Consider the following 281,443-nt stretch of genomic DNA (forward strand, 5'->3'; position numbering starts at 1 on the left):
AGGCGAGAAGTGTGAAGGTCGGGGGTAGGGCTGCGAGATGTAGACCGAAAAGCCCAGGGGCGAGGCTTTAGAGTGTGACCTCAGGGATAAGGGACTGAACAGGGAGGCTGCCAGAGATCGAGCAGCATTGACAGCCGCCATTAGGTGACCAAATCCGACGCATGCACACAGGTTGGAGCCTTTATAAACGAACCAACACTAAACGAACCATCCACCTATAACCATGTCTGGCGTCACACGAGCCGAATATTAAGCTGGGGCAGGATCAAGGTGAAGTGGTGGCCAGGGAGGCCTTCACGCAGTGCCACTGATGACTGAACGGTGGAGCTGCCCGGGTATACAAACGTCACTCCCTCCCATCCCTAACCCCCGACAGGAGAATGGTGGACTGCAACAGGACAGATATGGCCTGTAGTACACTGGTTGACGTTCACAGCAACCACCGCTTGCAACTACTACTACTACTACAAATTCGTATTACTGCTACTACTACTTCTACTACTAGGAATTCCTATTACTACTGCACTACTACTGTAAGTTCCTACTACTACTACTACAATAAAATCCTACTACTACTACTACTACTACCACTACTATAAATTACTACTACTACTACTACTATAACTTCCAACTACTATTAACTACTACTACTATAACTTCCAACTACTATTAACTACTACTACTATAACTTCCAACTACTATTAACTACTACTACCATAAATTCCTCCTCCTACTACTACTAGTAGTATATTTGTATCTATATCTAGTAACTAATACTATTACGGTATATACTAAGACTACAACTACTATATACCACTACTACTACTACTACTGTAATAATAATAATAATAATATAACTACTAGTATTAACCACTACTACTACTACTACCATTACTACTACTGCTGCTACTACAACTACTGCTGCTGCTACTACTACTGCTGCTACTACTACTACTACTACTGCTACTACTACCACCTCCACCATCACTGCTACTACTACTGCTGCTGCTACTACGGCCACCACCATCACCACCACTACAACTACAACCACCACCACTACTACTACTACTCCTACTACTACAACTACCACTACTCTTCTATAATCAAGGAGATGCAGGTAAAACAAAGCACATCTCTACCAGGCCTACGGGAGGAGGGTCAACAGTGTGCAGGGAGGGAGGGAAGGGAGGGAGTGAGAGAGGGAGGGAGGGAGAATGGAAGGGAAGGGGAGGGAGGGAGAATGGAAGGGAAGGAGAGTGGAGGGGAGGGAGGAAGGGAGGGAGGAAGGGAGGGAGGGAGGGAGGAAGGAAGAACGGAAAGGAAGGAAGGAAGAAGGGGGAGGGAAGAAGGAAGGGGAAGGGGAGGGAGGAAGGGAAGGAAGGGAGGGAAGGGAGGGAGGGAGGGAAGGGGGTGGCTGCTGACGTCACAAGAGGCCAAACCTGTTCTGTGGTAGTTGTAGTGCCAGGGAGGAAAACTTATCCTAATGCTTCTATACCTTTTAGAGTTGTTTGTAAGTTTCCCTGCTGGCTAACATTCCCCTCTCTCTCTCTCTCTCTCTCTCTCTCTCTCACACACACACACACACACACACAGAAAGCAAAAAAAGATAGGAAATGGGTCTGTTACACACACACACACAAAGAAAACCAAAAAGATAGGAAATGGGTCTGTCACACACACACACACACACACACACACACACACACACACACACACACACACACACACACACAATAGGAAGTGAATCTGAGAGAGAGAGAGAGAGAGAGAGAGAGAGAGAGAGAGAGAGAGACTGCTTACAACTGATTATATCCTACGCCACTACAACGCCTGAATCTCGTGTTCTTCGCTGTCAAAGAAAACGCTAAGCATGTAAGGGGGGACTGCACTGAAACTTCTTGGCACACGGCCTTAATACAATCCTCTCGCCTCGCCTATGTTCTCATTTTGAACTTCGAAAATCAGTGTCGTGAATCCGTAGCAACTGACACTCATGACTTTAGCCAGAGATCAGTGTCATTAGTGTCAATTTCTGCTGATTTATAACACTGATTGGCACATACATAGAAAGAGGAGGTGACCGGACTGTTGATGGTGACTGTACCTTCAAAATATTATATTCAACGCAGGGGAGACTCTTCTCTTTTAATCAATACGAACCACGGAACAAGTAGGAAGTATTCATGGAGCGCATACCTCCTCCAACGCCTTAAATCTATTATAGCTACTGCTGTAATTCCTTTCATGGTGCGCATAACTCCTCCAGAGCCAATAAAATCAATTATAGCTACTGTTTTAATTCCTCTTTTCTGCCAGGTGAACACTTTGACGGCTTTACACAGTCAATTAATTCTATAGTCTTAATCTGCCCCGTTATGCAAATTCAGAGAGTGCATACCTCCGCCAACACTAATAGGGTTTACAAGATATTCCTGCACTCAGACCCAGGGAAAAATCTAATCAACTCTTCCTTGACCCACTGCCCGCCTACCCACCATATTTCACTGATATCCGATAACAACTTTCTGAGATATCTTGTACACAGACAGGCAAAGGTGAATACATAATCTCCGTTCAACCTCTGTTATACTCTGCTTTTTTCACCTGAGGGAACTGGGCAATTTCCATATTCCAAAATTAAACCGTGGCTGCATGGAATTAGGTAAGCCTTAGTTATGAGTTAGAAATGAGTCTCCTTGGTTACTAGTCGAATCTACCCTCCAATCTGACAACACCCAGCTATCAGTTGAGCTAGGAGGTGTTGGGGATCTGTGTCAGGTTAGCACAGAAGCTATAAGGTAGAACTGAATCTCCTTGGTTATAAGTCAAATCTAACCTCCAATCTGACAACATTTGCCCATTAACAGAGCTAAAAAGGGTTAGGGATCTGTGTCAAGTACGAACGAGTCTCCTTGGTTACTAGCCAAATCTACCCTCCAATCTGAAGACACTTCGGCATCAAGAGAGATCAAACGATTTAGGTGTGTGTCAGGTGGGAATGAGTCTCCTTGGTTACTAGTCAAATCAACCATATAATCTGACTACACTTGGCCATTAGGAGCTAAAAAAGGTTGAAGGATCTTTGCCAAGTTGGAGTAAATGCAGTACACTGTGAATAACTCTTTATACCCAATACCTTTATTTTACCTATCCCCATAGTACTTTTCCTCTGCTTTATATATTTTTTTTAAATTGGTCAATTGTGAGTTTTGGTCTACAAGGAAGTTCAAAATGTGGAGACTGATAATTTTCGTGGTACTGTATCAGCATAAACTGCATTTAAAACATATAAATATGGTGTCAAAACAGATGTGACAATAATCAAGTACTTGTGGAATGATGTTATGCTTCCATTTAGACTTAAATAAGGAGAAAAAGCAATTTCTCAAACTGTGAAAAGATGGATGGTCTTTGATATCGTACTTTCCTTATGTACAGCAAAATGCAAACATAACACTGTTTACCAAGTACTTCATATTATGTCAAAGCTATCTTAACACCATATTTAGCCAATTTAAATGTAATTTATGCTAGTATTAAGAAAATTATCAGTGTCGATATTTTCAACTTCCTTGGAGTCCAAACCATGCAAGTGGCCAATGCAATAAAAATACCAGCACAAACTGCATGACACTGGGGTATACAACTGAACACACAAACACCAGACGCCTGATAAGTACGATGTCACCCTTGACGCAATGACTACAGCACACCAACTAAACCCATCTACTACTACTACTACTACTAATGCTGCTGCTGCTACTGCTATTATCAATGTACCTTATTTACATGATGATGATTATGATGAATTATTATTATTATTACTATCTTTTTTTTTCCTGTCTGCCCTCCTATTTTCCTATATTTCCCATCTTTCCTGCCACTTTTTATTTATCTTCTTTCCTTGTCAGGTGGCTTTACACTGAGTGACAAGCCTAATGGTTTCCTGTGACCCAAGAAACCATTTACAGTGCAGGGCGGTAACCATATAACCAATTCATATGTGTTCCCTACGTGTCAACAAGTGGGTTGGCGGAGGGTTAGTGCCCCTCCCTGCAAAACATCATAACTCAAAGTCAAACGGCCACCCCTTACGGGATTATGGCATCTGGCTATAGACAGATAGATAGACTTACAAGGCCCCAAAGCGAAAGCTTGGCCTGCACACAAACTCCCAACCTTACCCCATAACCTATCCCTATACAAAATACTCCATCCATACACACAAAATCTTATCCCACATTACATGCTGCCCACTACATCAATGCTAAAAAATACCAAATTGCCCCCACACACTCAAGAGATTATCCTGCAAGATTAATCCTTTCCCACCTCTCTCCTTCTGTAGGCTATCCCTGACACATTGCACACACGAAATCAGCATTATTTTCCAGCTTACCTTTTATACCACCACATCTCTTATGCACCCACTTATCACAAATACTGCACAATATGGTGTTACTTCCCACACCCTTGTAGCAAACCACACATGGTCACTCTACCTCTGCTTTGACATTATTGCCATCAGGCCTAGATATCATCACTTTTGTTTTATCCACACTTACTCTCAATAATCCTATTCCATCTCTCCATTTCCTAAATCTTTCGTCTGCCTCACTTTCATTCTCTCCAATACACACCAAGTCATCAGCATACATCTCCCATGGGAGTCCATTTATGTAGTCATGTGAAAGAGCTTCAAGCATCATGACAAACAAGAAGGGGCTCCAGACTGACCCCTGATGCACACCAACATTCAAGGAAAACTCATCACTCAAATATCCACTCAATCTCAGTTGGGTGCATGCACCCACATTCACAGCCATAACCACTCTAACCAGCCACTCCTCGATCCCAAGTTTTCTCATTGCCCACTTCACCACCTTCTGCCAGTAACTTATACAGCAATCATCTACTGCAATATGTGAAGGGAAAGAACCACATTTCTTGGTGCCAGTATTCTTCTATCCATGTGTCATAAAATTTAAACCATACTGTACACTGACAGTTTTTGGAGCCTAAGTACTGTACTTAAACATGCAAAAGGGTAATGCACTACAGTGGGATACTGCAATACCCTTCCTAGATGAGACACAATGCACACACTGTCAACATCATAAGTCAGTAATATGTTCCTAAATATCAAAACTATGTCCTACACCTGGTACTGTAAACTGGGATATGCTGGCAAAACTAATTTACTGTGTAGGTACCAATAATACTTTCATAAGTGGCACTGAAGACTCCATGGCACCAATGCCATACCAATATATTTTATATATTACACCTTGACATTTTCTTAAATGCATTTTATACAAGTTTTAACATAAACAAAGTTTGCAGTGATACCATACAAGAGGACACTCTGGTGTAATGTGCTGAAAAATTACTAATACAGGAGAGGTGTCAGAAAGCCTCCACACCCCATGATAAGATGTTTTGTTTGTTTCATTTATAATGGCTCAAACACACTTGCATGCACGAGCCTTGGTCACCTAACAACGTATCTCCATGCTGCTCAATATCCAGCAGCCTCTCTATTCAGTCCCTTATCTCTGAGGCCACACGTACAACCTCATCCCAAGCGTTTTTCAGCCTGTTTCTCGCAACTCTAGTTCCATCCTCTCCACATGCCTAAACCATCTCCATCTACTGCTTATCACAACATTAATATCGTACATTCAAGTCCCATCCTTCTTATGTCCAAACCATCTCAATATACCCCTTCCCATCACAACAGTAATACATTCAAGTTCCATCCCACCACTATGGCATACTGACAAATACTGGTATACAAGTACTACACTTACAGTCTCCTGGATGCTGTGTCCACAAGCTGAAGTGACACACTGTGCACACACAAACCTTACCTAGAAAAAAAAGATACACAATAAAGTTCAAAACTGTAATTCAATAACTGGTCAACTGGAAAAGGTTAAGCTTACCCTAAACAGTTCAATTTAAATGTACAATAGTTTGGTGTGATATCTATGACACCTTCAGAAGACAATATATTACCACCCTCCATGGCATCATAAATAAAAAAAATTCACAGGAAAAAATGTACTAATACTTAAGCAACGTACAGATCATTAATGAGCAAAGGAAGACACAGAAATACCACAGCTGTACCATCTGCTCCATGGAAATTTCCTTATTATTACCACTGGCATTAAGTCTGAACAAGTACCCTTACTGTGCACAGTAGCTATTTCGTTCATGTCATGGAAAAAACATCTCAATAAATATTAATTTAAAAAAAAAAAAGGGGGGGGGGACTCTAAAGGTCTGGTACCAGAAGTTCCCAAGCAGGGGAGTAACTGTACACCTGGTGTAGAGGGACACCTTCATGTGGTGGCACTGCCTGGTTATGCAAACCATCCCTCAACTCTTCCTATCCCCTGAAATGTGGAGGGTTGGCTGCAAGAGATGGACAGCTTGAGCCTGCAGTCCACTCACTGGGTTCACAGTCTGATGTACCTGAGCCTACAACAACAGCTGCAAGCCTAACTGTACCACACCAATACAAGCACAACTTATGTACTCCATCATACAAGCTTTCGCCATCCAAGAAGTTCTCCGTTAACATACCCCCCTCGTATAAGGGTACCCGTCTGTGCTGTATAACTAAAATCTGGTTGGCTGCTTTTACCTGTAACACTGTAACACATCTCACTGCACTATTTTCACTCTAACTTGACACAGATTTCCAGCCTTTGGTATCTAATTTCACATAGTTCAGTGGCACAAAAAAGACAATAATGCTACAGCCATACCCCTTTTTCATGGCACATCCTCATGATTAGCATCAAATCCTTGTGTTAATCGACTATTACATCTCAGTATTCAATGTGGTGTGACAGCAATTTTAAGGCAATTTATAAGATTACAGTATTGTCATATCACAAGAAACATTATAGAAATTCCCTCTCTCTGCCAGTGCTACCTGGATAAGCTAATACTGCACAGTGCTTACAATATCTCTGGCAGTGTTTTCAATCCAGTTTCTTACACTAATTTCAAACACCCAGCACTGTACGACATTCTTTTCTGCACAAATGAATACTTCTATAAGTATTGATGTACCAGTATTTAACTAATCTCTGTAGTGTATATGGACCTAAAGATATATATAGAAAGGGGCAGGTAGGTAAGGACTGTGTAGATGTAGTAGCTGCAACCCCAGGACTGTCTAGACATGAACCTGGTGGCCTGTAATATGAAGCTGCCCTCCTCCTTCAGTCAACTATCCCCCTTTGAGGGACAGGAGGGAAATGATGTATAACCAAGTAGCTCCACTGCCCAATCATACCAGTGCTGCCATGTGAAGGTGTACCTCTCCTGCACCAGGTACAATCTTCGTTCACAGCAGTTTGAGTTTATGCCAGGCATAGGGACCACTGATGGCAAATTCATTTTTGACAGCTCTAGGAAAAATATATAGGAAAGAAAATGGATCTATAATTTGTTTCTGATGATCTGGTGAAGGCCTTTGAAAGAGTCCTTAGAGAGGTGGTGAAGTGGGCAATGAGAAAGCTTGGGATCGAGAAGTGGTTGGTTACAGTGGTTATGGCCATGCATGTGGGTGCTCGCACCCAGGTAAGAGTGAATGGAGATTTGTGTGATGAGTTTTCTGTGAATGCTGGTGTGCATCAGGGATCAGTCTTGAGCCCCTTATTGTTTGTCATGGTACTTGATGCTCTCTCAGATGACTTCAGAAATGGATTCCCATGGGAGATGTTGCATGCTGATGACTTGGTGTTGACTACAGAGAATGAAAGGGAGGCGGAGGACAGGTTTAGGAAGTGGAGAGACAGAATGGGGCACAAGGGTTTCAGAGTAAATGCAGATAAAACTAAAGTGGTGATATCTAGGGTTGGTGGCAGTGCTGTCAAAGCAGGAGTAATCTGGCCATGTATGGTTTGCCACAAGGGTGTGGGCAGTAACTCCATCTTGTGCTGTACTGTACTTGTGACAAGTGGGTGCATAAGAGATGTAGTGGTATTAGAGATGGACAAAGATGATGCTGATTCTGTGAATGCTGTGTGTTGGGGATAGCATGTACAGACTGTCAGGCATGAAAGAACTGACTGTGCTGAAGAATCTCTGGAGTGCACTAGGTGGAAGATTTTTATTATTCGGGGGATGTTACGTGCTGGAGCTAGGTCTGTGACTAGAGTGAGAAGTGGTTGGAGAAGGTTCAGGGAGCTGTTGCCTCTCCTGATGCTGAGAGGGCTCTCCCTCAATGCTAAAGGTTCTTTGTATGCAGCATATGTTAGCAGTTCAACCCACTCCATGTCATGTCCGTACTGTACATATATGGACAAACCAATAGTGCCATAATGCCGAGACCATATACATACAGACTAACTCATAGTACAGTACTCTAAATTACCGAGTCCGTTTATATACGGACACGGTTTTCCTCACAACTGCGCTAAATTATTTGAGTTTGCCTTTAGTATGTGACAGAAAATGAGTTGACAGACAGCCCACCTCCCCTCCCATGCCTTATACCAATATAATATAAAAATATATATATACTGTATTGCGAAAATACATAGGTATACCGGTAATTAGAACGGAACCCTACCTTCCCATCAACATAGTTTTGACTGTGGCCGCATTGCATATAGCAGGTTGCGTTTCCATGCTACAAGTACTCCATGCATCCACCCACTCCACACCATAATGGACTATATAAGCACAGCAGCTGCTGACGGTATCTGAATGTAGCCATCTGACACAAATCTGGGTCACACTGTGCTGCCAAAGATAATGCGCTTACTCACGACTTACACTCGAAGTTGGAGAACTTCCAAGTGATGAACTAACTGACAGTGATGCGTAAAAAATGTATATAATGAAAGTAATATAAGTAAATGTAAGTAAACAGAAGTACATCATGATATTAATAAAAAAAAAATTTGGTTTTACGCCAGGTATCCCCAAAAGGCTAAGGCGTTGCCCCTGGGTAGAGGACTTTTGGACTGGAGCGTGTAGCATTTTTTGACCGGATGCCCTTCCTGATGTCTACCAATGACCCTTGGGTGGATTCGATCCTCCGACCCTTCGGTCAGAGCGGAGCGCTCTAACCCACTGAGCCACGGCTGCTACAAGTAAGGAAAATAACATAAGAAACATGTGATTTACTATAACTAATGTGACTGTATGCAGCATGAGTGTTTATTATGCCTTATACCAATATATATTTTAAAAAAGAAAATGAACGTGAATATACGTAAAATTAGCACGGAACCCCAATTTCCCATCATCACAGCTTCTACTGCGGCCACATTACATACACGAGGTTGCGCTTTCATACTACCAGTACTACCTGCATCCAACCACTCTGCACCACACTGGACTATCTATCCACATCAGCCGCTGGCTGTATCTGAAAATGGCCATCTGACGCAAATCTGGGTGTGCTGGACCCAAACACCTGATTTGGGGTGGAAAACAACCAACGTGAGCACTTTCACTATCACTAGGCTTATTCTGACCCACTTTTCAGGTCTATTCATGGGGGAAAAAAAAAAAATAAATAAATTTGAAAATGGCCGGCACTGTGGGTCACACAGCCTCCCAAATGCTCGGTACTGGGGGCCAAAAAAACAACAAAGCCTCTGGCACGGAACAGGTTACTGCTGCATGGTAATGAGACATGGATGGTAAAAGAACAGCTAGGATATCTGTAGGCTCCAATGCACAGAAATGACAATGGTTACATGGATGTGTTGTGCGTCCTTGGCAAGGTTTATGACTGAAGAGTCAAGAGGAGGGATGGGACTGGAGTGAGGTGTTGTGATGACAAGGGATAGAATCAGATGGTTTGGACATGTGGAGAGGATAGGGGATGATAACTGGGTACAGAAGATGATATGTGTGAATGTTGGGGGTAGCGTTGCGAGAGGTACGTGGCACGAGATCATAGAGTGTGACCTCAAGGATACAGGACTAAAGAGGGAGGCTGCCAGAGATCGAGCAGTATGGAGAGTCATCATTAGGTGGCCACAACAAGCATGCTGGAGCCTTTATAAATGATACAATACAAGCTGGCATTTTTGTTATTGCTAAACTTCTCTATGAAGCAATATTTTTCAAAATACAATTGTCAATTTTGTTTATGACTGTTAAGATCCCTACATTCAATACACAACTGACTGTTATCCAACTGGCTCTCCAGAAATGTAACTTGACTCTAAGAAGCCAGACCTGTACTCTACACAAGCAGGTTACAGGCCACCCACATCACTTTATAACTGATCAGATGCAACTGGTTTGCTTTAATGACTATGCATAATATGCAGTTTCTACATACCAGTTACTGCCTTATTCAGTTAGGTAATGCTGTTTGATCATTCCCTACCAGTACAAAGATGCAGGAAAGGGATGCCTTCATGTGGTGGCAATGACATAATTTACTGGCTCCACTTCCCAGTTATACAAATGTCACTCAACTCCCTCCCAATCCCACAAAAGGAGGAGGTGGATTGCTGGGGAATGGCACCTTCAGCCTGCAGTCCACTGGGTTCACATCCAGATGAGCTTCAAAACACAACAACAACAACAATTATGTTCTTTTTACTTTAATTTGGTCAAAACTCCATCCTTCTGCAGCTTAATTCATGTAGCTTAGTGTCAGAAAAAGATAACACTTCAGCTCCAGCTATATCCTTTACACAGCACATCTTCCTAATTGGCACTGTGCTTTGTTGTTAATCTTCAGTTACAACTCAGCCTTCATAATGGAATGATGACAATTTTAGGCTAAGTTAAAGTAAAAGGAGTATAGTAGGCTACATAGTCTTTCAAAGGTCATGCTCAATGCTTCCCAGGGTCAGACTTTTTTCACATGATGGCAGTTTTTCCAAGCTGCTCAGTAACCTTTCCAAGCTGCACAGTCTCCTGCAGCATTTCAGAAAGTTCTCCTATCAAGAAGTCTTTGATCAGGACAATTTCACAATTTCTTTTGAGATGAAACGTTTTGTTTTGTTTCATTTTTGAAGCTTCCAACAGGCTTTCATGCATCAGCCTTGGTCACCTAATGGCAGCTCTCCATGCTGCTTTACCTCAGGCAGCTTCCTTAATTATCTCTTATCATTGAGGTTACACTCAATGACCTTGTCCCAAATCTTTTTTTGGTCTACCTCTTGATACCCTACCCCTAACATTAACACTTCTCACTTTCTGCACCCAGTTATCATCCCCCATCCTCTCCACATGCCCAAACCATCTCAATATACCCCTTCTCATCACAACACCAATAGGCCTACACTCCAGTCCCATCCTACCTCTCAACTCTTCCATCGTAAACCTAGCTCCCCAGGCCTCGCACTCAGGGACGCACTGCACATCCACCTAATCACTGTCATTTCTGTACATTTGAGCCTATAAATATCCTATTCCTTTACTGCCCAGGTCTCACTAACACACAGCATTACACTTCTAAACAACTAGTGATAAAGTGACCTACAACCATATCAACCTGAAAGTCCAACATGGCAGGCAGCCTTTTGCTACAATTTGTGTGGAAAACTGATGAGCTTGTCTGAGTAATATCTTCAGAATCACACGTTTCTGTAACTTTTTAATTATCACTACCGGTATGAAATTTAGGTTACCGTACAGTTTACTGAGTGAAAAATACAATTCTGTTACATGCAAGGGTGCTCTCCTTCAATTTCATCAGGTTTTCAACAACTGCATAATTAAATCATGCTTTAGGGGATTTTATTGATGAGTTACCAGTATCTGCTGATTTTTGTTACTCCAGGGTGTGTGTGCCTAGTCCATAACATCCATGAAAAACAGGGTACGGCTGTACTCTGCCCAGTCACTTAGCAACACCACCTTCACACTCTCTACAGCTGTCACAGAGGCCAGGTGTCATGCTACCATCTCACCCACACACTGCTACCCAGGAGATTTCAAAGGAGCTACATTTTCCATTTTCTAAAAGGCTTTGGATCTAAGCATTTAGGTTCTGAGTCTGCAGTGTACCAAGTTAAGCTGACAACACACTCTTGTTCACTATTTTATTACCAGAGTCTGACAGTGTTCCCTGACCACCAGTACAGGTATTGATATTACAAGTTTATGGAAAGAGACGCCTTCATGCAGTGGCACCAATGTACAAATGAACAACTCTAATACCAAGTTATGCAAAAAATCCCTCAACTCCCTCCCTATCCCCAAAATGGAGGATGGTGGACTGCAAGATGGATGCAGCTTCAATCTGCAGTCCACCAGGTTCACAGTTCAGATAAGCCTGGGGTTGCAACTACTACTACTACTACTACTACCGGTACTATTTTTTTTTTTTTTTTTTTTTTCAAAAATCACCTCCATCCACTGGGGAATTATATTGTGAAGATCAAAACCAACCTTCCAAATACAGTTCACCATTTGGAGTTGTAATGTGAAGGTTAACATTAATCCGCATAGTACAATTGGTTGGCCCCAAGCACGCCAACAGCTGTGGTTACCAACCATCTACTATTACTATTATTATTTTATTTTATATTTATTGATATTACGGTATAAAAAAAGACATTAAACTGTTGAAGTCGCTGGTCTATGCGACTACTACTACTACTACCATACTACTACTACAACTAATACTACTACAGTACTACTACTATTACTATTACTACTGTACTACTGCTACTAAAGGTGGGCAAGGGGATTCCTACCAAAACAGTCCATCAATCATACCCCCAACTTTGAAGATGGGGAAAAAATGTGAAGTTAATACACAAAAAGAAGTCATGGCACATATACTGAATGACGGCAACAGTACAATGAGAAAACGTGTGCCAACTCAGAGAAATTTAATACAGTAATTGAACAACTGGGGAAGGGTAGTGGATGTTGGAGTGGCCCTGGTGAGAGAGGATAGTGTTTGGAAACTCCCTGTACTGTTGTTTGCAGATGATACTGTGTTGTTGAGTGAAGACGAAGGGGAGCTGCAAGGCGTGGTGGATGAGTTTGGGCGAGTGTGTAAGAAACGGAATCTAAAGGTGAATGTAGGGAAGAGTAAAGTGATGGTCTTTGAGAGAGGTGAAGTCAGTGAATGTACAGCGAGGTTGGATGGTGAGGAATTGGAAAATGTGAGTACGTTTAAGTACTTGGGTAGTGTGATGAGTAAGGATGGAGGTTTGGAGGGTGAAGTGCTTGAAAGGGTACAGCAGGGAAGAAAGGTTGCTCGTTCTTTGAAAGCAGTGATAAGAAACAGGGAAGTGAGCATGGAAGTGAAAAAGTTACTACATGACAGTATTGTGATACCAACTCTAACGTATGGAAGTGAAGCTTGGACGTTGTTGGAAGAACACAAGTCAAGAGTGAGAGCAGTGGAAATGAGTTATTTAAGAGGAGCCTATGGAGTCACGTGGAGAGACAGGCTGACGAATGAGGATATAAAGGAGTGTTGTGGTGTGGTTGTGGATGTACACTGAGGTGGTTTGGCCATGTGGAGAGGATGGAGGGTGAAAGACTGACGAAGAGAGTGTATGTGAGTGAGGTGGAGGAGGGAAGAGGGAGGGGGAGGCCGAGGATGAGATGGAGGGATGGGGTGGAGAGGTATATGAGAGAGGGGGGTGTGAGTTGGGAGCAGGGCAGTGAAATGGCGGGGGACAGGGCAACTTGGAGGCGATTTGTTTGTGGCCACCCCAAACAGGATTGAGGCATCTGGCAATAGATAGATAGATAGATAGAACAACTGAGATATGGGGGAGAGGCAGCTGTGAGTTATGGGAGGGCAACAAAAAGGAGGAGGACAAAGTGATGTGTAGGTGATTTGTTTGTGGTCATTCCATACAGGATTAATGCACACAGTTTTACCGGTACGGAAGATAAATGTACAGGATTGAAAAAGCGTATGATACAAAAGTTACTCCCATAAAATACAAAGGTGAGATTTGAATACTGCTAAAGTTAATGTGAAGGATGTCCTGGTTATGACCAAAAAATGCTTCAGATACCATAAGTCTGAAGGATGTCAAGGGTATGGCTGAGGGATGTGGCTTTCTTGGATACCTAAGGATGTCAAGATTGGTTTGTGCAATGCCTTGAATAATTTTACAGTACCTCATACCGTATCGAATATTACCGTACCAGGGTTATGCAATGCCTTGAAATGAGAGACTGACTAGAAAAATGTATGTGAGGTGGAGGGGGAGACCAAGATGGAGAGATGGAGTGGAGAGACATATGAAAGAAAGGGATACAAGCTGGAGGAAGGGCAACCAAACAGCAGACATCAGGGTCACATGAAGGCAATTCGTTTTTGACCTCTCCTTACAGGATTAAGGCATCTGGCTACAGAAACATAGACAGATGGATAATAAAGGTAGTTTGTGCAATGCCTTAAAATATTCTCACCCACTATTACCAAGGTTAGGACCACAGGATACAGTACCAGAGTTAGGAATTACAACTGACAAGGTTACATCGGAAGAATGCCGAAGTTACAACAGGATACTGTAATTCCAAGGTTACTGACATCCTAAGAAGCCTAGGCTTATAAATGAAGGATGTCGCTTTCTGGATTAGGTTAGGTTCTATGTTAGTTTGGCTTTTCTAATGTCAATATGCAGCCACCACCCTTCTCTGCTACAGTATCAACACAAAATACAACTCACAAACAATTCACTCAGCCCGCACTATGTTGCATCCCACACATCACATCACATCACATTAACTCATCACACTCACTGCATGTACCACACCACCACAATACAGACATTCCTTCACAATAACCTCAAAAAAAAAAAGACCTCTGGGAGCGTCCAAAGTCGCTGATTTCCTGCAGTCCACTGGGTTTACAAAGAGATGAGCCTGCAATAATAACAGAAATCTCCATATGTGCACAACCCAGCGAAAAACAAAAAAGGGTCACTCCACTTTCAGTTTTACGACTTTCTAGCTCTCACCACACAGAAACTTTGCTTAGGTTGTCCTTTTTTTGTCTTCCTCATACCATATACTGGTATCCATATGTGCACACCATAGATCAAAAATTTTCATTCCATTTTACATTCATAATTTTCAAACTTTACCACTTAGACAACGGCTAGATAGACAGACCACTAACACACTGCTCACGTTTTCCTTTTTCTTCATTTTCCTTTACTGTATCCACAATGTGCACATCCACCTTGAAAAGTTTCATTCCCCTTTTCAGTTTTATAACTTTCTTGCTTCCAAAACACTGAAACTTTGCCCATGATTTCATTTTTCTTCATTTTCATACATCCATCCGTAAGCGCAACACTTGACTCACACTAACAACTTTTCAGGATGCATGTGTATCAAATATCTGAAAACTTTGCTTGGATTTTCACCTAGCCATTACTTCTTCTATTTAATATTTGGTAAAGATGCATCAGATTTTCAACCATTTTAGCTTTCCATCACTTTTAAAGGTCAGTCCTCTCATTCCGACATGATCTGGGTCCATGTACGGTATTTCAACCTACCATCACTTTTATTTTAAATTTTGTCAAGTTGCTTCATATTTTCAACCATTCTAGCTTCCCATCACTTCACACTGCCAGTAATCTCACTGTCACATGCCTGAGCTCCACATTTTTTCCTGATTTTCAAAGCACTTCTCACTGTTCATGATGCCTAGTCTCTGTCATACGAACATATCTTAGTACAGTATTCTAATCTTGCTATCACTAGATTTGATTTAAATTTGGAAATATCTCTAGTAGTACAGAGGTTAGTAATAATACAGTAATAATAATAATAATAATAATAATAATAATAATAATAATAATAATAATAATAATACCAGTAATAATAATAATAATAATAATAATAATATCAGTAATAATAAGAGTAATGAAAACATTCATAAGCTATTATTACTATTATTATTATTTACAGTAGCTACCGTATATACCTGTATACTAAGCAGCTAGCCTATATCTAACTCCTTCAGTTCAACAGGCCTCTCCTAAACTGTATATCTATCGCAAAACCCACTTATGGTACAGAAATAATACGCAAAATGTATCTAGGGAGTAAAGGGGTTAACCTTATATGACTAGCCTATTTCGATATCTGATAAATCTTCTTTATAAACAAGTTTACAAATCTTATCAACAACTAGACAATAGCTACTGTGAAGGTTTGGTGTAAAAGAAGGAAAATTCAGTGCCAAGCTAAACTAGGAAATTACTATGCAACAAAAATTAATATTACCAGCAAAAAAAAAAAAAAAAAAATCACAGAAGACTAATTAATAAATACGATTAGGAAGCGTTATGAGGAACACACTGAGGTGGTTTGGCCATGTGGAGAGGATGGAGGGTGAAAGACTGACGAAGAGAGTGTATGTGAGTGAGGTGGAGGGGGAAAGAGGGAGGGGGAGGCCGAGGATGAGATGGAGGGATGAGGTGGAGAGGTATATGAGAGAGGGGGGTGTGAGCTGGGAGCAGGGGAGTGAAATGGCGGGGGACAGGGCGACTTGGAGGCGATTTGTTTGCGGCCACCCCAAACGGGATTGAGGCGTCTGGCAATAGACAGATAGATAGATTAGGAATAGAAAGATTACTGTAATATAAGAGTAAAATTCAGGATAAGATGGTGTCAATGCTTATACCAGCCAAAAATGGAAGACAAATTCTGTATACTATGGGGAAACTGACCCCTGAAAAGCCTTTTTTTTTTAATACAAGGAAGAAAGAACCAAAGGCCAGAACCCCACAAGATCATTCTCTTCAAGAAAAAATAAAAACAAGATACAATAACAGACAGCCAAACTGAAGATCTGTTTACTTTGAGATGCACTTCAGTAAAACAGAAACGAACATTTTCAAAGGTCAACCCAGCCACCAGACACTGAAATTACTACTGTTTATCACTGAATACTTTCTCATGTATTGGCATCCCTCATGAATGCAGATGCTCCTGTCAGTGTTCTAATGCACCTATGTTCAAATAAACTACTGGCAACCTATATAACTTAAACTAACCTACCCTAACTGAGCCTTGCCTAACCTAACCTAACCCATTCCAGCCCAACCTAGCCAAGCCTAACCTAACCCAAGCCAAACCAACCTAGCCTAGCCATCTAACCTAACCCAGCCCAGCCTATCCTATCCTAATCTAACCCAGTCTAGCCTGGCTATCTAACCTAACCCAACCTAGTCTATGCTAATGTAACCCAATCTAGTCTATCCTAACCTAACACAACCTAGCCAATCCTAACCTAACACAACCTAGCCAATCCTAACCTAACACAACCTAGCCAATCCTAACCTAACACAACATAGCCAATCCTAACCTAACACAACATAGCCAATCCTAACCTAACACAACATAGCCAATTCTAACCTAACACAACCTAGCCAATCCTAACCTAACACAACATAGCCAATCCTAACCTAACCTAACCTTGCCAATCCTAACCTAACTCAACCTAGACAAGACAAACCTAACCCAACCTTGCCTACCCTAACCTAACCTAACTTAACCCAATACAACCCAACCCAACCTAACCTAACCCAACCTAACCTAACCCAACCTAACCTAACCCAACCCCATCCAGCCTAGCCTAGCTGCCTAACCTAACTTACCCTAATCACACCCAACCTAACTGCTACACAGCTGTCAAGACAAAACCACAAGCTGCCTGAGCCACACTTTATTTACTACACAAGTATTATAACTACATTTACGACAAGTGAATACAGAACTTGCATAAAACTACATAAACTAAATGGAGAACATAGTAATTTCAGTTTCCATTAGTTTGGTGTAATTTTGAAATGCTAAAAAAATCATGTAAACTAACAGGAAATGAACTTGGTGAAAAAGCTTTACCTGGCAACGCACTTTGGCAAAACTTTATTAACCCATTAACTGTTCCTGGTGGTTTTTTGGAGGTGTCTGTGGTGCGCAGATATAGGGGTAAAAATGAAATTTCCCAAAGGCCAAATTCTGTCTTAGGAATTGAGAGAACACATGGCAAAGTATATAGTAATGAAATACTAGCTCAATATTTACCTTGGTAAAGCCATGGATGAACATCAAAGTGTCTGATTCCCTATTGGAATGTATGGCTTTTGTTTTCTTTTTCGGTTTCAATTTTGAAGGCTCCAACATGCTTGCATGGGTTGGCCTTGGTCACCATGGCACTATATTCGAAATTCACCTGCCCAGCCAGGGCTGTATTGAGCACTCGCACTTGGAACAGCCCAGGCTGTATAGTACAGTTAACGGGTTAATGTTAGCCTGATATCACTGTTTACTTCATATACACATGTGTCCCAGCTGTCTCCCAAACCCCAAAAGGAGGATGGTGCACTGCTGGAGAGACAACTTCAGCCTGCAGTCCACTGGGTTCACATTCAGTTAAACCTGGGGATACTACACCAACAACAACTACTATTACTACTATTACTTCATATACACAAAACATTATGGTATCAGGCATAAAAATCTTAAAAATGTGCCATTCAAAGACATATATTATCCTACAATCTACAGCAACTCGCGGAAGTAAAATCTCGATCAACCCAACTCGCACTGTATGTACCATATCATGTACTTAATAAATCACTTTTACAGTTACAAAAGTACTTCCCCAATCATCACAATACCTGCCTGACAATAAATACTTCGGGCATGGCATCCAGGCCTGAGAATTAATATAAAAACACAAGCATTGGTTTCAGCCCAATACATGTAACAAGCAGGAGTCGTTTATTAATTACCTTCTTTTTTCCTTGGGGGACGCTTGATGGCCCTTTTGTCGCTTCTTATTTTGGGGCATTTTCCTTATGTTCCTCACAGCACCCAGCAGTCTCAGGTCACTGCTGAGGAAAGGGGTGGGTGAAAGAAACGTTTATTATGACGGTGCGGCCACTCTCACAAATGTTTTGTGTGTGATGTCAGATTCCAATAATGTTTAGAATTACAGAGCGATTTGGGACTAAGAAATACAATTCGCAGTTTAATACAAATTCTCGCAATAAAAATTATTATAACATATACTTAACGCTGGTTACCCATATAAATAAAAATGTGGTTTACTTCCTTTTACAAGACTACAATCTCCGTTTTTGAGTTTTGGAACGCTTCTGGTGACCAAAACAAAACACATTCATGTCATTTATGAGGAGAATATTAGCTAAAGTGATGAAATTAATTTTATATCCATATATTATTTTTGTCCATTGTCCAGTCAGACAATACAACATTTTATCTCAACTGCTGTAATAGTAAGAAATTATACCCATCATCATGATAATTATTGTCATTTAATTTCTTATAGTTTAATAGCTATATCGAACATTATCCACATGTTTTGTGTTATCATCGTAACAACACAGAAGTTATCATAATCGCGTACCCCGACTGTACTGTTCTTAAAGAAAACGATAATCAATGGGTAACTTACCTCTTATCTCGAATGTTCTGCGATAAGTGGTAACTTAACCGTAACCTTGACAGTAGAGATAATAATAGAGAGAAACTACGAAGAAAAAAAATGAAACGGGAATTAATATGGATATAGGAAATGAAATATACCATGTCATAATACACTTGCCAAGGTATTCTAGACTGTACCCGAGGTTGGTCTAGATCCACTCCCAAATTTTGCTGCGTGATGGTACAGAATTTCTTTATTTTCCAGTATGTATGGGGATAAAATCGAGTGTGCGGATCAAACTTTCAAGTGGTATGGTGGTACAATTGGTGGAATGGTGTGATGCATATTGTGGTGTGGCCAATAGTGGTGTGGTGTGGATGATGTGGTGTGGTATAATGTAGTGTGGTGTGGTGTAAAGGTATGGGAAGGCATTTCACTGGGAATGAAGCATAATAACTTTACCTAAAACCACTAGTAGCTGACCTCCAAATAATTACTGCTAAACATGCAAAGTATACAAATATATGAGCATTTTAGCTTTAACCAAATTTCCTTTAAAGGTAACACTCAACCATCGCAAGGATTTGCTCTGAAAAATTATCCCTCCCCCCTCAAAGACTATTCCCAGACGCCCTCGCACCCCCCCCCCTTCATACGCCTGTGTGGTATGGTGTGGTATATTGGAGTGTGGTGTGATGGAGTGGGGTGAGGCGCGGTGAGATGTGGTGAGATGTGGGAGTATGGTATGGTGTAGTGTAGTATGGAATGGTATGGTATGGTGTGGTGTGGTATGGTATGGTGTGGTGTGGTGTGGTATGGTATGGTATGGTGTGGTGTGGTATGGTGTGATATGGTATGGTGTGGTGTGGTATGGTATGGTATGGTGTGGTGTGGTATGGTATGGTGTGGTATGGTATGGTGTGGTATGGTGTCGTATGGTATGGTGTGGTGTGGTATGGTGTCGTATGGTATGGTTTGGTGTGGTATGGTGTGGTGTGGTATGGTATGGTATGGTGTGGTGTGGTATGGTGTGGTATGGTGTGGTGTGGTATGGTATGGTGTGGTGTCGTATGGTATGGTATGGTGTGGTGTGGTTTAGTATGGTATAGTGTGGTGTGGTGTGGTATGGTATGGTGTGGTATGGTATGGTGTGGTGTGGTATGGTGTCGTATGGTATGGTTTGGTGTGGTATGGTGTGGTATGGTATGGTGTGGTGTGGTATGATATGGTGTGGTATGTTGTGGTGAGGTATGGCATAGTATGGTGTGGTGTGGTATGGTATGATGTGGTATGGTGTGGTATGGTATGGTATGGTGTGGTGTGGTGTGGTATGGTGTGATGTGGTGTAATGGATAGTCAAATGAAAAACTGAATGGTAACCAAGGAGATTCGTTCCTACCTCCTCCATGCTAAGTGCTGGAGATGGACGCGTTCCTGTGGTGGCACTACCGTACTACAACTACTACTGCTACTACCACGATTACTACTACTATTACTACCGCTACTATTATCATCACTACTACTACTACTACTACTATTACTACTACTATTACTACTGCTATTGCTACTGTTACTACTACTACTACAATTACTTCTACTGCAGCTCCTATTGCTACTACTATGACTACTACTCCTATATTACTTTTTTTTTTAAGCTCACCTCCATGCATTTGGGGACTATATTGCGAAGATCAGCATCAGCCTTTATAATACAGTTCGCCTTTTGGAGTTGTAATGTGAAGGTCCTCATATTACAATCCTTTGGCCCCAAACACGCCAGCCACTGTGCTCACCACTCATACACTACTACTTTTATTGCTTTATTGTTTTCATTAACATTACAGTGCTACTAAAGGCATTAGTCTATTGGAGTCGCTGGTCTATGCGAGTCGACCACAGTAGCTTCGTAATCCATACCCATCTGAGAGACGGGCTTGAGAGCTGATGATCTTGTGCCCCTGAGCCATAGGAGTGCAGACCTCACAAGGGAGAATGACAGTCGACATCTCATCCAGGCCATAATAGAACTCTGGGGTTGGCACTTCTCAGAAAGAACCTCTGCCAGTCTCGGGTAGAATCTCACCGCCTCTGGACCCATCCCACCATCAGTGATGTCAACACAAGAGCAGTGAATCGACTGTGGTCCACATGCTGGATCCTTTCTTGATATATATATATTTTTTTTTTTTCATTCCAGTTGTGTGAGCCTCGAAAGACAGTTCGCTGCCATAGGATCAAAATTTATATCCTAATGTCGAAGAACGCATACCAGGCCCGTAGCCGGGGGGAGGGGGGTGGAGAGCGTTGACACACCTCCGCCCCACCTGCCGAAAGGTTCACTTTCTCACTTTTTTTTTTTTTTTAATACCAGTGCAAGAAGATACGTTACTCTTCGTTGTTCAGAAATTCTGTGGTGGTTCTCAACGTCGCTGCTGCATACACCCAGAACCTCATGGCAAGCACGCAGCACACCTTTGACCAGCCGGCTGCTATGCAAGTCCAGATTCAGCAGAAAACGACCCTCCCTCTCCCCCCTTTTGAAAAGTCTGGCAAAGGGCCCGCGGCTTCTGCCCACATGACCAAAAACCTCGAGCACTGACATCCACTCTTGCATCATTTGAAGTGTTTGCTGTTCTGTGGATGAAGTGCTCACCGCGTACAGGGAGCAGAGCTGGCTCTATGGTGACCTAATGACACTTTCCTGTAGCATTTTTGCAATGGGACCACATACTTCATCAGGCTGAATGCACACAAAGCCCCCCTTCTTGCAAACTATGTTCATCATGTCGAATACACATAAACCATCTCTTCTTGCAAACCAATCATGGTTCACATAAAAAAAACAACGCCACAGGCACACTGTCGAGGCGGCTCTCTATTGGTGAAGGGGTAAGAGTGGTGTGGTGTAAAGTGGTATGGTGTGTGGTGTAGGGGAGAGGGTGGTGTGTGGTTGTGACGTAGGGGTAAGAGTGATGTGGTATGGTGTGTGGTGTAGGGGTGAGAGTGGTGTGGTGTGTGGTGTAGAGTGGTATCTAGTAGTAGCTGGGGACGCTCACCATCCACTTACTCGATGTAGTGCTGCCCTGGGGTGACTGCCCTTTCCTCTCTTCTTTCCTTCTTTCCTTTCTTCCTCTTGTCTTTTTTACCTTTCCTCTTCCTTCTGTCTATGAGTGACTCTACACTAGTGACAAGCCAAATGGTTTCCTATACACCAGGAAACCATTTACTGCGCTGGGTGGAAACCATATAACCAAATTATGACGCCTGGTGGTTTAGTGGGTAATTACAGCACTCCAGTCAGTGAAGGTTTATATCCAAGGGGTCGTTGGATTGCTCACGTAGTGCCACTCAGGGATGAGTGAGGCTGGTCACTCTCATCTAAAATGTCAGAACCAACTTGCCTAGCCTCGGGCTCCTTAGCTCCTCATGAGGCAGCACAGGACTGGTTGATGTATTATATATATATATATATATATATATATATATATATATATATATATATATATATATATATATATATATAATATATATATAATATATAAAATATATATATATATAATATATATATATATATATATATATATAGATAGATAGATAGATAGATAGATTTTATGTGTGTGTGTGTGTGTGTGTGTGTGTGTGTGTGTGTGTGTGTGTGTGTGCGCGCGCGCGCGCGCGCATATAAAGTGCATTTAATTTAGGCCGATAAAAACCCTTAACCCTTTTTAGCTGTGTTGGTGGCTATGTGTTGGTAGTGTGACGGGGCGATTTGTCTAGTACTGTAATCAAGAACACTTTATACCTGCTTCTTCACCAAGGCTCAGTGAATTACATACAACCAAAACTTAGTATACAAGTTGTGAGATTGTGCCTGTTGTGTCAGGTGAAAACAGACCGACTATAGCCGTTCGTGCTTTGAGGTCTTGGTGGAGCCGGGATGACACACCAAGATCGCAGGCATCGTATCGGTACCACATTATTCTTAACATCTGAGACGAGAATAATGATGTCCAAATATTTGTTGGTGCGGATATGTTGGAAAGCATTTGGAGAAAGACTTTGAGGTGGTTTGGCCACCTGAAGAGAATGGAGAATGAAAGAGTGACCAGGAAAGTGTGAGTGAGGTGGAGGGGGAGGGGAAGGCAGGCTATCCATCTAATAAACCCAGGCGCCATAATCCAGTAAGGGGTGGCCGTTTGTCTTTGAGTTAGCTGTTTTTCGTGAAGGGGCATTAACTCTCCGCCAACCCACTTGCTGACAAGTAGGGAACACGTGTGGGTTGGTTATATGGTTACCACCCATCTTTGTAAATGGTTTCCTGGTTTACAGGAAACCACTAGACTTGTCACTCAATGTAAAGCCACCTGAAAAGAAAAAAAAAAAGGGTAATGAAAAGTGAGGAAAGATGGAAGAAATATGGGAAGATAGGAGGGCAGGCACAGAAAAAGACAATGATGAAGGTGAAGGAAGAAACAGGTAGCACCACACTAAATGAGTGGATGATGGTCGCCACCACCTACCAGCTTGCGTACAACCGCTGATTGCTGTCCCACCAGTTAATGATACCGTGCCTTCTCTAGAGGAAATAAAGAAGGCAGTGGATAGGGTGAAACGTGATGGAGCAGCTGGTGTTTGTGGCATCCCGGCAGAACTGATCTAAGATGAGGGTGAAGCCATGATCAGGGCAGTACATGCAGTCACAGAAGCCATCTTGCAGTGGTATATATCACTCCTCCTGACTGGACAAGGGGTTTGGTTACCCATATGTGGAAAGTGAAAGGAGGCCAGCATGACTGTAGTAACTACCGTGGTATAACAGTGCTCAGTGTGCCAGGCAAGATTCTTGCTGTCTCTTGATGGCTATATAGGACCATTTTCTAAAGTTTCAGAGGCCCGAACAATCCGTATTCACACCCAACAAGTCTACAGTTGACCACATCCCAGCATGTCGAGTTCTCACACTGAGTATCAATAAGGTCTGCCTGCAGCCTATGTGAAGCTCAAGAAGATGTTTGACTCAGTAACTTGGAAATACTGTGGGATCTCATGGGACTCCATGGGATCTCCACAAGGGTAATCTGACTGACTGCTGGCCTGTATTCAAACACTAAGAGTGTTACCAAGTATGGAGGAGGAATACCCGACTTCTTCCCAGTAGGTACTGTGCGGGTAAGGGGATGAGTCTGTTATGATGTGGCAGGGGTAAACCAGCTCTGCTGTCGGGCCCTGCTGCGGATGTCACTGATTGCATTGCACAGTTGACCCTTGTGCGGTGTGGTGCGGTGAGGATCTGTCCGTTCTCCCCTTTGGGGCTAAGATGCGAATGAATGTGTTTGAATGGATGAGTAAATGGGGAGTGTGTCGTCCTGTCTCGGCTACCTCCCTTTCCTTGGGGGAAGCAGCCTAGGTATATAGATAGATAGATAGATATTGATGTAAGACAAGGATGTGCCTTGCACCCTAGCTTTTCAGCAAGTGGTCTTTGGCCCAGCTGTGAGTCAGTCACTATGGAGTGTCAACTGGGAATTTCAGTGTTACTGACCTCGACTTTGCTGATGATGCAATTATCCTAAAGGAGTCGCTGGAGATATTACTGAGTATCCTCGAGGAATTTCATGAGAATCAGAAGCCACTGGGATCAAAGATCTCTTGGACCAAGCCCAAGGTCCAGGCATTTGGTGGCTTGTTGGATGAAGCAGTTCACTCTATCCAAGCATGTGATGAGAACGTGGAAGTCTTGGAAAGATGCACGTACAGGACTTATCTTGGTAGTGTGGTTAATAACAACGGTAGGTTAGACGATAAGATTTCCCTTCGCACTGCTCCGGCCTATGAGGCTACGAATTAAATCAACTCAGGTATTTGGCGTTGTTATTTGTTTAGGACAAAAATTCGCATCGCCAGGTCTCTGGTGCTCCCTGCCTTAAACAGTAACTTGAAGTGGTGAACTGACTCCTTTGGTACTTTGTAGGATGATGCCTTTGCAGGACCAAGGGATATCGATAAAATGTTTATACTGTGGGTGGTGTGCCTGGGCACGTAACGAGTGATTACTCCATGAGACTTGAGTCGAGGCCTATTACCTACATAATACGTCAGACCCAACTCCAGTTTTATAGACACGTGGCCCGCTTTCCTGAGGCTTACCCTGCCCAGGACCCATATACATACATATGGGTCCTGACCCTGCCCACAGGATGATCACAGTTAGCCCGGGGTGAAGGAGACCAAGGGGATGGCCACGGAACTTACGGCAAGAGGAGGTTGATCGTTCCTGTAAAATGATACTTAGAGGGGAAATAAACTCTGCCTGGAAAGCTGCACGAAAGGGCTCTTGTTGGTGGAGTCGGAGAGTGACAGGCTATGCGCTCCTCGGCGTTTAGCCCATGTGAATTAATAAATGAATAAATGAGGAGGGATGGTGCGAAAAGAAGAGAGGACAGCCTCAGGATGGAGGACAGGGTGACATGCTGACGATTCAGTTGTGGCCACCCTTTCTAGGATTAAGACGTCTGGCTACAGAGGAACATACAGATATATCAAGAAACCAATTTTTAAGTTTCACCGTGCGAATGTCTCTGACACATAAGTTATCCATCGAAAAAATGCGCAAGGTTTTCTATGACCGAAAAAATCACAATAATAAAAGTATTAGGAAAGTTCGATCATACAGAATATTCGATTTATATTAAGGAAAATCAATCAATAATTTAAAGATCAATGCAGCGCCAGAGAGAGGCAAATTAACAATATAGCAAGACTGTGTTGGGATGCTGAAGCGCCTCCATGTTTGTTTGCGTTGTGTTCGTTCCTCATGATACTGCCTGTGTCACGAACAGTGTCGTTTTGGGGTGTTAAATGTGATTGCCATAGCTTTTAGTGTTAATCAAATGATTATTCAGTGAACGATGAATATATCTGTGAGTAATCAGGGGACAACGTGACTCATATACTGTAAAATCCACCGTACAGGTAAGTGTTGCAGGTTACTCTCGCAACCCTTATATTATTGAACGGAGTGGCTTTCTGGCCGTACGTCATGGCAGGGTATATGCAGGCGTGTACTGGCCCCTGAGTCCTTAATAACCAGGAAGTACACGTAATGATGTGACTTAAAGCACGTAAATTGCCGGCCCTGTCACGGCATTTACCAAGGTTGTTGACAAGCTGGCAGTAGGTGGCCTGACGGTACGGCTGAATTATTAACTCCTTCAGTCTGGGGAGAGTGAGAGACTGACTTGGAGAGTGTATGCGAGTGAGGTGGAAGGGGAGACCAAGGATGAGATGAAAGGATGGAATGGTGAGGTAAATGAGAGGGGTGTGTGAGGTGGAGGGATGGCAGCCCAGTGGCAGAGGACGGGATGGTTGCTGTACAGTATTTCGTTTCTGCCTGTGGCCACCTCTTATGGCATTAAGGCATCTGGCAAAAAGTAGAATCCAGGGATGTAATTCAATTTTATTACTTGCTCTCTCCTGGTGATTTTAGTGTTAGGGAGAATTTTTTATTTGGAGGCATTACATCTGGCGCTGATAATCCTCTTCACTTCAAAATATCCTTCCCATTTTGAGGAAAACCTAATCACCTGGTGGCACCAAGAAGAAAATAAGAATATCATTGGGTTGTAGAGGTTAATACTGAGTGCAGCAGTGTAGCCTATACTGGTAAGCAAGCCTCCTGCTTTTGAAGGTTCCTTATGGTATACCTGTTTAAATCAGCATAGCAAATTAGCCCGTGTTGTATAAATTATTCCAGGTGGTGGCGACCATCATCCACTCACTTGATGTAGTGCTGCCTACTTCTTCCTTAGCCTTTATCATTCTTTTTCTGTGCCTGTCGTCCTCTCTTCCTATTTCTCCCATCTCTCTTGTCACTTATTCCATTTCTTTCCTTTACAGGTGGCTTTACATTGAGTGACAAGCCAAATGGTTTCCTGTAAGCCAAGAAACCATTTACAACGCTGGGTGGTAACCATATAACCAAATCATATGTGCTCCCTACGTGTCAGCAAGTGGGTTGGTGGAGGGTTAGTGCCCCTCCCCGTAAAACAAATAACCCAAAGTCAAATGGCCACCCTTTACGGGATTATGGCGTCTGGCAATAGATAGATAGATAGATAGATACTGAAGAGGGAGGGCAGCATAAAGGCAGAAGACAGGCTGATGTATCATTAATAAAGGCTCCAACCTGCTTGCATGCATCGGCCTTTGGTTACCAAATGGGATCTTTCCACACTGCTCAGTTTCTGGCAGTCGCCCTGTTTGGTCCCTTGTCCCAGAGGTCACTCCATATGACCTCATCCCAGGTTTTTCTTTTGGTCTGCATCTCGCAACCCTACCCCCAACGTTCACACTTTTCTCTTACACCCAACTGTCATCCTCCTTCCTCTCCACATGCCCAAACCATCTTGTCTGTCACTCCTCATCAAAACACAAATACACTCCAGTCCCATCCTTCTCAGTTCATCAGTCACAATCCTAGCCCCACCAGGCCTAACATTCAAGGACGCACTACACATCCATCTAATCATTGTCATATCTGTACATTTGAGCCTGTGAATATCCTCTCCTGTCCTGCCTAGGTCTCTCTTTCTCTCTCTCTCTCTTTCTTTCTCTTTTGACTGCCCCTAGTGGGAATTAAGGTATTGGTGATAGAAAGCTGTTTTGGGCCTGAATGGTGAGTGAATGAGAGTTTGGTCCTTATAGTTAGACAGACTTTTGCTAGTTCTCCATATACCATACAGTGTTTTTCCTTGCTCTCGGGACATTGCTTCATTCCACTCTTAGGTGAGAAAAGAGGTGTGGTTTGTGATGTATGCCAGTAGCTAGATCTCTGCCAAGCAGGCTTTTTCATGCTCTTTGAATCTAAGCATACCTCACCCCATCCTTGGGTGGGAAAATGGGTCTGGATGATGATGATGATGAGTTATGTCTCTTAGTTGAGAGAACCATGCTTGACTGTTTTTTCTTTTTTTTCCAGATTACCAGTGCTGGATTATGAAGTGCTGGATGAGGAAGATGGAGGTTTCTTGTGTTATAAGAACCTCACTGGAGGTTGTGGTTCTTTGTTGCTTGCTTTGCTGAGATGTACCCGGTTGCCAGTTTTCCATTAGAAATACCAGGTGTTTGAAGTGTTAGTTATGTGAAACAAACTTGGCAGGTAGCCTACACGTGTTTACTTTGTGATTTATGGAACTGACACTGAAAAATTATTTGGTAGCCTATTATTCATGTGTGCATTAATCCCCTACTGTGACAGAATTTGTAAAATGGCCAATATTGTTGAGATCAGTGCGTATTGTATTGTAAACAGAAGGATGCTGAGTAAATAAGTGACTGGTACCTTGTATGGAAGGCATCAGAAGTGCTTCATTTTGTGTATAATCACCATCAGGTTGGTGTAGTGGAAAGTTATGAAAATGAGTGCATAGCATCAGAGAACCTTGTACAATGAGTAAGTCCAAGGAGAACAAGATGGATTCTCGGTCCTTGGAGAAGCGTCTGTCCAGTGTACGTGAGACGTCCGATGACATCCAGCAGCTGTCCAGGTGGTGCCTCCAACACAAGAACCACTACCACTCCATCATACAAGCATGGTCTAGAGCAGTACGCAAATGTAAGTACACTGATTTACTTTTGTCTGTTAACTTACGGTAGTACTGGTGGTGTTGCTGGAGAGCAGGATGCCTTCATTTGGTGCCACTGATATAACTGGGTGGCTGCACTGCCTTCTTATACAAGTGTCCCTCATCTCCCTCTTTATACCTTAAAAGGAGGATAGTGGATTGCTGGAGAAGGGCATCTGCAGCCTCCAGTTTTCCTGGATGACATTCAGATAGACCTAGGGCTGCAACTGATACCGGTAGTAGTAGTAATAATAGCCGCCCCAGGTTCATCTGGAATGTGAACCTGATGGACTGTCTTTTGAAGGTATCCTTCTTTGGCAGACCACCATCCTGCTTTTAGGGAATAGGGAAGAGGTTGAGGGACATGTGTATAACCAGGCAGTGGATGTGTGTGGTCATGTTGGTGCCACCAGGTGAAGGTACAGTACCCGTATTGCTCTTCAACACCCTTGTTCATTCTAATAGCCCAGAGATTTTTTTTTTTTTTCCAGGTACTGGTATCTCTGATGATTGTACCGGTATTAAGTTCAGAACAGACTTAACAGACTGGAGGGGTTAGATACAGTATAATATAAATAAAACCCTTCAGTATGAGGGGCCTTCCCTCACTTGATTATATGGTAATCATATGAAGCAGCAAGATTATATGTACCTTAACAGAAATGTCACTCAGATTCAGAGGGTTGTTTTTGTTGTTTAACAAAAGTCTGTCTCGCCAAGCAGACCCGTCGACCACAGTTAAGCAACTGCTTCTCTGGGGCCATCCTGTAGGTGTGGTACATATTTACATACATGGTAGACAGCACTTCATCAGCGTCAGACCAGGGTCCGTCCCCATGACGAGGTGTAGGGAAATATTAGGAGGTTTGGTTCGTGGGTGGACACCAGAGCTGCTAAGCCCAGGGTGCACAGTTGCCACCATGTGTAGGCTCCTCATTGGTGCCATATTCAAAGGATTAATCTGTATACTATCATGATGTACAAGTACCGTTTTATCCAAGTTATTTTATTGAGTTTTGGGAAGACTTAATAAACTAGGGAAGTTAGATATCGTTTTGTGTGTTTTGTTTATAAAGGCCCCAACGTGCTTGCATGCATCGGCTGTGGTCACCTAGCCTGATGGTGGTTCTCCATGCTGCCCAGTCTCTAGCAGTCTCGTTATGTCCCTTATCCCTGAGATCACACTCTTTGACCTCATCCCAGGTCTTTTTCGATGTGCTTCTCACAACCCTGCCCCCAGCATTCACACTTCTCACTTTCTGCACCCAGTTATTGTTCTCCATCCTCTACATACCCAAACCATCTCAGTCTACCCCTCTGCGTCTCAACACCAATACACTCCAGTCCCATCCTTCCTCTCAACTCTTTCATTTTAAGCCTAGTCCCCCAGGCCTCACATTCAAGGATGCACTGCACATCCACCTAATCATTGTCATTTTTGTATGTTTAAGCCTACAAATATCCTCTTCCTATACTGTGTAGGTCTCACTGCCATACAGCATTAGATAATATTCATAACACATGGAGCATACAAAAGATCCATTAGCATGGAAGGAGAGCCCTCTCAATGTCAGGAGAGGCAACAGCTCCCTGAACTTCTTCCAACCACTCCTCACTCTAGCCACAGGGCTTACTCGAACCCCACCTCCAGCATGTAACATGTCTCCCATGTATCAGAATTCCTCCACACACTTCAATAATGCCTTCACTACTTGAACCTTACCAAAGTTGAGGGGGGTAATATCATCTGGTGGGACTTAGACTGTAAAGGAGTAGGGTAGTTGTGGGCCCACACATGCACAGATGAGAATGACCAGGTGGATGTAGTGAATCTCATGAATGATTGGCTTGGGGGGGATTTCTGACTGCATGTGAAGATTTTGAGAGGAAGGGTGGGACTTTAATGCATTAGTGTTGTGGTGAGAATGGGTAGCTGGATTGAGATGATTTGGGCATGTGGAGAGGATGGAGGATGACAACTGAGTGCAGAGGGTTAGAAGTGTGAATGGTGAGGGTAGATTTGCGAGAGGCAAACCAAAAGAAGACCTGGGTTGAGGTCATATACAGTGTAAAATAAGGGATAAAGTATACCGGTAGCTATATTTGAGAGACTGCAAATATTGAGCAGCGCAGTGAGCCCCGTTAATGACCAAGGCCAACACATGCAAGCATGTTGGCATCATTATAAATGAAATGAAGCAAAATGATTTGGGTTGGGCTTTGTTTATGGATACCTCTGATGGATGGACATCAGGACGAGGGCTTGTAGTACAGTACCTGGTACTGTGTTTTGATCAAGGTGTTGTAATTACTGCTACCACAGGCTACAGACCTTGTTTCAACACTGATATTAATATGGCACTGAGGCTTGAATGGTGCTTCAGGAACACAAGATGAACATGAAGGCAATAGTGCCAGTAGTAGTAATAGTAGCAGTTGCAATGCCAGGCTTACCTGGACATGAACCCAGTGGACTGCAGGATGAAGCTGTCTTTCTCCCACAGTCCAGTATTTTCCTTTTGGGGGTTAGGGAGGGGATTAAAGGATGTTTGTATAACCACGCTGCTACTTTGCCAGTCGTATTGGTGTCTGCATGTTAAGGCATCCCTTTCCTGAATATTTTGCAGTAGGCTAGACACCATCCACTCACTCAGTGTAGTGCTGCATTGGGTGTCTGCCCTTTCCTCTCTTCCATCACACCTTTTCTGTCTTTCTTTCCTTCATTCTTTCCTCTTCCTTCTTCCTGTGGGTGACTGTACACTGAGTGACAAGCTAAATGCTTTCCTGGTGTACAGGAAACCATTTACTATGCTGGGTGGTAACCATATAACCAAATTATGATGCCTGGTGGCTTAGTGGGTAATTAAGGTGCTCCAGTCGGATTGATCCTGTGTTGGTTTATATCCAAGGGATGGTTGGGGTTTATTGCTTACATAATTCCACTCAGGGATGATTGAGGCTGGTCACTCTCATCTTATATGTCAGGACTAACTTGCCAACCCCCGGGTTCGTGCCCTCCTTATGGGACAACATAGGATTGGATGATGGATGGAGAATTACCATATGGTATCTATGTGGTGACTAAAGAAGGCAGTTGGACATGTGAAAGTTTATGAGGTACCTTACCAGTAAATGTGGTGTGAATGCAATTGCAAAACATTAACCCATTAGTGCCCTGTGTTGCTGTGTGGGGAATTTTGCCTGAATAGTATTTAGCATAGCCTACCGGTACCAGTACTACCCTCTGCCTGTCACCTTATAGTTACCGGTACTAAGTTTATAGGTCCAAACCTTGGCATTCCTTTGTGATTAACTTTTGAGCTTGTCTAATTCTGTGTCTTTAGGTGGACACTGGTACAAATTGGGTTAGCTTATGTCTTTTGGAAACTTTGGCCATATAGAGGATGTTATTGACTAAGGAGGAATATGAAGGTAGAGTGATCAGACGTCGTGGCAGGTTGAGAACAAGGTGGAGGGGCAAAGTGAGGAAGGGGAGGGCCATGAGCGATTAGTTTTTGACATAGAAAGAGAGGTCATTGCTTTATTTGGACAGGTAGCCTTTATCAGAGTCAACCTTCACAAGATGCAGCATTGGTTGGTAGATAAATAGATAGGTACTGTGCCAGCTGTTGTTGTTGTTCGTGCTTAACCCCAGTCTGCTGGACTGAGGATACCTCTCAACCACAAGTAAACAACTACGGTACTTCTCTGGGGCTGTCGTACAGGTACAGTACAGTACCTGTATGCACACCATGCAGGGATCCACTGTGATACTTCTCTGGGGCTGTTGTACAGGTACAGTACAGTACCTGTATGTACACCATGCAGGGATCCACTGTGGTACTTCTCTGGGGCTGTTGTACAGGTACAGTACAGTACCTGTATGTACACCATGCAGGGATCCACTGTGGTACTTCTCTGAGGCTGTTGTACAGGTACAGTACGGTACCTGTATGTACACCATGCAGGGATCTGGTGCCGCCTTGTGGCAGACAGCACCTCGCCTGAGTTGGACCAGACTCTTTCTCATGGTAAGGTGCAAGGAAGTATGAGGAGGTTTAGTTCCTGGGTGGACATCATAGCTGCTCCATGCAGAATGCACAGCACCACCATGTGTAGGCATCTCATCAGTGCCTGTTAACTTGTATGTGTATATCGGTACCAGTAACTGTGTTCATTTACAATTAAAGGAAGAGCTTCAGGCCATTATTACTTACATTGTAACTAGGTAAGGAATTCACATTCCATTTTTGTGTACCACCATATGTGCTGTAGGCCCAGGAATCATACCAGTACTTCTGTAATGTACTCATACCATCCCTGTAGGTAGACCATTGCTGTGGATAGGGGAAAAGAATAATACTGTACCGGTGTCACACAGGGTTGAAAAGAGATTGCTTAGATGGTATGGTCATGTGGAGAGAATGGGTGTAAGTAGGGTTATAAAAAGGCATAATGAGAGTTATTTGGAATGTGGGAGGAGACATAGTAGGCCAAGAAGAAGGCAAGATGGATATTGTATAGTGTATAAGTGTGTAAGAAAGCAACGTAGAGTATGGAAGCTGATGAGGCTGTGAAACTGACAGGATTGAGTTGATCGGATGAATTATGTACTGAGGGGGACAACAAATGTTTGGCAACCCTTTTATAGCCTGTTAGTTTATGGATTGACTCTGATCTGGTATTTATTTGCTATGAAGCACACTTAGCTTTAAAGAAAATAGTACCAGTAGGTGGGGGCGCTCGCCATCCACTCACTTGATGTAGTGCTGCTCTCAGGTGTCTGCCCTTTCCTCTCCTCCATCCTTCTTTCCTTCCATCCTCTCCTGTCTTTCATTCCTTCATTCTTTCTTTGTCCTTCTGCGTATGGGTGACTTTACACTCACTTTTCTGTCTTTCCTTCATTCTTTCCCCTTACTTCTGTGTGTTGGTGACTGTACATTGAGTGACAAGCCAAATGGTTTCCTGTACACCAGGAAACCATTTACTATGCTGGGTGGTAACCATATAACCAAATTTTGGCACCTGGTGGTTTAGTGGGTAATTACGGCACTCCAGTCGGATTGAGCCAGTGAAGGTTTATATCCAAGGGGTGGTTGGGGTTTATTGCTCACATAATGGCACTCAGGGATGATTGAGGCTGGTCACTCTCATCTTAAATGTCAGGATCAACTTGCCTAGCCCCGGGCTCCTATGGTCCTCATGGGGCAACGTAGAATTGGAGGATGGATGGAAGGAAGAAATTTTCCAGATGGTTAGGCCTGTGTGGAAGAGTCAGAATTCCAGGGACTTGAATGATGAGTGAATGAGAGTTTGGCTATGTCACTGTTGTGTTTTCTGTTTCCCTGATTTTTGGACCCAGCCTCGCCCTGTCCTTAGAGAGTGAAAAAAATGGTGATGATGATGGTGACCTTAGCGTAAGTTGTTTTTTCTACAGTCTGCCCTCAAATTATCATTATTACACTGATGGAACTTCAGTACATTCTGTCTCATAGCTAATCAGCAAGTATCAAATAGGCTGCAGGGATCTTTGTTTGAAATGGTCTCAGTTGGGCATCTGTACTTGGTTAATACCATAATTGGAATAGCTAGCAATGGTGTGTTGTTGAGTAGCCACCGCAAAATTCAGGTTGTCTTGGGTGGTTTGCATCTGTTGGTGGACTACTGTAATTCATTTTTATTAAAGGTTGTTGTAAAAAGTTTGTACACAGCAAGGAGAAGATTTGTTGGGTGGTAGTTTTGTAGGTCATTAGTGATTTTGTGTGTGTGTGTGTGTGTGTGTGTGTGTGTGTGTGTGTGTCTGAATGTGTAATACCTTAGATGCATTTTCTTAGAGTTGGGTAGCATGTTACAGTACATTGACTTCTAAACATTTCATAAGCAGTTTGGACAGTTCATTCAGTGCAGTCACCCACAGCTGTGATAGAGCAGTTGTGAAAGGTCACTATCACATACCGCACCTTAAGGGTCATTCCATGCAAATGTCAGCATTTAGTGCCAATCTCAGAATTGATCAAAAATATACAAATCGTATGTAATTTTAAAGCTTAGACATTGAATTTTATGAAACTGGACAGAAAAAGTTTCTACGTTGTGTCCTGGGAGTGAGGCATTGAATAACGTTGTACAGTACCATGTTAGTGAACAAAAGTTCCTGCTGAGATTAGTCCTTTTCTTATCATCACTGACCCGAGTATGTATTTGGAATGCTGTCATTGGCTTATACTGAAGCAGCATCTAAGGCTATTTGAGTTGTAATTGTCACTACAATTGTATAATTTGCGGTCAAACTGTGGCCCAACCTTGAAGTGGAAGTACTGTACGTCACGAGTAACATGTGTGATATTTTTTTAATATTTTTCTCATACACAACTTACAAATTGAAGAAAACTAACACAACTTTATATACGGTAACAAATTTATAGCTAGGCATCCTAGTACCTTACTACTGTAGCCGTGTAATATCTTGTAAGAGACTGGTAAGCCATATGCTCCGTTACACACGTTAGGCCTACATGCTTAGCGTGGGGATTGGTACCAGAAAAAGATGTAATGTTTCTCATGCACAGCTTTAAACAAGAAATCACTGCAGTTACACTGAATTCAGGGAGAGATGGGTGGGTATATACAGTGGGAGTGCTGGGTGGGTTGATGTGATGGATGGCATTGTTGGGTGAGCTGGGTGGGTGGCATTCATGGGTGGGGAGGGTGGGTGACCATGGTTGGTGGGCAAGATGGGCTGTCAGAATGTGTGGGTCGCCAGGGTGTGTGGTGACACGGTGGGTCGCCAGGGTGGCTGAGAGGATTGTGTGGCCGGGGTGCTCTGCATGGGTGGGTTCAGGGTGGGTAGATGAGTAGGTAGATGTGTTGGGTGGCATTCGTTGGTGGGCAGGGTGGATGGCTGAGATTGGTGTGCTTGGTGGGTCGCACAGGTGGGTGGGAAAGGTGAGTGTCAGATGGGTTGACTGAGCAGGTGGATATGTGGATGGGTGGATATGTGGCTCCCCACATGACAAGGCAGGAGTGGGGCTTTTAGGGCTAATAATCATATAACTTGTCACTGTTATTTAGATTATAGTATATTGTTTAGAAGATTAGTAAATATTTGGCAAAAAAATCAATACAGTGGGGTCTTTCTGTTGAAATCTGCTTAAATCTCATTATACAGTAATTCTCACTGAACTGTAGGTGAATGTATACGGGTAATAACACACCTAATAGTAGAATAGATTATACTAATATTGCATGCGACAAGATGTGAGAGAGAGCGTAAATTATATCAATGTTGCATACAGCAAGATGTGCATGAGAGCGTAAATTACCGTTTGCTGTATTAATATTGCATGCGGCAAAATGTGTGAGAAAGCATAAATTATACCAATAATGCATGCAGCAAGATGTGAGAGAGAGAGAGCGAAGTTTCAGATCTCCGATCTGTTTGCCTAACAAATAGGTGATTTTGAGGGGGAGTTGGGGAAGTGAACGTGTGCAGTTGACCTGCCCTCTGGTGGCAGACTGCCCTGTTCCCTTTTTAGTGTTCATGATTGTACTGATTCATTATACAGTATAACCAAGAAGTTGTGTGAACTGCAGTCACTGAGTCAGTGCCTGAGGAGGGCATTATCAGAGTTAATTAGGCTACCTTAGAAAGTGGGGCATCACCAGAGTGGATCATACCGGTACTCAGTTTCATTTCCCTGACAACCCAGACTGAGATGAGACAGCAGAGGACATGGTTGTGCAGGCTTTGCCAATTCCTCAGGTATCAAGAATGGTAGGCTACATACATTTAAAGGGCTGATTTTTTCCTCCTTGATCAACTAGTCTATGTTGATGTCATGTTGTTCATGTCACTCTAATGTATTGATGCCACTCAAAACAAGATCAGTTTATTCATTCATTCATCATCCAATCCAGTGTTGCCCCGTGAGAAGCATAGGAGCCCAGGGCTAGGCAAGTTGGTCCTGACATTGAAGATGAGAGTGACCAGCCTCACTCATCCCTGAGTGGCATTACATGAGCAATAAACCCCAACCATCCCTTGGATATAAACCTTCACCGGCTCAATCTGATTGGAGCGCCTTAATTACCCACCAAATCAAGTGTCATAATATGGTTATATGGTTACCACCCAGCATAGTAAATGGTTTTCTGGTGGACCATACAGGAAACCATTTGGCTCGTCACGCAGTGTAGAGTTGCCCATAGGCAGAAAGAAGAGGAAGGATGAAAAGAAGGAAGAGAGGAAAGGGCAGTCACCTGAGGGCAGCACTACATTGAGTGAGTGGATGGTGAGCACCCCCACCAACCACTTTCTGGTTAGAGTAGTTTGTAAATTTCTCATCAGTACACATTTTGTTTATGTTTGTGATACTTACAATTAGGCCTACTGTAACCATAATAAAAGTTCATTGTACACTGTAATCATATTTCTTTAAAAATCACACAAGTAACGTTTCACACTTTTCCAGTAACGTGTCTGACAGTCACATTTTCCTCAACAGCACAACAGTTATTAGGAATAATCAAATTTGCTGAGTGTGGTAATGATCTGTATCTATTGATATACTGTATTATTGATATGAAGCACTCCTTGATTGAATCAGTCAAATCATAGACTTACTGGAATTACCGTACTTATGCAAACTACAAGAGGGAATAGCATTGTGGTATCATTCCTCACACGGCTTTTGAAAATCTGTATAGGTAACATCCAAATTAAAATATCTAAACAATCCACCTGTGATGTGAAGTGTTGGTAATATAGCCTAAAGTAGCTTGCAAAAGCTGTTTGTATTGCATACTTTTGCAGGTATAACTGAGAGTAGTTCAAGAGAGTGTACTGAGCGACTTGGAGGCGTTTTGTCTGCGGCCACCCTTTGCGGGATTGGGGCGTCGGGCTATAGATAGATAGATAGATAGTTCAGTAACTTGTCTCCGAATGTAATGTTCCTTGTGATGGAATGACCCTCAACCCTGTTTCATTCATCTTGAAAGTTTTCTGTTTCTTGTACTCAGCTATGTGTATTTAACAGGGTTTGAGTTACAGTGTACACTCTTACTGTCCGTTCTCGAGCATTACACTTTTGTGTGTGTGTGTGTGTGTGTGTGTGTGTGTGTGTGTGTGTGTGTGTGTGTGTGATGTCCCCATGGTTGTTCAATGTATATATGGATGAGGTGATGAGAGAAGTGAAAACACGAGTAATGGAGAGAGGGATGGCATTGATAATGAATGGTGATGGATGGAATATCTCAAATTTGTTAAGCAACGTTGGGTCTGGTTAGTACTTGGATGGGTGACCGCCTGGGAACACCAGATGCTGTTGGCATCCCTACGTCAAGTGGGGTTGGTGGAGGATTAGTGCCCCTCCCTGTAAAACAATTAACTCTAAGCCCTTGGCCACCCCATTTGGGATACATGGCGTCTGGCAGTGGATGGATGGATGTTGTATGCTGATGATGCAGTACTGCTTGCAAGTACCGGACAAGAACTTGGTAGGCTAGCGCAGAGTTTTGCTGATGTCTGTAAGTGTCGTTCCTTGAGAGTAAATGTAGAAAAGAGTAAAGTGATGGTTATTGAGAGAGAAGGTGACTCCCAGTGTGATGTTACAGTGAATGGAGAGAGACTGGAATGGGTGGTTTGCTGATGTCTGTGAGCATCGTGCCTTGAGAGTAAATGTAAAAAAGAGTAAAGTGATGGTTATTGAGAGAGAAGGTGACTCCCAGTGCAATGTAACAGTGAATGGAGAGAGACTGGAATTGGTGAGAGAGTTCAAATACCTGGGTACAGTGATAGAAAAGAGAGGAAAATGTGCAAAAGAAGTTGAAAGTAGAGTGACACAAGGAAGAAAAGTAGCTGGTGCAATGAAGGCCTTGATAAGAAACAGAGGCTTGAGTGTTGCAGCTGCACGAGGCTTACATGAAGGAGTGTTAGTGCCAACTTTAACATATGGATGTGAGACTATGGTGTGGCATGAAAATGAAAAGTCAAGAGTAAGAGCAGTGGAGATGGGACTGCTGAGGAATGTATGTGGAGTACAGAGGGTGGATAGGATACGAAATAATGTGATTCGTGAAAGATGCAGAGCAAGGAAGTCGGTGGACACCAGAATTGAAGAGAGTGTACTGAGTTGGTATGGTCATGTGGAGAGAATGGATAACAATAGAGTGGTGAAGAAGGTATATCTGAGCGAATTCAAAGGAGGGAGGAGGCGAGGTAGGCCAAGGAGAAGGTGGAGAGATATGGTGGATGAGTGTGTGAGGAGGAGAGGTTTGGAAGTCGGTGAGGCTAGGGAACTGACAGGAGATCGAGCTGGCTGGATGAATTTTGTGAGGAGAAGTGCATGATCAGCGATTTTTGGCACCCCTTTTTAACGTGACAGCGTCTGGATTAACTCTGTCGGATATGATTATGTGAAGCTACAGAACGTGGTGAATGTTTTTGGCGTATCCGATAGAGCCAGGATTCCGGGGGCTTGAATGATGAGTGAATGGAAGCGTGGCCTATTGGATTGGGCAATTTTGGGCTATCTGGACATTGGTACTCCTCACTCTGCCTGTGGGTGGGAAAGGAGGTCTGGATGATGATGATGATTTTTTTTTTTTTTTTTTTTTTTTTTAAGCCATGGGTTGCTGGTTCCTTGAAAGCAGTGATAAGAAACAGGAAGTGAGCATGGAAGTGAAAAAATTACTACTGTACATAACAGCATTGTGATACCAACTCTAACATATGGAAGTGAAGCTTGGACCTTATTGGAGGGACAGAAGTTAAGAGTGAGAGCAGTGGAAATGATTAACCGTATTTGAGAGAAGCCTGTGTAGTCACATGGAGAGACAGACTGACAAATAAGGAAGTGAAGGAGTGTTGTGGTGTGGATGTGGATGTGATAGGAAGCGTTAGGAGAAACACATTGAGGTGGTTTGGCCAAGTGGAGAGGATGGAGAGTGAGGGACTGGCAAGGAGAGTGTATGTGAGTGAGGTGGAGGAGGGGAGAGGGAGGGGGAGGCCAAGGATGAGATGGTGGGATGGAGTGGAGAGGTAGGCTATATGAGAGAGGAGGGTGTGAGCTGGGAGCAGTGAAATGGCGGATGACAGGGTGACATGGAGGTGATTTGTTTGTGGCCACCCTTTACGGGATTAAGATGTCTGGCAATGGATAGATAGATAGATATTGTTGGCACTTACAATGCTTTGATGTACTTGGTATGCTGAGGCTACAGGGGACAGTTTCTTGTATTGGCATTGACGTAACTGGTCGGCTCTGCTGCCCAGCATACAAATGTCCCTCTGCTCCCTCTCTGCCCCTCAAAAGGAGGATTGTGGACTGCAGGAATAGAGAGAGAGAGAGAGAGAGATTTATGATGTTCAGATGACCATGGGGTTGCAACTAGTAGAGTATTGCACCGGTACTACAAATGCCTGGACTCACTGTGTTCATCCCGTCTCTGCCTTAAACTGCCTCTGTATTAGTGATATAAAAAACATAAAGTTTTGCATGATAATTTACTGCTTCAGTTGCCCTTAAACGTACTCTTCACAGCATTCAACAACTTCCCGTTTACTCCATGTACCAGTATTCCTGATACTTTCCACATTCCTTGTCTATCCATCCTGTCATATGTTTTCGTCATATCCATAAAGGCTGCATATAACTTCTTTCTCTTCTCCAGAAACTTTTCCACCAAAGACCTAAGAATAAATACGGTATCTGGTCTACACAACCTCTTCCCTTCTTAAAACCTCCCCATTCTTCTCCAGCTAATTCCTCTGTTATATCCCAAACACTGTCAGTTAGTATCCTACCATATACTTTTCCTATTACACTAAGAAGACAAATGCCCCTATAATTACCACACACTTCTTTTTCCCATTTTCCCTTGTACAGGGGAATAAAAATACCTGACTTCCAATCCCTGGGGACTCTGCCTTCCCCCCAGGCCATTCTGCACATCTGTAATCCATTCTCCTACTGTCTTTCCCCCATGCTTCAGCATTTTGCCACACTCTCAATCAATTCCTGGGGCTTTCCCCATTTTGACTTCCTTCATTGCTTCCACAGCTTGCATCCTACTGATTCCTTCCTCGGTTCTCCTCTCCCTCCTCCTCCCAGCCATTCCCCAGCCACTTATACTCATGTTGCTTTCATTCTCTATGTTCAGCAATTTCTTAAAGTGTTCTCTCCATCTGCTCACTTTTTCTCCCTTCTCCACTAGTAATCTACCATTTTTATTTTTCATTCCCCGACTTACTTCTTTATCACCCTGTCTAACTCTCTTTCCCTCTTTCCAGAACATTTTCTTACATTCCCTCTGCTTTACACTCAAAATCCTTCCAAATTCCTCATCCACTCTGTTCTTGCTCTCTCTTAATAATCTTTTCACCTCTCTCATCCCCTTTACATACCTGTATACCGGTAAGTCTCTTCTGTTTCTCAACTTCCTCCATGCTCCTGTTTCTCATCCACTCAAAGTTGTATGCTTTCTTCTTTTGTGCCACAGTCCATCTCACATCTTTATTCCACCCACCATGCTGTTCCTTGCACTCCCTTTCGTCTTCTCTTCACCCCACACACCACCTCACCTGCTGCACAGATTTCTTCTGTGAATATCTTGCACAACTTCCACGTCCCCCATCTGCTCCAAATCACATTTACCCTACCGCACGTCCACTTCTCTCTTATATTCCGCCTTTTTTCCATCCACTTGCAACCTTTCTACCTTCCTTGTTTGGACTACTGCCTCCTGTCCTTCCCTTCTTCTCCTCCTTCATTTCATTTGAACCTTGACTTTCACCACCACCAAGTGGTGGTCAGAAAGTCCTCTTCCCCAACCTCTATAGGCCCATGCTCTTGCATCCATTACACACCTTTTCATTCAATCTTCCACACACACATAATCAATCACTGCCTTTCGTTCTTTCAGTTCACCACCCTCCCCTCTCATCACTCGCCACGTATAGTTGTGGATCATTTTGTGCCCGAAGATTGTATTGGCTATCACCAACCTCCTCCGTGCATAAATGTCCACTAGAGCACTGCCATTCTCATCCACTTCTGGAGGCACACCCCACTCACCAACTACTCCATCCACCTTCACATTCCGTACTTCTCCATTCATATCTCCAGTCAAAAACACTCTGTCATCCCTTTAAAACTTTTCCATGCATGCTGTCACATTTGTCCAGAACTCTTCTCTCACTCTACTTGCACGATCTTGCGTTGGCACATACACACACAATCGCCCACATTTGTAGTCCAACTTTCAAACTTACCGTACTCACACAATCCTTGAGCCTATAGATCCATATTCTCTTATATTCTCCTTCCATCTCTTGCACACACCAATACAAACTCCTTCTTTTGTCCTCTCATTGTCACCTACTCCCACACATGTACCCATCCATACCATTCTCTCACAGTCTCACCTTCCATTCTGTCTCAGTTATTCCACATACAGTATATCCACTTTTGCACCCTCAAGTACCTGGATAATCTCTCTCTCTTACACCTCATCATTCGCACCCCTTACATTCCATGTTGCAATCTGTACCATGTCCTTTGTTCGATCCTTAGTCGTCACCTGGTGGTCAGTCCTGGTCTGAAGCTTCTTGTCCATATTTTTAGTTACAGTAGTTGTTTTCCGGGGAGGGGCACTAACTCTCTGCCAATCCATTTGCTGTCACGTAGTGAACATGTGTTGGTTGTTTATAAGGTTACAACCCAGCGTTGTAAATGATTTCCTGCTATACAGGAAGTAATTTGGCTTGCAGTCAATGTAGAGCTACCCTAAAATAGAGTACTGCTACACTAAGTGTGTGGATGATTGGAACCCCCACCTACCACCTGTATGAGGGTGCTAAAGCTGCAGTGCATGTGGATAGTGAACTGAGTGAATTTTTCTATCCAAATGTTGGATTGAAACAGGGATGTGTGATGTCCCCATGGTTGTTCAATCTGTATATGGATGGGGTTACAAAAGAGATACGGTACAAGATGGGGCAGTGGATATTGGAGCGACTCTAATAAGAGAGGGCAGTGTTTTGAAACTCCCTGTACTGTTGTTTGCAAATGATACTGTATTGTTAAGTGAAGACGGGGAGCTTCAAGGCTTGGTGGATGAGTTTGGGGGAGTGTGTAAGAAATGTAATCTAAAGGTGATTGTGGGGAAGAGTAAAGTTATTGTCTTGAGAGAAATGAAGTCACTGAATGTATGGTGAGGCTGGATGAGGAGGAAGTGGAAAGTATGAGTGTGTTTAATTTCTTGGGCAGTGTGATGAGTAAGAATGGAAGCTTAGAGGGCAAAGTGCTTGAAAGGGCACAACAGGGAAGAAAGGTTGCCAGTTCTTTGAGAGAAGTGATGAGGAACAGGGAGATGAGCATGGAAGTAAAAAAGTCACTGCATGACAGTATTGTGATAACAACTCTTAACGTATGGAAATGGAGCTTGAACCTTGCTGGAAGGACACAAGTCACAAGTGAGAGCAGTGGAAATGAGTTATTTGAGAGGAGCATATGGAGTTACATGGAGAGACAGACTGACAAATGAGGAAGTGAAGGAGCATTGTGGTGTGGATGTGGATGTGATAGAAAGCGTTAGGAGAAATACATTGAGGTGGTTTGGCTGTGTGGAGAGGATGGAGAGTGAGAGACTAATGAGGAGAGTGTATGCGAGTGAGGTAGAGGGGGGGAGAGGGAGGGGGAAACCGAGGATGAGATGGAGGGATGGAGTGGAGAGGTATATGAGAGAGCGGGATGTGAGCTGGGAGCAAGGCAGTGAAGTGGCATTGGACAGTGCGACATGGAGGCTGTTTGTTTGTGGCCACCCCTTATGAGATAGAGGTGTCTGGCAGTAGGTAGATTGATAGTTTTGGTCACTTCATTTCATTGTTAAGTATACTGTATACTGTAACAAGCTATTTTCATTAGAGTCTTCAGAGGAAATGTTTGGTTCTTTCCTGTAGCAACCTGCAGACAAGTTTCAGTTTACCATAATTGCTTTCAGGTTTCTTCCTCTCCTTTGCTAAAATTTCCTTACTCTTGTAGCTTTTGAATGTCAGTTTTTCTTTTGTGTATTGCTTTTGACTTTGGCTGCTACACTGTGATCTGTCACTGTGTCATTACTATTTTGTTCCATCCTTTCTGTACAGGTTCCATTTTACTGGTACTCTGAATAGGTACTGTTGTTGTTTTGGGGCTTCCTGCCTTCTGCTTCATTGGCTGCTTCATTTACTACTGTTGTGATATTTTCATTTATTACCGTTGCTAATAAGCTTGAATAGAGGTTGTGTATTCACCTATGTCTGTCTCTTTTTGCGTACAAGCCATTTTATAAAGCTGTTATGGTATTAGATTTCCATGAAGTCTGGTGGATAGGTGGGCAATGGGTCAAGGAAGAGTTGATTAGATTTTGAAGTGGATCCAGCTGTCAGTGCAAGAATAAATAATAAATTTTATTGATGTTGGCAAAGGTAGCTATGTGCTGTCTGAGATTATTTAACAGGACAGACTATGACTGAAGACATAGTTGACTTCATGAGATCATTAAGTATACCTTTGGTAGGAAACAGGAATTACAACAACTCTTAAACTGTATTGGCATTGACAGACATGTGTGGTTTCTGAGTGCTTTTTGGATTGTTTTGTGTGGTCATCTGCATATCCCATTACCCATAAGTACCATAGTGTACTACATAGCCCAAGCTATTTGGAATAACAGACAACACTTCACTGCTTTCTGTCGCAACTTCTGTACCTACAAGTTTATTCATGCAACATACAGTTTGTTGTTACTGTAATAGCTAGGTCCAGAATTACCGTACTAACCCCCTAGATAGCTACCATACAGACAGTCATATAGCTAAAGGTACAGACAGCTATGGAAATGCTTTACAGTGGTATTTTCTGACCATTCTTAGGCTGTTGTGGGCTATGGATTGTTGTGGGCTGAGATAAACATCACTGTGATGTTGCACAGACCTCCGTAGCCAATCACTGTATCGGTTTAATCCAAGTCAGATGGGGGTGACCTTGATGAGGCAGTTGACTTGTTTACATATGGGGCAAAGCCATGGCCCATATACCGGTACTAAATGAACATGATGGCTGCCTTGATTCTTGTCAAGTTTGACATTACTGGTACATTCATAATTTATCAACTATAAGCACAGTACCGGTACTTAGTTTGTAAATAAAGCAGAGTACAATACCTATAGTGCACATGAAACTAATAAAGTACCGGTACAGTATGGCTTGGTGAAAGAAGCTGTGACTGGTGTGTTAATCCTTGTCTCATTATGTCTCCCACCAAGCTACTCTTCTCTTCACTTGTCTTATTTACCAGCCATAGTTCATCAAAGAGACTAAATACTTCCTGTCACAGAAATCTGGGTAAAACATAAGTGTAAAAAATTCATTCATTCATTCATCCATTCATTGCCAGACGCCATGTATCCCAAACGGGGTGGCCAAGGGCTTAGAGTTAATTGTTTTACAGGGAGGGGCACTAATCCTCCACCAACCCCACTTGACACATAAAAAATAATGTAGGAATTAAGTGGTTAGACAGTACCGGTATCAGAATGTATGAGCATTTCAAGCATACGGTATATACTGTAACTCTTCTGTTTATGTTTGTGAGTTTCATTGGTATTGGACACAGACCTCATAAATAGTTTTACCAAAATACTTGGCACATCGAAAAGTGTCTTGAAATGCAAATTCACACCACAAAAATCAGTCATCAAGGAATGTGACCTAACCTCTGCATATCATTTCCAGACTTCACAGTGTCCTCCTTACACCTCAGAGGGTATTAGTGGTTAAATATAATAATATTTAATTCAAGTACAACCCTCAAACTTTTCAAACCCACCCTGTACCTCATGTCTTCTAATTTTTGTAATGCTTTGTGCCTGTTTGTTAATACAGTACCATATTCTGCTATAGCTAAGCAGTACACCTCTCTTGGTAGCCTGTGTCTAATAAACTGGTCCCTAATAATAATTTTTCAACTGTTTAAGTGGGTTACTTCCTGTTTTAGGCTATGTAGAGGAACCATCACTGCCTTTCTTTCATTGTACAGCACATTCCCCAGAATCCCTTTACCCATAATTGGCTGTGAGGTACCGTAATACATTTAGGCCAATGTGCACCACAGGCCAGCCATACTGTAGGACCATTTTTTTGAATTTCAAAAACCAGTTTTCTCTCCATACAGATGTGTTAAGAATCATCTGGCAATGTATTTTTTAGTGTCCTAAGCCCATCCTGTGATTCTTCATGATTCACGGAAAAATTCATAAAATGACTTCGCACTTCACAGTAAAATGGAAACCAATGGGCGATAACATGTGAGATGAACTGATTGCCTGAGTGCATGGGATGGTAGAGTAGGTTTGTGTAAACATACCAAAGACCTTCGTTCCCTTTGCGTAATTGTTTTGGCAGTTTTTTGTAGATTGCACTAATACGACGCCTCCGGCACTCGTATTGAAGGATGTCCCTCAACATCAGCGTCCATTTAATGGCATTGAGTGTTGTATTCTGGACATTATGCTGACACTTTTACTGTGATCGTAGGCTTGGCTTCCCTTGTACTGGTTCATCACCAATTTTCCAGCACCAGATGAGCCATCACCTCTTTTAATCCATACAGAATTACAAGAGGACACGTGAAATTCCCTTTCCCGCCAGACTAGTTTATCAGTGACCACAGACAGAGTTGAGTGTAGCACATGCTCACTTGGTTTGCTTACACTGCATATCTTGGTGGTGGTCCTTGTATTTTGTCAGATTCTGCCGCATTTTACTTACTGTACATTTAACCGTAGCTGTGGCTTCTAAGAAAGATTCAAGTGTCAGTGGTGGTGTCAAGTGTAAACATTAGTCTGTTCCAATACAGGCAAAAGCTCCTTGATTGTGGTTAATTGGTCCACCAAACTAATGCAGTGATAAAACCCTTCATTGGCCAAATACCGGTAATGCAATAAATGGGAATAAATGATATATATTGGTTCAGTTCCCACAAGTTTACACTCACTTTTGCCTAGCCTAATGCCTGAATAATAATCCCTAAAAAGACTGGAGTGACTGGATCAACAATGTTTACATCAATTCTGCTACTCTCCTTTGTGAACTGAATGACGCTTTTCTTTCATATTTCGTAATTTCTCCTACCTTGGTGAGCCAACACTGTTATCATTGTAGGCTATTTTGTCTGTGTGTAGCTATTAAATGTATCTGGCTATCTGTCTATTGCCAGATCCCTTAATCCCGTAAGGGGTGGCCACAAACAAATCGCCTCCGTGTAGCATTGTCCCCCTCCATTTCACTACCCTGCTCCCAGCTCACACCCCCCTCTCTCATGTACCTGTCCATCCGATCCCTCCATCTCATCTTCGGCCTCCTCCTCCCTCTCCCCCCCTCCACCTCACTCACATACACTCTCCTCGTCAGTCTCACTCTCCATTCTCTCCACATGGCCAAACCATGTCAGTGTGTTCCACATCCACATCACAATGCTCCTTCACTTCCTCATTTGTCAATCTCTCTCTGCTTAGAACTCCACATGCTTCTCTCAGATAACTCATTTCCACTGCTCTCACTCTTGACTTGTGTCCTTCCAACAAGGTCCAAGCTTCACTTCCATACATTAAGAGTTAATATCACAGTACTGCCATGCAGTAACTTTTTCACTTCCATGTTCACTTCCTTGTTCCTTATCACTTCTCTCAAAGAACCAGCAACCTTTCTTCCCTGTTGTACCCTTTCAGGCACTTCACCCTCTAAACATCCATCCTTACTCATCACAGTACTGTACCCAAGTACTTAAACGCACTCACATTTTCCATTTCTTCCTCATCCAACCTCACTGTACATTCACTGACTTCACTTCTTTCAAAGATCATAACTTTACTCTTCCCTCCATTCACCTTTAGATTCTGTTTCTTACACACACTCCCTAACTCATCCACAAACCCTTGCAGCTCTGCTGGTATCTGCTGAAACACTATAATCATATTAAATGCTCACAATTGATCATTGCTAACCATCAGTTTCTGTTCCTGTGAATATAACACTTCTTATCGAATTTCTCGTCCTTTTTGGTTGTTTACCCTTAAGTAGCCTATATCACCACCTTGGTTGATTCTTCATTACAAGCTACCTGCCGAATCAAAAGTTTATTTCCATCACTGGTATCTACTGAGACATTGTAAGCGAGTGTGGAGCGCATAAAGTGTTATTGCGTTTCAGGGTTGTTTGTGTGTGAAGCCAGTTGCCACGAGGCACACCATTGCCATAGTAGCTAACTGATGTGTAGGTACCCAGTGACCTACCGCACTGCTCACCGTACCTTCACGTATATTTTCTCTCACCTGTCTGGTCACAGTGGTGTATTAATAACTGTCTGGGGGATTCAATGCAGTAAGAAACTTTTATTGTGCTAAAAGCAAAACCATTAAATCAGGATAAGGGAGAACTGTTGATAAAACTGGACTGCAGTGTTCCTGTGTGGAAGCTGCGTGAAACATGCGGTAATGGTTTGTCAACTGTTTGTGATAGAAAGAAGCAGTGAAAAAAAAATACTAAAATTCAATGCAGACTGATTCAGAGAAGCATTGTGAACATCAGGAAAGCTATGAAAGGTGGTAAGAGTACTGAGCATGATTGAGTGTTGATGGAACGGTTTTGAAAGCATTGTAATGGTGGAGTGGACCTGTCAGGTAGCTTGATAATGAGCCAGGCTCAGTTTCAAAAAGAACTTAAAACACGGGTGTGATAACACTGAAGGATAGTGGGACAGAGGTGTGTTGCTGCACTGTTATACATGACCTTTGTTGGACCCTGTCAGTTATTATATGTGACGAATGTGGCCTTGGTTAGTGCAGCAAGACGGTTCATCCAACAAGGCTCTGGAACCAAAGGTGTTGGAAAATTGGTGTTTACCTGTACTTTGGTGGACATCTGTGCTGGTAAGGGGTTGGCAATAACCAACACCTACTTTCGTCATAAGATGATCCACCGGTATACATGGAGAGTAATGAGGAGGATGGATAGTGAACTTGTTGAACGAAAGGCAATGATAGACTACGTGTGTGTGGATGAGCGAATGAGAAGACAAGTGTTGGATGCAAGAGTGTGGAGAGGGTGGGGGAATGGAGTCTCGGACCATCACTTAGTGATGGCCAAGGTAGAGCTGCAAAGAAAGTGGTTGAGGAGACGAAGGGGAAGACAGGAGGAAGCAGCTCCTGTGAGAAGAGTGGAGGAATTGCAAGATAGTGAGAAAATGACTGAGTATAAGAGCATAGTGGAAGAAAGATTGGGAAGGTATGAGCTAGAGCAGATGGAAGGGGTGGAAGATGTATGTAAGATATTCACGGAAGAGATAGGCGCAGCGTGTGAGGCGGTTTGTGGAGTGAGGAGGAGATGCAAGGGTGTGCAAGGGACAGCATGGTGGAATGATGAGGTGAAACGAGCTGTGGAACAAAAGAAGAAGGCATATGGTGAATGGTTGGCGAGTAGAGGTAGGGGAGAAGATGAGAGAGAGAAGAGAGAGGTATATGTGAACAGGAGAAGGGAGGTTAAGAGACTGGTGAAGGAGAGTAAGAAGAAAGTGGATGAAGAGTTTGGGAGGAATCTGAGTGTGAAATGGAGGGAGAGTAAGAAATTGTTTTGGAAGGAGGTAAAGAAAGTATGGCAGTGTGAAAGGGGAAATAGTAGGGGAGTGAAAGATAGGAATAATAGATTGTTGGTGGAGAAGAGAGAGAAATTGAGGAGATGGAAGGAGCACTTTGAGGATTTGTTGAATGTAGAGAGTGAGAGCAGTGTGAGTATAAGTGGTTGGGGAATGGCTGGGAGAAGAAGAGATGAGATGAGGGAGGAAGAGATCAGTAGGTCGGAAGTAGTGGAAGCGATGAAGAAGATTAAGCTGGGAAAGGCCCCAGGAATTGATGGAGTGTGTGGTGAAATGCTTAGGTATGGGGGTGAGATTGTTGTGGAGTGGATATGGAAGTTGTGTAGATTGGCTTGGGAAGAGGGAAGGGTTCCAGAGGACTGGAAATCAGGTATAATTGTTCCTCTGTACAAAGGAAAAGGGGAGAGAGAAGTATGTGGTAACCTTAGGGGTATTTGCCTTCTTAGTGTGACTGGTAAAACATAAGGTAGTATACTCATTGATAGGGTTAGGCATATGACAGAGGAGCTAGTTGGAGAAGAACAAGGGGGATTTAGGAAGGGAAAAGGGTGTGTAGATCAGATATTTGTTCTAAGATGTTTAGTGGAGAAGTATCTAGAGAAGGGAAGGAAAGTGTATGCTGCCTTCATGGACTTGGAGAAAGCTTATGACAGAATAGATAGGCAAGGTATGTGGAAGGTGTTAAGAATATATGGAGTGGAGGGGAAATTGTTGAGTGCTGTGAATAGTATGTACGAGGGAGCTAGGGCTACGGTGCGAGTGGATGGTGAGCTGAGTGAGTTCTTTGATCTCAGTGTGGGACTGAAACAGGGTTGTGTGATGTCTCCATGGCTGTTTAATATATATATATGGATGGGGTTGTAAAGGAGATGCAAGGTAGGGCAGTGGATGTGGGGCTGGCCCTAATGAATGAGGGTGAGATTTGGAAGCTTCCGGTGTTGCTGTTTGCTGATGATACAGTATTGTTGAGTGAAGATGAATGGGAGTTGCAAGGTTTGGTGAATGAATTTGGGACAGTGTGTAGGAGGAGGAAGCTGAAAGTTAATGTAAACAAAAGTAAAGTTATGGTGTTTGAGAGGAATGAAGTCACAGAGTGTGCAGTGAGGTTGGATGGTGAGGATATGGAGAATGTGAGTGCATTCAAGTACTTGGGTAGTGTGATGAGTAAGGATGGAACTTTGGGGGATGAAGTACGTGAAAGGGTACAGCAGGGAAGGAAGGTTGTTGGTACACTGAAAGCAGTGATGAGAAATAGGGAGGTGAGTATGGAAGTTAAGAAGTCACTGCATGATGGTATTGTGATCCCTACCCTGACGTATGGAAGCGAGGCGTGGACCTTGCAAGAGGGGATCAAGTCAAGAGTGAGAGCAGTGGAAATGAGTTACTTGAGAGGAGCATGTGGAGTGACATGGAGGGACAGGTTGACGAATGAAGAAGTGAAGGAACGTTGTGGGGTGGATGTGGATGTGGTTGAAAAGATTAGGAGAAATACACTGAGGTGGTTTGGACATGTGGAGAGAATGGAGAATGAAAGACTGACTAAGAGGGTGTATGTAGGTGAGGTGGAGGGAGGGAGAGGGAGGGGAAGACCGAGGATGAGGTGGAGGGATGAAGTTGAGAGGTATATGAGGGAGGGGGGGGTGAGTTGGGGGGAGGGTAGTCAAATAGTGGGTGACAGAGTGACTTGGAGGCGTTTTGTCTGCGGCCACCCTTTGCGGGATTAGGGCGTCGGGCTATAGATAGATAGATAGACCTGTACGTACTTGTGTCACACCATCACAAGTGACTGCTTTGGTGCTAATACCCACTGCCCATACTGAGTTAAGTATATAGTATGCCTGTGCAGGACTGGTGTGAGGGTATTAACAAGGGTGTTTTTATGACATGTTGATGAGTTGTGTGCCTCCCTGCCCAACATATCTCAACACCGAACTTCTCTGTGGATTTCATACACAATGGTCAGTCTTCATCCTCAGCCTGTTGACATGCCCAGTACAATGACATCTCTTTCATCTTACTCTTGTTGTCTCCAGATGACATTATTCAGCTCAGGAAACTGGAAAGGTTATGATACTGTAGATGTAACCACCATTAATGTCTTCACAACCATGAGAGTATATATCAGTGAGGTGGAGGGAAGACCAAGGATAAGGTGGAGGGATGGGTTGGAGAGTTGTAAGAAGTTTGAGTGAAGGGGGTGTGAACTGTTGATAGGACAACCTGATGACACACGACAGGGTAACATGGAGGGACAACCTGATGACACACGACAGGGTAACATGGAGGCCATTTATTTGTTGCCATAGTCATCTGGCTGCTGAAAGATTGAAGATAGAAGAGGACATAAGTACAGGAATGAGAGTGAGAATATCCAGTTTATGTAGGGGTGCATCAGAAATCTACTGTGAACTTTCTGCTGCTTATCACGGTGCTTGAGGCACTTAAATACTAGCCCACATTGGATATTGTTGGATGCTGATGGGTTAAATAGCTGGTGGTGGTGGAAAATGAGAGGGAGGCCATAGAATAGTTTAGGAGCTGGAAAGATGGAATGGAGCACAAAGGACTGGTATTTGTATGTTTGAAGGTAATACTGTATAAGGTTTTTCCCAAAGGACTGGTAGCCGTATGTTTAAAGGTAATGTAAGGTTTTTCCCAAGGTCCCTATATCAGAACAGTGCTGTGTGCTAAAAGTTTAAGTAGGGAAAGATTTTTCTTGGTTTGTAGGGGTTGTTCCAAAAGGTTTTAAGGGGAAGCATGCTGTGACTTTTGCAAACTTTATATTTAACTATTCATAACAAAGTAACCCTGTGCTGGTACCTGCAGAAAACAGAAGATAATATAAATTGTGAAAAAAATATATTCACATGCCAAAAATACAATGCAAGTGAATTATTTGTTATTACAAACATCACGCTGCACATAATAGGTCATGGGCAAGCACGGGTCCTACTCTGTGCTAGTGCTGACGTCTGGTGACAGACATTGCCTTTTTTTTTTTTTTTTTTTTTTTTTTTTTTTTTCAATCTTACGTTGCCCCATGAGGAGCGTAGGAGCCCGGGGCTAGGCAGTTGGTCCTGACATTTAAGATGAGAGTGAATTGTAAGAGTACCGTAGTTAACAGTATGCAGTATCCTCAGACTCGCATGTTTAAACCACATTTATACATTATCCATGTGATTTAACCAAATATCTAACGTTCAGCCAGTGTTTTAATTCATATGTAATGAGAAAGTTACTGCTCTTAGCACATGGGCCAAACTATGAAATGTCGTGACAGCATCAGATTTTCTTAGCATTTCAATTTCAGGCACTGCAAACTACAGTAATCTCTCAATTATCCAGCATAATGCAGCTGACTCCCCTTGCTGGATATTGTGTTGGTACCCCTCAGTCAGCCATCCATTCATTGTTGAGCCAGGTAGCCTAGTGTCACCACCCTAAGCTGTCTGTTTCTTGACGCCATATCCTAAAAACTTTCCAGTGGTATTACTTATGGGCACCCACCATCCACTCACTCTCTGTAGTGCTGCTATTGGGTGTCTGCCCTTTCCTCTCTTCCTTCTCTCCCTCTCCCTCTTCTGGCATTTCCTTCATTGTTTCCTCTTCCTTTTGCCTACAGGTGACTTGACACTTCCTCTTCTGTCTTTCTTTCCTTCATTCTATCCTCTTCCTTCTGCCAATGGGTGACTCTGTGTTGAGTGACAAGCTAAATGATATCCTGTACACCAGGAAACCATGTACTGTACTGCGCTGGGTGGTAAGCATAAAATAAAATTATGGCGCCTGGTGGGTTAGTGGGTAATTAAAGTGCAGCAATCTGATTGAGCCTGTGCAGGTTTATATCCAAGGGATGATTGGGGTTTATTGCTCATGTAATGCCACTCAGGGATGAGTGAGGCTGGTCACTCTCATCTTAAATGTCAGGACCAACTTGCTTAGTCCCGGGCTCCTATGCTCCTCATGCGGCAACATAGGATTAGATGATGGATGGATGGAATGTAAAAGATTAAAATCAGACATAAAATATGAGATGGTGTTGATATAGTACAATAGTAGTAGTAGTAGTTGTTCCCTAGGTAGTCTGGCCGAACAGCCCTGAGTCCCTTAGGAAGGCCATGGCTGAGACCGGGCTTTCCCACAGAGCTCTCAAAGAGTGTATGTTGTGTTGTTGGCGTAGGTGATTGTGTGCAATGCAGTCTTCCATAATGTGCTTAATAGTATGGGGTGCTGTGTTGCATCCTGGACAGGCATCAGCGACGGAGTCATCCAGCCTCTTCTGGTAGCTTAAGAGGGCTGGATGGTGCCCACATCTCAGCCTGGCCAGGTGGACCCTGTCCTCACGGGGAAGATAGGATTCAGAAGGGTGGATGTCAGGAGGCCGTGCATGGAGCTGTGTGTTGTCTTTAACCCTTTAACCGCGGGCATTGTTTTGCCCCGACTGGCCTCTCCCGCGGGGGTTTCAGCCAAAATGTAAACAAACTTTAAACCTTTATAACTCTGCACAGAATAAATCTAGAGCAAAAAATAAGGTACCATTAGAAAGTACTAACCTTCGGCTTTGCAATGATCTAGGTTTCATGATTTCGTTGACTATCACTGGATGGGCAGTGCCGCTAGAAGTGAGCGATCTAAAATCGCTATTTTTCGCTCACACACCATTACCTTCGCTCACACCCCATTACCAAATGCCAACCTCATTCTGATAATAATACTATAAACATATATGAACACTGCACATATGATAAACACCCACTCTGTGTTCACTGAGGCAGGTAAAAGGCACTGTAATTGCCTGCACTTCACTGCCACATCAGCAGTGTTGTAATCACTATTTTTCGTTCACACACCATTACCAAATGCCAACCTCATTCTGATAATAATACTATAAACATATATGAACACTGCACATACGATAAACACCCACCCTGTGTTCACTGAGGCAGGTAAAAGGCACTGTAATTGCCCGCACTTCACTGCCACATCAGCGGTGTTGTAATCACTATTTTTCGCTCACACACCATTACCAAATGCCAACCTCATTCTGATAATAATACTATAAACATATATGAACACTGCACATACGATAAACACCCACTCTGTGTTCACTGAGGCAGGTAAAAGGCACTGTAATTGCCCGCACTTCACTGCCACATCAGTGGTGTTGTCACTCACTCAGCTGGACAGATACTGATGCGTGTTGGTCAGGGGTGGGGTGGGGTGGGTGGGAGGAGGGAGGTGGGGGTCGGCTGGAGTGAAAGAACTTAATAGCTACTCTCCCTTGAAACAATTGACGCACGGAAAAAATGCGGGGTATTCAAAATATTCACAAACATTCGAGAATGACACCCGTGGTTTGGTCCAGTTTTTGCAATGTCATTCTGAGATGACACCCGCGGTTAAAGGGTTAAGTGACTGAATGGAGCGGCGGGTGATCTGACTGTGGATGTGCTTCTGGAAGCTGGTCTGAGGTGGGCGAGGGGGGAGAGATGACAGTACAGTATTTGAGTATGATATCGTGTGCTGGGTGTTGATGTTCTTTGGTGTGGGTGGATGTGCTGCCATGTAGTGTAGTGGATGTTGTGGGTTTGTGGAGGCTGCAGCAAGAAACTGGGTGCCTCCCATGTCTAGGTGATCCTTGACTTTGAGGACTTTGGTTTCTTGATGTAGGTGGTCTGTGGGTGTAGTAGCTGTGCAGCCTGTGATTATTTTTAGGGCCTTGTTCTGTATGGTCTGTAGAGTGTTGTAGTGTGTTTTGGTGAGGTTAGAAGCCCAGGCAGGGCTTGCATAATTCATCACTGAACGTATGTATTGTTTGTATACTGTGGTGGTGGTTTCTTTGTTGTGTCCGAATGTTGTATGGGCAAGTGACCTCAAAGTATTGAGTCTTGGTGTTATTTTATTTTTAATGTTTGTGATGTGTTGTTTAAATGACATTGATGTATTGTATGTTACACCAAGGATTTTGTGTGTGTGTGTGTGTGTGTGTGTGTGTGTGTGTGTGTGTGTGTGGTAAGGGAGTGTTGTTTATGGTGAGGTGTGGGATGTGACTGTGTTCTGCTGTCCAGTTTGTGAGAAGGGTCACTGTAGATTTGGCTGGGGCTATTTTGAGCCTGTTTGTGGTGACCATTTGTGTAGTGTGTTAAGGTAAGGTTGAATGATGTGTGCAGCTGTGTTTGCATTTTGGTGTGTACATGTAAGTGTTATATCATCTGCATAGGAGGCTATGTGTATCTGTGGTGTGTGGGGTGTGGGTACGTCGTGCATGTATAGGTTAAAGAGTGTAGGAGACAAAACAGATCTTTGGGGGACACCGTTTGTGAAGTTTCTGATGTTAGAAGACTGACCGGCAAATGTTATGTGTGCACATCTGCCTGCTAAGTAGTTTGCCAGCCATCTTTTAGTGTTATTGTACATGTTTGTGTTGAGTATTTTGTTCGTGAGGTTGTGGCGGGGGATGGCATCAAAAGCTTTGCTAATGTCTAGTGTGACTAGGAGTGTTCTGTGTGATGGCCTAGCTGAATTTATGCCATCGAAAACTCTCTGTGTAAGGTCTGTAAGGAGGGTGTTTGTGGAGTGTAGTGGCCTAAAGCCATGTTGTGACTGGGCTAGGGGAATGTGAGGTGTGACTAGTTGTAGTACCAGTCGTTTGGTGACTTTAGAGGGGGTGCAGAGGAGTGTGATGGGACGATGTGCGGAGGGTAATGTGGGGTCTTTGTTGGGTTTAGGGATAGTGATGATATTGCCATGCTTCCAGATGTTGGGTATTATGTTGTGTGAGTAGCTGTAGTTTGATATGTTGGTGAGTGCTTGTATGCCTTGTGGTCCTAGGTGTTTAAGGTGAATGTTGCTTATGTTGTCTGGTCCACAGGCAGATGAGTGCTTGAGGTTGTTAATGATGTGCTTCGTCTGGTTGTAAGTGAAAGGTGCGTAGTCTGGGTCTGTGGGAAACTGTCTCTTACGTTGGATGATACGTCGTTCTTTGGGATGGGGGTTTAGATGGCTGACCTGTGAAAAGTGATTGATGAGAGTGTTTGCTTGTTGTTTGTTTGGGGTATGGTGTCTGTTGTTGTGATGGCAGCTTGTGATTGTGTGGTGCTGCTGTTGGAAAGTGTGATGCTGTTTAGTGTTTTGTAGAGTTTGCTGATGTTTGTTTTGTGGTCAAGTGTTTGGAGGTAATTTTTCCAGTTTAGTGTTTGCTGTTCTGATATTTTATTGTTTATTTGAGTGTTGAGTTCTTGTATTTGTTGTACGATGTCCTGTGTATGGGGTGTTGGGGAGTGTCGCGGTGTGTCCCGTTGTCTGATGAGGCCTTGAATTTCTGGTGTGAAGTTGGGGTTGTCTCTCTCTCTGTTGCCCCTAGGGATGTGTCTTTTGTCTGCGTTTTGTATAATTGTATTGAAAGTGTGCACAGTGGTGTTGATGTTTGTGATGGGTGTACTGTTTAGTGTTTTGAAATGTTGTTCTGTTTCAGTTACAAAGGCCTCCCAGTTGGCTCTCTTATAATTAGTGTATGTGTCTGTGGCCAGCTGGGGTGATTCTGGTTTTGGTTGTGATGATGATTGGGAGGTGATCAGAACCTAGGGTTTTGATCACTCTCTGTGATGTAGTGGGGGCGAGGTTTGGGGAGCAGAAAGTGATGTCTGGAGATGATGGGAGGAAGAGGGCTTGGTGTGGGATATGGGTATGTTGGTCTAGATTGTTTAGTATGAAAAGATGGTCTGTCTGGGATTGTAGTACCAGCCCTCTGTCTGTGTCAGGGTTGTTGACATGCCAGGCCGACGACTTGGTGTTGAAATCACCACCCAGGATGATGTTGGGTATGTTAGTGATGTGCTGTATCTGTGGAGAGTAATTGTGTGGTACTGTGGGCGATGATTGGGGGGGAATGCATGTGTTAGCGATTGTTATGTGTGATTTGTTACCAGCACGTATTTTGATTGATTGTATTTCTGTTGTGGTGTCATGTGGGGGGAGAAGTGACTTTGTGTGTGCACTGGTGTCTGCAAAGTTGATGGATTTGTGTACCAGGGTGATGAGTCCACCGCCACCGCCGTTGGCCCGGTCTTGTCGAATGGTGGTGAAGTTATGAAATGTTGGTGTTTTCTGTGCTCTGTGTAGTTTTGTTTCTTATAAGATGGCAATGTGTATGTTCTGTTGTTTGATGAATTGTGTAAGTTCTTGTTTTTTGGTGTTTATGCCATCTATGTTTAACTGAAGGATGTTTATGTTGTGTGTGTGATGTGTGTTGGCTGCTGCAGCACAGGGGGGAGGTGGTGTGGGTGGAGAGGAAGGGGTAGGAGGAGGTTGTGATGGAGGTATGGGTTGAGGTGGATTAGGATGGGTTGGAATGGGAGGAGTTGGGGGACTGGATGGTGTGGGAAGGATCGGTGGGTTTGGCTGTGGAGGTGTGAAGGAAGTAGGAGTAGGATTGGAAGGGGGGTTGGTGGGTGGGGGGAAGGAGCATAAGGAGCAGGACCAGGTGTTTGTGTAATGTTTTTTGGATGCAAGTGTTGTGCAGGTATAAAGGGTCCAGTTCTTGCAGGAGTTGCACTGAACTGAACCCTTTGTCTGTCGGCTCGACATGATGGGTTTTGAGCACGTTGGACATATGTATTTGTTGGTGGGTCCTGGATTGCTCTCAATGTCCCCGGCTAGAAGAAGTTGTCGAGAAATGATAGTCGGGGAGTCATTTCTTGGTGTAGGAAAACGGTGTTGTTGTGTGTGTTGTGTTTGGAGATGTGGTATTTGCCTGGGCGACCGAAGCCACTCCCAGGTACTCGAGCCCCGTGAGGGGCTGGCATTGATGGAGGATAGAGTAGTACACTATGCAGTACAGTGCACTTAATCCCATTTGGTCTTGTGGTGAATGGCTCTTACAAAGGTTACAGTACTCCGGCGTGGGGAGCCACAGGCTAAGTCGCAGCACAAGGGGGTAGCCACCTCATGGGTCACAAATGCACGTCACACAGATACATCCTCACTTACGGCATCCACGGTAGAGAATGAGAGAGTGACGGTAGGCTTGGTGCATAGCTTAGGCTGCACCCACAACGCATTGTGATTGGCTGGCGTTTTGCAGGGTCTTCCTGCGTGCCAATTGAGTCCCGCGTCTGAGCCGGATGATACACATCACCTCCAAAAAATGCACAGTATTGTTGATTGCCTCCTGTTTCTGAGCTGGACAATGCCTAATTTCACCAGATACAGTATTGTTATAATAGAGCCGAACAAAAAGTACAGGTATACCTCAATATATGATACCTCTAGTTGCGATACCCGGCTTAACGATGGGGGTAGAAGTACCACCGTACCCTACCTAACAATGGCCAAACCCTGGTTTAATGATGGGTTTTCATTTTTTTTTTTTTTTTTTACCAATTTTGATATTTTAGACTAAAATTGTGTGTTTAGGTTGATTTATAAATGGTTTCTAGACTTCGATTAATGTGTTTTAGCCATAGGTGGGGTGAATGTTGTCATTTTGAGTACAGTTTACTAAGCTTGATTTTTTCCACACATATTTGACGATTTTCAGATTTTATTTGTTGGTTTTAGTGAGTTATTTTCAAGTGTTTGGCTTAGGTTAACTTCTTTTACGGCTGTTAAGCAATCTAAATTGCCTAACAGCCGCTTTTGGACTCATTTGGGTGGGTTTAGGATTTTTTAGGGAGGACAACTGAAGGCTCAGAAACACATCCCTATGCTTTACATGTTAAATCTTCCCCAAGATAGGATACTGTACTCTACTTAACGATGAGTTTTTACTTAGCCTATTGCATTGTTAAACCAGGGTATAGCCTGCCTGTATTGGATATTGTGATGACAGATAATTGAGATTACTGTATGTTTCTTTTTTCTAATGCAGATTTGAAATATTTACCCATATCATCCTATTCATAATTCTTGGTAGTCCGTAAGGAGATATGGGACCACCTTATTTTGCATTTTTCTTTGTTTATTTCCTTCCCTTAGCTCTTCATGGAATTCTTCAAGTATTTTCCAATTATGTTTTCTAGTTTAAGTGGTTTTTATTTCAATTAAAAGTGGTTAAGAGTATTTTTGGTGGTAGGTGGTGGTGACCATCATCCACTCACTTGATGTAGTGCTGCCTACTTCTTCCTTAGCCTTTATAATTCTTTTTCTGTGCCTGCCCTCCTCTCTTCCTATTTCTCCCATCTTTCCTGTCACTTCGTATTGCTTTTTTTCCTTTACAGGTGGCTTACATTGAGTGACAAGCCAAATGGTTTCCTGTAAGCCAAGAAACCATTTACAACACTGGGTGGTAACCATATAACCAACCCATACATGCTCCCAACGTGTCAACACGTGGGTTGGTGAAGGGTTAGTGCCCCTCCCCATAAAACAAATAACTCAAAGTCAAATGGCCACTCCTTACAGGATTATGGTGTCTGGCAATGGATAGATAGATAATTTTAAAAAGAAGTGTTTGTTTACAGATGGACACTATTTTCCAGTGTGCAAAGACAGACAGATGCCATCTTAGAATGCCATTTTTGAGTGAAGTTACCTTCATCAGTGCCTGTTCATCCAAACCTGACCTAAAGTTTCATAATAGCCCAACCTTCTTTATCCTGACTTTACGTAGCCTATTATATGCTAACCTAACCAAACTTACCCAAACCTTTGTGCAAATATAGATGGGTGCCATCTCAGAATGCCATTTTTGAGTCAGATTACCCATATCAGTGCCCATTTAGGCTACTCAGACCTAACCCAAATTTTTGTAACTTAACCCAGCCTGATTTATACTAATCTGTCCTACGGTAACCTGTTTTATGCTAACCTAACCAAACTTACCCTAACCTTACCTATCCCTTGTGATCATATTTTCCATGTTTATTGCTGGTCCCTCTTCATACTCGACAATGCACTTCTGTACACCTGTATATAGTCACTGATTTTTATTTATTTATTTAAATAGATCTCCTTAAGGATTACCCAATTCTTATAATTCCAGTGCTAGTTGTCATATTTATAAGTACTGATTGAAAAGTTTATTGTTGTAAAAGTGTATAGTGTATCCATACAAACAAGTGCTAATAGCCTACAGTAATCTCTCAGTTATCCGTTGTCACAATATCCTGCCCAATCTGATAGACAGTGTTTTTTGCTCGGCCCTGTTTTCACTAGCTCCGGGGAAATTAGGCAATATCCGGCTCAGAAACGGAAGACAGTTGGCGGTACCGTACTGTACTTTGCATTTTTTGGCGGTGACGTGTTTCATCCGGCTCAGACACAAGACCCAGTCAGCACGAGGGCAGACCCTGCAACGCACCAGCCAGTTGCAATGTGTTGCAGGAGTGACCCACCTGAGGCACCAAGCCATCCGTCGCTTTCTCATTCTGTCCCGTGGATGCCACATAGTGAGGACTTAGGTGGTGGTGACCATCATCCACTCGCTTGATGTAGTGCTGCCCACTTCATCCCTCACCTTTATCATCCTTCTCTGTGTCTGTCCTCCTCTCTTCCTATTTCTCCCATCTTTCCTGTAGCTTTTTATTACAATACTATTCTTTCCTTTCCAGGCGGCATTCCATTGAGTGATAAGCCTAATGGTTTCCTGTAAGTCAGGAAACCATTTATAACACTGGGTGGTAACCATATAAAACCAACCCATACGTGTTCTTGCATATCAACAAGTGCGTTGGTGAAGGGTTAGTGCCCTTCCTGGTATTTAACCCAAAGACAAACAGCCACCCCTTACGGGATCATGGTGTCTGGCTGTGGATGGATAGTATCTGTGTGTCTTATATTTGTGACCTATGTGGTGGCTGCCCCCTAGTGCTGTACTTCCCCTGTGGCCCTTCAGTGCTCTGTGCATTTGTGGCCACATGAGATTAAGTGCACTGTACTGCAGGGTGCACTACTCTGTCTTCCATCAGTGCCAACACTAGGTGATTACAGTATGGTTATGATTATATTATGCGCTGTAGTGCTGTACTGTACCGGGTATGTATATACTGTATCGGTATTGTATTTTATGCTTGATTTTGAGCTTTTACTCATGGGAAATACTGTTAGAAAATTTTTAGGATAGAAGGTGGAGATGGGTAACTTAGGATGGTGACACATTTTCAGGCTCAGTGCCAAGTGGATAGCTGATTGTGGGTACTGATGCAATATCTAGTGTTTCAAATCCATTATAAAGGCTCCAATATCCAAGGATGTTGGAGCCTTTTTAAAGGATACGATATATGATACGAATCACATGATACAGAGAGCCACCATCAGGTGCACAAGGCCGACACATACGAGCATTTACAAAGCCTTTCAGAATTAACTATGCTATGTACTGTATGCAAGGGTGGTAGCAGCGGCAGCAGTACCATAGTAGTAGTGGTAGTACACTAGCAATAATACCAGTGTCAGATAGTGTTCTGACCCTCACGGTAGATTGACCCCAGTGTCAGTATACAGTACTATGCGGTAGTGATATTCTGACTTTGACCCTCGCGGTAGATTGACCCAGCGAGTCAGCATAATATAGTGAGTATTCTGACCCCACCTTATGGTAAAATGACACCTCTCATAAATTGTATAGTTTATTGTATTTTAATTCTGTATATGTTGTCTTAATTTAGTATAGTCATATTATTTCTAATATTTTCTTGAATATACAGTACAGTAATTGAAAATAATTGCAATAAGTTTATGTGGAACATGATGAGTAATGTTGAAAGAATAAGTTTGTGACCAATGAGATTATGCATAGGCCTATGTGTGATTCTGCAGATAGCTAGGTGTAAAGTAATTAATTAAAAACAGAATTACAATTGCTTGTCACCAAAGTCAAGTAATATTCTGTACTTCTTATTACATTTTATTAACAAATTACTGTAGTTACAAAGGGGGAGTCCAAACACCATAGAGGGGATCAGAATACCATAATGGCAAATTGGCCACAGGGGCAAAATATCATACAACGACCCAGAGGTTACTTTGCCATCAAGTCATAGTACTGTACCACACCAGTAGTAGTAGTAGCATTATTATTATTATTGTTATTATTATTATTATCATCATTAATTTAGTCGCAACCATAGGCTCATCTGGACGTGAGCTTGGTAGACTGCAGGCCAAAGTTCCTTATCTACAATCCATCCTCTGTAATGGGGTGTATAAAAGCCTGTGTTGCCCAGCGGCAAAGTGGGGATCCTCTCTCTGGCTCAGTGGTAACGACAGCGTGTGGGGGACCGAGATCAAATCCTGACCAGACCAGTGATTAATTTGTGAGGTTTCATTTCAGTTATTATACTTCCTTTAGGAGGATAGGGATGAAACTGAGGGACATTTATATAGCCAAGCAGCAGAGCCATCCATTTATGTCAGTACCAACCTGTGGCGGTGCTCCTCATCACCACCACACTGTATGGTAGAGAAAGAGAAATCAGGATGGACCGCAAAGTACAAGTGTGAGACACTGTGGTTGAAAGTTTGAAGGATTTCAAATATTTATAAACTGTGTGGTGTAAACAGGACAAAATGGAGGTAAAATAGCAAAAATTGGTTGGAAACCTTAGTGCACAAGTGAAGAGGACCCTGCATGAATGTGTGTTAGGTTAGCTACTTCCAGCACACGTGTATGGGTGTGGTGCTGGTGAGGGATGCTTTCATGTGGTGGCCTCGTCTTGACTGGGAGATGGAGCTGCCCAGTTATACAAACATCCCTCAGTTCTCTCCTTATCCTCTGAAAGGAGGATGGTGAGTTGCAAGTCTGCAGTCTACTAAATTTGTGTTCAGATGAAAATGATGTTGCAACTACTGCTGTACTACAGCTATTTGTAGGCTGTGGATGTAATGGAAGATAGTATTGACTGCAATGATTCAGTCTTACTGCACTTTAACAAACTAACATTCTCATATAGCTACTGAAATACATAGCCAAAATTTATGTACAAACAGTACAGTACGGTACCCTGTTACCAGTACCGTACTGTACTATTATTGCCAGTCTTCCAAGTAAAGCTCATTAGTCTGTATATAAAGCTCACATATGTACAGCGAATCCATAAATCCCACCCATATGGTACAGTTATGCAGGGTCATTTGATTAAACTTCTGAGTTGATTACATAAGGTACCGTATCCTTTTAAAAAAAATTTCGTGTGTAGAATCAGTAGTATCCAGCGAAAAGTATCTGTCTGTCTGTTGCCAGATACCTTATCTCAGAATGGGTGGCCACAAACATATTGCCTCTGTGTTAACTTGTCCTTTGTTATTTGGCTGCCCTCCCTCCAGCTCCCACCTCTCATACCGTACATCTCTGCTCTCTGTGTCTCCATCTCACCCTTGGTCTTCCCCTCCTTCTCACTCCCTCCACCTCACATGCATTCTTCTAGTCAGTCTTCTCCATCTTCTTCACATGTCCAAACATCTCAAAGTTTTTCTCTTATGGTAACAATTACAGTCACACCCACATTGACATTAATAGTAGCCATGGTTGGAAAAAAAAGTGTCATAAATAGTTTATGGCAAGATAATGTTTTGAATCATGTCATAAATGTCATAAAAATTATAATTTTCATAAATTTGTAAAGCTACAAATGTACAAAAATACAAATCAAGTACCTTACACTTGAGAAAAACTTGAAAACTCACCAGTACATGTAGTGCTGTTTCAAGTTATTTTATTTCCCAGAGTTTTGTAGTGTGTAAACATCAGATAAGGATAAATATATATAAAATATTTTGAATTTGCATCAGTAGCCTTCCAGTAATACAAAATATTAACTGCAGTTTGACAGGAAGAACTTAAATATTTACTACTTCTGAAAGCTGCTGCTGCAAAAATAAAAAATTCATTCATCATTCATTGCCAGACGCCATGTATCCCAAATGGGGTGGCCAAGGGCTTAGAGTTAACTGTTTTACAGGGAGGGGCACTAATCCTCCACCAACCCCACTTGTCACGTAGGGATGCCAACAGCATCTGGTGTTCCCAGGCGGTCACCCATCCAAGTACTAACCAGACTCAACGTTGCTTAACTTCACTGATCGGACGGGAAGCGGTGTACTCAACGTGGTATGGCCGTTAAATAAGATATTATTTGTAGTATGATGGGCAACATTCATGTAAATTTATATAAGTATTTATTTTATGCAAGGAAGAAGGAACTAAAGGCTAGAAGCCCTTAAAAATGGCTTCTCCTAGAAGGAAAAAAAAAGCCAGATTCTTGATCCATTCATTCTGAGATGCCAGGACACATTGCATTTAAAAGACTGCAGGTCATAAGCATAGAGAAATACAGACAAAGGAAGACAGTTCCAGAGTTAACCTGTTTCATACATGAATGACTGGGAGTATTGGTTACTTCTGCATGTGCAGTATATAGGCTAATAGTGCCAGGCTTGTTTTCATGCAGGAAAACTTCCAATTCACTTTTTTTTTTATAATATGGTACCGGTAATTATTTTTCACTACATACCCGGTAGTATTATAATGAAGTGCTTGAAAGGGTACAACAAGGAAGAAAGGTTGCTGGTTCTTTGAAAGCAGTGACAAAAAAACATGGAAGTGAGCATGGAAATAAAAAGGTTGCTGCATGTTAGTACTCTACTTTGATACCAACTCTACGGTATGGAAGTGAGGCTTGGACCTCGTTGGAAGGACACAAGTCAAGAGTGAGAGCAGTGGAAATGAGTTATATGAGAGGAGCCTGTGGAGTTACATGGAGAGAGAGGCTGACAAATGAGAAAGTGAAGGAGCCTTGTGGTGTGGGTGTGAATGTGATAGGAAGCGTCAGGAGAAATACACTGAGGGGTTTGGCCATGTGAAGAGGATGGAGAACTGGAGATTAATGAGGAGAGTGTATGTGAGTGAGGTGGAGGGAGGGAAGAGGGAGGGGGGAGCTGAGGATGAAATGGAGGGATAGAGTGGAGAGGTATATAAGAGAGGGGGGAGGTATGTGTAGTGTAGTGAAATGGCGGGGAACAGGGCGACATGTAGGCGATTTGTTTGTGGCCACCCCTTGTGGGATTGAGGTGTCTGGCAGTTGATAGCTAGATAAACATATCATAATAATTATGAAACAGTAATTATTACTGTATATGATCAAAGAAAGCCTCTTTCATCCAGTGTCTGTAAAATCATAATTGGTAATTATGTTTATGTTCTGCAGTAAACTCTCATTAAGCATAATTTTTTCTTGTGCATATATATATATATGCATGATAGTATTGTGATCCCTACCCTGACGTATGGAAGCGGGGCATGGACCTTGCAAGAGGGGAACAAGTCAAGAGTGAGAGCAGTGGAAATGAGTTACTTGAGAGGAGCATGTGAAGTGACGTGGAGGGACAGGTTGACGAATGAAGAAGTGAAGGAACGCTGTGGGGTGGATGTGGATGTGGGTGAGAAGATTAAGAGAAATACACTGAGGTGGTTTGGACATGTGAAGAGAATGGAGAATGAAAGACTGACTAAGAGGGTGTATGTAGGTGAGGTGGAGGGAGGGAGAGGGAGAGGGAGAGGTAGACCGAGGATGAGGTGGAGGGATGGAGTTGAGAGGTATATGAGGAAAGGGGGGGTGAGTTGGGGGGAGGGTAGTCAAATGGTGGGCGACAGAGCGACTTGGAGGCGTTTTGTCTGTGGCCACCCTTTGCGGGATTAGGGCGTTGGGCTATAGATAGATAGATAGATAGATAGATATATATATCTATCTATCTATATATATATCTATATCTATACCTCCCTCTATATATATACATATCTATTTGTCTATATCTATATATATATTTTTTCAAAATAAATTACTAAATACTAGTAAATAAAACTACTTGTGAAATTATGATTTTTTTATGTGACATTAATGACATGTTTAATGTGTCAAAAATTGGTGAGTTGAATCTTGTTTTAAATCACTTAATTTCAGTCATGCCAACGCTGATAGTAGTATGTTTATATTTTGACTGTTAACATATACAGTAAACTCTCAATTATCTGTCAATATAAAAGAGGTACAAGGAAGGTCAGTGGATGTTGGAGTGGCCCTAATGAGAGAGGGCAGTGTTTGGAAACACCCTGTACTGTTGTTTGAAGATGATACTGTGTTGTTAAGTGAAGACGAAAGGAAGCTGCAAGGCTTGGTGAATGAGTTTGGGAGAGTATGTAAGAAAGTGAATCTGAAAGTGAATGTAGGGAAGACTAAATTTATGGTCTTCGAGAGAAATGAAACCACTGAATGTACGGTGGGATTGGATGAGGGGGAAATGGAAAATGTAAGTGCGTTTAAGTACTTGGGTAGTGATGAGTAAGGATGGAAGTATAGAGGGTGAAGTGCTTGTGAGGGTACAACAAGGAAGAAAGGTTACTGGTTCTTTGAAAGTAGTGATAAGGAACAAGGAAGTGAGCATGGAAGTGAAAAAATTACTACATGACAGTATTGTGATACCAACACTAACGTATGGAAGTGAAACTTGGACCTTGTTGGAGGGACACAAGTCAAGAGTGAGAGTAGTGGAAATAAATATTTTGAGAGGAGCATGTGGAGTTACATGGAGAGACAGACTGACAAATGAAGAAGTGAAGGAGCATTGTGGTGTGGATGTGGATGTGGATGTGATGGGAAGTGTTAGGAGAATTACATTGAGGTGGTTTGGCCATGTGGAGAGGATGGAGAGCGAGAGACTGATGAGGATAATGTGAGTGAGGTGGATAGAGGGAGTGGGAGGGGGAGGCCAAGGATGAGATGGAGGGATGGAGTGGAAAGTTTATGAGAGAGGGGTGTGTGAGGTGGGAGCAGGGCAGTGAAATGGCAGTGGGCAGGGTGACATGTAGGTGATTTGTTTGTGGCCACCCCTTACAGGATTAACACATCTGGCAATAGATAGATAGGTAGACAGTATCCAGCCCAATGCAGTATCCAGCACTGCTGGCTCAGCTCTGTTGAAGCAATATCCTGTGAGGTTATGCAATATCTGGTGCTGAAACGGGACATAACTGGCAGTTTTAATCAATATCCGGCGTTTAGGCATATCAACCGGCTTGTAATCGGTACTGTAGCTAACTGGTGCTATATGACTGTACTGTATTACTGTAATGTATCATTATTTTATTGTATTTCATGCTTATTTTCAGCTTTTACTCATGGAAAAGATTTTACGCTAAAGGTTCGAGACCGATAGTAACACAATAGGTATCCGCTTAAACGCTGAGTGTTGAGCCAGAGGGGGGGCACTGTTGAATATCCGCATATCACAGTGTTCAGCATAGGGCTTGACTGAATTAAAATGGATAATTTAGAGTTTACTATTGAATGATGTGGGACAAGATGGTGTGTGCTGACTTTTGATGTGGAGGTAATGCTAGAGAAGTGATGTATAAGAGCATGGTGGAAGTGTGGTACTGTATTATGTGAACCCATGTGGCCTGCCATGTGACCCGTGTTACATAGAAAACAATCATAAGACCTAAAATGTTGATTAGGACCATGTTCAGCAGGGAAGAAGAGTTGTTGGTACATTGAGGGCATGGACAGGGAATAGGGAGGTGACCATGGAAGGCAGGGAGTCGTTGCACAGTAGTACTGGTGTTGTTGCACTTCCCATGCTATTGTTTGCATGTGCAGTTTGGATTTTGTAGGAAAGACACCAGTCACAAGTGAGAGGAATGGGACTGAAAGGAGCATATGGAGTTTGGTGGAAAGAGAGACAGACAATATTATGAGGAAGTTCACAAGTGTTGTGGTGTTAATGTGGATTTTTTACCACGTGCAAGAAATGGAGAATGCGGGATTGACTAGAAGAGTGTATGTGACATGGATAGGGCAGGGGGGACCAAGGATTTGGCAGAGGAACAAGGTGGAGAGAGATGTGAATGAGATTGTTTTGAAATGGAGATAGTTTTTTGGTGGCCACATCCCCCACAGTTAAGGTGTCTGGCTATATCAAAGTACTGTAGATAGAAATATTATAGTTTTTATTTATACAGTTACTGTATTTATACAGTTACCAGGTGTGTAGACCTGCAGGACTGATATGTTTGTATTCACAGTATCATTAGGTTTCTGCATTTTTTTTTTTTTTTTTTTTTTTTTTTTTTTTTTTTTAAATACATTACGGAATAGCTGGGCAGTGGCTCAATCGGTAGTGAGGTAACCTTCAGTCCTAATGAACCCAGGTTCAAATCCCGGCTGGGGCAGGGAACAGTTTAAGGATTTGAATTTCATTAAATCAGGCTTTAGTGATCTAGGCTACCAGAAGACCTGCCGACATGTTGTAAAAATACCTCCGCTAATACCAATACACCAGTCCTGTATGAGACAGCCCTAGCATGTATTCAGTATTGACGGTGGGTGTTAGTGCTGAAGTGATGACATGTAGTGGTGTATGGTATGTAGGGGGACTGCTGGGCATTGATAGCAGGCTGTGAAGCCCATGCCCAGAGTTAAGGGAGACCCCGCCATGGGTACTCTTGGTTGGTACAACCGAATTAGTTTACAGACACAGAAAAGTTATAAACCATTTCCATTTCTAATTAACTATTGTTGTATGTAGTATCACTTCCATTCATTCGATAATACCATAGTTAACTAAGAATCATGTGCAAATTTCTAATGCAGTTCAAAATGGTGTATCAGTGAAACGAAATTACCAAAATCTTTTGCTTAAGTCTCCATGAAAAGAGTGGCCTTATATAACACTTCTGTGCATAAACTATTTTGGTATCCCTCCCATGATAAGGACAATGAATTTTTAATGTATAATTTGGGTCTGGTTAGTACTTGGATGGGTGACCGCCTGGGAACACCAGATGCTGTTGGCATCCCTACGTGTCAAGTGGGGTTGGTGGAGGATTAGTGCCCCTCCCTGTAAAACAATTAACTTTAAGCCATTGGCCACCCCGTCTGGGATACATGGCGTCTGGCAATGAATGAATGAGTGAAATAATTTCCATAAAATTGAAAGTTTGGAGGAAAAATATTAAACGAAAAAATGAACTCAAACATTTCTCTTATTTTGGTTCCATAGACTTTGGCCCTTACAGCTATATTTCAAATACAAAGAAAAATGGTGAAAATCGATTGAAAAATGGCCGAGATACACTCAATCAAAACTAAAAAAAACAAACTTTACAGGAGAGCCATTTTTAAATCTCCTGCTCCCGTGGGCGGCCATTTAAAAACTTAAGTCCCCAGTGCTGTACGATGACTTGTCTTCCACCTCTCTCCTCTTCTTCACCTTCTGTCGCAGCCTTTCTCTTCTCCTGTCTCGGTCTTGTAGTAAGGACATTGTTATTTTACTCATAGGAAATTTCAGTTCATCACACAAATGTCCCTCCACGTAACCCACATTATAGTCCAATATTGCCTGCGCTGAAGCAAAGTCCAATACTGTATTTGTTTATTTGCATTCTTATACTTGGAGCAGTATCTCCACACTCTTGAATGCATGTGTTCGTCAGGATTTTGGGTTTTACCCAACAAACACACATTTAGCAATTTATCACTTGTTAGTCTCTTGTATTCCCCAAACACTCGTGATCGCAAACCATCTGGGAGTTGAGATTTCACCTTCATTGTTGTGTGTCTTGGTATTGGTTCATTTCTGGCCACAGCTCTTTCGTAGAAGCACCAACTCTCCACTGATTTAGGGCACAAATGATGACGTGGAGCTGCATCAGTGGAAGTACAGTGAAAGAACGAAGACAATATTTCCTTCCTCATGTCACTGATGGTCCCATTTATGTGTCTCCGCACCGCAATTCCATAGTACTTTGTTAGTTTATTTATCACTGCGTCCGTAAGCTTTCCCTTGCCTCCCATCTGTGACATCCTACGTACACCACCCTTTTTCTGTTTTTTTTCTGTGACAACTTGTGTTCTGAGTTTTCTTAGTGCAGTTCCGAGTCTCTTGGAAACATGATTTATGCACTCTGCTTTTTCAATTTTTATTCCTCCATAAGGTCCTTTTCCTTCATTCAAGCTACATACAGCATCATAGGCAGAGCTGTCACCATCCGAAATGAATACTGTGTACCTTATTTTTTTCTCTAAATTTCTGGCAAATATAGCCACTTCTGCAGCTGCCTCCATTCCACCTGAACTGCCACTGTAATTTTTCTTGCACTCGTCCTTGTGTCCATTGTACCACTCGTTGTATTTTTCCTCCGTGATTTTCTTAGCCTTCTTTGCATTCTCCTTCTTAGTGCATTGTTCACAAAACTTACTGTTTCGTAATCCAAAACTAGACCTGTTTCGGCTTCGACCACTGCACCAAATGCGAGCAAACTGGTATGCCCTCTCTTCTGCCAGCTACCGTCATATGTCACTCGCACGTTCAAGATTCCTTCGTCATCAGGCACTATGTTCAGTTCCTCTTTATAGTAAGCCTTCACTGCACTTGCACTCTTTTCTAAAACCTCCCTAACTTTTGTCTTAGCAGCCTCAGTTACAGCTCTCGAATGCTTAGTATAATTCTGGTTGAGTGGTTTCATGCTCAGATTAGCCAACAATTTGTTCACACCATCTTATCCCAAACCATTCTCCATACAACTGTATACAACCATATTAGTGACAGGATTTTCAGTAATTTCTGATCTTGTTCTGTTCTCACACTCTTCGCAAATTACATCCAACTTACTGTCTGATCTTTTTTGAACAAAACTAATTTTCACACTGCCATAACATTCTCCACACGTTACTTTACTAAAAACATCTTGCAAATGTTTTTTTTCTAATAAAACAAACTCTGTGTCTTCTGTACACAAGTCCACTTCTTGCTCTCCATGAGTTACCAATAACTTTCGTTTCATAGCACTCGACGTGTGAGGAGGCAGCGGGAGGTGTGCGGGTGAGGTGTCTGGGTGTTGCTGGGTGGAGCAGCTTGGTCCATGTGTGCCACATTTCTCATCCTCTCTCTTCTTTTTTAGGGCCTCACACGCCTTCTTCAGTTTTTCCAAGCACATCCTCTTCCTCTTCGATGGTCTAACCATGGTGTAGATTAAATACGAAGTATAAAAACTCAGCAAATGGAAGGAGTACTGGGGATGAGCAGAGGGGACTAGTGACACACCTTCCCTCTCACCTGTATAGCTTGCACTGATGTTCTCTGCCTGGGTCTCTGGGACCCTGACTCTTCCCTCTCTCAGTGGAGTTGCCAGAGATATCCAAGAGACGAAATAGCTTTGCAAACCACAACTTTTTGTAGTAATTTTTGTGTATATAGCATTACAAAAGTATTTTTATGTACCATAGGTTGCCGCGGGTCACAATATTTTTATTTGTTTACCTTTATAACATCGGTTTTAGACGAGATATAAGGATAAAACTTTGTCTGAGTGTTGCCACCACCACAACCACTTTTTAAAAATATTTTGCTGATTTTCGACCATGTGTCAGAAAATTACGTATTTTGAGGACCAGGGGCTCCCTTAAAAAAAAAAAAAAAAAAAAAAAAAAAACAAAAAAAGCTACAAAAGTAATCCCTCCAATATCCGACATAATAGGGCCATAGGCAGGTCCGGATAGTGGTTCTGTCCGGATATTGGGCCCCAGCTTATGGACTTGTACTTAAGGACCCTAACTCAGAGAAACACCTATACAGCTTCCTCTGGACATGCATAGCACCTATTTAAGACCCAAATCACATCAATGAGGGACATAAAAGACTGAAATAAATGCAAAAGAACCATAAAATGAGGTTTTAGAGGTGAGTTTATACAATATTAAACATTCTGGGTACTTACAAGTCTCTGGCTATTGGACTGGTTTGAACCGCCAGTTTGCAGTCCACAGTTAATCCTCTGCACTCTAAATTCTAATTTCTTAACACTGCACAACACTGTAAATTCCTGTGTGTTCTAGTGGCGAGGTATTGCAGTTTATTCACTGTTTATTCACAAAAAACAAGCACCTGTGGCTTGCACTGCTATGAGCATCTGCTCTCGATCGGAGTTAAGCTTTGACTGTTGATGATGGCGGGGTAACAGAGTTGCCAGATCGCAATGGCCACATTACCAGTCTCCTCAACTTTCATTACCAAATTTACCTTTTCATTACGAAATTCATAAAGCTAGCATTTATTTGTCACTAATTATATATACAAGTGGAAATACATGTAATCACTCTCCTTATAATTAACACCATGTTGATTATTTTCACGCTATGTAGGGTAGCAGATTAATCAGAGAGAGCAAACAATCCACCATCTCCATCCTGTGTATCCTCATACATGTGAAAAATCCATTTGGTAATGCATTATTCTGATTCATTACCAAACGAATTTTTCATTACCAAATTGGCCCACACTTGGTAATGAAAAATACCAAATGGCAACCTGGAGGGGGGAGGGGGGAGGAAGGAGGTGAAGGGACCATGGTGTAACAGCTGTTTAGCGCCAGGCAGCAATTTCAAATTATGGGTGGGAAAAAAGTCAGATTTTTTTTTAATTTTTTGCGGTTTTTGGCCCATTTTGGGAATGTTGGATCCCAGGATGATTATGTCCGGTTAGTGGGGATGTTCGGATATTGGGCGTTCGGATATTAGAGGGATTACTGCTATGTTTTTTCAGGTGACTGAACATAATGAGATGACAGTCATGTCCAGTCACTTGACCTGTAAATAATGTACTGTATGGTAATTATTTGAGCTTTTGATTCTTGTAAGGTAGTATGTACAGCATTGCCAGCAGAATGTAGGCATACGGTATGTGATAATCTATTTATGAATCGCAAGTAAATTACACATTCAAGTGGGGTTGGTGGAGGATTAGTGCCCCTCCCTGTAAAACAATTAACTCTCAGCCATTGGCCACCCCGTCTGGGATACATGGCGTCTGGCAATGAATGAATGAATGAATGGTGAAGTACAGAGTGCATTTCATCAAGTTTTTACATCTTAGTCAGTTGGATGTAGTAAGTGTGTTCATCAACTGTGTACTGTGTAGGCAAGCTGTGTCATCAGTGGCATAACTGTCAGTTGGCTCAAGGGACATTCAGGTTTAGGTAGTGTCCAAGCCACCCAAGGTCTGTCCATGCTCTCTACCTGCAGTCCTGTGCTATGAAGGGATGGCGTCACATTGTGGCACCATTGTGCATAACTGGGTGGTACATTGATTACAAAAACACCCCTCACTTCCATTCCTGTTTCTGGAAAGGATGATGGTGGACTGATGGAGAATGGCAGCTTTGATCTGCAGTCCACCAGGTTCCCATGCATATAAGTCTGGGGTAACAACAACAACAACAACAACAACAGCAACTTCCAATCCAGGTCAGGCACATATGTTCAGATCCATTCAGGACTTCAGTCAGTTTGATTGTACATGACAGATTTACTTCCTCGTTTAGCCATTACCTGTTTAAATGGAAGAATACAAAACAGTATTACTACATCCGTATACGGTGCGGTATCATTTTCTTAGTACAGTATTTCTTCATAGCTACCATCATATTTTACTTGCTACCCATCTCCCATAAAGGCTGAGTGTTTGATATGTGGAGGGATCAGTGCAGTATTTTTTCTGATGAGGGTAGAGCAGGTATGTATAGTTGGGTTGTTTTAGGTCCATCAGATGCTGGTTCACCTCCATTGTGGCCCAGTTAGGTGGGGGAGGGAGTGCCTGAGTCATTAGAGTGGTGGGTTACCGTCCCAGTGGATGTGGGTTCGTATACCAGCTGGTGCAAAGAACAGTTTAAAAGATTTAAATTTCATTACAATTGACTTTGCTGATGTAACATAATACCTTCTGACATGTCATAAAAGTACCCCACTGATACTAATACATTAGTCCTGTATGAGACAGCCCTAGCATGTGTTCAGTATGGACAGTAAGTGGGAGTGCCAAAGTGGTGATGTGTGTAGGTGTATGGTATATATGTGGGAGCACTGTTAGGCGTTAGGGAACAAGCCATTAAGGTTATCCCCAGAGCTGGATACGTTAAAAAGGGGGGGGAACATTAATGGTTAGTTAAGCCTAGGGTTTGTATTGCAAGTGGCTTGAGAGACTTTGCAACACTCTTCCTCAGTGGCACATTCTGCAGATGTGCCCTGCTGTTTTTTTTTTTTTTTTTTTTTTTTTTTTTTTTCTCCCCAAGTTGTGTTGCTATGCTTCCATCCATTACGCAGTCTTTTTCTGCCCAGTCAGTAGTTTTAGGGGCCCAGGGTTTGGCCACTCAGTCCTGACATTTAAGGTGTGTGTAACCAGCCTCACTTGCCTGTGAGTGGCATTATGCGACCAGTAAACCCCAACCATCCCTGGGATGTACATTCTTGCAGACCCCATCTGGTTGAGTGCCTTAACTCACTAGACCACCAGGCAGCATTGGATACAGTACATGTGGTTACCACCAAATACAGTACAGTAAACCCCCATTGTGTTGAACTTTGATTCAGGTGTTTAGAATGTGGCTGTACTGAAACTCTTTGAGCCTGCGGTACCAGAGAATCTTCAAATACTCCACACGAAGATCACTTTCTTTGGGTGAAATGGCTACCGGTACCAGACGAAATGACTGTGTGAGCAGCTGTGACATTGGTCGTGTGGGCTGACGTGTGAGCAGCTGGTGACAATGGTCATGTGGTCTGACATGTGAGCAGCTGGCGACAAGGGTCATGTGTGGGCTGACTTATGTGAGCAGCTGGTGACAAGGGTTGTTTGGACTGACTTGTGTGAGCAGCGAGTGGCAATGGTCATGTGGGCTGATGTGTGAACAGCTGGTGACAAAGGTCTTGTGGGCTGACGTGTTAGCAGGCCGTGACAAGGTTCCCTAACCTGTTGATGCCAGTTGACCTGCTGCTGCCTCTGTCACTTGCTGAGTTTCATGACTTACTGTAATGTACCCACTGATGTACAATGGCCTTACTAGCATCACTGTTACAACTCCGTTGTATGCCGAAGACACGGGGCATAATATGCCAAAGACACAGGGCATAACTTGCCCATTAGTGAGAAGTATGGGGTTATTAAGGTGTTTCTAAGTGGTACATACAGCAGAGAGCTTTGGGTGTTTCAGTGTAGGGCTGTGACATCCAGCATGCTTCAGAGTGCTTTGCTGTGCTGTTAGGTCATTTCAGTTTCAAATACAGTGATAGTTGACTGTGGTGATTCAGGAGACACCAAGGCATCATCAACAAGGCCATCAACAGGGGAGCTACTGAATGCTGATGCAGGTTTAGTTGAGCGTGTTGTTGCCAGACTTCTATCTATCTATCTGTCTAATGCCAGACGCCATAATCCCGTACGGGGTGGCCATTTGACTCTGAGTTATTTGTTTTACAGGGAGGGGCACTAACCTTCCACCAACCCACTTGACACGTAGGGAGCACGTATGGTTTGGTTATATGGTTACCACCCAGCGTTGTAAATGGTTTCTTGGCTTACAGGAAACCATTTGGCTTGTCATTCAATGTAAAGCCACCTGTAAAGGAAAGAAAAGCATCAAGTAGCAACAGGAAAGATGGGAGAAATAGGAAGAGAGTTGCCTGACTTGAGCAGTTAATTGAAGAGGAAGACCTGCACTTGTTTCAAATCTGAAGTGCATATGAAACATGACGGCTCTGACGCTAGTTTCAGCAGAGTACACAAGTAGAGTGTGACATGAGGAATACATCAAGCTGCAGGAATATGAAGGGCAGGTTTGTTTAAAAGCTGATGGGTAACACTTTTTTTACCCCTGCACAGTTGTTGACTTTATACACAGGTTTTATTTGCCCCTGTGTAGAGTACAACTCTCAATTGTGGGGAGGCTCCCCACATACAGCTCTTCTCAATAGGGTGGAGTCAAGACTTTTTGTCTCATTAACTCTCTTCCTCTTACTGGCTCCCTTCAACCTCTGTCTCTTCGCCACACTGTTGCATCTTTATCTCTTTTCTATTGCAACTTCATTGGTCACTGCTCCTCTGAACTGTCTGCTTGCATCCCTCCACCAGTACGGTGGGAGTGTAGCACCTGTCTAGCAGCAAACTCTCATCCCTTTTCTGTCCAACTCTTTAATGCAGGAGTTAACTGTTACTTCCAGTCCTTCATTCATGCAACAAGTCAACTCTGGAACTGTCTCCCTCTATATGTATTTCCTACTTCCTATGATCTCCAGTCTTTCAAATGCAGTGTGTCCAGGCATCTTGAAATGAATGGATCTTGAATTTGGCTCTGTTTTGTATTGTTTTTGTTTTTTTCTTGGAAGGAACAGTTTGCAGTCTCCTGGCCATTGGTTCCTTCTTCCTTGCATTAAAAAAATAAAATAAAATAAAATAAACTTCTCAGCCATTTGTGTTAGGAAAAAGCAAGTGTTCCAGGGGTATCAAAGACCCGATGAGCACATTGCCTGTTGAGTACCAGAGTAACCAATTGGCGTGATTTGGGTGAAACATCATCTACAACCAGTTCCACCACAGCTTCGGCCAAGACTTGCATTGCCACCAGGTCCAGTATGGCATTAAGAAGGATGATGTGAAGGCACTGCTGCTGCTAGGTAATGCTTCAGCTCACTGTTGCAACAACAAGCTCATCAGCAAGGATTGGAAGATGTAGGCCGTGTTCCTGTCTCTTAGTACGGTTCCCATAGACCAATGTGTCACTGAAAACACACCAAGAGGCACTGCAGCAGCATGTGCCTGCAACAGTGGCCTGTGATTACTGAAGATGGCATGGTCAGGCCAGGATACATGGATGCAAGGGGAAAGAAGACATCGTAGAACTTCAAATATTACAAGATGCTTGATGTCATCAGCATGTTCAGAGGTGTGGAAGTGAGTGTCCCTAAACACCCCCAAGTTCCTTAACTACGTAAATCTGGTGACATATTTTCCTTGCTACCTCCAGACCAGTTTGTTAAGCTTTGGAGAGATCATTTGTAGTGGCAGGATTAGAAACATCACCATCAGTCCCTTCAATCTTATGTCTCTTCCTGGGTTGAGCGAAGTGGTCTGGAGGTAGCAAAAATAGGAGAGAAAAATATATACGTCCTCAAACTGTTGGGGTTAAGAATGGATGGACAAAGTTGCTGGGCTTACCAAAGGCAGTGAGATTGATTTTGAAGGATTTGAGCCATCAGAAATATCCAGGTTTGCTTTGTTCTGCCAGCCAGGGGGACGTGCAAGAGGAGGAACCTACCGAGTGGCGTCATAAGGACATTAGTGTGCCTGACAGCCTCCACCGGACAGAGGAAGAAATTAATGCCAAGGTACATGCAGACAGCTGGACCTATCACATTACCACTCATAGGTTAATGGAAACTGGCAGCCCCTGTGGAGTTTAGGAATAAAGTCTGCTTTATTCATTCATTCATTCATTGCCAGACGCCATGTATCCCAGACAGGGTGGCCAAGGGCTTAGAGTTAATTGTTTTACAGGGAGGGGCACTAATCCTCCACCAACCCCACTTGAGACGTAGGGATGCCAACAGCATCTGGTGTTCCCAGGCGGTCACCCATCCAAGTACTAACCAGACCCAACGTTGCTTAACTTCGATGATCGGACGGGAAGCGGTGTACTCAACGTGGTATGGCCGTTGGCATATATACAGTACTTTATTTTTATTATTTCACACTGTACCTAGCTACCTTTACACACAAGGCCACTACAGACATCCACAAATCTGCAGCCAAACAGGACCCTTCAAAAACCATCACCAGACACCCACCCTTCATAAACAACCCTACCCAAACACGAGTACACCTACTCTCTCTCACCCTCTCTTTACTCTAACTTTGTCTAAAAATGCCTTGTGCTCTCTCTCATGGATCTATCTATCTATCTACTGCCAGACGCCTCAATCCCGCACAGGATGGCCACAAACGTATCGCCTCTCTCATGGTTGCTGGGTTGTAAGCATAGTATATAAACACTAAAATACGATGCTGGTTATGAAGAAGAGCTATGGAAGGCATGTAATAAAAACTTGCATTACAAAAAGTACTTTTAAAAAATCTATAAGCCAAGAAACTGTTTACAATGCTGGGTGGTAACCATATAATCAAACAATATGTGCTCCCTATGTGTCAACAAGTGGGTTGGTGAAGGGTTAGTGCTCCTCCCCATAAATAAAAGTCAAATGGTCCCCCCTTACGGGACCATGGCAGCTGGCAGTAGGCAGACAGATAGATAGATATTCTCATCCTATACCCAACACTAAAATTCACAAGGATACATATTTTCTTTATGAAGTGGTGTTTTTGGCTGTTTGATATATATTTGTCTTCATTTATGCCCAGATAATGAATACGAGGTGCAGGTACCACCAAGTGAACAGTGGGAGTGTTGTAGGTTAAGTTGTCCACAATTGTACAGGCTCCCAAGAGAGTTCCAGAAGAAGAGGAAGAAAATGATGATTTGCTGGTGCCATCACATTCTGTGGGTGTGGGTGCAACTGCTACAATGCCCAGACTCCCTGACAGGAGAGGAGGAATCTAGCAAAACATTGTGAAGTGATAAGGATAAAGAGACTAGAGTTAATGAAACACACAACAGGAGTAGGAAGTCTAGTGGAGGATATCAGAATTCTTGCATCCAGCCACTACAAATGTGAAAAGGATATGGCCTGTAGCGAGTTTACTCAAACCTGACAGCGATCGTTAATCTCTCTCAGGTCCCATGACAGTCAGTTTGTCTAGTAACCAGGGAGACTCTTTACTACCGTACTCCACAAGTCAGGGTCATCATATTTTATGCAGCTACGTGTTTGCATGTAAGTTGTAGGAATGGCCAAATCAGATGAAAACAAACCATCTTTATCCCATAGACACTGGGGGTAATTATACTGCGGTCGTCCTCTCAGTATGGGCAATTTTTCCCAAAATTGCTTGTTTTCAAACCTTAATATCTCGGGAAGTATAGAAGTTAGGGAAACAAAAACCATATTACTCACCAACTCTTCTTGTGAATCAAAGTATCCCCATACCTGTAGGTAGTTGCACTGATGAGTAAGGACAATTAGAAGATGATTAACTTTTGGTGTGAGAGGCAGGATGTATTTGTGCGTGTGTGCGCAGCCCCGACTTTGGCTTCACTCTCAACGTGATAACTTCTCCATTACTAGATAAACTAGACAATTGGTGTCCAAGGCATGCCCTATGGCACTATGACTGAGCCCTTTTGTATTATCCTTAGAAAGAGGCTTGGCAGGAGTGGATGAGGCAAGGGGTCCGCGTGAGGGGGGAATGGAATCAGACGAGAAGTCTCAGAAAACATCGTTCAGCACCTGACTCAGTCACAGAGAAGACTGAGGTATGCTTGTATGAGGTGGCGAGTTACTGCCTACCCTGAGGTGATGAGATCAAGTGGCGGCCACTTCAAACTATGGTGTGAAACCAAGTGTGGTCCTGACTGACACCCGGTGCCACCACGCCACCAAAATCTTGACAGTTCCGACCAACACTCGATGGTTAGGGGTTAATATGTGAGAGTCCAGTGAGGTGGTAGTAGCTGCAGCATCCTCAGTCAACCTTCACCCTCTCTCCACCTCGGCTAAGTCATGTCCCAGCATCTCCAGCCCTGTTATGACCAAACTACCAAGAGTTCCTGAACTCACCCAGGAACTGCCAGTGGATGGCTGTTATGTTGACTAAATTGGAAAAAAAAAAAAGTGTCAGTAATGTTTATTATAAATGCTTACATAAAGTGTTGCTGAAGAAGGATGCCTTCATGTGATGCCATTGATATAATTAAGCAATACCTCTGCATTATTATGCAAATGTTCCTCAGGTCCATTTCTGTCCCCTGAAAGGCGGTGGTAAGCTGCATGTAAGGATCTTTCAGTTCCCTCCATGTCTCCTGAAAGGAGGATTGTGAACTGCAGGATGAGGGCAGCTACAACTGACAGTCCTTTGGGTTCACATTTCAGATGAGCCTGGTGTTGCAGCTACTACTGTTACTACAACAGTACTACTAGAGTATAAACTCATTAGTATAGTGTTAATACTGTGAAGTAAGAAACTGTGTTGCACTGTACAGTATTATTGTGAAGTGTTGTTGTTGTGGAGAATGGTGAGAATATGGAGAATGTGAGTGCATTCAAGTACTTGGGTAGTGTGATGAGTAAGGATGGAACTTTGGGGGATGAAGTACGTGAAAGGGTACAGCAGGGAAGGAAGGTTGTTGGTACACTGAAAGCAGTGATGAGAAATAGGGAGGTGAGTATGGAAGTTAAGAAGTCACTGCATGATGGTATTGTGATCCCTACCCTGACGTATGGAAGCGAGGCATGGACCTTGCAAGAGGGGAACAAGTCAAGAGTGAGAGCAGTGGAAATGAGTTACTTGAGAGGAGCATGTGGAGTGACGTGGAGGGACAGGTTGACGAATGAAGAAGTGAAGGAACGTTGTGGGGTAGATGTGGATGTGGTTGAGAAGATTAGGAGAAATACACTGTGGTGGTTTGGACATGTGGAGAGAATGGAGAATGAAAGACTGACTAAGAGGGTGTATGTAGGTGAGGTGGAGGGAGGGGTAGACCGAGGATGAGGTGGAGGGATGGAGTTGAGAGGTATATGAGGGAGGGGGGGTGAGTTGGGGGGAGGGGAGTCAAATGGTGGGTGACAGAGTGACTTGGAGGCGTTTTGTCTGCGGCCACCCTTTGCGGGATTAGGGCGTCGGGCTATAGATAGATAGATAGTTATTGTTGTTGTGTAGCATAACCCTGCTGTCTGGCTGAGGAGACCCATCAACCACGGGGAAACAACTGCCCCGGAGGGCCATCCCGTGTAGTTGTGTAGTTAACTCATGTTCTGTTGTGGTAGACAGTGCCTCACAACAATGAGGTGCTGGGAAGAGTGTGGAGGTTTAGTTCCCGGATGATCACCACATTTACTTCTCTCCACCCATTTAACAGGGGCACCATAGTAGGCTCCACACCACCTCATTATTTGGTTATACAGGCGCCCTCCACATTTGCAGGGATTAAGGGACACAGACCCCCGCGAATGTGGATTTTCTGGGAATGTTTGGTGTGCCCTGCAGTAAATGTCTCTACAGTTGCAAATCACCCCCTATGAACAAGTGTGCACATAATAAACCATATCTGGGACCTGAAAGCAGCATAAAATATCACAGATAGCTGATGACTTTCCCACACATGAGCATGGGCAAGTTATCAGCTACGTATTTACCCTAACTTCTTATGACCAGATCCATTAAATTCAGTCTCGGCTTCACAGAAAGGCAGTCTGCTAGACTTGCGAAAGTTGATTCCGCGAATGTGGAGGGCTGCCTGAATGGTTACCACCCAGCAGTAAGTGGTTTCATGGGTTACAAAACCATTACGCTTGTCACTCAGTGTAGAGCCGTGTGAAGTGAAAAAAAAAAATAGTAAAATGTGACAGGAAGGATGAGAGAAGTAAAGATAGGAAGGGAGAGACAGAAAAAGAACGATAAAGGTCTAACAAGTAGTAGGCAGCACTACATGAAGTGAGTGGATGATGGTTGCCACGACCTGCTACTCTGTGATTATCGTTCTGCAGATATGTACCAGCAGGCAGCACGTGGAACAGGAAATCACAAGATAAATGAAAACTATTTTTTTTTTCTTTTGAGTTTACTGTATTATTAACTGAACATATTTAATACTTGACATGTAGGGATGCCAACAGCATCTGGTGTTCCTAGGCAGTCACCCATCCAAGTACTAACCAGACCCAATGTTGCTTAACTTCGCTGATCGGACGGGAAGCGGTGTACTCAACGTGGTATGGACGTGTCAAGTGGAGTTGGTGGAGGATTAGTACCCCTCCCTGTAAAACAATTAACTCTGAGCCCTTGGCCACCTCGTTTGGGATACGTGGCGTCTGGCAATGAATGAATGAATGATATTTAATACTGTAGCTATTTACCCTTGGAATATCAGGGTGCACAGTGTAAACCTATAGAAAATAAATACAGTTATGTGAACACTTGTAACTGTTAGGGATCCATTGAACAACGTTAGTTATATGGTATACCAAACCTGGCCTTCATTGTAGTTCTCACTACTGAACATTAGATACAGTATATCAGTATCAGATATATTGTCAGCCTCTCCCCCCAGCTAGTTATAGTGATGGTTTACTCAGGTGGTTCCCAGTGACAGTAAACTATTTTTTGTGTCACTCAGTGGAGAGTTGCCTGAAGGCAGCACTACATCAAGCAAGGGGATAGTGGACACCCTAGCTACCACATGTTGATATTAAACCAGTAAAAGTAATATACTGTACAAGGGAATGTTCGTGTGTATTATACACAATAAATTATTAAGGAAGAGGTGGCATGAAGCCTGCTATGCCGCCATCAATACACCGCCACATCCATCAGGCTCACCATGTCGGTGCAGCTCTGATCACAACCCTCAGAGCCATTTTGATCCTCGCTACATATATCATTTCATGTTAGCATTTTTTTTTTTTTTTCACAGAAGATTAGTGCCCCTCCCTGTAAAACAATTAACTCTAAGCCTTGGCCACCCTGCTTATGGGATACATGGCGTCTGGCAATGAATGAATGAAAATGAACAAATGAAGAAAAAACAGATTATATACAGAAAAGCACTTCATACACCAGATTACAGGTGCTATACATAGGTAAAAATCTGTAACAGTTGTTGGACTGATGTGGGTTAATGTTTAAGGGGGAAGTAATATGGGGAATTGAATTCCAAAGAGAAACAATTTGGGAAATAAAAGAATTGTTGTTGCTGCTGACGATCAACCCCAGTCTGTCTGGCTGAACAGACCCATCAACCACAGGCAAGTAGCTGCTCCTGCAGTGTCGTCCTGTGCGGTGAACTGACGTTCCCTCGTGGTTGACAGTGTCCTACAACAGTGAGGCATGAGGAAAAGTGTGGAGGTTTGGTTCTTGGATGCTTGTTGCAGTTGCATCTCTCCACCCAGTTAGTAGGAGCATCACATCACTCTGTTATTGGTTATATGGTTACCACCCAGCATTGTAAATGGTTTCCTTGGTTGCAGGAGACCATTAGACTTGTCACTCATTGTAGTCACCTGAAGTGGAGAAAAGAATACTGTAATAAAAAGTATCAGGAACAAAGAGGAGAATGTGGAAGAGAGGAGGGCTGACACAGAAGCAGAATGATAAGAGGTGAAGGAAGAAGTAGACGGTGCTACATCAAGTGAATGGATGATGGCCACCATCATGTGCCATCATAAGAATTGTGGTAGGCAGAAGTTCTGTAGTATGGCAGTTTGACAGTCCTGTCGTGAGTGCTACCAGATGCCTGTGTAGCACAGGGGAAGGCGTGGAGAGGTGTCATAATGGATGCAACTTCGTCTGAGAATTTGCCATAAAACTATCTGTAAAAAAAAATAGGGAGCGCGATAGTTCGGTGGTAGGGTGTCGGGCTCCTAATCGTGAGGTTGCAAGTTTGCGCCCCGCCTGGTGGCTGCCGTGCTGGGAGGGGTAGCACTCTCCTGTAACCCTAGCAGGGCTGTATGATCTGATGAGGTCTAGCTCGGGGATTAATCCCTTATCCCCTATCTGTAAAATAATGCAAGGGCGGCAGCATTCTGTCTTACTTGTAGGGGAGGTAGTTCATTTGCAGTTGCAGAGTTATTAATAATTATTATACTTTTGTTCTGAATTTTGTCCAGTTGTTTTGGTGCAGCCTCTCCACATGCATTCCACAGGGGTGAGCAATAGCGGAGCTAAGATCACGCTATCTGTCTATCTCTGTATCTGTTGCCAGATGCCTTAATCCCGTAAGGGGTGGCCACAAACAAATTGCCTCCATGTCACCCTGTCCCCCACCATTTCACTGTCCTGCTCCCAGCTTACACCCCACCTCTCTCATATAGGTCTTCATTCCATCCTTCCATATCATCCTTGGCCTTCCCCTCCCTCTCCCCCCCCTCCACTTCACTCACATACACACTCCTTGTCAATCTCTCGCTCTCCATCCTCTCCACATGGCCAAATCACCTCAGTGTGCTTCTCCTACAGCTTTCTAACACATCCACATCCACACCACAAGGCTCCTTCTCTTCCTTATTTGTCAGCCTGTCTCTCCATGTGACTCCGCAGGCTCCTCTCAAGTAACTTTATTTCCACTGCTCTCACTCTTGACTTGTGTCCCTCCAACAATGTCCAAGCTTCACATACATATGTCAGAGTTGGTATCACAATACTGTCATGCGGTAACTTTATCACTTCCATGCTCACTTCCTTGTTTCTTATCACTGCTTTCAAAGAACAAGCAACCTTTATTCCTTGCTGTTCCGGTACCATTTCAAGCACTTCACCCTCTAAGCATCCATCCTTACTCATCACACTACCCCAAGTACTTAAATGCACTGACATTTTCCATTTCCTTCTCATCCAACCTCACTGTACATTCAGTGATTTAATTTCTCTCGAAGATCATAACTTTACTCTCCCCTACATTCACCTTCAGATTCTGCTTCCCACACTTTCTCCCAAACTCATCCACCAAGCCTTGCATCTCCCCTTCATCTTCACATAACAACACAGTATCATCTGCGACAACAGTACAGGGAGTTTCCAAACACTGCCCTCTCTCATTAGGGCTGCTTCAACATCCACTGCCCTACCGTGTATCTCTTTTATAACCCCATCCATATACAGATTGAACTACCATGGAGACATGACACATCCCTGTTTCAGTCCAACCTTCAAATAGAAAAATACACTCAGTTCACTATCCACACGCACTGCAGCCTTAGCACCCTCATACATACAGTGCTCGTCAGAAGTATAGAGCGCCCTGCGTCCCTCCTGAGAAACAAACCTTTCAACATTGAAAAAACATATAAATAATGCATTTTATTTACCTTTAGTGCTTCGTAGGGTAGCCTTTACGTTTCTTCACGGACCTGAGACGTCTTGGAAGTGAAAGGGCGAGGCTCCTGAGGTGCTGGAGGGGTATTTTGTCCCAGGAGTCACGAATGGCGGCTTCCAACTTAGGCAGAGAGCTCACGTCTTTCCGTTGGAGACTCTTCTTTACGAGGTACCAGAGGTTTTCAGTGGGGTTGAGGTCTGGGCTATTTCCTGGCCAGTCTGTCATGAATGATACCTCGCAGTCACGAAGCCAATTGGTGACCGATTTGGCCTTGTGAGCAGGTGCACCGTCCTGCTGAAACACTCGTGCACCTGTTAGCTCGAAGGAGTCTGGTAAATGATCACACAGAAGCTCCAGGTAAACATCCTGATTCACTCTGATGTTCTTGGGAAGTACAACAAGCTTCCCCAAACCCTTCCCTGAGAAACAACTCCATACCATGAGTGAATCAGGATGTTTAACTGTGCTTTCTACATACCGTGGGTCAAGTGGGTCACTACCTTTGCGTCGATACACACGTGCTCCTCTGTTACAGGTAACACTAAACGCTGCCTCATCAGACCACAACAATGACAACCATTGCTCCTCACCCCAGGTTAGATATTTATTAGCAAAGGAAAGCCTACGAATTCTCTGGCTCTTGGTGAGAAGAGGCTTTTTCACAGGCCTGTGACTTGTGTAACCAAGCTCATGCACCCTACGAGACACTGTTCTCACTGACACCTCACCAAACACTTCCGGGTTGCTCTCCTTAATTTTCCTTGCACTCACACGAGGATTAAACTCCACTGCACGTTTTAAAACATTAACAGACCTTGGGGAAGTTTTCCTAGGCCTACCAGACCGCGGTTTCTTTGTGGGAACTGCACCACTGTTTTCCTCCCGAAACCGTGCACACCAACGACGCACTGTCGATCGTGCCACACCAACCAATTCACTAATTTCCTTTGTCTGGTGGCCTGCCTCCTTTAGAGCAATGATCTGGGATATGATTTCACTCGATAGTTCACGGGTAGGTGCCATAACAAAGTTGTGAAGGCCAGAACACTGCGGGACACTCGGTAAAAAATGGCGCAATTTGAGAGGGACACTCGGCGGAGTTCCTCTCTCTCAGGCAGCCCGTGGGCGACTGAGGCGGGAACCAACCAGCGCGTCGGAAGGCCCCAGGCTGCCGTGACGTCATGCTCGGAGCTCAAACTTGTGGCTCAATTCTTACCCCCCAGAATGGGTGATTCTTTTTGGGCCATAAGTATTGCGCGCCTGGCGGACAACGCTGAATACTTCTGACGAGCACTGTACTTTTCACGGCATTCAACAACGTCCCATTTACTCCATATACAGTAATACTTCGATATACGATACCCTTAGGTGCAATACCCTGGCTTATCGATGGGGGTAAAAATACCATCATACTACCTCCAGCGATGGCCAAAGCCCAGTTTAACAATAGGTTTTTATTTATTTTTTACTGAGTTTGATTATATTTTAGACCAAAATTGTGTGTTTAGGTTGATTTATAAACTTTGTAGATGTAGCCATAGGTGGGGTGAACATTGTCATTTTGGGGTACAGTTTACTAAGCTTGACTTTTTTTTTTTTTTTTTCCAGACTTACATTTGATGATTTTCAGATATTATTTGTTTGTGTTAGAGAGATATTTACAGATGTCATACTTAGGTTGGCTCCCTTGACAGTTGTTAGGCCATTTAGATTGGCTGTAAACTTGTTTTTGGGCTTATTTGGGTGAGTTTTGGGCTTGGTTTGTGGGGTAAACACTCCACATTACATGTTAAAAGTACCCCGATATATGATACCTTGCCTAACAATGAGGCTTTACCTAACCAAACATCATTAAACCGGGGTATGCCTGTATTCTTATTCTATCTATCTATTTATTGCCAGATGCCATAATCCTGTAAGGAGTGGCCATTTGCCTTTGAGTTATTTGTTTTATGAGGAGAAGCACTAACCCTCCACCAGCCCTCTTGTTGACATGTAGGGAGCACGTATGGTTTGATTATATGGTTGCTACCCAGCATTGTAAATGGTTTCTTGGCTTACAGGAAACCATTTGGCTTGTCATTCAATGTAAAGCCACCTGTAAAGGAAAGAAAAGCAAAAAGAAGTGACAGGAAAGATGGGAGAAATAGGAAAAGAGGAGGGCAGGCACAGGAAAAGAATGATAAAGGCTAAGGAAGAAGTAGGCAGCACTACATCAAGTGAGTGGATGATGGTTGCCACCACTTACCACCAAAAATACTCTTAACCACTTTTAATTGAAATAAAAACTAATACTTTCCACAATCCTTGTCTATCCATCCTGTCATATGCTTTCTCCAAATCCATGAAGGCTGCATACAACTTCTTTTCCTTCTCTAAACATTTTTCCACTAAAGACCTAAGAATGAATATCTGATCTACACAACCTCTTCCCTTCCTAAAGCCTCCCTGTTCTTCGCCAACTAATACCTCTGTTATTTCCTTAATTCTGTTAATAAGTATCCTACCATACACTTTTCCTATTATGCTAAGAAGACAAATGCCTCTGTGATTACCACACACTTCTTTTTCCCTTTTCCCTTTGTGCAGGGGAATAATTATACTGACTTCCAATCCTCCGGGACTCTACCTTCCTCCCAGGCCAATCTGCACATCTTCCACATCCATTCTACTACTATCTCTCTCCCATGCATCAGCATTTCACCACACACTCCATTAATTCCTGGAGCTTTCCCCAATTTGACTTTCTTCACTGCTTCCACAACTTCCATCCTACTGATTTCTTCCTGTCTTCTCACCTCCCTCCTTCTCCCAGCCATTGCCCAACTACTTATACTTGCATTACTTTCATTCTTTATGTTCAACAATTCCTTAGAATGTTGTCTCCATCTGCTCACTTTTTCTTCATTTTCCACTTGTAATCTACCATTTTTACCTTTCATTCCCCAACTAACTCCTTTATCTAGCATTTTTATCTTTCACTCCCTGACTAACTTCTTTTAACACCCTGTCTAACTCTCTTTACCTCTTTCCAGAACATTTTCTTACATTTCCACCACTTTACATTCAAATTCCTTCCAAATTCCTCATCCACTGTCTTCTTACTCTCTGTTACTAATCTTTCCACCTCTCTCTTCATCTATATCAGCGTTTCTCAACCTGGGGGGCGTGCCTCCCCGGGGGGGCATTTGAGATTGCTAGGGGGGGGCGTGGGGTAATCAGAGTTCAACATAGTGCTAGGCCATTCAAATGCATACAGAGTATTCCCGAAGATATGTAGGAATAAGAAACTTTGATAGGAAAATTTCACAATCGTCATTTCAAGCAACCACATGTAGTGTTGCCATCTAGCGTCTTAAGCATCCATATGGAACAGATAAAAGCATCGTTGTTTAGGCGTCAGAGGGGTGGCCCGTGTGGGGGGCATCATGAATGCAGTCCTGATCAAAGGGGGGCGCAGTGCTAAAAAGTTTGGGAACCCCTTCTCTATGTACAGTATATAACTCTCTCTTCTGTCTTTCAACTTCCTCCACACCCGTGTTTCTCATCCACTCACTATATGCTTTCACCTTTTGTTCCACAGCCTGTCTCACCTCTTCATTGTCTTCTTTTCACTCCACACACTTCACACCACATCATACCACAGTCAGTTTGTTTATATATTTTAATTTGGATGTTATATTGATTTTCAAAAGTTGTGTGAGGAACATTACTGCCATGCTACCCCCTCTTGTAGTTTGCATAAGTAATTTTAAAAAGTCTGCGATTTGACTGGTTCAGTCAAGGAGTGCTTCATATCAGTATGCCATTAGGTAAGGATCATAACCACACTTAGCAAATTTGACTATTTCTAATAACTGTTGTGCTGTTAAGGAAAATGTGACCGTCAGACACATTACTGGAAAAGTGAGAAACATTACTTTGCAGTTTTTATTGAAATATGATTATACAATCAGCTCTTATTACAGTTACATTAGACCTCATTGTAAGTATCACAAACATACACAAAACGTGTACCGGTGAAATTTACAAAATACACTAACCAGAAAGTGGTTGGTGGGGGAACTCACCATCCAGTCACTTGATGTAGTGCTGCCCTTTCCTCTCTTCCTTCTTTCCATCCTTCCTCTTAAGTCTTTCTTTCCTTCATTGTTTCCTCTTCCTTCTGTCTACGGGTGACTCGACACTGTGTGACAAGCCAAATGGTTTCTTGTACACCAGGAAACCATTTACTGTGCTGGGTGGTAAACATATAACCAAATTATGGTGCCTTGTGGTTTAGTGGGTATTTAAGGCTTTCCAATTGGATTGAGTCGGTGCAGGTTTATATCCAAGGGGTGGTTGGGGTTCATTGCTCATGTAATGCCACTTAGGAGCAAGTGAGGCTGGTCACTCTCATCTTAAATGTCAAGACCAACTTGCCTAGTGCCAGGGTCCTACCCTGCTCATGTGGCAACACTGGATTAGATGATGAATGAATGAATGAATGAACTAACCAGAAGACAGTTTGTTTAAGCAACATCAGCATATTAAGTGACATCAGCAACATGACATCAACATAGACTGGTTGATCGAGGAGGAAAAAGTCAGCCCTTTGTATGTATGTACCATTCTTGATACGGTACTTGAGGAATTGGCAAAGCCTGCACAACCATGTCCTCTGCTGTCTCATCTCTGTCTGGGTTGTCAGGGAAATGAAACTGAATATGATTCACTCTGGTGATGCCCCTCTTTCTAAGGTAATTAACTTTGATCGTGCAATCTTCAGGCACTGACTGAATGACTGTAGTTTGTAAAGCTTAGACAACTTCTTGGTTGTATAATGACCCAGTACAGTCATGAACACTAGTAAGGGAACAGGGTAGTCTGCCACCAGTGGGCAGGATAATCCCACATGTCCATCCCTCCAACTCCCCCTCTTTACCCCACAAAACCACCGATGTGTCAGGCAAACCCTAATCATGGGGATGATGGGTATTTAAAGCTGGCAGTGACTGTAACAAAAGCGTCCATGAAATTACTGGCATACTCCTGTTTAATTATACAATTGGTTAAGTAAAAACCCATCACTAGGTGGTGTATCATATCTCAGGCTAGATTTAACATGTAGCCTAAATTACAATATAGGGATGCTTTTTTGAGCCTCGGGTTTCCCCACCAGCCAAATCCTAAATCCACCCAAATGAGTCCAAAAAAAAGTTTAAAGCCAATCTAAATGGCCGAACAGCTGTAAAAGAAGCTAACCTATGCCTAAGAGCAGTGCCTGTCTCATTTGTACCCAGGCAAGGTCACTGGGGAATGTGATCTCTGACTTGTATTTAAACTCAGTAGAGAAGAAGCAGCAGCATTGTATACAATCCCACCATCAAACGGTCCCAGAACAATTAAATAAACATCTGTTATGCATAATAATAATGTATGAATGATGCAGAATCATCCAAGGTGCGAATTGTTGTGACAGAGAACTGTTGATGTTCTGACAGGGAATTCTCTTGACGGGAATGTGATTGATGACGCAGTTGGGATGGCCTTTTCCTTGGCCCCTCTTTATGTTATTTTTGTTACTGTCCTGGTTGCTGAGCTCCTTTATTTTCTTCTCTCTTATTTTCCAACATTTATTTAGAAATTCCTTTGTATTTTCAAAGCATTTTCACTTGAACAACTTGAATGTAAACACATGATTTATCGATTGATGTGTGATCTGGATAGCCTTTTCAACGGCCCCTCTTTATGTTGTTTTAGTTACTGTTCTGGTTGCTGAGCTCCTTTATTTTCTTCTCTCATATTTTCCAACATTTAATTTAGAAATTCCTTTGTATTTTCAAAATGTTTTCCCTTGAACAGCCCGAATGTAAACACTGTACGTGATTTATTGATGTCCCAGTTTTCATCAGTGGATGAAATATTTACTCTCTTGGTTTCCACAGTTATTAATATTTACTTAAAATTACTGTAATGTTATGTATTCCATGATAGGTTAGATGACAGTTCAATGGTCAAGCACGAAATACTTTTTGTTGAGTTGCCTATTTGTTCACACAGTTTTGTACCTCATGTGATGGGTGAGAATCCATACCCCAGATTACAGCGTTCACTTCTAACACTGAAATACATTAATCAAGTCTAAAAACGGTTTATATATCAACCTAAACACAAAACTTAAGTCTGAAATATCATCAAAATCGGTAAAAAGAAATTAATGTGCAGTGCGTTCCTGCGTCCAAGGCCTGGAGGGGCTGGGTTTACGATGGAAGAGTTGAGAGGTAGGATGGGACTGGAGTGTATTGGTGTTGTGATGAGGAGAGGTAGATTGAGATGGTTTGGACATGTGAAGAGGATGGGGGGTGATAATTGGGTGAGGAAGATGAGAAGTGTTAATATTGAGGGTGGGGTTATGAGGGGTAGACCGAGAAAGACATGGGACGAGGTCATTAACCCGAGACGTCCCATCGACGTATGGGTACGTTGCAACATTTTGCATTTGCCAGTCCCGTCGACGTACTGGTACGTTTTGCAATTGCAAGGTCCCTAATTTGCACAATTTTCAATTTTCGCGCGTGATTTTTCGTACGTATAAACGGGACACCTTCCTCTATATCTCTACTAGATGCCAAGCAGGGACAATGCCTTACACTGCATAACCTCCCCCCTCCCCCCCCACACCATTGTCTCGGCAATTCACCTGTTACCAGTGACCTGGCCAATAAAGACATTCAGGGCCAGAGTGATTCCCCAATCGTTGACAATGTGGAGGACAAAGTTTACATAGCATTAGAGGAAGAATCAGTTAGAAATGATGATCAGGTAATGTGGCAAAAGAAGGTCAGGAATGGTGATGAGTTAGTGAGTGAAACAATGCTTATAATGCCTATATTACTGTGTGAAAACCAATATACTCTCATACTACATATAAATTCGTACCAAATAAATAAATAAATACCGTTTAGGAGTGGTGTGGAATAGTTATCCTCCCATAGAACTCGTTTTCTTTGCAGCCAGCCTGATAGAAAACCCTGTAAGGTAAGGAGGTACTCCTACCTGTATCGAGTATTTTAAACCTCAGGTGAGCGATTTCTCAATGAATTTTCGATGTTTCTCACCAAAAGCGAAGGTTTTAGCCAAAAAAAATTTTTTCTAAAAATGGTCGGGACTGGGGGATGTCGGAGGTGTGAAAGTGGTCGGGACGTGACGGGTTAAGTGTGACCTCAGGGTTAAGGGACTGAACAGGGAGGCTGCAATGGATCGTGCAGCGTGGAGAGCCGCCATTAGGTGATCAAGGCCGACACATGCAAGCATGTTGGAGCCTTTAAAAACGAAAACGAAAACAACGAAAACATCGCAAAACTGGGGGTAGACGTACGGTAGGCAGGGTAGGGTGGTATTTCTACTCCCATCACTATTCCGGGGTATCTCATCTAGGGGTATCGTAAATTGGAGTTCGCCTGTACTGTATAATTCTTTTGATTTGGAGGTATATATATATGATGATGAACAGTATAATAATTTTCTTTGGTACTTGTGTATCATGTAGGTATTCTTTTATGAATGTAAAGTCTAGATGGGAATGGATAGAAACATGACAAGATTTGTTTTAAGAGAGGCAGTGCCGGCAGGTGGCAGTGTCAGGAAGTACCAAAGCTCATGGTTCAGAGTGTCTCCGGATCCTGTTACCTACCTTGGGTGATTTTCTGTAGGGCTAAAGCAAGGCCCAGAAATAAAGACAAGCAGAGAACACCACTGGTTATCTTTCCTCTTTCTGGTTACACGTGGGAATATGTTATATAATTGTACAGGGTTATTCCCAGATACACAGGAATACACTACTTTGTTTAAGTGTGTGATGCAAATGCAGTAACATAGTACAGGCACACTTTTTAGGAGCTGGGCTGGGCATTTCTCTGTGTCTAGCAGTTTATATAATTATGAAATTGTTTGTAGAAGTATTTTTGTGGTGAGATTTTGGATAAACAGAAATGCTAATTCAGATAAAAGTTTGGTGCAAAAAATGACAATTCAGTTAAGTGAAAATTCAGATACAGTATTATGCACTCAGTTACCAGAGTTTGCCTGTAATGTAGATTAAGGAATTCAGTAATATTTCACTACATGGTGGTGCTGGTGTCAAATTATGCAGTGTAAATATTGATTCTGTGATTTTTTCCTTTACAGCCAAGGTACATCACCGCCTAACCTTGTTTTACGTGTGCAATGATATTGTACAAAACAGCCGCCGCAAGAAAGTGCTGGATCTTGTCCAGCATTTTGCTACAGCTATCAAAGAAGCTACACCTCTAGTCAGGTATATTCTCCTTTTATTTGTTGTTTAATTATACTGTAGTTTAATACATAGGGGGGCAGTGGGGCTCAGTGGTAGAGCACCTGACTTGAGACTAGAGTTTGTGTCCCACCCAGGTAGCTGTACTGCTGGGAGGGATAGCACCCTCCTGTCACCTTGCAATTACTGTTGCAGCTGTGGCTCAGTGGGTTAGAGCACTCCACTCTGGCTGAAGGGTCGGAGGTTCAGGTCCACCCAAGGGTCATTGGTGGACACCAGGAAGGGCATCCTGTCATAAAGTGCTGCATGCTCCAAACAAGTCCTTTACCCAGAGGCAGCGCCTTAGCCATCCATCCATCCATCCATCGTCCAATCCTACGTTGCCCCATGAGGAGCGTGGGAGCCCGGGGCTAGGCAGTTGGTCCTGACATTTAAGATGAGAGTGACCAACCTCACTCATCCCTGAGTGGCATTACATGAGCAGTAAACCCTAACCTCCCCTTGGATATAAACCTTCACTGGTTCAGTCTGATTGGAGTGCCGTAATTACCCACTAAACCACCAGGCGCCAAAATTTGGTTATATGGTTACTACCCAGCGTAGTAAATAGTTTCCTGGTGTACAGGAAACCATTGGGCTTGTAACTCAGTGTAGAGTCTCCCATAGGCAGAAGGAAGAGGAAAGAATGAAGGAAAGACAGAAGAGGGAGTGTAAAGTCACCTGTAGGCAGAAGGACAAGGAAAGAAAGAAGAAAAGAAAGATAGAAGAAGATGGAAGGAAAGAAGGATGGAGGAGAGGACACGGCAGACACCCAAGAGCAGCACTACATTGAGTGAGTGGATGGTGAGCGCCCCCACCTACCACATACAGCGCCTTAGCACTTATCGAAAAAAGGGACACAGGGTTTTATTTAAAAAAAAAAAAAAAATGTAATCTGGTCTGAGTTTAAGTGTTTTGTGTAGGTTTGCAGAGATTGCTGTTGATAAGGATACTGGCAACTGAAATAGGCTATCAACTCAGGGTGACCAAAAAAAAAAAAAAAAAAAAAAAGTTGGTGAATTGATTACATGTCATCTACTATAGAAGCAAAGTGTTTTTGTTGTCAAAAAGCAGTTCTCAATTGCAGTTTTCAAAAAAGAACTTTATTTATCCCGATCATGATTTTGATTATGTTAAAAAAAAATAAAAAAGTGGATTTTCAAATCTGGCAAAAAATTTAGTTGCCTGAAAAACATTGAGTAGGAGAAGCATTGCATAACACACAGAGGACCAAAATGCAAAAATAATTAGAAACATGTCTATGTAGAAGATCAAAAAACAGACTGAAGGGTCAGCATATGTACCACAGTTGAAAATGACTTAAACTGACACATGTTAAAATTTGCATGAATATGGAATGACCTCAGACTATTGCTTTATAGAGAGCAAAAATTACCTACATGTCAACCATTTGCTACAATTTTTTGTTTGCATATTTAATAATGTGTAACATTTTCACTGAACCTTAAAGCACAGATAATACCTTCTGTTTTCTGTAATGCAGCTCTTGAAAATTGATGTAGTTTTTCACACCCCTTCATTATTGATTTGGTATGTGTATCATGTTTGCTCTGGATTTTAGTCAGTTTTACCCCAAGTTCATCAGTGTGTGAAGCAACCCTCAGGCTGTCCAGGTGGGCTTCAGTGCTGACGACCTTGTAGAAAACATGGCTGGCTGAAGTAACCCCAAATGTAGGGTGTCTTCATACACCAGTTAAACTTGTGAATGCTGTCATATTGTAAGAACTTATAATATTTTCCCATTCTTTGGATGCCCCGGGACATCAGAACTTTATATGCACAGCTGTTCTTTGGATACCTCTGGGTGTGGTTGAATCTGTCATTTAAGTTATGCTCACAAAAAAGTCAGTACAGGTCGTCCTTGTTATAGTGATGGGATGTGTATGGGACAACCCATTGTTTAGCCAGGATATTGTTAATTGGGAACGTTATAGAAAGTAAAGGGCTGCGTTGGAGAGCCTTGAGATTGCCCCCCAAACAAGTCCAAAACCCACCCAAATGAGTCCAAAAACAAGCTTCTAGCTCACTTAAACCCTCAAATAGATTAAAACAAGCTAAACTAAGCCTAAAAGCAGTTTATATAACTCACCTAAACCCAAAAATTATATCTGAAAATCATTAAAAATAAGTCTGGAAAAATTCAGACTTACTAATCTGTACCCAAAATGACAGTGTTCACCTCACCTATGACTAAAACACATTAATCTAATCCTAAACCCTACCTATAACTAAAACACATTAATCTAAATCTAAAAACAGTTTATAAACCAACTTAAAGAACAAATTTTAGGTCTAAAATATCATCAAAATCGTTTCAGAAGGAAACCATAGGAAAAAAAACATCAGATAACTGGGGACTGGCCATTGATAGGTAGGGAAGGGTGTTAATTTTTTTATATCGCTATGGCGGGGTATCGAGTAGAGGGGTATACCCGTATATCTGTAACTACAGAAAATACCTTGAATCCAAATAGCTGTTGAGAATCTGCAGAAAGGTGTCTGACAGCTGCAAAAGAACTGGATTGTGTGCTGATTTGGAGGAGGGGTGGAGCAGCAAAGTGTTAACAGCATGACTAGATAAATGAATACTATTGCACCCAAAGGACACTGAGCTTTAGCTCTAGGTTGCCAACAAAACATTTCAGTTTAAGGAAGCTTCAAAGAGTCTTAAGTCAGCCTGGTTGGTGGTGTGTGATAGTGTGCTTCAACGTTGGTATTTTAATTACCTTTAGAACTACTGCACAGTACTGTACTCTGTAGAAATGTAGATTTTTTTTCAGAAGAAAAAGTCAGATAATCTCCCATACAGTATTTATTGTTAAATTTCTTTCCCAGAGATGAGAAGATCCGTGCTAAAATAATTAGAATATTCAACATCTGGGAAGAACGAGGAATCTACGATGCCAAGTTCATATCGGAACTCACTGAGATTGTGGAGAATGTGGGAACAGTTAATGCTTCAGAAAATGAAATTGTTCTCTCCAGTTTTCAGGTATGTAAATAATACTGTATGTATGGGGTTGACTTCATTACTGATTTTCTTTTTAACTTCCTTTTTCCAGATGGTTATACATTACTGTTCTGTATTTTATGGAGATTTACACTATTCTCTGGTATTCAACAAAGCATGTGGAGTGACATGGAGGGGCAGGTTGACGAATGAAGAAGTGAAGGAACGTTGTGGGGTAGATGTGGTTGAGAAGATTAGGAGAAATACACTGAGGTGGTTTGGACATGTGGAGAGAATGGAGAATGAAAGACTGACTAAGAGGGTGTATGTAGGTGAGGTGGAGGGAGGGAGAGGGAGGGGTAGACCGAGGATGAGGTGGAGGGATGGAGTTGAGAGGTATATGAGGGAGGGGGGGGGTGAACTGGGGGGAGGGTAGTCAAATGGTGGGTGACAGAGTGACTTGGAGGCGTTTTGTCTGCGGCCACCCTTTGCGGGATCAGGGCATCGGGCTATAGATAGATAGATAGATAGATTTTATATTTTCAGTACGGAACATAAATTGCCGTAGCTTTGTTTGTATTTAAACCATCTGACACTTGTACAGGTACAGTCAAAAGCAATAGTTGGTTTCCCATCTCTGCAGACAAAGCAATGGGCCAGTAGTGTCTGTCACCTCCCACTGACTTCCTCATCATTGCATTGTGAACTTAGACTCACTTAAAGCCTCTTTTGTATTTTGTTTTGTCATAGAGTGAATAGGCAGTTCACTGTTTCTGGGTATGTATGCTGGAGGGGGATATTGTTTTTGAGTGTACAGCATTGTGTTATTCTGCCATCAAGCTGTGAAACTAAGTGCCAAAGGCTGAATATCTGCATCAAGTGAAGGTGTATGAGGCATGCTAAGGCAGTGTTGTGGTTACAGCCAGTGCAGCTGGTGGAAGGCATCCGTGGGGTGTTGGCATTGGGTAAGACCACCGAGTCCATGTTGGCAGACTTTAAGAACCAGGACTTCACACTCACTGATGAAGAAATTAACCAGTTGCGCCAGACTGTTAAAGGTGAGTGGAATAGGTTAGAGAGAGTTACATGTGTGTTTGGCCTTCGTCATGAGATTTTTTCTTCATGTTTATTTGTTGATTTTTATTTGTGGTGTTATCCCTTAACAGTCATGTTCTTTCAGTAAGCCATATATTACATGCAATTCATGTGTAGCAGATTCCGTTATTAAGTTTGTAGTTGATGGAGTGGCTTTAGCTTTGGTTCAGACCCCGTTAGTCCGGATTTCGGTCAATTCAGAAAAAAATATATACATGTATGAGTTCCAGAAATATGCATAAACTAATTCTAAAACCATTTTCACAAACAGGGTAGAAAGTGACTGTCATTTGTTTAGTCTCAGATCATGGTAGGTCACAACATGGGTACCTTTATTTAAACACACGAGCATTTGTACCATCAACTAGTTCAACGATATATATATATTTTATTTTGGTACAGTATTTCAAAAAACATTTCTCCAAACCATGGCTGTTAATGCAAGTGGATCCTCTGGGAAGACTAAAGGTGTCAAGAGGAAGCATGTAACATTACGAGTACATAATGCTGGCAGTGAAAATTCTTGATAGGTTAGAAGCTGGTGTTTCTGCAGGAAAACTCATAGTAAAAGTGTGGTATTGCCATACAGAGTGTATCAGACATCAGGAAAAACAAAAGGAAATTTAGGTAGCTTGCTGTAAAGTTATTTGAATGTGGTGAAGGTAAAAGAAAAACTCTGAAACTGCCATTGGACAAGACTCGAACCAGAAGATTGTTATAAATGGTACGTACAGCAGTGGTCATGGGAAGCACTATGTGAGTACAGGACTGTTATTTTATAAGTTGTAAAAGGGTTAGTAAAATCTCAGCAGACCTCCCCTACCAAGTGCAGGGCTTGTGTGCTACTCATCACCACACAGTGCACCACTAGCCACCTGTTGCCACCACAGCACAGTTTTGTAATTTCGTGCCAAAAGATTTCGGTGCTGATGATTACTGTACTTGATAAATTTTGGTTTAAACAGATTGTAGCACATTGTGATGGACAAACAGTAATTCTTGGTACAAGCGGAAAAAAAATAATCCTAAATTATGGAAATGTCAGTGACCTTAGCCTGTTAGGTGAGGCACTCACTTGGTTACCATAGCAGCCCCCACCCCTTGCCACATGATGTCGGTGTGGCAGTCCACCATGATCAAGTGGACGTTATAATCGTTAAGCTTTTTATTCTGTTATTAAACACAAAGATGTTTGCTCTATATGACAGCTTAACAGTACTTTGCTAAGGCTACATCATAAAATAACTGTGATGGAGTGGTAAGTTCATCTTTCAATATGTGTACAAAGATACAGTATTTTGCATCATGAAAAGAGCACTATGTATGTGAGTAAGAGTGCAGGTGGGAGAAGATGGGCAGACAAAGAAGAAAGTGAACAGAAATTGTATATGTATGTGTGAAAATGTGCGTTATGAAAAGTAAGGAAATAAAAGAACTGGCAGTGAAGCAAAATAGGTAGATGAAGTATGCAGGACCATATTACAAAAACAAATCCTTGTGACAAAGATTGCTCTTCCTCCAACACTTTTTTTTTCCTCCTTGGTGTTTTACAGAATGATTGTCTCAGATGGAAGTGAAGCACATAAAAAAAGAAAGAAAAAAAGATATAACGATGGTTTTTCTTATGAGGTTGTGTTATGAATCTTTTAGACTCGGATGATATGTTAATGTTTGTCTAATATCACTGGGAATGCTATTTGATTATGCTTTTTCTTTTTTTTCAGATTTTATTTTTTAATGCTGGTGATGAAGTGGGCAATGAGAAAGCTTGGGATCGAGGAGTGGCTGGTTAGAGTGGTTATGGCTATGTATGTGTGTGCTCGCACCCAAATAAGGGTGAATGGAGATTTGAGTGATGAGTTTTCTCTGAATGTTGGTGTGCCTCAGGCATAGGTGTTGAACCCCTTGTTGTTTATCATGGTACTTGAAGCCCTCTCACTTGATTACAGAAATGGACTCCTGTAGGAGATGCTGTATGCCGATGATATGGTGTTGATTACAGAGAACGAAAGGGAGGCAGAGGAAAGATTCAGGAAGTGGAGAGATGGTATGGTGCACAGGGACTTAAGAGTAAATGCAGACAAAACACAGTAGATGATATCTAGGGCTAGCTGTGATACTGTCAGAGAAGAGGGAGAGTGGTCATGTGCGATTTGCCACATGGGCATGGGAAGTAATTCCATCTTGTGCAGTGTTTGTGATAAGTGGGTGCATTGAGATGTAGTTGTATTAGAGGTAGGCTGCAAGATAATGATGATTTCACGTGTGCAGTGTGTCGAGGAGAGCATATGTGGATTGACAGATGTGAGAGGATTGAACTTGCTGGTGAGTCTCTTGAGTGTGTGGAAGGGTTTTGTAGTTTGGGAGACATGGTATGTGCTGGAAATGGGGCTGGAGCTAGCTCTGTGGCTAGAGTGAGGGGTGATTGGAAGAAGTTCAGGGAGCTGTTGCCACTCCTGACGTTGAGAGGGCTCTCCCTCCTTGCTAAGGGATCATTTTGTGCAGCATGTGTTAGGATTGTAATGCTGTATGGTAGTGAGACCTGGGCAGTAAAGGAAGAGGATATTTGTATCCTTAAACCTACAGAAATGACAATGAGTAGGTGGATGTGCAGTGCGTTCTTGAGTGTGAGGCCCGGGGGGGGCTAGGTTTACGATGGAAGAGTTGAGGTAGGATGGGACTGGAGTGTATTGGTGTTGTGATGAGGAGAAGTAGATTGAGATGGTTTGGGCATGTGGAGAGGATGTGGAATGTTAATTGGGTGCAGAAAGTGAGAATTGTTAACGTTAGGGGTAGGGTTGCAAGGGGTAGACCGTAACAGATCTATGACGAAGTAACTGAATGTGACCTCAGGGATAAGGGACTGAATAGGAAAGCTGCTAGAGATTGAATAGCATAGAGGGTTTCCATTAGGTGACCAAGGCTGATGCATGCAAGCATGTTGCAGCCTTTAAAAGTGAAAACAAATGCTGTCCTGTCTATCTTTGGTTTTGGATTCTACCTAATCTCAGCTCTTAACTGGGAATCATTTTTTGGTTGACGACAGTGATGATAACAGTGATGAGGATGATGACAGTGACAGCGACGATGATGATGATGATATCGACAAGTGACAACAACGTTGATGGTGATGATGGCAACGACAGCAACAACGACAGTGCTGTAGTTTATAGAAGTTTCAGCACATGTAATATCTGAATCCACAGAGCGAGGTACGAGCCGTGAAAGAATGGAAGAATTTGAGGAGGCAGTGATTGCGTTGGAATGCTACATGGCATCAGTGCAGAAGGAGGTGGAGGAGCGAACGCAGCTGATCACGCTTCTAGAGCAAGCGGAAATATTTTATGAGACACAGCGAGGAGAAGCCAAGCTGGTGGCCAATGTAAGTGATGTTTAACTGTCAGCATTATGAATTAGAATGTCAAGAAAGCTGTTTAGTATTGTACAGTAGACCCTCAACTTAACAGACCTCGGTAGACTGGATGTTGGATTTAACGGGCACTATGAAGGTCACTGGATTTTCATTGGCTATAACGAACAGTGTCTTTTAACTGGGGTGCATTGTGTGTGTTTTCTACCCTTTTTACTCCAACCTGGCCAGAAATTGTCATCACCCCTTCTTGGTTGCTGAATTGTAATAACAGTCTATTGTAATACTGTATTAGTCATGAAGAAGTGATGTGACAAGGGTACAAAAGGGTGAAATTATAGGCCAAGTTAGTGTAAAATGGGTATAGTTTTCATTTTTAATAAAAGAATATGCTATTATAGTGATTGATTTTCAAACGTGCATGAAATCGCACATCACGTGGGGGACCATTAGATGTAATGGATTACAGTACAGTCTCTGTACAACACACAATAGGTTATGCACACCCTCGTGCTGAATGAAGGTTGTGCTAAAACATGACATATATATACATGTTAAATTGGGGGTGAGGTTCTGGGAGCCCCATATTTTTTTTTAAAAGTACTGTACATACTGTATAAAGATAGGTTATTACAACTATGTTTACGTAAGACACCTGAGCCAGTGTGTTTGCATACAATCTCGCTCACTGGACATATCAGTGCTTCCTAACCAAACCTAATTGAGTAGTTTTGCCCCCAATACACCACATAATTTTAACTACCAAGGATTGCCACTAAGCCTAACCTTGAAAGCCCCGAATACAGCAATACCCCACTATACAATCCACCTTTATGCAGCGCCCTGCCATTGTGATGTAAAAAAATTAACACCCTTCCCGGCCTATCGATGCCAGTCCCCTGTTATCCAATGTTTTTTTTTTTTAATACCAATTTTGATGATATTGTAGATGTAATTTTTGTGTTTAGATTGATTTATAACCTGTTTGTAGATGTACATTAATGTGTTTTAGTCATAATTGGGGTGAACACTGTCAGTTTTGGGTATAGCTTATTAAGTTTGTTTTTTCACTTATTTTTGATGATTTTCATATTTTATTTGTGGGTTTAGGTGAGTTATAAACTGCCTTTAGGCTTAGTTTAGCTTGTTTTAAAGCTATTTGGGGGTTTAGGTGAGCTAGGAACTTGTTTTTTGACTCACTTGGATGGGTTTTGGCATTATTGGGGGGGATCCCAAGGCTCCCAAATGCATCCCTATACTTTCAGTGTCATAATGGCCCAGTAACCAATACCCCAGCTCAACAATGGGTTTTCCCAAATGCATCTCATTTTTATAACGGGGATGCCCAGGACCAACCAGGTAATCACTTGTAAGCTCATAAACCCGTGAAAAATCGCCGCCCAGTGTCTTACATATTTCGCCTAGAATTACTTTTGCTGCTTTAAAAAAAAAAAAAAAAATTGCACAGCATGAAACTGTTTTTGAAAGTATCATTAGTTATCAGCAATAAAGATATAATGAAATTGACAGCATGGAGCAACTGTGTACAGCATCTATGGTAAGCACAAATGCAGTAATCCTGAATAATAAACAAGTCAAGGAAGCAGTAGACGGTAATTTTACGATAGTATAATTCACAGAAACTGAACTCCCATAATTATCTTACCTAATTTCTTATGTTAACTCACACATTCTTCACATACTATAAGAGTCAGATTTTCTTAAAACCCAGAGTCCTTCAGTTCTTAACAAAGATTGGTCACAAAGCCCTTTTCACAATCATTGCACTACATGCGAGAACATGAATTTTACTGTTCTCTCATCATTAACATTTTTAGTTTTGTATCACTCTCCAACAAAGAGATTCGTTTTTGTTTTCGTTTTTGAAGGCTCCAACATGCTTGCATGCGTTGGCCTTGGTCACCTAATGGCGGCTCTCCATGCTGCACGATCTATTGCAGCCTCCCTGTTCAGTCCCATAACCCTAAGGTCACACTTAATGACCTCGTCCCACGTCTTTCTCGGTCTACCCCTAACAACCCCACCCCCAGTATTAACACTTCTTACCTTCTGCACCCAATTATCATCCCCCATCCTCTCCACATGTCCAAACCATCTCAATCTACCTCTCCTCATCACAACACCAATACACTCCGGTCCCATCTTACCTCTCAACTCTTCCATTGTAAACTCAGCCCCCCCAGGCCTTGCACGCAGGGACGCACTGCACATCCACCTAATCATTGTCATTTCTGTATGTCTGAGCCTGTGAATATCCTCCTCCTTTACTGCCTAGGGGCCGTATTTATCATAATGGCCGTCCCCGTTCACAGGAGTCCGTTCCCAGGCTCCAAAACATTTCACTACTGTGAGGCGTTCCAAGGAGTTATTTACCATAGTCTTGTGAACGCCTCCCAAGAGTGAAATCCTCTTGCCTTGCGATTGGTGAAGGAACGCTAAGGTTAGCATGGATACGATCATTTTATTTATAAAATGGACGTGTTGAGATTGTCTTTGACATCATTTTGCACTAGAAAAATAAACTGTTACCAGTAGTTCAATAAATGTTTCGTTATAATAGCAATTTCTTAAAAAAAAATTATTTAAAGATTTCTTCTTTTTTGTGCACGGCTGAAAACAACGATCAAAGCCATAAGGCACGATGAACTAGGGTTGATTGGCAGTCAGAAAAAAAAAAAAAAAGGATAAAATGAGAATTAGAGTATCCAAATTCCTTGTCTACATACAGTCATCAAAGCCTTTCTACTCTCACCTTTTCCATTCATCAGCCTTTTGAAATATTCTTTCCTTCTGCTCCTTACTTCATTTCCACAGTTCTTCCATTTTCACACGTCTTTCCACTCCCACTTCAACATTTTTCCATATTTTTCCAGAGTAAGTTGCTGTTTTCATTTTTCTTCAAAGATCTTCATTTACCTACTGTTTTTCTTTCTTGTATTAGTTTCTTCTTTCACTTGAGGCCCTTTTCTGCATCCTTTCTTGCCACTTCTCTCTCTATTCCTTCACTACTCTTTTAGCCTTTTTATCCCAATACCCTGTATATACCCCATCTCGCTATATCATTCTTTTTATCTGCAGCACCCAGCTCCTCCACGTATTCATCAGACACTTGCTGGATTTTTAATTTCTTGCTTTCAGTTTTTGCCTGACTGCACCCTCCCGTTCTGTCTCTCTTACAGTCATATTCCTCTCAGTTTTACCTTCCATTGGCGGTCACCCATCCAAGTACTAACCAGACCCAAAGTTAAGCAACGTTGGGTCTGGTTAGTACTTGGATGGGTGACCGCCTGGGAACACCAGATGCTGTTGGCATCCCTATGTGTCAAGTGGGGTTGGTGGAGGATTAGTGCCCCTCCCTGTAAAACAGTTAACTCTAAGCCATTGGCCACCCTTCTGGGATACCTGGCGTCTGGCAATGAATGAATGAACCACAGACATATGACAAGACACACCTCCCGATTGTCCTCTCACCACTCTCGTATCTATGCCACTGTCAAGCACCATTCTACCCACAAGAATATAGTCGGCCAGTGCCAAGTGTATTAGTGTGCATCAAAGTGTATTATTGTGCATTTCTGTGCTTAAACTATGAGATACAAATGCACAGTCTCCTTTCCTGGCATACGTTTGAGATTGATAAATAAAAAGTTAACAATTGTCTTAATTTTGCCTGTTTGCCTTGCATATTCTGTCTGCTTTCTTTGAATATTCTGCCTGCTTTCCTTGAGTACTCAGCTTGATTTCTTTGAATATTCTGTCTACCTTCTTTGACTATTCTGCCTGTCATCTCTGAATATTCTGTCTGTTTCCTCGAATATTCTGCCTACTTTCCTTGAATATTCTGCCTGCTTTCTTTATCTCTATTACCCATTTGGAAACGGATGAATATTATTATTTCCGGTGTAACTAGAGCTTCCAGTGTCTGCATGATACCAAAAGTCCATATCAAGTTTCATCTCCGGGGAGCCTACGTTACATTGTCGATTGTAGTTATTTCTCATCAAGTCTGTCACAAATATAATTCACTCCCAGTCTAAATGGTTTAACATCCTAACTCTGAATTATCGCAGTCATTGAGAAGGTCTCTCCGTGGTCGAAAATTCCTTGGCGTATGCGTAAGTCCATTGTTTAAGTTTATCCGTCGCCGACTCGCCTCTTGTGAACGATCCCAAGTCCTTAAAAGTGCCCCGGATGGCTAGCAGACTTCCCTCACTGTTGCGGTCAGTTCACAGCGTTAGGAGCGCATCACAAGCTTGATAAATAACCTTTATGGTTGTTCACAAATTTGTGAACAGCTCACTGGCTTGCGAATTCACAAGGCCCCCCCTCTTTTTTTTCTATGCGAGGAAGAAGGAACCAAAGGCCCTAAGCCCGCAATAACAGTTCCCTCCAAGAGAAAAACAAAATACAATAGAGAGCCAAATTCAAGATCCGATCATTTCGAGATGCCTGGACACACTGCGTTTGAAAGACTGGAGATCATAGACAGCAGGAAATACAGACAGAGAGAGATAGTTCCAGAGTTGACCTGTTGCATAAATGAAAGACTGGGAGTAACGGTTAACTCTTGCATTAGAGAGTTGGACAGAAAAGGGATGAGAGTTTGCTGCTAGACAGGTGCTACGCGCCCGTCGTAGAGTTGAAGGAATGCATGCAGACAGTTCAGAGGAGCAGTGACCATTAAAGTAGCGAAAGAAAAGAGATAAAGATGCAACAGTGCGGCGAAGAGACAGAGGTTGAAGGGAGTCAGTAAGAGAAGGAGAGTTAATGAGACGAAAAGCCTTTGACTCCTCCCTATTGAGAAGAGCTGTATGTGGGGAACCTCCCCACACATGAGAGTTGTACTCCATACAGGGGCGGATAAAACCCCCGTATAGAGTCAACAACTGTGCAGGGGTAAAGAAAGAACGGAGTCGGCTTAGGACACCCAATCTCTTGGAAGCTGATTTTACAAGAGATTTAATATGATCTTTCCAAGATAAGTCCCGAGTAAATGAAACCCCAAGCATGTTCAAGGATGATGTTCACAGCTAATGATAAATACGGGCCCAGGTTTCACTACCATACAGCATTACACTTCTAACACATGCTGCATACTAAGACCCATTAGCATGCAGGGAGAGTCCTTTCAGTGTCAGGAGAGGCAACAGCTCCCTGAACTTCTTCCAACCACTTCTCACCCTAGCAACAGAGCTAGCTCCAGCGCCACCTCCAGTACACAACATGTCTCCCAAATAACAAAACTCTTCCACACACTCAAGAGATTCCACAGCAAGTTCAATCCTTTCACTTCTGACAATCTTCGCCTGCTCTCCCCGACACGCTGTACACATAAATTCAGCATTATCTCGCAGTCTACCTCTGATACCACTACATCTCTTGTGCACCCATTTATCACAAACACTGCACAAGATGGAATTACTTCCCACATCCTTGTGGCATACTGCACGTGGCCACTCTCCCTCCTCTTTGACAGTACTGTCACCAACCCTAGATATCATCACTTTTGTTTTATCTGCATTTACCCTTAAGCCCTTGTGCCCCATACCATCTCTCCACTTCCTAAACCTTTCCTCCGCCTCCCTTTCGTTCTCTGCAATCAACACCAAATCATCAGCATACAACATCTCCCATGGGAGTCTGTTTCTGAAGTCCTGTGAGAGGGCTTCAGGTGCCATGATAAACAACAAGTGGCTCAAAACTGACCCCTGATGCACACCAACATTCACGGAAAACTCATCGCTCAAATCTCCATTCACTCTCAGCCACTCCTCCAAGCCAAACTTTCTCATTGCCCACTTCACCACCTCTCTAGGGACTCTGTCAAAGGCCGTTTCCAAATTAACAAAAACAAAATACAGATCCCTTTTCTTCCCAATATATTTTTCCTGAAGCTGTCGAACAATGAATATGGCATCAGTGGTCCCTCTTCCTGGCATAAACCCAAACTGCATCTCATCAGTATTCACTCTTTCTCTAATCATACCTTCTAGAACTCTCTCCATTACCTTCATTATCTGGTCTAAGAGCTTTATACCTGTATAATTTCCTCTTTCCAGGGCATCGCCTTTCCGTTTATGCACATTTACAATTGTGTGTTGTAAACACACGACTCATTTTATCTAATTGTCTGAACTTTACTCTTCTTCGCATTAAATCCCACACCTCACACCACTTCGTCCAACAATTTTACTTTTTCCACGAGAATAAATGCTTTTCCTGTGTTCCTGATACTTTCAGGTTGATTAGGCTTAACTAGAGCTAGTTTGGAACTGTGTGCGCAGAGTTCTGGTATGAAATGAGGAGCAAGGAAATAAATGAATAAATAAATAAATAAATAAATAAATAAATGCTTGTAGACACAACGACAGTCAACACAACAACTGAGGCAGCCCGGTATGGGACTTGGGTCACGTGGGTTGGCATGGGTCAAGGAACCCTAGCAGTGACTGACAAAAGCACAGCACATGAGTTGTAAACAAACACAAACACAACCATCTGGAAACCCAATATCTAATGCATCCACTTCCCACTCAGTTCCTCCCGCACAGTTGAGTGATATTAAAGTGTTATTAAATAATTAAGGGAGAAACCCCCCTACCCCCCCTGGGGGTAGGGGGGTTTCAAGAATACTCCCCCAGTATCCCTGCTTGTCGTACGAGGCGACTAAAAGGGTTGGTGGTGGGTTAGTGCCCCACCCCGTAAAAAGAACTAACTAAAAAAGCAAATAAAGCGCCTCGGACCCGGACGGACCATACGTTGACGACTAAGGAACGGACAAAGGACATTCTGAGGGTAGGAACGTGGAATGTGAGAGGAGTGAATGATGAAGTGAAAGAGAGAGAGATTGTCCAGGTGCTTGAGGATGCAAAAGTGGATATATGTGGATTGACTGAAACTAAATTGAAAGGTGAAAGGATGAGAGAATGGGAATACGGTGTAGGTATATGTGCGGGAGTCAGTGAGAATGAGAGGGCAAGAGAGGGAGTATGTCTGATGATAAGCAAGAAGTGGAAGGAGAATATAAGAGAGTATGGAACAGTGGGTGCAAGGATTGTATGGGTGAGGATGAAAGTAGGTATACAAGCATGGGTGATTGTATGTGTGTATGCTCCAACAGAGGATCGAGTGGCAAGAGTGAAAGACGAGTTTTGGGCGAGAGTAGAAGCATGTATGGACAAGTTTGAGAGGAGCGAGAGAGTGCTGTTGATTGGAGACATGAATGGCAAAGTTGGGAATGTACGAGTGGATGGAGTGGTTGGTCAGTGGGGTGTGCCAGCTGAAGTAGATGGGAATGGTAGTGCTTTGGTGGACATCTGTGCTGGTAAGGGGTTGGCAATAGCCAACACCTACTTTCGTCATAAGATGATCCACCGGTATACATGGAGAGTAATGAGGAGGATGGATGGTGAACTTGTTGAACGCAAGGCAATGATAGACTACGTGTGTGTGGATGAGCGAATGAGAAGACAAGTGTTGGATGCAAGGGTGTGGAGAGGGTGGGGAATGGAGTCTCGGACCATCACTTAGTGATGGCCAAGGTAGAAACTGCAAAGAAAGTGGTTGAGGAGGCGAAGGGGAAGACAGGAGGAAGCAGCTCCTGTGAGAAGAGTGGAGAAATTGCAAGATAGTGAGAAAAGGACAGAGTATAAGAGCATAGTGGAAGAAAGATTGGGAAGGTAGGAGCTAGAGCAGATGGAAGGGGTGGAAGACGTATGTAAGATATTCACGGAAGAGATAAGCGCAGCGTGTGAGGCGGTTTGTGGAGTGAGGAGGAGATGCAAGGGTGTGCAAGGGACAGCATGGTGGAATGATGAGGTGAAACGAGCTGTGGAACAAAAGAAGAAGGCATATGGTGAATGGTTGGCGAGTAGAGGTAGGGGGAGAAGATGAGAGAGAGAAGAGAGAGGTATATGTGAGCAGGAGAAGGGAGGTTAAGAGACTGGTGAAGGAGAGTAAGAAGAAAGTGGATGAAGAGTTTGGGAGGAATCTGAGTGTGAAATGGAGGGAGAGTAAGAAATTGTTTTGGAAGGAGGTAAAGAAAGTAAGGCAGTGTGAAAGGGGAAATAGTAGGGGAGTGAAAGATAGGAATAATAGATTGTTGGTGGAGAAGAGAGAGAGAAATTGAGGAGATGGAAGGAGCACTTTGAGGATTTGTTGAATGTAGAGAGTGAGAGCAGTGTGAGTATAAGTGGTTGGGGAATGGCTGGGAGAAGAAGAGATGAGATGAGGGAGGAAGAGATCACTAGGGCGGAAGTAGTGGAAGCGATGAAGAAGATTAAGCTGGGAAAGGCCCCAGGAATTGATGGAGTGTGTGGTGAAATGCTTAGGTATGGGGGTGAGATTGTTGTGGAGTGGATATGGAAGTTGTGTAGATTGGCTTGGGAAGAGGGAAGGGTTCCAGAGGACTGGAAATCAGGTATAATTGTTCCTCTGTACAAAGGAAAAGGGGAGAGAGAAGTATGTGGTAACCATAGGGGTATTTGCCTTCTTAGTGTGCCTGGTAAAATATATGGTAGAATACTCATTGATAGGGTTAGGCATATGACAGAGGAGCTAGTTGGAGAAGAACAAGGGGGCTTTAGGAAGGGAAAAGGGTGTGTAGATCAGATATTTGTTCTAAGATGTTTAGTGGAGAAGTATCTAGAGAAGGGAAGGAAAGTGTATGCTGCCTTCATGGACTTGGAGAAAGCTTATGACAGAATAGATAGGCAAGGTATGTGGAAGGTATTAAGAATATATGGAGTGGAGGGGAAATTGTTGAGTGCTGTGAGGAGTATGTACGCGGGAGCTAGGGCTACGGTGCGAGTGGATGGTGAGCTGAGTGAGTTCTTTGATCTCAATGTGGGACTGAAACAGGGGTGTGTAATGTGTCCATGGCTGTTTAATATATATATGGATGGGGTTGTAAAGGAAGTACAAGGTAGGGCAGTGGATGTGGGGGTGGCCCTAATGAATGAGGGTGAGATTTGGAAGCTTCCGGTGTTGCTGTTTGCTGATGATACAGTATTGTTGAGTGAAGATGAATGGGAGTTGCAAGGTTTGGTGAATGAATTTGGGACAGTGTGTAGGAGGAGGAAGCTGAAAGTTAATGTAAACAAAAGTAAAGTTATGGTGTTTGAGAGGAATGAAGTCACAGAGTGTGCAGTGAGGTTGGATGGTGAGGATATGGAGAATGTGAGTGCATTCAAGTACTTGGGTAGTGTGATGAGTAAGGATGGAACTTTGGGGGATGAAGTACGTGAAAGGGTACAGCAGGGAAGAAAGGTTGTCGGTACACTGAAAGCAGTGATGAGAAATAGGGAGGTGAGTATGGAAGTTAAGAAGTCACTGCATGATGGTATTGTGATCCCTACCCTGACGTATGGAAGCGAGGCGTGGACATTGCAAGAGGGGAACAAGTCAAGAGTGAGAGCAGTGGAAATGAGTTACTTGAGAGGAGCATGTGGAGTGACGTGGAGGGACAGGTTGACGAATGAAGAAGTGAAGGAACGTTGTGGGGTAGATGTGGATGTGGTTGAAAAGATTAGGAGAAATACACTGAGGTGGTTTGGACATGTGGAGAGAATGGAGAATGAAAGACTGACTAAGAGGGTGTATGTAGGTGAGGTGGAGGGAGGGAGAGGGAGGGGTAGACCGAGGATGAGGTGGAGGGATGGAGTTGAGAGGTATATGAGGGAGGGGGGGTGAGTTGGGGGGAGGGGAGTCAAATGGTGGGTGACAGAGTGACTTGGAGGCGTTTTGTCTGTGGCCACCCTTTGCGGGATTAGGGCGTTGGGCTATAGATAGATAGATAGATAGTTATTGTAAGATCAATGCCTCCCTTTGTCTTAAGTCATGACTCCACTGTATCAGCTTTATCGTATCAGGATTCCCGCCAGTGATTTTGTTGTAATGAGGGTCTACTGTAATATGGTAAAATATCTGTAGATGTTTATGCCTGTGAGGGGGGGAATGAGGAGTCAGGGAGCTTGAATGGTGTGTAAACTCGGCAAACCCCTGTCACATAACTCACTTCCTGCAGTGTCAAAAATATGTTAAGTAATTTAATGGCATTAATTATTTAATTCATTTTTTGACAAGCTTATAAAAGCTTTGGGAACAGAGTAAATGGACACCACAGTGCTCCCTCACTTCCTTATTTGTCATTTTTTCTCACTCCCCGTAACTCAAGATGCTCCTCTCACATGATTTATACCCTGCAATAATAAAATTATTAAGGAACTTTTTTTTTTTTTTTTAATAAAAACTTTGAGTCCAGTGATAAAATTATTTTATTTTATATATTTTTTGACAACAGGCTTATAAAAACTTTGGGAACCGAGTAAAAACCCTAAAAACCAAGCTGGCTGAGAAAATGGAGACCCTGCCTGAGCCCAGCCCAATTCCTTCCCCCACGGTTGACGCTCCGTCGCCAGAGAACAGCGATGAAGAAGACCTGGCCCTTCCTGACACTGGCACATCAGGTGAGTCTGGCTCTTGGGGTGTGTTGGATTAGAGAGTCACAAGGAACTACAGGTAACTCGCACGGAACACGATCTCACGGAACGCGCTCGCAATTATACACGGTAAGGGCTGGGATACATATAAGACAACGTAAGATTAAAAAACCATTATGAAAACTACAAATTAACGCAGGAGAGGCCTTTGAAAGATCAAATCCTCGAACGTCACCGCAGCGCGCGGTTTGTTTTGATTATGTGACGATCTAGGCGGGAAATTATTCAGTGAGTGAGACATTCCCGAGTACAGTAGCACAGTATTTGTAAGTTAAATATTTACAGTACTGTACTGTTCTGGTAAGTTTATGTGCAACTTAAAGTACTATTAAATAACGTTAAAGCAAGAAATAAAGTCTTATAACCAGTTTACCTGATAGGCGTCAGAATATTGCCTTTTTTATTTGTTCGTTTTTTCCACAGTGCTGTTCAGTATTTGTAAGTTAAATATTTACTGTTCTCGTATGTACTGTACTTGTAAGCACTTAAATAAAGTTAAATCATTAAATAAAGCCTTGTAACCAGTTAACCCGAATTATATGATTACCCATGATCGGCGTCGGAATATTGCCTTTTTTGTTTGTTCGTTAAACTCTTACTGTACTGCTTTTCTACAGTACTGTATTTGTAAGTTAAATATTTACTGTTCTGGTATGTACTTGTAAGCAATTAAAGCATTAAATAAAGCCTTGTAACCAGTTAACCTGATTTATATGATTACCCATGATCGGCGTCGGAATATTGCCTTTTTTTTTGTTTGTTCGTTAAAGACTTATAATAAGAGAAAAATACATTTTTGTCTTGGTATCTTTACCTATTTGCTCAGGTTTGCTGTAATGGTTTGCAACTTGTAGAAAACTGTGAAAACTTTCGGGAAGTGAACGAAAATCTGGGACATGACCTTGGCTTCATCGTCTCATGTATCATCTGTCAGTTCACCACCGGCTATCGTGATGGGTGGATGTATGATTTTTTCGCTCGTGGCCATGCCTAACCACACATAGTTACACCCATTATCTCGACCCAGACAGAAAATACAACCTTTTTCCTCCCTTGCAAAACACAAACAACCACCCTGTTTACAAGACAGCAATATATGTATTGCGAAAATAACAAGGTAAAATGATAAAGATGAACGTAAAATGATAGAGAGAGATGAACATGTTATGACGGAAGGAATACGTTTTCCCTGTCTGTAAACGTATTTATTTCTGCTTTGTATCTGTATTCGTAATAATTAGACTTATTGTTAGTTCTGAAACTGCATTACGATTCTATTTTTAGCCATTCTCGTGGTGTGGGAGCTGGAAGTTGTGACACAACTTCCTTATTGCTAATCGGACTGACCCTCCACTTTATTCTCCCGTGGCAGAGTCTAGCCTTGGAGGACATGCAGTTTTCTCATTTAGGACTGAAAATTCAACTCTTTCGCTCCCTTTTCCAAGCATGGGCACAACGATAACCTAAAAAATAACTCGAAACTACCATAAACATATATCAAAAAAGTGAAAATGTATTCATAACATTATTTTTTTTTTCCAGCCATTCCTAACAGATTATGTACTGAAATCATTCGATATCACAGTTCTGCATTTCTAAGTTAAATATGTACTGTTCTGGTATGTACTTGTAAGTTAAAGCACTGGTACCAGTTAACCTGATTTATATGATTACCTATGATCGGCGTCGTAATGTTTCCTTGTGTTTACGTACAGTATTTTTGTGTTGAAGTTTTGCTCAGGAGTACTGTATTTGTGAGTTATAACATTAAATAAACCTTCTAACCACTTAAAGTGCTTTCTAGTGACAGATAACAGCAAAACAACACATTTGGGGGGTCTAGGGAGCAAAATACGGAGTAGTTTAAATATACGCGATTTCGCACCTAACACGGCACGGTAGGAACGAAACCCACGTGTTCCGTGCGAGTTACCTGTACTGTAAAAGGAAAAGTTAGTGTCTTAAAGACTGCGGTCCATGCCAAGGATACACCGTATTTTGCGGCATATAAGACTCTGCTGTGTGAAAGACGCACCCAAATTCTGGAAGGGCAGCTCAGAGAAAAAAAATGTTTGTCTTAACTAAGACTGGAGAAAGGTTGCTTGACATGAGTAGTGTTCACTCAAATACTGTACACACTCACCTTTTAGATTCTCTCTTAAGTACTGGGCATCAGTATTGGTTTCATTATTTTTATGTAAAAGAACGGTACAAACAAAGAAAACAGACAACCCTTTCCTTACAAAAAGGTAATTCGTTCCATAACGCCATCGTAATTCTATTTATGTTTTGTGTTTATGGACAGTCCATTTTCTTTCATGCAATAGTTTGAGAATTGAGGCTCCTGCTGCTAGAGGGGCTTATTCCAGTAATCATAGTTCTCAGCAAATTGAGATTAAAGTTGACAATAAAGTTCAGTATGAATCATCCTTTCGTCATCCAGTCCTATGTTGCCCCATGAGGAGGGTAAGAGCCCAGGGCTAGGCAAGTTGGTCCTGACATTTCGAATGAGTGACAAACCTCACTCATCCCAGAGTGGCATTACCTGAGCAATAAACCCCAACCATCCTTTGGATATAAACCTTCACTGGCTTAATCCGATTGGAGTAGTTACCTGCTAAACCACCAGGTGCCATAATTTGGTTGTTACCACCCAGTGAAGTAAATGGTTTCCTGGTGTACAGGAAACCATTTGGCTTGTCACTCTGTGTAGAGTCACCCATAGGCAGAAGGAATAGGAAAGAAAGACGGGAGAGGGAGTGTAAAGTCACCTATAGGCAGAATGAAAAGGAAAGAATGAAGGAAAGAAAGATAGGAGGAAGGAAGGAAGAGAGGAAAGGGCAGACATCCAAAGCAGCACTACATCGAGTGAGAGGATGGTGAGTGCCCCCACGTACCACAAATGATTGAAAACATTACGCCAACAGCATCTGGTGTTCCCAGGCGGTCACCCATCCAAGTACTAACCAGACCGAATGCTGCTTAACTTTGCTGATCGGATGAGAAGCGGTGCACTCAGCGTGGTATGGCTGTTGGCTTCAGCATGAATTTCATACATAATTATACATTGTAACATCAATTTCATCATCTAATCAAGATCTGTTCATTGAAAGAAAAAAAAAAAGAAAAAAAAAATCCATCCTACTTATGTAGAGCTCATGAAATTATTCTTAACTACAACACTAATGTGATAAAAAACTTAACTACCCTTAGTACAACAATCCATAACAGTCAGAGTCTGTTATAAACTTTAGTAAATTTTTGATAAATTTTATAATGGTGCTTTTTATGTTTTAATTTTGTTAAGATGGTAAAGATGACTTATAGTAATAATATCAGTAGGGAATGAATTGAATTTATGAAATATGAATACTCACCAGTCTCTAGGACTCAGTAGTGCTTGAGTGGATTGACGGGTGGAGGGTTAATAGTCTAGGAAACCGTCATCTGGGTCAAACTTTCCCACTCTCTCTCTTCTTCTTTGCAGCATTTTTCTTCCATGTTTCAGGCTTGCTAAGTCTTTTCCGTGTTTGCACTGGTCATTCATCTTCTCACAGGTGAATCACTAGAACTCATGATGTTGCATAAATCCAGGTGAAAAGCTGAAATTAAAAGGCCTGCACTAAGAAGCGTACACTCCCTGTGGGTATTTAATGGCTACTGGTTCGCCGTGGCACACAAGGACGTGTATGATTGGTCAAGCGGCAGCATGACAACTCTGGTATGCGAGAAACATGTGCTCTTTGGCCGGAGCCAGCACTGTGTGCCGCCACGAGTATGCCCGTCTAGCTCTCTAAATGCAGACTTGATCACAGGTTTGATGCACACCAAAACATGCAACTTCGGTTCCAATTCTGCCGTATTGGAAGGTTGCTTTTACCGTGGCCAGACTTACCATGTGGTAGAGTAAGGTAATTTCCTGCGAAAATCGAAAAATTACCAGCTTGTGGTTTATGCCTCCCTAGCAGCGGTCACCACAATTGTTCATCTACATTAAAGTATAATTATGTTTCAGTATACAGATAAATACTGTGTGTCTTTAAATTAAAACCACAACTGAACTCAATAAAATCCATTCTTTCATTCATTAAGGAAATATAAATTCCATTAAAATTAGAAATATCCATCAGCTCCAAATCTGTTGCATATTTGTATATTAAAATCAAAGACAACACAAACAGATTTTAAAAAAAATCAAGTACAGTGAACTTTTACAGCATTTTATTTACCTTAAAGTTCCCCGTTGTTGTCAGATTCATATTGCACTCCTCCGATGTTATTTTCCCACATTCAATATTGACTCAGTGCAATATGAGTCTACTGTAACTTGCCCCAGATGTCTAATTACCTACAGACAACACATTCACCACTCAACTGAAAAAATATCCATTACCAAACCAGATGAAATATGAGTCTTTTCTGCCCAGCTGACTGGTAAAATGCAAAAATGCTCTTGAACTCCACTTCATTGCCATCACTAATCATGCAGTCTCACTAACCTCTAAGTACCTCCACAAGAATATAGTAATGTAGCAGTTGTATATACACACTAAACGAAAAGCTAATTACAGTGTTTTACAACTGAAGTTCAATATAGTGAGGCAGTTTGGGAACAGGGTATACAGGTGTCTCTATCCTCTTCCCTTGATATCACTCCTTCACTGTCAGTTATGTTTGCCTCTCAACATCAACAATTAACAAAGCATACTTAACTGTTCAGAATTTACTAAAAACGTTCATTCACCCTAAAACATATCGAGTACAGTAAAATCTCAATATAACGGACTTCAATAGACCGGAATCTGCTTTTATCGAACTCGAGGAGCTACCGGACTAAATTCCTATATATTGGAAAAAGTCCGATGAAGCCAGAAGCAGTCTGGACTGCCTTATCACTTCAGCTATGTTCACCACAATAAGCAAAATAAAAGACATGTTTATCAGTGTACAATACTGTATTATTATATATATTACACCATTTGATTAATGTAGTGAAGTTATAACGCAGTCAACTACCGCAGTGGTAGTCAAAACAGTTTAAAAACCATTCCTGCGATCCGGACTAATGTCTGATATATCAGAAAAAGTCCGGAATAGCACGGGGAAGTCCGGATGTCGCTTTTATCGGAATTTCACATTTTTCAGGATGGCTTGAGCCCCAATTAATCCATTATAGTGAGGTCTTACTATATATAAATACTGTATATATATATATATATATATATATATATATATATATATATATATACAATACATCCTTGAAAAATGCGCATTTGAATTGTGTGATTTGCCAATTATGCGGGCGTCATCTCAAAAAATACGATTAAAATAATTTTTATAGTGTGCATGTGTTTTTAAATTGTGCAGGCATTCTGGGAAGACCGAGCCATTCCAACTACTTTCCGTACTACTTTACGAGGTGGATGGAATGCATAAGGTGACCAGACAGTTCGGTATTTCATTTTGTTTGGATTATTCATAATTTTACTAATTTATCATAATTTCATAAAAGAAGGTCATATTATAACTAATGTAACAATAACTTTCTAAACGTGGGAAATTTAAAATGACATGCACAAAAAGCGGGACATTCTAGTCACAATTAAACACACTCGTGTGTTTTTGCGAACCGAAACAGCTAACAGTGTCATCTGCCTTGGGGCCTCGTGGTCATTTGTAAACAATCCACCACGGAGTACTTACTCCCTTTTCCTCAGTTTCTGCAACCTCCTTACGTACTTTAGCAACTCTAGAGTCATTTCACTAAGACAGTGCTTATTCACATGGAACGCTACCTAGCTCATTACATCAACAGAAAGGAGAAGGAAGGAGTGCCGTTGGATGGGTATAAGATACGGTGAAAATGTGCTGACGGGGGAGGATGTCTACCATATTCTATGTATCGCATTGTTTATCTATCTATTGCCAGATGCCACAATCCCGCGAGGGGTGGCCATTTGACTTTGAGTTATTTGTTTTACAGGGAGGGGCACTAACCCTCCACCAACCCACTTGTTGACACTTAGGGAGCACGTATGGTTTGGTTTTATGGTTACCTCCCAGCGTTGTAAATGGTTTCTTGGTTTACAGGAAACCATTTGGCTTTTCACTAAATGTAAAGCCACCTGTAAAGGAAAGAAAGCAATAAGAAACGACAGGAAAGATGGGAGAAATAGGAAGAGAGGAGGGCAGGCACAGAAAAGGAATGATAATGGCTAAGGAAGAAGTAGGCAGCACTACATCAAGTGAGTGGATGATGGTCGTCACCACCTACCACAGCATTGTTTATAATATTTGAATTATGTGCCTTTTCAAAAATGCGGTGGCATTGTCAACCATATTTGCACATAATTGAAGGTCCGAGTGTATATATGGTACATACTGTATATGTACAGTAATCCCTCCACTTTCCGATGTAATAGAGCCAAAAGCATGTCCGGAAAGTGGTCCCGTCCGGAAAGTGGGCCCCAGCCTCCTTGACTTGTACTTATGGACCCTAACCTACCCTGAGTCAGAAAAACACCTACACAACTCCCTCTGGATATGCATAGCACCTATTTAAGACCCAAATCACACCAATAAGGGATATAAAAGACTGAAATAAATGCAAAAGAACCAGAGAATGAGGTTTTAGAGGTGAGTTTATACAATATTAAACATACTGGGTACTTACAACAAGTCCCTGGCTCCTGGACTGGTAGTTATGGACCCTAACCTAGCCTAACTCAGAAAAACACCTCCCCACGGCACATGCATAGCACCTAAGACTCTATTCACACCAATAAGGGACATAAAAGAGTGAAATGAGGTTTTAGAGGTAAGTATGGAAAATACAGTACAATATGAAACATTCTAGGTATTGTACTTACAACAAGTCCCTGGCCATCTCGATGAATAACCTGCCTCCTTTCAGACTCTGACAGTAAAAAGGAGTACCTGAAGCACCTGCAGTACACTGTAATAATAATAATAATAATCTGGCCTTTTGTTTCTCAAAAGCGCCAGTTCTTCCTTTTGGGAATTCACTAGCTCTTGACACACACACATTATTTTTACAATTACAAGAATTGTGACATTTCTTGTATATAATACAAGCTACATCATATATACATGAAAGTGGCAAAAATTAAACCCTATAATCATCTGTCATAGTACCTCTCTCCAGGTCGTAGCATTTTGAAAAAAGAAAGGCTTTCAGCTGTCTCTTAAAGGATTCACCAGTAGAGAGTTGTCTTATGGACAATGGCAATCTGTTATATAATCTAGGGGCTCTATATGCAAAACAACGATCAGAGAAAGATGACTGGTGGATGGCTCCTGGCTCATCAAGACCAAGGAATCATCTTCACTGCATAACATCATACCCAGGTGTGTCGATGGGAGTTTTAACAATTCAGCAAGATACTTCAGTTCACCAAACTTAAGAACCTTGAATGTAATAAGACACAGTTTAAATTCAATTCTAGCCTTTACTGGTAACCAATGCAACTCAATCAGAAACGGGGTAGTTGAGGTTCTCGAGGGGAGACCAAAGATAAGCCGTGCTGCCCTGTTCAACACAGACTGAACTTTTGTTAGTATATTATTTGGAAGACCAGCCCACAGTGAATTACAATAATCAACACGAGACAAGACCACTGTATGGACCAATGTTAAGAGGCACCGTCTATTCAGGAATTTTCTCACAGAGTACAGATTTCTGATATGCAAGTTACACCCTCTTACAACCTGATTAATATGTTCTTTGTAATTTAACTTAGAATTAAAATAAACACCCAGATTTCGAACAGAACTGACTGGATGCAGCTGTGACACGCCAATGTTCAAAGCCAGGGCATTGTCAGTGTCATCACCCCTTCTGTTTCCTCTGATGATGATGATCTCAGTTTTACCATCATTCAGCTTAAGTTTCCTCTTAGCCATCCAAATCTTAATATTAGACATTAGAGATTCAAACTTTGTCTTAGTATCATTGATATCTGACATCTTAACAAAGAGCTGGGTGTCATCAGCATAAAAATGATAGGACACATCATGAGCATCAAGTAGAGACGATAAACTACTTGTGTAAATAGTAAACAGAATTGGACCCAAAACTGATCCTTGAGGGACTCCAAATAGAAGAGGAGCAGAATCAGAGCTAGCGTAATCAACAACCACTCTCTGAGATCTGTCCGACAGAGACGACTTAAGGAGCAAAAAGGGCACTATCACGAATGCCATAAAAATACAGATCATCCAACAATAATTTATGATCTACTGTATCAAAAGCTGCAGACAGATCCAACAGAACTAGGAGAGAGGACATCCCACTACAAGTGTTTGCCACCAAGTCACTCTGAATCCTTGTTAGTGCAGTTTCAGTTGAATGGTATTTTCTGTATGCTGATTGAACAACAGGAACAACTCTGTTGTGTTCCAGCAGTGGTAAGAGTTGATCGAGTATGGCCCACTCAATAATCTTGGATAAAAAAGACAGGTTAGAGACGGAACGATAATTTGTCATGCTCTCGACATCAAGGCGAGGTTTCTTAATTAGGGGCCTAAGCAAAGCACGTTTCTCAGACTGCACAAAATTACTTTCTAAGAAGCATCTATTTATTATGTTGCAGATAAAGTCTGCAGCGTGCTCATACACATCGGGCAGTTGTGACATGTTACATGGATCGAGTGAGCAAAATGTTTTATTAAGTTCTCTGATGTAACATTTGACTTTGTTTACATCCAGCGGATGAAATGTTGAAAGCAAATGATCCCCAGTGCACCGTGGCTGGAAGTCAAATGAGTACGCTTCACCAGGAGAACTGCTGTCTAAATCACTTCTTATGCGAGATATCTTACTTGTAAAAAATGAAGCAAAATCAGAAGCCAATTGGGCATCAGATACAAAAGTTGGTTTAACAATTACATTCATCCGACCAACCAAATTGTTCACAACTGCAGACTGTTTTTTTTGATCAACACCACATGAATCAACTTTATTTTGATAATACCTAACCTTTTGGGCTTTTACAGTGTGAACGACTGCTCTTCTCGCAGAAACATAACACAAACGAGTTACTTCAGTCCGCTGCAAGCGCCACTCACGTTCTGCCCTTCTACGCTGTCTACGCAAAGAATTAATGGATGGACCATACCACGGAGAATTATCGCATACAGTGATTGTTTTTACTACTTCAGGACAATAATGGTCAAAAATTGACCTGAGCTCGTTGTTGTAAATATCAACCAACTCACCAGAAGAAAGACTTGAAGAATCAATGGAGTTTAAACGTTGATCAATTTCAAAACACATCAACTTAGTTCACCAGTGCTTGTGGATGGTGAACTAAGTGAATTTTTCTCTTTGAAAGTTGGGTTGAAACAGGGATGTGTCATGTCTCCATGGTTGTTCAATCTGTACATGGATGGGGTAATAAAAGAGGTACAAGGTAGGGTAGTGGATGTTGGAGTGGCCCTGGTGAGAGAGGATAGTGTTTGGAAACTCCCTATACTGTTGTTTGCAGATGATACTGTGTTGTTGAGTGAAGATGAAGGGGAGCTGCAAGGCTTGGTGGATGAGTTTGGGAGAGTGTGTAAGAAACGGAATCTAAAGGTGAATGTAGGGAAGAGTAAAGTGATGGTCTTTGAGAGAGGTGAAGTCAGTGAATGTACAGCGAGGTTGGATGGTGAGAAATTGGAAAATGTGAGTACGTTTAAGTACTTGGGTAGTGTGATGAGTAAGGATGGAGGTTTGGAGGGTGAAGTGCTTGAAAGGGTACAGCAGGGAAGAAAGGTTGCTGGTTCCTTGAAAGCAGTGATAAGAAACAGGGAAGTGAGCATGGAAGTGAAAAAGTTACTACATGACAGTACTGTATTGTGATACCAACTCTAACGTTTGGAAGTGAAGCTTGGACGTTGTTGGAAGGACACAAGTCAAGAGTGAGAGCAGTGGAAATGAGTTATTTAAGAGGAGCCTGTGGAGTCACATGGAGAGAGAGAGGCTGACGAATGAGGATATAAAGGAGCGTTGTGGTGTGGATGTGGATGTGATAGGAAGCGTTACGAGGAACACACTGAGGTGGTTTGGCCATGTGGAGAGGATGGAGGGTGAAAGACTGACGAAGAGAGTGTATGTGAGCGAGGTGGAGGGGGGAAGAGGGAGGGGGAGGCCGAGGATGAGATGGAGGGATGGGGTGGAGAGGTATATGAGAGAGGGGGGTGTGAGTTGGGAGCAGGTCAGTGAAATGGCGGGGGACAGGGCAACTTGGAGGCGATTTGTTTGTGGCCACCCCAAACGGGATTGAGGCGTCTGGCAATAGATAGATAGATAGATAGATAGATCAACTGACGGTCAACACTCCTGTAATTTCTGAACCTGATAACCTTTTTATATGAAGGGGATTTTGGGACATCAAAACTAAGAGTGATCAGAGCATGATCAGAGATGAGGGGGTCAAATGAGTCAACCTCCACATCTGATACACGCCTGCAACCAACAGGGGACAAGATCAAGTCAAGGACATGTCCTGAGACATGAGTTGGATTACTCACATGATTGAAAAAATAGTTCTGGGTGATCAACTCAAGGAATTCTAAGGAAAATGGTTTTGATTCTGGACTGTCAACCCAATAATTGAAATCACCATAAACAAGAAGTCCTCCAGGTTTAAGAGAAAACCCTTCAAGAAACTGCCCAAACTCCTCCATAAAACCTCCATCTCCGCCTGGATGACCTGGTCGATAGACAATTGCAATTCTAATGGTATTCTGATGGAAATTTATTAATACTTCCATAAATTCAAATGAAGATGGAGTCAGGTCTGAATCAATGAGAGAAACGTTTGCAAGTGCTGCCGAGTAGATGAGTGCTACGCCTCCTCCTGGATAGTCAGCAGCAGGCCTGGGAATACTAATAATAGAATGTGTCTTAGGCAAAGCATTATGAATAATATCGATATCAGACTCATACAACCAGGTTTCAGTCAAGCACAAAATGTCAAGCTCATGCTGATTTAGTTTCATTAATATAGTTTATCTTATTACGGATAGAACGAATATTTAAAAGACCCATCCTTAACTGGTTCAAGAGGGACGTAGTCAGTTTTTTGAATGTTCAAAATTGGTGTTTTCAATCAATCTATTCCTATGAGAAATCATAATTGGACATTCTCTACTTGATGCAAAATGGGCAACCACCTGTGACTTTGAATTAGCATCTTGATGTCTTAAAGAGGAGCAGTTGATGCATGTGGGAGAATTTCTGTTACTACTGTCCTTAGATTTATGGGCTCCAGCACAAAAGACACATTTAGGTTCATCACTTTTCCTAGAACATCTCTCAAATGTATGACCAAAGCCTTGACAGTGATGACACTGTGTAACCCAGAATCTATCGAAAGCTCAGCATCTTGTAAGATCCACATAGATGTAATTGCCCTGTTCTACAGTGGAGGATCTCACCTCTGGCATCATCTTCAAGACAGCAGTTTTGGTGTCATTCCTTGTCCTTGTGAAGAGAAAGTTGAGGGTACAACCTCGATCAATGAGCATCTTAATTTTATTGTTTTTTCTCAGAATATTTGGGATGATGTCAGAGTCATCCAGGGAAGAGGAAAGGCCTGTCACGGTCATTTTAGGCAACATTTTCTTTGGCTGTGATATGCAAAAAGTTCCCTCAGAGCCAAAATGATCAGTCAGCACCCCAGTTGCTTCACCCTTGGCCTTAGCTGATGGAAGTCTTGCACTGAACTTAGTCATTTGCACTCAGAATTCCATTCTCTTAACACTGCGCACTCTAGTCTTACATACGCTCCATTGCACCTTAATGAAATAAGTGTTGCACTCTGCACCTAAGGCTTTGCACTCATAAATCCATTTTCTTAACATTACACACTCTAGTCTAATTTGCGCTCCATTGAACGTCAATAAAATCATTGTTGCACTCTGCACTTTAGTCTTTGCACCCACAATTCTAATTTCTTAACACTACGCACTGTTTTCTTCACTGTATAACACTGTAAATCCCTGTGTGGTCTAGTGGAGAGTTCTCGCCGTTTAATCACTGTCAGAGTCTGAGAGTAGCTGATGCAGGTGGCCTAGGGGTGCTTCGCTGGGTCGTGGTGATGGACTACCCACTGCAGACGACTCTGAGGATAGGCGCAAACTCACGTCCTGTGGTGACTCCACCGTGCCTGATGTGCTGGGCTGTGGCTCAGAGGATGAGGGCCTGTCTTGGGGAGGCAATGGTGTGGAGCCAGGGCTGGGCACAGCGGGGGTCACGGGTCTGAAAAAGCTGTCAATGGTTGATTGACGCAAGGAGCGACGATCTTGGCGATTAATGATGTGCTGCCTGAAAGCACGCACTTCCTCCACAAGTCCCAAGGGCCCCATCTCCCTGTCGCAGTCTGGGTGTTCCAGGTAGTCGAGAATGAACTCTACGTGTTCCCAGAGTGCGCTCAGCTTGGGGATGGCTGGAGTAGTGTCACGCTGAGAGGAGTCTGCATCATCGTTGCCTTCCTCGTCGGAATCTTCAAGCTGGTTACTGACACCTGCAACTGAAGATACGATCTCAATATCAGACATGGTCTGATACCCAGGATCTCATCCAACCACTCACGCACTTCGTCCACATCAACATCGTCGCCATGCGCACGTCGACGTGCATGGAAGTCATCCACGTCAAAACCTAGGAAATCGTGCTCCACATCCGTTCTGAGAAGCAGACGAGACCAACCATTTTCTAGAGTCTTGACAGGGACTTCCTTCCATGCACTGGCCCAGTTGTAGATTACAGACTTGATGTTGTAGCGGCGAAGGTTTTCCAAAGTCCGCTGGCCCCGTGTTTCCCGTCCCCCCCTGCACTCGTCCTCGTCCTCGAGAACAACCATCACCTCCTCCAGGAACTTCCGTCGGTACAGCCTCTTCATTGCCACGATCATTCCTTGGTCCATTGGTTGGATGAGAGCAGTCGTATTAGGTGGCATAAACATGCACCTAATGCGCCCATTCTCAGCCACCAAGTCTTTGTCGCACGGGTGGGCAGGTGCATTGTCGAGGAGAAGGAGGGCCTTTACCTGGTCGTGGGGGATTCCCAGTGTCTTCTTCTGGTAATGGATGTCCTCCTTGCCAAAATGGCGGTGGAACCAGTCTTTGAAGATGTGAGCAGTGAACCATGCCTTCAAAGAATGGTACCAAACGACAGGAAGGACATCCATCACCCCATGAAGACACCTAGGCTGCTTTGCACGACCAACAATAACGGACTTGAGCCGGTGCATGCCGTTAGCATTAGCACAACACAAAGCAGATATCCTTTGCTTGGAGAGCTTGCGGCCAGGTACACGCTTCTCCGTTTCCTTGGCTAGAGTGTTCGTAGGCAAAGAGCGATAGATTAAGCCAATTTCGTCAGCATTGTAGACTTGACCGAGAGTGAGGCCCTCCCTGTCGATCAAGCGCTTCACCTTGTGCCGAAACTCCTCTGCTCCATCCACGTTGGCGTCCAAAGCTTCGCCATGGGCCTTACGGTTGGTAAGGCCATGTTGTAACTTGAATGCGAAGAGCCGACCCTTGGATGCCTTGAAGTCTGGGGCGTCCTGAAGCCTTGCGAACTTCTCAGCAGCAGCCTTCAGCTCTGTGCCACGCACCAGCACATCAGCAGCACATTGCTGTCAATACCAAATCAACGTGGAGCGGTCGACTTCAGCATACCTGGGAGTAAACATCATCTTCCTCTCCACGTTGCATTTGTTCTTCGACGAGAAGTCAGCCGTGTACCGCATGAGTTTGTCGCGGGATCTCTTGATATCAAACAAAGTAGATCGGGCCAGGTTGAACTCACGGAGGATGCGTGAGGTTGACCATCCCGCATCCACCTTGTCCAATATCTCCCTCATCTTCTCCAGAGTCAAAACCACTCTCTTCCTCTTCTCAGGCAGCGGGGCCATCATCACACACACTAACAAGAGGCACGAGAGCAGCAGCAGAGCCTGCAGCAGGTAAGGCACCACCAGAAAAACAAGCACGTGGGCGGCCATGATGACGAGTGTGCACTCACAACAAGAGATGGGCGGTAAGTGGGGAGGATGCAGGGTCGCTCTAGCGGATGGTGACGGAACTATGCACCAAAACACAGCTGGTCCGTGCTGCACGTGCTGAGTTCAAATTACGGGGGGGGAAAAGTTGGATTTTTTTCGAATGTTTTGCGATTTGGGGGCCATTTTGGGAATACTGAATCCCGGGACCAAAATATCTGGTAAGTGGGGGTGTCTGGAAAGTGGGTGTCCGGATAGTATGGGGATTACTGTATATATCAAAAATATTATACCTTGCTGTACAAAAATACTGTATTTGGAAAAAAAGGAGGAGGAAAGAAGATATATGGATCTGGTTTAAACTGTGCAAAGCTGCAATAAATTACCTTTACAGTGATACATAGATTGTGGTTATTTCAGCATTTTATTGCACGGTAAAGTGAAAGGAAAAAGATGCACAATTTTTTGAGTCAGCCGCATAATCTTTTTCTTTGATTGGTCAGTGTAAATACGCTTTTTATGATACAATGCTGTTTGTGGTGTTATTTTGAAGCTGAGTAGTTGTACTTTATCATAGTATTTTCAAGAAAGGAAATCAAAGAAAATAAAAAGCAAAAATGACGAGTTGAAGTTAGGGGAAAACCAAAAATTTTATACCTTACCATAGGAAATATTCAGCAAGAAAAAAATATACTGTATTTAAATCCGGTTTAAACCTTGCAAAACTACAAAACTACTGCCCTTCATGCACAGAGCTAGCGTTCTGTGACATCATGCCCAAGTCGCGTTGTTATGATGCTTAAATATGATTTATGGTGAATATATTACAGGAGTATCTTAAAAATAATGCATAAACAAGTCATTGGAATCTCTGAGGTTGGATTTGAAATGACACTGAAACGCATCATTGTAATCTCAATGGGTTAACATCATATCTGTATTTTGTTGACATAGTTTCAATATTGCCTGTATAAACAGAGTCCAGAGGGTATTGACAATCATTAAACATAAGAGCTTTGGCAAAAAGGAAATGAGACTTTATCAGTATAAGTAACTTTTATTGAAATAGCAGGATACTGCTTATTCACCCTTTTAAAATAATCCCCCCAGTTGTCAGTACACCTCTTCATTCTATTTCTCCATGCCTCAAAGCACCCTTCAAAGTTCTCCATCCTGATGGCCTTCAGGAAGCCAGTCATATGAACTTTGATGTCCTCCACACCCTAGAAATGCATTCCCTCAAGGATAAATATTATCTTGAGAAGGAGCTAGAAGTCGCATGGTGCTAGATTTGGCAAGCATGGAGGGTGGTCCAGAGTTGCAACCTGTTTGTCGGTCAGGAACTGGTGGCTGCCAAGGGCCAAGTGTGTGTCAGGGCATTGTCATGATGCAGCATCCAGTTCATGTTCTCCCACAAGTTTCCCCTTGTGTGTCGGATTTGTGCATTGAGTCGGGCTGGCACTTCTTTCTAAAAGTGTTGGCTCACAGTTTGCCCTTCCGGCACATACTCATAGTGTACCAATAGTTGGTCGTCAAGAAGGCAGTGAGCATGACCTTGATCTACAACTTGGACATGTAGCCCTTCTCTAGTCCGGGTGACTGCCATTTTCCACTGGAGGCTCAGGTGCTTGGTTGCAGGTCCGTCCCGGAAGACCCAGATCTCATCCACAATGATAACAATGTTTAGGAACTCTGGGTCGTCCTCCAGCTCTGCAAAATGTCCTGGGATGCATCCACACAGTGGATCTTGTGGTCCTCAGAGACTAAGTTGGACACCATCTTTGCACACACTGCACATGGTGAAACTTTCCATCAAGTTGGTCCTCCCAGACTCTATATTCAGTCCAAACTGGGTGTCAGTCTACGGTCTGTCTGCACCTGTTTGTTGGCCCTCTGGATGTTGGCATCAGTTTTTGTTTTTGAGGATTGTCTAGATTATGGGTCATCGCCCATGTCTTCCTGTCCGTTGCTAAACTGCCTGTGCCACTCAGACGTGTGGGACACTGTCTGCTCCCCCATACACTTCTTTCTGCATGGCAGGGGTCTCTACTGGAATTTTTCCCAGTTGAGCCAAGAACATGGTGTCGTTCATTTGCTTGAGACTCAAAGCAGTACAGAGTGCACTTCACAAGAGTTAGAAACATGCCTGTAAAATCAAGTATGTTTGGCTAATTGAACTGAGATTAGGGTTATACAGTGTTCAGATGTTGCACAGCACTGTGATGTAATTTATTTGTGTGTGGCTGCTGAGGTGCATAATCAGCAGGGGGGCCCCCCCCCCCCCCATTTTGCCACACCTTGTACTTCTTTTTCTTCCCCACACCTCGTACATTTGATAGCTGTATTGGAAAGGAGCAATTCAGTATATCCACAGTTCACTTGATTCACAGCAAAGTGTAGGTTTGTTTTAGGAGAGTTTGTAGTAGTATTATAGTAGTAGTAGTAGCAGTTTGGTGGTAGTAGTAGTAGTACAGGTAGTAGTGAGGTGGTAGTAGTGGCGGTGGTGGTAGTAGTAATAGTAGTGTGGTGGTAGTAGTGGTGGTGGTGGTAGTAGTAGTAGTAGTAGCAGCAGTAGTAGTAGCAGCAGCCATAGCTATAGCTGTAATGGTAGTTGTTGCAACCCCAGGCTCATCTGAGTGTGAACCCAGTGGACTGCAGGCTAAGGTTGGCCTTCTGTGGTCCACCATCCTCCATTTCTGGGATAGGGATTGAGTTGAGTGCCATTTATATAACCTGGCACTGGAACCACCCAGTTATATCAGTGCCACCACATGAAGGCATCCTTCTTCAACACAAGGAAAGTTTGTAAACAATTATGATAGAGGAGTATCCACCCATGGAGCTTTGTAAAGAAATCTGTAATTTTCTTATGGGCCTGATGGGGTCCCTGCTGTTGTTCTGAAGAACTGTGCTTCTGTGCTTACACCCTGCCTAGGCAAACTCTTTCGCCTTTGTCTGTCAACTTGTACCTTTCCTTCTTGCTGGAAGTTTGCTCTCATTCAGCCAGTCCCAAAGAAGGGTGACCATTCCCAACCCTCTAACTCTCGTCCAATTGCTTTAACATCCTGTGTCTCAAAAGTTTTCGAGTCAGTTCTTAATAGAAAAATTTTAAAGCATCTTTCCTATAACAACCTTCTTTCTGATCGTCAGTATGGGTTCCGTCAGGGACGCTCCACTGGCGATCTTCTCACCTACCTTTCAGACTCCTGGTCATCCTCCTTTCGGGACTTTGGCGAAAGCTTTGCCATTGCACTTGACATCTCAAAGGCTTTCGATCGAGTCTGGCATAAATCTTTAATTTCCAAACTGCCCTCTTACGGTTTCTATCCTTCTATCTGTGCCTTCATCTCTAGCTTCCTTTCTGGTCGTTCTATAGCAGCTGTTGTAGATGGCCATCGTTCTTCTCCTAGATCTATTAACAGTGGTGTTCCTCAGGGCTCTGTCCTATCACCAACTCTCTTCCTTTTATTCATCAATGACCTTCTAAGCTGTACATCTAACCCTATCCACTCATACGCTGATGACTCCACCCTTCACCTTTTCATTCGGTTCCCGCAACGTCCATCTCAGCAGTTACTTCAACAAACAAGGGATGAGGCTGTGACACACCTAATGTCTGACTTGGCTCGTATCTCTGACTGGGATAAAAATAATCTGGTTGTTTTTAATGCATCTAAGACTCAGTTCTTACACCTATCAACCCATCAAAATCTTCAACAGGTATACCCACTAATGTTTAATAATATTCAGCTTAATCCTGCATCATCCTTGAACATGCTTGGGGTTTCATTTACTCGGGACTTATCTTGGAAAGATCATATTACATCTCTTATAAAATCTGCTTCCAAGAGATTAGGTGTGCTAAGCCGACTGCGTTCCTTCTTTACCCCTGCACAATTGTTGACTCTATACAGGGGTTTTATCCGCCCCTGTGTGGAGTACAACTCTCATGTGTGGGGAAGCTCCCCACATACAGCTCTTCTCTATAGGATGGAGTCAAATGATTTTCGCCTCATCAACTTTCCTCCTCTTACTGGCTCCCTTCAACCTCTGTCTCTTTGCCGCACTGTTGCATCTTTATCTCTTTTCTGTCACTACTTCAGTGGTCACTGCTCCTTTGAACTGTCTGCATGCATTCCTCCACCTCTACGACAGGCGCGTAGCACCTGTCTAGCAGCAAACTCTCATCCCTTTTCTGTCCAACTCTCTAATGCAAGAGTTAACTGTTACTCCCAGTCCTTCATTTATGCAACAGGTCAACTCTGGAACTGTCCCCCTCTGTTTTTCCTTCTTCCTATGATCACCAGTCTTTCAAACGCAGTGTGTCCAGGCATCTCGAAATGATCGGATCTTGAATTTGGCTCTCTCTTGTATTTTGTTTTTCTCTTGGAAGGAACAGTTTTGTGGGCTCGTTGCCTTTGGTTCCTTCTTTAAAAAAAAAAAAAAAAAAAAAAAAAAAAAAAAAAAAGGCAGTGAACAGTGTATATGAGGCAGGGACAGCACATGTTATTATATTTACCTGCCTGGTTACATAGAGCCATGAGTACCCTTGCAATCCACTGAAAGGAGGATGGTGGATAACAGAAAGGCATGTTCAGTCTGCAGTCCACTGGGTTCGTGTGCAGATGAACTTGAGGCTAAAACATCAACAAAAAGGGATATCAGTTATCCTGCCAACCATTTCTGTTTTAGGCAAGGATGTATTCCCTACTTGCATCATCACCAGGTTTATTAAAAAGAAAAAGAAAAAAGAAGTAGAAAAGAAAAACTTTGCAGTGTTTAATACACAGCAGTACTGTTTTTGAAGTACAGTTGTGTGTGAAGAAGCCAGTGGCTGATGTACCTTTGGTTCCTGATGCATAGTGGTTTAGGATATTGAATGGTGCTGGAGAGGGATGCCTTCTTGTGGTGGCAACAATATAACCAGCCAGCTCAGTGGCAAAATAGTGATACCTTGGTTATCGTGCAGTTGGTTGTAGCGGTTTTTGCTATCACTGCTGCTATTGTTTTTTTTTTTTTTTCTTTCAACGGGACAACCAGACCCATGCAAATGCCAAGTACTGGCAGGTGTCGATTCTCTGTGGACTGACAGAAGCAAGGAGTGAGGGATGCATCAGGCAGCCATCTAAAAAACATCCTTTATTGTTCACCTTAGCTGGTTTTTGCCAGCAGTAATGGTGCAAAATCTATAGTGTCTGATGGCTTTGAGGGATTCAGAGATGAGATCCTACTTGAGGAACCCAGGTGGTGGAGACCACTAACTCTCCACCCTCTAACCTCAGAAGCCCTTACCTCAAGCCCATCTCAGGTCTGTCTGTGGTATATGTTTCTTCCTTATTGTGCCATTTTCATCATCTCTTTTAACCTAACCAGGCCTGTGTGTTTCTGGCACTTACCATAGCAGTAGGTATGTATCTAGTGGATCAAAATTGTTTTAAGAGGAAAAATGGGGTTTACGGGTGAGGTGCCTGGTACCGTTAATATCCCCACAGGTTTTGTGCTATGGTTAAAGTGCAGTGTTATTATCACGCACTAGGCACGGTGCTATTAATGCACAGTAACCAAGGGATCACTGTACAGGTGTCCTTCAGCTCCCTACCTATCCCCTGAAAGGAAGATAATGGTCTGCTGAAGAAAAGCAACTTCAGCCTGCAGCTCATTGGGTGCACCTTCTGATGAGCCTGGGATTGCAGCTTCCCTTCCTACTACTGTGATACTGAGCTGAGTTGTGTCAGTCTGTCCATCTTTTCAGGTGTATTGAGGTGCAGAGTATTCAGTATGTCAACCCCTTCACTCCAAGGTGGAGTGGGAGACCAAGAGTGAGATGGAGGAATGGAGTGGAGAGAGATATGAGAGAGAGTGTGTGTGAGTTGGAGGGAGGGCAGCCAAATGGCAGAGGACAGGGTGACATAGAGATGATCTGTTTGTGGCCATCCCTTACAGGATTCAGGTGTCTGGCAAATAGATAGATGTAGTTAGATAGATTCTGATGTAGTCTTTTATTTGTAATTATTATTAGATTCAGAGGTATTTATGTCACTAAATATACTGTAGTTAGCATCAAATTAACATCTTCTCTACTAAATATCCTTTCTTTATTTGCGTACCGTCATGTAGAGACAGCAAGAATAAAACAAGTCATCGGGTCCAGTAGGTTAAACACAAAAATGACGGACGTATATTACAGTATTCAGTTGGGTTGTTTGTCATCCTCATCTCCAGTGCTATGCTCCCTCCTGGGAACTCCCAAACAGGGGATGGCTATGACAGAAGTGCCTCCAGGCTATGTTATTCTCACACACCTTTCTCACTTTGTCAAACACTCCTTTTCCTCATCCGACGCTTTCTTCATTGAACTCTTCCACACTACATATGGTCTTTCTGTGCCAGCAATGCCCTTTGTCTCACTTTCACACAGTTTCCCTGGCAGCCAGTCTGTGTGCATTCTTTGTACATGTCCATACTATATAGGTTAAATGCTGATGAGGAACCTACACGTGGTGGCTCTGCATCCTGGGTAGAGCGGAACAGCTGCAGTGTCTGCCCAGGAGCCAAACCTGGTTATATTTCCCAGCAGAGGGAAAAAGCTTTTAAAGGTATAAAGCTTTTAGATGAGATAATGAAGGTAATGGAGAGTTTTAGAAGGTATGATTACAGAAAGAGTGAATATTGATGAGATGCAGTTTGGGTTTATGCCAGGTAGGGGGACCACTGATGCCATATTCATTGTTTGGCAGCTTCAGGAAAAATATATTGGTAGGAGAAGGGATCTTTATTTTGTTTTTGTTGATTTGGAAAAGGCCTTTGACAGAGTCCCTAGAGAGGTGGTGAAGTGGGCAATGAGAAAGCTTGGCTTGGAGGAGTGGCTGGTTAGGGTGGTTATGGCTATGTATGTGGGTGCTCACACCCAGGTAAGAGTGAATGGAGATTTGAGTGATGGGTTTTCTGTGAATGTTGGTGTGCATCAGGGGTCAGTTTTGAGTCCCTTGTTGTTTATCATGGTACTTGAAGCCCTTTCACGTGACTTTAGAAATGGACTCCCGTGGGAGTTGTTGTATGCTGATGATTTGGTGTTGATTGCAGAGAACGAAAGGGAGGCGGAGGAAAGGTTTAGGAAATGAAGAGATGGTATGGGGCACAAGGGCTTAAGGTTAAATGCAGATAAAACAAAAGTGATAATATCTAGGGTTGGTGGTGGTACTGTCAAAGACGAGGGAGAGTGGCCATGTGCAGTTTGCCACAAGGGCATGGGAAGTAATTCCAGCTTGTGCGGTGTTTGTGATAAATGGGTGCATAAGAGATGTAGTGGTATCAGAGGTAGATTGCAAGATAATGCTGATTTTATGTGTATGGCGTGTCGGGGAGAGCAGGTGGAGATTGTCAGACGTGAAAGAATTGAACTTGCTGGTGAATCTCTTGAGTGTGTGGAAGAGTTTTGTTATTTGGGAGACATGTTGTGTGCTGGAGGTGGGGCTGGAGCTAGCTCTGTTGCTAGGGTGAGAAGTGGTTGGAAGAAGTTCAGGGAGCTCTTGCCTCTCCTGACATTGAGAGGACTCTCCCTTCGTGCTAAGGGGTCTCTGTATGCAGCATGTGTTAGGAGTGTAATTCTATGTGGTAGTGAGACCTGGGCAGTGAAGGAGGAGGATATTCGCTGGCTCAGACGTACAGAAATGACAATGATTAGGTGGATGTATAGTGCATCCCTGCGTCCAAGGTCGGGGGGTGGCTGGGTTCACGATGAAAGAGTAGAGAGGTAGGATGGGACTGGAGTGTATTGGTGTTGTGATGAGGAGAGGTAGAGTGAGATGGTTTGGACATGTGGAGAGGATGGGGAATGATAATTGGGTGAAGAAAGTGAGAAGAGTTAATATTGGGGGTGGGGTTACGAGGGGTAGACCGAGAAAGACATGGAATGAGGTCATTAAGTGTGACCTCAGGGTTAAGGGACTGAACAGGGAGGCTGCAATGGATCGTGCAGCGTGGAGAGCCGCCATTAGGTGACCAAGGCCGACGCATGCAAGCATGTTGGAGCCTTCAAAACGAAACAAAATGAAACGAGCACCTCCCCATAGCGAGGACCCTGGTCCAACCCTGGCAAGGGGGTGAAAAAACACAAGTATGGCGGGAAGTTAATAAATAAAATCATGCCGGAGTTGGAGGAAGGAGCCTGTACTTGTGAAATATGCAAAATGTTTAATGTGCCAGAGTCAGCTGTGGGTAGTAGGAGAAAACAGCTGAGTGAACTTAAAGCCAACTAATATTCAAATGTCCTATACTTTGATCTGCCAATTTAAATGTATTATTCCTAAAGTTATACTGGTCCAGTGATTAAAAAAAAAAATTTGTTGTGCAGTTTATATGTTTGATATAGTATTTATACCAAATTCTATATCTTTTCAAAATTTGCAGGGTGTTAGTCACAAAGCACAACCTTTACCCAACGGCCACTGAAAAAAAATGGTTAGGTTAGGTTAGGGTAATTCCAAACCTAACTTAACCTAATTTTTTTTTGGTGGCCGTAGGGTAAAGGTCACACTCTGTGACTAACACCCTGCAAATTTTGAAAAGATATAGAACTTGGTATAAATAAAAGAAATATAAATTGCACAACGTATTATATTTTTTTCTTGATCACTGGACCAACATAACTTTAGGAAAAATAAATTGAAGTTTGCAGATTGGTACAGGACATCTGCACATTAACTGCCAGTCTAACCCCATGCAAAGAAGTATTTTGAACCAGGCGCTGGAGGTAGACGAGTAAAAACAACGACTGAGTACAGCTCAGTTATGCTGGAGGTTGAACACCTTTTGTTACAGTGGTTGAATAGGAGAGCCCGGGAAGGCGTTAGTGTGTCAGGGCCCAAAATTCAAGACCCGGCCCGTCTATTGTGTGATGCAGATGTAAAGAAATGTAACATTGCGTCACCCCCAGAATTCACTGCTTCAAGGGGTTGACTACAGAGGTTCAAAGGCAGGTTAATAGCAACATTCCAGGTAACTTTAAGATGTATTTAAAGTAGTAAATACACTAGGAGGGTGAGTTTTCTTACAGTCCTGGTCCCGATTAGCTTTTTTCCCATAAAATCAGTGCCCCAACTTTGGCGGCACTGTTCACGGTCCCTTTGAGGCACGGAATCTGGTGCTCTAGACAGTTAATTCAACCCAAGGGACACTTTTTGTGCTGTAGGAGTTACCTAAATGTAGCATCTTTAGACCTCTTTACTGCAGGAAGTTCCTGTGGTTTAACCAGCAGCATATGACCCTGGCAGTTGCACCTCCAGATTTTAATTACTGTACTGTATATTCAGTTAATCAGTCAATCCTGTGTTTAATAAAATGGTCTGGAGATGGGAAGAATTAACTAACAAACAGGTCATTTCACTGAAGGGGTTAATAGGGAATTAAACAGCATCTACTTTGAATGTTTTTTTACTTTTCAGGTTTGGATTCATTTTTGAACTCCTCCAACTTTGCTGATTTTGCCAAGGATGCATTTGATGGCAATAATAGTGACCTGGAGAGTCGTCTGGCCGTGCTCAGAAAGGGTGAAACGCCGCCAAAGAAGATGAAGTATTCCTCACAAGAGATCCGAGACCTTCATTCCCCCTCCAACAATAGCTCAGAGGTGTGGGAGGTGCAGGAGACCCGGGACTCATACAAAAGCCACGAGGTGTGGGAGGCGCATGACCTTGATGAAGTCAGGGCGCAGGAGTCTTGGGAACGTGAGTCCGGGGACGACCACCGGAGCTACACTCCGGTGCGGGACCTCCGAGACTCCAGGGCCTCCCGGGACTCGCGTGACTCACACGAGAGCATAACGGAGGTGTTCCGCAGCAGCAGGGACCATTCCTCATCAGACAGGGACTATGGGCACATACCAATATGCAAATCCAGGGACCGAGAGTATCCCCTAACACCAACACCAACCTCATCTTATGATACTCCGCTGCAGCTGCCCAAGGTCACTGTACGTATTCCATACACTCATTCATTCCAGTTGAGATAATTAATCTCATTCACTCAGTTGATGGCCAAGTGTAATCACATTAGAGGGTTATTTTAAATTAGACTGGTGATTAAGAGGGTTCATTCCTACCATATAACTAAGGCTCTTAATATTTCATGCAACCATGACTTAGGATTTAAGTTATTAGAGTGCCCCACTTCCATCAAATGAAGACAAGCCAACTCTGTAGTATATTTTTTATTTACAGTAAACCCTCTCTAATTCGAACCCGAATAATTCGGAAATCGGTTAATTCCGATCTTTTTTGACCACCAGACAAATTATTTTAATTTGTATAGAAATTCGAATTAAGTGAGACAAGTCCAAAAAGGGCTCCAGTGATAAGTGGACGTTAACAGTTTTTATAGCGGTAAGTGTAGTGATAAAAGTAATTTTTAAGAACTGTACAGTACCTTTGGTACAGCCAAGTGTACTGTACCCTAGTACTGTGTTGCAAGACTTTGTTATTGAGGTTTGACTCTATTTTATTTATTGCATTGTGCACTCTTTGAGTATAAAGTAATAATATACGGCAGTTTTCAATGATTTTGTGAAAAAGCCATGTTTTAGTGAGCATGGGTGTGATTTGGGGATAGGGTCAAGCATGAGCTCCAATAATTAGGATTTTTGGATAATTTGACATAGAGTTCCCCTCAGTTAATCCAAATTATAGAGGGTTTACTGTACTTCCTCCAAGTTTGTCTGTGCATTGGTGTGAGGGAAGCCAGCTTCACATCCCATCTGGTTTGGCCACAATTTCAGCAGAGTACAGTGTGCATGCTCAGGTATATTCCCAACATATAACCAGCCTTCTAAACATAGTGCAACATTGCCTACTTATTAACCCATAGCTAAACTCAGTGTGGACACCAGTCATCTCTGTTGTCATATTAACACTCACATGATAAGCAACAGGTGTACATGTGTAGCTCTGTATCCAGCACCATACAACATATATGTCTTGCAATATGATGGTAGTTTTTTTTTTATTAGGCTATTTCCACAGCAAATGCTTGCTGGCACAGGTGGTTGTGATGAGGAGTTATGCATCAGTGTAACCAATAGAAGGTCTTGTCTTCACCCATCTACTTCCATTGGGTCCACTTGTATGGGTTACAGTGCTGATATACTCCTGCCTGTACCCACCAGTGCCAGCACACATTTGGTGTGGACACAGCTGTAGCTAATGTTGTTGAAGGGTGTAATTTAGTTAATGGTTACATTTTTACAGGAACTGAAGCCAATGAGTGCTGCTGAGCTCCTTGACACATTTGGCAAAGCTTACCAGAGCAAGACCAGTGCTTCGGGTAGTGCCAGCAGCAGTGTGACATCCGCTGCATCCGCCTATGAACCCATCAAGCCTGCGACCACGTCGGCTCCCAACACTCCAATACCCGACCTGTCTCGACCACCTCCTTGTCTTTCCATACCGTTGCCTACAAATAACCCTCCTGCAAGTGAATCTCCATCTCCCTACACCCCAGCGTCATATAACACCAAGTCACACTACTCACAGTCCTACCCTACACCCCCTGATACGTCACCAAAATCTGTGTACCCTCCCACACCAACCACAGAACAGTCCATGTACCCGTCTTACGATGGGCCGTCACTCTGGATCCCGCCGCCGCCCCCACCACCACCACCTCCACCTGATGGATGTCATGACAGGGTGGATAGACCAGACAGTGAGTATGACCTGTCCAGGAGTTACAGTCATTCATGGTCAGATTACGAACAGTACAGCAACCCAGGAGACGAACACGATGACACGGACGATCGCAATTGGGGTGAACCTCCTGGTAAGGAGGAGCTGGAGGCACTGGACACACCATCATCCCCACCTGCATTTGAGAAGGGAATCCCCACTGTCCTGCCTCCACCCCCATTACCTCCAGCGTTCTGCACGTCGCGAAGCAACTTACGAGAGTTGGTATCCGAAGGCGAGGACAGTGATCACAGGACAAATTTAGTAAGTCTAACGCCAAAGGACAAGGACAGCGATTATCGTTGTTATGATTACAGTTTCTTGTCTGATCATGCAGCACAGTCAAAGCGTGAAAAGATACCTTCCATCAAGTCGTTGTTTGCTGAGAAGGATGATACAGACTTTCGTGTAAAGAAATCCGGAATCAAACAGTCCAATGAAGATTCAGGATCAGACATGGACATCAGTGCTTCAGAGGATGACATGGATATTAGTGATGAATCAGGGAAGGAAGCAGTGAATAATAAGAGGGCATCAAAATCTAAAGCTGGTAAGGACACAGAGGGTAAAGAAAGTGGTGGATCACGTCAGGAAAAGAAGGCTGAAAGGAAAGTTAGTGCGAGTGATGCCAAGGCTTCTCGTTTGCCCATTAGTGTCATAGGAGCACCAAACATCACAATACTCCCAAGTTTCAATTCAAAAAGATCAAATGATGTGAAAGAAAAAGGTGAAAGTGTTAAGGTTGTAGTTCCAGAGGTGAAAAGTTCAGTGGTCAAAAAGGGTGAAAAAAGAAAATCATTTGATAGTGATGAACATACCACAAATACGCCCACAAAGCCACAACAGAAGTCAGATAGTCAGTCAAGCGCTGGTGATAAAATTAAAGATAAGAAAGATAAGAAGGAATCTAATGATGGAAGGAAGTGGTACGATAGCTTTCAGGAAGTTGTTGAGGCCGCTGGTTCAGATGGAAAGTCAACAGATAAAGACAAAGACAAGGACAAAAACAAGGACAAGGACAAGGACAAAGACAAGGAGAAAGAGAAGGACAAGGAGAAGGACAAGGACAAGGAGAAGGAGAAGAAGGACAAGGACAAGGACAAGGAAAAAGACAAGGACAAGGAAAAAGACAAGGACAAGGAAAAAGACAAGGACAAGGACAAGGACAAAGACAAGGACAAAGACAAGGATGAAAAAGACTCTTCCAGCTCCAGTAAGGAAGATAGCAACAAGAACGATAGCGAGGCCAATGTTATTGAGATCATCAAAAGCTTAGATCGCGAGTTCCACCAGCAAAAGGCAAGGGGTAAGTTTTTCCAGAGCTTCAACCACAACCGGGGAGGGTTCCGAGGTGACGGTTTCAGCCCTGTACAGGGCAACGGAGGCTTCTACGGCCCCCCTCCATACCCCAGAGGCAGGGGCAGGGGGGGCTTTGGTGGGTTTTACTCCCCTCATGGCAGAGGCGGCCAGTTTGATGAGTTCCGCCGTGGAGGCCCTCACGGCACACCCGGCCGGCCCTTCCCTAGGGGCGGTAGAGGAGGGTGGGGAGGGAGGGGAGGAAGAGGGTGGTGGTAAACGGCAATGAAATTCATTAACCCCTTCTGTGTGGTGATTTATTCTTCATCATATTCTTGCTGCTGTTAGATATTTTCAGCTTGAGAAGAAATTTTCAGAGTAATTGGTTAGAGGCAGCCTTTGTTAACCTCTTCACAACAAGGACAAGAAATTGTCTGGGAGAGTGTATGTGATTGAGGTGAAGGAGGGAAGTGAGAAGAAGAGACTGAGGATGAGATTGAGAGATGGGATGGAGAAGTATATGAGTGAGGGGGGGTGTGAGTTGGAGAAAGTGCAACTTAATGGCAGAGGACATGACATGGAGACAATCTGGTTGTGGCCATCCCTTCTGAGACTAAGGCTATAGATAAAAAACTAGATAGAGACTGCAAGAGATCCTTGTAAATTGAATCAAATTATATGGAGGTTACATGAATAAATTGTTAAGTCAGCACCACACTGAAGGGGTTAGTGATGCCTATTCTGCGGGTGTGTGGTGTTAGGTGTAGCTAAGTGGAGGACATATATACTGTATAAGATTTCTTTGGACTGGCTCAGTTCACTTGGACTAATGATCACTGATAATGGTTGGTACAAATTTTTCATAAAGGCCATGTTGCATAGATCTTCCTTTTTCAGCAGTGTGTGTGAATTTGTTTTGTGATGTACAGTATGTAGTGTACTACTCTGTTCAACAGACTATCTGTCCTTTATAAGGAAGAAGGCGTTGAGGTGAAGTTTTATCCTGTCAGCATTGATGATTTCCTTATTTCATGTATCGGTATGCAATGTCTATAAAAGGTCTTTACTGTTTGAATCCAGTGAGAGAGAAGGATGCCTTCATGTGGTGCCACTGACATAGCCAAGCTGCTCCACTGCTGGGTTATAGAAATGTCTCTCAACTCTCTCCCTTCTGCCTTGAAATGAGATGGTGGACTGCAGCAGAAGGGCAGCATAAATCTTCCACCCACCAGGTTCACGTTTCATATGAACATTGATCAACAACAACAACTACGATACAGAATTATTATTCAGATCATATTAGAGATATAGAATGCAAATTTCAGGGAAGGACTTGGTTCTCTTCTGTCTTTGTTCATCCTACAAAAATAGGTCACTGATATGAAAGTTATTTATAAATTTGCCTGTGAATATCTCCCCAGAGCTGGCCTCAGGTTCAGCAGATACTTGAATATGGTGGACAGCAGACTAAGTTGCATTTCCCCTGCAGTCCACCATCCTTGTCATGTGGGATAAGGAGGTACAGCGGGCCCCCTGTTTTACACAGGAATTTGAGAGTAAGGTCCCTTTGTAAACAAATTTTGTTTAAACAGTCCCTTAAGATAAAGTGTTATATGGCTTATGTGGGAGAACCTCCAGAAGTTTTTAATAAGCCCCTCTTATGGTTCTCATGAATATTGTACCCATATCAGACACATGTATAAACACACTGAACATCATTGTGCTAATGTAAAATTGATTGTTCTGTACAAGAATACTGTAATAGTAACAGTAGAATTCAAACTCACCGTGACACACTAGTAGAGGTGACTAGTGTCATAGTTTTTGTTGAGACTTATGCAGGGCTTTACTCCTTCGCTTAAGACTTAGTGGTCCTGCAAAACACTCAGACCTCTGATCTGCTGTCCACTGTGAACACTCCAGTCAGCTGACACTATTTATATACAATGTTCATGTCTGTAATGCAACCATAGTTACTTGTATCATGTGTGCATATCATTATCAGCCATTCCAGGTCAAAAATTCCTAATGTAATCTAAAAAAAATGTGAAAATGGCATTTTAGCAAAAGAGAAAGAGAGAGAGTGCCTGCTGGGTGGTCTTAGGTTGCATTATGTGTGTGTGTGTGTGTGTGTGTTCTCATTCACTGACCACTCCTGGCCATCACCATAATGCTATACTCTTACAACAATAAACATTTCAATCAACAATCAAGCCACCTACCGTGTATAAGCACACAGTCCATACAGTTGATTCATTATCTCGTAAGACTTTGCAATGTCCAGCACTCATTCTCCAGCGTCTAAACACTTCAGAATATCCTGTGTTTTTTCATTGGTGAGTGGCGTGTGTTTGCCATTGCTTCCACACTGAGATCTGTTTTTTGCTTGGGGAGCATCGTGGTTCATTTAGTACGGGGTAATTGTGAAAATGATGATGGATTTCACAGGATTCTCACACACTTGTGGGTCAAGGTCGGGAATATTATGTGGCCAGCATCATTGAAAGAGGCAGGGAAGGACGTCCAGAGTGGTGTGTGCACGTGCATCAGGGCCGTCCTGTGGCCGCCGTGTCACCACGCCTGTCTTAAATGTTGAAGGCGGTGATCCGAGATTCATAGCTGCGATCCTCCTGCATAAATCATAGTTTGGCCGGTGACAAAGGCAGAAGGAAGGGTAGAGATTGAGACTGCTTTGTAAAGGGTGGTTAGCATAAACCAGGCTCATGTAAAGCAAGGTCCCACTATTGACGAATGGACATTATATAACCAGGCAGTACAGGCAGTTGCACTGTCTGGTTATATCAGTGCCACCACATGAAGGCATTCCTCTCCAGTGCAGTGTAGGAGGCCTTGGAGCACCTATATTGCATCTTGCACTTTAATATTCTCTCTGGTGTTATATGTAGCTTTTAATATTGCCAGGCGTTTTGTATAAGCATTATACTGTAGGTGGGAATATATGTAGAGATAAGGTGGTAAGGAAGGGCATTAGATATACTGTAGGTGGGAATATATGCAGAGATAAGGTGATAAGGAAGGGCATTAGAGATCCCCCATAACCGGACAGTAGTTGGAGTAACACTAGTAGTTGAAGTCTCAGCCTCATCTGAATGTAAACCCAGTGGACTGCTGACTGAAGCTGAACCATTCCTGCAGTTCACCATCCTCCCTTTGGGGCATAGGGAGGGACTTGACGGACATTTGTATAACCAGGCAGTGCAGCCGTCGTTTATATCAATGCCACCACATGAAGGCCTCTTTCTCCTGCAGAGTGGTAGTACCGTAGTAATAGTAGTAGTGTCCGTAGGCTCATCAGAACATGAACCCAGTACTGCTTGTCAAAGCTGTCTTTTTTGTGCCGTCTGCCATCCTCCTGTTGGGGGATATGGAGGGGACATGAGAAGAGTACAGGCCGGTATGTTGCCAGCAAATGCACAGAGGTTTTGGATGGTTGGCATTGTAGTGAGGTACAGCGCTCCATCCGGGTGTGGTCCGTAGTACAGCCGTGGAGAATGGAATCCAGGGGTGGAAGGGTTTGTTTAGCTCTTGTTTTGGTTTATCAGTCTGTCTTGCTGTTATCTTTTCTTGCATTCTAGACCCATCTTGCCCCATCTTTGGTTGAGAAAAGAGGTCTGGATGATGATGATGATGATGATGATGATGATGATGACAGTGATGGTGGTTGTGATGGTGGTGGTGTAGTGCTAGTGATGGATGCCTTCCTGTGGTGGCAGTAATATAACTGGTGGTTCTTCTTGCCTGTCATGCAAATGTCCCTCAGATTCTCAATCTTCTGCAAGGAGGATGGTGGACTGCAGGAGAAGGCACCTACAGCCTGCATTTTGCTGGATTCAGATTCGGATGAGTCAGGGGTTGCCTCAAGATCAATGATAATGATGGTGATGATGTAAGGTTTGGTGAGGTTTAGGTAAAGACCTTTTATGGACACCGTGTATTTTGGTGAGACTTGAACTGTCATGTCATTAACCCAGTACTGGTATTGGTGATGTGATCAATGCAAATGAAGGAAGTGTGAGGCCAGTGAGTATCCAGAGCCTAATCTTTTCCCACAACCAGTCACAATTACTAAGTGGATAGGCAAGTACAATGAAGGTATACATGTCTGAATATTGCCCTTCACAGTCTTGCGTGATTTGGGGACAGCTCAGTGTGTAGGTACATCATGAAATTACAAATCAGCATGCAGTTGGTGGCTGTACAATGTAAAGCATGAAAAGGGTGTTGGGAAGTAGGACACAGTACAGGGCAGCAACCGATTAATGCTGAGCCATCCTGCAACGCACGAGAATGAGAGTGCAGTATGTTTGGACTACCCTGGATTCACCTTCAGTCTGGTAATGTATTTCTGGTTTATTCTTACCATTTCAAGCTGGCTTTATTTATCTTAGGAGTCACTATATCCTTTTTTCTCTGACTTGCTCTATATTGCCATCTCTACATCTTGAGTGCTGAGCTGTAAAAAGAGATTAATGCTAGAATATGATTCAGGTCATAAAAAAGTGCTATGGAAAGGAGGTAGAGCCATAACATTTTTTTTTCTGCCACTGATCTACATGAAATAGCCGCAAAATGAAAGTCTGGGCTAGAGTAAAAAGTGTAGTTGAAGTGGATGAGTTAGATAAACCTATCATTAACTTATTGTCCTTTGGGGAATTCTCCTGAATTGAACAAAGTGCCCTGGAGATGGCAAGAAAAAAAAAAAAAGGAGGGAGATAAAAAAAAGAAAGGGGGATTGGACTCAGAAAAAAAAGGGGGGAAAAAGAAAAGCCACTTGTCATTGATGCACTTGCCTAGCCATGAATGTGGCACTGGCATTATAATGGTACAGTCATACACAAAAAATTTGCCGACACTTCTCTGGCTGCTGCATCAATGGAAGGTGTTACATGAGCTGTCTTCATGTGATAGTGATATGTTTTGATGCACACAATAAAAGTGTGTGAGAAGGAAGGATACTCTGGCGTTTGGGGAGAAGTAAGAATTTAGAAGGCAAGACACAGTGCTGGCTGAAAATTTTCAAACCTTTGCTCATGACTGTACCTATTGAGTTTTTATTTATTTATTTTTATTCCCCCCCCCCCAAACTGTTATGTATGAGTCCTGGAGGTCTATCATGTAAAGTGCTACCAGGGGCATAGGGTGGTTGGCTTAGCATTAAATGCTTTGCACTACACCAGCCTGGCTTCACACCCCTAAACTCCAGAGAGGCAGCGTGGGTGTGGCAGTTACTGTTTATGTTCATAGCCTCATCAGTCCACCGATGCTTTTATATATACGGTATATATATATATATATATATATATATATATACAACAGGCGCAAATCAGAAATGTTTGGGTCCAAAGGCTTTATGGAGTATGGAGTGTTTTGGAAAATTGAGTCATAATAACTCAGAGAAATTTATGTAAAAAAAAACCAAAAAAAAAAAACCTTCAGTACCATTAGCAGTCAGTGTAATGAGGTAGCCTGTATGAGCAATACATCATTGCTGGTTATACTTGTCCACAAGTAAACTTTGTCTTTAGATATGCATAGATTGTGAGAGGATATATGATATCAACACTTCCCTCATATCATATCATTTGTATCATTTATAAAGGCTCCAACATGCTTGCATACATTGCCCTTCGTCAACCAATGGAAACTCTCCATGCTACTCAATCTCTGGCAGCCAGCCCCCCTGTTCAGTCCCTTATCCCTAGGGGTGCCTTCTGTGACCTTATCTCAGGGTTTTTTCAGTCATTTTCTCACAGCCACAATGTTCATGTGAAAATATATTTTGGAAAGTGGGGGTATTTGCAAATCAGACATTTGGATTTGGGAGATTGTACTGTTTGGCTGCCGACAGACTATTTCGTATTCAATTTAGAAGGGATCTGTATTCACAGAGGAGTTATTTAAGTCTGTGTATCAAGTTCAAAAAGTCTCTATGGCTTATAAGAACTGGAGACAGCAAGAATAAAACAGAAAATACATCATTGGATTGAAGGTGATAGTTGCAGTGGCAGTAACAAGGTAAATATCCAGGTTAGGGACACACAGCTTGCTTATGTCCTGTTTCACCCATGTGGTTGTCTTAATGTTTCTTTCATTACCTGTATTCAGAGTGCAGCTTTTTCCTCCATTATAATTCTTCAGTTTTTTATGTGCTGTAATACATAACAAAATGTAACTTCATCATGTAATTTAGGTAAAGAAAATTGTACCTTCCCCAGATTAACGCATGTAACAGTACAGCCTTGAGCAGATATTTGCCAACACTTCTTTACCAGCTGTGGTGATAGGAAATGTTACATGAAATATTTTTATGTACAGTACTAATAGTATAACATAGTGCACAACGAGAGATGTGTGAGGCTGGTAATATAAAGTACATAACAAAAAGATAATGCAAAGGAAGGGTACTCTCTAACTGTCATGGAGGAGTGAGAGATATGGAAGGCAGGACAATGTTGGCAGAGTGTTGTTGGTCATTGATCCCCCTGGCTGTACTGTACACTGTTGCTGCCAGCTTTATGGATTTCATGTACAGAATCTGATTTTTATGACAGTATTGTGGTGGGATTTTATTGCAGTAAAATTACAAATTCATACAGAAGAAAATACAATGTATTAGAAAAATTCAATTGCATAATATATGTGTACAGTATACTGGGGGTCCCCATAAACCATATCTTGGCAGTCCGTCAATAAACATTGATTTTTTTATTTTTTTAATTCTGAATAATTTCAGGAAGAAATTATGTTTATGCTTTACATTACTCTTAACCCTGTGGTTGTGTGTAAAGTGTGTTCACCACATCTGTGGTGTGTACAGGTGTACAGAAAAGTATTGTTACGATGTTGTGCTAAGCAGTATGGCAGAAACAACGATGGCTTTGAAAAAACAGGCAGGGGCTTGGAAACTGTTGGTGCCCCTGTATATCCAACAATGTTGGTTGTGCATGGGATATGAGAGGTATATCCTGTGTTTGTGGTAATAAATGCGTCAATATGGATGTACCAACCCTTCAGAAACAGCAGCCATTGTAGTGTTCGATTTCATATCTGTCATACTCTTGAGTAACGATAATTTTTTGTACACCCGTACACTGTGTTAAAAATTGACCTTTTTCAATTCTAGATTTTTCATAGAAATATTAGGTACAACCGTTAGCACAAGTTGAGTGGCACCTCTGTGCCAGCTGTGGCAGTGGAAGGTGCTATATGAATTATATTTATATGATACCATTATAAAGCACACAGCAAAAGAGAATCAGAAGGAAGGATACTATCTTGTTTTGGGGAGGAATAGGAACTGTGGATGGCAGGACTCGTGCTGGCAAAAGATTGTCAGCAAATTTTTTGTGTGGCTCTACCTAATATGCACAAGTATACAAGTTTATATATATATACAGTATACAGTAGGTACGCACAGTACGCGAGTTCACAGTACTCAAATCGCATAGTACTCGAGGGTCTGTTTTTTATTGAATTTTAGTGTATTTTTTAATAGTACTCGAACGGAACTCGTAATAGCGAGACAGCAGTGAAGAGTGGCCCAAATCTGGGGGTACCCCGAGCACATGACATTGCCATCTCAAGACGCGCCAACTGTTGCCTCATCACCCGTTACCTGCGGCCTCAAGAAAGTGAGGAATCACTCCCTTAAACATCAGAAGAGCCATTTTCTGGGGAGGATCAAGAGGATGGTGCGATGTCTGAGGTGTCAGAAATAGGCTTTGAAGGGTTTATGAACAAAGTGAGTGCATTAGCTGGTGAAAGTGTCAAAAGTGCTGGTGACAAAAGTGGTGAGGAAGGTGGTGTGTCAGGTGGTGTGGTGGGTGATGCAGGAGATGCACACTAGGTGTCTCGTCCTGCCTCGGATCCTCTTCTTACCTCTATCAAGCCTGTTGTCCTCTTGGGTTAAGGTGAGCAGCCATATTCTTGTTGGTTTAGTTAAGCCGTATCCTTGTTGATTTAGTAAAGCCATAATCTTGGTGTACTTTATCTTAGGTAATATGTCTAAAATAATTTCCCTGTACAGTACAATACTTAGGTCTGAAAGGAGTCTCAAGGGTTACCAACGAAGGGGGGTGCTGCCAATATGTAATTTTTCCCATAAGTTTGTGTATTCACAGTACACGAATTTCTAGTACGCAACCTCCTCTGCCGCCCATAAACTCGTGTTCTGTGTGTACCTACTGTATATATATATATACAGGTATATATAAAATTCATCATCCAATCCTGTGTTGCTTCATGAGGAGCATAGGAGCCCAGGGCTAGGCATGTTGGCCCTGACATTTAAGATGAGAGTGACTAACCTCACTCATCCCTGAGTGGCATTACATCAGCAGTAAACCCCAACCACCGCTTGGATATAAGCCTACACTGGCTCAATCCAATTGGAGCACCTTAATTACCCACTAAAACACCAGGCGCCATAATTTGGTTATATGGTTACCACCCAGCATAGTAAATGGTTTCCTGTTGTACAGGAAACCATTTGGCATGTCACTTAGTGTACAGTAGAATCACTCATAGGCCGAAGGAAGAGGAAAGTGTGAAGGAAAGAAAGACAGAAGAGGGAGTGTAAAGTAACTATAGATAAACACTGGAATATGGTGCTGATCACAAAGAAGTATTATGGAATGGATAGTGCACCACAGTGCTATCATTTTTCCTGGCAGTGAGCTTCCTGACATAGGCTGCAAAAGGATGATGATCTTTGCCAAGTTAAGGTGAATAATGCATAACAGCCAGACAAGCAGGAGGCGGCCACCACACTCCTAGTGCTGACAAAACAAAGCTTGTGTCCTCTCACCTTGTGCAGTAAGATACAGTAATTTCCTCATTTGTCACACTTTCACTTAACGTGTTTTTCAGTGCTAAGTTTTCGTCAACAAAGGAACACTTGTCTTGTACACCATTATTTGTTACTAAGTGGTCAGGATGTACAGTACAGGGTTGAAGCAGTTCACACAAGCATCTGAAGATTAAACTTACAGTAGACCCTTTTTCATACGCGGAATTTGCATCTGCGGATTTAACTTTCCGCGGATCAAACTTATTTTAATACTGTAATATACACTGTAACTTAATTTGAAATTGGCGTGCAATGTGCACTTCTTTTGTCACTACAGTTAGCATACGCGCACCCATGGGCATTCCCGCCACTCCACCAGTCTTACCGTAAACACCAGTCAGTTCGTTGCTTGCGTTGGCGTCGCCCTTCTTGTGTTTACAACTCTACTGTACTTCATTGTGTAAGTGAAAAATGGCTCCCAAGAAACAAGCAAAGGATAAAAGCAGTCCTTCTAAGCCAAAGAGACAGCATAAGGTGTTATCTGGCATCCTGTCAGAAGGGTCAGACTAGACTAGACTAACAGTTTGCCTACAGTGCCGCCACACATCTCGTCGCCTCTCCACATTGGCACTGTAGGAACTGCACTACAATCATCGTCATCATCATACAGCAAACATCATCATCTATACGGCAATCATCATTGTCATACAGCAGTCGTCATCATTGTACGAAGGTTATGAAGAGAACACGCAGTCTTTTGGTGAGTGTTAATATGTATTTGTAATATTTTAAATTTTTTTTTTTTTTTAATTTTTTCAGAGATGTGCTTAGCATATGTGGGAATAATATGCCATTTTGTGATAACTTGAGTATCCGCGGAATTTGCCCTCTGCGGGGGTCTCTGGAACCTAACCCCCGCGGATAACTAAGGTCTACTGTATTTCTTTAAACTTCTTGTGAAATTTAACACACACCCACACCCAGTACATTTTTATACAAATGTTCAGCCTTGAATATGAGTTTTAAATATTTGAGAAGATAACAATTGTTCTCAGAACATAACCCTGATGTAAGCGATTTTCACTTAACAGTTATATGGGACGTTCAGGGTTAAGTGTGGAATGACAGTACATGTACGTATTTCCATTTGCCATAAGACTCACAGACATTAAATGCTTTTTAAATGTGACTGTTATGGCTTGTGGGGACCTTATGTATATGGTATTTTAAATGGGAAATATGGGCAATGTGTATTATTATTGTTACAGTATTATTATTATTATTATTATTATTATTATTATTATTATTATTTTATTAGTACCGTATTATTAATATTATTATTATTATTATTTTATTTTTTCTGGACCCCTATCCCATCATTAAGTGGGAATAAAGGTCTGGATGATGATGACTATGATGATATAGACAGTGTAATTTGGTGCTGCATTATCTTTCATTATTATTATTATTATTTTTTTTTTACGAAGAAACAAAACTGAGTATTCTAGAGACAGTCTTGAGAAAATTGGATATTAAAAGACTGTGTGTATTGCTAATGTAGATTTTGAGCATTATAAGTTCGTGTTTTTTTGCATTACGATATAGAAGGATGCAGAGCAGAGCTGTTGTGTTGGTTATTTTATTCAGACATGTTGTTATGTCAGAACCGGTGAAGCATTTGTAAAGTTTGAGACAGCCATGAAGTACAGTACAAACTTTCAGATCTGAAGTGCTTGGTTCCAAAGGCTTTGCTGCAAACGGAATATTCTGGTGAGTGAAATGATAATGATAACTATGAGAAAATTATGTAATAAACAGTGTAGAGGACTGTGAAGAGTAAATACAGTAAAGTACCTTGCTATTGTCTGCGCTTATATACTGTGTGGCTATAACAACTATGTCTTCAAATTTCATTGATTTTAGCATGCCATATGAACATCCTTGTAAAGCATGAAGAAATACTTTGGAAAGTGGAGATTATTGAAAATATAATACAGTAAAACCTGACTATAACGGACTAATTGGGGCCCAAGCCATTCCGAAAAAAGCAAAAGTCTGATAAAAGTGACATCTGACTAAACATGGACTATTTCTGATATATCAGACATTAGTCTGGATCGCACCAATGGTTTTTAAACTGTTTTCACTACCATTGCAGTACTGTACTGTATTATACATTCACTAAAATAATCAAATGGTATAATATATATAATAATACTGTACTGTATTCTACATTCACTACAATAACCAAGTGGCATAACATTTATAATAATACCGTACTGTACACTGATAAAAATGTCTTTTATTTACCTTATTATGGTGAACATAGCTGAAGTGGTCAGGCAGTCCAGACCGCGTCTGGCTTTATCAGACTTTTTCCAGTATATAAGAATTTAGTCCGGTTGGCTTTTCGATTCTCATAAAGTGAATTCCAGTCTATTGCAGTCCGTTATATCGAGGTTTTATTGTATTTGGATTTGGGAGTTTGTAGTGTAATACATTTAACATGAAAATATTGGTATGTTTGATGCTTTGAAGGTGGGATAATATTGTTTATATGCTGTACCAAGTATTTTGTTGTGGTTTTTGAGGTTGTTGTTGGCATCTTGAAGAAAACAGTGAGAGGCCAACCCTGCACCACTCCCTTGCACTCAGCCTTTGGTGTAATGCAAGTGAAGAGTTTTTGTTTTTGGCACAGCTCTGCAGGTCCACCATGCTAGTAAAGGACAGTGTAAGGACTATACAAAGGAAAACAACAAAAACAACAGACCAAATGATGCTTTTGATTCTGTTTGTAATAGCAAACACTATAACAGTGATGTCAAATTGTGTGAGTTGAAGGTAATGATAAAAAAGCAAAAAGGTCCCCCCACCATCACCACTGACCAAACTATCAGCTAAAGCTGGCAGGAAAAAGTAAGAATGTCACCACATAGTTCAGAAAAAACTTTTGTGTTGCAAAACAGTTTAGTTCTTCAGAATACCATATTATATGGATGCTGGGTCATGTACACACCTATGTGTGACCTTGCTCTGTAGCCAGTATTTCCTGAACTCCAGTCTAAACACAGTAACTTACCATGATGTCAGTTTCTTTGTGTTTTTTTAGTATTATATCTGTCAGCCAGGACTGATGTGTGTTCTTGTGTTCTCTATGTATTTTTTTTTTTTTTTTTTTTTTTTTTTTTCCCACTAGCCATAAGCCTTACTCTGTGCAGTGGGTATGTGTGTGTGTTTTTGGGTGGAATTTTGCCAGGTGTTTTGGTGAGTTGGGTTTGACACTTTGTTCACATAATCCAGCCTGGAGCTTTGTGTGGCTCGTCCTAGGGCTGCACCATGTGCTTCCCTTCAGCCTATATCAATATTTATTCCATAATGTGAGTTTACTTGCACACCTTTGAGTTCAGATAAACAAATTCTTCTGTTTGTAAGCATCAGGCAGGACAAGGTAAGGCCAGTGTGTGGCCCATACTGCCTATCTTATGGCTACACTTTAGGCTGTCCTGGTGTTGACAGTGTAGGACATTGTAAAGCAAGATTTCCCCAGTAATAGTGTGTTATCCTCATTAACTCTCCCAGGACAAGAAAGACTCAGATGAGAACAGACATATACTAGACCTATTTTATGTAATTGCACCCAGCCATTGTCCGCACTTTAATCTGGTTGTATATAAACACATCACACTCAGTTTAGTAGATAATCAGGTTAACTACTCAAAGGCTGCTCTTCTTTGACAGTCCACCTGGTATGGTGATGTGAACATACACAGCATACACAGTGGTGTTCAGGCAGTTGGCAGCTGAGCAAGGTCATGTGTAGGTGTGCACAGCTTGAATCACAACTCAGAAACCACAATATAATAAAAAAGGACTGTAAAACAAGGTATAGTGCCAGAACAAGTGTTTAAAGTAATATATATATATATATATATATATATATATATATATATATATATATATATATATATATATATATATATATATATATATATATATGAACTGTATTTGTGTCAGAGTGGACAGGAGTTGACTTTCTTCTTTTACAGTACACTTTATCAGGAAAGAATCTATACTCTTCCCATCTTTATGTTCTGAAATAATGCATGAACCATTGGAAATATTCTTCAGTCACTTATTTATATATATCAGTGGCATTATTATCTGCACCTCATACACTGGAAAGTTCGTGCAAATTGTAAAACAAATTATTTTTCAGAACTATATTGCCTTAGGGAAAAAATGTGAACAGCAGCAGCATTCATTATCAAACCATGGATGGCTTCAGCACAGATAGTTTTGTGATGGGGTGTACTGCCATGATCTCCCAGTTGAGGACAAATGTGTTTGGATATATGGTGTATGTATAGACCATATTCCACCACTCTACTGTATTCTGCTGCATTTGTTGGTTAGTTTTGGCAAGTTATGTATTTACTGTATTAGAGATTTACACAGATTTGAATTTGATTTTATGAATGAGCTCACTGTACGATACATCTGGGGTGGGAGAGGTCTGGTTGATGATGATGATGATGATGATGATGATGATGATGATATATGAGTACCCAGGTGGTGTAGCTGCCCAGTTATATGAATTTCCCTCAACTTCCAACATTAAATGGGCAACTTCAGCCTGCAGACCACTGGGTTCATGTCCAAGTTAACCTGGGGCCACAACAACAACAAGAACATGTTTGAACTGATGACTTGATTTGTGTCTTGTAATTTATTTGGACCTGTTTTGTGTCACTGGTATATCCTGGTGTGTTGCTCAGTGTACAGTAGTATACCATCTGGTGTGTTGTGCATTAGAACACCATTAATCCTGGCTCTAGTATACATAACACCACTGAACTGATCCGGATCTGCGCTTGCCCTTTCACTGTATTGACTTATTATTATTATTCTTGCTGCTTTGGATTTTAGTGAGCTTAGAAGAGTCGTCTGGTATTGAAGGGGTTAATGAAGTCCGTATCTAATCCCTCCTGAGCACAAATAATATTTTTATGAGAGCAGGAATGAAATGATGAATGTAACTGTAGTGAAGGGGTTAATTATATCAGTAAGGTGACGTTTTTGTATGGTTTATTCTGTCTACCTCCTGATGGGGTTAGCCTGCTTACGAAAGGTTTCTCACACTGCACAGGTCAGCCAAGGCCGTGTCTGACCCCGCCAGCTTGAATAGTCTCTCCTGGGCCTGTTGAAACCCTCCACAGGTAGCAGTAATAGAGTGTTAACCCGTAGGCTGCGGCGGCCCTAAACATTTCCCATGTCCATGGTGCATGAAAACTGGTAAAAAAAAATTGTTTTCATCACGTGCTTTGACCCACTTATACCCAACCAAACATGATAAAATTTTAGTCAGACAAAGTTTACGCTCCACACTGACGATTCATGGCCCACTCATCAAGCATAAGCATACAGTAGGGGCGAAAAAATGACTGAAAATTTACGGTATTTCACGCAGCTCTTCCAGAATGATGACAGTGTACTGATCTGCATTTCTGAAGTGTTATATGTAGCCGAGGGGCTAAAGGCACCCGGAACTCTGTTAACCTCCACTAACATTTTTATTTTATTCACACAAGCTTCTGATAAATATGTTGAACACAGGAGAGACTTTTTGACATGGAAATGTTATACACAAACCAAATATGTTCATTATGAGAGACCGATTATATTAAACTCAAACTTTTCAAATATGTTCAGCAGGAGAGATTGATTATATTAAATTTTGGAGAGAATTTTCAACCTCAGAGGGTTAAGTATAGATTTCATTAACCTATTCAGTGTGAGAGATTTTTGCTGGACTCATTGGAAGGGAGTTGTGATGAAATAGGAAATACATCATCTGACCTGAGTGATTAAGTTATTAAGTTATTGTGCAATGTAAATAATTTTGGAAGTTGCCAGTCTCACATTGTGTTTAGAATTAAGCAGAGTATTGGACACTGATACAGCTGTCATTACGTTGTTTTAAATTAGGGTTTACATCTAGTATGCCTATATAAGCAACTGTTATTTTGAGTATTTGCAAATATTGTGGATACTGGACATTACATTTTTTTTTTTTTAAGTAGGCTTATATTTGTATGCCTTTATAAGATTTGAACCATTATTTCACATATTTTCAAGTATTTAGGGAGGTGAGATGAGTATTCAGTGGATGATTAGGTTTAGAGAGTAGCTGTTTCTATTTCACCTTTGTTAGTTTACAATAGTCCTACGAGTACACTTCTCTTAACCACCGGACTCCTGGTGATGTTCTTTATATTCAGACTTGCTGTTACCAGATTTTTTCAGCCTGAGGGAGGATGTAGTGAAGACAGTTTAGCCAGTTTGTTTTCATCTGATAGAACTGAACCACAACCAGTACTTGAACAACACTGGGGTATGGTTGCCTACGAAAAGTCTTAGATATGAGTGAGTCTCCTTGGTTACTTGTTAAAAAGGCCCTCCAGTCTGGCTACATCTGGTCATCAACTGAGCTGAAAGGGGTTAGGGATCCTCATCATGTGAAAACAAATGGACTTCAGTGGAGTCTGTGTTTGCCCTCTTCACTTCAGTCTCTCTTAAAATGAACAAAATCTTTGGTGGTGGCAAGAGTAACATTAAGAACTTGTCATTGGAAGGAAGGGGTTAAGGTTATGCATTGCTGATGTTTCAGGCCTGATGAATTTTTTAAACTGTCAACTGTTTAGAGTTGAGTACAATAGGTGTGCAGTACAGTACGTACTTTTGCATTGTCGGCATAAACTGTTTTAATTTTGTGATACATTTATTATGCACAGTGTAAAGGATGATATCATTTACAGCTTGGTGAATCATAAATAAGTACACATTGAGTACATTATGCAGAAAAATTCTTGAGAGGTAAATGGGTTGCAGTAGTAGTGGACACAGTACCATAGTTAGTAAGTTTGGTGTGTAATGTAGCTCGTGGACATTATTTGAGCCTTGCTAATAATAAAGCTGATAGTTATTCTTCTGTCTCGCCCCACTTGCATCATTTAGCGGTTCAAAGACAGATGTGCGCCACAATATGTTTCTATAGTCAAGTGTTTGATTCAGAAGTAGATGCAAGGTTTATACATTATGGCTAACACTAGAAATACGCCATTGGCATTTGTAGTGGGTGAAATTACATATATATAGTTATTATTGGTTATAGTGACTTAAGTGGATTTTTTATCAAAAGATTAAAGTATGCATTTAGAATTGGGCTTCCAAGCTGGCCAGGTAAAAGTAATATTGGTATTTGATTTGATTGTGGAAACTGATGCACCCAAAATTTTTTAAGGGGGGGAGGGGTCCAGATGATGAACCCCCTATGTTTAGCTGCTAATTTATCAGATACTAGATATTTTTGTTGATTGAAAGATACCTATTGAATTGATGAATTGGTTTAAAATTGCCAAGAGTGCCAGGAACTTCCATATATGTACTTAGGACAAGACCATTGGAAATGATCATTCTTTGAGTTATTAATTACAGTCACTTCCATACATGGGTGGCTTGTTGGCTGTGGACCATGTTCATATGTTTATCAGTTTTTATTTGAGTATTTGAATTTTCATTTATGTTTCTCCTCCTGTGGGGGAGGGTGAGATTGAGGATGAGATGGAGGGATGGATAGGTGTTTTGTTTATAGTCCACCCATACAGCAGTGTTTTCCAGACTTTGAGGTTGCTCTCCTGGTGGGGCTTGTGCTATGGGCAGAGGAGGCTGCAGCCTCATGGTAAAAGATTGAAGATTTAGCTAAAAAATGATTGAATCTTTGGTGAGAATGATCAGAAGGTATCTTTCACATTTAACTCTTGTGTTATAATTAATGGACATAACCCTCTTTGGGCAGCATTTCATAGTTTGTGCCATTCACAAATAAATTGATGAAGACGGCTTGACAATACTAATCTTAAGTAACAATTCTACATAGCACTGGAACGTGTGTAGCCATCAGCAGATAAGCACCAAATGTTTTCGGTTCAGTTGTGTCATGCTCGGCAGGTTTGGAAATGTAATATTATTTGTCTGACAATTTTTGTGGCTTATTCTTTTTCAAGCCATTGATATAAAATTGTTTGAGTGTTTTTACCTTATAATAATTTAGCAGATGTATAATCCTGTTGAATTAAATGCCATCCATCCATCCATCCATCATCCAATCCTACATTGCCCCATGAGGAGCGTAGGAGTCCGGGGCTAAGCAGTTGGTGCTGACATTTAAGATGAGAGTGACCAGCCTCACTCATCCCTGAGTGGCATTACATGAGCAATCAACCCCAACCACCCCTTGGATATAAACCTTCACCGCCTCAATCTGGCTGGAGTGCAATAATTACTCACTAAACCACCAGGTGCCAAAATTTGATTATATGGTTACCACCCAGCATAGTAAATGGTTTCCTGGTGTACAGGAAACCATTTGGCTTGTCACTCAGTGTAGACTCACCCACAGGCAGAGGGAAGAGGAAAGAATGAAGGAAAGAAAGACAGAAGAGGAAGTGTAAAGTTACCCATAGGCAGAAGGACAAGGAAAGAATGAAGGAAAGGAAGACAGAAGAGGATGGAGGGAAAGAAGGTTGGGGGAGATGCTGAATTAAAAACAGGAGAAATGCAGTAATCCCTCAATTATCCGGACGTCCTGTATCCAGACATGCTGCATATCCCAACGTTAGGTCTTGGCACTGTTATATCAGTATTCAAAATCTTTGTTTCCGAACATAAAATTTCTGACGTGGCCATTTGGGCATCCTGCAAGTTCAGAAAATCGGTAGGGCAGCCAGCACGCCTCTCTGGCCTCGTGCGGGTAATAGACCCTAACCCACCTGCTGAGCAAAAATGTCCGTGCGCCTCCTCACCGAACGGCCAAAGTCGCCCAGCTGGCCTCTTGAGCCGCGCTCGTGTAATAGACCGTAACCCACCAGCTGAGCAAAGATGGCTGTCTCCCTCCTCACCAGACTGTCAAAGTCGGCCAGATCACCCTAGTCTGACGCTCCCGGGCATGTGTGGCCATCCTCCTCCATACCGAATGGTTAACCCTTACACACCGGCAGTTTTCTGATGTCGCATGCTCCTCCCTACGGGGGATTTCCGTGATTTTGGAAAAAATACCCATATTTCAAACCCTACTTCTGCCAAACTATAACAGTTAGAGAAAAAATTAAAGATACATAAGACTCATCAACTCTTCCTTTTTCAAATGAGAGTATCCCCACGCCTCCAGGTGGTCCTGTCGATGAAAAAGGATAAATTAAAGTTCAAAGGGTGGCAGGAAGACGCTTGTGGCTAGACACGTCCACCAGCGTTGCTCCACGCCCAAAATTGTGACGGCTATACACATCAACCGACGCGTAGGGATTAAAGTCACCTGGCTGGGCAGTAGAGACATGGCAACGCTGCGTCAGTGGCAGGCCTCCATCACCTCACCGTATGTCCCCACTCATCATACAGCTCTGGTGGGTGGACGAGCAGGAGTTTCCCACATTTGTTAAGCAAGTACATTAGCCACTAGACCACACGGGAGTACTGTACACCAGCTACTGTTCAGGCCAGCAGGTTATGATGCCTGTCCGCTCATCAGTGGGTGGTAAGTACAGTTCAATACAGTACTGTAGCTATTAAAATTCGTTTTGCTAGCTTTGTCTTTTTTGTTGAATTTTTCTGTGGATTTTTGTTGTTTATGCATTGTTTTCTTAATGTTTAGCATTATATCAGATATTCCTATGTATGTTTTGATATCTGAATAACTGAAAGACCGAAGAAGGCTGCCAAAATCAGGAGGGGTACTATACATGTAGGTAGGGTCGTAATGGTATTGTTCTGTATTCAAACATCATCCTTACCGAACTTACCGATGGCTGTATGATGTTGGGTAATTGAGGAATTACTGTAGTAAAAATGAAAAAGAAAAAAATGAAGTGCAAAACCCAGTCAGAAAATTAGCATACAAAAATATTCTCTATGTAACCAGTCCTTTTATTGTCATTGCGCAAGTGATTCGTGTAATTATAAAGTGAAGGGGAAAACATATGTTAATTTTATTATAACTTGCCTTCACTTTATAAATGGTGTGGTGGAGGGGGTGGTGGTGCGGTCAGAATATTTGGAAGTTAGGGGTTCATTATAAGTGAAAGTTTGAAAACCACTGCCTTGAAGGATTAATGCATCTGGGAAATATATGTAGAGAGAGATAGTTTGTCCCTTATTCAGTATTCAGTACAAACTAAAGTTTTTGGTGTTAGCAGCACAGTATCCCATGACTTGTTGTTTCTTGCCTTCAGAGCAGTAATATTCAGAAGAGGCTGAAGTATAGAAGCTGCCACATGACAGTATTCTGATTCCTGACTCTTATGCATGGAAGGAAAATTTGGACTCTTCTAGAAACACGCATCAAGAGTGAGATGAGTGGAAGTGAGCTGTGTGGGAGAAGCATGTGGAGTTACTGGAAGAGACAGACCGACAAATGAGGAAATTCAAGAGTGTTGTGGTGCTGGTGTGATGTGCTGGAAAATGTTTGGAGAAATACCCTGAATTGATCTAGTTGTGTGGAGAGAATGAAGAGCAAGAGATTGACTGCTAGAGAAAGTGTGCATTGGAGGGGGAGAGGGAGATTGAGGATAAGATGAAGGGACTGGGTAGAGAAGTACAAGCATATCAATGAGGCTGCTGTGAGCTGGAGGACGGGCAGCCTGATGGTGAAAAAGGCTGTATGGAAGCAATTTGCTCATGGCCACCTCCTGCAGCATTAAGGTGTCTGGCTATAGATAGATAAGTAGATAGATAGATAACAAAATTGTTTTATAGTAGTAAATTACTTCCCACCAGAAATGGAAAAAATATAATATCGTACATTATTTTATTAACCAGTATGATGAGGAGCGTTGTGGTGTGGATGTGGATGTGATAGGAAGCGTCAGGAGGAATACACTGAGGTGGTTTGGCCATGTGGAGAGGATGGAGGGTGAAAGACTGACAAAGAGAGTGTATGTGAGTGAGGTGGAGGGGGGAAGAGGGAGGGGGAGGCCGAGGATGAGATGGAGGGATGGGGTGGAGAGGTATATGAGAGACAGGGGTGTGAGTTGGGAGCGGGGCAGTGAAATGGCGGGGGACAGGGCGACGTGGAGGCGATTTGTTTGTGGCCACCCCGAACGGGATTGAGGCATCTGGCAATAGATAGATAGATAGATGATGAAAATTTATGACCATAGTATTTTTTAAATTTTATGAAACGTCAGATGTTGGAATGGACTGTTCAAAATTTATGCTTTTCTCTGCAATACAAAATGGTCACTCTCATCTTAAATGTCAGGACCAGCTTGCCTGGCCCCGGGCTCCTTTAAGGAGCAACACAGGATTAGATGATGATGATGATGATGATAAAATTTGCATAAGATGATTGTGTGTGTATGAATCTTTATTTCTGTTTGAATCATGTTTTGTTATTCAAGATATTCTCTCAGAAAACTTACAACTTTGCTAAACCATGAAAGACTCTATTTGGTGACATTTGGTTGACACAGAAATATATCTGGAGTAAAATAATGCATAAAAAGTTGAGAGCCAGAGTCAGATTGCCTGTTGTGGAGTAATTCTAATGGTTTTCCTACTGAGTCATACAAGCATAAGGTTTTCTGTGTTTTATATTTGCTGGAGTTGGAAAGGAGGGAGCTTGGTCCTTCAGGCCACCCTACGTGTGTTACTGATTATTAATTGCTTGTATGTTTTATTGATGTAGGTTTTTAATTTGATCTAGCAACATTCTGCGATCATTGTGTCCTTCATCAGTGACAAAATTTGGTAGTATACTGTTTGTGTTTGCCTGATTCTCTTGTGCCCCAGCCCCTACTGATGCCCTGCCCTCTTCCAACTCTACTGGTTGCTGATTGGCTGAGATAATTCTTCTTCTTATTGATAGAATAATGACCCTTACCATGAAATTGTATCATATTATTTACTTTTTCTTTGAATTCATTTCTTTATGACAAAGGAAGCACTAAAATTTGCTAACTGAATAAAAAACAGTTTGAAAACCAACCTGCCTCCTCCCGCGACTGCAGCTGAGTTTTGGCGCCAAGTTCGGAGCTTGGCAGTAACACATCGCAGCTGTGCCGCTATTGCTATTAAACATATTAAGTTATCCATCTGTCATGTCTGGTAAGTGACCACAGTATTATAACCATATCGTAATTTTCCCTATTTATATCCTTCGTTAATTTCCTTAATATCAGAGGGACTGAATGTAGAAGTAGGAAAACGAAATGTCACTGACTTTCTCTTTGAAATGAGAAATTTTGTTCTATACAAGTACACGTGAAGTCAGTGACATCTAATAGAGGGAAAAGGGTTTTGTGTGTGTGTGTGGATACCAGATGTAAGGAAAAATGTCAAAACACTAAGTTCTTTGTAGAATGTGTACCTTTTTATTTTCATAGAGGGAACCTTTGTTATTTTACAGACCTTTCAGGCCGATGATGTTCCTTGGTACTTTTTTCCAACATCTTTTACTACAAAACATTTCCTAGTTAAATGGAAAGGATATCATTGCAGTTAAGGAGTTAAATAAAAGTTTTGTTGCTTCGATTAACGAGAGTGCCTGACATGTTTATTGAACATTGGCACGGCAAAGACTGGCTCAGAAATCCTACTTGGGCCGACGGGTGAGTGGGCGGGGCACAAGAGAATCAGGCAAACGCTAACAGTATAGTCAGACATCTTTTCTACAAATATGTACGGTATAATCCAGTTGCTGTGTTGACATGGTGTGAGGGAATCTGAATGAAGGACAAATTCTTCTCAGACTTGAATCAAAGGGGATGAAATCTCAGTTCCAGTCTGCCTCTACTTTGTTGCAGGAGGTGCAGTGCTGCTTGCATCTTGAGTTACATGCATAGGGTCACTGGTTTAAGTGAGTTTGACCAGTGTGGGCTTTCTCATTTTTTATTTATTCATTTTTTTCTTTGGGAGGGGGGGTGTCACCCTGTCTCTGATCTCATTGTCATTTTTATTTGTCATTTCACCATGTTTTACGTGATGGCCTGCTCTGTGCCATTTGATGTCAACTTGCCTTTCCTTTTTTGTTTCATCTCAGTCGCCCTTCATTCTTTAATGATTACTCTGGAAATCACCTCACTCTTTTCATACTTACGTTCGTGTTCTTTCTGAGATCTGATTTCTTCCTCATAGCTGTATGCTTACTCTTTTCTTAGCTTCTTGATAGTTTCAGTTTGTATCTTTGCCTGCCCTTAATTTGAAATTAGTTCAATATGACCTTTGTCATTCACTTTAATTCAGTATAAACAGACAAGCTGGTTTGGCCACAGTGTAGTACCAGTGCCAGAGAAGGGATTTTTATCTCTTACATGCTTCTACCTTTTATAGTCATTGTTTGTGATACACAAGGAAAATGTGGCAGCTATTCCTTCTCCTTATCCTGAGCATACCCTTTCTTTTGTTTCCTTTTTTTCCTTTGAATTTTTTTTTTTTTCTTACTCTGGGCAAAGGCTTCAAGGCCTATCCCAAGGCCCAGTAGTCCTCCTACACACCTCCACATGTCACCATTTCGGTGCTAACACCCACCGTCCATATAGAATACATGCTAGGGCTGGCTCGTACAGGACGTGTCGGCAGGTCTTCTGGTAAATCAGTAAAGTCTGCCATTTATGAACATCAAATCCTTAATCTGTTCCCTGCCCCAGCTGGGATTCAATCCTGGGTCCATTAGGGCTGCAGGCCACCTTTCTGCCGATTTAGGTACTGCCTCCCCCAGCAAATTGTTTAATCAGAATTATAGAGTCATTGATGTAAAGATGACTGGTGTCATACATTATGAATGGTAGATATAGTTGTGTGAATGGCTGGAGTACTGATCATTAAGATTTTGCAACTGTGAACAGCAGGCATAAAGATCAAAGTGTAAATATTATCTTAATGCAATGTCTTATTTGACAGATGTAAGATATGTTTACAGGAGTTTGAAAACCAGCCTTTGTTGCATTGATATAACAAGCACACTAACCACTGCGTATATGGTAGTTCTGGCAGATTTGCTGTTTTTTGGACACTAGGGTTAAGTGATGGACCTGAGACACATCCCTGTAATAATTGTCCTAGATGATATAAAAAACCCATGCCATGGATTCCATAGCTGTGTGTGGATGCAGGAGACTGAGTCAGGACAATGATGACATTTTGATGACAAGTGTGGATAGTGAAGCACATATGTTGTGTAGTTAGAGTCTGGTTTCTGGTCATGAAGTTCCCACTACTCACCAAATATCTAAGACATTCTTAATAACAAAGTTGAATATTCAACAGCCCCCAAATTTAAACGTTTAGTTGGTTTGGAGTCAGCTTCGTATTATATCATTTATAAAGGCTCCAACCTTCTTGCATGCATCAGCCTTGGTCACTTATTGGTGGCTCTCCATGTTGCTCAGTCTCTGGCTGAGGTCACACACTATGACCTCATCCCAGGTCTGTTTCAGTCTACCTTCACAGCCCTACCCCTGACACTTACACTTCACGCCTTCTCAGCTTATTATGATTTATTGTTGTAACACATCTCATGTATGAAAAAATGTATTTACTTGCAGTAACTTTTGTTATTTCAGTAATTAATTTAACATCATTTATCTTGAGGAAATTACGGTGGGGTTTAAAAGATATGGTTTGATGTCTCGTTTGGTGAAATAGAGGTGTTCATGCATTTTACAATATACTGTAAGCATCCAGTAAGTGGAGGGTGTGCTCAGATCAGGCCTTTCATTCAGGACTGCATGTTTGTGTGCGTCATTAACTTTGATCATTCCACATTGCTATAGTGAAATGGATTAAAAATATCTTGACATTTGGCCATTTAGAAAGAATGGAGAATGAGGGAGAAACTAGTAGTTTATGTGAGTGAGATGGAGAGGGGGAGGGGAAGGGAGAGACTGAGAATTGATGGAGGGATGAGGTAAATAGTAGGTTGTGAGTTTGAGAGATGGCAGCCTGATACTAAAGGACAGGGTGACATGGAGGGAATTCATTTGTGACTGCCCCTTCCAGGACTAAGACATCTGGCTCTGGAGAGAGAAATAGACCATTGATGCAAGAACACCATTTGTTTGATAAATACCCAGTTGTTGTTGAACAACCCCACTCTTTCTGGCATGCAGACCCATCAGCTTCAAGCCAGTAATTGCCCCTGCTGATATTGTGGTAAGCAGCACCTTGTCATTGTGAGGCATGGGGGAAGGGTGTGGAATTTTGATTCTTGGTGGACACCGCATTTGTCTCCACCCAGTTAACAGGGCACCATAGTAGGTTTCGCATCACCCCATTAATTGGTTATATGGTTACTACCCAGCATTGTAAATGGTTCCTTAGGTTGCAGCAAACCATTGGGCTTGTCACTTAGTGTAGAGTCACCTGAAGTGGAAAGAAGAGTGATAAAAAGTGACTGGAAAGATGGAAGAAATAGGAAGAGAGGATGACAGGAAAAGAATGATAAAGATGAAGGAAGAAGTTGGCATCACCACATCATGTGAGTGGATGATGGTGAGAAATAGGAAGAAAGGAGGACAGACAGAAAAAGCATGATAAATTTGAAGTCATAAGTAGGCAGTACCACATCAAGTGAGTGGATGATGGTCACCATCACCTACCATCAACAAAAGTATACATCAAAAGCCGAACCAGATCGTAGCCTCGTACATCAGTGGCTTGGCACAGTTTTATGCTTATTAGTGTTTGCCAGAATTTTCGTCATTTTCTTGGCTTGCTGAAATACAAACGTATGATGTGTATTTTTTCGTTGTTGAACTCATGATGAAATGATCCAGTCAGTTAGCACTGTGCACGTGTAAAAGCCAAGTTTTATACAGGTGCTCCATAAAACTTGAATTTTCCTGATTATATTGCATCAGTTGCACATTGCTGTACAGGGAGTGCTATTGATCATGCTTCCTTAATTATGGCTGTTGTTCGCAATATTCCATCATTCCTATATGGCTGCTGTACAGTACAGTAATCCCTCGATATACCAAACCCACTTTTAACGAATTTCGGCTTTAACAACCACCTTGAGCTGGCTGAATGTAATGTTCATTTAATGAATTTTGTATGGTAAAAGAAAGGGCATACAGGAAACACTGAGCGGCGTGGCATCCCTACACACACACACACACACACACACACACACCGAATGTTGCATCAGTCTCTGGGTGACTGGCATCATGGAAGGAGGCATAAATAGAGCATTTATTGAGAAAAAGAGCCAGTTTGACCCAGCTGTATGTTATTGTGTACGACTGTACAGCCGAACAACGCTTTAGATTTAATAATCTTTGTTCGGTAAAAGGCACAACGCATGGGAAATTACCGAACAGCATGGTGTTTGGCTTCAGTGTCAAGGGTCTGATACCAGTTACGGGCCGACCTCATTATGACAACGAGATGCGTTTGGGAAAACCCATCGTTGAGCAGGGGTATCGTTAAATGGGAACGTTATAACATAGAAAGTATAGGGATGCGTTTGGGAGCCTTGGGATCCCCCTTTTCCCCCCAACCCAATTCCAAAACCCACCCAAATGAGTCCAAAAACAAATTTCAGGTCCAACTAAACCCCAGATAACTTTAAAACAAGCTAAACTAAGCCTAAAGGCAGTTTATAACACCTAAACTCAGGAATAAAATCTGAAAATCATCAAAAATAAGTCTGGAAAAAATGAGCAAACTGTACCCCAAAATGGCAGTGTTCACCTCACCTGTGACAAAAACACATTATTCTGTGTCTAAAAACAGTTTATAAATCAACCTAAACACAAGAGTAGAATATCAAATCAGTTTAAAAGGAAACCATCGGAAAAAAACAAAACATCGGACAACCGGGGACTAGGCATCGATAGACTGGGAAGAGTGTTAATGTTTTTACGTCGTTAAGGCGGGGTATCCTATAACAGTGGATTGTATAGCGGGGTAGGACTGTAGTTTTTTATATCAAGGATGTACTGTATAGTTACTGCATAAGTATTAGATTGGAGGATGGTGAATGGGAGACTGACTAGGAAGTTAATGTGAGTGAGGAGGAGGAGGAGGAGAGGGAGAGGGGGAAACCAAAGATGAGATGGAATGGAGAGATATATGAGAGAAGGGTATGTGAGTGGGAGGGAGGGCAGCCAAATGGCAGAAGACAGGGTGACATGGATGTAATTTGTTTGTGGCTATCCCTTACAGGATTATGACTTCCAGCATTATATAAATACATTTCAGGTTAAGTTGGTTTCCTGCCTTTATGTTCTGAACTACAGTAGCCTAGGCTCAGGTCTGTATTCTCTGAAGGGGTTTCTATGGGTTTGGCAGTTACACTGGTACAGTGTATTGATTAGTGTTTCTTGCTTCTATGCTCCTAATGGGGTAATGTAGGATTGGATGATGAATGAAAAAAAAGAAAATTACAGTGGGAATTCACTAAGTTCATTTTTCATGGTAATGGAGGCGATCCTTAGCATTATTACATGAGTTGAGTCGTGTACTAGTCAGCCTTGCTGTACAATCAGGGTACTGTATGTTCATGGTAAACCTTTTGGATAAAAATTGATTATATAATTAAATGTAGGTATCATAATGATTGTATAAGCAAAATTGGTAATTGTATATCGAATAAGGCTGATTCATTGGGGTTCGTAGCAATCAAGTAAGCAGAAATGGGGATTGTAATTAAAAAAAGGTGTTAAAATGTTAAGATCATATAAGCAACAGATTGCGTAATGGTTGATTGTAAAAATGGAGGTGACCATATGCCATTAACAATTATATCTGTTAATATATTATCACATCTCTTTACTGTTGTCATGCCTCTTAAACACCATCGTTCTCGCTTTAATTACGTTCAGTTCTTAATTTCATTGCATATGTGTATAGGCAGATTCCACAACTTTCTCATGAACAGCTGTGTACAAAAGTTTGCTGATAGTCCTTTCTTTTTCATACTCTGTTGGTGTGTTTCATACTGCTGTCACACAAAAATATAGTACATACAACGCTTCACTGTCACAGCCAGATGAGAAGTGGTGACTTAACGTTTGCTAATGGCTGTACCAACATAACATCCTCCGCAGCCCTTAACTTTAACCCTTAACTTGCCAGACCCATTACATGACTCATTGCCTGTGTGTTGGTGCTGGCACCATTTTTTTCAGCATTCAGATATCACAAATCTTTCATTATAGAATTGCAGCAAAATGTCTGGTGTATCTGCTTGTGACTTATCCCAAATTGTTAAAGAGTTGGTGGTGATTTTGACTGCACTGGGGCAGTGGAGTGTTTAGGGGAATTATTTACCTGTGGTGGAGTGAGGGTGTTCATTACTCCTTGGGGAAGGAAGGGTTATTTATTTCATTGTGAAGGGTAAGAGGATTTACTTATCCCATGGGGTTGAAGCTCTTAGTATGTGGGACTATTGTGTGGGATGTATGGAGGTTATGTATTATCCACATGTTGCCACAGTTATTATTATCATTCACTGTTGATACAAATATTATTCTCAGTTTTCAACAGCCTGCACCAGCTGGACACTGCCAGGACTGTCAGTGGTTGACATCCTTGGATGCCGCCAACACATAAGAGGTTAACAGCCACACTGACATCTCTCTCATTACCTTCCTGCCTTGGAATCACTCGCCTTCTCACGGTTTTCCCTCTCATATGTCTGTACTCCATCTGTAGGGACATCTGACACATAGTGATATGATGCTAATTTATCAGTTTAACATACAGTATATTTCTCATGATATACCATGTATTATGACTGATTTTGCTGTTATGCAAACTCTGGGTGACATTAAGTAATACAGTACAGGACCATAATTATGTAGATACAGTAATAGCACAATTCACCTATAACATGAGTTGATGGTCAAGTTCACAAGATTGCTATAGTGCAAATAAAACAGTGAAAAATGGAGGCGCCAAATGACCCAGATCTGGTATTCTTTACCATTGCATAATTGTGTGTGATAGCATGAGACATGACTGCATAAAGAATTATTGTTACTAAATTTACCACAAAATAATTCTTTCAACATTTACACACATTCTGACACTGTCCCAGTTTAATAAAGGACTGAAAATTACTAAGGTAAACTTCATAAGCAAGTGTGGACAGCTTGTTTGTTTAAATTTATCATTTGTTTATTTTAAATAAAGGATCTTTGTGTGCAGCATGTGTTAGGAGTGTAGTGCTGTACAGTAGTGAGATGTGGGCAGTAAAGGAAGAGGATATTTGTAAGCTCAAATGTACAGAAATGACATTTAATACGTTGATATGCAGTGCATCCTTGAATGTGAGGCCGAGGGGAAGGGGGGGGGGGCTAGGATTGCGAATGAAGAGTTGAGAGGAAGGATGGGACTGGAGTGTATTAGTGTTATGATGAGGAGGGGTAGATTGAGATGGTTTGGGCATGTGGAGAGGGTGGAGGATGACAGTTGGATGAGGAAGATGAGAAATATGAATGTTACGGGTAGGGTTGCAAGAGGCAGTCTGAAAAAGACCTGGGATTTGGTCATAGAGTTCCATCTCAGGATTAAGAAACTGAATAGGGAGACTACCAGAGATAAAGCAGTGTGGAGAGATGCCATTAGGTGACCAAGGCCAATGCATGCAAGCATGTTGGAGCCTTTTTAAAAGATACAATATATCTATCTATAGCCAGGTGCCATGATCCCATAAGGGGTGGCTGTTTTTCATTGAGTTGATTGTTTTCCAGGGAGGAGTACTAAATCTCCGCCAACCCACTTGACGACACAAAGGGAAGACAGGTGGGTTGGTTATATGGTTACCACCCAGCATTGTACTGTAATTGGTTTTCTGGCTTACAGGAGACCATTAGGGTTGTCTGCTTACAGGAGACCATTAGGCTTGTCACTAAATGTAAAGCCACCTGAAAAGGAAAGAAGAGTAATAAGAAGTGACAGAAATGATGGGAGATATAGGAAGTGAGGAGGGCAGGCACAGAAAAACAATGATAAAAGTGAGGCAAGAAGTAGGCATGACTACATCAAGTGAGTGGATGACGATTGCCACCACCTACCACCTGATACAACATAAAATACATGATAAACGACACAGTTCCCACCACTGACAGTCGTCTACTCAGAGAGGTAGATGCAGATGATCCATTTCTCTTCTATCAGATTTTGTTCTTGTTAATATGAAATATCTCATAATTTAGTTTGTTATGTGACTACTATACAGTATGCAGTACACCCGATCCACTGTGTGTGTTGTTACGGAGGGGGTTTAATGCAACATTTTGAATTTTCAATTGAGTAAATGTTTTTCTTGTCTTAGCACTTTCATAGGAGTGTGTTTATGTTTTTATCTGTATTTGGTACTGTTGGAGCCAGCTAGGGGAGATGTAGGCAGGCTTATGGGGGGTTTTATGTGTGACAGTGGGGGAAGGTGAGACAAAAATACTTTTTACCTAACTTTTTATTTATGTTAAACTAAATATCTGTGACATCACAAGACACTGGAACCAAATAGTGCATTATGGGTGTGTGTACTGTATACCTTCCACTTCATATCCTGAGTGTCAGCATATTAGGCGTTTTTTATGTTTGTACCTGCTGGTAATAGCACCCAGTCCACTTTCAAAAATTTGTCATTCAGATATAATCTGTACACTGCATAAGAATGAATATCTGACCTACACATCCTCTGCCTTACCTGAAGTCACCTGCTCTCCAGTTAGTAGCTCTTTAGTACAATAATCAGGATTTGCACTTTCATTTAGTTTTTCATCTTTCATTCTACACTTAACCCCTCAATAGCTGCCGATGTCAGATGACGCTTTACCATACCAATGCCAGTGACGTCAAATTAGCGTGAGCCATAAATAACTGCTAACAATTATGGGAAGGGAATGAAGGTCACTAGTATGTTTATAACAACCCTACTCTACCATTCCAAGCACTCAGGCAGTCACTTCATCTCAGATGTTATTGCCCAATTATGTTTACATGTTAATGGCACATGGGCTGTAGTATTATGAGTTCTTCTGTGAATCGTAGGATGGGTTTAGGAAGTTAAAAAACACTGTGCCAGGTGCACCATATGATTCTCTTCACATCTGTAAGAAAAAGAAATCAGTTTCAGAACTCTGTAAAAATGGTCCCAAGGCTGGGATGGAGTGCACACAAATTTCTGAACCCAAGGCCACTGGGGGGTAACAGATACTAAAACCCTGCTGTGTGATTGGGTTACATTCATAGAAAACCAATCAGATAACAATCAATTGTACAGTATATTGAACATAAGGTTTACGTAGATTGCATAAGCAAAAAACGGTGATCATATATTGAAAACGGTGGTTTGTCGGGAACTAGCGAAATGATTTGTGAAAATGACAGTTTTGTATTAAAATATGTTGCTCAAATACAGTATTAAGATCATAATAGTGTGCAATACGATTACATAATGGGAGATTGCATAGTTGGGTCGTGTGTGAAAGGGTTAATGAGTTTTCTCTTGTTATTCATTGGTTTAATTACACTGGGTTAAAAGTTGGCGATGTTAACCTGGTGTACCACTTATACTTTAACTCTGCCCAGAATTGCCATCTCTCCAACTTAGATGTTATGTTGTAACAACAGATTAGCGCTAGAATTTGGTGGCAGTCAGTTAGAAATGCAGTGGAGAGAGTGGAGAACTGTAGTATTTTCTCACTTTGCTATAGAGCTGTGTGAAATTACCTGCACAAGGACAAAAATCTGGTCTAAGTTAGGGTAAAAGGAGTACAGAATGTAAGGCAGAATGACACTGCCCTACTTGTTCATGGTTAGTAGCCTACCTTAACACTTGATGGCAGAGCAACACTAGATTATGAAAAGCTGTATATGCCTCTACAGCATTTAAATAACCCCCTGTAAGCAAGTGTGCATGTACTGTACCCAGTAAACCATACCTAGGAACTGAAAGCATAAAATATCACGGATAGTAACGACCAGCTGTATATAAAAGTTTAGTAACAGATAAGGTTTGATTGGGTATGGCTGTACTAGGGTTAGGGTAAATATGTACCTGGTGACTTCCACAGACTCCCGCGACTGTGTCTCACACACGTCTACATGAGTGTGGGCAAGTCATTAGCTACATATTAACTCCAACTTCTTACAACTAAACCACCGTGCAGGAGCATGGTGGTATGGTGTGGGCCTGGGTTGGAGCGAAATGACCCGCGAGTGTCTGCACTGCTACACTTTGTGGCCACGAATGGAATATTGGCTGCACAGAGGGCAATCCGTGAATCTCAGAGACACGTGAAAGTTGAATCTGTAAATGTGGAGGGCCGCCCGTATATATATATATATATATATATATATATATATATATATATATATATATATATATATTATATATATATATATATATATATATATATATATATATATATATTTATATATATACACACACAGTCTAAGTTGCCTAAGGTGCGGCTAATTGGTTCTGGACCGCGCCTGCGCCATAGAAAACTGTGCCATACAAATAACTGAACCTATGGGAAAAATGGAATTTGGTTCTGGACGTTCGCCCAAAGTCCCCCTTTTCACCCCACTTTTCCCCATTTTTCCCCACTTTACATGCACAGACAATCAAGCAATCAGTCAGTGCATGTATTATGTGTAACACTAGGCACAAAAAACTGGAGCGTGATCAGTCTTGTGTCTACTTGGGCAATACCACGCGCTGCAGATCGAGCGAAATAAAAGCTCGGCCAAGTAGACGGATCAGCTGACTGACCGAAACATTAAAGAAGGGGGAGGCTGCCTGGTCAAGCACTGACTGAAGTTTTTTTTTTTTTGATAAAGTTTGTATATTCAAGTGTCAAAACTCACATTCAACACATTAATAATCATTCTTATATACGGGATGATGATGATGGGAGGCATCATACTTCGTCTTAGCTCAGAGATACGTGCTTCGTCACTAACCCGTTCGTGGCGGTTTTACGAACAAAACTATAAACTAGTCATAGTACCCAAAGAATCTTTAATGTTTCATTACTTAACAAATATGGTGAAGTTTAACCTCCTCATTAGAGAGAAAAAAGTCCACAGTTGGAGAACTTGAAGCATGGAGCTGAAGTGGTTACCATCTTTGTTTACAAACAGGGGAGCACACCGCCAGGGGAATTTGCCTGTGTTTTTCAAACCTTGCTGCGCCCGCGCCATAGGAATAGTTTATGTGCACGGTTCGTTTTGTTAGGTCTGGCACCTTGACTTGTTATGGTATATATATATATATATATATATATATATATATATATATATATATATATATATATATATATAAAATGCAAGGAAGATGGAACCAAAAGCTAGAAAACCACAAGATTGTTCCCTCCAAGAAAAACTAAAAACAAGAGAGCCAAATTCAAGATCTGTTCATTTCGAGATGCCTGGACACACTGCTTTTGAAAGACTGGAGGTCATAGGCAGTAAAAAATACTAACAGAGGAAGACAGTTGCAGAGTTGACCTGTTGCATACATGTAGGACTAGGAGTAATGGTTAACTCATGCATTAAAGAGTTGGACAGAAAAGGGATGAGTGCTACTCATCTGCTGTAGCAGTGGAGGGATGCAAGCAAACAGTTAGAGGAGCAGTGACCATTGAAGTAGCGAGAGAAAAGAGATAAAGATGCAACAGTGCGGCAAAGAGACAAAGGTTGAGTGAGTCGAGTTAATGAAATGAAAAGCATACGATTCCACCTCGTTGATAAAAGCTGTATGTGGGAAGCCTCCCCATGCGAGAGTTGTACTCTATGCCGGGATGAATAAAACCCGTGTATAAAGTCAGCAACTGTGCAGGGGTAAAGAAGGCGGGAGTCAGCTCTGCACACCTAATCTCATGGAAGCAGATTTTACAAGAGGTAATATGATCTTTCCAAGATAAATCGCAAGAGAATTAAATCCCGTGTATGTTCAAAGGCGATGCAGGATTGAGTTGAATATTGTTAAAAATTACAGGATACAGTGAGTCCTCGAAATATGAAAACTCGATGTACGAAATTCTGATGGTACGAAAGTGATGAATGTAGGACAAATTCCACAATACGAAAGTATCTGTCTGGATGGTACGAAAATGATATGAGAAGAAATATGAACAATTCAAAATGAGCGCGCTGCACAGTGCCGCACTTGCTTACGGCAAGAAAACGAACTAACCCCTCTCTGGTAAACACATTTTTGTGCGCTTTTCAGTAGTGTCACGTCCGTCCTCTCCTCTCAGCTTCGCTGTACGTTACACAGTTTTTCACTGTTCCTCCTCGTTTTGTATTTTCGCCATGCCTCCCAAGTGCCCTGCATCATCTCCAGCATCCGGGGAACCAACTGCCAAGAAGAAACAACACCATACTCTGACTCTGGAGAGGAAATTGGACCATCAGCAGCTTCAGAAACACCTGCACTAGTCGAGGAAGTACCAGAGGAGCAGTAGGGTCCCACTACGTGACTTAGCACCATATCAATGACATGAATCTCTAGCTGCAGCACAGGTCTGTATTTAACTGTACAGTGTACTAGTACTACAGTAATTAGTTGTATGTTTTATTTTTTTTATGTCTGTACAATAGTATTGTACTGTATATGTGTATTGCATACTTCTAAATAGGAAGGGTAATGTTTAAGTGGGGGGTCCAGTGGGGTCCTGGAACGCATCCCCCCCTTTATATGTATATTTCAATGGGAAAAATCGTTCTGACATACGAAATTTCGGATTACGATTTTTTTTTTTTTTTTTTGTCCCTATCCCTTTTGTATTTCGAGGATTCACTGAACTTCTGTGGAAGATTTTGATGGGTTGAACGTATAAGAACTGAATTTTTGATGCATTAAAAACAAGATTACTATTACCCCAGTCAGAGATATGAGTCAGGTCTATTAAGTGTGCCATAGCCTTATCCCATATTTGTTGAAGTAACTACTGAGATGGATGCTGCGAGAAGCGGATGGAAAGGTGAAAGGTGGAGTCTGTTGTTATTGTAGATTTGTCTCCCTTGATAATGGAGAGAGACGGGCTCCTAAGAGCCCACCAGAGAAAATTGTGATTATGACCCACCATGGGCCAAAGGGGTAAAACTAGCGTGAGCTAGTTTGGTGACCACTGTGATGTTGAATTAGCTCGGCGATCATATAGTTGAGCATGGCCACGTCATCGGTGTTGGTCTGGCAGGTGGTAAGGAGGCAGTCTTCATGGATCTTCTCGAAGATCATGCAGGTGTGAAGGCGGAAGAGGGCGTCGATAATGTCAGAGAAATTCTCGTTGGCATATTGTGATTGCTGGTCATGCAGCTGTTTGGCACTCGGAGACTCGAGATAAGCATGAGTCATGGCACCCGGGTGGAAGCTGGGTGATCACACATTGACGACGATCAGAGGAGGGGGTGGAGGCAGAGGATGGAACAACAGGATGGTCTGTTTCGATCTTGTCAGCTGGAGGTTGCTTTGCTGTCTTCCCCTTCTTCATTTTGTTCTGTGCTGGCGGGAATGAGGGAGAAGCATGCACTTCCCCGATGGACTGGAGGTTTTTGTCGTCAGGCGGTTCTTCAAGTTGGTGAATTACCACCTCATTGTCAATAGTAGGTAGTGGTGACGGGGGGAGGGAGGGATCTTTGCGTCGTGGTGGATGGAAGGGACAGGAGAAACGGCCCTCTCCTCGACTGCTGACGGCGGGTGGTGAACGTCGCATCAGTCTTGGTATTGTTGGTGTCCATGGGTCGGGCAGGGGTGCTGGTAGAGGAGGCAGTCGCCCTGTTTAGGGGAGTGTCAAGCTGCAGCCTTTTCTGCAGTGTTGTGCGGGGTTTGGGAGGCTGTAGCATCGGTGCACGATGCTCCTGACGAGGGGCTGGTTGTGCACCACGGGTGAAGCTCTGAGGAACGACAAGGCATGGAAGCCTGTTCTCAAATATCTGGGGAAGGAGAACGAGCAGCATGGCCTTGTTACGCCACAGGAGGCCCTCATTGTCGCGATGCACATGGTGACGATTGTATCAATCTCCCCAGTACATCAACGGCCCCCAGGCCGGCACCTCTGGGCCATGGGGTGCTGCTGTGCATGGGCCGAGCCCTGCACAGTCACGCCCCCTGGTCCGGTGACATCCTTAGACTCCTTCGGTGTCTGATGGAGAAGGATTACAACCATCTCGCCCTCACCTATTGAGCACATGAGGCCTCATGAAGTTGGAGTAACGATCCCAAGGTGACGTACAAATACATCAGCACCAGTGTCGTGGTGCCGGATGAATCTGTACCCCACCTTCACATTGTACCACCTCACTGTCCCCATGATGGTCTCGGTCATGGCCTGTGGTAACCCCCCCCTCGATGTGTTGAAGTCTAAGGCAGGTAGAGAAGCTATCGCTGGAGAGAATAGATGTTCCCATCACTGCTGCTGGACTGGAGCTGCTGGATGGAGTCATCAAATACAAGTGGACAGGGTTAGACGTACAGCTTAGGTCATCAATGAATAGAAGGAAGAGAGTTGGTGATAGGACAGAGCCCTGAGGAACAACACTATTGATAACTCTAGAAGAATGGTGGCCACTACAACGGCATCTGTAGAAGGACCAGAAGGAAGCTAGAGATGTGGCACAGACAGAAGGATAAATACCCTAAGAGGGCAGTTTGGAAATCAGAGATGTCAGACTTGATTAAAAGTCTTTTAGATGTGAAGAGCAATGGCAAAATTTTGCCGAAGTCCTGAAAGGAGGATGACCAGGAGTCTGAAAGGAATGAGGGATGACTGGCAGTAGAGCGTCCCTGGCAGAATGCATACTGATGTTTGGAAAGACAGTTGTAATAGAAAAGGAGCTTTATTTTATTTTATTTTTGTTAAGAATAGTTTTAAAAACTTTACAAATACAGAATGTCGAGGCAGTTGGTCGATAGTTAGAGATCTGGGAATGGTCACCCTTCTTTGGGACTGGCCGAATGAGAGCAAACTTCCAGCCAGAAGGAAGGGTACAAGTTGACAGACAAAGGCGAAAGAGTTTACCAAGGCAGGGTGTAAGCACAGAAGCACAGTTCTTGAGAACAACAGGAGGGACTCCATCAGGCACATATGCCTTGTTAGTGTTGAGGCAATCGATGGCAAAAAGTACATAAAAAGAAATTTTCATGTCATCTTTGAGGAACTCCATTGGGAAGTAATGGAGGAACAGCACTGGCATCATCTACGGTGGAATTGGAGGAGAAAGTCTGAGCGAAGAGTTCAGTTTCATCAGTAGAGGAAACAGTTACAAAGCCATCAGCGCAAAAAGGAAAGGGAAGGATGATGAAGTAAAGTTGTTAGAATGGTTTTTGGCATGGTATCAGGAGCGGGTAAAATTTGAATCAGTGAGTTAGACCATTTAGTACGAATGATATTTTTAGTAGGGCAAAGAACAGACTTTGCACGATTCTGGGCAGAAACATAACAGATGAGATTCAGGGGTGGGTTGGCTTCAGTACCTTTTGTAGGCCCTCACCTTGTTGTGGACAGCATTTGAACAAGCGTGATTCCCCCTCCCCCCCATTGGTCACACGATTAGAGAGGAATGCATGCTTCTGTGCCCGAGAGAATAACGTCCATAATGCTTGAGGCACTCTTAAGATGGCTCTCGGCCATGAAAGCAGTAACTAAACATTCCAGGGAAAATCGAAGTTCTGCCTGAGTGCTTCCCAGTCAGCAGCTCGAAAGAGAGAGAACTGTATCCACGATAAGACCGAGACTATAATGCAGTGGTTTGGTCGCTGCACCAAAAGACGCATATTGTTAAACTGGAAAAGGTACGGAGGATGGCCACAGGAGTGGTACCAAGTGTGTGGGAACTGTTATTTGTGGAAAGTTTGGAGAGACAAGTTCATTTCGTTTCATCTTTTGGTCCATAAAGGCTTCAAGTGTCGGCCTTGGTCATCCAATGGTGGCTTTTCATGCTGCTTGATCTCTGGCAACTTCCTTGTTCAGTCCTTGAGGTCACACTTTCAGATCTTGTCCCAGGTCTTTTTTGGTTTGCCTCTTGCAACCCTACCCTTAGTGTTCAGGACACTTAATTGTGGTGTTTAAAGGAGACAACTCTAGAAAATGTGGATAGAGAAGATCGCTTTTGAAAGACAATGGAAGGACTAGAGGACATCTATATAAGTGGAGGAAAGATAGATGTCTAAGTGAGGTAAAAAAGTTTAGTTTAGCAAAGAGAAGAAGACAGGTTGATGCAGTGCAAATGAGATTGGTTGGTGTGAGTTGGGTAGAAGAGGCACTGGCTGGGTGATTGTGAGAAGCTCCTTACCAGTATAGCCAGTATTGGCAGCCACAGTCAGCGGCTGTGAGAAGTGTCCCAGTACACACGTGATACAGTTGGCAGGAGAGGGTGTGTGTCGGTGTTTGATCTGACAGATTGGGAAAGAAAGCTCTAGAACAGTGGCTGGTGGTAGGCACTAAGGTTCGTTTTAGTAGGTTATGTGAAATAGATCATTTAGTCTGCAGTGGCCTCAGCATAGCAAGAATGTCAGTGTTGGAAGGTCTGAGAATGAAATGCCCCTGGGGACAATAAAAAATGTTGAAGGAGAGTTGTGATGAAATCCTGCCAGACCATGGCATTGTAAATAATACCCCTCACCTTCACTGGCGGTGTTGATGATGCTGAGCAGTGCAGTGCGATCGAACTGCTGTTGACATCGATCTGACTGAAATCATCAAACACTGCATGGCGAATACTGGAGATTTTTTACCTATTTGGTACGAGTCTGCCAGTGGGGGAGAGTGTTGGTGATTCTGCCAATTTTCTAGGAATGAAAAAAATAACACTCAATTACCTGGCATATAGCAGCCAAAGGGATGACGAAAGGTGATGTACTGACGGAAACTGGTGTAATACCCCCCCCCCCCGACTCTGACTCCATATAAAATCCTACAACTACTGTATAACTATTCAGACTCAGAAAAACACCCTTAAATACTGTACTGAGCATCATACAACGTCATTGCACTGTACACACACACACACTATACACTTGACACTGGAGGCAGGGTGAGTCAGGTTATCAGGGCAGTAAGAGGATGAGCAGACCTAGCCAAACGTGAAGAAAGTTGGGTCACACACACACACACACACACACACACACACACACACACACACACACACACACACACACACACACACACGTTAGGGGGCATAAACTCACCTGCGAGATGCAGGTGAATTTCTGGCTACAATAAATCCCGTGTGGCTAGTGGCAGTTGTGGCCAAGTGTCGCGCAGGCTTTCCCGCCGCATCCACGAGCTCCATCAGCTGCACCACCACACCAGTGTTTCGTTGCTGGTGGCACCTCTTCAACACTGCCAGGTCTGGCCATCATTTTCTGTTCAAGACGTCAGGATGTGTGACGATATCCAAGCCATACTGGAAGATTTGTTCTCATGACTTGATCATCATCCTGCTGGGTCGTGAGGGACACACAGGGGAAAAAAAAAAGTGCCCTACTCCCTGCCCATCTCCGTTTTGAAAGACAGAACATTCCTGGGACACTTGGCAGGTGGAGGTGCCATAGTGACAAGCCATTAGGAGGCATGATGGCAGCACGACATGCAGAAAAACAGGGATGACAAAAAACGTGACAAACTCCATCGTGAGCATCTGCGCCACGCAGTGTTAAAGTGCTGGAGGGGGCAGCACTGCCACCAAAAAATTGTGAAAATTTCAAGGTGGATGCGAAAATTTTTGTAGATACCTTTAGATCCCCCCAAGTGACCATTCCGTGGAAATCACTACCGGCAGTATAGGGTGGGAATAGAGAACTACCCGAGCCTGTATTTTCCACAATGTCCCCCTTAACCCTCCTCCCCAAACCATCCGTAACTGATCAGAATAGTCACATGCCTTAAGTTGAAAACAGAATTTGGCTGGAATTTAATAGCATCATTGTATAGCGGTAAAAAATGACTGGGAGATGGTATATTATAAAAAAAAAAAAAAAAGTGTATAGCCATGTTATCATCTGATGGAACTGAGACTATCACAACTTGAATACGAAGTAGTGGCTTCATGAATTTTGATGTGCCTCCCTTGCGACAGGAATGGTTTCCCTTGGTTACAGGTCATATCAGCCGTCCATTCTGACTATACTTGATCATGAGCTAAGCAGCAAAGGGGTTAAGTATCTTTGTTCTTAGTGATAACAACCCGACCTCAGTCATTCATTTTAACTCAGTATGGCAATGGACCCAAGCCAAATATGAGGTAAATACAAAGTTTTTCAGGTGTGTTACTGTTCTTTGCATCCTTCCGATCTACAAAGGCAGCATTTGTTTTACTGACCAACCCTCACCTGAAGCAGTAGATCACACACACCATGTGAAATGTCTTACAGTGGAACTTTTATTCTCAAATTGCTGAAGTAATATCTATATTTGTTAAGCTACTTTTAATCCATGAAGAAAATGAAGTCCGTATTTATAATGAAAATGTCTTCCAGTATGAAAATCTGTAGATCAAACCTCATTTTCAAGTAGAATCTGACAATCTGAAGATACCCAGAAAATCTGTAAATTTACAGATGAATCTAGAAGTGGCATCACTGGGAGGGAGAACAGAACGACGGCCTAGGGGGAGGGATAGAAACGTTGCCATCCATCATGGAACAAGATAAGGAAAAAAAGTATGAAATGTATTGAAGAGGAGGGATATGTTTGCTGTAGATGTACTTAAAGGAGGGATATGTATGCTGTAGGTGTACTTAATACTGAACATGAAAACAAAAGATAGGGACATACATGTAACATCAGAAACAAACTTGCCGAATTTGGGTAGTGTGATGAGTAAGGATGGAGGTTTGGAGGGTGAAGTGCTTGAAAGGGTACAACAGGGAAGAAAGGTTGCTGGTTCCTTGAAAGCAGTGATAAGAAACAGGGAAGTGAGCATGGAAGTGAAAAAGTTACTACATGACAGTATTGTGATACCAACTCTAACGTACGGAAGTGAAGCTTGGACATTGTTGGAAGGACACAAGTCAAGAGTGAGAGCAGTGGAAATGAGTTATTTAAGAGGAGCCTGTGGAGTCACGTGGAGAGACAGGCTGACGAATGAGGATATAAAGGAGCGTTGTGGTGTGGATGTGGATGTGATAGGAAGCGTTATGAGGAACACACTGAGGTGGTTTGGCCATGTGGAGAGGATGGAGGGTGAAAGACTGACGAAGAGAGTGTATGTGAGTGAGGTGGAGGGAGGGAAGAGGGAGGGGGAGGCCGAGGATGAGATGGAGGGATGGGGTGGAGAGGTATATGAGAGAGGGGGGTGTGAGTTGGGAGCAGGGCAGTGAAATGGCGGGGGACGGCGACTTGGAGGCGATTTGTTTGTGACCACCCCAAACGGGATTGAGGCGTCTGGCAATAGATAGATAGATAGAACTGCTGTGTTTTGGTGGCAGAGACACCGTGCTGAATTGTTTTGGTGGCAAGACTGACAAATGGTGTGGATTTTAATTTTGGGGCATCCTGCGGAATTTAAAAGATTCAGCTCCATTTGCTGTGACGGATATTGATGCCTGTTAGATGATGTGCTGACGGATAAATTGAAAGTTTACAGTACTGATAGCAACTGCAATTTGGGGGGTTTCAAAATGTCCAATCGTTTGGCTGTTATATATGTTTTATTGAATGTTTTAACCCTTTGAGTTTTATAGGAGGATGTCGAGGGAAGATAGGTATGTATAAATGTTCAAACCATCCCTCACTGCTGGGGTGCATGGTGCATGGTACTGGGATGATTTAGGCACGTAATATTAAATATTGCCCAGATCATATATCAGTGCAGTGGAGGTTAATGACTAAGTAAGAATTATCAGTGAAAAGGCACTGTATTACAGTAGGTAAAAATACAGCTCTTTATACAACGCTAGACATACCTGTTTGATTATAGTGCTTATACTTTGAAAATGGAGGAAAAACTGGTGCCTAGTTTCATGTATGACCAATTTCTCTCTCTCTTTAATTCAGACTCCAGGCCTATTATGCCGCGAGGCATTATCCCTCACTGGGGGGTGGGTCCCCCAAATCGCATATCCTCACACTGTCGTACCTCAGCAGAAATATCCACCTTGAACAATCAATTACAGACCATAACACTAATCAATCTTTCCTCTCTCCGATGCAAGTGCTCCCAGGTTTCTTGGTGCAGACCTTGTGGGGTAGTGGTGAGAAGTGGTGTAGTTTCTGTTTATTTGCTAGGCGGTGTTCAAGGGTGTGGGAGCGGCTGTGACCGTGCCTCAGTCGTCTGCATAGCTATCCAGTTCATCCAGGTCCACCAGTCACTGCACTCAGTATCAACATAGGTCTGTGTGGTTCACGAAGTCGCATGTAATTTGTGAGGGGTTGAGGCGGAGCGGCCAGCACATGGGAAAGATCACACACACACACACACACACACACACACACACACACACACACACACAAATAATAACCCTCACCACGTCTCAGATGTGACTTGCTGCCTGGCTCAACATACCTGTACCTTGGGTTGCCGTGAGTTGTCAGATACGTAAAATATTGGCGTAGCCTTTAGACCTAAAGTTCCCAGAACACTCCCAACCACACATAATTATCACGGCACCTGGAGTTGGCGGGTTAATCATACGTCCATAATATCCTATTAAATACATACTTTGAAGAATAGAAACCTCGTTTAGCCATCAAAGGAATGGTTCGGCCACTGACAAACCATCCCCCTCCTGTACTGGTCGAACCATCCAGAAACTAATGACTTCTGAGGCCATAGGCCTGACGTATGTTCAGTACACCTTTCCATCATTATACCACAACTGTATCGTTTGTTATCAGTGACAGTTCCACACGTTGTGTTTTGATTAAGATTCAAGACATTCATGATGGCTGAGCTTGTGATAGCGGAAGATTTACGTGACTTGCAAAACCTCACAAAATTGGGCTGCCTCAATAAGTATGGTTGCATTGTTTTCCTCATACCCCTTTTCTACTTCCTCCCAGTCCTGACTTAGACATGTTTTCCACTCCCAGGACCAAGCCACCTTTTGCAGTTCGAGTTCATACTCTCCTCTCTTACTGTTAGTAATGTTTTTTCTTTCCGCACATGTCTTTTTTCCCCCGTGGCTACTTCCACGACCCCACGTTTGTTCTTCCATTTTCCCTTGTTCCAAGTCCAATTCTTCTTCATTTATTCTCTGTTCCCAGTCTTCTGACCATCTCTCCCACCATTCCTCTGCAGTCCCTATATACACTGATGGTTCAAAAACCCCTGCGGGTGTTGGATTCGCGATTCTCTTTTCTGACACCTTTTACCCTTCCTGCTTATGCAATTGTTGTAACAGCAGAGTTATATGTCCTCTTGTTTGTGTTGCGGTATATTTGTCGTGCCTGCTCTTCCTTATTTGTGATATTCTTTGATTCATATAGTGCTCTGTCCCTTCTTCAGTCACCTTCTGCTTCTCACCCTTTAGTCCTTTGTATCTTGGAATGGTTGTTCCACATCTCCTGTCTTCGTAAAACAGTCCAGCTCTGTTGGGTCCCAGGACATGTGGGCATTGCGCGCAATGAACATGCTGATCAGTTGACTCGCATGGCTGTTGCCAGAGATGCCACGCCTTCCTTCCTCATTCCAATCTCTGACTTTCTTCATGCCCTGTCTACCTTCCTTCAACACCGGTGGCAGTCTTGCTGGGAATCTATCACTAATAATAAACTACGTGTTGTTAAACCGTTTATTTCTCTTTGGTTAATCCCTTGCCACTGTAATAGGAGGTGGGAGACTGCTTTAGCTCGTCTTAGAATTGGTCATACTAGACTTACCCATTCGTATTTGTTGTCTGGTGGTCGCCCTCCCCTTTGTACTCGTAGCAGTGCCATTCTTTACGCCATATTTTCCTCTTTATACTCAACAGCGACATATTTCCTTTTTTGTCTCACCTCCAACGTCCCCCCCTTTCTTGCAGACTTTCTCCGAGAATCACTGTATCTTTCCTTCCGTAATATCATATCCTTCCTTACCTTTACTGGTCTTCCAACTTCTAATTCCGTTCCTTACTTCAGTAGCCCCATCTGTGATATAATATACTTCTTCCATTGATCCAGTTCTTTCACGACACCGTATCTGTGTTCCCGGCCCACCCAGCGTACACAACTTGTAGCCGATGATCCGGCTTTGTGCTGGATTTTGGCACTAGGTTCCTATTCTTCTTCTTCAATAAGTATGGCCGCCATAGTCATCTGGTTCCATCTGCTCCGTGATGATTAACTTGCACGTCCACACAACATACTGTGCACATAGTACCCTAACGATTTCCAGGAAGGTCACTGTCCGACCCATCCCACTAGGCTATCTGCACCAACACCGCCTGCCACCATGCACATGACTTTTTGTTGGAGAGACTGTGCATTGTTATGCTTATTTTCAGGTATATACTGTATCTTCCCATACACATATCTAATGTTTTCTTCTATAGAATGTTTTTTTTTTTTTTTCATGGAAGTTTGGTACCAAAAAGAATAATTTTGGCCCCATAGTGGCCGAGTATTTCTATAACTGCTGAAGATTTTAAAATGAAAAATATATAAAGTAATTACCTCCGATATGCGTTGACTGTTTTAGTATGTTAATTTTTGTGTTACTCTTTATACCCTTTGGTACATTTGTGCAAATATAGATAGCTGGGGAAAAAAATAATTTCCAAATACAGAAGGCTCGCCTGCATGCCGACCAGGCTTTCCACTAGTAATCTGGATGAACTGTTGACCCACGTGGGTGGATAATGGGATTTCCTTCACCAGTCTCAGATGCACCTGATCCTAGACGGCAATTCTAGACAATAATGTCAAAAAAGAAGTTAATTTGATGTGAGGTGAAAGTGGTATAGCAGGGTGTGTGGCAGTGACGGGGTAATACTCGTAACCACGATTTTCCCCAGGCTACTTTAACTGTTGGCAGGGAGGGACACCCTGTATGCTGGTGACTGGCAGGACCAACAGACCTTTTCCCAAGGCTTAAAATCTGAGAACGGTCCATAGCTGTCGCCGTCTCCCAAGGCCTTGCCCTTACCCATTAACAATTCTCATCAGTCGATACTGGTCTGACGTGGGAAAAAACTAACGACATTGATTAATGATTGTCCTGCCAGCTTTCTTATTTAAAATTATGCTATAAATATCACTTCAGGTAGTATAGACACACGCATTGCTTCCCACCAAAGTTAAATTTTCTTTGTAAACCAGGTATTATAAATTTTTAAAGGCCCCATTGGCTTCTAATCAGCTCCGGCGTGTCCTTACTCCTTACAGGACCTTCAGATCATAACAGTGCCATATGATCTTTGCTGTCTGGCGCTTGGATTACATTCTCTCACTCATTAAGAAAGGCCAAATTTTCCTCCAGATTTGGCTAAAATGGTGTGGATTTTGGCTGGAAAGCTTGTTTTGGGCAACCTTGAATTACTGTGTCTCTAGTTCTCAGCTCGCCTCCTTCAGTGCCTCCCCAGTGATAGAGGTGGGGTAATGGGCTTGTCACCCTTCATGATATCGTCCCGCCAAGCCCACCGCCTCAACCCTTTTATAAGCTATTCAGATGACCCAAAATTTATTATATACAGAAACGATTAGTTTGGTATGTTCACAGCAATATTGGGGGTAATATTGATGACTTTTTTTTTTTTTTAAACTCGTGATGAGACTAAGGTTCATGTTGGTGAGGTGGGTCGTCAGAGAAAGCTAGTGAAGGTATTACACAATAATCTGTTGCCACTGGTGCTGTACGGAAGATACTGAACTGCATTTAGCTTGGAGCCTCACAAAATTACTAGTACGTCTTGCTTTGGTAATAGTGTGTCGATTTTTGGGAGAGTCAGTTTTCACATGTTTTGAAACCCTTGAATCAAAGCGAGAGAGGGTGTTATGTTTTGATCAGTGTGTGTGTGTGTGTGTGTGTGTGTGTGTGTGTGTGTGTGTGTGTGTGAACAGTTTAACGCACGGTTTTAATGTTAACCAAACTTGATGGAAGGGTGGAGTGTCTGCTAATTGGGAGTAAACCAGGTGCTTTTGGGAACAATAGGTCAAAGGTCAGTATCACGAGGCAAGGTCAGCTGTACCCATTTTTATCCAATTTAGACCATACTTTGTGAAAGGGTTGAGGATAAAAGATGAATTGAAGGATTCAGTTCGAGAATCAATCAAAGGCTGGGGTCGTAGGGAAAGGTCAAATGCCAGGGTCACAGGGCAGGATCAACTTGAACAGTTTTGATGAATTCGAGCAGGACGATGGAAAGATTAAGGGACAGGCAAGAATGAAAATTCACTTTTGAAGACAGGTCAAGGTCACAGATCATGGTCAAAATCGATTCTTGAATAAAATAACAAAAACAAAGGTAAAGGCAGCATGGCATGGTCAGATGGTGATCCATTGTAGACTAAACTCTGCTGTACCGGTGGGGCTCGGAAAACCGACATCAAGATATTCCGTTTTAAGAAGTCAGTCAGGAATTAAGGTCACAGGAAAAGGTCAGAGGCCAAGGCCACTGGGTAGAGTTAATCATGACATTTGATCTGATTTGGAGAATATTTGGTTTGGCAAGAATGGAGTCATTCAGTTTTGAAAGTACTCTGTCAAAGGCCAGGATCACAGGGCAGTGTCAGATGTCCTGCCCTTAGACCAGTTGGTGGTGGGTACTGCAATCTGATTTTTTTTTTTTTTTTTTTGGGGGGGGGGGGGGCGGGGCACGTGCAGTTACACAGGTGTATTGTTAGGAGATAATAGACTTCCGTAAGACACTGCTGTGCTCACACACTCTAGCAGTAACTTGACTGAATTAGGATTGAGATCTGAGTTATCAGAATGACGAACTCTGTACAGTATTGTTACATCTTGGTCACAGTGTTGTGTCCATCATGAAGCGGTGACATTTTACTGTTTGGATACGGCAGCACATTGCCTCACTCACCTGATCCCCCATGAGGGTCCTTCTAGGCAGCAACTCTTCCCCTCCCAAGTATGCCAACAAGAGGAATGGTCAACGTGCTCCAGCCTTGTGTTTTGTGGCCTTCCGCTTGGCTTCCTCCACTCTGGGTTGACTCAGATATCACCTCATGAGCAGGGTCAGCCTCAGGGAAACATGCCTAATAATGTTTCTCTGGCCAGAGTTGACGTTCACATACTTTGCATGTAATACACCCGGACTTGAGTATCCTGGGGTAATTGCTTGTTACACAGCCAGCCGTACCAGTGATACCCATGATCCTGAAAAGGCAATACCAATGGGATCAGTTTGCTGCTCCAAGGTATTGTTTAGTATCCATGTCTCAGGCAATACAGTAGGACAGCAGGCACCAGTCCATTGATGATGCGTCTATTCTTCTATAGGCAACAAATAATAATGGTGCCAAATGTTCGAAGTGAATGAGTCAGTAACACCATAAGTCAGACCAACGTGATAGGAAATCTCATCATCTGACCTACCATTGTTTTGAATAACTACCAAAATACGTGAATATCTCCAAGACCTGTTCCTCACCACATGTTTGAACAGACCTGTTGCTTCATCCATTTAGCCACCAGATACCTGGACCTTGGTCATGGCCCAGGAGACCTTTAATTGCAGTGGCTTTGTCGCCTCAGGTCTCCAGCATGAAGACATTCCTTTGTCTCGAGAGCACACGAGAGTGTCTCCAGGGACTCGACAAGGATAACTGTATCATCAGCAAAGTCAAGGTCGTTAACATAAAATACAGTCCTGCCCAAGCCATGCACGTGTTGAAAAGTGAGGGAACAAGAACATACCCCTGTCTTACTCCAGAACTTACTGGGGAAAAAATTGTTCTTCCATACTTGACAGCATTGCCAGTATTTGAATACAGACCAACTATCAGCCAGAAAGTCCCTGTGGGGATCCCATGGCGTCAGAGGAGGCCCCAAAGTGTCCCCTTCATACTGAAGCAAACATCTCCAGATCAACGTAGGCTGCAAGTAATTATCACTGATACCATCAACAACATTCCATGAGAACTGAAAGTGCTAAGATGCGGTCAGCTATAAGCTTGGGGATGAATATGGATTGTTCAGGCTTATGAACCTTAAGCAATTATCCCACGATGTACATCAAACACATGTGAACCATACCTTTAGCAATCTTGTCTGGTGCACTGATCACTGTATCATGGTAATTAATGCTGTCACACTGGTCTCCGTTCTCTGTCCAGACAGGGATGACCAGTTAGGTAGAATGATACCAGTTGGCTGAATGGCTTCAGTGACCATATAATCCTGGACTCATGGCTTCACCCTCAGCATTAATCAGTACCACAGGGATGCCACAAACACCAGCCAACCTTCCACTTTCCAGCGTGGCTACTGTCATTCTGACTTCGTCAAATTGTTGGAGAGCAGGCAGTGGTTGCACATCAGCCATTAAAAGCCCTCCACCGAGTGGCTGTGACATACCATTGCCCAAAGTACTTGGCTCAGGTCCTGTGCTCACCTGCCTCTGACATATCATCTGCTGTTTAAACTAAGTTAATGTGGGAGGTGGGCCTGGGATGGAGTTTCTTCAGGGGTCAGTAAGCAGGTCGAGGGTCATTTGAATGACAGTGACTCTGCACATCCTTGGTCATTTCCCTGATATGCCTTTTCGTGTGTTCTCAGCCAGTCTTCAGGCTCGCTTGTCCACAGCACCACTGCATCGTCCATGTAAAACATATGATAAACTGCACTAGATGTACATGTTATATAATGTTCATTGATCAGCTTTTGTTAGTACTGCCTAATGTTGTATCCTGTGAAGTTTTGCCCAGGGAAAAGGACCTCTACCATTTCCATTCCTTGACAGCAGGAACCCCTCCCATGACACGCTTCTGTCATAAAATCACTAGTAGGTGTGATCTGCAAGGTATGATAATGAGCCCACCGATTTGTGATGGATAGTTAGTGATACAAGTCATTACCTGTTGTATATCAGCCAGTCTTCAAGTTTCCACATTTCTGAATAGCCTGATACCACACGTCAGAACATCATAGCAAGAATGAGATAAGTTTATTGACCCAGCCACCAGTGATTTTTTGCAAATGCAATTGTCAGCATTGTGTCTACATTGTCACATGGGACCAGGAGGAGCATCATGTCATTTATTCCCTCACCTTGATCAGTGTGCATCAGAACCATCATTCTTATTGCAAGGTTGACATGGGACAAAACGGCAGATATGATACATAGACCAAAGAACAGAACTCCCAGTGGAAGACACTGATGTCACTAGAACCCCCACAAGTCCATCAGTCAAGATTGCAAGTGAAGTTCATGCTGCTTAATATTTTTTGACATATATGCACACAGATTTTTTTTCCTCGGAAGTACTACTTTTAATGCAGCTGTCTCCTTGAATTTTTATTTGATTTTATGAATTTGCTTATTTATTTTTTGTGTGAGACAATGAGACACAGGCAATACAAGTGTGATGGCAGGGTGGCTGCGTCACCACTAATGTGTACCCAGCCACACACTGGTCGTTACCCAGCAGCTTCTGGCTGAGAAGAATTTCCGTCTGTCCCACACCCGTCTTGCTCCCCTGACACCTTACTCCTCCTGGTTGTTCCCTAGACTGAAGATCGTGATGAGAGGACGTTGTTTTGACACAGTAAAACAATGTGAGTCGTGAAGAGTGTCGAGGAAAAGTAGAAAAACGAGGCAAAAGACATCTTTGACAGCTGCACCCACCCCTGCAGTACTGTAAGAGGAAAGACTTATTTATGGGGGAGATGGAGGGGTACGCCGCGGGAGTGCCACTCTCGTTAAGCTCTGGTTCAGGTGAAGATCTACTGCTGTATAAAATTTCGTGATCCTGTGTAAAAACTATGGCATTGTCTTCCCTAGGGGCAGTCCCCCCATATGTGGGGTGTGGCCTTCGGGAGGTCCCACCCTACTTGAAACGTGGCCAAGGTAAACATCTATCAGTATGTAAAATTTTGTGTTCCTAAGTTCGAATGTACGGCCGTGAATAATGGCTTCATCGGGGCCCCCGTGAGCTGCCCCCTTCCCAACGAGGGGTAACCCTCAGTGGTTTCACCCTAAAACGTGACTGGGATGAACATCGGTAAACATGCAAAATTTCATGTCCATAGGCTTAAAACTTAGCCATGCTTAATGACATGGGGCCGCCCTCAGGGGTTCCACCATGCTTATATCCTGGCATGAGTGAAGCTCATTCACTGTGCTGAAATTCGTATTCATAGGTAAAATTCTAACCATGCCCAATGAGTTTGGGTGGGAACCCCAGGGGATGCAGCCCTCATGGGAGGCGGCCATCAAAGTTCCCACCCAGCCTGAAGCCTGTCAGGGAGGGAGATCAACCATTGTGCAAAATTCCGTTTTCCTAACGTTCCTCCCAAAAGCCATGAACACCATTCTTAAAGAAAGTACAGTAACAGTGAGTGAGTGAGGAACTGATGCAGGGACAAGCACTATACTGTACTTGGCTGTCCCTGTGGGTGAGAGTGAGTTCCAGAGGTGCTTGTATGTGTGGCAGAAATACTGAAGCAAGTGTGTCGATGCAGGAGTGGAGTACAGTACTTTGAAAGTGATATCTTTAGTGTATGTGTGTAATTTTCAGTAATACTGAGTCTCTCAAATATTATCAGAATTTTCTGATCACATCTTGTACACAATTCATTCACCTGGTTGTAGATCTATCTATTCTCCCAGCTACATCACTCGCTTTGTTGCTTTCATTTATTTTCCTTTATAAAGGCTCCAGCATGCTTGCATGCAGCAGCCTTGGTCACCTAACGGATGCTGTCCACGCTGCTCAGTATCTGGCAGCCACTCTGTTCAGTCCCATATTCTTGGGGTCACACTATCACTTCTCCCAGATTATTTTTGTTCTGTCTCATACAACCTTACCCTCAAGAGTTCACACCTCTCACCCTCTGCACCCAGCTGTCATCCTCCATCCTTTCAACATACCCAGATCATCTCAATCTACCCCTTCTAATAACAACACTTATACATTAAAGTCCCATCCTTTCTCTCAACTCCTCATTCGCAGTCCTAACTCCCCAGGCCTGTCATTTAAGGATGCATTACACATTTGTCTAATCATAATTCTACGAATATCCTCTTCCTTTGCCGTTTAGGTCTCACTACCGTACAGCATAACACTCCTAACACATGCCGCATACACAGCATGGAGGGAGATCCCTTTCTTTATTAGAAGTGGCAAAAACTCCCAAAACTTTTCCAACCATTCCATACTCTCATACCAATCAGTCTGTCCCAACCACACCGCTCTAGAAGCTTCCCTGTTGTCACTTTGAGTTCATATGACGGAACTGGGCCACTTTCACAACTTTGATACTCTCATGGTAGTATGAAATTCGATAAGCCTTACTTATGAGGCAGAAATAAGCCTCTTAGCCAGATTTACCCTTCAGTCTGACTACACCTGGCCACCGATTTAACTGTAGGGGTTAGTGATCCTTGTCAGGTGAAAATAATCCGACTATAGTTCATTCACTTTAACTTGGCCTAGATTTTCATCGTTTTGCAACTTCTTTCACGTAGCTCAGTGGCAGAAGGCAATATTGTGGCCCTCCATCTTTCTGGAGCACTTCTTCGTGACTAGCATCATCTTCTAGTGCTCATCTATTGTTACAACTCGGCATTCCAGTTGGAGAGATGGCAATTTTGGGCCAAGGTAAACATGATTACGGCGACTTTTTAAATTATATTTTTTTTATTTTGTTATTTTTATTATGGCTTTATTTTGATTTTTATTATGTCCAGATTTGTTTATGGCCTGTTTATATTCTTATGATTTTTTTTTATTGCTATTTAGATTTTTGTTTTGACCCTAGATACTTGACTGTCGATTTTCTATTTCGACTTTTGACCACATGCTGTGAATGATTAGAGTTTTAAGATTTATATATAGATTCTTTTAACGTTATTTGCATTTCTTTGAATTTTTATGAAGATTTTTCATATGATATTTAGATTATTATGACAGTTTAGATTTTTACTATGACTCCGTATTATGAGTGTTTTTGAAATTTGGAATCCTTTGAATCAGACTCGTATTATGACGTGTTTAGAGTTTGATGATTTTTCAGGATCATATTTTGACTGATTTAGATTGTTCTGATTTTCCATTTAGATTCTGATGACTTTTTAGGAACTTATTGTGACAAATTTAGATTGTTCTGATTTTCCATTTAGATTCTGATGACTCTTGAGGATCTTATTGTGACAAATTTAGATTGTTTTGATTTTCCATTTACTGTAGATTCTGATGACTTTTTAGGAACTTATTGTGACAGATTTAGATTGTTCTGATTTTCCATTTAGATTCTGATGACTTTTTAGGAACTTATTGTGACAGATTTAGATTGTTCTAATTTTCCATTTAGATTCTGATGACGTTTTTTTATTTTACTTCTCTTGCACAACCCGCAGAGGAGCAATGTCACTGAAGGCCAGACAGGAATGAGCGTGGTAAAGCGAAGCGAGGTGCATTCAGGTCTTTAGCTAGTGTGATGAGTATGGATGCCAGTGTGAAGGGAAAAAGGGTTGCTGGCTCAAGCTGTGATAAGGAATAGGGAAGTAAGCGTGGACATAAAAAAAAAAAAGTTGCTGCGTGACAGTATTGTGATCCCCACTCTCATGTATGGAAGTGAAGCGTGGACCCTGTTGGAAGGACACCCTTAAGGCAGGAGAGAGCAGTGGAAATTAGTTATATGAGAGGAACATTTGGAGTTACATGGAGAGACAGACGGACAGACAGATGAGGAAGTGAAGGAGATTTGCGGTGTTGATGTGGATATGGACCTTGAGGAGTTACATGGAGAGACAGACGGATGAGGGAGTGGAGTGTTGTGTTGATGTGGAGCAGGTGGAGTTACACGGAGAGACAGACAGACAAAACAAATGAAGTAAAGGAGCGTCGGGGTGTTATTGTGGCCGTGGAGCATAAGAGTATGGTGTTAATATGGAGAGACAGACAGACAGACAGTAGTGGAAGTAAAGGAGCGTTGCTGGGTTGATGTGGATGTGATGGAAAGTGTTAACAGATATCCCTTCAGAGGGTTTGGCCATGTGGAGAGGGTGGTGAATGAGAGGCTGACTATAAATGTGTATGTGAGTGAGGTGGAGGGGGGAAGGGGAGGCCGAGGACGAGATGGAGGGAAGGATTGGAGAGATATGGAGAGATACACGAGAGAGGTATGTGAGATGCAGGGAGGGCAGTCAAGTGGCAGAGGACAGGGCGACAGGAGTGATTTTTTTGTGTCCACTTCTTACAGGATTAAGGCGCCTGGCGATAGGTGGATAGGTATGCAGGTAACAGAGCCTCATCCAACCTAACCTATCTATCTGCGAATATCTATATTTGTATTCTTTCTATTTATCTATCTATCTCTACCCATCTATATCTTTTGACCTACCTACAGTGCCTAACTACCTGTCTATCTATATCTATCTGTCTATCTACTAAACTACCCACCTGCCTACTGTCTGTCTATACACCAGTCTGTCTATGTCTCATTCTATCTATTCTCTAACTACTTATCTAATTATCTATATCTATCAGCATATCTATCAGTCTGTCAATATCTGTCTGTAAGTCTACCTGTCTATCTGTCCATCTATCTGTGTCTCTGTCTGTCTGTCTCTCTGTCTCTATTTCCTGCTGCCTATGATCTCCAGTCTTTCAAACGCAGTGTGTCCGGGCATCTCGAAATGAACGGATCTTGAATTTGGCTCTCCGTTAACTTGTTTTTGTTTTTTTCTCAGAGGGAACAGTATGCGTCTCTTGGCCTTTGATTCCTTCTTTCTTGCATTAAAAAAAAAAAAAAAGTTGGAAGCTGAGATGGACCGTTGGAACACATCATCATCATCATCATCAGCCTGACACTTCACTGCAGGACATATGCCTCTCTCTCTCTCTCTCTCTCTCTCTCTCTCGTGCTATTACGGCTCTAAACTTTGCCTAAATTTCTGCAAATATTAATCCTCTCTCTCTCTCTCTCTCTCTCTTTCTCACACACACACACACACACACTTCCTCCTTCCCTATACCTCCACTCCCATGTCTGTCCTCCCCACATAATCAAGGTGGACGGTAGGTTTAGTAGCAGTAGTAGTGGTGGTGGTGGTGGTAGTAGTAGATAGTAATAGCAGTAGAGGTAGTTGTATTTGTTGTTGTAATAACAGTAGTTGTTGCTGTAACTGTAGCATCATCATCATCATCATCATCAGCAGCAGTAGTAGTAGTAGTAGTAGTAGTAGCAGCAGTTGTTGCTGTATTATTATTATTATTATTATTATTATTATTATTATTACTGTTATTATTATTATTATTATATTATCATTAGTAGTAGTAGTAGTATTTGTCGCAGGTTCATCTAAACGTGAACCCAGTGGACTGCAGGCTGAAGTTACCCTCCTACTGCAGTCCACCATCCTCCTTTCGAGTGACAGGCAGGGAATTTTGTGTATGTAATCGGGCAGCTCCACCTGCCGGCCATATCAGTGCCACCACGTGAAGGCCTCCCTCTTCACTCCCATCTGAGTGAGTCGTGGCAACAAGAGTGGAAATATCGCCAAGAATAACTGGTTTATGATAGGAACAAGTCTACCTTTCTCTCTCTCTCTCTCTCTCTCTCTCTCTCTCTCTCTCTCCAAAAGGCTTGAATTCTAGCTGGGGTGAGGAAGCTCCCTAACACCTCTTCCTTAGCGATTTATTATTGGATATGTCGGGTTGATATCCCTTTGTACGTTACTTAAATGCAGAGTCAGGCGATGCTGGAAGGATTTATATAATGAGGAGGAGGAGGAGAGTAAAGTGTATTAGGCAAAATGAGTTGCTTAGGGAAGGGTGTTAGGGAGCTTCCTTAACCGACGTGTGTGTGGACCCCAGCCAATCAATTCGTATCTTACAGTTGGGTTCAAAAGTGGTAGAGAATAGTTTATGCAGGAGAGAGGACAATAAGGGTACAGCATTTGACTCCTACTGTAACCGCCTGCCACAACTTTTGACCCACACTGTAGCTCCACCTGGTACAACTTTTGACCCACACTGTAACTCCACCTACACAACTTTTGACCCACACTGTAACCACCTGGCACAACTTTTGACCCACATTGTAGCTCCACCTACACTACTTTTGACCCACACTGTAACTCCACCTGACAACTTTTGACCCACACTGTAGCTCCACCTGACAACTTTTGACCCACACTGTAGCTCCACCTGACAACATTTGACCCACACTGTAGCTCCACCTGAATACTTTTGACCCACACTGTAGCTCCATCTGTCTACTTTTGACCCACACTGTAGCTCCACCTGTCAACTTTTTGACCCACACTGTAGCTCCATCTGTCTACTTTTGACCCACACTGTAGCTCCACCTACACAACTTTTGACTGACTCTGTAGCTCCACCTACACAACTTTTGACACTGTAGCTCCACCTACACAACTTTTGACTCACACTGTAGCTTCATCTGACTACTTTTAACCCACACTAGCTCCACCTACACAACTTTTAACCCACACTGTAGCTCCACCTACACAACTTTTGACCCACTGTAGCTCCACCTACACAACTTTTGACCCACACTGTACCTCCACTTACACAACTTTTGACTCACACTGTAACTCCACCTACACAACTTTTGACTCACACTGTAGCTCCATCTGACTACTTTTAACCCACACTGTAGCTCCACCTATAGAACTTTTGACCCACACTGTAGCTCCACCTACACAACTTATGACCCACACTGTACCTCCTCTTACACAACTTTTGACCCACACAGTAGCTCCATCTGACTACTTTTGACTGACACTGTAACCACCTGGAACAGCTTTTGACCCACACTGTAACTCCACCTGGTATAACTTTTGACCCACACTGTACCTCGAGCTGCTTTTCTCCATCTTATTTTGGCTCAAATTTTTGCGCTTCATTTCACGTGGCTCATGGGTAGGAAACGTGTTACGGCTCTACACCCCTTCCATAGTGCTTCTTCGTGACTAGCACCTTGTTCTAATCTAATATTAATGTATTCTGTGGCAATTGCATAGAATTACCTGGGCCTTCGTTATGCGGTAGGAATGAGTCTCCTTGGTTACTAGTCAAATCAAGCCTCCAATATGACAACCTGGCCATCAACTGAGCTGAAAGGGGCTAGGGATCTGCCAGGTTAGTGAATTTATCTATGTGTCGCACGGACGGCACAGTCTGCTGGTGTGGGTGTAGCAGTGGAAGTAGGAAATCAATAATATGATGCACTGATAAAGTTGACAGCCGTCCCTGCAGAACACAACACATCGCCTGGCCGAGTGTGAGAGCAGCGGTATATATGCACCACCCCGTAGGTACAGTATTATTTTATCTATTTATAGCTATCTATCGCCAGACGCTTTAATCCAGTAAGGAGTGGCCATGTAAACCAGACCACCTCCACGTCGCCCAGCCCTTCCTACAACACACACACCTCATCGACCTCTCCACTCCATCCCTCCATTTCATCTTTGGCCTCCTAGTCCCTCTTCCCCTCCCCCCTCCGCCTCTCTCGCATACACTCTCCAAGTCAGTCTCTCATTCTCCATTCTCTCCAAACCACCTCAAGGTGTTTCTCTTAACACTCACGTCAACGCCACAACGCTTCTTTACTTTATTTGTCTGCGGAGCTAAAATTTGTTGTTGTTGTTGTAGCCCTAGATTGATCTGGGTGTGAATCCAGTGGACTGAAGGCTGAATATTCCCTTCTGCTGGCCACCATGGTCCTTTCGGGTCATAGGGAGGTAGTTGAGGCACGTATAACCAGGCAGCTCCACTGACCAGTTATGTCGGTGCTACCACTGGAAGGCTCCCCTTAGTAGTTAGGGTAAAATATTAGCTGTTTGATTATTCAGAGAGAGTGGTATACCTTAATGTGTGTGTGTGTGTGTGTGTGCGCGCGCGCAATTAATCACGCTGCATTCAAAACAGTGTACCTAAACCAAAGATTATGCATTTATACATGTGTGTACATTTATATATATGTATATACATTTAGGTTTTATATTTCCTTTACCTGTTGCAGATTTTTCATATACAGAATTGTTCAAAAATAGCGCTGCACTGAAAACTCGCCCGGTCGTATGTGAGTGTTTCGGGGACGGCTCAGTGTGCTGGTGTGGGCATGGGTGTGGCATTAGCAGGGAAAATTAAATGATACAGGACAAACTCAAATAACGCTTGCACCGTCCCCGCAGCACACAAATCGGCCAAGGAGCGTAGGATTAGCGCTATGTATGGACCAAGCGATGTAATGCTTCATATTGGAGTGTTTGTACGTGATGATATTTAGAGTAAACCATGTTGGATGATTATATATTTTGTACATAAATAAATGGATGTGATGGGTTGTACAGCTTTCTCTTGCCTGAAAGGGGGAATGGGTTTGACGATGGGAGACTGACGTCAGCCATACTGTCATCATCATCATCACGCCCGCCGCCGCCGCCATTGTGGTGATGGAGAAACAACGGACCAATTGCAGTGACTAATACTGTACATTTATTAATATGTAGCCATCATCATATGAACACACACACACACTATAATATATATATATATATATATATATATATATATATATATATATATATATATATATATATATATATATATATATATATATATATATATATATAATTTACGCCCTGTTCGTGAAGTGGTCCAGCTCATGAACTGGACGGATTCGATGGCCAGTTCACGCAATGGGCAACATCATGTAGGGGTTCAAAACTTTCATTCATATATGGGTGTTGGGCACTTAAGTTGTGAAGTTGGTGACATGGTAGCGTGATGTGTTCACATGAATAATAAACAATCGGCTGACAGTTACTCAAACTACTCAGATCTGACAATTAAGTCACTACCTTTGATTAACCGGCGTCACGTGACCGGTGGAGTCACAGTCCCTACTTCATTTTCACTACCACCGAAGTAGGAAGTTAACTTCCTGTTCCGCAAGACCAGTGTTCAAGGCAACATGGAGTTCGATGGTTGTGATGCACTGTGGAATGCTGATATACGAAAGAAAAGTTACTGAGGTGTTAAAACACGGAAAAACGGGACAAAAACTACCAAGAAAAGAGTATCATAGTTTAAGCAAATTTAAACTCATTTCCCTTGGTGGACTGGATAAGGTGGCCAAAAATATTGGCAAGCACATGGCAACTATAAACACTGTAATGAACATTATTCATGGATTTCACGCTGAAACTGGTCATGGAGGTGAACAGAAAACCTACCGAGCAGTGTCTGATCAGTATGGCAACATCCACGCTCACTTACACAACAGTACATCAAACGGAGTGAAAGGTGTACCGAGAAAAGGCGCAGACGGGAAACAGCATGGGTTGTTGTTCGCCCACTCTCTGTATTTGACCTCAGTGAGCGTGGACAAGTAGATCTTGCCGATATGCAAACCATGAAAGATGATAGTTATAGCTTGATACTGCATTACGTGGAATATCTTACTAAAGTTCGTGTTATTCGCCCACTTATAACAAAAATAGCGTCAGAAGTGGCACATGAACTTCTCCTTGACTTTGGTGCTCCCTATGTCTTGCAATCAGATAGCGGCAAGGATTCACCAATCAAGTGATACATGACTTAGCATTGTGGCCAGAACTATTATAGTCTTAGTAAATGGGCGTCGTAGACATCCTCGTAGTCAGGGTTCTGTTGAACGAAGTAATGCTGAATTAAAAACAAAATAATGACCTGGATACGAGGTAATAACTGTGACAAATGTAGTTATGGGGTTCGATTTGTACAGTGGATAATAAACAGCAATTACCACGAGACTATAATAATGGCACCTTATGAGGCTTTAAGAGGAAATAAACCGCGATGCGGCCTAAAAACTAAGCTTCCAGCTGAATTTCTCACGGAAATTAGAGCAGGGATAGAAGACGAACTTGAGTGTTCTCTCGAAGATACCTATGAGACCGCCGACCCTCGGCCTGCAGTGCCAGGTGATCCAGATGAACCTACACTGCCACCATGTCCACTGGTAAATATGGAAGTAATACTTTCTTAGCAGTGCTACATTGTCTTCGTTGATGACTCTCCTAAGTGGATGAACCTTAACCTTTTCCTGGATGTGGATACGTGGTTTTGTGAAGAGTGAGATCCTTCCTGTCTGCATGTGTAAGATAGCTACCTGAAATGTTAACTGTAGCCTATAGTTCTTATTTACTACAGCCAAGGAAAGTATTAGATGAGCCTGACCATCTTCCTGAGGGCACAGCCACTGAGACCAGGGAGCCAGTAACTGAAATACACGCAGCGTCTGAGACAGTTGACGCTCAGGCTGCCATGCCAGGTGATCCAGATGAAACTATACTACTACCATGTCCACTGGTAAATATGAAAGTAATACTTTCTTAGTAGTACTACATTGTGCTACACTGTCTTCCTTGATCTGTGTTATCATTATTTGTTGCAGAAACTGTATATATACATAATTATATATACATACATACATATATGTACAGTATATATTCCTCCATGGTGTGTGTGTGTGTGTGTGTGTGTGTGTGTGTGTGTGTGTGTGTGTGTGTTCTTACCTAATTGTATCTTTACAGGCATGAGTCAAGCTCGTACTGTCCCGTGCATTAAACCATTTTTATCATACATGTCCTTAAATTTGTGAATAGTTTTGGCACACAGTATTTCATTCGCTAGTGCATTCCACTGATCAATTGCCCTATTTGGGAAACTGAATTTCCTTACGTCTTTATCGCCTCTTTTTTTTTTAAGGTAGTTTTTTGCAGTCCTCTTGCTGATGCTTCCCAATAGCTTATGTAATCATTTATGTCTATTTTCTCCTTCCCTGAGATGCATTTATATAACATAATCATGTCTCCTCTTTTCCTTCTCTCCTGTAATGTTGGTAGGTTCAGTTTTTCTAGTCTTTCTTCCTAGCTTAGATCCCTTATGCTTGGTATCCATCTTGTAGCTGCCTTTTGTACTTTTCAGTCTTATGTATGTGTTTGTTGAGATGAGGATTCCAGACTACTGATGCATATTCCAGGGTTGGTCTGATGAATGATGTTATCTTTCTCAACATATCTTCACTTACTGTATATATGTGAATGCTATTCTCATATTAGCAAGCAATGTATACATATTACGTACCATCTCACTGATGTGTTCATCTGGAGATAGTCTGTTATTGATAATTACTCCTAGGTCCTTCTCTCTTTCTGATATGTGTAGGGTTGATCTTCCTAACTTATAATCCCAGTCTGGTCTTTTCTCACTTTTACCAAATTTATTTACATGATACTTGTCATCATTGAATTCCATTTGCCATTTATTGCTCCATTCAAGAAACTTTGCAACCATCTGTGTTAGTAATTATCCTCTGAATTTTTGCATCAACCGCAAACATATTTAGATAGCTTCCATTTCCAATGGTACTGTGTTATTTATATATACTAAAAACATCATTGGTGCTAGCACCGAGCCCTGTGGCACTCCATGATGAGTAATTTCCCCTTAACATGGTTCTCATTTCCCTTTTTCTAAGAAAATCCTGCATCCAACAGTACAGATTGCCTTGGATGCCTCCTTGATGGTACAGTTTCCATAAAAGTCTTTGGTGCAGTACTCTGTCAAATGCTTTCATAAAATCTAAATAGATACTGTCCATCCATCCTTCTCTTTTCTGTAATGTTTCCATAACTCTATCATAGTAGCTTAACAGATTAGTAACACATGATTTTCCCTTTCTAAAACCGACCCGCCTCTCTGTTATACTGTGCTCTTCTAGATGTTTTACCCAAATGTCCCTTATCAGCTTTTCTAGTATCTTACTTACGACACTCAGCGATACTGGTCGGTAATTGAGTGGATTTTGTCTATTCCCTTCCTTGAATAGCTGAACGATATTTTCCTTCTTCCAAATATCAGGTAGTTTACCTTGACCTAAGGATTCCTTGAATGTTAAATGCAATGGTCTGCTTAACTCGTCTACACATTCATGTAGCACCCAACCTGAAATTCCGTCAGGACCAATTGCTTTTCCTTTGTCTGTTTTATGTAACTCTTCCTGTACTTCTTTTTCTGATATTTATATCTAGTAATACGTGCAGGCATGCATGTTCCATATCATCTCTCTCAAAATTTCTTTCCTTTGTAAAAACTTACTGGAAGTTTTTATTTAGTCTATCTATCTATCTATCTATAGCCCGACGCCCTAATCCCGCAGAGGGTGGCCACAGACAAAACGTCTCCAAGTCGCTCTGTCACCCACCATTTGACTACCCTTCCCCCCAAATTACCCCCCCCCTCCCTCATATACCTCTCAACTCCATCCCTCCACCTCATCCTCGGTCTACTCCCTCTCCCTCGATCCTCCACCTCACCTACATACACCCTCTTAGTCAGTCTTTCATTCTCCATTCTCTCCACATATCCAAACCACCTCAGTGTATTTCTCCTAATCTTCTCAACCACATCCACATCCACCCCACAACGTTCCTTCACTTCTTCATTCGTCAACCTGTCCCTCCATGTCACTCCACGTGCTCCTCTCAAGTAACTCATTTCCACTGCTCTCACTCTTGACTTGTTCCCCTCTTGCAAGGTCCACGCCTCGCTTCCATACGTCAGGGTAGGGATCACAATACTATCATGCAGTGACTTCTTAACTTCCATACTCACCTCCCTATTTCTCATCACTGCTTTCAGTGAACCAACAACCTTCCTTCCCTGCTGTACCCTTTCACGCACCTCATCCCCCAAAGGTCCATCCTTACTCATCATACTATCCAAGTACTTGAATGCACTCACATTCTCCATATCCTCACCTTCCAACCTCACTGCACACTCTGTGACTTCATTCCTCTCAAACACCATAACTTTACTTTTGTTTACATTAACTTTCAGCTTACTCCTCCTACACACTGTCCCATATTCATTCACCGAACTTGCAACTCCCATTCATCTTCACTCAACAATACTGTATCATCAGCAAACAGCAACACAGGAATCTTCCAAATCTCACCCTCATTCATCAGAGCCACCCCCACATCCACTGCCCTACCTTGCACCTCCTTTACAACCCCATCCATGTATATATTAAACAGCCATGGAGACATCACACAACCCTGTTTCAGTCCCACATTGAGATCAAAGAACTCACTCAGCTCACCATCCACTCGCACCGTAGCCCTAGCTCCTTCGTACATAGGCTACTCTTCACAGCACTCAACAATTTCCCCTCCACTCCATATATCCCTAATACCTTCCACATACCTTGCTTATCTATTCTGTCATAAGCTTTCTCCAAGTCCATGAAGGCAGCATACACTTTCTTTCCCTTCTCTAGATATTTCTCCATTAAACATCTGAGAACAAATATCTAATCTACGCACCCTTTTTCCTTCCTAAATCCCCCTTGTTCTTCTCCAACTAGCTCCTCTGTCATATGCCTAACCCTATCAATGAGTATTCTACCATATATTTTACCAGTCACACTAAGTAGGCAAATACCCCTATGGTTACCACATACTTCTCTCTCCCCTTTTCCTTTGTATAAAGGAACAATTATACCTGATTTCCAGTCCTCTGGAACCCTTCCCTCTTCCCAAGCCAGTCTACACAACTTCCATATCCACTCCACAACAATCTCACCCCCATACCTCAGCATTTCACCACACACTCCATCAATTCCAGGGGCCTTTCCCAACTTAATCTTCTTCATCGCTTCCACTACTTCCGCCCTAGTGATCTCTTCCTCCCTCCTCTCATCTCTTCTTCTCCCAGCCATTCCCCAACCACTTATACTCGCACTGTTGTCACTCTCTACATTCAACAAATCCTCAAAGTGCTCCTTCCATCTCCTCAATTTCTCTCTCTTCTTCACCAACAATCTATTATTCCTATCTTTCACTCCCCCACTATTTCCCCTTTCACACTGCCTTACTTTCTTTACCTCCCTCCAAAACAATTTCTTACTCTCCCTCCATTTCACACTCAGATTCCTCCCAAACTCTTCATCCACTTTCTTCTTATTCCCCTTCACCAGTCTCTTAACCTCCCTTCTCCTGCTCACATATCTCTCTCTCTTCTCTCTCTCATCTTCTCCCCTACCTCTACTCGCTAACCATTCACTATATGCCTTCTTCTTTTGTTCCACAGCTCGTTTCATCTCATCATTCCAAAAATCTCTTTCTCTTGTGTGTTGATGATCCCCTCATCCGTAATGGACTGTATTTTATCTTTAACTTCGGTTTTGCTTCAGAGGTAGCTGTAAAAAAGCTTAGGTTGATCACTACTTTTATTTATAATGTCCTCCTAAAACTGTCTCTGAGCCTGCCTCCTTATCTTTGTATAATCATTTCTTGCCTGTTTGTAGTTGTTATATGCTCTCTCACTATTGTGTCTTCTGTATCTATTCCACAGCAAGAGTCTCGTTTCTTTTGATTATTTACATTCTGTATTAAACAATTTCTTTATTTTCATTTCTGTTGCTTTGTGCTGTGGGATGTAATTTTGGACTCCTATTTCATAAAGGTCACAGAATTTTCTATATATAATATTTAAATCTTGTCCTCTAAGTTCCTTTTCCCAATCTATTTCTACGAAGTAATTCTTCAGGTCATGAATAGTTGCCCCTTTTTGTAATTTATACTCTTTTTGTAACTCATTAACAGTAACGTCTTATGCAATCCTGAAGTTACAATTTAATACTGCATGGTCGCTTTTGCCGAAGGGGGGTTGATACATATATTGTCAATTTCATTTTCTTGCCTGGTAAATATCAGACCTAGTACTGATGGATCATCAAGTCCTCTTTTTCTGGTGTTTTCCTTTACATGCTGTGTTGGAAAAATTCCTGGCCAAGATCCAGGCATCCCAAAAGCTTTCATGGCTCTTTACATCTAAAGTATTCCAACTTATATTTGCATTGAAATTTCCAGTTAATATAATTCTTTCAAATTTCTCTTCTGTTCTATGTAATAATGTTCTTCAACTCTGAATTGTAGCCTACGTTTTTTCATATTCGCCTCTTTCCCAAGTGTTTGTTTTGGGTGACATGTATAAATTTGCCACGTCAGTTACTTTCCCTTGCGATGTGTTAATTTCCAATGCAATCAGTTCTACTTGTGAGGGTATATCTAGTTTTATTTCTTTGACTTGTAAATTTTTCTCTGTTAAAATTATAATTCCTCCTCCCTTTCTAAAATTTGTCTCTTCTCCATATATTGTGTTCCTCTAAGTTTAGGGTATTGTTGGATATCTTTGGGGTTAATTTTGTTTCAGTCAGGCAAATAATGTGTGGTTCCTTTTCTCTGATGTAGTCTTTAATAATTTAGACACCATTCCACCTACATTTGAGTCCATCAACCTAACCATCTGGTTTACATACTGTACTTGTCATAACTTGAGTCTCCTACCTTCCTCCTTTTTGTTCCCTCCTCTTTATGTACCACTTTCATATCTGCAATCCAAGTACTTTGGAAAAGAAAAAAAAAAAAATACACTTCCTCTGAGCTTCCCTCTTCTTTGGTTTTGCCTCTTACTTCTTCCCTTTTAGTATTCCTAATTCCTCTTGAGCTAGACGTATTTTTATCCATACTTTTTAAAATTCCTCTTTTTCCATGAGTTTATTTGCATTTTTTAGTAGTGTGTGTGTGTGTGTGTGTGTGTGTGTGTGTGAGAGAGAGAGAGAGAGAGAGAGAGAGAGAGAGAGAGAGAGAGAGAAGTCTGAAGGTGTGAAATTATACAGAGAAGTACAATGGGGAGCGAGAAGAAGTATTTAGGAGATGGATGGAGTGACAGAGGGAGAATAGGGAGTGAGGGATTGGGAGATGTAAATTTGGGGAGTGAAGGAGCGAGAGTAATTTCCTGGATGGGTGAGGGAGGAGTGGAGGATGAGCCAGTGAATTATAATCGAGAGAGCTTCGGTGTGTCATTGTTGGAACAGATCTAATATTTCACTCCAGGTAATGCTAGATGATTTTATTCAGCTGAGAGTGAGTTATAGGAGCCTGAGAAAGTTATCTGGTGCTTTAGCGGGAATCTCAGGAGTTAAATGAATGAAGAATATTATAATGTATGAAACGGATTTTAAATAAGGCGCCAGTATCAGGAATTAGAATGGCAGGGCAGGTTTGATATTTCGTCCTTATATATTTTCATAGATTTGTAATACAGTGTTTATCTATCTATTTCTTCTTGAACCATAGATATCAAAATTTATATTAGATGGGAGTGGATCAGAGGTTCGTTTGATATATAATCCTAGGTTATTTTCATAGTCTTACAATGTGGTGTTTTCTTCTCTATATCTTTTTACATTATTAATTTTTTGGAGGAATTTGGTGTACTCCATTGACTATTTTGAAGAGACCCTTTAAATGTAATTTTTTGTAGACTTGTTGCTCTAAGCGACGTAAACACAACTTACCACAATGGCTGTCGTCTGCAAGATTGTTGTGATATTTTAAACTCAGTGTGCTGGGAAAGGTACGTATTATCTTGATTAACTATCTATCTATCTATTGCCAGACGCCATAATCCCATAAGGGGTGGCCATTTGACTTTGAGTTATTTGTTTTACGGGGAGGGACACTAACCCTCCACCAACCCACTTGTTGACACGTAGGGAGCACGTATGGTTTGGTGATATGGTTACCACCCAGCGTTGTAAATGGTTTCTTGGCTTACAGGAAACCATTTGGCTTGTCACTCAATGTAAAGCCACCTGTAAAGGAAAGAAAAGCAATAAGAAGTGACAGGAAAGATGGGAGAAATAGGAAGAGAGGAGGGCAGGCTCAGAAAAAGAATGATCACAAAATAACAATGCTTGGGCATTTCTGGAAATGTCCTCGCATGGCTTCACTAATTCCTAACTGGGAGGAAAATGTTACGGTGGATAGTTGGCCGAGTTGCTTCCGGGCTGTGTTACGTGGAGTACCCCAGGGGTCAGTGTTGGGCCCTGTATTGTTTTTTATTTTTACGTACATCAGCCACTTGACTTCATCTTTGAACTGCCAATACAAGAGTTTTGCTAGTGATTGAAAAATATATCTAAAAGTTAACAGGAACAGTAGTGTATGTATTCTTGGTGGTTTTACCAATTGTCAAATGATACCATATAGACATTGTTAACAGTATTGCCGAGTCTTGGGGCCTACACCTTCACTCAGACAAGTGTGTTACACTTAGGTTTGGCAGGAACTGGATTGTCCCTGAGCCATATGGCCAATATTTTATAGGCAATCGTCCTGTCCCATTAACAACTGTGAGTAAACACCTGGGCGTTCTGGTGGATAGAAATTTGAGTTTTCATGACCATATCCATACTGTGGCTGGTAAAGCTGGGCTGTGGCTACAAATTTTTTGAAGTCCACCGTTTGCCGTTCCTGCAAGTTCATGATATGATGATGCACAACTCACATTAGACCTTTAATGACATTCTGTTGTGAGGTATGGAATACAGGCTTTATTGGTGATATCAAACTACTTGAATCTGTTCAACGTAGGTGGACGAAACGTATCTCAGGTATGGAGCTTTTACCCTATCATGCACGACTTTCACCCTTGGGTTGCTTTTCTGTTAGTGGAAGGTTTTTGCTGATCTTGTAGATGCTGGAAGATAATGCCTGGCCAGACATCTGTTGATGCCTGTAGAGTGTTGTGGTTTTCTCCAGTTGTGGGAACTGGTGGTCATATATATAAGTTAACGCATACTCACTGCTCCCTTGACTGTCATAAGCATCTTTTCTTACTGTGTCATGGACCTTTGCAACGCCCTGCCTTCCTTGATTGTTGAGCTGGAAGAACTCAAACTTTACAAATTGGCCTTCAGACAGGCACTGGGCTCTGAGTTATTTGAAGACTATGACTGATGGAGAGTGAGAGACTAACGAGGAGAGTGTATTGGATCGAGATGGAGGGGGGGGAGAGGCAAGGGGAGGCCAAGGAAGCTGTTGCAACAAATATTAGACTTTTATGTTCGGCTGATAGGGAATATAAGAACCCGAAAGCATTAAAACAGTAGCTACAGTGCAGTCCCAAAAATCTGAGTTCCTGATTTTCACAAATTTCCAAAAGCTTCTGATGCCAACCGTTTTGGATTTTGGGAATTTCATTGTACTGTCAGCAATACATTACCTGCTGTGTGGTGTGTGCTGCTTGATCTTTATTTTCTGTCTTACTCAGGGCAGTGAAGAGGACATTAGGAATCAGAAGAAGAGTGTGGGCATCAGGATGGTGGTGTAGCCTATGTGGCAACATCCTTAGTTGGCACTGAAGGCAGCCCCACCACTGGTTCTTTCCTGAGCACTGCCACTGACACATCTCCCATGCCACTCCCAGGCTTACCCAGGCTGCCCTCAGACACTCCCAGGCCACCCTCAGACACATCCCGGCTGCCTTCAGACACACCCAGGCCACTCCCAGGCACACTCAGGCTGCCCTCAGACACTCCCAGACACACCCAGGCCACCCCCAGGCACACTCAGGCTGCCCTCAGACACTCCCAGGCACACCCAGGCTGCCCTTAGACACTCCCAGGCTGCCCTCAGACACTCCCAGACACACCAGGATCAGTATTCAGCTTAACTCTCAAATATATCAAGCCACTCAGCACCCTCTCATCCTAAACTCCAGGTCTGTCAGGTCAGTAGGCTTAGTTCTGTATAATCAGTTTTTATCATGGATACCAGGTAGTGTAATCATTATAACATCCCAGTTGGACTCACAAAGAAACCATATGTTTAATTTTATGGGCAGCACCGTCAGGCCTCGCTGTACGTTTGTTCGCAGTGTGGCTTGGGGTTTTTCAGTCACATAATGTCATCAAGAGAAGTAGGCATCTCATCTTCTCTTAAATGTACTTGCCAATAATAGCCAGGCCAAGGGTCCTTACACCTTGAAGAGAATAATTAGGCTACCCACAGACTGACAGAACAACCATTGGTTTAGTTTTATAGGCAATACAGTCAGGCCTGTCTATATAATTGTTGGCTGTGTACAGTCATGTGCTGCTTAATGTCTCTCTGCACAATGTCCGTTCGCTTTAACGTCAGGGGACCCATAAGAATATGATCATCATCATCATCATCTGGACCTCCTTTCCCACCCTAGGGCAGGGTGAGGAGTAGCATGTCCAGACAGCTTGAGTTTGCCCAGTCCAATGGGCCACGCTTCCATTCACTCATTATTGAAGCCCCTGGAATCCTGGCTGTATCTGATATGCTCTGTCTGATAAGAATATAATAGAAATTAAAAAGCCCATCTGAAGAAAGGGACGTAGCGAGCGTGTGTGGGCACAAAGCAGTGTTTCTGCGTCACTGATGGCCAGCCAGCATCCCAAAACAAAGCCATTACGCTGCCGGTCGTATGATACACAGTACATGTATAACCTATATAGATACACTGTAATACTCTTCATATGTCTTAATATTTTTCCTTTTTTCCCTACTTACAGAAAAGCATTAAAAAATATACCAAAAACAGTAAAAAGTTTACTAACAAACAGTAAAAAGTTTACTGTAGCTGTAGCATATCATCAACACCAGCCACAGGCAGCCGTGTCCAGTTGCATGTTTACTGTCGCTTTGGAGTGTTCTTGCGTATCCATGCATCAGGTTTACATAACATCACATGTTGTATTATTGTCTGCTGTACTTTAAAAGTAATATACAGTACAGTATATACTGTATACCTGTACATGTACTGTAATATACAGTATACAGTGCATAAGTAATGGTGGTCATTTAATGTCGAGATCACTTAATGTCATATTTTTCATAAAGTATTGTGAATGCTAAGCAGCGCATGGCTGTATTAGGGAGCTTCTTCCACTGACAAGAATACAGGCCCACCCATGAACTTGGCTGAAAGAGGTTGGAAATCTTCACAGGTTAAAACAAGCCTGCAATAATATATCTATCTATCAATGTATTGCCAGACGCTATAATCCCATAAGGGGTGGCCATTCAACTTTGAGTTATTTGTTTTACGGGGAGGGGCACTAACCCTCCATCAACCCACTTGCTGACATGTAGGGAGCACGTATGGTTTGGTTATATGGTCACCACCCAGTGCCATAAATGGCCTCCCGGCCCACAGGAAACCATCTGGCTTGGCACTCAATGTAAGGCCACTTGTAAAGGAAAGAAAAGCACTAAGAAGTGACAGGAAAGATGGGAGAAATTGGAAGGGAGGAGGGCAGGCACAGAAAAAAGAATGATAAAGGCTAAGGAAGAAGTAGGCAGCACTACATCAAGTGAGTGGATGATGGTCGCCACCACCTACCTTCAAAGTACTGTGGCTAATAACAGCAAGTCCTTTACATGCCACATTTATTTAAGATTTTTTGGGCTGCTAACTCCTTAAAAGTTTTACAAATGCCTGATGTTGTGATCCTTGGCTCATCTACTATTACCAAGATGCACAATAAATGGTATAGAAACTAAGTATATACTGGATTTTAATGAAAGACAAGGCAATATGAGCTTCATATGCAATAGAGATTTGCTCCAAAATTATACATACATCACAGATTATCCTCCAGTATTTTTTTGTGATATGTGTACATCTTACTACCAGCAGTCTACTTTGGTAACTTCTATCAAATCTATCTGCTGTCAGACGTCTTAATCCCATAAGAGGTGGCCATAAACAAATCGCCTCCAAGTCCCCCAGTCCCCTGCCATTTCACTGCCCTTCCAACTCAAACCCCACTCTCTCATATACAGTACCTCTCCATTCCATCCTTCCATGTCTTCCTCGGCCTCCCCCTCCCTCTCCCCCCTTCACCTCACTCACATACAATCTCCACATTAGTCCTTAGTTCTCCATCCTCTCCACATAGCCAAACATACATGTATATATTCTTAATAAAATTTTCCAGCTCATTTAGCAACACCCCATTCAACATGCTATTCATTTATATAATCGATGATGATCAGCACACACATATAAGCTACATAATATCCGAAATTCAAATGCATACTGACGCTGTTTTGCTTAGTCAGAGTGAGTACACTATCGACAAACCTGCTGAAATTGACGACATTGGATAATACAGTATAATGTAACATTGGTGGTGGTAGGTGGTGGTGACCATCATCCACTTACTTGATGTAGTGCTGCCTACTTCTTCTTTAGCCTTTATCACTCTTTTTCTGTGCCTGTCCTCCTCTCTTCCTATTTCTCCCATCTTTCCTGTCACTTCTTATTGCTTTTCTTTTCTTCACAGGTGGCTTTGCATTGAGTGACAAGCCAAATGGTTTCCTGTAAACCAAGAAACCATTTACAACGCTGGGTGGTAACCGTATAACCAAACCATACGTGCTTCCTACGTGTCAACAAGTGGGTTGGTGGAGGGTTAGTGCCCCTCCCTGTAAAACAAATAATGCAAAGTCAAATGGCCACCCCTTACGGGATTATGGCGTCTGGCAATAGATAGATAGATACGGGTCCTGAAGGGTAGGTAATGTGTCAGGCTGAGGGATGTTACCTGTGCGTTGTTCTGTCTGTCTCTGTTGCCAGACACCTTAATCCTGTGAAGGGTGGCCACAAACGGATCGCCTCTGTGTCATCCTGTCCCTCAACATCTCACTGCCCTCCCTCCAATGCACATCCCCCTCTCTCATATACCTCTCCACTCCATCCCTCCATCTCATCCTCGGCCTCCCCCTCCTTCTCCACCCCCCCCCATGCTGTGTGTGTGGTTAGAGAAGATTTGGAAGTGTTGCATGAGTAGTGGCATGGAAGGCTCTAGGGTTGTTGTCTAGTTGGAGTGTTTATATGGATTAGCATCTTAATACGGTGTTTGCCTGGCATCATTTTACATATAAATCCATTTGACATAATGTCTTGAGAAACCTAACCCTTACTTATGTATGATACCATGGCCTGTAGTATTGTTACTTATGGAGTCTCCCAAACACCTCTTCCTAAGTGACTTATTTTACTGACTCCTTGCTTTCCTCTTCTGCCATATTTAAATCATCCTAATATCACCATACTCTCTATAAATAGTGTAACAAATTACATTAACCAGCCATATCCAAAAACAAATCACTAACGAAGAGGTGTTGGGAAGCCTATATGTACAGTGTAATGTTGTGTTGACAGATGGAGTGGCCAGCTGGCAATGGCCTGCCTTGTGGCTGAACTGACAGTGTGGTTCAACTTGGCTGCCCCACCACACACTACCACCACCACAAAAATGGACTATACCAGGTTAGAGCCTTAACACCAGCCATGCATTGATTAAGTCTGTATTGTGAGTGGCATAGCAGGATTCATAAGGCCTATTCCTCAGTTATTTATCTGGCATATTGTACCCTAACACTCCTTCGTATGCTGTTTACATGTTTTTAATACAGAAATGGTTTGTGTCAGTATTGGTGTTGTGATGAGGAGGGGTAGATTGAGGTGGTTTGGGCATGTTGAGGGGATGGAGGATGACATCTGGGTGTGGAAAGTGACAAGTGTGAATGTCAGGGGTTGGGTTGTGAGAAGCAGACCAAAGAAGACCTGGGATGAGGTCATTGAGTGTGACCTTAGTGATACGAAACTGAATAGGGAGGCTGCCAGAGATTGAGCAGTGTGGAGAGTCGCCATTAGGCGACCAAGACCAACACACTGCAGCATGTTGGAGCCTTAATAAACGATATGATACGAATGATACAAAGATGAACAGAGGAAGGATTTTTTTTTTTTTTTTTTTTTTTTAATAGAAAATTCCATACACCAGATTACAGGTGTCCTCCATTCATTAAAAAAATCTAACCATTAGAGACACTAATGTTATAGGAGTGAATGATAGATAGACAAATACTGTAGAGGTGGATGATTGATGGATGGATTAGTATTTTATAGGAGTGGATGATAGATAGACAATAGGATATATAAGGGCAGATGATAGATAAATAGATAGCACTGTAATATAGAATGTAATCTTTCAGACTGAACTGGAATGTACTGAGCCTGGCCTGCCCATCCATCAACGTGTGGATGGAGCCGAGAGACTGGCCGACAGTGGCTGACATGCGGTTCCTTCACACCTCAGAGACACAGTGCTTGGGGGTCATGGCGTCCTTGATATATCAGGCACCCACATCAGCTCATATCTCTGATTGGGGTCAAGGTAATCTGTTTTTTTTCTGTCTGTCTATCTATCTATTGCAAGACACCTTAATCCCATAAGTGGTGGCCACAAACAAATCTCCTCCATGTCATCCAGTCCCCTGCCATTTCACTGCCCTGCTCCCAGCTCACACACCCCCTCTCTCATATACCTCTCCACTCCATCCCTCCATCTCATCCTTGGCCTCCCCATCCCTCTCCCCCCCTCCACCTCACTTACATACTGTACACTCTCCTCATCAGTCTCTCACTTTCCATCTGCTCCACATGGACAAACCACCTCAGTGTGTTTCTCCTAACGCTTCCTGTCACAGCCACATCGACACCACAACACTCCTTAACTTCCTCATTTGTCAGTTTGTCTCTCCAGGTGACTCCACAGGCTCCTGTCAAACAACTAATTTCCACTGCTCTTACTCTTGCCTTGTGTCCCTCCAATGAGGGCCAAGCTTCACTTCCATACATTAGAGTTGGTATCACAATACTGTCATGTAGTAACTTTTTCACTTCCCTGTTTCATATCACTGCTTTCAAAGAACCAGCAGCCTTTCTTCCTTGCTGTACCCTTTCAAGCACTTCACCCTCTAAACTTCCATCCTTACTCATCACACTCAATTCTTACATTGATCAGCCCAACAGACTCTTCCTCAGGAGTACCCTCTAATTTTTAACAATATCCAGCTTAATCCTACATCATCTTTAAACATACTTGGAGTGTCATTCTTTTGAAATTCAACCTGGAAGGAACGTATTACCTCTCTTGTAAAATCTGCTTCCAAGAGATTAGGTGTGCTAAGCCGACTCGTGCCTTCATTACCCATGCACGGTTGTTGACTTTATACACGGGTTTTATTCACCCCTGTGTAGAGTACACCTCTCATGTGTGGGGAGGCTCCCCACCTACAGCTGTTCTTAACAAGGTGGAGTCAGAGGCTTCTCATCTCATTAACTCTCCTTCTCTTACTGGCACCCTTCAGCCTCAGTCTCTTCACTGCATTGTTGCATCTTTATTTCTTTTCTTTCTCTTATTCCATGATCACTTCACCTCTGAACTATCTGCCTGCATCCCTCCACCACTACGACAGGCACGTGGCACCCGTCTGGCAACAAATTCTCATCCCTTTTCTGTCCAGCTCTCTAATGCATGAGTTAACTGTTACTTCCAGTCCTTCATGTATGTAACCGGTCAACTCTAGAACTGTATTTCTCTGTCTGTACTTCCTTCTGCCTATGATCTCCAATCTTTCAAGCACAGTGTGTCCAGGCATCTCAAAATGTGCCGTACGGATCCAGAATTTGGCCGTGTGTTGTCTTGTGTTTGTTTTTTCTTGGAGGGAGCAGTTTGTGGGCTCCTGGCCTTTGGTTCTTTCTTCCATGCATTAAAAAAAAAAAAAAGTTTCCTCCAGTGCATCAGGAAGCTTACCTTAACCCTTCATTGGAGATGTGGTCAGTTTGTCTTATGTTTTTCTAACCCTCTCATGTTTAGGACAAGTCTAGGATTCTGTTCACCTGATGTCTGATGATTTTATTCTGTTGAATATTGGAGATTGGTCAGTATTCTCATTGGTTAAGGAAGGTCCCTAACACCTCTACCAAAGTGATTTATTTTGCCTATTACACCCTACTGACCTCTTCTGTGTTACATAAATTCTTTCACTGTTACCATACTCTGCATAACCTACAGCTCCCTAACACCTCTTCCTAAGCAGTTCATTTTGTTTATTACACCTTACTTTCCTCTTCTGTGTTGCATAAATTTTTTCCAGTAGCTATCACTATACTCAGCATCAAGCTACCTAACACCTCTTCCTAAGTAATTCTATCTATCTATCTATTGCCAGACGCCTCAATCCCGTTTGGGGTGGCCACAAACAAATCGCCTCCAAGTCGCCCTGTCCCCCGCCATTTCACTGCCCTGCTCCCAACTCACACCCCCCTCTCTCATATACATTTTGCTTATTACGACATACTGTCCTCTTCCATGTTCCAAAAATCCCTTCATTACCATCATACTTTATAAATAACTTGCAAATGGATATCAACCAGCCATATCCCAAAATAAATCACTAAGGCAGAGGTGTCGGGGAGATTTCATAGCAAACCAACGAGAATACGAACCTGAAGTGTGAGGAATTAATTAGAGAAGCACGGGAGGCTTTAGAAAGGGAAGAGGTTGTGTAGATCAGATATTCATCCTTAGATCTTTAGTGGAAAAGTTTCTAGAGAAGGGAAAGAAGTTGTATGTGGCTTTCATGGATTTGGAGAAAGCATATGACAGGGTGGATAGACAAGGATTATGGAAAGTATTAAGAATATATGGAGTAGATGGGAAGTTGTTGAATGCTGTGAAGAGTAAGTATGAGGGTGCTAGGGCTGCAGTGCATGTGGATAGTGAACCGAGTGTTTTTTTCTGTTTGAAGGTTGGATTGAAACAGGGATGTGTCATGTCTCCATGGTTGTTCAGTGTGTATATGGGTGGATTATAAAAGAGGTACAAGTTAGGACAGTGGATATTGTTGTTGGTTTGTTAAGTACGATTCAAACCGTTTTAGTGTTATACCTCATGTCCTATAATGTTCAAGTTTAGAGAGGAGGATATGACAATCAAATGTATCAAAAGCTTTTGATAAATCGAGAAACATGGCCACAGTAAAGTTTTTATTGTTCATTGCATTTACAATATCATCAGTAAGTGTCAGAAGTGCTGTCTCAGTTCTGTTTGTACAAAAACCAAATTGGGAGTTACGTATGATGGTATTGTTAGGACAAAATGCATCAAGTTTATTATTAACTAATTTCTCTGATATTTTGCTCAGTGCTGGCAAAACTGACACTGGCTGATAGTTACTCATTAATTTTGTATCACCTGATTTGTAAATGGGGATGACTTTGGCAATTTTTAGCTATTCTGGGAAGGTTCCTGATGGTAGAATTACACAGATGCCGAATGATAGGAGTAATAATCGAGGCAACTTCCTTGATAATGCTCATAGGGATATCATCATACCCTGGTGCTGGAATTTTAAACTGCTGGATGATATTAAGAATTTCACCTTGTGAAGCAGGAGGGAGTGTTGTGTTTCTATTTCCAAGATACATGTAAAAGTTGTCTGGTGGTGCCATGATTCCTTGCGCCCTGTCCATCCCTCTATTTATCAGCTAATTGTAAAAGGTTCCCTCAGTAACAGGAAACCATTTGGTTTGTCACTCAGTGTAAAGCCATGTGAAGTGGTAGGAAGAGTAATAAATAGTGGTGGCAGGGATGAGAGAAATAGGAAGAGACGAGGACAGACACAGAACAGGAATGACAATTAGGCAGCACTCCATCAAGTGAGTGGATGATGATCACCCCCACCTACCACCATGTTCAGCATAATGTAACAAAATAGCAGCAGTGTTTGTGTGGTGTACAAAATGGACTATATTTAACATTATGTATCAGATGAAATGTATGCAATGTTGGTTGTGTGTGGTTGTGTTTGGCTGTAGGTATTTGTATATGATTTACCCTGTGGTTGCATTGACAGGCCCACCACAACATCCTGGCAGGGGCTGGTCTGGTGCTGGGCCTTAGGTTGGCTGGCTCCAGTAATAACCAGGCCTTGGATGGACTAGGCAGATACACCACTATGTTCACAAACTTCACTAACAGGTAAATTTCACTTGGTGTTTAATTTAGCTGTGAAGCTTTAGGTGATATGGAGTTTTCTTGTGAGCAGTAGTAGTTTTCTTGTGAGTAGTAGTTGTAGTAGTTACAGCCCCAGGTTCTGACATGTGAACCTAGTGGACTGCAGGCTTAAGTTCCCTTTCTCCTTCAGTCCACTGTCTTCACTTTGAGAGGATAGGGAAGTAGTTGAGGGATGTTTGCATAACCAGGCAGGTGAGTCGGCCAGATCACATGAAGGCATCTCTCTCTAGTGCCATCCTTGTGAGTGAAATGGAGTATTAGTTTGAGTAATTATATACCGGTATGTTAGCTGTTTGAGGTCCACCCCCCTCCCCCCCAAACACCCATTGTTACTCTCTTCACAAGTCATTTGTTGTTATTAATGAGTGAGTTTGTGGTAGGTGGGGGCAAGCACCATCCACTCACTTGATGTAGTGCAGCTCTCAGGTGTCTGCCCTTTCCTGTCCTCCATTCTTCTTTTCATCCTCTTCTGTCTTTCTTTCCTTCATTCTTTCCTTGTCCTTCTGCCTACGGGTGACTTTACACTCCCTCTTCTGTCTTTCTTTCCTTCATTCTTTCCTCTTCCTTCTGTCTGTGGGTGAATCTCCATTGAGTGGCAATCCAAATGGTTTCCTGTACACCAGGAAATCATTTACTACGCTGGGTGGTAACCATAAAACCAAATTTTGGCACCTGGTGGTTTAATGGGTAAATAAGGCACTTCAATCAGATTGAGCTGGTGAAGGTTTATATCCAAGGGGTGGTTGGGGTTTATTGCTCACGTAATGCCACTCATGGATGAGTGAGGCTGGTCACTCTCATCTTAAATGTCAGGACCAACTTGCCTAGCCCTGGGCTCCTACGCTCGTCATGGGGCAGCGTAGTATTGGATGATGGATGAATGGATGAAAAGGGTGACATAGACCAACTAACAGATATGTCATTATCTCAGGAGTGTTGCTGAGCTGGCAGGTGTGTCAACTTTGTAAACCTGTGTGAACACATCCCTACTGGCACTGTCCCTGGTGATGGCTGGTACTGTCCCTGGTGATGGCTGGTACTGTCCCTGGTGATGGCTGGTGAGGCTGATCTGTGTGTTGTGTGTATTATCCAACATCTCTGGTCACGCGTTGGTCCTGCTGCTTCTACTGTTGGGTTATATGTGTTGCCTTAACCCCTTGGTCTTGAGGATATTTTGGCTTCTGCTAGATAATTTTGTTCATGTTAGTGTAATGCTGTATGGTAGTGAGACCTGGGCACTAAAGGAGGAGGATATTCGCTGGCTCAGATGTGCAGAAATGACAATGATTAGGTGGATGTGTAGTGCGTCCCTGCGTCCAAGGTCTGGGGGGGCTGGGTTTACGATGGAAGAGTTGAGAGGTAGGATGGGAGTGGAGTGTATTGGTGTTGTGATGAGGAGAGGTAGATTGAGATGGTTTGGACATGTGGAGAGGATGGGGGATGATAATTGGGTGAGGAAGGTGAGAAGTGTTAATATTGGGGATGGGGTTACAGGGGGTAGACCGAGAAAGACATGGGACGAGGTCATTAAGTGTGACCTCAGGGTTAAGGGACTGAACAGGGAGGCTGCAATGGATCGTGCAGCATGGAGAGCCGCCATTAGGTGACCAAGGCCAACGCATGCAAGCATGTTGGAGCCTTTAAAAACAAAAACGATTAGGAGACATTGCCAAAGAGCAGCAATCTGGTAAACAAGGCTGACCAAGGCAAGAATGGAATATGTTTTGAAAGTATAAGTATGATTTGTATATGTGGTTGGCATCACTAGTGGGTTGGGGCCAGAAAATGTGAAATCTTGGAAGAGTTGATGCCTAATCCAACTTGGGTGCACTCAGTTGATTTATTACAGAATAGAGCCTTGTTGAGATGTACAGTATTTTGGCTAACACATTGAGCCTTGTTTAGATATACAGTATTTTGGCTACCAGTAAATTTAACCCTGACAGTCAAAGGGTTAACTTGCAAACCCATTCTTCTCCTCTTTCCAGGTACGGCTGCCACCTGGTAATGCACCTGGCCCTGGGGTTCCTGTTCCCGGGTGGTGGGAGGTTCAGCCTGGCCACCACCATCATGGCCGTGGCTTGCCTCCTCATGGCCTGCCTTCCCAAGTTGGCCACACACTCCATCAACCGCCTGCTGCCGCCTCCAGGTCACACCACTGACTTTGTTACATATTTCAAAGGCTTGATTGATGTGTGAAATAATGGCAGTGTTGTGGATGGCATTGTTAGCACCTCATCTGTAGCAGTGTGTTACATACTCCATATTAACACAGGTGCTGTAGAGGGATGCCTTCATGTGGTGGCACTGATATAACTGGTCTGCTACACTGCCTGGTTAGGCAAACTTCCCTCACCTCCCTCCCTGTTTCCCAAAAGGTGGATGGTGGACTGCTGAAGAAGGGGTACTTTAACCTGCAGTCCACAAGTTAACATTTCAGATGAAATTGAGGCTGCCGTTGCACTACCTTAACATTCTCTTTTATGATACTTACATTATATTGATGTAATTGTATCAGTAACACGAGGATATTGGGATGTAATATGCAGAAGCCATCTATCATTCAGTCCTATGTCACCCCATGAGGAGTGTAGGAGCCTGGGGCTAGGCATGTTGGTTCTGACATTTAAGATGAGAGTGACCAACCTCACTCATCCCTGAGTGGCATTACATGAACAGTAAACCCCAACCACCCCTTGGATATAAATCTACTTAGGCTCAATCTGATTGGAGCACAATAATTACCCAGTAAACCACCAGGCACCATAATTTGGTTATATGGTTACCACCCAGCATAGTTAATAGTTTCCTGTTGTACAGGAAACCATTTGGCTTGTCACTCAGTGTAGAATCATCAGTAGGGAGAAGGAAGAGGAAAGAGTGAAGGAAAGACAGAAGAGGGAGTATGCAGAAGCAATCTCAGATTTTTCTGTCAACATTGTCTAACTACTCTTCTGAAGCAGTTAGCAGGTTTTGGCAAATGACTGTGCTTTCAGTCCATTGAAAACATTACTTGTACCATGGCCCACCTTTATGTATGTGCGAATGCCTATGTCTGTGAGGTTTAGTCAGGATTCCGAGGTCTTGAATAGTGCCTGAATGAATGTTTGTTTCATGCATGTGGCCAGACTCTATTCATTTATTTTTTACTCATGCCATTCAGGAGTGGGAAAGAGGTATAAATGATGATGATGCTGGTGATTCTTTGTGGTGTAAAATATGTGTACTAACGGGTGTTGTGTTATCTGTGTGTGTTGGCTGCTGAGCCCAAGGCCATGCTGGTAGACGTTAACACCAGTCGCCTCTGTCATGTCAAGGTGATGGTTGGTAAGACACACCATCACGCCACTTTCATATTCCCTTTTTCCTTGTTTCTGAATCCTTCATAACCTGTTGTACTTTTTCCATATTTCTGGACCTGCCTTGTCCCCATTTGCTAATGAGGACTGTACCTTCCTCTCGGCCAAAGTGCCTGGAACTGATAACATTGGCAGAGAGTGTTAGTGCTGGTGGTGTTTGGGTGATGACTTGGTTGTCTGGACAGGTTTACATTCTACAGGTAAAAATAAAAATAAAAAACATGAGAGGAAACTGTGCAATTTATTTTTCTGCCAAAACTTTTTCTCCTCTCAATTTACCTCAGAATCTGAAGATTTCATTGTGACAGTTGGCTTTTTAATGAGTCATGTATGATTTTTTTGAAAAACACAGTAGCAGTGACCTTTGATGTTGTACTGTCAGGAAAGTTGACACACAAACAGCCTACTGTACTGTATATAACATTCAAACTCCACTACCATCCCATCCAGATTTCAAGGAATGTGTATCCTGGAGTGAAGTACAGTACGAGGTGGTGGTGCCAATGCTGCTTCCTTTGAGTAAACATCCACAGTGACCCTGGAAGCAGACACCCCTGACCACCACTATTGGCCCATCACCTTGACCCGAGGCCACACTAGCTGGGACGTCCTGGCGTGGCTGCTGAGATCTGGGGCAGGTGTTGCGGTTAAACTTTGAGATGGCCGCCACCCTTATACCAGAACCACCACCCCTATACCAGAACCAACACCTTTATTATTAGAACCAACACCCCTCATCCTGCTGCTGCTGCTACCCTGCCAGTACCTTTATTTACAACTGATCCAGCTGCTTGTTGGACCATTAAGGTATGTTGGTTGGTAAATTGTGGCAGACACATTTGGTCTTCCCACACAGATTGTCCCTTGCATATTCAGTCTGTACAGTTCGCCATCCATTTCATTTCCCTGTGTGAAAATATCTAATGTACTTGTATGCATACTTTATTAATAATCTTGGTGTTCATTCATGTTAATAATCTTGGTGTCCATTCATGTTAATAATCTTGGTGTTCATTCATGTTTTTCCTAATGTGAAAATCCTTTACATACTTGTATGCATCACTTTACACTTTCTTTGACTCATCAGTCTACTTATTTAACTTGATGGGTGAATAAGAGTTGGGATGAATTGATGTAGTTATTTATTTGTCATACACTATATCTTGCCCAACACTTCCAGAGCTGTGTACTTAGGTCAGTGGCTGCTCTGCTCAGCTGGTGCATGTGCCAGTTGGTGGAACATCACCCTCATCTTCAGCAGCATCAACCAATACGTCATTCTGGTCATTAACCAAACCATCTTCAGCATCATCCAGGTCATTGGGGTCATCTGAAGGCTGCAGCAATGAGAGGAGAGAAGAGGACAATGAAAATGGGTTCACTGCAGCACTTGTGACAATTGTATACAAGTACCTGTCTGTTGGAATGCCCGGCTGTACCCAACCCCCTGGCAGCACTGCAGGTAATATTTATTATTTGTCAGTGTAATGCACAACTCATGCCCCAGCACCACACAACACATTTATTATATTTTGTCAGTGTAATGCACAAATCCTGCACCAGCACCACACAACACATGTAGTAGTGTCCTAAAGCACATCTGAAATGTGAACCCAGTGAACTGTGGGCTGAAGCTGCCCTCCTCCTGCAGTTCACCATCCACTTTTCTGGGGATAGGGAGGGAGCTGAGGCATGTTTGTCAAACCTGGCAGTGGAGCTGACCAGTACACCACATGAAGGCATCCCTCTTTATATACTTTACTAAGCTTAAATTGTTTGTAAACTGGCTTGTGTGCTACATCTGTCTTTACTTTGTGTTAACAATCTATCTCTATCTATCTATTGCCAGACGCCTCAATCCCGTTTGGGGTGGCCACAAACAAATCGCCTCCAAGTCGCCCTGTCCCCCGCCATTTCACTACCTTGCTCCCAACTCACACCCCCCTCTCTCATATACCTCTCCACCCCATCCCTCCATCTCATCCTCGGACTCCCCCTCCCTCTTCCCCCATCCACCTCACTCACATACACTCTCTTCGTCAGTCTTTCACCCTCCATCCTCTCCACATGGCCAAACCACCTCAGTGTGTTTGTGTGTTTTAGATATAACTAACCTTTACGCTTGTTTAAAATTGCCCTGTATGGTATAGATAGTACTACAGGTGTAAGTTGGTGGTGGTTAAACACCCAGTCCCTATTTTTCCCCATAGGTTATGTACTCTTTCATACAAACTGATTTCCATAAACGTAACTTCTCATACCATCAGGATCTCTTTTGTATTAGAGTTTTGTATGAGTAATTGTATTGTCATTTTGAGTAGTGCATGTGTGGATGGTAGAGAAAAAGTTGAGTAGTACCTCTAATACTTATACAGTAAGTGTAGGTGTTACAGTAGGAGTTAAGAAGTGCTAAAGGGAATATGATTAACCAGTTTGTATTTATAAGGTGGAATCATTACTTCAGATTGTTAGGTGATGTGTTAATGACTGTGGCATATGTCACAGGGTATGCTGTTTGATTGTTATACTCTCTCTCTCTCTGGTGGGGAGGAAGGGGGATCCTATCTCATCCCGTTTCTGTGGTGGGAATTGGGGGAGAAATATTGAGATGCTGTGTATGAACTGACAGTTCTAGTGGTGTGTCTGACCTCTCCAGTTTGTTATATTTACCCAAGCAGAATATAGTCATCTGTATATAGCAGGAATATACAGTACTGAAAATCAGTGTAATTGCAGAGAAGGGGTTAAAGTGACTTGTTATCCCACAGGGCATTCGGCAAATATCAGATCTGAGCCAGCGAGCAGGATTGTTAGTGTGGCATCGAAACTGATCAGCCAAGCTGGCCACTTCCTCCACCCAGTCACCCCTCATCCCCTGGCCTGCCCATCATCCACTGTGGAGGGGCAGCAGCAACACACAAGGCCTGCCCATCATCCACTGTGGAGGGGCAGCAGCAACACACAAGGCCTGCCCATCATCCACTGTGGAGGGGCAGCAGCAGCAACACACAAGGCCTGCCCATCATCCACTGTGGAGGGGCAGCAGCAGCAACACCCAAAGCCTCTAAGTGTTGCCCGAACAAGCACTGTCTCTTGGTAAACACCAGTTACGCACCGATACCTGGATGATGCAAGGTTAGTCATATCTGCCTGTGTTTGCTGTCATTGTATGTAATTACCTTTGTCTGTCTGTGTCCAGCTGTGTATTTATCACAAAGTAACAAAACTCCACTGATACCTGGATGATGCACAGTTTGTCAGGTGGATTTATATTATTGACAAATCTGGCGTGTCATTTTTGGCTTAGTTTTTATTATTATATAATTGCTCCATGAGGAGCATAGGAGCCTGAGGCAAGGCAAGTTGGCCCTGATATTTAAGATGAGAGTGACCAGCCTCACTCATCTGAGTGGCATTACCTGAGCAGTAAATCCCAACCACCCCTTGGATATAAACCAGCACAGGCTCAGTCTGACTGGAACGCCTTCATAACCCACTAAACCACCAAGTGTCATAATTTGGTTATATGGTTACACTGCCCAGCGTAGTAAATGGTTTCCTGATGTACAGGAAGCCATCTAACGAAATTATGGCACCTGGTGGTGTAGTAGGTAAATAAGGTGCTCCAATCGGATTGAGCAGGTGCAGGTTTATATCCAAGGGGTGGTTGGGGTTTATTACTCATGTAATGCCACTCAGGGATGAGTGAGGCTGGTCACTCTTATCCTAAATGTTAGGACCAACTTGCCTAACCCTGGGCTCCTACACTTCTCATGGGGCTACACAGGATTAGATGATAGGTAGATGGATAGATAGGGGAATCTGGGGGACACTTAACCCAGCCAAAAATTATATAAATTATCTTTTCTTTATTGGTGTATATATATTATTTTTTTTATTTTTTAACTCCAGCCAAGATTTCAAGAGACGTAACTGGAGGAGTTAAATATGGCTTTCAGACACCTCATCACTGGAGGTTCATATAATGCTGAAGTAAATAATCTGGCAAGAATGAGTGTATGATATATTTAAAGACTCTGCCAAAGTTTAAGCTTTTGTGCTTTGGACATAAACCTTTCTGTATGATGATGTATTTTATATTTTTAAAATTCATTCTTCTAACAATTTTATTGAACTGAGGTGAGATGAACTTCTCATAGCCAAGACACTGCTAGTACTCTCTTCTGAGTAAAATAGTTAATATAAATTGTCCGTGGATAATGAAAATAAATATTTTAAAAGACATCATACTGAATGGGTCAGGTATAATGTTTTATTGGTACCCACTTAATGAAAATTTTTTATTACTGCTCTTAGGATTGAAACTCCTTTACTGGTAACTTTTCAGTAATCAGTTTTCATTACTCTTCCTCCCTTAGTGCCAACCCCTTACTCCTCCTCCTCTCAGAATGCCAGCCTCCTGTCTCTTTCTCTGTCTCATCCTTCAGTGTTAGTATTTCCTTCTCCCCTTTTCTTTCAGTGCCAGCCCTGTTTCTTCCCCCTCCCCCCCTACCACCACCACCACCACCATCACCCTCTGTCTGTCACAGAGCTTTCTCCCCTCTCCCCTATCTCACTTGCAACCTTCTCCTCTCCCTCCTTTCTCAGTGTCCTTCCCTTACTCCCCTCCCCCTTCTTTCTCAGTGTCCTTCCCTTACTCTCCCCCCACCCCTTTCTCAGTGCCCTTCCCTTACTCCCCTCCCCCTTCTTTCTCAGTGCCCTTCCCTTACTCCCCTCCCCCTTCTTTCTCAGTGCCCTTCCCTTACTTCCCTCCCCTTTCTTTCTCAGTGCCCTTCCCTTACTCTCCCCCCACCCCTTTCTCAGTGCCCTTCCCTTACTCCCCTCCCCCTTCTTTCTCAGTGCCCTTCCCTTACTTCCCTCCCCCTTCTTTCTCAGTGCCCTTCCCTTACTTCCCTCCCCCTTCTTTCTCAGTGCCCTTCCCTTACTTCCCTCCCCCTTCTTTCTCAGTGCCCTTCCCTCACTTCCCTCCCCCTTCTTTCTCAGTGCCCTTCCCTTACTTCCCTCCCCCTTCTTTCTCAGTGCCCTTCCCTTACTCCCCTCCCCCTTCTTTCTCAGTGCCCTTCCCTTACTCTCCTCCCACCCCTTTCGCAGTGCCCTTCCCTTACTCTTCCTTCTCCTCCCTCCACCTCATTTGTAGCCTCCTACTTCTCCCCCTCATTTCTGTGGCCACCCCTTTTTTTTTTTTTCTCTCTCTCTCTCTCTCTGTGCCAGCTCCGTATTCCTCCTCCATTCCATCTGTGTCAGCCCCTTCCTCCTCCATTCTCCTCTCTCAATGCCAGCTCCCCCTCCCCCTTTTCTCATAGCGCCAGCCCCTTCCTTCCTCTTCATCCTTGTCATCTTCTCTCTCAGTTCCAGCCTCTTCCTCCTCCCTTCACCCCCTCACTGCCAACACTTTCCCTACTGAAGAAAGAGCAACTGGTCACTTGCCTCATAATCCAGCCTGGACTAAGTAGACCCAGACACCCTTGCTCCTGATGGGGCACTGAAGGTTTGTACAGTACAATGGATGGAAGAGCAATTTTTAACAATATGATTACTCTTTTTTAACCCATTTTGTTCCAAAAGTTATCCTACCAATCAAGAGTTATTCATTTGATCCCATTCACAGTAGAGGTGTGAGGGCAAGTGATCAGCTACCTTAAGGGTGACGGACTGCCAGGTGACACCTACGTGTGCCTTCATAGTCACCCTTTTTGATCTTGCTACAGCCACTGATACCCAAGGTAATTAATGTATTGAAGTGTACAGCTGTTTTTATTTTAAGTAAAATACATTTAATGTCCACTTGAGTACAAATGATCTTATTCCTTCTTCATCAATTGTCTTGTTTTTGAAAGTTGTAAAATTCATAGTAATGGTGGTTGTTTTTATCAAAAAGCGCCCACCATCCACTCACTCAATGTAATGCTGCTCTTGGGTGTCTGCCCTGTCCTCTCCTCCATCCTTGTTTCCTTCCGTCTTCTTCTGTCTTTTTTTCCTTCATTCTTTTCTCCTCCTCCTGCCTACGAGTGACTTTACACTCCCTCTTCTGTCTTTCATTCCTCTCCCTTCTGCCTGTGGGTGATTCTACACTGAGTGACAAGCCAAATGGTTTCCTGTACACCAGGAAACCATTTACTATGCTGGGTGGTAACCATATAACCAAATTTTGGCGCCTGGTGATTTAGTGGGTAATTATTGTGCTCCAGTTGGATTGAACCGGTGAAGGTTTATATCCAAGAGGTGGTTGGGGTTAATTGCTCACGTAATGCCACTCAGGGATGAGTGAGGCTGGTCACTTTCATCTTAAATGTCAGGACCAACTGCCTAGCCCCGGGCTTCTATGCTCCTCATGGGGCAACGTAGGATTGGATGATGGATGAATGAAAAATAATATTTATAATAGTGGAAGGAATCATCCTCACTCCCTTTTGTCTATCTCTTCCCCACTCAGTGTAGTCCCCCCACCCACTGATAATAATAATAATAATTATTATTATTATTAAAATAATAATAGTGGCAGGATGGGGAGCAGTCATCTCATCTCCCTTTTGGCTCTTCCTCCACTCAGCATAGTCCCTTCCACCCAGCCCCACTTATAATAATAATTATAATAGTAGTGCAAGGTGGGGGTGCAGTCATCCTCTCTCCCTTCATCCCTTTAAAAAAATCCACTCCCCTTTCCCCCTCCCACTTGATAGTGACCCCCCCCCCTCTTCCCCCATTCAGTGTCTGCTTGATGTAGTCCCCCATCCCCCCTCTCTATTTGATGTAGTCCCCATCCCCCCTCTCTATTTGATGTAGTCCCCATCCCCCCTCTCTATTTGATGTAGTCCCCATCCCCCCTCTCTATTTGATGTAGTCCCCATCCCCTCTCTGTACTTGTAGTCCCCATCCTCATCCCTCCTCCTTATTTGCTGTAGTCCCCATCCCTCCTCTCTCTGCTTGATGTTGTCGCCATCTCCTCCTGACTCCTTGATGCAGTGTCTCTCTCTCATTTAGTGCCCCTGAGTGACAAGTGAAATGGTTTACTATATGCCATGTCATTTGCTGTCCTGGTGGTGGTTTAGTGGGTTGAGGTGCTCCAGCTGGATGGAGGCTGTAATGGTTTCATCTGAGGGGTGGGCAAGTGAGGCTGGTAACTGTTGCCTCGTTGGCACCGAGTAGCTCCAGCTGCCTGTGTAATAGGGTACAAAATAGCATTAGTTGTTGTATTAGCATAACTCCTAGTTCTGTATTCTTATCAGTTAAGGAAGCTGCCTAGCATCTTTTTCTTACCTAATTATTTTTGGATAGGGCTGGTTAGTATCAATTTGTGTTATTTATGCTGAGTATGAAGGTATTGTAATGATTTAAATGACACAAGAGGATAGAAAGGAGTAATAAGCAGAATAATCATTTAGGAAAGATACTAGGGAGTTTCTTTAACTGAGGAGACTATGGGCCTTAGCCACCCCCCCGCCCCCAGTCCTGCCACTCACCCCGAGTCTTTCCTCTTCCTTCTGCCTATGCGTAACTCTACAATGAGTGACAAACCAAATGGTTTCCTGTACACCAGGAAACCATTTACTATGCTGGGTGGTAACCATATTATGGTGCCTGGTGGTTTAGTGAGTTGTTAATGCACTTCAATCTGATTGATCCAGTGCAGGTTTATATCCAAGGGGTGGTTGGGGTTTAATGCTTATGTAACACTACTCAGGGATGAGTGAGACTGGTCACTCTCATCTTAAATGTCAGGACCAACGTGCCTAGCCCCGGGCTCCTATGCTTCTCATGGGACAACATAGGATTGGATGGTGGATGGATGATTATTTATTTATTATTTTTTTAATAATCATCCTTACTACCCTATCTTCACTAAAAGAGATTGGGTTAGGTAGGATCCAGAAACAGAAAGACTCCACCCAGTATAGTAAATGGTTTCCTGGTGTACAGGAAACCATTTGGCATGTCACTCAGTGTAGAATCACCCATAGACAGAAGGAAGAGGAAAGAATGATGGAATGAAAGACAGAAGAGGAAGGAAGGAAGACAGGAATAGGCAGTCACCCTAGAGCAGCACAACATCGAGTGAGTGGATGGTGAGCGCCCCCACCATGATAATATTTCTTATTGTGCTGATTAAAAAAAAAAAAAAAAAAGTTGGGTGTGATGTAGGATTGGGCTGGGGCAAAAAACTAAGGCCCATGTTGTCATCAGTTATGGAAACTTCCTAACACTGTATCTCTTCCTAAGCAGTTATTTTGCTTATTACTCTAGTAACAGTTTCTCCTTCCCTACCAGGCTGCAGCAATCCACTGTTCCTGTTGTCCAAGCTCCGTAACTCAGCTTCCATCATCCGTCAGAACATCACTTGCCGAAGTTGTATTTATTGACCATAGGTAGACAGTGGTCATGCACTTACTGTACTGTAGGTGTGTGCTGTACATATAAATGGTTGTATGTTGATTGAACTGGACTATAATAATTAAGTACAGGACATTTTAAATTGAAGGTTTTGTGTGTGGGCAGGACTATCGATGCTGCATTTTTGGGGGGTAAATATAAATTGGAGCAGATGGGGCATGTGGAAGGTGTGTGCAAAATATTCACAGAAGAAATATGTGCAGCATGTGATGTGGTGTGTGTGTGAAGAGAAGACGGAGGTGGGTGCAAGGAACAGCGTGGTGGACTGAAGAGGTGAGACAGGCTGTGGCACAAAAGAAGAAAGCATACAATGAATGGATGAGAAATAGGGGCGTGGAAGAAGTTGAGAGGCGGAAGAGAGAGTTATATGTAGAAAGGAAGAGAGAGGTGAAAAGATTAGTATGAAGAAAGTGGATGAGGAATTTGGAAGGAATTTGAGTGTAAAGTGGAGGGACTGTAAGAAAATGTTCTGGAAAGAGGTGAAGAGAGTAAGACAGGGTGGAAGTGAAGTTAGCAGGGGAGTGAAAGAAAAATGGTAGATTACTAGTGGAGAAGGGAGAAAAAGTGAGCAGCTGGAGAGAACACTTTAAGGAATTGTTGAACATACAGGATGGAAGTAATGCGAGTATAAGTGGTTGGGGAATGGCTGGGAGAAGGAGGGAGGTGAGAAGACAGGAAGAAATCAGTAGGATAGAAGTTGTGGAAGCAATGAAGAAAGTTAAATCGGGGAAAGCCCCAGGAATTGATGGAGTGTGTGGTGAAATGCTGAAGCATGGGGGAGAGATAGTAGTAGAATGGATGTGGAAGATGTGCAGATTGGCCTGGGAGGAAGGTAGAGTCTCGGAGGATTGGAAGTCGGGTATAATTATTCCCTTGTACAAAGGAAAAGGGGAAAAAGAAGTGTGTGGTAATCATAGGGGCATTTTTCTTCTTAGTGTAACAGGAAAAGTGTATGGTAGGATACTTATTGACAGAGTTAGAGAAAGAACAGAGGAATTAGTTGGAGAAGAACAGGGAGGCTTTAGGAAGGGAAGAGGTTGTATAGATCAGATATTCATTCTTAGGTCTTTAGTGGAAAAGAGTCTAGAGAAGGGAGAGAAGTTGTATGCCTTCATGGATTTGGAGAAAGCATATGACTGGGTGGATAGACAAGGATTGTGGAAAGTGTTAAGAATATATGGAGTAGATGGGAAGTTGTTGAATGCTGTGAAGGGTATGTATGATGGTGCTAAGGCTGCAGTGCGTGTGGATGGTAAACTAAGTGAATTTTTCTCTTTGAAGGTTGGGTTGAAACAGGGATGTGTGGGTTGAAACAGGGATGTGTCATGTCTCCATGGTTGTTCGATCTGTACATGGATGAGGTAATAAAAGAGGTACAAGGTAGGGCAGTGGATGTTGGAGTGGCCCTGGTGAGAGAGGATAGTGTTTGTAAACTCCCTGTACTGTTGTTTGCAGATGATACTGTGTTATTGAGTGAAGATGAAGGGGAGCTGCAAGGCTTTGTGGATGAGTTTGGGAGAGTGTGTAAGAAATGGAATCTAAAGGTGAATGTAGGGAAGAGTAAAGTGATGGTCTTTGAGAGAGGTGAAGTACAATGAATGTACTGTGAGGTTGGATGGTGAGGAAATGGAAAATGTGAGTACGTTTAGGTACTTGGGTAGTGTGATGAGTAAGGATGGAAGTTTGGAGGGTGAAGTGCTTGAAAGGGTGCAACAAGGAAGAAAGGTTGCTGGTTCCTTGAAAGCAGTGATAAGAAACAGGGAAGTGAGCATGGAAGTGAAAAAGTTACTACATGACAGTATTGTGATACCAACTCTGACGTATGGAAGTGAAGCTTGGACGTTGTTGGAAGGACACAAGTCAATAGTGAGAGCAGTGGAAATGAGTTATTTAAGAGGAGCCTGTGGAGTCACATGGAGAGACAGGCTGACAAATGAGGATATAAAGGAGTGTTGTGGTGTGGATGTGCATGTGGTAGGAAGCGTTATGAGGAACATACTGAGGTGGTTTGGCCATGTGGAGAGAATGAAGGGTGAGAGACTGATGGGGAGAGTGTATGTGAGTGAGGTGGAAGGGGAGGCCGAGGATGAGATAGAGGGATGGGGTGGAGGTATATGAGAGAGGGGTGTGTGAATTGGGAGCAGGGCAGTGAAATGGCGGAGGACAAGGCGACGTGGAGGCGATTTGTGGCCACCCCGTATGGGATTGAGGCGTCTGGCAATAGATAGATTTTTTTTTTTTTTTTTAAATCCCAGGTTAGGCCTGTAATACATATAAAAAGAACAAATGTGCTCAAAGCTTAACATGTTTCTTAGACACACATGAGTAGAGCTGGATCAGTGGACCTTTTTCTAAATGTTCCATTATGTCAGTTTCTATTAAACTTTGCATCAGGTAGACAATTTTCTAAAGCTATTACCAGCAGTTAATTCATATTAAGTGACTGATGCATGCAGGGAAAAAATTAAAGTAGCTTTTAAGTACTGTACTTCACATTAAACTTGTACAGAGGTCATTCAGTATGGGGCATAAAATGTTTGCTTTTAGAGACAACACTGCAAAAGCCAGTCAGTTTGCCATTAGTTTCTTGTGATGGCCCGAATAAGTTAATATAAAATGGATCCACAAAAGCTTCAAAGAATGTCAGAATAATAGTTTGTCTGAATGCACAAGTAATATTACTATATTATTTTTACTCTAACTTGGCCTAAAATTCTTTGTACAGTAGTTGTAACGAGATTACCTGGAATATTGTGCCAGACATGAGGAAGTGCTATGAAAATGATGTGTTTCTTGCATTGAACTACAAGAAATTGTGCTACAGAATTATGAAAATCGGGCCAAGTTAAGGTGAAGAGAGTATATTCATGTACTATATACTGTATGTATAGTAAATGAATGTCATTTTGTAAAAATAAACTCTTATATGTACATTTTAAAAATCTTGTTTCAGTTGCCTGTCAATACCCTTTACCTTAACTTGGCCTAAATTTCAGTCTTTCATTCTTGTGCTAAGTACTGTGGAGTACAGCCCTGTGTGGTGTTGGTATTGTCAGTCAGTTATAACATTATTCTGTATCACTGTATAATGTCAGTATTAGTGTATAATGTAACACTAAAGCTGCCACTACTCAAGCTGGCAGCAAAATAAGAACAACAGCATAGGGAAAGACATCAAAACTTACAGATTTTACACTCAAGAATATATATACTGTATATTTTGAGGCCAAATAATTACCAGTATATTGCAGTGGCATCTTTAGTATTACAACTTGTAGAAACAGTACACAGCTGCCCCACACACTGTTTAGTCAGACCTTTACCCTATGTTAAAAGTTTACCCCCTACACCTTATGCAGGAGAGGAAGGCAGGGTAAATAGAAGGCGAGATAGGATGGGGTTGTGTGTGTGTGTGTGAGAGAGAGAGAGAGATGGGTGCAAACAACAAGGGGAAATGGGATGTGTGCGTGTGTGTGTGTGAGAGAGGAGAGAAGGGTACAAAATTAACAAGGGGAAATGGGATGTGTGTGTGTGTGTGTGTGTTAAAGGGGAGATGTATTATAAAGGAATATGAGAGAGAGAGGGGGTACATAGAGGAAAGATGGGATGTGAGAGAGGGGGGATGTACGTATAAGGGGAGATGGGGTGTGAGAGAGAGAGGGGGGGGAATGTACGTATAAGGGGAGATGGGGTGTGAGAGAGAGAGGGGGGGGAATGTACGTATAAGGGGAGATGGGGTGAGAGAGAGGGGGTACATATAAGGAGAGAGAGTATTAAGGGGAGACAGGTGTGATAAGGGGAGATGGAATGTCACAGAGAGAGCATTACAGGTTGGGGGGGGGGATTCGTTCCTCAATTTATGGCCCAGAAAAAATACAAAATGCTTTCCGTGCACTTAGTAGTAGTGGTAGTAGTAGTAGTTCATCTGAAATGTGAACCCAGTGGACTGCAGACTGGAATTATTGTGTAATGGTGATTATTAGTTTCCCACCAATCACCAGTAATTTATCAGTACATTGTCTCAGATGTCCTGCCCATATCCCATACCCCCGTCATGCTGCCCATATCCCATACCCCCGTCATGCTGCCCATATCCCATACCCCCGTCATGCTGCCCATATCCCATACCCCCGTCATGCTGCCCATATCCCATACCCCCGTCATCCTGCCCATATCCCATACCCCCGTCATCCTGCCCATATCCCATACCCCCGTCATCCTGCCCATATCCCATACCCCCGTCATCCTCCTCATTATCATCCACCCCCCCTTCTCCTAGCCATTTCGTCTTCCCTTTGTCATTATCGAGATTGGCTGGAAAAATGTTACACAATTTCAGCCTGCAGTCCACTGGGTTCACATTTCAGATGAACTTGTGACTAGAACTACTACCATACTACTACCACCACTACAACCATCCAGTCTGATATTTTGATATGGCGTGGCGGAGTCCACAGAAGCATCTTTACCTTTTATTGTGGGTTATGAATTGTGAAAAGACCCCCCCCCTCCTCCCTGACTCTCTCTCTCCATTAACATTTTCCCCTTCATTATTTCCATGCTTTTTCACAGCCCTGAACCTCATATACAATAACTTGAATGTAACGTGTGTAACACTGGAGTACAAAATAAAGTGGTGGCAATACTACCTACCCTGTTTCCTGTATCCTCTGTAGTAGTGTACAAGACAATACTTACCAGGCCCAGGGATGAACAGGGGGGAATGACGCCTTGGTGTTCACCACTGGTATAATTAGTTCACATTTTCTACCAGATGGCACCACTGGTAAAATTAGTTCACATATTTTCTACCAGATGGCACCACTGGTTAGTTCACATATTTTCTACCAGATGGCAGCACCAGTCTTGTCAGGAACAGCAAAACATAAGACCCCTTCCCTGTGCAACCAAAGATAGTTCAAAGAAAGACCAATAGATGGCAGCACCATTGTTAGTGCTGCCATCTATTGGTCATTCTTTGAACTACAGTATTTTTGGTTGCACAGGGAAGGGGTCTTATGTTTTGCTGTTCCTGACAAGACTGGTGCTGCCACCTGGCGGCAAAAATTGGAAGCTTGTACCACTGCTGAACACCCGGGCCTTATGATGCCCTATTGCTCAATCCCGCAGCTCACCAAAGTTATTTTTCGCTCTCGCATATTTTGGAATTAAAACACATAGAAGACGACTTTATTTGCACAGGCGAAAATATTATTTAAAAAATACTACATAAAAAAGGAAAAACAAAACCGCGTGGAAGAGGAGGGACGAGGAAGAGTGATTAGGAAGACGAAGATTAGGAGGAGGCGAGGATTAGGAGGGGGAAGATGATTAGGAGGGGGAAGATGATTAGGTGGGGGAAAAGGATTAGGAGGGGGAAAAGGATTAGGAGGGGAAAGAGGCTTGGGAAGGGGAAGAGGATTAGGAGGGGAAAGAGGATTAGGAGGGGGACGAGGATGAGGGGGAAGAGAGGGGATGAGAAGGAGGAGGGGGGATGAGGGGGAAGAGAGGGGATGAGAAGGAGGAGGGGGGATGAGGGGGAGGAAAAGGGGACAGAGAGCAGATGAGGAGGAAGAGGAGAGGGGATGAGGGGGAGAGGACGGGGAGGGGATTGGGAGGGAGAGGAGAGGACGAGGAGGAGGAAGGGACGAGAGAGGGGGACGAGAGGGGACGAGGATGAGGGGGAGAAGTTTTAGGGGTGGAAGAGGAAAGAAGGACGAGGGGCAGAAGGGGAGGATGAAGAGGTTGAGGGGGGTGGGGGTGAGGAGGGTGAGGAAAGTGGGGAGGAGGATGAGGGGATGGGGAGAGGAGGATGAGGAGGGGGGGTGGGGGAGAGGAGGATGAGGAGGGGGGTGGGGGAGAGGAGGATGAGGAGGGGGAGTGGGGGAGAGAAGGAGGGGAAAGATGAGGGTGAGAGGGATGGGGGAGAGGATGAGGGGGTGAGCGAGAGGATGAGGGGGGTGGGGGAAGATAATGAAGAGGGGGTGGGGGAGAGGATGAGGATGAGGGGCGTGGGGGAGAGGATGAGGATGAGGGGCGTGGGGGAGAGGAGGAGGAGGGGCGTGGGGGAGAGGAGGAGGAGGGGCGTGGGGGAGAAGATGAGGATGAGGGGGTGGGGGAGAGGAGGAGGAAAAGGGAGGGTGGGGAAGAGGAGGAGGAGGAGGAGGGGCGTGGGGGAGAGGAGGAGGAGGGGGATGGGGGAGAGGAGGATGAGCGAGTGAGGGAAGAGAAGGATAAGGGGGGTGGGGGAAGAGGAGGATGAAGGGGGTGGGGGAAGAGGAGGAGGGGGGACGAGGAGGAGGTTGGGTGTGAGGTAGAGGAGGAGGTTGGCACTGAGGGAGAGGAGGAGGTTGACAAGGTGGAGAAGAGGAGAGAAGGGGGAAAGAAGAGACGGAGGAGGTTGGCATGATGATGATGATGATGATGATGAGAGGAGGAGGAGGTTGGCACTGAAGGGAGGGACGACAAGGAGGTTGGCACTGAGGGAGAGGTGAGATGAGGAGAAGGGGGAAGGAGGACGAGGTGATGGGCAAGGGGGGAAGAAGGGAAGGGGAAGGGGAGAAGAGGAGGAGGAGATGGGGAGGGGGGAAGATGAGAAGAGGAAGGGGGGGAGGAAGTTGGCACTGAGAGATGGAGGAAGAGTTGAAGGAGGAAGGTTGGCACTGAGGAAGAGGAGGAGGAGGAAGGTTGGCACTGAGGGAGAGGAGGAGGAGGAGGTTGGCACTGAGGGAGAGGAGGAGGAGGAGGAGGAGGAGGATGGCACTGAGGGAGAGGAGGAGGAGGAGGAGGAGGAGGAGGTTGGCACTGAGGGAGAGGAGGAGGAGGAGGAGGAGGAGGAGGAGGAGGAGGAGGAGGAGGTTGGCACTGAGGGAGAGGAGGAGGAGGAGGAGGAGGAGGAGGAGGAGGTTGGCACTGAGGGAGAGGAGGAGGAGGAGGAGGAGGAGGAGGAGGAGGATGGCACTGAGGGAGAGGAGGAGGAGGAGGAGGAGGAGGATGGCACTGAGGGGGAGGGGGAGGAGGTTGGCACTGAGGGGGGAGGGGGAGGAGGAAGAGGTGGCACTGAGAGGGGAGGGGGAGAGGGAGGAGGAGGAGGAGGTTGGCACTGAGAGAGAGGAGGAGGAGGAGGAGGAGGAGGATGGCACTGAGGGAGAGGAGGAGGAGGAGGAGGAGGAGGATGGCACTGAGGGAGAGGAGGAGGAGGAGGTTGGCACTGAGGGAGAGGAGGAGGAGGAGGAGGAGGAGGATGGCACTGAGGGAGAGGAGGAGGAGGAGGAGGAGGAGGATGGCACTGAGGGAGAGGAGGAGGAGGAGGAGGTTGGCACTGAGGGAGAGGAGAAGAAGGCTGGCACTGAGGGAGAGGAGAAGGAGGAGGTTGGCACTGAGGGAGAGGAGGAGAAGGAGGAGGTTGGCACTGAGGGAGAGGAGGAGAAGGAGGAGGTTGGCACTGAGGGAGAGGAGGAGGAGGAGGAGGATGGCACTGAGGGAGAGGAGGAGGAGGAGGAGGATGGCACTGAGGGAGAGGAGGAGGAGGAGGAGGTTGGCACTGAGGGAGAGGAGGAGGAGGAGGAGGATGGCACTGAGGGAGAGGAGGAGGAGGAGGAGGATGGCACTGAGGGAGAGGAGGAGGAGGAGGAGGATGGCACTGAGGGGGGGAGGTGGATGAGGAGGTTGGCAGTGAGGGGGAGGGAGGAGGCAACTCACCTGGAGGTGTCTTGTGTTGCGGAGGGGCTCAGTCTGCTGGTGTGGTCGTGGGTGTGGCAGTGGGGGTGCTGAAATGAGGCAATAGTAAATTATATACCTATTAACTGGACACACACACACACACACACACACACACACACACACACACACACACACATGTACAGCTTAACATAATACTGCATACTGTTTATATCCCATAATGTATTTTGTTACCTCACTCTTCCTACCAGCACACCATGTTATTACACACACACACACACACACACACGTATACTTTATCATTATATTGCAAACTGTTAATATCTCAAAATATATTTTGTTACCTGACTCTTCCTACCAGCACACGATTTTATTCCACACACACACACACACACACACACACACACACACACACACACACACACACACACACGTACAGCTTAACATAATACTGCATACTGTTAATATCCCATAACGTTACCTATCTCACCCTACCAGCAAACCATGTTATTCCATTTCAGGAGTGGTGCATCAGTGAAGGGGTTTAGGCAGACTGTATGCCACTCCTTCAGGGCCAAAAGTCTATCCTAAACTATATAAAGTCATATGGAAACAGCAACACCAAAATATCTGACGGCACCATTACGTGAGAGAGACAAATGAGAAGTGATGGAGCGAGGTGGTGTTGATGTGGAGGTGGGAAGCACATTAAAAGATGTACTGTGGGAAGCACATTAAAAGATGTACTGTGGGAAGCACATTAAAAGATGTACTGTGGGAAGCACATTAAAAGATGTACTGTGGGAAGCACATTAAAAGATGTACTGTGGGAAGCACATTAAAAGATGTACTGTGGGAAGCACATTAAAAGATGTACTGTGGGAAGCACATTAAAAGATGTACTGTGGGAAGCACATTAAAAGATGTACTGTGGGAAGCACATTAAAAGATGTACTGTGGGAAGCACATTAAAAGATGTACTGTGGGAAGCACATTAAAAGATGTACTGTGGGAAGCACATTAAAAGATGTACTGTGGGAAGCACATTAAAAGATGTACTGTGGGAAGCACATTAAAAGATGTACTGTGGGAAGCACATTAAAAGATGTACTGTGGGAAGCACATTAAAAGATGTACTGTGGGAAGCACATTAAAAGATGTACTGTGGGAAGCACATTAAAAGATGTACTGTGGGAAGCACATTAAAAGATGTACTGTGGGAAGCACATTAAAAGATGTACTGTGGTAAGCACATTAAAAGATGTACTGTACTATGAGATGGTCTGGCCAAGTGGAGACGAGGGAGAAAAACCACTGACTACATGTGTGTGTCAGCGAGGTGACACGGGAGGCTGAGGGAATGGACGACCCAGGATGAGACGAAGGGATGGCATACAGACGCAGCCGAGGGAGGGATGTGTGAGTTGGAGAGAGATCAGTCAGATGGCGGACGACAACGCGTTTGTAGCCAACCCTGACGGGACTCAAGCGTGTAGCGATAGACAGATAATTAGACACATAGATAAAGATAGAAAAAGACATGCCAGGAGATACAGGCAAACTAATATATAGCGTCACTGGAGTCAAACACAGGATGCTCTAAGCCTATAGTAATAACGATAAATATTACAAGCACCATTTTACTCCTGCCACCTTCAAACAATTTTACTTGTTACTGGGACTGGTCTTCTCTGGGGTTTCGTAACACATTTTACAGAGCAACTTATTTCAGTATTACATGTTAGCCTTCTTTTGTATGTTATTTATCTCGTTTGGCAGCAATTTTTGTATTAACATTACGAGAAGATAATGAGGCATAATGAGCAGAGTACATCAGTATGGATGAAGTGTTACAAAATAATTATATTACACCTAAACATTACAGTACAAGCTATTTGTCATTATAGTATACAGTTCGCGTCAGTAACTTAAAAGATGCCACTGAGGTGTAATGTGCAGAATAAATAGCTAAGGAAAACGTGTTACGAATCTCCAGATCCACTAGGAATACGAGGGTGAGTCTGCGTTGCCATGGATACCACTGGTCTTTCCCCTCACAACAGCTACCTTCCTACCATCCTCACCCCGCGATGACCAGCATAAAAATGACGCTATTTCCACTATTTTATCGCGTAGGACTGTTTCCTTGGTGCAGACGGGTGGCTGTACAGATATTACAATACCGACATAGCTTAGTTCTCGCCTGTATAGTCGAATAATTGTATTTAAAGCTAAAATGATGTGCATACCAATGTTACCAAGAGTAAAAGTACCCTTGGCCTCTGATGTCGGTTCCAGATTAAAGGAATATTATAAAGACTGGTAGTTTCTCTTACATATTTCGTCCTTGCTGTCTTAGCGGTCATAATTCAAAACCATTCTGTGAGATATTCGTGTCTCTCTGTTAACTGAATTACTGACATGCAACTTCTGGAGACACTCTGTGATCTGGCAACTGTGTGGGGTGATGCGAGGCTGCCATGGCTGTAGCACCGTAGTCGTAAATGATCTTAACCATTTCTTACGATAAATATTCCTTGACGGAAGTAAATCGGTATCAGAAATCGGTGTGTATGGAGGTATTTCCAGCTAAATATTCAGCCTGGTTTGGTGGTGAAGTGTTTGGGGGATATACCAGTGAAAACAAAAGGCTCCTGTACACAGGTAAAGGTGAGAAATGTTATGAATATTACGTCATATTTTGTTAGAACTTAATGTGTCAGGTCAGCTAATGTGGTGCTAATGTGCACTTGATGTCTGCCTTAACTTCACTACATAACTACACCCAAATTGGCAAGTTTCTCAGTCACATCAGTTGATAATAATAATACAAAATAGATCAACGGCGCTAAGGTAAAATTAGTTTAATTCTGACGTCATTTTTAGGGTGTTGTTGGTGAGAGTGTCAAGTTGTAACACTAAGAAGAGAAACCCTTGCAAGTAACTAATTCGCTGATCTAAGTTTAATGACTCTCTCTTGTATCATTATTAGGTCATTCTGGAGGCTGGTAGTCCGCCTGAAGATGGTATAGACTGGGTTCTTTGCGTATACAAGGAATAGGACAAAATTATCTCTTAAATGAAAGAAATCGCCAAGATATCACTCCTGTAATTTCTGTGTTGCGTTTGTCTCCCTGGCCCAACATGGATGCCAAAGACTGCAGATTCTAGCTTCATAATTTCAGCAGCAAGATCTAGAACAGGAGTTGTTTTTTAACGCTGCTTGAGGTGTTTGTCGCTGATAATATATGGTAATTAACCGTACTGATGTGCTGTTGTGGCTGTGTGTGTGAAAATAAAGTCATAGGAGAGTGTAGTTCAAACACGGAGGTTATCTAACCTCGTTGAACTGACTCAATGAATCAGCTCGACCAAAGACATTTGTCAGTTCAACCAACACCTCGAGGCCTCACAACGCCACGCAGTTCCCAGATCTAGGTGTGCTGGCCATTTACCAAATTTGATTTTATTATAATAGGAGTAGTTATACAATTAAGGGAATTGGCATAAAAATAGTCGTTATTGAAAATATTACACTTTCATGAACCCTAAGTTGACTAAAAACAAGAAGCCTCAGTAATTTTGCTATGAGTTAAGATTGACTCGGCAGGCTACTGGTCTTATTATACTTGAGAACACTGTGTAGCATATTATTTTGCTGTAAATAATCTTTATCCGCAACGACTGCAATAAATAAGTGGTGTAAGTATTGTACTATCCATACACCCACCCTCCTGCCCCAAAGAAACAGCCGAAAAAGATAAAACAATGGAAATATCGTCATTTTTATGTTGGCCACCGACGAGACAGGATGACAGACGTCGTTGCTGGTGGCGGGAAAACGAGTGGTTTCCATGGCAACGCAGACTCAACTCGCACATTTAAAATATTTGCTGTTTTGGGAGCGTGTGCTTGATTTACGACAAGTAGCTTAGTGGCAAAGACAGTAACATAATAATTCCATGTTTTACGACATAAGTGGCTTAGTGGTAAAGACAGTAACATAATAATTCCATGTTTTACGACATAAGTGGCTTAGTGGCAAAGACAGTAACATAATAATTCCATGTTTTACGACATAAGTGGCTTAGTGGCAAAGACAGTAACATAATAATAATGTTTGACGCATTACTTTGACAATATAAGTCTTCAATATCACTTGAACCACAAACCTGAGTTGCTTTCCTTTGCTTGTCAGACCGATGTGGGATGACAGTATTGCTGTTTAACTTGGCACCACTGTAACACCAATACTTTTGCCTTTAATATACTTATTTAGGTATAAACGCGATACATAAATGATGCCAGTGTTGTAATGACCCTGTACTCACTGCCCTATACCAAACACACACGTGGATGTTACGTTTGTGGAAATATCATTTTTATGTGGGCCACCGAGGAGACAGGATGAGGGGCACATCGCTCTCTCTCTCTCTCTCTCTCTCAGAGGTTCCTAAATGGGAGGGTGTGGGGGGGGGGGGAATCTGGATATTCCATGGGGTGATTAATCATACAGGGCCAAAATGGCCAAAGTGTCCTCCTCTGATGTGCTGTTCGTGATATATATATATATTTACTGACCAAATGCTTTGAATTTTAGTCTGGGCTTATTAGGAATTATGATTTTTTTTAAGATTTCAGATAATACATAATCGTTACATAAAAATACAACATGTACAATATTCCTGAGCCTTTGTAAGAATGTCTATAACACCTCTAGATACATTGCTGTTACTCTTCACAAAGAACCGCTACATGCAGCCAGAGAACTTTACAATTGAGTTACTGAAAATAAGTGCCACGGAATGGTCCCCCCTCCCCCCGCGAAGAATTGCTGACAGGGACGGTGGTGTTGGCGGGAAAGCCTATGGTCTCCATGGCAACGCAGACTCACAGTGGTATTCCAACTGGCTTCTATTTCGTAACACCTCTACCTTGGCAACTTATTCTGCACTCCACACCTCAGCATCTTTATGCAGGTTACTGATGCACGTTATATATATATTAAAACCATATAATTACTAAACAAGACAATATTAAGGAGTTACAGGCAGAATAAATCTCTAAAGGATGGGTTTTAAGAAGCCTACTATGCCACCTTGGCTGATTACTCATCATATTACACCTGGTTAATGTGTGTGTGTGTGTTATAGGCAGAATAAATCGCTAAAAGATGGGTGTTACGACGCCTACTACGCGACATTACCTAAGTTCTCATCATATTACACCTGGATGATGACGATGACGATGACGATGATGTGTGTGTGTGTGTGTGTGTGTGTGTGTGTGTGTGTGTGTGTGTGTGTGTGTGTGCCTTTAATACACTGCTAACTCACCTGCAGGTCCTTGTGTGTTGTGGAGACGGCTCAGGCTGCTGGTGTGGGCGTGGGGATGGCAGTGAGTGTGCTGAAATGAGACAGAGGAAATAAGCATGTATACCTATTAATTACACATGGAGTTAATTATCACACGCGTGTATACTGGCACTTATTACTTCACTACCCTCACAGCACACACACACACACACACACACACACACACACACACACACACACACACACACACTATCATGCATACTCTTAACATCTAGAACTACTACTAGTACACTTAGGAATGTATACGCTTTTCCAATGTATTTATGTATAGATATTTACAAGCTATAATTACATGTACTGTATATGGTATTACTAAACAAGACAATGTTAACGTGTTATAGGAAGAATAAATCGCTACAGGATGGGTGTTACGAAGCCTACGTGATTGACTGATGGCCCAGGCTGTCTGTCTTTCACGGCTCATTTCACGGTTCGGTGGCAGAAAAAGACAATGCGTGGCTGTACATCGTTGCCACCGCACTTCTTCGTGACTAGCATCATATTTTAATGCTGACCTACCGTTATAACTCAGCACTCAAGGTGGACAGTGGCAATTTTAGGCCAAGTTTGAGTAGAAGGAGTATATAGTTTTATTATTATTGTTATTATTATTATTATTATTATTACTATTATCATTATTATTATTATTATTATCATTATTATTATTATTATTATTATTCCTGCCACCTCCAGACGATTTTACTCAGCTTGATGTGACAAGAGCGAATTCTATAGGGAACACAGGAGACTCCGCAACACCTGCTCCTTAGCGATTTATTTCCCATATTGCACCTTAATATTTATCCTTCCCATCACTAACATGGAGTTTACATCAATCACATAAACAGGGAGACTGAGGTGTAATTAGCAGAATAAATCGCTAAGGTAGAGCTGTTACGAAATAAAAGTTGGAATAAGGCAGTGAGTCTGCGTTACCATGGAGATCACCTCTCCTTGCTGGTATGGGAGAGAGAGAGAGAGAGAGAGAGAGAGAGAGAGAGGACCTAAGGCCTGGGATAATTTATAACTATGGCCCGTGGGTGTTGTGAGAGCTTCAGGCTGGGATTTATAAAGGATCCTAACTAATCATCAGGAAAAACTCACTTCTACAAGCTATCTAGTACCACAAGTGGTTTTGTTTGTCATACTTTGTCACTGTAATATTGTTTAATTATTTTGTAAAGTGTTTGTTAGTTGCCTGAGTGAAGATAAACGTCTATACAGGCAGTTATATACACAGTTCATGTTTAGAACAGTTTATAAATACAGCACAGGTTTTGGCTGAACTAAATCAGCGGGTTTGCCTAATGTGCTGTTAGTGTAGATGGGTTTTCTGTTTTAATCACACTACATAACTACCCAATAAAATGCCTCCTTCCTTCATACATAATTAACAGTAATAGCACAGAAATAAATCAACGTAGCTAAAATAATATTACCATTAAAACAGTAAGTTCCATTGCTTGGTGGTGTTGTGTTAAGACTGTCAGGTCTGGATACCAAGAAAAGAAACAGCAGGTATAAGTTGACCTGAGCCTTTCCAATCACTTTACCTGGTATATTTTGTACAGGAAAACTTAGCCTGACATCTGGCCTGTCTTATCCTACCCTAACAAATGTTCTGTTCTCACAGAGCATCAGCCTTGGCCTATCCTCTCCTATTTTCCCTTTCTGCACTACACCCTCCTTTCATCCACCACACCAACCACTTCACACCAACCATGCTTCGAACCTGCCAGTGCTCCAGCATTTTCCTAAATACTGGGGTTTAATTTACCCAACTGATGGTGCAATTAATGTTGTTACATGGCATGTGTTCACTTGGGTTCAGCCAGACAGCCGCATCAATGATAACTGCAGCTTAAACACACATTACCTGACGTGAAGGAAGCAGTTCAACCCAAACCTTGAACCTTTTCCAGCACAGACTGACACACAACAGTTCCCACATCAGCACTGCATTACCTGTTGACCAGCTGTGGATTTTAGCACGAAGATAAAAAGAAAATAAAGGAGATATACCATAGGAAATATAGTTACTTCTGATATTAACACCATACAAACCAGTTCTTTATTACAAACAAGGAAGTAAAGCTGTTTTTATTTGTCTTAAGAGTGTAACTGGGATGGTACGTTTCCTCCTAGTATTGGCAATACTGAAAGAATAATATTTTTGGCTTAAATGACATTGTTCAGGTACACAGGCGATACATAAGTGATCCAGTGTTGTAATAACCATATACACACCCGCCTGTACCAAAAACACACAGCTGGAAGGAGAAATTATTGAAATATCGTCATTTTTATGCTGGTCACCGTGGAGTGAGGATGAGAGCGACATCCCTCCTCTCTCTCTCGTAACCCAGTAAGGAGAGATGAAGTTGACGGGAAAGCAAATATCTCCATGGCAACGCAGACTCCCGGTCTTACTGCAATGAACACTTGAGAATTCCTAACACATCTTGCTTACCGATTTACTCTGCATATTAGACCCAGTTAATGAGTCTGGAAGTTAGTGTGTGAAACAAAATCAGAAACTAAATTATAGCAACGACTAAAATTACCGTCTTTGAGAGGAATGATGTCAGTGATGCTCTACTCATTCTACACTAACTTGGCCTAAAACTGCCATCCCTCTACTCTGAATTGTGACTTGTGGCCAGAGATTAACACTAGTATATGATGCCAGTCACGAAGAAGTGCTATGGAATGGCTGAAGAGACACAGTATGATGCCAGTCAAGAAGAAGTGCTATGGAACGGCTGAAGAGAACACAGGCTGCACCTAAAAATGCCGTCTCTCCATCATGAATGCCGAGCTGTAATAATTATAGTTCCCCACCAGAGTATGATGCTGGTCACGACGTGCACCGATAGGGATGTAGAGCAAAGCAGTTTTTTTCTGCCACTGAGCTATGTGAAATAAGCTACAGCCAACACCTGGGCTAAGTTAAGGTGAAAAAAATGTCAAGCTAGTCACGAAGAAGTGCTATGAGTGATGTACAGCCACAGCATTGTCTTTTTCTGCCAATCAGCTGAGTGAATTAAGCTGCAAAACGACGACAATTTGGGCCATGTTAAGGTGAAAGAACTACAGGCAATGTGTTATTCTCTGCACAAGGCCAACCCATCTCAGAGTACTAGGAACATAACAGTATTGACGCAGGAGAGAAACTGATTGCAATACTGCTAAATCATGTATGTATGTATGCATATGCGTATGTATGTATGTATGTATGAATGTACAGTATGTATGTATGTACGATGTATGTGTATGTACGTATGTATGATGTATGTATGTGTATTTATGAATGTACAGTATGTGTGTGTACATATGTATGTATTATGTATGTATATGTGTATGCATGTACAATGTGTGTGTGCATGTATATGTATGTATATATGTATGTTTGTATATATGTATGTACAGTATGTATGTACAGTGTGTGTGTGTGTGTGCATGTATCTGTATGTATGTATGTTTATGTATGTACAGTATGTGTGAATGTATATGTATGTATATATGTATAATGTATGTATGTGTGTGTATGTATGTATGTATGTATGTAGATGTCCACTACAAGCACTACACCATGTCTTCTTTATCTTTGTATTATGGTAGTCACACACTGACAATTTCAGCCAGCTGCTACGTGAAAACAGCTGCCAAAGGACAACATTTTGCACCAAGTTAAGGTGCACCAACTACAGTCATCTTTCACAGGCATTATCTACGGTAACTTTATCTTTGCCTGTCACCTGAGATACTGGTGTGGATGTGGATGTGATAGACAGCGTTAGCAGAAATACACAGAGGTGGTTTGGCCATTTGGTGAGGATGGGGAGCGAGAGACTAGCGAGGAGAGTGTGTGAGTGAGGTGGAAGGGGAGGCCGAGGATGATATGAAGGGATGGAGTGGAGAGGAATCTCAGAGAGGGGGATGTGAGCTAGATGCAGGGCTGTGAAATGGCGGGGGACAGGGAGACGTGGAGGCGATTTGTTTGTGGCCACATCTTGCGGGATTAAGGCGTCTGGCAATAGATAGATAATGATCCCTATCCCAATTCTAACCTGATAATGATCCCTAACCCAATTCAGTTCGGTTGACAGCCAAGTGTAGTCAGTTTGGAGGGTTGATCTGACTAGTAACCAAGGAGATTCACATTACCCCATAACTAAGGCTCATCTAATTTCAAGTAAACACGACCTAGTATACAGGTTGGGGGGCGGAAGAGTTGATCTGACTAGTAACCAGGGAGACTCATTCGAATTTCACGTAACCACAACTAAGTATTCGGGCTGTGACTATAATAATAATAATAATAATAATAATAATAATAATAATAAATACCGTACGGCACATTAACAGCATGAAAATTAGCTTCTACACTACTACAACCATCATGCTAACTATCCTACTTAGCATCCAGAATCATTTACGTCAGATTCAAACAGCCGGGGGGAACAAGGCGTCGCCGATGATGATTGATGATGATGATGATGATGATGATGATGGAGGAGGAGGAGGAGGAGGAGGAGGAGGAGGAGGAGATGATGATGATGATGATGACGATAATGGTGGTGGTGGTGGTGGTGGAGGCGGTAATAATAATGATGATGGTATATAAACATAAATCGTGCTAGTAGAAATACCCGGTATTGTGTTGCCAAATACACCTTACAACACCAGGTACAGGAGTATGGCCAATGACAACACCAACATGATACATAAACAACAGGCTTAATTATACTGTGAACTGGTGGCCATGGTAATAACTGGGTCTGCCATCGTTACTTGTCCATCAATCACATCTCTTAACCATACTGTAGTTTCTTCTGCTTCTACTCTCTAATTCACGGGCAGTCTCTCTCTCTCTTTAAATCATAGGTTATCTCTTAATCATGCTGCAGTTTCTTCTTCTACTCTCTAATTCACGGGCAGTCTCTCTCTCTCTCTCTCTCTCTCAATCATAGGCTATCTCTTAACCATACTGTAGTTTCTTCTTCTTATACTCTAACCCATGGGCACTCCCAATCACACTCTCTCTCCAAATCACATCTCTTAACCACACTGCAGTTTCTTCTTCTACTATTTCTAACTCATGGACGCTCTCACTCACTCACTCTAACTCATATTTCTTAACCATACTGCAGTTTCTTCTTCACTCTAACTCATGGGCCCTCTCACTCTCTCTCACAATCACATCTCTTAACCATGCTGCAGTTTCTTTTACTCTCCAACTCCCCCTCTCCCAACCCTGGGGTCGCCAAGCCCTCAAAATATCAAACATGTTCAATTCCCGATTCTGAGATGTTTGCAGCATATATTCACATATTGGTTGAGGATTTTGGAGATCGTGTTATACTGCTGATAAAGTGGCCAGTCATGGTTCCGACTGAACGTGGACGGTTCACGTTTGCAGGACACAAGATGGTGTTCACGTACCAAACGCGTACGACACTCAGGGATACCAACATTGAATATACATTCTTATAATTTTATATAAATAAATATATACATAAATACATAAACAAGAATCAACAATTACGTTTATATATTTTTCTTTACTATGAATTCCGCCAGAAGTCTACGGATTTTCCGCTGATGTTTTTACTAACGCGCTGTATGGCTGTGGGCGGAGGCACGTCTCAGGCCACCACTCGAGCTGTACGGTCGTAACGACAAACACTCTTTACCAACTTGTTCATCTTCTGTCCGTAAGTTGATGTATTTTTACCCGTATATTGAATTGCGATGTGCTGTATAGCTTTCACTCAGTCTTTCTTTCTTTAAAATTCCTAGATAAATATGAGAAAGAAACTATTTCACTTGCCGACGAAATATTGCACCAAAGTATGTCAGTGAAAGGCACCGTTCACTATATTTAGAGAGCGAGGGGGACAAGGAAAGAGGAGGAGAAGGAGGGGGGCAAGGGAAGAGGAGGTGGGGAAGGGGGCACTTTCCTTGCCCCCTCCCCCTCCTACACTTTCCCTCCCCGCCCTCCTCCTCTTTCCTTGCCCCCTCCCCCTCCTTTTTCTTTGTTCCCTCCCCCTGCTTCTCTTTCCTTGCCCCCTCCCCTCCTCCTCTTTACCCCTCCCCTTCCTTTTTCCTTGTCCCTCCCCTCCTCCTCTTTCCTTGCCCCTCTCTCCCTCCTTTTTCTTGCCCCTTCCCCCTCCTCCTCTTTCCTTGCCCCCTTTCCTCTTTACTTCTCCCCCTCTTCTTTCCTTGGCCCCCTTCCCTCCTCCTCTTTCCTTAGCCCTCTCTCCTCCACTTTCTTGACCCCCTCCCCTCCTCCTCTTTCCTTGGCCTTCTACCCTCCTTCATTTTCCTTGGCTCCTTCCCCTCCTCTTTCCTTGGCCCCCTCCCCTTCCCTCCTTGCGGACGGTACCAAACAGCATCTTTTGTCTGATTTATTGTTAAGCAAGTATATATTTCATTTCAGATTCTTCAGTGATGTCCAGAAAGCGTGTGTACAGAGAAGAATTCCTTGACATTGGGTTTACGCTTCTCATCGATCGTGGGGTCGAAAAACCTCAATGTGTTAGATGTGGTGAAGTGCTCAGCCATGAGTCGCTTAAAGAAAACAAGCTCGAGCGCCATCTCCACGGAAAACACCCGACGCTGGCGGGGAAAGACCGCCAGTATTTGAAGAGGAAAGAAGAACAACTGCAGCGTCAGCGGTTGGACACCCCTATGAACACAGGAGTGTATTCTGTTCGACAAGCAACAATTGCATCCTATCTGGCTGCAAAAAGAATTGCTAAGTGTAAACAGCCACATACAACTGAGAAAAAGTTGGTGAAGCCAGCAGTCTTGATGTGGTTTGTACTATTTTCGGAGATTATATGGTGAAAAAAAAATAATAAACTATTGCACAGTCAGACAACAAAATGAGCGACGGATTCAAGAGATGTCGGAAGACATCAAAGAACAGGTAGTGGCTGCCATCAAGGAGAGCGGAAACTTCAGCCTGCAGTTGGATGAGTCAACTGACGTCAGTGACGATGCACAGCTCTTGGTATATGTGCGGTACCAAGGGAAGAATGACATGTAAGAGAAATTCCTGTTCTGTAAACGACTGGAGACGACAACAACAGGTGAAGATCTGTTCAAGTTGGTTGACAGCTTCATCAAGAAAGAAGGCCTCAGCTGCGATCAGTGCTTCAGTGTGTGCACGGACGGTGCACCTGCAATGCTAGGGGCACATCAGGGTTTCACCGCTAGGGTGAAACAAGTCAACCCCAAAGTGATAATGACTCATTGTCTGTTCCACCGAGAAAACCTTGCCTCCCGGAAACTGTCACTTGAGCTTAACTCTGTGATAAAAGATGTGATTCAAATAGTGAATTTTATTAAATCATCAGCTCTGAATTCCAGGCTGTTCAGTCAGATGTGCTCTGCTATGGGGTCGGAATATGAACACCTGCTTTACTACTCTTGTGTCAGGTGGCTGTCCCGAGGGAAAGTGCTCCAGAGAGTGTTTGAAATGCCTGCAGAGGTTGAAATCTTCTTGAACGAGAAGAAACATGCACTAGCATAAAGGCTTGCAGAACCAAGGTGGTTGCTTAAACTGGCATATCCAACAGACATATTTACAGTGTTAAATCTGCTGAATATATCCATGCAAGGAACAGAAACAACTCATTTCCTTGTGTCAGAAAAGCTCAAGGCATTCAAGGCGAAACTGAGGTCGTGGAAGGGAACGATTGAGCGGGGGAAAACTGCATCCTTTCCACTCTTGAACCTTTTTCAGGAAGATGAAGACGTCACGCTTGTGGACGAACAAAGTGTCATTGTTGAGCACCTTGAGAAGCTGAGTGATGAGTTTGACAGACATATTCCGGATGAAGAGTTGCATGAAAAATACAAATGGGGGCGCAGACCCTTCGATGTCCACGTCGAAGACCTCTCAGAAGAAGAGTCTTCCATCCCAAATCTGCAAGAGGAGCTCATCGAGGTGCAACATGATGAAACAGTCACTAGCAGTGTTCTGGACTACTGTGAAGGAGAAACCAGTCCTCGGCAGTGAGGCTGTCAAAGTGCTGTTGCCGTTCGTTACAACCTATCTGTGTGGATCAGGGTTTGCATATCTGGCTGCCATCAACACGAAAACCAGAAATTGGTTGTAACCTGAACATGATTTGAGGGTAGCACTTTCTACGACTAAGCCATGAATGGAGAAACTTACCAGCGAGATCCTGGCCCACGGCCCCCATTAAAATCAATTTATCAGCTGATAAAAAACATTTTTATTTTAGTTTGTCTTTGTGGAATGTGACAAAATATTGTTTCAGAATTGGATGTTTTGGTTCAAATGAAGCCTTTAAATTTCTATAACTAACATTTAATGATGTTAATTTTGTCTTTTTCAACCTTACAGTACCTCTCTTACACGGCTATTAATTACACTTGCCCTGTACTGTTACAGCGTACAACCAGTAATATACAATAATACATTACATACAGTGTATAACACCAGTGGGGTCGCGGTCATGGCTACATGTGCAGGATTGGGGTCGCCTGGAAAAAAGGTTGGCAACCACTGCTCTAACTCATGGCCATTCTCACTCACTCTCTCTCTCTAAATAATATCTCTTAATTATACGGCAGTTTCTTCTACTGTAACTCATGGCCATTCTCACTCACTCTCTCTCTAAATAATATCTCTTCATTAGACGGCAGTTTCTTCTACTCTAACTCATGGCCATTCTCACTTACTCTCTCTCTAAATAATATCTCTTCATTAGACGGCAGTTTCTTCTACTCTAACTCATGGCCATTCTCACTCACTCTCTAAATCACATCTCTTAACCATGCTGCAGTTTGTTCTTCTGCTCTCTCTCTCTCTAACCCACGGGCAGTCACTTACATCACTGCAACCCACCCAACCATCATGACCTGCAAGTATTATCAAGAGGATGGAGATGATAGTAAGCGAGAGACTAACGAGGAGAGTGAGTGAGTGAGGTGGAGGCCAAGGATGAGATGGAGGGATGGAGTGGAGAGGTATATGAGAAGGCGATGCGAGTTGGGAGCAGGGAAGCGAAATGGCGGACAGGGTGACATGGAGGCGATTTGTTTGTGGGCATGCCTTGCGTGATGAAAACGTCTGGCGATGGATAGATGGAAAAAAAAAAAAGTTGACAATGCAAAGACCTATTTTACCGTTAGTACATAATAATAAAATCTGTCGAGTATATCAATAAGCTTACAAAAAACAAAAGCAAAAATCAAAGTCTATTACAAAGAAAATCCTCACGGTAAGCATCAGGTGGTTGCCATGGTAACGAGTCGTGCATCTGGCCTTCTCCACCAATCACGTATCGCCACTATTCTGCACCAAACTGCTGCACACAACCACCATGCCACCTGGCCACAAATACCAACAGATAGAATAAGGTGGAACTGAACTGAATACTGGATTCCCAGCGCCTGTCAAACACCATATGGCAGTAATTCACAGCCAAGACACGTGATAAGCGAAGGAACAAAACACTGGAGAGAAGACAGTAAGGGAGAGAATAATTACCCGGTACTAAATGATGCTGACTACTAAAATGAATTCAATACTGGATTCCCAGCGCCTGTCAAACACCATATGGCAGTAATTCACAGCCAAGACACATGATAAGCAAAGGAACAAAACACTGGAGAGAAGACAGTAAGGGAGAGAATCATGACTAAAAGTTGTTGACTACCTACACAAGACTTTCATTGTACGAGTAAGTCTGGTGTGGAAAAATAAAAGTACTGTAAAGCAGAGGAGACTGGTGATGGTACGGTAGGTAAGTAGTTGTTGTAGCAGTAGCAATAGTAGTAGTAGTGGTGATGGTGGTGGTGGTGGTGGTGGCAGCAGTAGTAGTAGTAGTAGTAGTAGTAGTAGCAGTAGTAGTAGTAGTGGTAGTACAAGTTAATAATACTGTTGTAGCCCCAGGTTCATCTGACACGTCACACCGGTGGACTGCTGGCTTAGGCTGTCCTGCCGTAGTCCACCCTCCACTTTTCAGGTGGGAAGGGCAGTAGCTGGGGGTGTTATTTAACCATGCAGTGTAGCCGCCCAGACATATCAGTGCCACCACATGAAGGCGTCCCTCTCCACCACCAAAGCAAAGTGGCAAACCAGCTTTACAGTTACAAAAGGAACTTTACTGGGCTTTTTTCTGTAAATTATTGAAAGTATAACCCCTTCAATCCAGTGACATCTATCTATCTGTTTATCCATCTGTAGCTATCTATCTACCAGTTACCACATGACTTAATCCTGTAAGGGGTAGCCACAGACAAATTGCCTCCACGTTGTTCTGTCCTCTGCCACTTGACTCCCCTCCCTCCAACTCACACCTCCTTCTCTCATATACATCTCCATTCCATTCATCCATCTCATTCTTGGTCTCCACCTCACTCATATACTCTCCTCGTCAGTCTCTCATTCTCCATCCTCCCCACATGACCAAACCTATGCTTCAGATTATTCTTGCTGCCTCTAGATGTATATATTCAGCTTAGGACAGACTTCAAACTGGCGAGGTTAGATACAGTATAACCTTTTTTACTGCCTATACTATACCCGGGTGCTGTGGTGGCTGCTGCCCACTATCATCCACTCACTTGATGTAGTGCTGCCTACTTCTTCTTTCATTCATCATTCCCTAATTGTGTCTGCCCCACTCACGCACTCGCCTGATGTAGTGCTGCCTACCTCTTCCATTATTCATTATTCCCATTTTTTGTCTGCCCCACTATCATCCACTCACTTGATGTAGTGCTGCCTACTTCTTCCTTCAGTCATCATTCCCCTTTTGTGTCTGCCCCACTATCACGCACTCACTTGATGTAGTGCTGCCTACTTCTTCCTTCATTCATCATTCCCTATTAGTGTCTGCCCCACTATCATCCACTTACTTGATGTAGTGCTGCCTACCTCTTCCTTCCCCTGTCATTCCTTTTTTGTGTCTGACCTCTTCTCTTCCAGTTTTTCCCATCCTTCCTGTTACTTTTTATTAAGCTTCTTTCCACTTCAGGTGGCTCTACACTGAGTGACAAGCCTACTGGTTTCTTGTAACCTTTTCTATCACTACTTCAATGGTCACTGCTCCTCTGAACTGTCTGCAAGCATTCCTCCACCTCTACGACGGGCGCGTAGCACCCGTCTAGCAACAAGCTCTCATCCCTTTTCTGTCCAACTCTCTAATGCAGGAGTTAACCTTCACCCCCAGTCCTTCTTTTATGCAACAGGTCAACTCTGGAACTGTCTCCCTCTGTCTGTATTTCCTGCTAGCTATGATCTCCAGTCTTTCAAACGCAGTGTGTCCAAGCATCTCGATATGGTCGAATCTTGAATTTGGCTCTCACTTGTATTTTGTTTTTCTCTTGGAGGGTATAGTACAGTGTGGTGTACACATGGCAAGAATAACACTGACAATGGCACTGGATTGAAGGGGTTACAGCTGTCTTAAAGTACAGTACACTGTGGTGTACACATGGCAAGAATAACACTGACAATGGCACTGGATTGAAGGGGTTACAGCTGTCTTAAAGTACAGTACACTGTGGTGTACACATGGCAAGAATAACACTGACAATGGCACTGGATTGAAGGGGTTACAGCTGTCTTAAAGTACAGTACACTGTGGTGTACACATGGCAAGAATAACACTGACAATGGCACTGGATTGAAGGGGTTACAGCTGTCTTAAAGTACAGTACACTGTGGTGTACACATGGCAAGAATAACACTGACAATGGCACTGGATTGAAGAAATTAACAACAAAAAAGACTAGAAAAAGGGCAACATATAACAAGGAATTAGTGTATTCTTCTCGAGTGACATCCATGTGACTTAACAACACAACATTTGTTCTAACTTGCCAAGATTCCCAACCCCTATCAGCTTGGTGATGGCCAGGTGTAGTCTTGGAAGGGTGGATGGACTTCAACTGGTATATACACGGAGACCCATTCTGTCTGACCATTTTGTAAGAGTAAAAGTGTTTCATGAAAGACCTAGTTTGTCCCCCAGTAGCCTCATGCGCATCTACCACCAACTTTAAAATCCCCAGATCCAGGGGTGAACATCCTCTTTCTGAAGCTAATGAAAGGGACAAAATGAAAAATATATATGTGATTTGGTGTGTGGGGTGAAGACGAAAGGGGGTGCAAGGAACAGCATGGTGGAATGAAGAGGTGAGACAAACTATGGTGCAAAAGAAAATATATAGGGAGTGGATGGGCGGCATGGAGGAAGTTGAGAGACGAATGGGAGAGTTATATGCAGACAGGAAGAGGGATTAATCTCCGAGCTAGACCTCATCAGATCATATAGCCCTGCTAGGGTTACAGGAGAGCGCTACCCCTCTCAGCACAGCAGCCACCGGGCGGGGTGCGAACTCGCAACCTCACGATTACGAGCCCGACACCCTACCACCGAGCTACCGCGCTCCCCGTAGACAGGAAGAGAGGGGTGAAAAGATTACAATTATGTCCTGTGCTTGCCATTCTCAACAGGGTTTAGAAAGACCTCAGCTTAACGTACGAAGACACAGCACTTAAAGACATACCGGGTAAATTTTTCGGTATAAGTTGAATAATATGACCTGGAGATAGCAAGAATAAACTAAGACATCATCGGAGTTGCAAAGAAAGAAGCTGACCTGAACTGAGAACATACAACACTCAGACACTAATTTTCATGTAGGTGCCTATTGAATAAAATCACAAGGAGACTGCAAGAATAATTTAAGGTGTCACTGTACTAAGAAGGCTGAAAAGACTCACCTTAATTCGAAAGACTGCACTGGGGCCACTGGTTCTCTGTAGTTTAGGCTGCGAAGTAGCTCCCTGACTCTGTATTCATGTTGCCATCTTGCAAGTAACCCAAGTAACGCACTAGTAACAAGTAACATCGTACCTGCAAGTGAAAGGAACAATTAGTTGCAGGTGGGGGGAGTAAGTGACCAATATTACTCTTGTTATCATCAAAGAAAATACACCACATGTTGAGCCTGTACCCCATGAAGAGTCCAAGAGGGGCCAAAATTGTTGTACAAGGCAGTATGTAAACAGAGCTTCACAAGACACTCCCCTGCAATATCTGATGTGTTGTGGGCACAGCTGTGTGTGTGTGTGTGTGTGTGTGTGTGTGTGTGTGTGTGTGTAGCAGTGGCAGTAGGAAGGGAATACCTGGTACATGATACATTGGTGTGTGTGTGTGTGTGTGTGTAGCAGTGGCAGTAGGAAATGAATACACAGTACATGATACACAACTGACACTGACAACACTGACAGCCGTCGTTGCAACACACAAGAAACAGCCAGGTGGGGTAGCAGAGCAGCGTTATAAATGCACCACACTATTTTCACACAGGCCACACACCTTCAGTGCAATATTAGAGTACACAGTCACGTTGCCCACACTTTGTAATGTCTGTCCCAACCCAGCAGTGCTGAATTACAAGAGTTTATGTGAATACCAGTCAGTATTATCCTCAGCCAACTTTAAGCCCACAGTTCCCTTTATGACCTGTCAGTTCTTACCATCATCCCCTAATAAACCCCCTTAAGTTCTCTCTCTCTCTCTCTCTCTCTCCTGACGAATTGTTCATATTGGGGTAGACTACCAATCAGTGTACAAATCCCGTGTGGCCTCATTATACGCAGGTGTGGTTCACACCAAACAGGTATGAACAATACCACAAACCCTACAAACCCCCGGGCCACACCCCGCCCCAGCCTCTGATCCCCCCTCCCCCTAAATAGCCGCAAACATGGCTACTAAGCTGCCTCTTTGCAGGTTATTTTGCAATTTATGTGGATAATGAAAAGGCAGGATTAACATAAAACACAATACCCGGTAGTAAAGTGCAATATACAAACTAATTCGCTAAGGAAGAGGAGCTAAGGAAACCTTGTAAACTAACGACACTGCGCTAAGATAATAAACAGCAGACCAGGTAACTTTGGTGCAGTTACCACGTGTACCTGTCAGGTTGCCTTCACCCCTTCAACAACGTGACATATTGCAATGTATTCAGGCCAGCAGCCTGGGTCGCCATCACACCCTTATCACCTATTGCCCACAAAGCCTCACAAAACTGTCTCCAGGTGACAAGAATGACACAAAAAATCGTCCAAGGAAATATATCAACAGACTGATTTTTTAAATGTAATCATTATGTTATGTGCGTCTTTAATCTGCTCTCAGGATTATACTGTTGTCACTAACTTGACCTACAACTGCTGTCTCTTCCTCGTGAACTGTAAGTTGTAAAGAGATTATCATTAGAAAACGATACTAGTCGCGAGGAAGTGCTCTGGAAAGGATGCTGTTGGGACGCAATTGTACAGATTAGCATTAGAATACGATGGTAGTCACGAGGAAGTGCTATGGCTATGATGTGGCGCCGCAGTATTGTCTTTTTCTGCCACTGAGCTGTGAAATAAGCTTCAAAGGCCAAGAGTGTGGTCCAAGTTAGAGTACAAATTCCAGCTTTATTCTTTGTATCAGTAACCGATGTTATTCCGCTTAGGAGACTCCATGGTAGTGTGGGGCTGCATGCAGGCTGTGTCTAACCCTTCCACTTCCAAAACCCGTCTTGGCTAAATAAAGTGAATAATAAAGTTATAATCGTCAGCAGGCAGCAGTAGTAAAGTGTTAGTGTGACTCCAGGTTGACCTAAACGTACAGATAAAATCGTCAACAGACAGCGGTAGTAAAGTGTTACTGTGCCTCCCTGCTCATCTAAACGTGAACCCGGTGGACTGCAGGATGAAGTTACCTCTCTGCAGTGCCACATCCTGCTGTCATGGGATAGGGATTGAGCAGTGCCGTTTGTAGCCTTTTGGGGGCCCTATGCGAAATGCCGTTTGGGGGTCCCTTACATTACTCACTTGATGGCACTTACAATAGTTGGTGGGTCCACCGTAACCCCTACAAAATTTATTTCATGAATATTGAGTGACTCAACACACATTTTAATTTCCAAAAAAAAAAAAAAAGCCAATAATGGCAGCTCGGGGGCCCCCTGGGGGCTTGGGGGGCCCTATGCAACCGCGTAATTCGAATATAGTAAGAAAAGGCACTGGGACTGAGGAACGTATATAGTGGTACTGGCGTGGTTATATCAGTGCCACCACCTGCAGGCGTCCCCCTCCAACAAGTCATCGGCTTGAAGGAGCTATTTACGTGGAATCCTGTTCAAAAAATACCTCAAAACCCACATAATAAAAAAAAAAAACGACAATAACCAATAAATCGACGGATATACATAATATACGAACATTCAAAAATTGTCGGGGGCAGAATGTTGACAAAATGTCGGCAAGGACACACACACACACACACACACACACACCCGACATCCTTTAAATATCTGCAAACAACAATATTCTCCCACCAAACTCACACTTATTTACCTCCATTACCTTGCATAACAACAGTAAGCAGAATTAAGTGGGGAAATTGGCTGTAAGTAGGGAAAGTGTGGAGGTACAACAGGATACTTACTACGCCAGCCATCTTCAACGTCAGGTCTTACAAGAATGCCAAATATCATCTCAATACAGCCACTTTCCCTCACACACGTACACCCTAGTGATCTCTATTTACTTATTTAACATTAGTGAGTAGAATTATGTAAGCAGATTAGATGGAAGCTGCCGAAAAACGAAACAGAGCAGGATACATACGATGCTGGTCTTCGGCGTCTGTTCTTCCACTTACACCTCCGTCTCAAAACACATATATTTCCATCACATACTTATACCCTAACAACCTCCATTACCTTATTTAATATTAACAAGCAGATTTATGCACGTAAATCAGATGCTAGTGGTAAAATTATGGAAGTGGACCAGGATACTCAAGAAGCAGGCTTTCTTGAGCGTTTGTTCTGACTTGTCGCCCTTTATGATCACGAAACACCAATTCACTTGAAATGCTCACCTCTGCGTTATCTCCATTGCCATATCAAATGTTCACAAGCACAATTATACAAGTAAATTAACTGTAACCGGTTGAAAATGTGGAATCAAGGCAGGATACTCACCACATCACTCCTAAATGTTCTCTTGAAACATGGCGTCGGTTACACTTACACTCCCAACGCCAACCTCGGCAGTATTCACAAAGATCTTAAACCAATTTCCGAGATTTAAAAAGTCTTCACAGCATTTTAAAAATATTAGAGTAATTTTGTTTGGTTGATTATTTCGATTTTTATATTTTTTGGCTTGGTTGCGTGAAAACTGAAAGATAAACAAACAATTTTATACACGTCCACCGGACGATCAAAACATTTATAATTTTGGAACCTTGGCTGTGTCTCCGATGTGATGGCCGCGCAGTTCAAATTGGTGTTATAGTTTTAATCAATTCGCTGGTTTATATGCTAATAGCTGCACTTATGGTCGAGTTAGCTGTGTAAAAGATTTATATGCTACATTATTTGCATGGATACTACCCCCTTACGGGATATTGTGGGTTTGCTGATAAGATGAAGCCAAGGTCAATAATTACGAACAAAATTCCCACACCTTGCACCTCCTTTCTAGTTCCACATTCACTCCCTAAAATTAGTTAAAACCTCAGCAGTACTAAATGTTACCTTTTTAGAGACTTAGAGAGGATGTTACGGTACAGTTTTCTTTTGCTTGCCTTAGACGAACATAATGTACTATGACAGATACCGCGATGCAGCAACAAATAGCAGGTGTAGTTACGTAGCGAGATTTTTTAAGAATACACAAATGATATGCCTGTGTCTTGATAAGTTGTCTAATAGTTCACTGTCGATCTTACACACCCTTCCCAGCACCTTACACACCCTCCCCGGTACCCTTCCCATATGGACATACAGAGTCACTTGTTCCTTCTTATATAAACTTTTCCTGTAAGTGTATGTTTGTATTTTAATCTGTCTAAATGGAGAGCGAGAGACTGACGAGGAGAGTGTATGTGAATGAGGTGGAGGGTGGGAGAGGGAGGGGGAGGCCATGGATAAGATGGAGGGATGGAGTGGAGAGGTATATGGGAGAGGGGGGGGGGTGATAATGATGATGACTTGTCGCTGCGGTGATGATGCCAATGAGAAAAGGCGATTGTTAACGTGTGTGTGTGTGTGTGTGTGTGTAATTCACCGGGTCGGTCAGGATCACGTGATGGTGGTCGTGATCGTCAGCTTTTACCCTCCCGGAAGGGAGCTGAGAGCTCATATAGTCCGATCTAAGGGCAAGGCTGTGACCTTCACACACGCACACACCCGTCCCCTTGCTCAAGGGGGACAGTAACCACCCACTTCGTCAGTGAAACTTTTCGCAACCTGAGCGAGGCGCGAACTCCCGTCCACCAGTTGGCAAGCGAGAATGTTACCACTGCACCAGCGAGCGGTGTGTGTGTGTGTGTGTGTGTGTGTGTGTGGGTACATCAGATATGGGTAAAATTAACAACTTCCTGTCAGTACTTCACACTCCTCCCTCCTCCTTCCTTCCTTCCTTCTCTCCCTCCCTCCTAACACTTCTCACTCCAGTACCTGCGTCCTTCATTGCCTATCTATCTATCTATCTATCTATCCATCTGTCTGTCTTTCTGTCTATCTATCCATCTATCTATCTATTTATCTATCTGTCGATCTATCTATCCATCTACCTATCTATCTATATCCATCTATCTGTCTATCTATCTATCTGTCTATCTATCTATCCATCTACCTATCTCTCTCTCTCTGTCTATCTATCTATCTTTGTCTATCTACCTATCTGTCTATCTCTATCTATCTATCTATCTCCAGACGAATCAATTTCCTCTCTGCGTTGGGCATGTGGAGGGAATGGAGAATGAAAGACTAAGAGGGTGTATGTAGATGAAGTGGAGGGAGGGGTAGACCGAGGATGAGGTGGAGGGATGGAGTTGAGAGGTATATGAGGGAGGGGGGAGTGAGTTGGGGGGAGGGCAGTCAAATGGTGGGTGACAGAGCGACTTGGAGGCGGTTTGTCTGCGGCCACCCTTTGCAGGATTAGGGCGTCGGGCTATAGATAGATAGATAGATAGATAGACAGATAGATGTACGTTGCAGCAATATACACATTAATATTCAGTGCATTACCCAGAAGGGAAACAGGATTCGTCTAGAGAGAGACAAGGAGAGTGATAGATAGATAAATAGATAGATAGATAGATGGATAGATGGTTAGATAGATAGATAGAATGTCCCTACACATACATACATACATTCACACACACACACACACACACACACACACACACACACACACACATGGAGAGACAGACAGACACATGGAGAGACAGACAGACACATGGAGAGACAGACAGACAGACACATGGAGAGACAGACAGACAGACGCGTGGAGAGACAGACAGACACATGGAGAGACAGACAGACACATGGAGAGACAGACAGACAAATGAGGAAGTAAAGGAGTGTTGTGTTGCTGTGGATGTGACTGAAAGTGTTAAGAGAAATACACTGAGATGGTTTGGCCAGGTGGAGAGGATGGAGGATGAGAGACTGACTAGGAGAGTGTATGTGTGTGAGGTGGAGGGGGAGAGAAGGAGGGAGGGACCAAGGATGAGGTGGAGGGATGGAGTGGAGAGATATATGAGAAAGAGAGAGGAGGGGGGTGAGTTGGAGGGAGGGCAGACAGAAGGTAAACAGGGTGACAGAGGCAGTTTGAGGAGTGTAAAGAACAGTAGCATAAAACACAGAGAGGGAAATGTTGAAGGACAGACGGAATGGCGTTGGCACGTGAATATACAGCATGTAGTGAGGCAGGGAGAGAGAGAGAGAGAGAGGGAGAGAGATGGCTAGTGAGAAGTTGATAGACTGATAAATAGACAGATTGATAGAGAGAGAGAGAGAGAGAGAGAGAGAGAGAGAGAGAGAGAGAGAGAGAAGGGGATGGCTAGTGAGAAGTAGATAGATTGATATATAGACAGACTCACACACACACACACACAGTAGGGGATGGCTAGTGAGAAGTAGACAGATTTCTAAAAAAAAAGATTGATACAGAGAGAGAGAGAGAGAGAGAGAGAGAGAGAGAGAGAAGGGGATGGCTAATGAGAAGTAGATAGACTGATAAATAGACAGATTGATAGAGAGAGAGAGAGAGAGAGAGAGAGAGAGAGGGAAGGCTGGGAGGGACTGGAGATGCATTTAGAGATATGTAGGTTTGACGTCACACTGGCTTTACAGTAATTCCCCCTCCCCTCCCCTCCCCTCCTTTCTTCTTCTCTCCATTCCCCTCTCCTCTCCTTCTCTCCCTTCCTCTTCTCTCCCTTCCCCTCCCCTCCGCTCTCCTTCTCTCCCTCCTGTATTTTTGCGACGCATATTACCTCTCTCTCTCTCTTTTCCTTCCTTTCTTTCTTCTTCCCTTTATTATTTTCTTCCGTCATTCCTTCCTTCCTTCTTTCTTTCCTTCTTTCCTCCTTCCCTCCCTTCCTTCCTTCTTTACTTCCTTCCTTCCTTCCATAGTTCTCAATGTTTCGGCTCTAAATCCTTTCCATGCACTTCTTCGTGACTAGCATCATATTCTAGTGTTAATCTGTTGTTCCGACTCAGCAATCAAGATGGAGAGATGGTGATGTTAGGCCAAGTTAGTGTGTGTGTGTGTGTGTGTGTGTGTGTGTGTGTGTGTGTGTGGCTGTAGAAATGTATGTTTGAATGTGTGTATATTCGTGTGTGTATCTGATTATCATCCCCCATACACTCCACATGCCCAAACCACCTCAATCTACCCCTCCTCATCACAACACAAATACACTCCAGTCCCATCCTTCCTCTCAGCTCTTCCATCGTAAACCCAGCCTCCGCCCCCCCCCCAGGCCTTGCATTCAGGGACGCACTACACATCCACCTAATCATTGTCATTTTCGTGCGTTTGAGTCTGCGAATATCCTCTTTTTTTACTGTCCAGGTCTCACTGCCAAACAGCATTACACCTCTAAAACACGCTGCATATAAAGACCCCTTAGCACGGAGGGAGAGCCCTCTCCACGTTAGGAGGGGCAACAGCTCCCTGAACTTCTTCTAACCTCTCCTCACTCTAGCCACAGAGCTAGCTCCTGCCCCACCTCCAGCACAAATAACAAACTCTTCCACACACTCAAGAGACTCACCAGCAGGATCAGTCCTTTCATGCCTGACAGTCCCCACCTGCCCTCCCCGTCACACCGCACACATGAAATCAGTATTATCTCGCAGTCTACCTCTGATACCACTACATCTCTTATGCACCCACTTATCACAAACACTGCATTATCTTGCAGTCTACCTCTAATACCACTACATCTCTTGTGCACCCACTTATCACAGACGCTGCATTATCTTGCAGTCTACCTCTAATACCACTACATCTCTTGTGCACCCACTTATCACAAACACTGCATTATCTTGCAGTCTACCTCTAATACCACTACATCTCTTATGCACCCACTTATCACTGACACTGCATTATCTCGCAGTCTACCTCTAATACCACTACATCTCTTGTGCACCCACTTATCACAAACACTGCATTATCTCGCAGTGTACCTCTAATACCACTACATCTCTTATGCACCCACTTATCACTGACACTGCACAATATAGAATTACTTCCCACGCCCATGTGTCAAATCGCACATGGCCACTCTCCCTCTTCCTTTACAGTACCGCCACCAACCATAGATACCATCACTTTTGTTTTATCTGCATTTACTCTTAAGCCCTTGTGCCTCATACCTTGTCTCCACTTCCTAAATCTTTCCTCCTCCTCCCTTTCGTTCTCTGCAATCAGCACAAAATCATCAACACAACATCTCCCACGGGAGTCCCTTTCTGAAGTCACGTGAGAGGGCTTCAAGTGCCATGACAAACAACAAGGGGCTCAGGACTGACCCCTGATGCACACCATCATGCACTGGAAACTCATCACTCAGATCTCCATTCACCTTTACCTGGGTGTGAGCACCCACATACATAGCCATAACCACCCTAACCAGCCACTTCTACATCCCAGGCTTTCTAATTGCCCACTTCACCACCTTCCTAGAGGATCCAAACATTTGCTATTATTATTATTATTATTATTATTATCATCATCATTATTATTATTATTATTATCTGTGGCACCGCATGAAGGGGACCCAAGGAAAGGCTAATGTTTGCTTCCATGTTTACTGACTGTATGTGCTGGAGGTGCGGCGTGACTGGCAGTGTGTGTGTGTGTGTGTGTGTGTGAGAGAGAGAGAGAGAGAGAGAGAGAGAGAGAGTTTGTATATGTCTGTGTTGCTGTGTGTGTGTGTGTGTGTGTGTGTGTGTGTGTGAGAGAGAGAGAGAGAGAGAGAGTTTGTATATGTCTGTGTTGCTGTGTGTGTGTGTGTGTGTGTGTGTGTGTGTGTGTGTGTGTGTGAGAGAGAGAGAGAGAGAGAGCGTGTATTTGTATATGTCTGTTTGTGTTGCTGTGTGTGTGTGTGTGTGTGTGTGTGTGTGTGTGTGTGTGAGAGAGAGAGAGAGAGAGAGAGAGAGAGAGTTTGTATATGTCTGTGTTGCTGTGTGTGTGTGTGTGTGTGTGTGTGTGTGTGTGTGAGAGAGAGAGAGAGAGAGAGAGAGAGAGAGAGAGAGAGAGCGTGTATTTGTATATGTCTGTTTGTGTTGCTGTGTGTGTGTGTGTGTGTGTGTGTGTGTGTGTGTGTGTGTGTGTGTGTGTGCGCTTGTATATACCGGTATCTGTTTGTATGACTGTGGATGTGTATGTATGTGTTTCTATGTACGTGTATGTATGTATATGTATGTATGTATGTATGTATGTTGTGTATGTATGCATGTATGTGTTTATGTCTGTTTACATACGTCTGTCTCTGTGTGGCTGTGTGTATGCATGTATGAATGTGTGTGTGTAAACGTATGCACATGAGTGTATGTGTGTGTGTACGTACGCACATGTGTGTATGCATGTAAGCAGTCAGTGTGTTTTAGCCTGGACTCCAAACATCACCTTAAATTCCTTCAAGATTACCGGTATATTCCCTAACACCACTTCCTTACCGATTTATTTTTGGATACGGCTGGGTAACATCGTTTTGTATGTTATTTATGCAGAGTGTGGTGATATTGGAAGGATTTAAGGAACACAGACGAGAACGGGAAGGTGAACTAAACAAAATAAATCGCCGTGGGAGAGGTGTTAGGGAGCTTCCTTAACCAGCGAGAAGACGGGTGGATACAGAGAGAGAGAGAGAGAGAGAAAGGAAGAAATGAATGAAGGTGAATGGAAAAAGGGAGAGAGAGAGAGAGAGAGAGAGAGAGGAAACACTTCTTCATGACTAGCATTGAGGTGGCTTTAATCTGTTATTACAGACTGAAATAAACAGCTAATAGTGAGGCGTTAAGTACAAGACGGTGTTGGAGGGGGACGCCTTCACGTGGTGGCTCCAATATGACACACACACACACACACACACACACACACACCATGCGAAAGGGGACGAGAAGAAAAGAGAAGGGAGGAAGGAGGGGGTGACAAAGGGGAGAATGGAAAGAGAGAAAGAGAAGGATGGGGTGCAGGAGGGAGGAAAAGCGAAAGGGAGAAGGGAGGATAGGGAAGGGAGGAAGGAAGAGTGAGGAGTAGGATGGGAGGAAGGAAGATAGGAAGAAGAGGAAGGAAAGGAAGAGGGAGGGAAGGAGGAAGAGGAAGAATGGGGTAAGTTAAGTAGGCAATAATGTGCTACTAGTACTAGTAGTAGTACTGGTAGGGTGAAGAGTGCAGGATGGCATCTACTACTGGTAGGGTGAAGAGTGCAGGATGGCATCTACTACTGGTAGGGTGAAGAGTGCAGGATGGCATCTACTACTGGTAGGGTGAAGAGTGCAGGATGGCATCTACTACTGGTAGGGTGAAGAGTGCAGGATGGCATCTACTACTGGTAGGGTGAAGAGTGCAGGATGGCATGATATAAGGCAGTCACTGGTGTATACAGACATGTAAGGCCATGATATAAGGCAGTCACTGGTGTATACAGACATGTAAGGCCATGATATAAGGCAGTCACTGGTGTATACAGACATGTAAGGCCATGATATAAGGCAGTCACTGGTGTATACAGACATGTAAGGCCATGATATAAGGCAGTCACTGGTGTATACAGACATGTAAGGCCATGATATAAGGCAGTCACTGGTGTATACAGACATGTAAGGCCATGATATAAGGCAGTCACTGGTGTATACAGACATGTAAGGCCAAGAAAAGTAAGACAAAAGAGAAGCAGTCATGCTGACTTAACCTACACTTAACCTACGTACACATACATACACGCACACACACACACATTCACACAGAGTGTATGTATGTGAGTGTCTGTGAATGTACGTGAGTGTGTGTATGTGTGTGCGTGAGTGTGAGTGTGTGCGTGTGAGTGTGAGCGTGTGTGTGGCTGTGTTCCCGAAAGAATGACACACGCACTGGGACTGTCCTCCATGGAAGTACACCTCAGTGGGTGTACTACCATGGAGGTACACCTCAGTGGGTGTACCTCCATGGAGGTGCACCTCAGTGGGTGTACTACCATGGAGGTACACCTCAGTGGGTGTACCTCCATGCAGGTACACCTCAGTGGGTGTACCTCCATGGAGGTACACCTCAGTGGGTGTACTACCATGGAGGTACACCTCAGTGGGTGTACCTCCATGGAGGTACACCTCAGTGGGTGTACCTCCATGGAGGTACACCTCAGTGGGTGTACTACCATGGAGGTACACCTCACTGGGTGTACTTCCATGGAGGACAGTCCCAATGCGTGTCATATTTTCGGGAACACAGCCACACATACACACGCATACACACTCACATGCACACACTCACACGCACACGCACACACACACACACATACACACACACATGCACACTCACATACATACACTCACACATTCACACACACACACATACCTTCACGCAAACTTTCACCAATGCATTTTGTCCTGCCCCGCCCTCAGGGCCTACGGGAGTCACAGATCACACCCACTGCCCGCGCAATGCATCTTGTGAGGGGTGGAGGCGGGGCTGGTGGCGTGGTGGGTGGCGTGGTGGTCTGGGTGTGGCCTTGGCCTGGCCTGGCCCGTGGCTGGCTGCACCCAGCACCTGGCCGCCGTAAGTGTTCAGTATGTAAGCGAGGGCGGCCTCAACGTTGAGCCGAGTGCCAGTCAGGCATACAGGCGCACCCACCGTGACGGGAAACTAGAACCCTACGGCGTAAAAGTCGGTCAACGCGTTACACGTGTCCCCGTTAAGCCCCCTGAGGGTGGCCTGCTGGTGGGCGTCCATAGACATGTAGCGCACCACCAGGGGAGGCGTCTGGGGGGGTGGGGCCATTTGTGCCGACCTTTGCTTTTGTTTTGTGGCCTTGCTTTGTGCTGGCCCCGGCTGGCCTGGGGGGGCCGGGGCTGGCTATGGCATGGCCTGGGTGGCGGGTTTTGCACGTACTGGGGTGGCGGGTTTTGCCGATGTTGTGGTGGCGGGTTTTGCCTTTACTTTGGTGGAGGGTTTAGGTTGTTGTGGGGTGGAGGGTTTAGGTTGTTGTGGGGTGGAGGGTTTAGGTTGTTGTGGGGTGGGGGGTTTAGGTTGTTGTGGGGTGGAGGGTTTAGGTTGTTGTGGGGTGGGGGGTTTAGGTTGTTGTGGGGTGGGGGGTTTAGGTTGTTGTGGGGTGGGGGGTTTAGGTTGTTGTGGGGTGGAGGGTTTAGGTTGTTGTGGGGTGGAGGGTTTAGGTTGTTGTGGGGTGGAGGGTTTAGGTTGATTTTGGTATGAGGGATTAGGTTGTTGTGGGGTGGAGGGTTTAGGTTGTTGTGGGGTGGAGGGTTTAGGTTGTTGTGGGGTGGAGGGTTTAGGTTGTTGTGGGGTGGGGGGTTTAGGTTGTTGTGGGGTGGAGGGTTTAGGTTGTTGTGGGGTGGAGGGTTTAGGTTGTTGTGGGGTGGAGGGTTTAGGTTGTTGTGGGGTGGAGGGTTTAGGTTGTTGTGGGGTGGAGGGTTTAGGTTGTTGTGGGGTGGGGGGTTTAGGTTGTTGTGGGGTGGGGGGTTTAGGTTGTTGTGGGGTGGGGGGTTTAGGTTGTTGTGGGGTGGGGGGTTTAGGTTGTTGTGGGGTGGGGGGTTTTGGCTGTGGTGGGGTTGGGTGTGCTTGGGTGGGGGGTTTTGGTTCTGTTGAGGTACATGTGGGAGGTTCCGGTTCAGGTGAGGGTCTCGCGTCAGGAGCTGTATTTTTCTTCTTCTTTCTTTTCCTTTTCCTCTTCTTCAGGGCTTGGGACTGTGCGGGGCTCTCCTGCTGGGCTGGGTCTTCCTCAGCAGGGGGTGAGGGCGTGGCGCCGTCAGCCCCGTCACCTTGATTTTCCCTCTCGTCCCGTCCCCGTCCATCCCTCGCCACACCTTCCTGTACCTGCATCTGTCCCTTGAGCCGTCCCAGGTCCCTCGCCAACTCTTCCATCATGCTATTCCGTTCCGCCACCTCACGTTGCAACTGCCTCACCAGGACCTGGGAGGCCTCAAGGTCCCGCGTCAGCACCTCTTGCTCCCGTACCTGCCGCCGCAGCCGATCGTTATCAGCCTTCTCGTCAGCCAGCTCAAGCCGAAGCCGCGCCAATTCCACTCTCTATGTGACTAGGCCCTTCCGCAGCTCCCACAGAGGGTCCGGGTTGGGGCAGGGAGGCTTCGTTCCTTCTTCCTGCACCTCCTCCAGATCCTCGAGAGCCTCCTAGGCGTGGTCCCGCTCCTGCCCCTCCTCCACACCCCCGACGCCCTCCTGAGAGTGGTCTCGCCCCTGCCCCTCCTCCAGATCCTCGACGCCCTCCTGAGAGTGGTCTCGCTCCTGCTCCTCCTCCAGATCCTCGACACCCTCCTGAGAGTGGTCTCTCTCCTGCCCCTCCTCCACGCCCCCGATAACCCCTGCAGCCCCCTGCGCGTGGCCCTGCTGCAGCCCATCCGCGTCAGGAGGCTCGGCGCCGTCATCCGCGGGGGCGCCACGCCTCCCACGGATCCTGCGCCAGAACTTCCTGAATTTTTTACCGATTTTGCACATGTTTTGTCGTATTATAAGACGAACGAATGAATTGGTGGTGACCGACAGAACACCAGTGACCTACAAGGGTGATGCAGATGGAGGGAGAGAGAGAGAGAGAGAGAATGAATTGGTGGTGACCGACAGAACACCAGTGACCTACAAGGGTAATGCAGATGGAGAGAGAGAGAGAGAGAGAATGAATTGGTGGTGACCGACAGAACACCAGTGACCTACAAGGGTGATGCAGATGGAGGGAGAGAGAGAGAGAGAATGAATTGGTGGTGACCGACAGAACACCAGTGACCTACAAGGGTGATGCAGATGGAGGGAGAGAGAGAGAGAGAGAATGAATTGGTGGTGACCGACAGAACACCAGTGACCTACAAGGGTAATGCAGATGGAGGGAGAGAGAGAGAGAGAGAATGAATTGGTGGTGACCGACAGAACACCAGTGACCTACAAGGGTAATGCAGATGGAGGGAGAGAGAGAGAGAGAGAATGAATTGGTGGTGACCGACAGAACACCAGTGACCTACAAGGGTGATGCAGATGCAGGGAGAGAGAGAGAGAGAATGAATTGGTGGTGACCGACAGAACACCAGTGACCTACAAGGGTAATGCAGATGCAGGGAGAGAGAGAGAGAGAGAGAGAATGAATTGGTGGTGACCGACAGAACACCAGTGACCTACAAGGGTAATGCAGATGCAGGGAGAGAGAGAGAGAGAGAGAGAATGAATTGGTGGTGACCGACAGAACACCAGTGACCTACAAGGGTAATGCAGATGGAGGGAGAGAGAGAGAGAGAGAATGAATTGGTGGTGACCGACAGAACACCAGTGACCTACAAGGGTGATGCAGATGCAGGGAGAGAGAGAGAGAGAGAGAGAATGAATTGGTGGTGACCGACAGAACACCAGTGACCTACAAGGGTAATGCAGATGGAGGGAGAGAGAGAGAGAGAGAATGAATTGGTGGTGACCGACAGAACACCAGTGACCTACAAGGGTGATGCAGATGCAGGGAGAGAGAGAGAGAGAATGAATTGGTGGTGACCGACAGAACACCAGTGACCTACAAGGGTGATGCAGATGCAGGGAGAGAGAGAGAGAGAATGAATTGGTGGTGACCGACAGAACACCAGTGACCTACAAGGGTGATGCAGATGCAGGGAGAGAGAGAGAGAGAATGAATTGGTGGTGACCGACAGAACACCAGTGACCTACAAGGGTAATGCAGATGCAGGGAGAGAGAGAGAGAGAGAATGAATTGGTGGTGACCGACAGAACACCAGTGACCTACAAGGGTGATGCAGATGGAGGGAGAGAGAGAGAGAGAATGAATTGGTGGTGACCGACAGAACACCAGTGACCTACAAGGGTAATGCAGATGGAGGGAGAGAGAGAGAGAATGAATTGGTGGTGACCGACAGAACACCAGTGACCTACAAGGGTAATGCAGATGGAGGGAGAGAGAGAGAGAGAGAATGAATTGGTGGTGACCGACAGAACACCAGTGACCTACAAGGGTGATGCAGATGCAGGGAGAGAGAGAGAGAGAATGAATTGGTGGTGACCGACAGAACACCAGTGACCTACAAGGGTAATGCAGATGCAGGGAGAGAGAGAGAGAGAGAATGAATTGGTGGTGACCGACAGAACACCAGTGACCTACAAGGGTGATGCAGATGCAGGGAGAGAGAGAGAGAGAATGAATTGGTGGTGACCGACAGAACACCAGTGACCTACAAGGGTGTTGGAGATGCTGGGAGAGAGAGAGAGAGAATGAATTGGTGGTGACCGACAGAACACCAGTGACCTACAAGGGTGATGCAGATGCAGGGAGAGAGAGAGAGAGAGACTATGAATTGGTGGTGACCGACAGAACACCAGTGACCTACAAGGGTGATGCAGATGCAGGGAGAGAGAGAGAGAGAATGAATTGGTGGTGACCGACAGAACACCAGTGACCTACAAGGGTGATGCAGATGCAGGGAGAGAGAGAGAGAGAATGAATTGGTGGTGACCGACAGAACACCAGTGACCTACAAGGGTGATGCAGATGCAGGGAGAGAGAGAGAGAGAGAGAATGAATTGGTGGTGACCGACAGAACACCAGTGACCTACAAGGGTAATGCAGATGCAGGGAGAGAGAGAGAGAGAGAGAGAATGAATTGGTGGTGACCGACAGAACACCAGTGACCTACAAGGGTGATGCAGATGCAGGGAGAGAGAGAGAGAATGAATTGGTGGTGACCGACAGAACACCAGTGACCTACAAGGGTGATGCAGATGCAGGGAGAGAGAGAGAGAATGAATTGGTGGTGACCGACAGAACACCAGTGACCTACAAGGGTGATGCAGATGCAGGGAGAGAGAGAGAGAGAATGAATTGGTGGTGACCGACAGAACACCAGTGACCTACAAGGGTGATGCAGATGCAGGGAGAGAGAGAGAGAGAGAATGAATTGGTGGTGACCGACAGAACACCAGTGACCTACAAGGGTGATGCAGATGCAGGGAGAGAGAGAGAGAGAATGAATTGGTGGTGACCGACAGAACACCAGTGACCTACAAGGGTGATGCAGATGCAGGGAGAGAGAGAGAGAGAATGAATTGGTGGTGACCGACAGAACACCAGTGACCTACAAGGGTGATGCAGATGCTGGGAGAGAGAGAGAGAGACTGTATTGGTGGTGACCGAGCGATCACAAGTGTCCTCAATGGGTGATGCAGATGCAGGGAGAGAGAGAGAGAGAGAATGAATTGGTGGTGACCGACAGAACACCAGTGACCTACAAGGGTGATGCAGATGCAGGGAGAGAGAGAGAGAGAGAGAGAGAATGAATTGGTGGTGACCGACAGAACACCAGTGACCTACAAGGGTGATGCAGATGCAGGGAGAGAGAGAGAGAGAGAATGAATTGGTGGTGACCGACAGAACACCAGTGACCTACAAGGGTGATGCAGATGCAGGGAGAGAGAGAGAGAGAGAATGAATTGGTGGTGACCGACAGAACACCAGTGACCTACAAGGGTAATGCAGATGCAGGGAGAGAGAGAGAGAGAGAGAGAGAATGAATTGGTGGTGACCGACAGAACACCAGTGACCTACAAGGGTGATGCAGATGCAGGGAGAGAGAGAGAATGAATTGGTGGTGACCGACAGAACACCAGTGACCTACAAGGGTGATGCAGATGCAGGGAGAGAGAGAATGAATTGGTGGTGACCGACAGAACACCAGTGACCTTCAAGGGTGATGCAGATGCAGGGAGAGAGAGAGAGAGAGAGAGAGAATGAATTGGTGGTGACCGACAGAACACCAGTGACCTACAAGGGTGATGCAGATGCAGGGAGAGAGAGAGAGAGAGAGAATGAATTGGTGGTGACCGACAGAACACCAGTGACCTACAAGGGTAATGCAGATGCAGGGAGAGAGAGAGAGAGAGAATGAATTGGTGGTGACCGACAGAACACCAGTGACCTACAAGGGTGATGCAGATGCAGGGAGAGAGAGAGAGAATGAATTGGTGGTGACCGACAGAACACCAGTGACCTACAAGGGTGATGCAGATGCAGGGAGAGAGAGAGAGAGAGAGAATGAATTGGTGGTGACCCGACAGAACACCAGTGACCTACAAGGGTGATGCAGATGCAGGGAGAGAGAGAGAGAGAGAGAGAATGAATTGGTGGTGACCGACCAGAACACCAGTGACCTACAAGGAGTGATGCAGATTCAGGGAGAGAGAGAGAGAGAGAATGAATTGGTGGTGACCGACAGAACACCAGTGACCTACAAGGGTGATGCAGATGCAGGGAGAGAGAGAGAGAGAGAGAGAATGAATTGGTGGTGACCGACAGAACACCAGTGACCTACAAGGGTGATGCAGATGGAGAGAGAGAGAGAGAGAGAATGAATTGGTGGTGACCGACAGAACACCAGTGACCTACAAGGGTGATGCAGAGTGAGAGAGAGAGAGAGAGAGAATGAATTGGTGGTGACCGACAGAACACCAGTGACCTACAAGGGTGATGCAGATGCAGGGAGAGAGAGAGAGAGAGAGAATGAATTGGTGGTGACCGACAGAACACCAGTGACCTACACGGGTGATGCAGATGCTGTGAGAGAGAGAGAGAGAGACTGAATTCGTGGTCCCCGACATAACACCAGTCAAAAACAATGTTAATGCAGATGGATGTAGAGATAGAGAGAGAGAATGAATTGGTGGTGACCGACAGAACACCAGTGACCTACAAGGAGTGATGCAGATGCAGGGGAGAGAGAGAGAGAGAGAATGAATTGGTGGTGACCGACAGAAGTGCTACGGAATGGAAGGCTGTTTTTAATGCTTGAGTGTATCATCATCATCATCACCACTACTTCTGTCATCATCAACATTATCATCACTACTTCTATCATCATGAACATCATCATCACCATCACCATCATCATCAACATCATCATCATCATCATCATCATCATCATCATCATCATCATCACCACTACTTCTGTCATCATCATCATTATCATCACTACTTCTATCATCATCATCATCATCATCATTATTAGCATCATCATCATCATCATCATCATCAACATCATCATCAACATCATCATCATCATTATCATCAACATCATCATCATCACCATCATCATCATCATCATCATCATCATCATCAACATCATCATCATCATCATCATCATCATCATCATCATCATCATCATCATCATCAACATCATCATCAACATCATCATCATCATCAACATCATCATCAACATCATCATCATCATCATCATCATCATCATCAACATCATCATCAACATCATCATCATCATCATCATCATCAACATCATCATCATCACCATCATCATCATCATCATCATCATCATCATCATCATCATCATCATCATCACCACTACTTCTGTCATCATCATCATTATCATCACTACTTCTATCATCATCATCATCATCATCATTATTAGCATCATCATCATCATCATCATCATCATCATCATCATCATCATCATCATCATCATCATCATCATCAACATCATCATCAACATCATCATCATCATCATCATCATCATCATCAACATCATCATCAACATCATCATCATCATCATCATCAACATCATCATCATCACCATCATCATCATCATCATCATCATCATCATCATCATCATCATCATCATCACCACTACTTCTGTCATCATCATCATTATCATCACTACTTCTATCATCATCATCATCATCATCATTATTAGCATCATCATCATCATCATCATCAACATCATCATCATCACCAATTTGTAAAACATAAAAGTGAGTTTGGAGACACGAATATTGAGAGAGAGAGAGAGAGAGAGAGAGAGAGCGAGAGAGAGTGGAAAGTGTAGGAAGAAGGTGTTTGGAAAGAGGCTAAGAATGTAGTAGTAGTAGTGGTGGTAGTAGTAGTAGTACTAGTGGTAGTAGTAGTGGTGGTGTTAGTGGTAGTAATAGTAGTAGTAGTAGTAGTAGTGGCAGTAGTTGTAGTAGTAGTGGTGGTAGTAGTAGTAGTTTTAGTGGTGGTAGTAGTAATAGTTGGATGGCAGGGGGGGGGGATCAGATAGTTCCGTGTTGATTTGGGGAATGACAAGGAAAAGTTTGGAATGCACATGTGTACACCTGACCTCTATACTTACACTGCCAGTATTACATGCTTACACCGACCCCTACACTACACTGCCAGTATTGCTATGCAGACTCCTACACTTACACTGCCAGTATTACATGTACACCCCTACACTTACACTGCCAGTATTACATGTACACCTTCACTTACACCTCAGCACATGTACACCCTCACACTTACACTGCCAGTATTACATGTATATCCCTACACTTACACTGCCAGTATTACACATGTACACCCCTACACTTACACTGCCAGTATTACATGTACACCCCTACACTTACACTGCCAGTATTACATGTACACCCCTACACTTACACTGCACGTATTACATGTACACCTGACCCCTCCACTTACACTGCCAGTATTACATGTACACCCCTACACTTACACTGCCAGTATTACATGTACAAGCCTAAACTTACACTGCCAGTATTACATGTACACCTGTCCCCTACACTTACACTGCCAGTATTACATGTACACCCCTACACTTTCACTGCCAGTTTTACATGTACTCCCCTACACTTACACTGCCAGTATTACATGTACACCTGACCCCTACACTTACACTGCCAGTATTACATGTACACCCCTACACCTCACACTGCCAGTATACATGTACATACCCCTACACTTACACTGCCAGTATTACATGTACACCTGACCCCTACACTTACACTGCCAGTATTACATGTACACCCCTACACTTACACTGCCAGTATTACATGTACACCCCAACACATCACCGGCCAGTATTACAGGTACACACAGACCCCCTACACTTACACTGCCAGTATTACATGTAATACTCCCTTTACACTTTCACTGCCAGTATTACATGTACTCCCCTACACTTACACTGCCAGTATTACATGTACACCTGACCCCTACACTTACACTGCCAGTATTACATGTACACCCCTACACTTACACTGCCAGTATTACATGTACAGCATGTACACCACTGACCCCTTACACTTACACTGCTAGATATTACATGTACATCCCTACACCTTACACTGCCCAGTATTACATGTACACCCCTACACTTACATCTGCCAAGTATTACATGTACACCCCTACACTTTTACACTGCCAGGCTACATGTACACCCCTACACTTACACTGCCAGTGGCTGCATGTACACCCTTACACTACACTTACTTACTGCCAGTAATACATGTATGCACCTGACCCCTACACTTACACTGCCAGTATTACATGTACACCTGACCCCTACACTTACACTGCCAGTATTACATGTACACCCCTACACTTACACTGCCAGTATTACATGTACACCTGACCCCTACACTTACACTGCCAGTATTACATGTACACCTAGCCCTACACTTACACTGCCAGTATTACATGTACACCCTTACACTTACACGGCCAGTATTACATGTACACCTGACCCCTATACTTACACTGCCAGTATTACATGTACACCCCTACACTTACACTGCCAGTATTACATGTACACCCCTACACTTACACTGCCAGTATTACATGTACACCTGACTCTACACTTACACTGCCAGTATTACATGTACACCCCTACACTTACACTGCCAGTATTACATGTACACCCCTACCACTTACACTTTGCCAGTATTACCATGTACACCTGACCTCTACACTTACACTGCCAGTATTACATGTACTACACTCCCTACACTTACACCACTGCATTACATGCACACCCGACCCTACACTTCACACTGCCAGTATTACATGTTACACCCTGACCCCTACACTTACACTGCCAGTATTCACATGTACACCTGACCCTACACTTACACTGCCAGTATTACATGTACAGCCCTACACTTACACTGCCAGTATTACATGTACACCTGACCCCCTACACTTACACTGCCAGTATTACATGTACACCCCTACACTTACACACTGCCAGTATTACATGTACACCTGACCCCTACACTATACCTACACTGCCAGTATTACATGTACACCTGACCCCTACACTTACACTGCCAGTATTACATGTACACCCCTACACTTACACTGCCAGTATTACATGTACACCTGACCCCTACACTTACACCTGCCAGTATTACATGTACACCTGACCCCTACACTTACACTGCCAGTATTACATATACACCTGACCCCTACACTTACACTGCAAGTATTACATGTACACCCTACACTTACACTGCCAGTATTACATGTACACCTGACCCCTACACTTACACTGCCAGTATTACATGTACACCCCTATGCACCCCTCACACTTTTACACTGCCAGTATTACATATGTACACCTGACCCCTACACTTACACTGCTAGTATTACATGTACACCTGACCCTACACTTACACTGCCAGTATTACATGTACACCCTTACACTTTACTGCTGCCAGTATTACATTTACACCTGACCCCTACACTTACACTGCCAGTATTACATGTACACCTCCCTACACTTACACTGCCAGTGTTACATGTCCTGACCCCTACACTTACACTGCCAGTATTACATGTACACCTGACCCCTACACCCACTGCTAGTATTACATGTACCTGACCCCTACACTTACACTGCCAGTATTACATGTACACCTGGACCCCTACACTTACACTGCCAGTATATTACATGTACACCTGACCCCTACACTTACACCTCACTGCCAGTATTACATGTACACCCTACACTTTTACACTGCCTAGTACATGTACACCTGACCCCTACACTTACACTGCCAGTATTACATGTACACCCCTACACTTACACTGCCAGTATTACATGTACACACAGCCTCATACACTCTACACTGCCAGTATTACATGTACACCTGACCCCTACACTTACACTGCCAGTATTACATGTACACCTGACCCCTACACTCCTTACACTGCCAGTATTACATGTACACCTGACCATACCCTTACACTGCCAGTATTACATGTACACCTGACCCCTACACTTACACTGCCAGTATTACATGTACACCTGACCCCTACACTTACACTGCCAGTATTACATGTACACCTGACCTACACACTTACACCTCGCCAGTATTACATGTACACACCTGACTCCTACACTTACACACCAGTATTATCCATGTACACCCCTACACGTTACACCTTGCCAGCGTATTAGCATGGGGCTAGGGACCTGACCCCTACACTTACACTTGCCAGTATTACATGTACACTCATCCCTGAGTGGCATTATATGAGCAATAAACCCCTACACTTACACCACCAGTATTATTACATGTACACCCCTACACCGGCTTACACTGCCAGTGGATTACATGTACACCCCTACACTTAACCACCAGGCGCCAGTAATTTGGTTACATGGTTACCACCCAGCTACACCTTACCTGCCAAATGGTATTACAATGTTAATTTTATTTGTCACTCAGTGTAGAGCCACCCACAGGCAGAAGGAAGAGGAGAATGAAGTTAGAAAGAAACACAGAAGTGGTAGTGTAGAGTCACCATAGGCAGAAGGACGAGGAAAGAATGAAGGAAAGAAAGACAGAAGAGGATGGAAGGAAAGAAGGAGGGAGGGGAGAGGAAAAGGGCAGACACCTGACCCCTACACTTACACTGCCAGTGATTACATGGTGAGCACCTTACCCCTACACTTACACTGCCAGTATTACATGTACACCTGACCCCTACACTTACACTGCTAGTATTACATGTACACCTGACCCCTACACTTACACTGCCAGTATTACATGTACACCTGACCCCTACACTTACACTGTCAGTATTACATGTACACCTGACCCCTACACTTACACTGCTAGTATTACATGTACACCTGACTCTACACTTACACTGCCATCCATCCATCATCCAATCCTACGTTGCCCCTTGAGGGCGTAGGGCTCAGGGTGAGGTTGGTATTAACATGTAAGATGAGAGTGACCAGCCTACACTTATCACTGCTAGTGGCATTACATGTACAATAAGCCCCTACCATCCCTTGGATATAAACCTTCACCGGCTCAATCCGATTGGGTCGCAATAATTACTCACTAAACCACCAGGCGCATAATTTGGTTATGGTTACCACCAGCATGGTAAATGGTTTCCCTGATGTGCTGGAAACAATTTGGCTTGTCCTCAGTGTAGAGTCTGCCCCTACAGGCAGAAGGAAGAGGAAGAGAATGAAGGGAAAGAAACACAGAAACAGTGGTGTGAAAGTCACCCATGGGCAGAAGGACGAGGAAAGAATGAAGGAAAGAAAAGACAGAAGAGGATGGAAGGAAAGAAGGATGGAGGAGAGGAAGGGCAGACACCCGAGAGCAGCACTTACACTGCGAGTGATTACATGGTGAGCGCCCACCGACACTTACACTGCCAGTATTACATGTACACCTGACCCCTACACTTACACTGCTAGTATTACATGTACACCTGACCCCTACACTTACACTGCCAGTATTACATGTACACCCCTACACTTACACTGCCAGTATTACATGTACACCCCTACACTTACACTGCCAGTATTACATGTACACCCCTACACTTACACTGCTAGTATTACATGTACACCTGACCCCTACACTTACACTGCCAGTATTACATGTACACCCCTACACTTACACTGCCAGTATTACATGTACACCTGACCCCTACACTTACACTGCTAGTATTACATGTACACCTGACCCCTACACTTACACTGCCAGTATTACATGTACACCCCTACACTTAAACTGCCAGTATTACATGTACACCCCTACACTTACACTGCCAGTATTGCATGTACACCCCTACACTTACAGTATTACATGTACACCTGCCTACACTTACACTGCCAGTATTACATGTAGCACCCCTACACTTACACTGCCAGTATTACATGTACACCCCCTACACTTACACTGCCAGTATTACATGTACACCCCTACACTTACACTGCCAGTATTACTATGTACACCTGACCCCTACACTTACACTGCCAGTATTACATGTACACTGACCTGACCCCTACACTTTACACTGCCAGTATTACATGTACACCCCTACACTTACACTGCCAGTATTATGATGTACACTTCATACTTACACTACGTATTACATGTACACCCCTACACTTACACTGCCAGTATTGCTATGTACACCTGACTCCTACACTTACACTGCCAGTACATGTACACCCCTACACTTACACTGACAGTATTACAGGTACACCGGACCCTACACTTACACTGCCAGTATTACATGTAACACCCCTACACTTACACTGCTGTATTACATGTACACCTGACCCCTACACTTACACTGCCAGTATTACATGTACACCCCTGAAAGACTACACTGCCAGTATTACATGTACACCCCTACACTTACACTGCCAGTATTACATGTACCTGACCCCTACACTTACACACTGCCAGTATTACATGTACACCCCTACACACTGCCAGTATTACATGTACCTACACTTACTACAGTATTGCACACCTCACACTTACACTGCCAGTATTACATGTACACCCCTACACTTACACTCCCAGTATTACTAGTACTCCCCTACACTTACACTGCCAGTATTACATGTACACCTGACCCCTACACTTACACTGCCAGTGTATTACATGTACACCCCTACACTTACACTGCCAGTATTACATGTACACCTGACCCCTACACTTACACTGCCAGTATTACATGTACACCCTACACCTGCCAGTATTACATGTACACACAGCCCTACACTTTACTGCCAGTATTACATGTACCCCTACACATACACTGCCAGTATTACATGTACACCCCTACACTTACTCTGCCAGTATTAGCATGTACACCTGACCCCTACACTTACACTGCCAGTATTACATGTACACCCTACCTTACACACTGCCAGTATTATGTACCACCCCTACACTTACACTGCCAGTATTACATGTACCCCTACACTTACCTGCTGATGTGCATGTACACCCTACACTTACCTGTGACCATGTACACCTGACCCTACACTTCACTGCCAGTATTACATGTACACCCTACACTTACACTGCCAGTATTACATGTACACTGACCTGACCCCTACACTTACACTGCCAATATTACATGTACACCCCTACACTTACACTGCCATGATATTACATGTACACCTGACCCCTACACTTACACTGCCAGTATTACATGTACACCTGGCCCCTACACTTACACTGCCAGTATTGCATGTACACCTGACCCCTACACTTACACTGCCAGTATTACATGTACACCTGACCCCTACACTTACACTGCCAGTATTACATGTACACCCCTACACTTACACTGCCAGTATTACATGTACACCTGACCCCTACACTTACACTGCCAGTATTACATGTACACCCCTACACTTACACTGCCAGTATTACATGTACACCTGACCCCTACACTTTTTGCCAGTATTACATGTACACCTGACCCCTACACTTACACTGCCAGTATTACATGTACCTACACTTACACTGCCAGTATTACATGTACACCCCTACACTTACACTGCCACTATTCATTGTACAGCTGTCCCCTACACTTACACTGCCAGTATTACATGTACACCCCTACACTTACACTGCCAGTATTACATGTACACCAGACCCCTACACTTACACTGCCAGTATTACATGTACACACAAAACCATACACTGCCAGTATTACATGTACACCACTACACATACACTGCCAGTATTACATGTACACCCCTACACTTACACTGCCAGTATTACTTGGACACCGCTACACACACACAGCCAGTCTTACTTGTACTCCCCTACACTTACACTGACAGTATTGCATGTACACCTGACCCCTACACTTACACTGCCAGTATTACATGTACACCCCTACACTTACACTGCCAGTATTACATGTACACCCTACACTTACCAGTATTACATGTACACCCCTACACTTACACTGCCAGTATTACATGTACACCCCTACACTTACACTGCCAGTATTACATGTACACCTGACCCCTACACTTACACTGCCAGTATTACATGTACACCTGACCCCTAGACTTACACTTCCAGTTTTACATGTACACACCTACAGCCCCTACACTTACACTGCCCAGTATTACATGTACACCCTACACTTACACTGCCAGTATTACATGTACACCTGACCCCTACACTTACACTGTCAGTATTACATGTACACCTGACCCTACACTTACACTGCCAGTATTACATGTACACCCCTACACTTACCTGCCAGTATTACATGGCACACAACCACTACAGTTAAACTGCCAGTATTACATGTACACCCCTACACTTACACTGCCAGTATTACATGTACACCTGGATTCTCTACACTTACACTGCCAGTATTACATGTACACCCCTACACTTACACTGCCAGTATTGTTTACATGTACACCTTCCGACCCCTACACTTACACTGCCAGTATTACATGTACACCTGACCCCTAATAACTTACACTGCCAGTATTACATGTACACCCCTACACACTTACACTGCCAGTATTACATGTACACCCCTACACTCCCACACTGCCAGTATTACATGTACACCCCTACACTTACACTGCCAGTATTACATGTACACCTGACCCCCTACACTTACACTGCCAGTATTACATGTACACCTTACTCCCTACACTTACACTGCCAGTATTACATGTACACCCCCATACACTTACACTGCCAGTATTACATGTACACCTGACCCCTACACTTCCCACACTTGCCAGTATTACATGTACACCCCTACACTTACACTGCCAGTATTACATGTACATCTGACCCTGCTACACTTACACTCGCCAGTATTACATGTACATTCTGACCCCCTACACTTAAGCCATCCATCCATCCATCATCCAATCCTACGTTGCCCCATGGAGGAGCGTAGGAGCTCGGGGCTAGGGAGTTGGTCCCGACATTTAAGATGAGAGTGACCAGCCTCACTCATTCCTGAGTGGCGTTACATGAGCAATCAACCCCAACCATCCCTTGGATATAAACCTTCACCGGCTCAATCCGATTGGAGTGCAATAATTACTCACTAAACCACCAGGCGCCATAATTTGGTTATATGGTTACCACCCAGCGTAGTAAATGGTTTCCTGATGTACTGGAAACAATTTGGCTTGTCACTCAGTGTAGAGTCACCCACAGGCAGAAGGAAGAGGAAAGAATGAAGGAAAGAAACACAGAAGTGGTAGTGTAGAGTCACCCATAGGCAGAAGGACGAGGAAAGAATGAAGGAAAGAAAGACAGAAGAGGATGGAAGGAAAGAAGGATGGAGGAGAGGAAAGGGCAGACACCCGAGAGCAGCACTACATCGATTTATGAGTGGATGGTGAGCGCCCCCACCGACACTTACACTGCCAGTATTACATGTACACCTGACCCCTACACTTACACTGCTAGTATTACATGTACACCCCTACACTTACACTGCTAGTATTACATGTACACCTGACCCCTACACTTACACTGCCAGTATTACATGTACACCCCTACACTTACACTGCCAGTATTACATATACACCCCTACACTTACACCCTCGCCAGTATTACATGTACACCCCTACACTTACACTGCTAGTATTACATGTACCACCTGACCCCTACACTTACACTGCTAGTATTACATGTACACCCCTACACTTACACTGCTAGTATTACATGTACACCCCTACACTTACACTGCTAGTATTACATGTACACCTGACCCCTACACTTACACTGCTAGTATTACATGTACACCTGACCCCTACACTTACACTGCCAGTATTACATGTACACCCCTTCACTTACACTGCCAGTATTACATGTACACCCCTACACTTACACTGCCAGTATTACATGTACACCCCTACACTTACACTGCTAGTATTACATGTACACCCCTACACTTACACTGCCAGTATTACATGTACACCCCTACACTTACACTGCCAGTATTACATGTACACCTGACCCCTACACTTACACTGCTAGTATTACATGTACACCTGACCCCTACACTTACACTGCCAGTATTACATGTACACCCCTACACTTAAACTGCCAGTATTACATGTACACCCCTACACTTACACTGCCAGTATTGCATGTACACCCCTACACTTACACTGCCAGTATTACATGTACACCCCTACACTTACACTGCCAGTATTACATGTACACCCCTACACTTACACTGCCAGTATTACATGTACACCTGACCCCTACACTTACACTGCTAGTATTACATGTACACCTGACCCCTACACTTACACTGCCAGTATTACATGTACACCCCTACACTTACACTGCCAGTATTACATGTACACCCCTACACTTACACTGCCAGTATTACATGTACACCCCTACACTTACACTGCCAGTATTACATGTACACCTGACCCCTACACTTACACTGCCAGTATTACATGTACACCCCTACACTTACACCAAGCCAGTATTACATGTACACTTCCATACACTGCCAGTGGCCATGTACACCCTACACTTACACTGCCAGTATTACATGTACACCCCTACACTTACACTGCCAGTATTACATGTATACACCTGACCCCTACACTTTACACTGCTGCAGTATTACATGTACACCCCTACACTTACACTGCCAGTATTACATGTACACCTGACCCTACACTTACACCTGCCAGTATTACATGTACACCCCTACACTTACACTGCCAGTATTACATGTACACCCTGACCCCTACACTTTACACTGCCAGTATTACATGTACACCCCTACACTTACACTGCCAGTATTACATGTGTAACACCCTCAAGCACCCTTACACTGCCAGTATTACATGTACACCCCTACACTTACACTGCCAGTATTACATGTACACCCCTACACTTACACTGCCAGTATTACATGTACACCTGACCCCTACACTTACACTGCCAGTATTACATGTACACCCCTACACTTACACTGCCAGTATTACATGTACACCTGACCCCTACACTTACACTGCCAGTATTACATGTACACCCCTACACTTACACACTGCCAGTATTACATGTACACCTGACCCCTACACTTACACTGACAGTATTACATGTAACACCCCTCACACTTCCACTGCCAGTATTACATGTACACCTGACCCCTACACTTACACTGCCAGTATTACATGTACACCCCTACACTTACACTGCCAGTATTACATGTACACCTGACCCTACACTTTACACTGCCAGTATTACATGTACACCCCCTACACCCTCTTACACTGCCAGTATTACATGTACACCCCTACACTTACACTGCCAGTATTACATGTACACCCCTACACTTACACTGCCAGTATTACATGTACACCCCTACACCTCTACACCCTGCCAGTATTACATGTACACCTGACCCCTACACTTACACTGCCAGTATTACATGTACACCCCTACACTTACACTGCCAGTATTACATGTACACCTGACCCCTACACTTACACTGCCAGTATTGCATGTACACCCTACACTTACACTGCCAGTATTACATGTACACCTGACCCCTACACTTACACTGCCAGTATTACATGTACACCCCTACACTTACACTGCCAGTATTACATGTACACCACACCCCTACACTTACACTGCCAGTATTACATGTACACCCCTACACTTACACTGCCAGTATTACATGTACACCTGACCCCTACACTTACACTGCCAGTATTACATGTACACCTGACCCCTACACTTACACTGCCAGTAATACATGTACACCAGACCCCTACACTTACACTGCCAGTATTACATGTACACCTGACCCCTACACTTACACTGTCAGTATTACATGTACACCTGACCCCTACACTTACACTGCCAGTATTACATGTACACCCCTACACTTACACTGCCAGTATTACATGTACACCCCTACACTTACACTGCCAGTATTACATGTACACCTGACCCCAACACTTACACTGCCAGTATTACATGTACACCCCTACACGTACACTGCCAGTATTACATGTACACCCCTACACGTACACTGCCAGTATTACATGTACACGATAAGAGAAAAAAGGAAGAAATATAAGTAGGCCAGTACCTGGTACTTTCATTGTGAGAGAGAGAGAGAGAGAGAGAGAGAGAGAGAGAGAGAGAGAGAGAGAGAGAGAGAGAGTAGAATAAATAAAAACATGTACGCAGCAGATAAGTGAATAATGAGATACAGAGAATATACTGTGTGTGTGTGTGTGTGTGTGTGTGCATCTCTAGTTCATTTTAAAAACAGACATTACGTCCACGCGCCCCTGTGTGTGTGTGTGTGTGTGTGTGTGTGTGTGTGTGTGTGTGTGTGTGTGTGTGTGTGTGTGTGCAAATCATTCTAAAAACACACACGGATTATTAGACTAAAATAATTTGACGTGACCAAGAGATTGTAAACACGCTGCCATCATCATCATCATCATCACTACCACCACCACCACCACCACCACCATTATC

The 281,443-nt window shown here is 43.2% G+C and overlaps 1 protein-coding gene, 3 non-coding genes and 1 pseudogene across 4 annotated transcripts; 1 reads left to right on the plus strand and 4 right to left on the minus strand.

The window, feature by feature from the left end:
- Nucleotides 1–28,837: 28,837 nt before the first annotated feature.
- LOC145418740 (uncharacterized) lies at nucleotides 28,838–172,027 on the plus strand. Its single transcript, XM_080287073.1, has 10 exons — nucleotides 28,838–29,003; nucleotides 93,614–93,743; nucleotides 96,615–96,771; nucleotides 97,652–97,787; nucleotides 101,031–101,206; nucleotides 111,516–111,681; nucleotides 135,170–135,690; nucleotides 136,967–138,199; nucleotides 138,515–138,974; nucleotides 171,888–172,027. The coding sequence occupies exons 1-10, from the start codon at nucleotides 28,838–28,840 to the stop codon at nucleotides 172,025–172,027; spliced, it is 3,285 nt and encodes a 1,094-aa protein (XP_080143199.1).
- On the minus strand, nucleotides 64,646–64,764 carry LOC145418851 (5S ribosomal RNA). The gene has a single exon (XR_013900754.1). It is a non-coding gene; the product is annotated as a 5S ribosomal RNA (ribosomal RNA).
- LOC145418838 (5S ribosomal RNA) lies at nucleotides 78,063–78,181 on the minus strand. The gene has a single exon (XR_013900743.1). It is a non-coding gene; the product is annotated as a 5S ribosomal RNA (ribosomal RNA).
- LOC145418875 (5S ribosomal RNA) lies at nucleotides 82,241–82,360 on the minus strand (annotated as a pseudogene).
- On the minus strand, nucleotides 114,633–114,751 carry LOC145418853 (5S ribosomal RNA). The gene has a single exon (XR_013900756.1). It is a non-coding gene; the product is annotated as a 5S ribosomal RNA (ribosomal RNA).
- Nucleotides 172,028–281,443: the final 109,416 nt, after the last annotated feature.

Source organism: Coenobita brevimanus, chromosome 116 (assembly GCF_032717465.1).
Source record: "Coenobita brevimanus isolate Jiangsu-jjx chromosome 116, ASM3271746v2, whole genome shotgun sequence".
NCBI lineage: Eukaryota > Metazoa > Arthropoda > Malacostraca > Decapoda > Coenobitidae > Coenobita > Coenobita brevimanus.

Coding starts and splice junctions, on each gene's coding strand:
- LOC145418740 (XM_080287073.1), top strand. CDS start 28,838: ATGAGTAAGTCCAAGGAGAACAAGATGGATTCTCGGTCCTTGGAGAAG. Junction 96,772..97,651: donor TTGTTCTCTCCAGTTTTCAG/GTATGTAAATAA, acceptor TTGTGGTTACAG/CCAGTGCAGCTGGTGGAAGG. Junction 97,788..101,030: donor GTTGCGCCAGACTGTTAAAG/GTGAGTGGAATA, acceptor CTGAATCCACAG/AGCGAGGTACGAGCCGTGAA.